This window comes from Aphelocoma coerulescens, chromosome 5, assembly GCF_041296385.1.
Source record: "Aphelocoma coerulescens isolate FSJ_1873_10779 chromosome 5, UR_Acoe_1.0, whole genome shotgun sequence".
NCBI classification, from domain to species: Eukaryota; Metazoa; Chordata; class Aves; order Passeriformes; family Corvidae; genus Aphelocoma; species Aphelocoma coerulescens.
Window position 1 is genome coordinate 12,761,374 of NC_091019.1, and position 218,715 is coordinate 12,980,088.

At 42.0% G+C, this 218,715-nt stretch overlaps 2 protein-coding genes and 1 long non-coding RNA gene across 8 annotated transcripts; 1 reads left to right on the plus strand and 2 right to left on the minus strand.

Moving 5' to 3' along the window:
- Positions 1 to 600: 600 nt before the first annotated feature.
- Positions 601 to 64,022, minus strand: PARVA (parvin alpha). Of its 2 annotated transcripts, none has more exons than XM_069016598.1 (13): positions 63,781 to 64,022; positions 24,590 to 24,679; positions 24,420 to 24,490; positions 23,701 to 23,803; positions 21,662 to 21,802; positions 19,621 to 19,736; positions 14,371 to 14,429; positions 13,524 to 13,543; positions 12,187 to 12,248; positions 11,425 to 11,493; positions 9,585 to 9,686; positions 8,739 to 8,811; positions 601 to 5,408 (listed from the first exon to the last, which is right to left on the minus strand). In XM_069016598.1, exons 1-13 carry the CDS (start codon positions 63,914 to 63,916, stop codon positions 5,332 to 5,334), a joined length of 1,119 nt encoding a protein of 372 aa, XP_068872699.1. In that variant the 5' UTR covers positions 63,917 to 64,022; the 3' UTR covers positions 601 to 5,331. The 2 variants fall into 2 exon arrangements, with proteins under 2 accessions (XP_068872699.1, XP_068872700.1); XM_069016599.1 differs by lacking the exon at positions 63,781 to 64,022 and adding an exon at positions 34,889 to 35,236.
- A 6,186-nt stretch (positions 64,023 to 70,208) lies between these two features.
- On the minus strand, positions 70,209 to 188,852 carry MICAL2 (microtubule associated monooxygenase, calponin and LIM domain containing 2). 4 transcript variants are annotated; one of them, XM_069016600.1, is made up of 36 exons: positions 188,762 to 188,836; positions 165,973 to 166,330; positions 148,203 to 148,410; positions 147,430 to 147,546; positions 146,338 to 146,439; positions 144,359 to 144,514; positions 143,312 to 143,412; positions 141,437 to 141,694; positions 140,507 to 140,622; positions 139,300 to 139,426; positions 139,019 to 139,109; positions 138,780 to 138,927; positions 136,163 to 136,362; positions 135,569 to 135,681; positions 132,440 to 132,511; positions 131,706 to 131,855; positions 130,470 to 130,574; positions 129,030 to 129,242; positions 128,719 to 128,820; positions 127,996 to 128,124; positions 122,367 to 122,465; positions 121,870 to 121,950; positions 120,323 to 120,509; positions 119,027 to 119,115; positions 118,603 to 118,702; positions 101,717 to 101,909; positions 98,549 to 98,721; positions 97,427 to 97,501; positions 93,439 to 93,536; positions 90,392 to 91,718; positions 83,916 to 84,010; positions 81,939 to 82,031; positions 80,430 to 80,523; positions 74,967 to 75,066; positions 73,683 to 73,756; positions 70,209 to 72,793 (listed from the first exon to the last, which is right to left on the minus strand). In XM_069016600.1, the coding sequence occupies exons 2-36, from the start codon at positions 166,234 to 166,236 to the stop codon at positions 72,609 to 72,611; spliced, it is 5,835 nt and encodes a 1,944-aa protein (XP_068872701.1). In that variant the 5' UTR covers positions 166,237 to 166,330; positions 188,762 to 188,836; the 3' UTR covers positions 70,209 to 72,608. The 4 variants fall into 4 exon arrangements, with proteins under 4 accessions (XP_068872701.1, XP_068872702.1, XP_068872703.1 ...); XM_069016601.1 differs by lacking the exons at positions 121,870 to 121,950; positions 122,367 to 122,465; positions 127,996 to 128,124; ... (1 more) ...; positions 129,030 to 129,242; positions 130,470 to 130,574; XM_069016602.1 differs by lacking the exons at positions 70,209 to 72,793; positions 73,683 to 73,756; positions 74,967 to 75,066; ... (6 more) ...; positions 98,549 to 98,721; positions 101,717 to 101,909 and adding exons at positions 114,280 to 114,486; positions 115,712 to 115,769 and having other exon boundaries at positions 129,030 to 129,248.
- Positions 73,765 to 78,681, plus strand: LOC138111221 (uncharacterized). 2 transcript variants are annotated; one of them, XR_011151283.1, is made up of 4 exons: positions 73,765 to 74,547; positions 74,827 to 74,905; positions 77,923 to 78,070; positions 78,184 to 78,681. It is a non-coding gene; the product is annotated as an uncharacterized lncRNA (long non-coding RNA). The 2 variants fall into 2 exon arrangements; XR_011151282.1 differs by lacking the exon at positions 77,923 to 78,070.
- Positions 188,853 to 218,715: the final 29,863 nt, after the last annotated feature.

A 218,715-nucleotide genomic window follows, 5' to 3' on the forward strand; every position in this document is an offset into this window, starting at 1 on the left:
CTGGATTCAGTCCAGTAATTCAGAGCTATAAATGTCGATCTGGAGCACTTTAGACGTCTATATTTTGGACTGGTTCCAAGTTCTGCATTGAAGCTCCTGCATTAAAGGGTCACAAAAAAACTAAGTTTATTAAAAAATAGATCTCAAAATCTTCCAAAATGCCATTATTTTCTGAAATGGACAATATAGTTTCAATCATTTTAATGTTTCACTAACATTTTGTTAGATTTGAAATTAACAAAATTGCCCAGCAGAGAATTGCATTCTATCCAGCTGCGACAGCACCACTGAAGTGCTCATCACAGCAATGTTAAAAGTAAAGGTAGACTTTGCTACTTTGAGTCAAAGACTGCATTTTCCTGACCTGCTGCTGTTAATCATTTCAAACATATGTTTACAGGATTGCTTTTGCCAACCCACTTTCAGCTGTCGCCAGCCCCCACAGAACATAATAATAAACACCTTGCACACCCACAAAGGGGTTACTGGAAAAGAGCTGGATGCATGGAGAGGTCTGGAAGTTTCGAGAACACAAAACACACAGCCTCCCTAATTTTTTGTCAGATAACTCATCCTTTGACCCAACAACAACATGCAGTGTTGATTTTCAGGTGCAAATTTTATTGTGGATCATAACAAAAGGTTTCAGAAAAAGCACAGGGAAAAAAAATCAGCAAGAGTGTGTCTTTTACTTACAGAGCACATATATTCTGTGAAAGCTACTAACTCTGCAGTTGAAGGCAACGCAGCTTAATTTAAACTAATAATTATTTTCGGATACATGTTCAGCAATTTTTGAAAATATTCTTTTTTCTCAGTTAGTGTGATATTGAAATTGAGGACCAAATGCTTCAAGGACTCCAGCATTGTTGCAGAGTGCATGGTATTAAACTGTTAGACAGAAAAGAAAATCTCATTATTGCAGAAAGAAATAGTCACACAAAATATTTTCAAAATACATAAAACTAGCCCTTGTAAATGTTGAATGACCCAAAACCTCTTCGGAAAATCTGTGGATGCTGAGGTATGCCTAATTTTAACATTTTGGTGATGGTATCTCAATTTTTCCTGTGACAAATCAAAATAAAATATCTTAATGCAAACTAATTGTAACTTTTTACAAAGGATTTCTTCAGTCTGTAATTGTACTTTGACTGTAAAGAGAAAGCCCACACTAATTCTTACAGTAAAATGACAGAAGTTTACTAGGTAATAGTGTAAAAATCTTGCAAGAGGTCTTCAAGGCACTGTTTTCTCTTTGGATGCTTGGCCATTGATGACAGTTGTTTTGGGAGGAAGACAAGAATAACAAAAACTAGACCTAAGGCTGGTATCTAGTATATTAAATACTATATATCTCTTTCTCAAATGAAATAAACTTCTAGAAGCCATTCTGCTTTACAACACTGTGGCTTGCAGTAAGGTGTCTGCTAAATTAATCTGAAACATGAATTTAAAACCAGAAAAAAAAGTAGGAACAAAAGTCAACCAAGTAGCATTTACCTCAGTCATCATGGTCTGCTTGAATGCAACCATTCCCAAGCACTGCAACCCTCTGTAAAACAGAGGCTCTGTTGATTTCCTGCCACTGGTTCACATGGAGATGTGCCAGTGGGCAACTTTGTCTACAGTTCATTGAAGTGGATTAGGACCTTATCCAGCTCCTGCTGGTCCACTTGAATTCCTGAGCTGTGTAGCTGCAAGGGCTGCTATCCTCTGTAAGATGGAGATACTTCTGACTAGGAAATGTAAAGAACTGGATATTCTACAGTCAGCTCATTTAATAGGAAACTTGGTTCGTCTGTACTCCATCAGAAATACAGAGCAATCCAATCCTGGGCTTTATGAGTGTGTCTTGGGTAAAATTATGCAAAGACTCCTTTTTATAGGGCCTGATCTTTATGGAAAATAACAGCCAGTCAGCTGAGAAAGAAATCTCAAAGGAGCTGACCTCAAGACATTAGGATTTTAGGTAATTATTTTGACAACACCTTATTGACACACTATGAAAAATCTGTAGCTCCTCTTTAAAAAAAACCCAAACAATGTTTTGTGTGGTTGAAAGAGCACGCCAGGACCCATTAACAGGGAAAGGATGCCCATCTCCAGCCACAAAAGAAGCCTAGATACCACATTGCTGGATGCAATGGGTGAATTAGAAGTCACAGAAAATGGTTCTTTTGGTGGTTTCATAATGCCCCAGCAGCAGAAATGTTTACTGCTTGTTTGCTACTCAAGGCAGACCAAGAATTGGCCAGGTTTTGGTAGGCTCAGCTACCTGTGGGCCTTCATGTGACACAGCACAATGGACAGGCACATTGGTCTGGTGGATGGGATCCAAATACCACCACGAGATCTTCAGGTAGTGGCTTGGACTTACCCTACCTGGCTTTAGGATCCAGCCAAAGTGCTGAGATAGCAGCCTTGAGACCACAGGCTCTCTCTGGGACCACTAGAGGAACTGGCCTCTCCAGGTGGCTGCTCATTTCTTACATGAGCTAAATCGGGTACATTTAATCATTTAAAGTAATTATAAATAAACCTGGGATTGACAAACATTTAAACAACTTCTATCTTGATATAAGAGTGAGGAAAATTCTGCTTTCAGCAGTACATCAGGGTGCACTGCTGTGTATCAGGAATAAAAGCAATGCAGGTGGCAGAATTTGGCCCAGATAACTTTTCCCTTCCCTGAAGGAAAGGGCTGGTCTACACCAACTGCTGAAAAGCGAACTGTCCACAGTAGTATTCTATATTTCTATAATATTCTGAATCAAAGCAATAAATATTAGATATAATCTCTATATTAGATTTCATATTTATCTGATAGCTATTTAAATCTACACTGTCAAAAATATAAGCAGTGACCCATTCCTACATGGCAGCATGTACTATTTGTGTGTAAGTGTTAAAACCATCACACAGATCTATATTTACATAGGACACCGTTGTCTATATAGCAGATTTTAATTTACATAAATTCTTACCATAGGATAGATAATTGTGTAAAGGTTGGATATTGTTTAAATGTTTCTACGGTTCTGCATAATTGCATTTCAGCATGAGGATTTAATCATTCTGTCTCAGTTTGTGTTTTTTAAGGGTGGAAATGGAGTCTGACAGATAAATCTCCAATAATGTTATACCAATATCGCACAAGAAATACTTATTTTGAAGCCTAGGCAAAGAAAACCGTTTCACTGTTCACTTTATGCATATAAACCTCCTCTTTAAAGAAAATGCATTCATGAAAACAAAGGCAATCAAAATCTTTCAGCACTGTTGAAATGTAAAAGCTGAGCATGGTCTGCAGAAAAAACATCATACATTTTTTAATTAGCTATGACAATTACTATTGGGTGTGCAAATGAAGAAGTTGCATGTTAAACATTAAAATAAGCTGAAATTGCTGCTGCTATATACATGAGAAGTTCTATCTCAGTTTGCTCAAAAGTGTTTGGTTAATTCCTATTGTTTAGCTTCTCAGATATTAAAGATATAATGAAAATGTCCATTCTCACTGAGGTCAAAATGTCCAGTTATTTCTCCCTGTAAAAGGCAAATAACTGTTGTTTTCTGTACCTCTAATTTCAGAAACTCAGTTAAAAATACAGAGGTAAGAAAATATTTTAATAAAGATATTTAGAGTGCTTATAACAATCAGATAATTTCTGAGTTCAGAGAACATTCAGGTACTGTCCTTTGGATTGAATACTGACTTCCCCTTGAAAAAGTTCATATTATTTCTCAGAAAAATAATTTTGTAGCCTCCCAGCAGAAGTCAATATCACCTTACATTACAAACATTAGTTGGTGTTTACCAAGGACAAAGTAATTGCTGGAGTTCCCTCTGTGCTAATGTTGTACTGGAAAGCTCTACATAAAAGAAAAAAAAAAGCCCTGGAAAACTGAAAACTATGTAATGCTTTGCATCATAAGTAACATCCAGCTGTTATTGACTGTTCTTGCCAGCACTGCCTTTCTCCTGATGAAAGACTGAAGAACTGACATTGCTTTTCCTTTTACCTAAGCCAGCTCTGCCATAATTGGACGGCTGTTAACAACTCTCCCTCCTGCACTCCAAAGATTTCTGAAGAGTTATCTAGGAATCTCTGCCTAAGGATTTTTTTTCCTGACTGTGTAACCCAGCATCCCAAGAATTTGTGGTTGCAATGGAATGCTTTGTTTCGGAAGTGATGCAGGCAGTCTCTACCAGCTTCTTCTGGAAGCATAACTGGTGCTTGGTACCACTCTAAGGGAAGAATTAACTCCCATTTCCCTTTTGTGTCTTTGCTAAAGCTAAAACCAAACAGGTAACAGCTTAGAATTGGTGGTAATCAAATAAAAAAATCTTTGTAGACATGTAAAATCACCAAAGAACTTTCCACTGTAATGGAATCTTTGCAGATGGGAGTAGTTTTGACCATTTCTAGAAAATGAATCTCATTTTTTTGTCTTGAAGATTATGCAGCAAAATACATTCATCATAAAATCAACCAAAGGGACAGTTCTAAGTTCTGTTTAGCAACCAATCTAAATTTGCCATCTGATAATTCTGTGATTAAGCTGCCAAAATAAAAACAAGCCATTCTTCTACTTTCTAATATTATGTAATAATAGAACTATTATAGAAAAACTGTATTATACAGGTGTCTCTTCCTGAAAAGCGTTCTTTGCAAAAAAGATCTCTGCCTTGAACAAAAAGAAGTGACAAGCTGCAAAGTGTGCTTCTGTGGAATGCTCAATTGCATATACTGAAAGCAAAGTATCACATTTTAATAAGTCTGAAGGAATGAGTAGCCACTTCAGTTTGTACCCAGAAAATGAAAGCCTAATAGTAGCACTGGAACTATATATTCATCAGGCTAAGTTTCTTCTTTTTAGCTGTCATGTGAACAAGTGTATTTAGCTGTTTCTCCCTATGCACATTCCTCACAATTAGAATGGAACTGCCTTATCATGCATAGAAAATATTCTTCCCCTTCCCAGATTAAAAAAAGATATATGTAAAAATTATTAAAGTACTCACTACAGAATATTCCTATGATTGGTTCCAAAGGCTGATTTGAATTTAACTTACTAAAGTTTTTTTATTGTTGCTTCACCTATTAAAAACAGTGAAGACAACCGAGACATGAATTCTCCCAGAATATACCCAAATACCTTCCTCCAAACCTTTTTTCTTTATAAGTTGTATAGTTTTAAATCTACTATGAAAATAGTAGTGCCAGAATAATCAATTAAAAATTCTTCAGGTAAATGGTTTAGCTCCTTTTAGGATAGAGGTGCAGAGGAATACCAAGGAAAGATATGCTAGTTATGATGCTTTCTTCATTCCACGTTCCTGTATTTGGAAAACAAATTGTACAGTACTCTCAGCGTAGACTTCAAGTCACAATTTACAATATCTAGAAAAAAGACAAGGGAAAACAAATTAGTAACTTCATTAGCTCCAAATGTTTTCCAGAAATAGTGTCTATTTTCTACTCCCTTCCCTTGCTCACATTAATGCCCACGAATATGAAATCACAAGGAAAGCAAAAAAGGAGTAGAAATATCAATAAAACACAATTTTCAAACTGGCAACTCAAAACTTGGTGTTCTAACCACTTCTAGTTAGGGATACAAATAGCTACTGCTGCTGATGTTGAAATGCAACCAAGCTCAGATGCTCCTAAGTCAAAGAGTGCCCAGGATTACATATACTTATATGACTTCATCTTCAGTCAGTTGTGGCTGAAAAGTAATGATTTTGAAAAAAATCATCAGGCAGGAACCAATAGAACCTTCCTCTTATGTAAGAATTGTAGGACTTGGCACATTCTGAGCTGCAACATCCTTTACTAGGCCTAATTTCAGCAAGATAGCTAGAGGTAAATTTAAATTTTCCAGAGGACCTAAAGAAGCTAGGTGTACAAGTGCTCCTTGAACAAACATCTGAAAATTCTTGGAGTTAGCTGACATTCATGGCTGAAATCAGTCCTCAGAAACTCAACATCTAAAGTAAAGGATTTATATGAAACAAAAAGCTAATGAATACCTTCTGTTTCAAAGAGCAGTTCTTGAGAAAGTCAATATTATTTCACAAGAAAACTATAAAACAAACTGACAAGTACTACTGCAGCACCCTACACTAGTGCTTCAAGGAATAGCCAATCTCAAACAGGGACTCAGAACTGCCCTCAGAAAGAGCAGAGTGGATTAGAATTGTCCTATCTCTTTCTGTTGAATGCACTGGAACTCGAATTCCTAACTTTGGTTTTTGGAATTGGCCAAAACCTCCAAATAAGTCCAGTAAATGGTGGATGTAATCATCATGAGCCATTATATTTTTCTACACTGATGTTTCCCATAGATTGTGAAGGGGTCACACTTTGAATAATTAATCCAAACAAACCTATGCATGGTGTCCTAAAGTATGTAAACTAAAGATATTGGCTACATGGCAAATTTACATCCGCGGACAAAGGGTGCAAACACTCAAACCTAGATTTTATGCTGAGCCTATGCACGGTCATGAAACCACAGCCAGCATGGGTTTGTGGCTCTTTATAAATCAGATGAAAAATGCTTGGTATAAAATGAAGAGGAAATGCCAAAAGCTGCAGGAAGGGTGCATTGCCCCCACAACATCCCGTTGCAATCTGCATTATTGTTTGCATGTAACATCAGAAGTTTCCTCCTCCAGGCCAGCAGCAAGGTGCAGAACAACATTTTTTCCAAATACAGAACTTCTATTAACAAAGAGGTAACTTTGTTAGGTCTTTGCAAAGATGCAAAGAGACTCCACCACCACCACAACAGAATTCCACAGAAGGGCTCAAAGTAAAAGAAGCATTCTCGCAAAGAAAGATGGGTTATTTCCATTGCTTCACAGGTTTGACCAACACGTGTAACATTTTACTGGTTGCAAGTTTCTAAAAGAGAAACTTGAGTTTGGCTTTGATGTACACATTCCAAGGAGTACTCTGAAAAAGCTCAAACTGCAAATGAATTCATTATAGACTCAGCAGATTAATGCTCCAGCCATTTTTAAAGTAAAAGGTCACGGAAAGCTTTTTAAGACCTTTTCAATTATATTGCAAATAACCCAAATAAACTGTTCACCCCATAAAAATCATCGGTTTTCATACTCATTTATTTAACTGCATTCTTTTTTTTCCACTAAATATGTTTTTCATATTCTAAAGCACTTTTCAGCATATTTTTTCCTCAAGAACCTCAAAGAAACAGTGTAGGAATTTAAAGAGTATTTAGTGTACACATTTAGGGTAAGATCCTTTTCAATACTCTTTTGCTCACTGGAAATTTTAAGTACAGGCATTGTGCCCAATGTAACAACACATAAAACAGATGTGTTTTTCCATTCACATTGGGCAGGAAGTTTCATATTAAGCATTTCAATAATTGCACAAGAAATGTCTTATATATGCTGAAATATCCTTATGGCTTGATTTATACTGGAAAAATTAGCTGTCCCCTAGAGCAATAAATACCTGAAAAATTAAATGCCATAAGAATTTTAAACCTCCACGGGGAGTAAGGGATCACAGATACTCTGTGTTTTACTTGGATCCCTCGATTTCACTGTTTCCCCCTTCTCACTTTGACTATTTCAAACATAAAGGTTTGTGATACACTCACCAGCGGTTTAGTTAAGCATGACTGTGGATAAGAGCTCAAGCAATCAAAAGAAGTGGAAAAAATAGGCTGGGCAGGTCCAGGTTTAATGCACAGGCTCAATCCTGAGATGTACTATTTTGTGTGTGAGTGTCTCTGTGGCTGTTATAATCAGGAAGTTGGGAGGGATGGAAAAAATCCTGAATGGAGCAGAACCTGATTCAGCAATGAGTGCCTGAATCTCCAGGGAGTTCTTACTGTTAGAAGCAACACTCTGACATTAGCTTATGTCAGCTCCTCAGAGAATCCAATATTGTGGCAGGAAGAGACTGTGAGCACCATATAATGTGAGTCTGAAATTGGTCTTGGAAGACACAGCCACGTTGATTATTATGGTAGGTAACCAGCAGGAGCCCAGATATCATTCTTGGTAGGAAGAGTGGAGCTGCACATCCAGCTCCTGCATGGTAAGAAGTGGTAACTTCTCACAGGAGGAGCTACAAGAAGTACCCATTAACCTGGTGAATCAAGGGCTCTGTCTCCAGCCCAAAAAGCTGGATTTAAACACTGTATGTATATGAACAAAGAGGAGTGGAATCCTGATACTGCTAAGGTCACCAGCAAAACCTTTATCCTCCCTGAAGCACATTCTATTTCCAGCCCCTAGCTCTATATCTAATTTAAGTATGCATGATTAGGTCCTGCACTCAAAGGTAGTTATGTGAACATTTGAAATTCTTCTTCCACAACATCTCCCTGTTTTTTGAAAATCTTGTAAAATTACACTGGAACACTTGAAGTTTAGTGTGAAAATGTGAGATGGAGGAAAATGAAGCAATTGGAGCAATTCACTTCTGCCAGTGACACCAATCACAACGGTGTTCTCTTTCTTTCAGGGAATATTAGAGTATTACTGCATATGTTTGGCCAATGAAGAAAGGAAGCATTGCACCATCTGAAAAAGTGCATTTAAAATGCAGAGTTCCTTGGGCACTACAAAATGTACCTTGCCTTTTGCTGTTGGATTAATTCACAATCTCCATTTAGCCATATCATAACCTTGTAAGATCTGGACCCAACACAAATTTTGAAGCAGATACAAAAAAGGTAGAAGGTACCTTCTGGTCTTGGCTTTGGTTTTTCCAATCCCCCATCCTGCATGAGCTCAAATGCAAAAGATACATTGACGACCTAGCAATACAATGAAGGCAGTCACTGTTGTGAACTCTGTATAGTACAAATAGTCAAAACAAGACATTTAAAGCTGCAAACCCAGATATTCAGAAGGAAAAAATAGTCAGGGCTCTGTATATCTGGTCCATGGAATCCAGACAATCCATTGTTTTGCTGTTTCTGGGTGATGGTGATTTTAGAAATATAAAGGTAATTGAAAGCTAACATGAACTAATGTACCCCGTAATAAAATTACTTACAGGTAAGAATACCTCACCTCCTGCAAGCTCAAAAATTGGAACATGATGGCCCCTGAAGTGCTCTTGTCTTGAACAGACAGATGAATTGCCTGGATAGCTACAGACACTGATGTAATGTTGGTCTTAAATTGACACGCTGTACATATATGCCTTTATGTTTCCAAATCCCATTAAACCTTTCCAATGTTAAATTCTTGGATTTTGGACACACAAAACATCAGTTCTGTCATCAATGCTTGTGTGTAATCCTATATACATTAATGAACAGTAGGTCTTGTTCAATGACAGCACCACACAATGGCTGCCAAAATCTGTTAACACTTGCTAACCACCCCACCATTAATACAATTTTCTGTTTTATTCCAGGTAAGTATTAATACTAATTTTTTAAAATACTTGGAAATGGTTACCAGTACAGTCCTTTCTTGATTTCAGCTATTAGCATCAAACTTATGTGGAAAAGTTGGTATTATCCTTGTACAACTAGACATATTTATGTTTGTTTTTAACAGAAAAATGAAATCTAGTTACCTTTTGTTCAAAACTATCGGGAGTCAAGAAAAAGCTGTGCAGAGGAACAAAATAGCCTTCCAGAAGACCCATAAGCAGGACTAAGTACACTCCATCTGCAAACTGTGAAAAAAAAAGGTTCTCAGTACATTTTCTGAGAAATATCTCATTGCTTTTCTTATTGAACAAGGTATGTATTGTCTAATGCAGAACAGGCAACAAACTACTAAAAAAATATTTTAAATTACAACTAAAAGATGCCATCCCACTTCTTTGATTTTATTTATTTAGTTAAATGCTATGTCTAATTTTAAGTGTCTGTAATTACAGTGGAAGGTATCAAATTGCTGTAATATATGTTCATTTCTATCTGAAAAAATAGCGATGTCCATAAGAACGACATGGATCTCTTGGAGTGAGTCCAGAGGAGGGTGCTGATGATGCTCAGAGGGCTGGAGCACCTCTGCTGCAGAGACAGGCTGAAAGAGCTGGGGTTCTTCAGCCTGGAGAAGGTTCCAGAGAGACCTTGTAGCACCTTCCAGTACCCAAAAGGGGTACAAGGGAGCTGGAGAGAGACTTTTTACAAGGGCACAGAGTGACAGGACAAGGGGGAATGGCCTTAAGCTGAAGGAGGGCAGGTTTAGATTGGATATTAGGAAGAAATTCATTACTGTGAGAGCAGGGCACAGTGGAACAGCTTATGGATGCCCCATCCCTGGAACTAACCAAGGCTGGATGAGGCTCTGAGCAACCTGGTCTTGTGGAAGGTGTCCCTGCAGGAGGGGTGGCACTGGATGATCTTTAAAGTCCCTTCCAACCCAAACCATTCCATATTTCTGTGGTTTTGTCACAGGCCTCTCACTCCTACCCCAGCAGCACCAGGTCTATTAGCAACCCATCACCTCCCTGAGCTAGGTAATTTTCTTTTAACTGATGGAAATACAACCTCTCATCTTAGGGAATACTGTTTCAGATAAATGCTTAAGGACTTTCCAGGTACATTTGAATCATGTTTTCCCCCAAAGTAAACAATGCAATAAGCAGAAATAGGGAATGCCCTTTTGAAAGCCTTCACATGATTTCCATCCAAATCTTAATTTTATCTTTGAAAAACCTCTATCAGATTGGTAGGTGTTTAAATAAAGCAGAGATTCTTAATAACATGAATCAAGACATAAAATAAAGCCTGACTTGAAGAAATCTGGGGTTTTTTGATAGTGCAGATCCCATCCCTTCCTGCCTGATCCCATAATTTTCTTATGATAACTGCTGCAATTGTTCACATGGGGAAGTATTAATACAGCAGGACTAAGCTTTTCTTTTAGCTTCTTTTCAGCCAATTTAGCAGACGAGAGCAAGAAAGAAGAGCATGTAGCACATTATTTCTGTGGTGCAATCAAGCCTGCAGCCCAGCTGTACAGCTGCCTGTACACTTGAGTAGCTTTACTCTCCAGAATCCCTGAATTCTCCCTGAATAGAGCCATTGTAATCCCATGTGGCTGCGTGGCTGTGGAAAGGTAGGCAGGAAACAACTGCTCAGCCTGACGTTGGAGCAAACCAAGCGGACAGAATTCTTTCCTGACCAAAACAAGCAGGTTCTCCTTACAGCACTTGGCAGCACTGAGAACATAGCATTTGTTAATTAATTTTTAGGCTAATGAAAGTACAAAACTGTTATAGATGCTTAATTGGTAGGGACTTCTTCATAAAAACGTGTTTCGAAATGAAGAGTTTCCTGCTGAAATAACATCTTAGAGCTCATTCAAAAATAATTCAATGAAATTTCTGGATAAAGCTGGGGACACAGTGCATAATGTAGTGCAGCTACCTCTCCCCTCTAAGAAAGGCTATAAAACTCTACCTGCGTGTCCAGTTCAGTCACCTCCAAATTCAGTTTATTCAGATGCTTGTTCACAAAGGTGATGAGAGTCTGAAATATGAAAACAGTGCAATGAAGGCCTATTTAGCAGGGCAGAAGTTCAACACCAGCAGTATGAACTCCAGTCAGAAGAGAATTTGCATGAGTGAAGAGACTGCAACACAACCTCCAAGTTTTAAAACTGAAATGTGACATTAAAAATTGTTCTTAAATTATTTTTTACAAGAATGAAGAACAGAAATAAAATGAATGTGATTGATTATATATATATATATATATATATATATATATATACACTGTTAAAACACAGAAAACCGCCAAACTTATAGCAGACTATGGGGAAGTAGGCAATTGGACTCCACTCAAATCTGACAACAGCCAAAATACTCTAGGGTCAGACCTCTGGCAGCTGTAAACTGGATATCTCTTTGGCATCAGTACAGTCAATGTACCAGTTGGGTTCTACTCAACATACATTTTGTGAGAACTTTTCTGATGAAAACTTTGATAACTATACGTTGTTTCATGTTCCAAAGTTAAGTTCATGCTGCTAAACATTAAATAAAAAGTAACACTACAATCACGACTTTGTGTATTTAAGCATAAAGCTTAATTGTATTTAATGTATGCAAAGCATGCCAGTTATACATTATATCCACACACACTCACCACATACACACAATCTGATACACACAAGCATGCACATGCACAAATTATGTATTTTAAAAATAAAAACCTTCCAACCTTTTTCACTACATTGAGCTTGTCTGGAGCGTGGTCAAATAAAGTGTCGAATGCATCTCTTTCTGAAAAACATTCAGTGCCATTAATATACTGAGCAGCAGTTGTTCCAGTGCAGAATAAACACTTACTGAGACACATACTCATTTGAGACAACACAGTCAGCAAAATGTTTCAATATACTCTCTGTATTCCAAATACCAAGTAGTTTGCATACTTCTCTCTTGCTGCAAGCTGCTAGTAACTTATTCTCTATTATCCACAAAAAAGCATCATTTTCAGGCAGGATCTGGATTACCTAAAGACTCTGTTTCTCAAAAATGAGGAAAGAATAGTATCTTTACGCATAAAATCTTAAACAGGCAGATACAGACAGCTAAGTAACCAAATCATTTTCTGCAGAAGAACATGAGTTTACATTAGTCACTACATCTACAGAGAAAGATTTTCCCCATGGGCCACTGACTACATTATTAAGCATCTCAAGCAGGGTTGTGGTTGCACATCTGCAGTACTATCCTTTGTATAGATGCTTCGGGCCATTCTCATATGCAATTTAGGGCACTGTCAGCAGGACAGGCAACCTAAGATAGCGTGACTGGAGTGCTACTGTAGTCACCTTCTGAAGGTACAGTAATGAGTATTTTAGACCAAACCACTACAGAAGGAAACAGGAAAATATATATAAAAGGCACCAGAGCCTTTTTGGAGCAATATCTGTTTTGACAATCACCTGAATGACAGCAAATGACTCAACAAATATTCATATTCCTCAATTAAAAAAAAAAAACCCAAAAGCTAGAGTAGATCCAAAGGCATTTGTAGAAGGCAGACTTTGTACAAAGCAAGACTCAGGTGAGTGTTTTCTGTTGGCCAGGCACTTGGCCATTCCTGATCCTGGCAGTGAGACACACATGGCACAGGGCCTTGCATGGTGTGCAGGCCTGCTGAACAACGACTCAACATCTTTAAAGAATAAAGTAGGTAATGGATGTAAGAATATCAACACATTCACCAGCTGGTTCATGATAAGATACCACTTCACATCATGCTGGGAACTCATGACCATTAATACCACTGTTATGTTCTGGAGGTTAAACCACAAAGCACCTGCGAATTAACATGTGCTGAAAAGCAATGAAATGTGTTTTAAAGATGGGCAGAGTGATTTTAATGGTTTTTCCCCCTTTTGTTAACTGCCACAACAGCCTGTGGTGCATATTTGCCAGGGCAACATGAAATCCTCTACATTCTTGCAATTTGATCAAAGTGACCACCCACTGCAGAACTCATGTACACTTTGGCTGCCTCGAAAAGAGACAATAATCAAATGAACTTACCATGCCTGCCTGATAACGCCCTATGGAAAAAACAAAGGAAAAGAACAACACAGTTACATATAATTCACTTGCAGATATTGTGCTGCAAAAGAAAACAGCATACATGGTAAGATCTTCAGCTTGGTGAATACTGGAGTAGATTCATGGAATTAGGAAAACCTTCACCAAGTTACTCTAGCTGAGGATCTGGGTCAGTCTGGAGTCCATCAGTATCATACCTCTTGGCTTCACTAAAGTCTCACAGGAGGCCAGATCTCATACTCCCTACTTTGAACCTAATCAACACACCTTGCCTGAGTAAAGGCTTTTTCACGTTGATTTAGTGAAAACTTTTCCCTTTGCTTTGAAGAGGCATCTACCACACCAACTACAACACAAATCCAGCCAAAACAAGACTTGGGCTGGGTTCTTAAGGACTGCAGCATTTTGCTCCAGTTGATCCTTCATATAACTACCACAAATAAATCCATACAGATTAATAGTAAGTCAACAGTGCAGCTCCTCTCCATTTAATTAGAAACCAGAATATTCTGCTAGTGTTCTCTTCTGGTTTGGAATAACTTTTCTGTTATAAAATGTTCAGTGAGATGGCACATACAAGGCTTACCACCATCATTTTACACCCCTAAAGTCCTGCTTTTAATTCCCCACCTCTCTATTTCTTCCCCCTTTCGTAGTTTTAGATGCTTGTTTGCAGCTCTTGAAAAGGCTAAAATACAGTCACTGGCTGATGCATCATCTTCCCTGGAACCCCAATACTGAAATCTAAATATCAGCAAATGTTTGAATTTCTGAGACACATCTGTGTTCAATTACTGAACTGCTGGCAAAAGTGGTGTTGACATACTCAGTGTTACCAGTTATTTCCTCTTGGATTTGTCGAGACTGGAGGATTCCTTCTCGTTTCTGGAAAAAGTAAAAAAGTGACATTTTTCTCAGCAAATGCTTAGGGTACAGTAAAAATTTGTGATCTACAAACACAATTAGATTAGAAACCTGCAGACTAAGAACTTTGCTTAAACAATTTTTCAGTAATATATTATTTTACCTTGCAAGTATTTCAGAGAACTCTTTTGTACATTAACCAGAAACCTGAAACTCCACCTGTAGAAGGAAGTATTTCTTTTCCTTTCTCCATTGTTCTTAATTCACTTTTCTTTTAAAGGCCTCAATTCAGCGAGACATTTGAAACACCCAAACACATATGTAAGTATTTTAGTAGAGATATGTCTAGGTGAGCTGAATTAAACCCTGTATTTCAATGAACAGCTTGGCAGATGGTGCCCATGCTTCTCTTTTGCAAAAATCTTGCTCCCAGGTTATTTGTTCTTTCTGCACTGTTCACACTCTACCTTTTTTTTTTGTCTCAGTGTTTCCTTTCTCTGCAGACAAAGAGCTCTATTGGCTTCTGACAGAAACCAAAATGGAGCTTCCATTCACATTCCCATCCTGCTTGAGCACTGACTCTGATGCTCTTTGGATGGGAGAAGCCCTTCGTTCCTGGTGCCGAGTGCCTCTGTCCAGAGGCTGTGCCCAACACAGCAGAAGCCAACTCCAATCACTGCTGTTTGAGTCAGCTGCAAAATGAAGCACTTGAAGAGTTTGACATTGTTTCCAGTTTGCTGATCACAGTCATCTGGGGCCCCTGTAAATACCACACATATGTTTTGCCTCTCTTTGTGTTCTCTCTGCCAATTCTGTTCGCTGGTATTACCAAAATTTTGCAGTACAGAAAGAAAAGTCAGGCAAATGCTGACAACTCCATTTAAAGTCTAGACATTAGGCAATTATTCATGATTCTTCACTCTCTGTCATACAAAGAAATGAGAAAAGTAGATTTATGCTGGTCCTAGACTTGTCTTCTATGTGGAAAAGAGAAAAAGAAAATAACCTATGAGAAAAGTCCTTCATGGCATGTGAATTGGGGCTGCTGCTTTTTCCTGCCTTGGAGAAGACAGCACATCCCTACCTGAGGCAGTCCTCAGTGTATGATGTGCTGAGGAGCTAGCCAGGCTTGAGTCTATTCCTTCTACACTGCATTACTAAAATATATCAAAAATGTATTTATATCTGCAAGAAAAGCTGAACGTGGCCCTCTGGGTCACTCTAGACTGGCACTTGGAGCAATCTGAACTGTCCTTTCAGCTAGATGACAGTTTCAGGGGGTTTCCATGATATATTTTAAAGTCCTGTTTCTAAGTATCTTGCACACAGTAAAAAATGCATTCAGGGAGGACCTTTGAGTGTTTAAAAGACAGAGGGGAGTCCAGGGTGTTACACACTGAGAGAGGGGGCAAAGAACAGCTGCAGAGGCATTTCCTGCCACACACCTTGAAAGTCTGAAGAAAAATGACATAATTTAGGGTTATCTTCACTTTCAGCTTGTGTAGACAGCAGTAAATGCTGTCTTCAGTACTAACTGAAGTAACTTCAAATTACAATCTAGTTCATGCTAGCTCAACTTGGAATTCCACTCTGTTTGGGATTTTTGTTTATCTTTCCCTTTGCTGCAGGGTGAAAGAAAACTTTTATTTCCTCCTCATGATGACTCTGACATGCCAATGATGCCTTCTGCAGCAAGAGCCCTGCTGCTCCCATCTCCTGGAGGGGCTGAGCATCACAGCAATGCCATCTGTAGTTGTCAGTGACCAGTCTGGGGATATGGCAGCAGAAAAAGGTTTCTAATGCTCTACACCTTCTCTCTGCAAGCACACAAAAACTGCCTGAAACATACTCCAGTACTGATATAAAAAATATTTCCCTTTTTGATAAACTGCAGCTAATATATTAAAATAAAAAAATCTGCACCTTAATCTTGTTGTTGATACAATAACAACAAAAACAAACAAAAAACCCAAACCAAAATGATGCCAAGCCCTAGTTTTGTGTCTGGCACCTGACCACGAACATTTTTGGGACTTCCACACTGCCTAAATACAACATGCATCCCCTGGACACTTATTTGACCTGCACGTGTCAAGATAGACCTTCCTATACTTTTAATTTGTAAAAAGACTGGTGAATTCCCAACGGAATGGACCTTAAAACACTGGTCTAAGCACCTTCTCTGAAGGCTGCTCTCATACATCTCTTGCACTTTAGAAACTCTTCACCTCAAAATTGACCCTAACACTGATGTCACCTGTTGTGACCTGTTGTACTAGACAGAATGACACAATATTCCTAAAAATATAGAGAGGTGCTACTAAGGACTGAAAGACTGTCCATCACGTTCCTTAAAGGCAACAGTGGCTAAAATTGAAACAACAAACTATAAAAATCAACATCAACTATTTGAAAGTCACTGTGAAAAGAGGCATAAATTAAGGTTTCCCATTAAAAAGAAAAGCTGGACATGCATTCCAGTGACAACAGAAGACCTTAGTGAACAGGCTTGGCATTTTCTTCCCTCACAGCTGAAAGACTTCACAGAAGGCCCTGAAGATATCCCTAATCACTTATCATTTAAAATTGGCAACTACCCTTAGAACAAAAAAAAAAAAAAAAAACCAAAACCAAACTGAAACTTGGGTAATACATCTGGAAATAGAGAAGATCTCTTCTTATCTCCTTTTGTGTCAGCATTTTTATGTAACTGAGGCCAACTGCTTAATTTCCCCCACAAAGTCCCAGTCTGAAAAGCTTGCCATTATCTGGATGGCTTTTTGCCTATGCCTTGTTACAATCCATTGCACCTGGAGGATCATGTTTTATAATTGCTCCACCAAAGTGAAATGCAGAATTATTCTGGAGCTTGAAAGAACAAATATATTTGTCACATGTTCAGAGAAGACTTCTTGGGAACCTGGAGGCAGTGCTGCTCCAACACATTTCAGACCTTTCCAGGTAGTGGGACCAATGATCTCTGATTAAGGTTGTGATTTGCACACATCTAATCTCAGTAATTTCCTATCTTTGCCTAAGAGTAGTTTATGCACCCAAGAACTGCTGTTCTAGAACATGCTGAAGCCATTCTGGCTGCTCTGCCAATGCATTCTTACACTCTCTGACTTCCATCTCTTGGACACAAACAATCTGTCATCTAACTATTCGTGGATGATATAAATACATAATTTAAAAAAAAAAAAGGCAAATTGATGACAAGACCTAGCTCTCCAAAAAAGCTCTCAGTCATTTCAGCAGATACAATCAAACAAAGCCTGGGCTTTGTTCAAAGTTATTTATTCTACTGGTATGGCATGAAAAGAAAATAATATAACAGAGTAGCTACAAAAGGTCCAACTATCAGATTTTTTCCTAAATCAGCTTAAACTCAGATTTCATATTACTCTCGTTGCTAACAGCTTTTGTACAAAACAGCCAAAGGAAACAAGCTTCCATAAGAACTAGGCTGATTACCTGTTGGACACGAGAACATTTTTTGTTTCACAAATATCTTTTTTTCTATTTCAATAAACTACATCATGAGGTGTGCAAGTCTGACCACTAAATTAGGCTTTAGGATCTGCTGACTGTTGATTAAAACCCTCATGAGTTCAAAGGGTACATGATGCATGATACAGAATCAGTCCCATGGGACACAAAAGAGACTTAAAAATTAAGACTAAAACACCCAGCCACCATAAAATAAAAATGAGAAGTGTCTCAAACAATTACAGTAAATATACTGGCCCCCACCCTCTGTTAATAGGAACCACCAGAGCTCTGGAGTTTCACTGACTGGCTTTCCCCAAGGTCAGGGTCTGCAGGACAAAATCTTCTTCAATATTACTTGGATTTTATTCTGGTGCAAACCACTGGCGCCTGAGCTACAGCTGTCTAACTAAGAGTGAGTCAGATTCTCCCACTGCTTATTGTTTCAAATTGGTTTATCTGGACCAACTTCAGCGGATTTGCTGTTGAACTACATTAGCCTGTTTAACAAGAGGACAATTACGCCCACTGATTTAAACTGGAAATTTGTCTGGAGGTATGGAACGACAGCAGAAGTTCGGATTCTTCATTTTAGGACTGTGTTATTTTCCTCATTTAGTTTCTCCTCATAAAGATGCCCTGCTCACTGTACTCCAGATTTCTTAAGCTGGTTTTGGTGGAACTTTGAGATAAACCAGTGTAAATAATCCATTTATAATAGCCAAGGGAACTATGTTTCTTTGAAGCCTTAGACACATAAGTGCAGATTTTCAGGGATTCTCCTTCATGATCTGTAGAGAAACCCAGGAAGCAGAATCTGAGAATCAATGAGTCACTACCAGACATCAGAGATACATTTACCAGAGACTCTCCTTCAGATTTCTCCCTAAGTTAAAAAAACTTGTCCTATTTGAATTCTAGAAGAGAGAATGTTTACTTTCTCAGATCCGTCTTGCAGATTTTCAGCCACACGAAACTTGAGCAATAGCTCTTTCAACCTATTACTTCAGGGTAACATCAGTTAACAGACATAAATAAAGACAGTTGCAGTGTGAAAAATAAAGGCAAAGTTAATTGGAGAGAAAGAAAAGCAGATTAAATGGGAAGAGGCCAAATAAGATAGAGCAAGCACAAGTTCAGCTGCAAGAAAAATGATGAACACAAAAACATGAAGAGTGAATGGATGAGGCTCTAATAAGGAGACTGACAAAAGATTCAGTTGATGGGGGTTTTTTTGCATGCTTTTGAGAAAACCAATACTGTAATCAGACTAAATTAGGATGCACAGGGCTGAAAAAGGATAGTTAGTCACCTAACATGAATCTGAATGTAATAAACAGTGACAATCCATCATTCAGTGCCAAGAATGATTTGAATCTCTACACAAGTGAGATAAGCGTCAAAAAATGGGAAAAACAATAATTCTAGAGATCATACGGGGTGATAAACACATTCCAACAATAATAATGTTTCATATATTTTTAATGTCACAGTCTGGCCACTTCACCATCAAAGTAAGATATTGTGAGCCACAGCTCAATCTGGGAAACCACTTGTGCCTTCTTCTGGTTGAAGTAGTGTCGGCAAGGAAGATGCACGTGTGTTTCTTTCAGCCAAAGAGACACATACATGCCCGCCCAGCCAGAAACTCCAAATACATTTTTCAAGAAACCCCTCAATCAACTTCACAACACTACCATGAGCTGTGTAAGGCCTCTCTTACCTGCACAACAACCACCTGAATGGACACATGATCAGGAAGTCGGATTGGTGCTCGAAAATACTGAGATAATGCAACCAGAAGATGAAGTATCGCTACGAGACTTTTAGCATGAACAGCTGAAATAGATATCAAAAGCACAAGTTACAAACTGCAAAGTAACTAGGGCACATATTTTTACTTCTCCTGAGGATGTAGGGATTATGGGATTCTTTTCCTCTTGCCACGTGGAGCCAGGGGGCACCTTTAAGGCACCTTATCTTTAGTGGTGTCCTGCAAGATGCATCAGCACCAATGTGCTACTCTTTGCAACATGTCTGGATGCCACAGGCTTGTGGAGATGGAAATCTAAAGCTAATCCAAAAGGCAGATTTTATGTACAACAGTTTAAGTGCTGTCTTTGCATCCTCCTTGCCTCTCTTTTATTCCCTTTATTTCAATAAGGATTTATGGGCTATCAGAAAGATATTTTTGTACTCATAACATGCACTTACTCATTTTTAAGTGTCACAATGTCTGCAGGATGATAAACGAGCCTGTTTTGGCACAAGCCTTATGCAATAACTTACTAAACTCAATGACTCAAACATTCCTCATGAAGTTGTTCTAGTTCTGTTATTGAAGCTTTTTTGCAGCAGGTTTCATATACGGGTAGTTAACACACAACTTACAAGATACCAAAAGACAAACTGTAGGAAATCTTTGATCAAGTATAAAACCATTGGTATGAAAGTGGATAATTTCCAATCCTTGTTATTGCCTTTCTTCTTCTTCTATTTTGTTTTTGCATTCCCCAGAGTAGTATTCCTAAAAGATCTTTGATAGCTACACTGCAGTGCACTTATGTTTTTGTACTTGAACTAATCATTAAGTACTACCTTACTTCAGTGCTGAAACACGATCAGATTCAGTAAAATATCCTTCTTCATTATCTTCCAGTGCAAGTCTCAGCTATGCCACAGAGATACACATTCATATAAAATGTGGCATTGCTGGCAAATGGTGCTGGAGTGCCAGTGGTCAGGGATGAGGTGCTTCAGCAGGACACTACAAAGGTGCCTGTCTGCCTACCACTGGTGTGTGCTACAGCTGGGCCCAGCTGCTGCTCTCTATCTCCAGCTCTAAAACACATGTAAAACATTAAATTAGAACTAGAAGTTAAATTGTCAGGCAACTCCAAACACCCCGCCTCCAGCTGCATAACAGAGAATGGAAAGAAAACTCGGGGGAGGTTGAAAAGAGAAGGGGGCAAAAAATTCAGCATGATCACAGAAAGGGGAAAGTCAAAATGCCTAATGTTCACTCTTCCTCCCTCGAGATATTTCTCTCCTTCTCACTAATTTGTTGTGAATGGAACAGGATACAAAACTGCTCAGCACAAGACAGGTACAGGAGACAGGGAAAATGTGATGTACTGGTCGAGGTACTCAACAGCATGAAATGATTCTGAAAACCAAACTTAAAACAGATTAAGAGGCCTAATTTTCTAAAGCTGATAACCTGCTTTCTGCAATACACATCCACTGAAGTGTCTTGTGTTGGGCCACTGAAGGCACTTCTATTAGATACTACTATGTTCATTCTTGATACAAGAAAACTAGTCTTGAGAAGAGTTTTGTAATCAAAACTAGTGGTTCAGACTTAGCTTTATATGATCAGAAACATGATTCATTTCTATGTTGCTAATTTCACACAGAGTTCTAGGACCTGACTCTCCTTCTGCGTATCCGCTGCATTTCTGCAGGTACTTGCCTGTTTCAACAAACCAATTTAGCAACACAAAACTTAAGCTGGTATGCACATGGACCTCAGAGCAAAACCACCACACTTGGGCGGACTCTGAAAAGACACCTAACTGAACTGAAGGCTGAGCACCAGTAAAGAGGGTAGAGTGGCACATCTGGAAGTGCCCTTCAGAGCAGTTCCCACCATAAATCCCAGGTTTCAGCCCTCCCTCATCATTGGACATTTCAGATTTCCAGAGGGCACCTATGAACTCCCAGCTGTCAACAAATGAGAACAGTATAGCAAACACAAAACTTACAGTCAACATTCCATTTAATGCTTCTTGGAGGGAGTTTAAGGGTTTCATTGATCTTTTCAAGCACGGTCTGTAGCTTCTGTTTCTGAGCAATTTCAGACTGAGTAACTTCTGCAACATTCAGCTTCTCACTTTCAAGCTTCTCTGAAGAGATAGGAATAAAAATGGAGAAAAAACAATTTTGAGCTCCATGAACACAAAGACATTCCATACACCCAGAGGTACATTCAGGAGACATCAGACTTCCTCATTTTACATCAGTTTTTTTCCAGAGCCACTTTCTCTCCACACTTCTGAGTTCCTAAAGGTAAGTTCACATTTTCCCTTTAGTTACACATTGACAAGGGGAAGGCCAAGTACTGCTCTATGCCACACCACTGGCTAACAAATATTTGCTGCAATTCCTTTTAGGGAGCACCAGACTTGGAGGTAAGGCCCATTACTTCTATTGCTACTGGATAAAGGTTATTCTGCATGCAAGTGGCTTGCACAGCAGACCATCAAGCCTAGGAAACAGATACCAACTTTAGGATTTATTCCACCAGTCTCCTCCAGCTTCTACCTCAGATGCAGGAGATAAAAATTTTACGTGGCCAATTAGTGATAAAACTGAGTGATTCCATATTTATAGAGGCAGAGGATGCATCAAAGAAAGGCAAACAAGTTTTCATGAAAACAACTAAAACCTCAGGCAATTTCTCCCTATGAGAAAATTTGCAGTAGATTTTAAAATACTTTATGAATTAGTTTGTTACTAATTAGTACAGATTGCTGTGTATATACATACATGGCTTAGTGTTTACCCTTAGAGAGTAAGCAAAGAAAATATAGCAGCTCCCAGCTGACAACATCAGAAACGAAATGCTTGGTCACTTACCAATTTACTTCTACAAAAGAGTATCTTGTCAAGAGATATCTTATTTGGTAAGAGCTGATCTTGTTCTCATCAAAGCCAACTATCTTCCCAAAGGGAGGGAGCCTAAACTACCAGCCTAAGAGACTGCTATCTCCTAATCCTGCTATATCCTAATCCTGCCTAACAGGCTGCTATCTCCATAGGTTTCTTGGGCCTCCTCAGAAATCAGTTTGTGCATAGTCTCACCACAAGACCGAAGGTTTAGTAAGCAGAGACCTGATCCACAAGGAATTAATGGAAGATTCCCCTGAAATCACTAAATGCTGGATCAGTATATGCATATTTAGAGTCAGGCTGCATCTGACACACATTTTTGGAATGTTGGGTGAAGTCACTGGAGGCCTGCCCACGACAGTCAAATTGCTCAGTCTGGGCATATCCAGTCCATCACAATACATTCAATAGCTTAACCATTCATAGAAGAGAATAGTCTGTGAAGTCTTTATTAGAAGTGCTCACATGATGTTTTAAGATTCATTTAGGATACTGGAAAGAAATTTACTGGAGACTTTATGAGCTGTAATAACTAAGAAAATGGCTTTCAAGCCAACAGTGTAAAAAGCACATGCCAACTCTGCATTAGCAGTTTCTTTTCTCTATCTGTTTCTCAGCTGAAGCTCAGTTTGCAGCCCACTGGGCACCATTACCTCAGTCACGTTAAAAGCCAGACATCAAACCAGAAAGAAATTCCAACTTTCCAGAGGAACCTTGCAATGTGAATAAACTATAGTATGGAATGAGCAGAGATTAAAAACATCCACCGTGGTACTGAAAATGCCCTTGCCTTCAAACTGACTTTCCACTTGTAACATGGTGAAGTTTGTGCAGCCCATACGCAGATAATAAATTTAATTGGAGTGAATACTGTTGCCAAGATGAGAGTCCCCTCTCTCCAGCAGCCCAGGTAGGCTTTGTGCTGTTCTCATCAACTGCAGAGCACCACACATTGCACTGCAGCTATGAGAACTGTGCATACAGCCCATTGCTCAGGGGTCTCATAACACACTGCTATTTTTGTATCACTTAGTGGCATAAATGTAAGATGATACCAAGGCTCCTGAGCAGGAACAAGAGATCCACTTATTGACAAAGTGCCTCAACAGCGTGCACGTGTATTTTTTCTTACCAAATAATTTCTGCAATACTTGTCCATCATACAGATCTTCAGCCAAGTCTTTCACAATAATCCTCTCTCCTACCAACACATCATTAATCCAGTCAATTAATACCTATATGGGAAACACAAATTTGGCAGTATTATACACTATTCATTTGCAATTTAAAACACATGTCATTTTTCTTAGCAGAAAGAATACCAAAGCTGCAGTGGCTCAAAATACAGTCTGACATACCTTGAGGAGCAAACAGGAAAGACTCAGGAAGGACTCTTCTAAGGTGGCAGTGCCAATGCACTGCGAGGTCTAGACAAACACTAATTGATGCAGTGTCTTCTGGAGTGAAACCCTTCCCTTGCTTTCAGTAGCATTTTAACATCTTATTGTGAAGCAAAAGGTGCTGAAGTTGATCTTACAGAAGCATCCTGCTAAAGCTCTAACCCCAAGAATCACAAGGATGAGGGAAAGTCAGTGTGATCTTAAGACTGGGGGTGGGATGGCACTGAGACTCCAGACTCAGGACTTTAATCGAAATTCTTAAGTCTCCCTGTGCCGTGTCTAGGGAAAGATACTGCAACAAATGACCTCCCCATTTCACTGGGATGTATGCACCACATGGTTCCAACTAATCAATATTTAACTCGTGCTTTGAAGTGTTCAAGTGAAAGAGGCAGGGATGGCATTAAAAAATAGTTCCACTTTCCTGAGAGGGTTTACATGCTTTCATTACCTTCATTAGTTCCTGTAATTTTGGATCATTTCTCGAATTTGGATCAACCATTGTTCGGACTTCATTTTCCTCTGGAAGGTTTAAAAGAAAAACATTAGAAACTATCCCAGGCACACCACCTTATTTTACATCAGGCTTTCATGTTGAGGTGTAAAATTGTTGTGAATTACCTAGCATAGTGTCCTCGGGGTCTAGTTCAAATGGAATGGGACTGAGAGGTAAGTTAATAGCATTTATTCCTTCTTCCTGTAATTCAGACACTAGGAAATAAAAAAGAAAACCTTGGTCAAATTTCAATTTAATTTTACTTACAATTTCACTCTCACTAAAAGTAGCATTAATTGTCTTAATTTCTTTATAAGAACAGGACTCTATTAGATAAGCCACTGGGTGTAATTACAGCAGTAAAGGAAAGCTAACAAAAATGGGAGGCGCAGCCAACAAACCTTTACTTGTATGAGCACATTTTTCATGGATAATGGTGCTGGAACCAACGCAATTACCTGAAATCTTTTCCAGGATACAGCCCATTGTCCTCAAATTTTTAAAGGGCTCACTTGCATTTTAATGGTCCTGACATTTGAACACTAATGAATCATTTTAGCTGAGGGAAATGGTTATTGCTCTCACTATGTCACCATGGCTCTGGAGATGTTACAAGTTTAGCTGCTTGAGAAGAGCTGGTCTGGCTGTGTACCCACACAAGAGTTACCAGAGTGAGGAACTATTCAGGACTGAAGGTGCAGCTGCAGCACACAGCACATTCTGTTGTCCAGGATGCTGATGTGTCTACACTGTCTAGCTAGGGCAGGCTCTAGGATGCTTCTGGCCTGTGTTCTTGGGTCTTTCCTTAGCAGAAATCACAGCAGCAAGACAGAGTGGAGGATGATGAACCCCCAGAAATATTGCCTTAGTGTGGAGTCCAGACATAGGCTGAGAAGGACATAGGAATGGGGAAGTAATCCGATTTACCGAACCAGGAAAGGGGCTCGCTGTCTTATCAATGTTGCTTTGACCACTCAATTTCCAGTGCACAAACCTTTAACAGAACTGGTTGTTAGCTCATCTGTACCAGTCAAAATTTAAACTTAAATAACTTAATCCAACAATCCTACATATGGCCTAAAGATTCAGGCAGCTGTCCACACCTTCTGACATGAACTGAAATATATGACTTATGTGCAGATGCAGATTCACCATCCAACTGTTCAGATTTACCAGCTGATGCTGTCCTCAGATTATTCTGAAAATTACAGAGACAATTTGGTTTCTAAGAAAACAGAGAAGTACTCTAAAAATCATCTGTTTTGTCTCTGCCCTCATGGCTGCCTTGTAAGTCAGCTTTTGGAAGTTTTACCTCTGTGCCTTAACTTCCTCAGTGCAGTATGTGTAGCTCAATTCACATGAACACTGTGATAATCAGTCAGTTGGTGCAATAACAGGACTTAGAAACTTCCAGGTATTTTCTACGCTTCATGAAATGTTTTGTGGTCTGCCAGATGAAATGTCTATGCATGCTTCAAGAATCTGTGTAGCTGTATTCAAGCATCTATGTAAGACTCACAGCAATAATGGCTGCTAGAATGTTTATTACTTTTAACTGTACACAAATAACTGAAAAATCCACTACCTTCAAGACTGAACCTATAACTTCACTCCATACACTCACCCTGCTTATGTATCTGTAAAATACAAATTCTGAGCAGCTCTAAAGAGTCATAAAACAATGCTGACAATAATAGTTCCCTCGATTGTTGTATATTCTCTAAAACTAATGGCTGAAAGCAATGGACCAAATTAATCCCTCATGTAACTCCACTGAGTTCTGAGGAGTTACAGCAAGGATGAAGTTGGTCTAGCATGTACAATCTCGGGAACTGCTTGCACTTAATGGCAATTGTTGGAACTGCTAGCACTCCATAGAGAAAATCACTGTTGGTTTTATTAACTTCTTTGATTTCTTTTTTTTCAGTTTTTTTCATTTTTATTTTGGTTCAAAATGGTTATGGGCATAAAAATGTCAGTGGGTAGAAAACTTCCATGTGGAGGTCCTTCTGTTCCGAAATGTTTAGCTCATGGAGGGCTTCTGCACAAAGCTTCCTAGGCAGAAAATGTAGGGTTTTTTCACATCAGTCCCAAGGGGGAGAATAGTAAATAAAATCTATTCAAGCCAACTGCCTTCACTGAGCTCTCCTGTCCCAAAGGGCTGCATGCTCTGCTTGGGTGAGACACACTGGAGAAAGCAGTCAGCTCATTTTCTGAGTGAAGGACAGTAATGAAAGCTTTTGGTTCCTCCCTCCAGGGAGCAACCCACTGGCAGAACTTGCTGACAATTCTCCAAGGAGACTGAGTGCACCTTTCAAGGCTGAAGGTTATGTAAGGAGTTCTTTACAAGGCCCACTGAACCTCCCCATATGTGTCCTCTAACGTGCACAACATTCTACCTTTAATAACATGACCTCCATCACATTCTCAGAGAAAATAAGAGAAAGTAAACAAAACCCAGCCACATCTTTGCATGAAAAGGGAACATAAAATGCAAAAAAATAATAATAAATATACACGGAGAACTAAAACATTGATGTGTACTTCAATGCAAGTGTTGTATTTACTGCACAGCAGGGGCTAAGCTCTGCTTTCTGTACACTGCTGTAAGCACAGACATTTTGCACACCTGCCAGAGCCATTTGCAGAACCTACCCAACACACCTCTAGATGATCCAAAGATCCCAGAGGGATTCAGTTTTTAGAGAGGACAGCTCCTCTTCAGCCTCTTCATTCTGCAGTGCACAATCCCTGCCCCAGGTTGGTATTAGTCCCATAATAAAGGTTCCTCCTGCCCTCCTGTCCCCCACAAGCAGAAAACATTATGGAGAAACCCTGAGCCTGACTGTATCTTTTTCATTTCTTTTCCAATACTGAAGAGCAAAGATTTAACTACAGATGAGTAATGCTACTAAATGGAGCAGGTAAGCACATCCATTATATCAAGCTGTATGTAAACTGAGAGAAAATGTATTATGAAGTATAGCCTCACTTTCTAAGAATTTCCACCAAAAGAAATACCATGACAGATCACTGCTATACACTTAGGTGTTTATAGAGCAACCACAAATATGTGATTGAGGTTAAGAGTTTGCATGCCACAGTTTCAGTAGAGAAGTCCATTTTTCAGCTCCTTTTCATTAATTTGCTTTAATTCATTTTCATGGAAATCACTTCAGCAACTTAGTATTTTAATAAAAAGAAGGAACACAGTACTGGGGCAATTTTTGCAGCAGCTGAAATTAACATAAAATAATCTAATTTCTTGAAATACTTTGAGGAATGGCTTTGGAGCATCAGTAAGACCTGCACTTCGAGCCTTGTAGTGTAAAGCCCAGGAGGGGAGGAGGGGATGGGATGTACCTGTAGCAGCTCATCTCTACCACACCAGCTGCCAGGAGACAGAGCAGTGCACTGGGAGCTGTGGCAGCTCCTGTGAAGGACAGCATCCAGGGTTTTGTGCTGGACACAGGGCATGCCTGGCCACTGGACAAGCCCAGCAATTAGAGCTAAGGCCTCTTTGTGTTCTCACCCTCTGCTGTGACCCAGATATAGCCCAGTTCATCAGCTACCATGGGGCTTATGTTCATCATGCTTATATTGGGAAGATTAAGGACTTCATTCCTTTGGACATGAGAGCAAAATCCAGACCTTCAGGGTTTTTTTTCAGTCACCACCATGCTGAATGGAACTGCAGGAATGCACTTTTAAAGCAAGACCCTTAAAAGCAACAGCTACATATGGGCCAGACAAATCTCTGTGGATTGGCAAAGTGAAAGTTCCAGTTTTAACTCTGGATGAGGAATGGACATTTCTGCTCAGACTTCTGATTCAGCTCCACGTGCCAAATTTCTTATGATGTAATCAAGTGCAACTCCACTGCTATCAGCTGTCAACAGACTTCCTCCCATCATGCCAGCACCAAATTTGGCCCCAGAGCTGGGGAGCCCACGAGCCTGTATCAACAGCAACTACAGCAGCTATTTTAAGCTGGATGGAATTCTTACTGTTTTAGATGCTCTAGGATTACAAGGTCATAAACCTATGCTATCAAATCCAGGCGTGTGCTCCGAGCCAGCCCTGCCCTGTGATGTGTGCATCCAACTGCCATTGGAGCTGCACATCTGAGAGTGGAGTGCTGCCCATACGGTTTAAATTGCCTTAATTCCTCCACTACATGCAGCCTGTTGCTCCACATTGTATTTATTAGACAGTATCATCTGGGTTCTTTATTTGTTTATTTTGTGTGCTGAAGGCTTTTTGCTGCCCTATTTAGTATTCAGGGCTTAGAGTTATTCTGATTTGAATGAAACACATCTCATTATTTAACTGAGCTCAGCAATGCCACATCACCCAGTGCACTCTCTGTGGTTTAGATGTATTTTAGCATACCCATCTGAAGAATCATGAAACAAACACAGCAAGATGCAGTGTAAAACAGCCTCTCCTCTGAGTGCTACAGCCACATCTTCCCCATGTAACTGGTTCAGTACTCACAAAATTAAAATTACTCAAGTGCTACAACAGGAATGGATGAATTCTGAAAGTGTGTCGTTAACTAGAACCAAACTATAAAGTTGGAGGAGCACAATGACATGCTGCTTCTAATCTTGATCTTTCAAACCCAGAAGACTTAAATAGATGCATATACACCTACAGACATATATACATACATAACATTTATGCAGGTCTTTAATTGTCTTTCTTTCTCTAGCATGTGGGTTTTGCAGTCAAGGTCTTCACCATTTTTAAGGTTTCATGTACTTCGGGGTTGGGGTTTTTTATGTTTTGTTTTGGGTTTTTTGTGGAAGCTGAGATTTGCTGACATTCACATGGCTCCAAGAGTTTAAGCTTTCTATAAGAAAGTCAAAATCTACTCGATATTTTAAACTGCTATGGTAGGCAGTAGCTTTACATGTCATGTCTCTATCTTAAGCTATTTTTTCCTGGAAGAAGCACCATTTGGAAGGTCAGCTGCAGACATCACATTGCCAGAATAGCAGTAGACATTTGTATGTATGCCCACATTCAAACATGCATGCCCATGCTACATACATTTAGATATGCAGCCAGAAAAAACAGCCAGTTTAGAACACAGATTTTCAGCAAGAAATGTCTTTACTGCTCTTGTATAAGACATACACTCAATTAGACCTGAGCCAAATTTAGATTAATTGGGTTTTGGTTTCATATTCCCTTTATTGGGTGCAAATTTCTGGTAAATGCCCATGACCTCAATGGTTTCCTTTTGTAACCACTCGTGCACAACAGCAGCTTTAGTTCTTCTACTGACTTGATAGCCTGTAATGCAGACTTGAGTGTAAATGACTGTATCCACACAGATCTCAGTGGATTTATGCTGATTTATACCAGCTCACTGGCTCAGCATGATTCCTGTTCCCTCTCACATACTCCAGTTCTATAAACTGATATAATTCCAGTGGGGTAATTCTGGATTTGTACCGGTAAATGTGAAAACTGACCAAAATAACTTAAGATGGCTAGAGAATGAGAGAAAAAAACAACAAAAATATTTTTAAAAAGTCATAGTTCCGGCTTTTATAGAATGATACTATTTAGTCAAGCAAACTTATCTAATTCTTTCTGGGCCACCTATCCAAAATGTTAATTTCTAATACCTGTGCATGTGCATTTTATAAGTCCACAAAGGGTAAAGAAAATACTAATCTAAAATAATACTGCCTAATTTTCTGGAATACATAATTCATTAAACATGGATTCTGGCAGCTCAGCTTTAACTCTGAAACAAAAGAAATCCACACAAAAGGCAATAAATCTGCATTACACATGGTACTAAAATGATCCAATGGATTTATAGATGTTTACAAGTTTGCAGAGTGTGACACAGCGTCCACCAGAAATTTGATATTCACAGCACAAAACATCATAAACATATGTCTGCAACTACAAAAGGGCCTTTTTATGTGGAGATCATTGTTAAAATTGTCTTCAGAACATAAACCTTAAGTTGTAAATGCTACTCCCCATTTATTCTCCAAGACATAACAAATGAGGGAAGAAAAGCAGAGATATGTTTGTAATTGAAAATGTGTCTCAGGAAATGATCTGTACAGGAACATCATTCTCATTCCATTAACTGCTGACTCCTAGCCAACCATTTGTAAAAGTAAATAAATATGCAAACTGGCTGACAACAATGTGCCTGCCTTTAATGTTTCTGCATTAGTACTCAGTCTCCAAAAAAGAATCTATTTTCTTTTCTCATTTCTCCATTAAACCAAACATGGCATGCACACAAAAGGAACAGGAGTAATACTGTTCACAAAAAAAGATGGGAGAAATGCTATGATTTGATTTTCATGCATGCAACACAAATTAAATGCCTTTTGCCTTGAACTTTCTTTAAAGTCCAAAGGCACTCCGAAGTACCTCAGTGACTAGTTTGCTGTTCCTTTCTTTCTTGCAATTAGCAGGGAAAAAAAACCCTCCACAGACAGACAGATGTCTGGTCTGGGTAGGTAAAAAACAACAAATTAGGAAGCAAACTCAGTCCTTTTTTAAAAGAGTACATGTGATTCTCTTTCGCCATGTCACAAGTAGCTTCATTAAGCCTTCCATGCTTTCACATTTCATTTGGGATGAAGGTTCTTTCTCAGAATTTCCCTGTAGTTTCTAAGAGGTAATAAGCAGTGAAGTGCCAAGCTAACACAGATGCCAGTCATTCCACTCATTCCTTCTGCACATCCTCTCAACACATCTTTTAAAATACATAACCAGTATCTGCAGATGTTTTGAAAAACCTGTCACCCCACAGGAGTGTTTAAAACCCTACTGGAAAATCCCAAAAGGCAGTTTTGGGAACAAATACAGACAAGCGTTCAATTGATGCTGATTCTTATTCACACTGAAGAACAAACCATGCACATGAGAAATGCTGTGACCATTCCAAGTTCTAATCAAAATGTGCTGTGTGGAATCTGATCCCAAAACAAACTCCAAAGACCCTCATATACTTTGGTAAGGCCTTCGTGCAACAGACACATACAGGTTGTTAGCTGGTCTGCACGTGGTATCCCTACGTGCAAAACACTTTATTGAAACAAATCCTGTGACAGCAAAATACTTTATGGAAACAAATCCTCTGACAGCTAGGATTTCAACTTATTGAGGTATGTACTGAGAGATCTCTGAGCTGATTTCTTGAGGCATCTCAGAATTACACAGAGAACGTGGGGCCATATAGAGACAGAAGGGAGAGCATCTGTATCCTCCTCAATGACACTGATATTTCTCAAGTTATAACAAATCTGCAGGTAGCAATATCCAGAAGAGAGGCAGACAGACCTCTTGGTGCAAGTGGAGGCAATTGTTCCTCTTACAAGCTCACCAGCTTGCTGCAATAAATTTTTCCAAACATTGTGGAGTGGAGAAGCAGATTTTATAGGGCTGACTTGCCTCATTTTGTGAATCACCAACCAGCTAAGAGCAGCTATTCCAACATCAACAAGAGGCGCTCATGCAGAGAAGACAAAACCAAGGATCTGTTCCAAGAAGTCTTTCCCAGCTCAACAAGTTCTAGCTATTCCTAAGAGAAAACCCAAAAATACTTCTTAGGAATGTGAGGGCACACTAGTGGCAAGCTGAGGATTTCCGGAATTTCTTGTTCTTTTCTTCTTGTGTATATAAGCCTTGTTTTCGAAGGAGAAAAAGTTAAGAGAGACCCACTGCATCTCACTAATCTACATGACCCCTTTTTCTTGAAAGAAATGGAAAAATGCCTACTTTTACTGGAAAGTTAAAGTTCCTTCTCAGAGACTGCAAACTGGTTTATGTCTCACACATGGCCCTCATTTTCAAACTGCAGTTCCTAGAACTACCTGTGTTTTGAGATAAGCATATCATCATCTTCAAGAAAATAACTCTGTGACAGAGGATCAAAAGATTTGTAGTAAGAGGCCAAGCATTTCTGTATCCCAGAAGGAAAAAAAACCCAAAAAAGCTTCTCATGCTTCCAAGATTTTTCTTTAGTATCAAAGTCAACCAGGCTGAAGTCTGGGGTTGACACCAAGGCTGGACAAGTAACAAACATGAGAAAGAGGGGATAAGAGTCACCCAAAGAAATTAAAACAATAATGAATACAAATACGTAGATAAATCACTTATTTGCATAACTGGTAGTTTGCAGTCCATTCCTTGCTACCTTGTGCATCAATCCTGAGCATCTAACCACGGTTCTCAGATTCAGGAGCAGAATTAACTTGCAACATCTAATTCTGTTTTTTCCCCTCAATTTTAAAGATTTTCAATTTCCTGCTATGTTTAATATTTGTGCCTAACACACAGATGGTTTCTTAAAGTCTCTGCAATATGTCCCAGGGAACTGGAGTTTGTAGTCAAGGACAGAATCAGGATTTAATTTGGGAATTGGGATCTAAAGACAGGCCTTCAACATGGCAAAAATAGGCTGTGGCTTTGGCTGGATCAACAGAAACCCAGCTACATTCTGAAAGAAAAAGGGGTGGATTTGGTAAAAGGCAGCAAAATGAAAATGGAAGAAATGTACCTTCCAGCATCCTGAAGACTAAACAGCCCTTCAGGGGTCTCTTGGCCAACGTGGAGGTTAACATGCATTTGACAGCAGACAAGCTTCAGGCTTTTACTGCTACAGCAAGGACCAGAGAAAAGGCAAACTCCCTTCCCCATCCTTATCTCCTATGAGTGTGCATTATCAAGATGCACATCTGATGTGTGGAAGCCCCTCTGCTTGCCAGCCATACAGCATTAAGGGCCAGTTCAGGGATAAAAAGGAACATATCAGGGCTGTCTGTGGAAATCCCTGGCTAGAGGAAGGACTTTGGTCAGCTGGCATAAATCACAGCATGGTGTGATCAATATTGTGGCTGTGCTAGCCTCCTAAAACATATTTACACAAAAGTGTAAGATGGTGATGCAACACAGGACTTTGATAGCACAAACTAGAAACTGTGTTTGGCTTAGGAAAGCAGAATTTGTTCTCAATTTGCACAGGAAATAAATCAACACTCTCCAGCCTAGGTTCTCAAATCCCTCAATCAGAATTAATTAATTTAACAGAAAAAAACAGCAGTATCCTCATTCTGCAGCATAGAAAAAGGCCCAATTCTAGTTTAAGGAATACATCTACATGTTTCCTTTCTGGAGACAAACTGCACTTGTAAAATGGAAGTCTGGCACTTCAAATACAGCCTTAAAAGCCTGTCTCTAATGTTACACTTAGCCTGACAGAGTGGACAGGCATACCTGTACCTCTGGCTTTCCAAACCCATGTCGTGGCAAAGAAAACACCCTTCTTTCCATATAAACCAGTAGCAATGACTTTCATCCAGCCCTGTGCCTTGCCCTTCACAGGCCCCGCCTGGTACCCTCCATGTGCATTCCTAATTTTGCTAATTTCCTTATAAAACTCAAGCAGCTGCTCCAACTTCCAAATGCCCTAAACCAAACCACCTCACTGAACTGTTCATCTGATCATGGTGTTTCTGTCAGGACCAGCATTGTAAGGGTAAAGCCCCAGCTCTGAACTGCACGTGCACTGCCACTGTCTCTTCCAAGAGATCTCAAACAAGCTGGAATTTTGGAGCAGCACTTGCTACACCTGTTAAGAGCTGTCAGACAAGGGAAACACCCCTGTGTGAACTCCTACCTGTTAAATGCATTTCCTGGGTTGCTGTCACTGCCAATATACCAATTTCATCATGAGGAACAATCACACCAACAGTACCTGTGGCTGTATTTCCTACTTTGCAGGTGGACATACCTAAACCTGCAACTCAATCATCTAAGTAAATAACCTCAAATGGGTTTTACTTCATGGCACTAACACATCTGGAGTTTCCCATAAATAGTCTGCAGCCTTCAGCTTTGATGTCATAAATGAGTTTGTGTTACTGTTCCTCTTAGAAAGTGCAGAGTATCATGAAGGTTTTATTTCAATAAGCATGAATATTAAAATTTATCTACTGCATAACACGTAGTCCATTTGAAAATTGCTATCCCAAGCATGTTTTTGACTACAAATGATAACTTGCACTGAGTGGAAATTCAGCTGATAAAAAGCATTATTCTCACACTGGAGCCAGTGTTACACAAAGACTGAATTTGTACCAAGCTAAAGCTAATAGAAACACATAATCTTACGAAACATCACTAGGATGAAACAGCTAATTCTGTTTCATATTACAGAAATATTTTCATGGAATAACATTAAATATTAAAAGACTGCTGTATTTTCTTCTTCTTTTACCCAGGAAAAACAAAGTCTGACAGGAGAAAGAAGAAAATAAACTCCCATTCTTATCTTCAAAATATTACAAACCAAAAATAACTACCACTGTAAAAATACAGGATCAGAAAGCAATAACCAGAAAAGAAAAACAACCAGATGAGTCGGTCTAGTCTCCTACCTTTAGGGCAAAATGCTCCACAGCCCATCATAGGGTCGCTGGGCCACCCTCATAGTGCATCCCAGGGGGAACTGCAGTCCTTGAGGTGTTGGAAGCTCCTGGCAGGCCCCTCTGCTGCTGCTCTTCAGAGGAGCTGTTTTAGCTTTAGAGCCTGTTTTCCAACAGAATGGTCCAAGCACATCACAACTCTCGGCTCAGAGCATCGCTTCAGAACAAGCGACTGACTGCCTATATAATTTAATATGATGCCACATGAGACTCATAGACCATCTGCAAAAGAAACTAAATCTGCTTTTTGCAGCTTGGTGAGTTGCATTCTGAAGGCTGGGATGCAGTTTGGATTGTGTGCTTTTGTTATCAGTCATACAACTAAACAAAGTGCTCAAAGGGCAAGTGTAAAACACACGTTTTTAGCAATTCCCTGTCTGTTTCTATTCTAGGTAACTTGTACCTTTTCCTTGTAACTGAATGAAGTCACAATTCCCCTCAAAGCATGGGAAAAGTCTATGCATAGACACTGCAACATTGGAAGGGACGTGTCTTTTTCTTTCTCCTTTTTATTTGTTAATTTTTATTTTTCAGTTGTTGTGAAACAAAGTCTGATCAACAGGAATTACTTGAATCCTTTGAATCCTGTTGCCTGAATTGAGATGCACGTGTGATAGTACCAAATATTACCAAATTCAGATCCTGATCACAGTATTCTTTTCTCTACAAATACTTCCCTACTGAAATAATTAGCAACACTCACATGGAACAAGGATTAAGCCCTGAAACAGGCAAAAGCATATAAAAAGCTAAAAAGCAGAGGAAAGGAGAGGTATGAGCCATCAAAAGAATAATAAACTACTGGTAAGAAATAAACTAGTTTTATGGTCTATGGGTCCTTCTAAAGGGGGACAGTAATGAAAATATAATCTAAAGCAATTACTTACTTGGGCTAAAAATCAAATTCTTATTAAGTTTTCTACAGACTAAAACTTTTCAGAAGCTGTAAAATGTCTAAGTGTTTGTTTCAACTTGGAGCAGGAGGAGGAAAGTGACATATCCCTGGCTCATTTCTAAGTCATGGAAAGTAGTTACCTTTCTAATTTCCAATGGAACTTCATTTAAAATACCAGTGCCAAAAGACAAGTATGGAGAATGGAGTGGTATTTATTGTCTAGGGTTATTCAGCTGTGCTACTCAACATTCCTCCCCAGGTTTCACATCAGATGTGATTCCTTGCAGAAGAAGACTCAGAGCTCTCATCAGTTTTCTCACACCACATTCTTTGCCAGTTCTAAGGAGTCTCTGATACACACTGGTCTGCAGCTTTTGGGTCATTCCAAAAAGCAGCTTTCCAGCCAACATTTCTACTTCATGCTGCACTCACAAGTGGTAATGGGGCTCCCCGTTCTGACTCCTGGAGTCCCATTGCCTTCTGGCACTGAAAACCTGCATTGCTGGACTGCTGAATAACAGCATTCAATTACAGGACAATACTGAGCTGGCAGTTCTTTTACCAAGCTTTCCTTTTCTTAATTTCTGAATAGAATCATAAGTGTCCCAGATACTTTATTATGGCAATCCTGTTTGGGACACAAGTACAGCTAAAGGAAAACAATGCTTCACTTGAAATATCAGGAAGGAGGCTGAAAATTATTATATATCAAGAAAATTCATCAAGTCTGAAGCCACAGCTACCTGCATTATCAACTTATTTTATAAGTGATTATTTATATCTGTTTATAAAGTGATTTTTTTCCGTGCACAAAAGTAGTTATTTTACAAAAATAGTAAATGAAATTTGTTTCTTTTATGCTGAGTTTTTATACTTACAGAGGTAGACAAAAGATCATGCCCAGGTAATAGGTGAGGTTATAGCAGATTAGCTAAAGCAGAGCTCTTTTCTCAGAGGGTATAAAATGGCAAGAAGTTGACAACAGCAGGTCTGAAGTGCATAGCTTGGGGACCCAGTAGAGGAATTTCTACTCATTCTCTCTGTAATCCATTTTCACTTGCCACTAACATAAACTCAAGCTGGGCTTGATTTCTAATTCCTGTAATATAACAACAACATCATCTTTCAAAAAGCCTGTGCACTTCCCCCTTCCCTTAGCAGAGATCACTGCAGGGAAAAATCTCAGCACATTGGTAAGATGCTTTGGGCCTAGAGTTTCCCAAACTGTTCCTAAGGGCTCATTTTCAACCCTGCAATTTTCAGCTTTGTGAAAACAGAAGTATAGCCAGGGAGGACTAAAGTCTTATTCAAGCCATTTTGGCCATCAATACAGGAAACAATTCAAAGGCAACATGACACTGATAGCTTAATTTGTGAAAATGGATAAATACTGGATCTGCCACATAGCACATTAACCCATGTAACAAATAAATACAGAAATAGCACTGCAATACTTGGTTAAAAGGTTTTGGTTCACAGAGGAGGAAATTAAATTAAAGCATGTAATGTCAATTACTGTCATTTGTAATTTTATTTTGCTTCCCTAGAAACAATACAGATGCAGGATTCTAAAGTTACCTGCATGTTTGATGCAAATGGGATAAAATTATCTAGGTTCTGAGAAAATCCAGATAGTAGTAGGGAAAAAACCCACAGTTTTACCTAACCTCACTCATGGATCTTCTTCAAAGTGCTGGTCACATGAGGACTGACAAGCCTTCAATTTAAACATATAAGCCAACAACCTGGACCTGAAACAAGACTTTCATGTATAAAAAATTATGTTAAGTCATCAGAAAGGCTGGGAGGAGAGCAACAGCTTAATTCTCAGCTACTGCAAATGGACACAGCCTTACTAAAGCCAACAGAAGAGCATTGACTGATATCAGAAGAGAATTTGGCTTATTGTTTATACTGATTGATTCCAATTGGAAAATTACAGGGTCAGGTCCTTAATGTTTCTGTCTCCTTCACTCTGCTCTGTGTAAAAGCGACAGAGGCTAAAAGCCATGTGGAAGACTCCAAGCATCTCACCAGCACAGTAACAAACATTGCCAAATCTCATCAGTCCTTTTCCCCTTGGCCACGTGAAATGCACTGCAGCATCAGTACCCAGTTCTGCTTTCACACAAACAGCTGTGCAGCAGTAGAGCTCAGTGCTGCACAGAAGCATCCTATCCATAGCATATTCTGCTGAAGTCAGGAAATAACACCAAAAATGAATTAATTGTACTTACTGTTGGTGAAATAAATGCCAGACGTATTTCTACCTTGCAAACTATAATCTGAGCTACATCAGAATAAGCAGAAAATCTGCTGTAAAGACCTCCAAGCCATCTTCCTTTAAGTAGGAAAAGAAGGCAGGAAGCATCCTGCCTTTGAAAACCCATACTTTCCTCGATGGTGTAATGCTACAGCAAAATGATGATTAGAATTATAGGAAAGAGCTAACAAAAGAAAGACTAAATCAATCAGATGCTTTCTTTTGCCTCTAAATGATACACATAAATTGTGTCTATCAGGTTCCCCCAGGCTATTTCAGGAGCAAGCAGAACACAAAATGATGTAGATTCATTACAAAAAGTCTAAATCTAATCTACCTGAATTTAAAATGCCAGGAATCATGTAAATGGAAGAAGAGATGACAGACCTTGCATGTTATACATAAGCAGAAACAAGAGTCATATAAACTGGGAGTCACATAAAGTGCTCATTTACCAAGAAATTACAGGTTAGATCCCTGGCAGTGCCAACATCTACTGGTGTGTACCTGCCATGAGAAAAGAGGTATCTCCAAACTGCCCTCAGGCCTTCCCTGCCCTCCAGAGGATGACATGAGCCTGGCACATGGGACTTCAGGGGTGGCACTGAGGCTACGGGCGACACTTAACCTCCCCTCCCCACTCACTAGGGCTACAATCCAAAAGTGAAGAATTACAACACAGGCTACGTGATGCAAAGGGAGAAGGTAGATACCAGAGTTATGTTTTTAGATATGCAAATTATCAAATGGTGTCCTTCCCAAATAACACAGGTGAATGTTACCAGAAGTCATTTAAAAAGGGGAATTCCAACTAGATCTAGGTGGCAAATGCAAGAAAATTAGACTATTGAAAAAATAAAATACCACTGACATGACCCAGTTCACCTATAACTGACAAATGGCTAAAAATATGTTGGCAAGAACCTGAGGAATTCCAGCTCTCCCAGAACGTTACTATTATTTGCAATGCACCTTGCAAAATCCAAGTGTTCCTAAACACAGGCAGGCCCACTGCCTTTTTCCCTAAACACACAGGAGAAAGAGAATGATGTTATACCTATAAATACACACACTTTTTTTATGCCTCATATCATAAACAAAATCTTTACTACAACCATACATGCACACAAAATCGGATCATTTGGAACACTCAATAATACAGCCTCTCTCTCCTAACAAGCCAGCCTCATACCCTGCCATTAAATCAAGACACATTCAGGTCTAAAACCTTCACCTGGAGCCAGACTTCTTGACTTGCTATGTGCTGACATTTTAAACTGAATGCAGGAATAACTCTCCTCTCATTTTCTAAGCTATGCTAGATCAAAATCTAAACATCAGCAATGCTACTGAAAATACAGAAACAACTTCAAAGTCAACAGAATCTCAGCAGCATAAAACCAGTATGCAGATCAGACTTAGATCATAAATCCTGCAGATTTCTCTCGTGGCATAAAAATATTACTCAGCAAAAGGCAACACAATTGATTACCAGTGTTTACTCAGTGTTATGTCATTATTTCTCAAGTGGAAAAATGACAGTGTACTGACTTTCAGGGATGCACTAAACTGGCTCAAAGTTTGTGCAGGAGCAAGAGGAAAAACCCCTTGATTTATAGACCTGCACATTAACAAGTGCCTCTTTCTTGTTACCCTCTCTCTGCCTTCCATTTAGCGTTCCTGTTACTGGAGTTGGATTTCCTCTAGGCCTGGGCCCTATTCAGTGACTGCATTACTACCCCAATTCCACTTGAGATTCCATTTCCAGAATCCTGCCAAGCTGGCAATATGGTTCCTGAGAGACTACTTTCCCTGACATGCAGTAAGCTATTTATTGACACACCACTGTTCCCATTCAGTTCTGCACCTAAGCACTGAACTGGATAGCAGTTCCATATGTTGGATCTGTTACACTTCTCTGGAAAATTATATTACTTTGGGTAAATAAAAAGCTAAGAGCAGCAGGAAAAATATCATAAAAATGCAGCCGAATTTGTTTCATCCTGCCTCCATCAGCAAATTTGGTCTATGACCTCTGTATATGAGTCATGCAAGTGCTTTAAAACTTGCAGTGATTTATATTTTCAGGATAGGAAGTTCAAGGCTTATATTTCTGCTCCCCAACCATACATTATTTTCTTTATACACAATTTCTTGATAATTATCTATGAACTAAAATATATAGGCATCTTATTTTCCTACTTTGTGGTGCACATTAACCAAAACCATTCATCTCAACAACCAGTCTCTGGGTTCTTGGCAGAGGAGAGCTGAATGTATAGGTTATTCCTGGAACCACACTAGGCTGATGCTCTCATCATAGTTTTAGTCATGGAAACAGGCTTCTACCAAGGCAGGCATTGTTTGTTAAAAAGGAAATTCCCAGAATATCTGTCAGAAAAAAAGAGTAGTAGGGTACACCACTTAAAAATGTAATATTTGCATGGGGCTGTTCATCAGAAGGCTTTAGTCTGTTCTACAAATCAAGTGATGCTTTTTGGAGCTTTGGGCTTGTGTCTGCTGAGAAACCACTCTCTGTATTCACAGTCCCTCTGCAGCACAGCTTCACTCCTTGAGACTTGCCTTTATAAAAGAGCAACAAGTTACCTTCAAGCTTTGAAGAGAGCTAGCAAAAGAGCTGACCAGTTTCTCTAAGCATCATTAGCAGGGCTTTTAGATCCACAAACCTGTTTTTTCTGTGGTCTGTTTGGCGTTTACCACAACACTTGCAAGGTTACGAGGAACGTCTCACTGCCTTGAAAGGGACAACTTGTTTCCCTTGTGATTCAGGCCCGTAAGAACCACAGTGCAGCTCTGGCCACATCTGTGTTGACTTTACCATGTAGGGGCCAACTCTGAACTGCTGCACTGGTGAGCTGCCACTGATTAAGCACTCTTTGCCTCATTCCTGTAAAATTTAACAGAGTCCCTTCATTGAATAAAGGTGTAAAAAATCTGTCTTCACAGATAAATTTTTTGGGTCTCTGGGTCTTCAGCACTTGCCTCTGTAGGATATTTCATGGCAGCAAAAGACTCATCAGTCTGGAGAGTTTGTGTGGCACTGGTGTTTATCCTGTTCGCTCTCTTGGCCCGGTCCTGCCCAGGCAATGAAAACTTTTTCATCTAATTTCTCTAGAGTATTAAGAGAGATCAATAATTCTGCTTTATCTAATGGAAAATCTCTGGGGTCTTGTGAATCATGTTCTGGCAGCTTTATTTAGATGAAATCTGTGCTCATCCCTGGGAAGTCTTGCTTTAAAACTATTTTCTGTAACATTCAGACTTCAGTTGATCTTTCAAATAATTTCTAGTCTGAATGAGTTAAAACACAGGTGAAGTTTCCCTGCTGAATGATCAGCTCAAGCACAAAACCTGACCTGACAGATCTGGATCAGTTTTAGAAGTCGGCTGCAAAATGTTACATCAGTGAGCAAGTTAATCCTAATCCAGGACCTGAAAGCTTCTGTTTTTCTTCAAATGTTTCCATTTTCATTAGTACTACAGGGCATGTCAGGCGAATCCTGCCCTTTGTTACTTGTGCAGCCCGATTGTAATTAAGCTAACAAGTCTGCTGCAGTACAGGATGGTGTCCAAACCCTTTTCATAGCTGTGGTTGCTCAGGAAGAAGAAACCAAACCCTTAATTTGTCACTGAGGTAAACTTTTATCAACTGTGGGCACAAAGGAAGGTCAACACATCTCTGCTGTTTCAGAACTACAATGGCACTTTAAGCCTCCTGATACCACTTTGATGCAGACAATGGTCATTATCACTATTTCATGAATATGAAAACAGACACAAAAAAAGAAGAGAATTTGCATGCAGCCTCAGAACAGAGCAAGATTAGTGCTCAAGGGCTGCTGGCTCCCAGGCACAGGCTCAGAGCACTTCAGCAGCAGTTCCCCACAGACATCACTCTCACCCACATCCCTCCCCTCTCACCCACTTTCCTGATTAAAGCTGGTCACCTCCTCCTCAACACTACTCTCACCTTGCCCATCTCCCATTCCAAGGCCCGTGTTTGTTATCAGCAATCCAATCTCCCACTCTGGTGCTGTTCCTGCCACTTCCTCCCAATGGCTTTCGGCTTTCCCCTTCTCCACCCTACAGCTGCAGGCATGGAGCCAGAGCTGTTATGTCCAAGTGATCTTGTTTTCCAGATCCCGTGGATAGGTAAATGATGAAAAACAGTGCCCATGTTGCCAATCTAATTTATCCTATTTTGAATGCAGGTATTAAAAATATGAAAATTATTATTGACTCTCTCTTGTCCCACTTAGTGGCACCTTAGACTGACTGTTTGAACTTTGCCTTAGAAATCTGTTTTCCAGTGTTAACTGCTGATTTTACATGACATCCTAGATTGAGTATTTCTCACCATAATCTCCAGCCTTCTCTGTTCTCTCTCTCTCTCTCTCTATGTAAAACATTTCTTCCTGTCAATTTCTGAAAAGTCTTTAAACAATATTAGGAAGAGAATCTGATAGTCTATGCTTCTAAAAACCGGTGTAGGCAGAACCAAGCTTAAAAGCACTGCATAGGCAAAAGAAACTATTTCCTGGATCAATCAAAGCTTAGTGCAAGAAAGGGAAGATGTTGCCTTTAATAGTCAAAGGAATCTACCACCTTGTGAAAGAGCACCAGGCAGCCAAGCCATGCTGAAGAACAAACAGGAGGTTGTCAGTGCCCGGCCCCTTGCACGGCAAACCTGTTGGTTTATAATTACAGCTCCCTGCTCTGCCAGGGCAGGGGAAAGGCCAGGCCAGAGCCGTGCCCCACCACAGCAGCACCTGCATGCAAATGCGGCAGTATCAGCTTAGGGGCTCCGAAGGGAACCACTTGCCGTAAGTAAATGCACTTTGACAGCAGCTCCTAATAAGAGGAAGGAAATGAGTGAGAGAAAGAAAAGTGATAGGAGACAAAAGGACTTTATAAAACAGGGCTTTATTGCTTTCATTTGTAGCATTTCCCCTTTGTTCTGTTGAGCCCTCCAATTCCAGATACTACACAAAGGAGATACCTGTCTAAAAAAGTTTATTTCAATCTGAAACTGACTTGTAAGATGCTTCACTAATTCAACAGCCCATTATCAGGAGTAACAATGAGGTACCTCTAATTAATTTGGTGCAGCCTTTGCTTCTGATACCAATCAAATCAATATTAATGGCGAGTTTGTGCTCTCTCATTACAGCACAAAATGGGTACCAATCTTCTCATGAAGACTTTTGGACCATAAACTGTGTTTGAGGTCAGCGTAGTTGGCTTCTTCCCACACCCTTTTTTTCAACCAGGATGGAAAAACATATATAATGATGTGCTATTTAGTACCTGGATAAAAATCTACATTCAGGCTGTCCTACACTGAAAGACTGAAACCAGTTCAATATGAAGAAATCTCAGTCTAAGAAAATAAAAATTTTAGTAGCTCGCAGAGCTCAAATTAAACACTTAAATAGGTAACACTAGATATTTCTCATGCTGCCTCACATTTCTCTATTTATTTTTATCTGCAGGATCAGGCGCGTTAGAGAGGGAGGCCTGGTAAGAATTGCCTCAGCCATCATTCTTGGTTACTTACATCTGTGGTCAATTTTCCACACTTTCTTCCATAAAAGGTAAACGAGGCACTGTACTTGCAACAGGATAATCTAAACAATATGAACAATGTTACTGTTGAAGACCATCTGGCTCATCAAGCACAGCTCCAGACTTTTAACTCCTTGAATAAAGTGCGGAACCCCGCAGTGTATTTTTTTTTTTTTTTTCCAAAATTCATTTTTAAAATGGTAAAAAGTAGAGGTCCTGGAATCATGAGGGATTCAGACAGGGAGAAAATTCAGTTTCTGGTTTTATCCTTTCTGTATCTTATGTATGTCGCAATCCAGGCTACAGACAAACACTCAGACGTCAAATTTTTCTACAAAAAAAGCCCTCCGTGCGTAACTGGTACGTGTGGGGTTGGCGTTTCAGAGGGGAGACAAGAGGGTTAAGTATTTCATAATTCACTTCAACTTAATGGCCTGGTTCTACCACTTCTTAAAAGGTAATAAAAGTCAAAGAAGGGTCACCAGGAATTAGAGGAAAATCGGGGGGAGGGATAAGGGTGAATGCGACCAAAGAAGGCTTTTGCTAATTGTACACACAATTTCTTATCTGTAGAGAAATTAACAAGTGGCTGGTCTCTGGGAGAAAAATGTTAAAGCAGCACAGGAACAAAATAACCTGGAAGAGGGCAAGCCAGCAGGGAGAAAACAGTAATCCTGAAATTCCAAAGAGCAAAGGAAGCACTGGAGCTGGCTGTGCTCTGTGCTCCAGAAGCCGGACCAAGGGTCTGTGCCTCAGTTTCCCCACCCACCCATTGCCAGGGGAATTGCAGCCCAGGGGAGCAGTGCCAGGATTCACCTCAGCTCTGCAAGGCTCTCTGGAATACAGAACGGCAGCAAGCTTGTGGCTTACAGCAGGACAGCTCCACAGACATAGAGGAGTTAAATATTCTTACTCTTCTAAAAGGCTACAGACTTCAAAACACACTTGTTTTTCAACTGAGCAACAGAAAGAATTGGATTTTGTCACGGGTCTTTGTTCAGTTTTCACTCAGCTCTGTGATCTCTCAATTCTGTGATTTCTGTGCACTGAGCGGGTTAAAAAGCCCCATAAGCGTTGGCTGTAACAGGACAGGGTTTTGGTCCTCAAGAGGGTTGTTATCCTCCAAAGAAGTTTTAATGGCATTATAAAAAAGAAAACAAAACAAAACAATAAAAACATCCAAAATAAAACCAAAAAACCCACAACCAACTGGTTGTTGAAATACTTCAATGCTTTTTATTTAATTTCTAAAAATATTTTTGGAAAGGAAAGCAAAGAAAATGAATTAGAGCATAGTTGGATTTTTTCTTTTTGTGTAAACATGAAAATTAATTCTCATATTCAGCGGTTCCTTGCTTTAAATTCTGCATCTTGCTTTAACTCGAAACATCACCCTATCTGGTTTCTAGGTAGAGCACACACAGGGCTGAACCTTCCCCTACAGTAAGTTCTTCCAGCCACTCCCAAAAACATGTGCCCACAACCCTTTTTCAAAGTCTACTCTAATTTAGATCTAATTTTCATTGAAGCTATTATATCATAAGCCCACTGCAATATGTACTGACATACATATGCTGAATTCTTAGCTTACAAAATCATTTTAACACGCAAGAAGGACTTTTTAAAAATTATTTTAATGAAATAGTTTTTAATATATGCTCATGACTCATCAATTGAAAAAAAAGCAGTGTTACAGTAAGCAAGATAGGTCAGGCAGTTTTATGATTAATGGGGTCAAAAAGTTAGAATTCATGTTTAAAACTCACACTGAAACAATTAACCCTATCTACTGAGCACCAAGCCCCAAAAACCAATGCAAAATTTCAGAAAGAAGCAATACTATGTTACGAAACACTTTTGGTGTGTGTTCCTCCACTTCAAAAACAGAGCAAAAGATTTCACCCATTTATCAAGAGATTTTCTGGGTGTAACTCTTCCAAAACAAATCTAGCTTTGAAGTATGAGATGTTAGAGTACAATGTGTAAAGTAGGCATGCCCTAACGGCTATTTTGCTGCAAAAGCATCCTGTTTTCTGCTGTACCAACTGAAAGTCCCTTTCCTCCTACTTAAGCTAATATTAGGATCTGAAAAATGAAAACAGAAGTCATTTGATCAACAAGGAATCTGCTGCCGAAACCTCCCGTACGTTAATGACAACGGCAGTTACAAAAGCGTCGGCCAATTATACTGTAGCTCTGAGAAAAATCATTCCTTTAAATTTATTTTGCTGCTAACTCGACTGAGTGCTCATGAGAGCGAGCATCAAATGCACTGTAAGCAGCTCCTGGATTTTAATTAAGAGCATTCCACAGGAATAATGCTAACACTTGCTGAGTGATAAACATATAAGCACTAATACTGTTCTGCAAAGCCTTAAATTACACGCTCCAGTACGTTGGATTTAAATCCTAGAAGACACTGGCACCAGTTGCTGGGATTACAACTTTCAATTAAACCTAGAACTAAATTACTGGATTTCAAACCATTTCTTTAAGCCACACCTGTCTGCTAAGCATTTTACCACATTCACACTTAATAACCCTTAACATTTTCATCAAGAGAGCTCAAAAGCTCTTCCAAATTTAATCCCCATCACCGCTCCATTTCACACATCTGGAAACTGAGGCAAACAACAGTTAAATATCCCAAGCTAACATAGGAACCTGTGCCATGGCCACTGCTTTTGAAAGGGGCGACTGCACCTTGCTCCCAAACTTGTTGATCGTTCTCACTCCCACATGATCGTCATCTCTTGTGCCAGTATTCCCATGGCCTTATGGTAAATTGTGCCAGGGAAGAGCTTCAGATTAAAACTGAGGGGTAAAAGGAATGACATGCATACAAATTAACACACCTGAGTCTGTAGCCATTATTTATGAGGCACCTCTAGGTGGGCACCTTTCCAGACTTGGTAACAGAATGCTATCTTGACTCAGCACAACAGAAGTCTACAGTTGCCTTTGAAAACCTCAGTCATGTTTCCATCTAATTGAAAAGTGATAAAAAAAGAAAGAAAAAACCCAAAATTATTTTTCCTCCTGATTCACGACTGTTCTCTATTTGAAAACGTGGTTCATTGCTTTTCTAAATAATGTTAGGCTTACTCAGACTAAATCTCACCAAGAAGCATTTGGCCAACTTCATATGAATTTCATATAGCAAAATACTCAAACTTTCTTAAAACCAAACGTCCATACTCTTGTCCACACCACAGCTGAAGAGCTGCAGGGATGCTGTGCATGGTGGAAAACTATGACACAGGGGAGAGCTCTGCACCTGCACTTCCACACCCAGAGTGCTGTGCCCAGTTCTGGGCTCTCCAGGGCGAGAGACACGTGGAGTTTCTGCAGAGAGTCCAGTGAAGGGCCGCAAAGGTGCTTAGTGACCTGGAGCATCTCTCATGAGGATGAGCCCCAAAGTCCCAAAGCTCTGGTGCACTCATGATTCTCCAACTCAGAAATGCTCAGAAGGTTCGACTATTGAGAGAACTGGAGAACAGGAGCACAGAACAGGACAAAGAATCCACTCAGCCATGCGTACCCTCAACTACTCTCTACATGCACAGACATCAAAAACTAATTCAAATTTAAGAAATCTAAGTCACATGCATATACACAAACACCTCATTCCTTTCCTGCACTCCTACGAAAAGTTAGATTCCTTTAGTATCCTGGTAAAAAGTAGTCTATTGCACAAATATGCTCTGGGCATAAGATCTGTCACTAATCAAAATTATTGAGAACGATTCTTTTATCTAATGTTTGATATATTTCATTAAGTACATTGAAATTCTTGTACACACCAGGAAGTAAACGGCCTGAGTATTTTGAGAAGTGTGAAGCTAACATGTATCACTTCTGAGGAAAAAAACGATCCTCTCCTTTTCTGGCAGTTGTCATTACAAAAGCAGGTAGTTGCTGCAGATGAAATCCCTGAAACTGCACATTCTGGTCCATACTCTGTAGTTAACTGCCTTGAAGCAAAAATAAAACGCTTGGGTTGCTGCTTCTTGTGCAAAGTTTCTGTGTCAGTAACAACAATGTATGTAACACTTCTAAAGCCTGATGAACTAAGGAGGACTCTGCTAAACATAAAATCCCTTACAGTGCCTGGATGAAACAACTGAAGAAAACTGCTGCAGCTGCTTGTACTGTCTCTAGGTTTTGGCATTCATTATTTAAGTTCAGTGGAAACTGTACAGCCTTGAAGTAGACTGACTCATGCACTTTAACTTCCAATTTCCTGCAAACAATCCATTAGGTTTTGGCAAGTTTCATAGTGCACAGTACTTCCCTGAAAAGGGCAGCTCCCAAACTCTTCTGATTTCAACAGCGTTTTTGAGTTTGATGAAAGTAGAATTTGTACTCGTGCCCTTACAAAACTGAGTGTGATCCCCACCTGAAGATGTCTGACACACTTACCAAAGGTACATGAATGACTTTGCTCAGAAAGATTCTCTCCAAATATACTTGTTGGGACAAATCCTACTGGGCTGTACTATATGGGCATTTCTCAGAGAACACGAACTGACTTTAGACGTGCACTGTCAAGTTTTACCTGACAAGGAAAGCAAAAAAAATATTTTCATACTACCTACACCTCCCCCAAAAGTGCCCTACCTACTCCTACACTTCTCTGGTTTTATAGCAGCTGAAATGAGCTACTTGATAAGTAAATGCTAATTCTGTCATTTGTAGCTACAATGGTTTTAAAATTTACCATTCCCTTCAAATATTTTTTGTCCCCAAGTGGTATCTGAAATATGTCAGTAACTCAGAATGGAAAATAACTGTGGTATCTCGATCACCACCAGTTGGTAACTGTAGATAAATGTGGTCTAGTAAACAGTGACTAGTAAAATAATTCTTCTTCCATCCCCAGGATGCAATTATTTAAAAATGAGAAAAGAGATGAAAGCATCAACATAAATACATGTGCATACAGCTTTCAAAGTACTCAGTGGGATTCCAAATCTCCAGTTCAGCTGACACAGTAGAAGAGCTTTCCACATTAAAATTGCTTTTTTTAATCTGTGCACCTTGCAGACTGTGGTGCTGGAATCTTGTGTTTATCCACACTCTAAAAAAGCTACAGTAAACAGCAGCACAGATTTTCTCACCTCAGCATATCAAATCTCCATCTACACAAGGCAATCATAAATAGGTTGCACAGTTCCATAGTTTTCATGTTCATTCAGGTCCTTAGCCCTCTCTCCAAGTACTGTCAGCAAGCCCAATTTATTAATTGAGATCTGCAAAATACTCCACTTTTCACAAGAATTGACCCAATCTCATCCCAATGATTTCACTCAAGTGATACAACCACCAAATGGGCAGTGGCCACTAGGGGAAAGCTCACATGCAACAAACTAAACAAGAGGGTCTAGTGGCAAAAAAGTTTACAAAATTTAGAAGCAAACTCCAGGATGTTTTGAAGGGCTTGTTTAAAGTTTTTCAAAATACATTGTGACTACCAGGGGATTACACATTGTGGGAACTGAAGTGGCTATGGCAGTAGAATTAAGCACCTAGACCCACTGTGTATTCGGGTGCTCAAAAGACACCCACCAGCAGCTCTGCAGGTGCCTGCACTCCAGCTGGGAAAGTCCAACAGGTATTTAATTCCCTGCTGCTGTACATGAACACTGACATAAACCTGACTCCAACAGCAGGTGCTTATTTCCCAGCTTCCTTTCCCAAGCTAGACTGTGCACAGGTATTTCCACTATAAATAAGATGTTTAAAGATGGCAGACCAAAGTTGTAATAATTATTAATTACTGCTGAGGGTACCTTATTTTCTGCACAATTATGTGATGTTTCATAGCAACACTAAGTTTGTATTAATTTCTTGGTAAGTGTGTTACTATTCTCCACCTCAGAAAGAACTCTTTCCTACCTTGCTGAAGCCCCTGGGATGTATCCCCAAAGACTGGTTAAATGTTCGAACAATTAGCATAATCCTAACCCTTTTCTTTCTTTCTTGTTTTTTTAATAGACTCTCATTTCCTCACTTTTAAATATGTGCAATTTCTTGCAGCTTTACTTAAGGTTCAATCTGACAGACCCATTCCCTCTTTCCACTACATTTCCAAGCCTTAACAGAGAATGTGCCTGATTTAGTCCTTAAGCTCTGCTGTACTCTGACATGATCATGTATGCACCTCTTTGAGCACATGAATGGTTTCTTGACTTGTCTCCTTGACTTGCCTCCTTGCATGCTTATTGTTAAACAGGGAATTAAGTGGTTTGTCAGACTGATCCCAAGTGCTTAGCATCTGAACAGCATGAAGTTTTGCTCTGCTGAGTAAGAAAACATTTCCCAGAACTTCATCTCTCTATCCATGCTAACTGCCTACATACAACTCTACTTCCCTGACAAAAGAATAAAATTTACAGATATCATTATCTCCCTGGGATAAGATATTTTTTAGTGAAACTGGAGACCAATGGTTTGAACCAGGGAAGCAAATGAAGCAGCGCTGGTACACTAGTCATCCAGGGGTTAAGCTAATTTGTTAGTGCCCTTGCTGTTTCTTGCTGTCAGCCACTGTGCATCCACTCTCTAAACTCTGAAAAGAACACTGACCTTTAATCTGTGGTATTAGTTCCTTTGACAAAATGGAAGATTATTTCTTTCTCCCACAAGCCTTCATGCGAAGCTTAGCCAGCTTCCATCTGGTCTGACTAATTAAATGTAAGTTAACATTAAGTTAAGAGCCAGCTCTAGCCCACAGACCTTCTATTCTGCAACAGCAGGTTTATTAATTAGCTGAACTATTTGAGTATTTAATACCAATTTTTGATTACTTCTATTTCCTTCGCTGTCTCATGAAAACAGGGAAATGTTTTTGAAGATATATTTGCATAATTTCAGTTCAGAAACACAAAATACCAAGACGTGCTAATAAGATTCTGAGCAGCCATAAACTGTCAGGTTTTTTTCTTCTGTATTTGACATGTTAATAAAATACCATCATAACAGTGTGAAGGATCTGCCTATTATGCACAAGATGTGGAATCACTGGAGCTGTACACTTTAAGCTGGCCCTGACCCACAATCTGGCCCTATATGTACTAAAACTACAACCAGTTGTTGTATTCCTTATTCAGTCAAAACTTTCTTTGACCCTAATGGGCGTTCTGTCTGAATGAAGAACAAAGGGATTAGATCTAATATGGGGAGCTACTAATTAGAATCATGCCCGCAGCTAACTTTTGATAAAATTCATTTGTAAAAATAAAAATACAAAGAATTTACTAAGTCAAAATGGTGCTTTGCACTGTTTTAACATTAACTCTGTGTAGGTCTGGTACCTAATCTATTTCACTGTATTTAACAGTAGATGTTAGAGAAGAAAACTATACACTTCAAGACTTTTAAAATAAATTATACAGCAAATTTAGATTTATAAATTTGTTTTAACATCTCACATTACTTTGAGAAAGACTGTTATATCAGGTAAAACATTTTAACCTCTTAACCAAACCTTCTTTCTTTGGGATAGAGGCAAAGATCACATATAGAAATGCTTTTTCTTCATATATTTATTTAATATAATGCCTGCTGCTACTGTACATAAAGTATATTTAAAAATTCAAACCACAGGAAATGTCTACCTAGTTCACATACCAAAAAAAAAACAAACAAAAAAACAAAAAACAAACAAAAAAGCAACCAAACAAAAAAAAACCCAAACAAATCCAACCAATTAAAAGTTGGTTAATATAAAAACCTAAACTGTATCAAGACATGCATCAGAGAGTTACAAATCAACAAAAACTGTGAATGGCACAAAGCTGTCTAATGGAGCAAGACTAAACACAGAAATGAGGAGACCACAGCTCCCTTCCACTTCTCTGCCTGCAGAAGATCACATGAGTGAATCAATTCACCTTTTCTGCCTCAATTGCCCCAAGCAGATGGTGCAGGGAGAACAAACGTTTTTCCTTTTCTGATCTCACCTTAAAATTCTCAGGTGTTTCAGTCAGATGAAGATGCTCTGTGTAAGGGCAGACTGTTAGCAGTTAATATCATGTTGGAAATAGAAATGGACAAGCAATTCACTTCTAAGAGACTCTGAAATCAAAAACGCTGTTTTACAGGGTGCAAGACCAACAGTAGACAAAAAGCATTTCTGATTGTTTCTTATATGGGGTTTTCTTATCAACTTATTCTGTTCTCTCATTTTAATGACCTGTTTCAAAACAAAACCAAAACAAAACCAAACCAAAAAACCCAAACCCTTTCTCATTAAGCTTTCAATCTCTGTCCCATCTTCTGCCTAGCTTACTTTACATTTGTGTTCTCACTGTACACACCAACTCTTGTTTATTTCCACAGCTTACCCTGGGAATGCTGTTCTACACAGAATTGTTACCTTTTACTCAAGCAAAAGCAGAATGTCTGATAAAATCCACTGGGGTAACTCCTTCAAAAATGAAATACAAGACCCAAAATGCAATCTAAATGTACTAGTCTGACTCTAAGGCTAGCCACGGTTTTCCTCTAAAGGCCATTAAGATTCAGCCCATTTTCAGAATACCAGACGTGCGCACAGAGAACTGCTGAGCTCCATTCTGACACAGCAGTAGCTGATTCCTCTGAACTCATTGCTGGCACTTGGGCTGCTCACGCCAGCTTTCCTCGTGAGCTGGAGCCACCTTGTGCCCTACAGAGCACCTGCACCCTGAGGTCGGCTTAGGAAAAACTGAGTTTACATGCTGGCATTTTGTGTATGAGACAACAGCTAAAAAATACTTATTCGGCTTCTATATAAATCGTTTCATTTGGCAGTAACTGTTTGAAATCAGTTAAAGATGATTTATTTGTGGGTAACTATTTCAAGTCAGTTAAAAATGAACAAATTAATAAAGCTGCAAATAAACTGGATGCTGACTATTTTTTTTCCAATTCAACCCACCACTGCAATAAGGTTTTACAAGTTATGCAAGACACTAAGTCACTTTGAACACTCGTGGTATAATGAGGAATACCACCACTATTTTCCAGTTTATTATGTGCTCTTATGTATGACTGAGAATTATAACAAAGCAGTGACAAGAATGCAAGACCATGAGCTGCTCTGCTGCATGTTTTACTTTGCAGTGAAACACTGAAGTCTCTTCCTCTGCAGTAATGAATTTGAGTGCACAGCATAAAAATGTTTAAAAATGCTGCCGTTCAGATTTGGCCTCTAGCCATAAAATTCAAATCCAGATTTCAAACATGCCTAAATTCAGAATTGAGGTTTTTTTGGTCTCATTATAAAATAGGGATCACATGAATCAAATAGGTCTGGACATACTTCCAGAGGCTACTGGGGCAAATTCTGACTCGGGGCCAAATCTACCATATTCATGTTCTTTTGTTCTGACAGGATCAATATCAAATGTGTTGAGGGTACTGAGCCAATAGGTATTTCCTTTCCTTCTCAAAGCAAGAGTGATGTTCTTTATTCCAAGCACGTAGGACAGATGTGACTGCACCTTCTAATAAAATTAATACTTATCATTTAAACACATGAGACCTGACATTTCTTCTTAAGCCTGAAAGCATAGGCCACAAAAAACCCCAAACAAACCACAAAATCCAACCCCCTGAACTACACAGTTACAACAAAAAGTGTTCTGACCTTTTACCATTCTTCTTCTTCATGCACTTTGACGACAAGTTAGGCATATCATCTTTTGAATTCAGCTCTGCAATACATTATACTGCATTTACTCTGAGCACTCTGACACTCTGACATTATCATTATCTTCTTTTGTGCCCGACAGCAACTGCAGCTCCTATAATGCCATTATTGTAATTAAGAACAATCTGAACCATTGACAGCATTGCCTCGTTTGCTCTAGAATCCCCTGTGCATTAGTGTTCTTCTAAACCAATATTTCTCTATTAATAGTTTGCTACTTTAGAACTGCCTACGGTTAAAAAAAAAAAAATTAGGCCTCAGCCTAACTCAATGGCCAAAGAAAAAACTTGCTAAGAAAAAAATTAATGAAAGGCTGTGCACTGGCAAACTGTTACACTCTTCCTTACACTTGCTGAAAATGGATTCACACCCTGCCAACCTATTCAGGCCGTTACCCAGGTGAGGAAGCTAACTTTGGCTTCCTTCAAAAGGACCACCTGTACAGATACAAAAGAAAACATCTCTTCTCCCACTAAATGTACCCAAAGTACTTCTCTGTCTAAACTCTCCCTTTCATTAATCCAGCTCACAGTTGGATAAGCAGGGCACGGCAATTCAGACATTTTTGTCTGGGAAATTCTGACCTTAACTCCCAGCCCTGCAGCACACGTGCTCTATAGGCTGCCTGCACCCCATCCATCTGTTTGCTGAGGGTGACACCTGCCTGTCCCTGAGCCAGGAACGTGGTCGGCCACAGCCCTGTGATCACCTAACACCCAGCCTTTCCCTACTGTAATTCCAGGGAAACAATCCACCGTGGGCTAAAGAACTGCAGGTGCAACTGGCAGGACAGGACTGACACATTAACATGGACCTCTTAGAATCCACAAAGCCCACGGCCAGGCCATCAGAAGCAACTTCAGTTTTTCCTCTGCAATAAATGAGAAGCTGAAGTACCAAGTCCTAACAGAAAAGAACCCAGCAAGAATTACGTGCATGCTGTCTGGAAAGGGAGCATCGCTGGTCACATGGAGTTTTATATATTTTAAGTAGATGTGAACACAGAAAAGCACCCTATGAAAATGACCAAAGAAACATGGCCAGTGGAAAAGAGCTGGTATTTCCCAAGGCGATTTAGATAGATGTAGTGGCAGACTTTTTCTTCTTGTGAACACATATCCCATTAAAAAATTATGAACCTTAGCTAAAGGAACATTCAAGAAATTATAATGTTTAGGCTACTTTTGGAATTTTTTATTCTTTCAAAGCTTTTGCAGTATGAGATTGTATTTTCATGTCTGGGACATCACTCTACCACACCCTTCAGTCTCTGCCCAGAGCTGCAGAAGGGGAACAGTGCTCAGTGGCAACTGTTGCACCCCCTCTCCTCCTAAAGTCCCTTTTTTCAAGTGGGATTTCATAGGTTTCACTATGAATAAAGGCTAATATCACCCATCACCGGGTCAGTGCCACAGACTGCTCTACCACTCCACTGGAAGGGTAAAGAAAAGGAGCAGCTCTATGCTAAGCAGGAATCAGAGAAGCCAGGAGGACTTAACCATGACTACAACTACCAAGAATGACTCACAGAAATTCACACTCCAGGTGTTTTCTTTCATGAAAATAATTATCTAAGAAAAACATATTGTGAACCATGGTACGCTGTGTGCTGCTTGACACAAAGATCAATAAGAAGTCAGGAAGAGAAGTGCGAAGACTAAAAGGAAAGCAGTTTTGCTAAGTCATGTCCTATGTCCTCTCTTAATTTTGTATTAAATCCACACAAATGATAAAAACATTTCATTGCACCACATGCAATTATTTCACATGGACTACTACAAAACTGAAAGGAAACCAGAGCATTTGGGAGACTGTAGAGCCTTGTTATTCAACCGTGCAATTCTTTAATATTTTGAGTAAGATCACTGCTTGATGAACAGCGGCACAGTCTAGAGCCAGGTGCAGGATTTGGGTGAACAGATGGTGGCTAATCTTCCTAATACTGCTCTGCCAGTACAACTCACTCTTGACCAGTCACATCCCTGGTTTTTTTCTGGCCCTCGGCTTTCTCTGGCCTAAGCACAGCTTGTCAAGGGGTAGTTGCAGAGTAGGCTAAGGATTCACAAAAGGCTGTTGATCTGATTTTGCTTTTGGTCCAAGATATCTTTTGTTTCTATTTCAGTTTGGTCACTAAAGTGAATTAACTCACTGGTGCACTCAACACACACATACACACCCAATCCAACAGGGACAAAGGTATTCAAGCCAAATAATGTTATCTATTAGTAAGTATTAGCACACCAAACAGAAAATGCATGATGATACATGCAGAGAGCACAGCTCTGAGTGCTTTGCTACTCAGTTCTCCAACTACAGCCACACACTCCAAAGCAGCACAGGGACTACGGGCTGGAGAAGGCACACAGAACACACAGAGAGCAAGCTACGCCTTCAGCCCCACCCCAGCCCCACATTTGGAAGAGCTGCAAGTGAAAATGTGAAGCACTGGAAAACATCCTGTCTTCCAGCTCATCCTCCCTCACAAAAAAATGAAACCACACTGCTTCCAGCACAGCACTGACTGCACCACCTCAGTGTCAACTGTCCTTCCGGGATCATCTCCTTTTGGGTTGGCTGCAGTTTAGCTGATAAAATAGCTTAGGGATACAACATTGCATTTGAATAGGAACTGGTGTGGGGAGGAAAAGGAAGAGGAAAGAAGAAGCAGATGGAAAAGCAACACAATTTTAGGTACACCTCAACCACTGATTTTTTAAAGTTTCATTTCACAAAGAACTGTGTCCCTACAACTGCTGATTTCACCTTCAGCAATCCCAGCATTTTGCTGAAAAAGACTGCAGAACTCTGGATTAAGTTATTAGGAAGCACTTGATCTTGGATACAGTGACATAACAAATAAACTGGACTGTCCTTAATCTCCGTGAGAAAGGCAGAGAGCCCAGTATTAAAGTATTTGGTCTGCAGGGAGGGCATCATTTAATGCTTGTGAAAGGCATTAAGAAACCAAAATTAGGATATATCCCAGAGATCCTGTCCAAGGGAGATTTCCAGAAGCACAGACCTGTACTTACAGGAAGCTGCCTTTAAGGCAAGGGGTTTCAAAGATGTAGAGCCCACAAGCAGTAATCAAATCCAGTGAGAACTTTTCTCTCAGCCAGAATCTTGGTCCCTAGTCTTCTCTTACCTTCAGGGCAGATTCCTTCAAATGCTACAGGAAACATCAGAGTTCTAAAAGCCCAGATTCTCTTGACAAGCACACTCACTTTCACTACGGATGAAAACTTCATTCTCAGTGGAGTACCTCATATTTATTCTACAGCTTTACTTGGTTATATCCACATTCACTCTGCAAAGTGGATACATGCTTTTATGAGGATGATATAAGGGAATGCATGTTTTAAATCTGGAGATGTAAAGAAAAAATTAGCACTGAAACAAAGGTGCATCAGTCTGAGCTGGTCTCTAGCTGTTTTGTTTTTTTTTTTTCTTTTCCATGGCTCCATCCTGTAATCTGAAAGCACTGGAGGCTCTTCAACCACTTGTTCAGTGCATGTTTAGTTTTAGCTGAAACCTCAGCTCAGAACATGAAAAACTCAGGAAATAAAAGTCATACTTCTGCAGCAGCTGACTTGCCCACGTAATTTAGGCTGCTTTTGCAAGTCAAATGCAAAGACAGAGTTCAGTGACTCTATTGCTGTCATGCAGGTAGTCAGAAAACAGTAGAATTCATGGCTGTTTTGGGTTAGAATAAGAGATCAAAGCCCAAGGCCCTGGTCCCTGGCATAAATGCCTTCTTTACAATACAAACAGGGAAGGGCAAACCAACAGAATTTTGTATAAGCTTTGTAACAGCTTCATAATCCTAATAGATGCCACAAAAAGTATTTTATGATTTCTGAACACAAAATGTCTGTGAAGGCCTACATGATTCATAAGTAGGCCACTGGAGACACTGGAGATTTTGTACATTTACGATCCACCCAGACCCACTTTTAGCCCCCACCCCCCACTCCCTTTAAAAAACATTTCTGGCATCCAAAGCATCCCACAGCAATAAGTTTCAGAAATTAATCATGCACAGCCTGGCTCTGTGCATGCAGGGGTCCTCCAGCCTCCAGTGAGACAGCACCACAGGCTCCTTTGCCTCATCTCTGACACAGATGAGGTTGGCAGTGCTGTGCCTTGTCAATACTGTCAGCACAGTTCCATATCCTGTGTGATCTAACCCCTTTGCACCTGCTAGGAGGCACTCGCAGAAAGCAGGCAGGGATACACTTGGCTCTACCATGATAACTCTGGATATTGACTCAATAAGCTGTCTGGCAAAAAAGCTGCACCTGGGACTCACACGTTCCTGCAGATTTGATTGCTGTCAGTGAAACACATGGACCAAGCATAACTGGACTGGTTGAAACAATGAACTTTTTAGAATAATTTTAGGATTATCTTTTACTTTTAAGATTCGGAAACGCATTCACAATATTTTCATGCTTTCGCCTGAACCAACTGGAGCCAGAGGCTATTAAAAAGAAGGGGGGTAAAAAATGCTCCACCCCGGCAGAGCTCGGCTCGACAGATGCCGAACAGCCTCAAGCAGGGCGGAGCTGTCATCTCCATTTGTGCCCGGGAGCTGCATCTGCAGGGCGATCGCCATCCCATCCTCAGCAACAGTTGGGTGTTCAGCTACGCTTCCAGAGGCAATTATCTTCCTTCCCACCGAGCAATCCCTTCCACCGCCGCCACACAGGCCTCCCCAGACATCCCCTGACAATTCGGCTTCAAAGCACGCAAACAAAACCCCCGTGCTCTCCTCCTGAGGAGGCTCCTCTCCCACTGCAGATGTGCTCAGAAGGCTTGAAGCAGTGAAATGACAACAAACAAAGCAAGTGGACCTCCCCTGTATTCTGGTTTTCCACGTTCCTTCCACAGAACAGAAGTATTTTATCTACTTAACAGAACTTGCTCTAAGGCAATAATTACTTCAGTGGTGATGCTAACAGGTTCTGTCCAGCAGCAGCTCTGCAGCTGTCTATAATGCGCCTGTGGCAGTACACCAGGGACACAGAAATATAGGGAAAATATTATAAGCACATTCCAGTTGCTGTGCAGTGAGGTTGGAGGTAAAACACGTTCATGTCAGACAGCAAAACCGGCTGCTCAGCTACTCTGATGGCACTAGAAGGCCTAGGGTTGATGTACTGATAAGCTGCAGTGAAAGACAGAATGTGGAAAATATTGGTAAGAGTGACAATAAAGCCTTTCACGTCTTCCTTTTCACAAGAGACACCACATGCCATCTCCTAAACACCAGGATGAAATTAGCATCCAGGGGTTCATTTTCATCACTCATGCTACACATTAGCAAATACGATGGCAGGACACAGATCAGTTCTTCCCGCTTCTGCTTTAAAATATGCATCAGGGGAGAGCAGAAGAAAAGAAAAGCCTGCAGAGTGTTTCAGCCAGCCTAGAACCTCTCACACAAGAAACAGACAAGCACAGACATCCACTGACAGAAAAACTAGTCATGTGCATTAGTTGTGCAGTAAGTTGCAGAAACAGGTCCAAAGAAAATGAGTCAATTAAATATTAGCAGAACACTTCTTGTATACCAAGAAATAGATTTATTTCATCTAGGAAAAGGCCCAGAGCAAGCCCAAGGCATGATCTTTCTGTCAGTGAGTCACACAGCAAAGCATTTTACTCAGGGATTCCAGAAAGACAAACATTTTACTTAAGACACCTGAAAAGCTTTCATCGCCCTACATTTACTGTTACTTTGTATTCTTAGATTTTTCCAATTTCATATTATTACATAAAATGCATGAAGTAAAGATTAAGAAAGTTAAGGTTATTATAAAAAAACCACCAGAATCTACAGTATTTTACACTATTAACATACTTTCCCCTGAGGCACTCAGAGAATACTGCTTACTGTGACCCCACATATGAAAATTAAATCAAAACAAGACATACAACACAAAAAGAAGAAATCTCCTAAGTGGAGAATGGCAGAAAATTCATTCTTTCTCCTGCCCATCAACCCCAAATAAACTAAAGAGCAGTGAAATTATTGAAATTGATGTCACATCAATTGGGAAACTGACTGAGCCCATACAATTGCTCTCCACCAAATTCACGAGTCCAAGCTGTCTGTTTCCCATCTGCTCCTCTGCAATTCAAGCAATTCTGAACTTCACTCTCTGCTCCCAAATGTGTCACAGATTTATTAGCATGCCAGGGGCCAATTCTTTACCTTCTCCACTAAGGTAAGCTATTAGGGGGAGCAAATTTTCTGTGTTTATAATTGCCAGGCCAGGAAAATTAAAGGAGGACAATCACACATGACCTTACTAAACCCACTATGAAAAATTCATTAGATAACACAACCCCCCCCCCCACACAGATACTTTTTTAAAAAGGCCATTCTGTTCTCTTATTACATGTGTTTAAAGACATGTTTAGTACACAGTACAGATTACTACAAGGAGCTTACAAAAAATCTAATTTGTGTGGGGTTTTTTTGCTAGTATGATGAGCTCCACCATACATCTGAACCCCTGACAGATAAGGACTGGGATCCTTCACTAGCATATATGGGGTGGCCCAATCTTTAAATGCCTTTCAGCAATGAAGGGGGATGGAACCTTACTAAAATCTACAAGTAACTTTTGCACACCACAGTTCAGTCTGCAGACAGGCCATCAAATATTCTGGTATTAGTTCACAATTCTCTCACCGCCTAAAAAGCTGATTTAATTAATTCCAAACATACTTAATAATTTGTAATTTTGCTACCTTAACAGAACGTGTACACCATTTAAAGATGCAGCTGCAGATGCTCTCACAGGGAAGACTGAAGTACAATGTTCTCATCCTTGAATTACACCACTGGCAATGAGAGATTGTAAATGAAAACCAGACTAAGCCTCTACATGACAGATGACAACATAAACAAATCTGAGCTCCAAATTCCAGATTTTATCAAATATTCTCTAATATTTAATCTATTTTCCATATTATCATATGTCTTCTGGTATGACTAATCCCTGCTTACATCATGTGTGATATCTCAAGGATCTCAGGTTACCCTCTTTGTTTTGGTCAATAACTTATGCCGTTATATTAGAGAATTCATTTCACTTCTCTAGACTGCCCTCACCTCTACCACTGGTGGACCTCCTACCATCACCAAGAACATTGAAATTCATAAGCTAAGGTTTGCTATATATTTATATATATATTAATGTCAATACTGAAATCCCATTTTATGTTGTATTATAAACTATTTTTGTGACATCTAAAACTACATAAACTTTACTCTCTTCATAAATTATCTGCATTACTCTTCATCATAATGTCACTTCAGATCCTAAAGGATTTTCATCCTTGGTACGGTGGAGCATTTTGGCAACAGCTCTATTGTTGTAATATATAAAAATGTAATTCTGACAATGATCAAAACGCCTGTTGCTGCCATAAATACAAAACTCACAGATGTGTAATCATGTATCACCTACAACAGTTAACTACACACATAGCAGAGACAGTACTGAAGTGGAACCAGCATTGTCCCTACAAGAGATAAAATATTTTTGCATTATTAAAGCCCACCAGTTCTTAGCCCTTGTGGTAAAACACTGGAGTAAATCAGTAAGTTTCTGTCCTCTATGTAGCAGCAGAATTTACACCAACTGAAAGACATGGAAATTGCAGCTGTCCCTCATTTATCCTGACTTATCCTGAACATTTTCCAATACATCCTTTGTGCTAACAGTTGAATAACCACATGCCCTCCTATGACCAAGACCCATCTCCATAGGAAACCTGCCACAGGTTGGTTAAAGCAGGAAAAAAACCCCAAAGAACAGTTCCTGGATAAACAAGCAATCTGACCTCTGAAATTCCTAGCTAGGCTTCAAAAACACCTGGAGCCCTACAAAAAAAATCAGCACAGCTTAAGACGGAACCTATGTGTGCCACAGCCAGCAAGGAAGAACACTCGTTAATAGTTTGCAAACTTGTATTTATTTTTAGTAGAGAAAAAATTAGGAAGTAAGAAGAGCACAGGCTTCACAGTAAGGCTGAAGCCATCTGAATGTGTTAAAACCAACAAATCAATAAACAGAAAGATAAGACAGAATACTATCAATCTCACCCCTACATAGGCTTCCACCAGAGAAATGTCATAAACACACGCCCAAGTAAAAAGGATACTAAGGTGAATTTAACACAATACTTTTTTGTCCCTCAGTAAATAACAAGGTCCTTACTAAGTTAATAAGAAACCCCAAACTCTCTAAACCATTGTTATTTTTAGACAGATCTCAGAAAATTGGGAAACACAAAAGACAAGGACAATGCAGTTTCAAAATTTCAAAAGGATAGACAATGATAATCTGCAGGTGCAGATTTTAATCAATAAATGTAATACATTAAAGTAATGATAAGAAATATGATTTCACAGAATACATCTTTCTGTAAGATTACAAGGTTGTGGATAAAAGTAACTGCTGCCTCTAACATTTTGCTGGAGATTTGCTGAGTTCAAACATCCGTCACTAAGGAAAACAGCATTTAATAGTAAAAACAATAATAATAATATAATGGACATAACCAAACTGCAACAAATAGGCTCACTTAAAGATCTCTAAACATACCTACAAAATGGACTCATCAAGGAAGAGTTACTAATAGTCACAAATACTCAAACAGAATAATGTAAAAAACTTGGTAACTAATGACGTTTGTCATTCTTTACTATTTCATCAACATCTGGTCCATCTGCAATGACCAGAAAAAGCCAAACAATGCAAGCACAATTGTGCAAGATGGATTTAATTGAAAAGCAAGGCCATACATCACGGAAAGATGACGTGATAGCTACAGAATGAGGGGCTGTACTCTCCCAAGCTGTGTCATCCTTGTCCACAGCACTGGTGCTACTCTGAAACACAGTGTGCCTGGCTTCAGCGCCCCTGAGAAGCAAGGGGCTGCTGACCACAGTACCCTTCTTCACACTTGCAAGCAATGAATGTTGCTTGAAAAACCGTTTTGAAGTGACTGATACTTTGGCTCTATTTGCATCGCATTTAAATTAAATTCAGCTGCGAAAACGATGGGTGGGCGAGGTTAAATTCCAATTCCCTGTCTCACGGGATTTCATACAGGCATATTCAGCAGGGGGTGGGTATTAATTCACATGTACGGACAAAGACCCAGGCAACATGTTGTACACGTTTGGCGTTCTGCAAAGGTTCACTGTCGCGAGGCAAAAGTCTTTTGCTTAGCACCAGGACAACTGCGTTTGGAGCCCCAGAGGAACGATCACTGCTCTGAACATTACATCAGTCGTGCGCATTCCGCAGCTTTCCCCGAGCGCTGTGTGCGGACCACACGGCACACCAACACAACGCGTTATGAGTCACGGAGAGCTTGAGCACCGGGTTTTTGGATGTCCGCACCGCAACTGCGGAGGCAAATCCTGCTGAGGGAAAATCCCCGTGCGCTCCCAGGCCTGCGGGGCCCGCCTGGCCCGCGGCGGGCAGCGCTCATTCCCCGGCCGGGCCCGCTCAGGGGGCAGCGCTGCCCGGCCCCGCACACAGGCCCTGCACACAGAGCCCGGGAGCGGCCCCGCACACAGAGCTCCGCACACAGAGCCCGGGAGCGGCCCCGCACACAGGCCCCGCACACAGAGCCCGGGAGCGGCCCCGCACACAGAGCTCCGCACACAGAGCCCGGGAGCGGCCCCGCACACAGAGCTCCGCACACTGAGCCCGGGAGCGGCTCCGCACACAGACCCCGCACACAGAGCCCGGGAGCGGCCCCGCACACAGGCCCTGTACACTGAGCCCGGGAGCGGCCCCGCACACAGAGCCCGCACACAGAGCCCGGGAGCGGCCCCGCACACAGGCCCCGCACACAGAGCCCGGGAGCGGCCCCGCACACAGAGCTCCGCACACAGAGCCCGGGAGCGGCCCCGCACACAGAGCTCCGCACACAGAGCCCGGGAGCGGCCCCGCACACAGAGCCCGGGAGCGGCCCCGCACACAGAGCCCGGGAGCGGCCCCGCACACAGAGCCCGCACACAGAGCCCGGGAGCGGCCCCGCACACAGAGCTCCGCACACAGAGCCCGGGAGCGGCCCCGCACACACACCCCGCACACAGAGCTCGGGAGCGGCCCCGCACACAGACCCCGCACACTGAGCCCGGGAGCGGCCCGGGAGCGGCCCCGGAGCGGCCCCCGCGCGGTGCCGGCGGAGCGGCGGGGCCGGGGCGGCTCCTCCCTCGCCGCTCGCCTGCCCACCCCACCCCGCACGTCCTTCCCCGCCAGCCCCTTCCTCCCGCTCCCCAGAGCCTTTTCCTCTCCTCCTGTCTCCTCCCTCCCTCCCCCCCATAGTAAGGTAACTCCCAGGAAATATGCAAACCTGTTAATTTTTACCTTCTTTGGCTTTTTTCCTCCTGGCCAGCGTGCCGCCGAGCTTGCCCAGGAAGGAGTCATCCTTCTTTCTGGAGGGGGGAGATTTCGGGGTGGGGGATTTGGGGGAAGAAGGGGATTTCTGCGGGGAGGTTGCCATGCTGGGCCGGTCGCCGCCGGCGCTGGGGGACGGAGCAGACGGGTCCGAGGCCCCGGTGCCGTGGGAGGCTGTTCCCGGCTCTGAACGGAAGCGGAATTATTTCAAGCATTTGAGGCAGCTCCTGCTCCGCTCTCCCGGCTCTCCCGCTCCTTCCCTCCCTCCTCCCGCCCGCCCTCCCGCCGGGGAGGGCCCGCTCCCCTCGCACGGCTCCCGGTAGCCCCCGGGCGGTGCGAGAGCCGCGCTCCGCTGCCGGCTGGGGCACACAGCGCGTGTGGGGGCCCGGCTGTACCCGGGGGCGCGGGGCAGCGCCTCGCCCCGGGCTCCATCCTCCGCCCCTGCAGAGGAGCCAGGCGCTAACTGGGGCTGGGTGGGTAAGTGCCCCAAGGTGGGTGAGCATGCAGAAGGGTGCCACGTAACGTGGGTGCCGAAAGTCAAAGATAGACGTGGACGCAGGGCTCACAGAGCTCAGTTCATCCACAGCTACTCCGAGGTGAAGGCCCTGAAGGATAGGAGGGTCCCTGCTGCCAGCAGATGTTTCTGCATCCTGTGCTCAGCACTTATAGAAAAATAGAATCGTAGCCAGGGTTGGAAGGGACCTTTAAGATCACCTAGTTCCAACACTGCCATGGGCAGGGACACCTTCAGTTAAACTTGATAGTTCAAAACCCCATCGAACCTGGCCTTGAACACTTCCAGGGATGGAGTGTCCAGAGCTTCTCTGGAGAGTTTGTTCCAGAGCCTCATCACCCTCCCAATAAAGAATTTCTTCCTAATACCTTCTCTAAACCTACACTTCTTCAGCTTAAGGCTGTTTCCCCTTGTCCTGTCACTACCTGCCCTTGCAAAAAGTCCCTCTCCAGCTTTCTTGTAACCACCCTTTAGGTACTGGAAGGCTGCTAGAAGGTCTCCCTGAAGCATTCTCCAGGCTGAACAACGCCAACTTTCTCAGCCTGTCTTCATAGGAGAGGTGCTGCAGCCCTCTGAGCACCTTGGTGGCTTCCTCTGGATGCGCTCCAACAAGTTCATCTCTCTCTTGTGTTGGGGCCCCCAGATCTGGACACACAAAAGAACTCAGGAAGTAATAAAGTGTCACTAAATAGTTTGCTGCAAGTTAAAGTTCAAGCTTACTACATACATTTCAGTCTTGATAACATTTTGCAAAGCTCTTCTGCCTGCAGTTTTCAGCTATGTCTGTGGTTAGAAGCAGTGGGCATCATCATATCCACTTCTGCAAAACAAAACAACTGTTGTAGTCAGACCAGTATAAAAAGCCTGTGGAAGGAAAGGTGACTTAACACAATAGATTGCCTATACCAACGCTGCTTTGATTTGCAGATGAGCAGCTTAAGGGAGAAGTATGTTTAAAACAGATAATTTGCTGTGACTGGTTCAGGAGGCATCCAGGACTGGAACAGCATTAATGTCATCTGGATGCACTACTTTCACTTACCACTTAATCACTTGATTAACAATTCAGGCAAAAAGCCACACACACTTCATGCAAATATCTAGCTATCCATTAGGCATAATAAGTGAAATGAAATTACCATGAGGATATTTCTAAATCAGCTAATAATTGTTGTGTTTTTACAAGCCGGTAACATTGGTTAGCTGATGAGGGGTAGACATCAATGCCTATTTGTTGCATGCAGTTCGTATGTGCCCTGGAGAAAAACTTTATTCATCCATCCTGCCATCGGTTATAAGCAGGAATGAGCCCAAGCCTCAGCACAATCCTTTCCTTAACGTTTGCTCTCTGGTTCATAGCACCAGTTTAAGCTTCTTGTCTACGAATTTCAGCCTGAATTTCACATCTTATTCTCTTTTTACAGAAGTGCTGCTTATACAGTGTATGTATTAGGAGATGAACAATTTTTAAGAACATAATAAAAGACAATTTCAAAAGAAGAAATACACACATCAAACCCTTTTAAAAATATGCCTGTAAATCTGTGGCATTTAAAAACAGAGCAGTGACCCAACTAAATCTCCATTTGGAGCCAAATGACTATACTATATATGGATGTCAATATAGGATTTTGTGGGCATAGAAGAAGAGAGAACATTTTGGCAAGCACGAGTGTGCTTGCCTTTGTACCCCTTTGTTTGTGGTAAATACAGAAGGAACAAGCCAGATACCGCCCAAAAAAGCAATGGGTACTGGGCTGTGCAAGTACAGCGTAGTCAGAATTCAACATGCATTTGCCAAGTCCCTCACAAAATAGTTGAAAAGACCCAGAATCTTTCCTATTTCTCAACACTCAGTATATGTAAATTAATGATAAATACAGTATTACTTATTTAATAGCCTCATGAACTAGGGTAGTTTCACGTCACAAGGGGAAAAAATTAAATGAAACAATGTGTTAAAGATGAACTTTATCAGATCTGGAAACTCGAGTACTGTGTGCTTTAAGTAATGCTGCTAAAGCAACAGCCAGACCTTAAGTTTACAGTTTTGATTTGGGGTTTTTTAATGGATTTCTTTCAGGATTTATGTGCAGTTCATTGTGTATAACATTATTGCAATGTTTTTCCAATTGTGATGTTTCTCTTTGAGGATAGTTACAACATTTTTCCCCTGTATCTTAAATTTAGAATTACATATGCTACCTTTTTTTTGTTTTTATCTAGGAATATACCTGAACACGTGGCCTTAAATTAATATTGCATTCATTACAAAAGGCTTTATAGATAAACACAAGGTCTAAGTTATAGCAGCTTTGGGGATGGGGTTTGCTCTGCTTTGTATTTGACAATGGAACACTTCCAGGATCATGCTCCACAATCCCAGCACAGGACACAGCAGTCAGCAGGCTGCTGTTCAGGCTGGCCCTGCTGCACCTGGTATAGAGAAATCCAGAGCAGACCATGAGAGCTCTCACCACGTTCCCTGTCAGCGTCTTGTTCAGACAGATGAGCCAAACATTACATCAAATTAATTGTATCCTGCTCACATATGTACTCTTGCCAGGCAATAAAAGGTGGCTAAGTCCCCTCCCCACCACACTTCAAATATTTCTTGTTCACCTGCATATCTGTCCATGCACAGCTGGTTTTTATTTCTTTTAATATGAGGCTCAGAATGTTCAGGACCAGAGTTCTACTTTCCCAACAGAACAGAAGAGGCAAGGTATATATAGTATTCCAACCACAGGCTAGGCTAGAAAGAAAGAGCAGCCAAGCTGGTTAAGACTGTGCAAGAAATCATTCACTTGCCTTAGAGTGTTCCCCTAACATTTTTCTCCTAGGTGTAGCTCTGCTCCAGTCTTTTGACCATTTGGTCATTTAAAGAATGGAAGTGGAATTTTTAAAAGCGATTTGTCAACTTAACTGCTACTGCTGTGCTTGCCTACAGGAACACCCTCTGCTGACTTCAGGAAGAGGAGAACTTGACCAAAGTCTACACATTTTATTTTCCTAAGTACCTGCAGTCAGCCTTGTGCTGGCCTGCCAGCTCTGTGTGGTGAATTGCTCAATGTGCCCAGCCACCCCGAGTGATAAGTTAACAGCACAGTAAAGGAGCCTGCTGAGCAAAGAAGGTGTTTCCACACCATTTCAACGTGGCTGCATTTTAACAGCAGAAAGCATCGTATCAGGGATAAAAGGGCTCCAGATTTTCATTGTCAGCATCACCTAAAACTCGTGCTTGAGGATAAATTTGTTTCCAGCTCACAAGGTGAGAATAAGATTGGGCATATGCATATGCCTGGATTTAAAACACAGCTTTGCTTTCTGCTCTAACTTCTCTGGTATAAGAATATTCTCTTTAAGTAATATAACAAAATAACATAGTTTTATAAAAGTAATGGACTATTTCCAACCAGATTCTTTAAAAGTACAATGAATTTTTATGGTACATTGAGGAGCAAAAAAGATAGACTAAGATGTGATGAGGAAAAATATGCATGAAAGACAAAAGATAACATGTTGTATACAGCCACAGAAATTAATAATTTAAAAGCTTCAAAGGAAAGAAAGTGGGTTTAAAACTTTTTGGTAAAAGGGGAACATCATCCTGGTATTCACTACTTCTGGTAACACGTTGTTACATCAATTAGTTATTTAAAGAAACTGGGACAAGTTGACTTGCATTTACAACTGTCCTTCTTGAGATAGTTTTAGGAAAAAACCCAATATGTGATTTTTTTTTTCCTTACTAAGCTTCACTTGTACCCTTCATTTGGGCCTGTAGTTATGTACAGGTGTGTTACATGAATATTCCAGCAAGCACAATACTGGCATGCAGGGCCATCAGGTCTCTTCATAGTTCACCAGAAGCAACAGAAGAAACCACAATTTTTTCATAAATATCAGACAAAGAGATTTGGGTGAAATCCAGCAAATACCTTGTCCATCATGAAGTATTTGCCAGGATCCAGGTTCATGAGATGTGGCTGCGATGAAAACTGCAGGGGTGATATTTTCATGCTACCACGGCAAGCCCATTGTGCTAAACGATGCCAAAGTGTATGGTCCAGGCAAAACCCAGCAGGGACAGCTCTAGATCTTAACAGAAGCAAAGTTTTGAAAGATAAACAGAATCTCCAATCTGCTATGCCACATCCTGTTACTTGCTCAAGCGAGAAAGAAAACAGTGTATGTTTCTGGAAAAACACTACTAAACTAATGTGAAAATCCTAGTTGAAATGCATTGGGCTACAAAGCAGAAGTTTCAAGGCACAAGACCTCTAAATTTGTTTCCTATGCCCAGAGAAACCTGGTCAAACACACTAAAAGTCAGTGAGGTGTCCCTTTACCTTGGAGGCAAATGGATCAGTCTTGATTCAAACAGTGGTTTACAAAATCGTTTTCACCAACTTTTTATAGAATCACAGAACTGTTTAAGTTCGAAAAGGCCTTTAAGATCAAGTCTAACCATTAACCCAGTACTGCCAAATCCACCACTAAACCATGTCCCTAAGCACAAATTGAGTTTCTTTAGACTTGTGATCTTTTGAAGCGGGGAAAAGGAGGGTGTGTGCTTGCACTATGATTAGAAGAACTTCAGTAAATTCCTCTGGTGGCATTTCTACCCGGCTCCTGGGCCAGAAAATTCCACAAGATGGAAGGGAAGGGACATGACAGTAAAAGGAAAATCTCAGTTCAAAGATGCCAAAGATTACTTTGACCTCTGTAGAGAAAGAGCTGTCCATCTGTCCTGTGAGGAGGAGAGACCTATCAATCAGAGTCACTGAGCAGGGGACAGTCATGCTGGCCCCAGTCTTGTTTATCCTCTTCTCTCCTCTGGGTACCACATTGTCTTGCCCTGTAAGACTCTCCCACTGGTAGAAAGCAACAAAACACAGTGACCTGATAAAGTTAGTGGCATTTGAAAATTGACAATTATTTGACAATTAAGATTTTGATCACCCTTTGATCAACACTTTTCCTTCAAGTCTTCAAGGAACTGTTATAATTTGTGTGTCAAGCCTAAGGAAACCAGCTGGTGAATTCCTGGGTAAGCATGTGTGGAAGTTGTTGGTCTCATGGGGGTTTGTAATCTCTTCTGTTAAAGATGCCCCCTAACTTCAGAGTGTTGTTATTTCTGAACTACAAAAGAAATTTGTGCACTGCAAGATGGTGTGATTTACTTACAAGTATATGAGCTAAGAAGATGATTTAATTTCTTACCTGTAGATCTTTCCTCATCACACATTATTATGCTGTAGGTGTCAGTGGAGAGAAATTTCTGTGGAAATGATTCGGGGACTTCAAAGAATGAGACAGAATTTTATTCTTTCAAATAGAAAATTTCTCACAACCAGCCCATTTAGACACACTCAGTACAGTCTAGCACATCACATTATACCCCGAAATGACAGTGCCATGAACTTAAAAATGAACAAATCTATTACAAATTAGTGAGCCAAGTTACAGAAAAAGACTGAGCAGCAAGAAAACTCATAACCAAACCAGTGTTTAAATACATTTCTAATACAAGCCAACCATATGAAATTGACTTGTGAACAGTGCACATAGCTTCTCTTTTTTTAACCCCCTTCTCTACTCTCACAATACACAAAGACCTGCTTTAAATAACTTACGAGTTTACGATTTTCTAAATCACTTGCACAGTTTATTTTTGGATCTAATCTTGTGAGGTACTTAATATCAGGCAGGGTAACAGTAGCCTGACAGGTTTTTCCACCCAGGAGCAGATAGTTTTGGGTGGGGCATGTGTAACAACCACAGGGCATCCAGAAAAGTGTTTCTTTAGCCAAGATAATTTTGTATGTCCATTAAGTTCTGATGGCCCTCAGCTTCTGTGGGTACTGATATTCAGCTGATACTTCAGCTTTGGAACTAAAGGGAAAGCACCCTTTGGAATTTGGTTTTATAGCTGAACAGGTATATGCTGTAAACTGAAATCTCAGGGCTTATTTGCAACAGCAACACAAATGTGAATGGACTTTTTAATTGTAAAATGAGGTGAAAAAAACAATCTTTGATATAACTGGAGATTTCTGCAGAATTCCCCACCTGTGCAAAGCTTTAAGAATTTTGCTTTCAGACTTTTAAAAAATGCCTTGAAAACATTATGACTCTCACAGAAAACTATGATAGATTTTCTAGACTGTCTTTTTCTACAGGACTACATGAGGCAGTGATAAAACCCAGAATTTTTCTCCACAAAACTGGAAATACCAGCAGATCTCAACAGAGAAAATTAAAATATTTATTGCTTCTCTGCCTCTCCTACTTGTGTCAGTCTTAAGTAATAGATTTAGTTTAAAAAATCAATCACTGCAATCCATCTCAGTAAAAATGTCATCTGAAGATCAGGTATGCTTAGCCTATGAATGACAGGGGAAAAAAGTCTGGTGGTTATTTTGGAACACATTTAAGGATTCTGCCCTATCTTCCCAATATGATGAAAGACAAAATATATGTTAAAGCCCTGAATGCTGTGTTTTAAGGGTATCCCTTCAAGTTATGGTCACTGAAAACATTTTTTAAAATCTTAATTCATATTTTATTGCTAATTATTTACCAAATCTATAAAACTGTCTACTCTACAATGCACAGCTTTGCTGTACACAGCTGTTAGAAATACACATTTATCAATCAAAATTAGAGACAACATCCAAACTGTAAAATGTAACCAGACACTCCTACCCTCTTTAAACAGTCTAATAAATAAATATGAATAAATATTGCAGAGCAATAGTATAAAGCTTGCACCAACAGAGGTATATTATTTATCTGTGGCCAATAGCAAGAACTTGCTTTTACCTTTAGAAAGGGTATTTCAAATTTCTTGCAAAACAGCAAAAAAACCCTAACCCTGAAGATAATTAATAAATTATTGTGACAGGATCCAGTGTGTCTGTTACTTTACCTGTACTCACCAAGAGGTTTTTCAGTTTAAAGCTTTTTTAACAGGAATGCTTCTCTCTTTGGCGGTACCATAGGCAGATGCTGCAAATTAGCACCATTCATGAAATAATGAGAACATCAAATCTTCTCAGAGCACGAGGTAAAATGATATTCAGAAAGAAACACTTTCAGTTTCCCCTTGTTTTTTTCAGTTTGAATATCTAGTGCATCACACATACAGTTGGGAATATTACCAATCTTAAATTGCAGAATTATCTCAGATTTACGAAGGTACTTAAATTAGGAGAATTTCTGCACTGTTTTGCCAATATCTACAAATGCATGCACCAAAAGGGTACGAGATGGTCCCTTTAAGCAAAAAAAGTGCATATATTCTCAAGCAGCAAGATAAATGTAATTTAAACATAGCACAGTATTTTCTATCAAATGTTGATATTAAAAACTCAACATTTTTTGCAGTCATTTTAAGGGATTATTCTCAGGGAGGTCTTTAAATGCTATACCAGTCATCACACTCAACAATACAACTTGAGATGTATGTTCTGAAGAAATTGTAAAGTCTGTCATAGTAAAGCCTGCCCTATAAATATCAATTGGGTCTGAATTACTATTTTAAAATTATCTTTTATCGTATTTTAAAGGCTTTCATCTCTGATATACAGAAACTTCTTCGAGCATGAAACAGCTGAAAGGATAGTCATCCCTTTGATAATCCCTTACCATTTTACAAAATGCAGGGATTTAACATTGCTTTAATTTCTTGTTCAAAAATACACAGTGCAATAAAACTTATAAATACCCGAAAAATTAATTTCTGACATTGCATTTACAGTAGTTTTAGTAAGTGCTTATATGTAGTCATTAGTCAAATGACTCTTCCTCCACCAGAAATAAAGACTAACACTATTTTTATGAGATGCTTGTTTTCTGACGTTTCTATAGCTTGGCTGTGCCAAAATATTAACAAAGCCACACAGAGATTCAGACAAACAGATGGAAAGTAAGGCTGTCTCAGGAATACTAAATGATGTCATCACGTTCCTCAGAAACTCTACTCTGAGCACTAAAATAAAATTCCAAGAGAATAATAGAGCTCTGATTTGCCTTTCACAGACCCTGGTGCCCATCAGACAGGCAAATTCAGTCCAGATCTGCATCCCAGTGATCCTTTGAGCTGACAGTGAAACAGCTGTCTCTGGTGTGAGCAAAAGAACGACTTAAAACTTCTGATAACAAAATGATGTGTTTCCCAAATAAGCTGATTTTAAATATGAATTCCTTCATTTTCCAGAAGACTGTATCCCCGTGATAGGGAATACTGCTGAAAGGATGTTTATTTGCATGTGGCTGTTTAAATCCTGCTCAGCTGATAACCTGTAGATAAGATAAAGCTTTCGAAGTGCTGGTCTTCTGCTCTTTCTTTCACTCTCTGCTCTTCTAAGGTACATACGAGTCTGTCCCTTTCTTCAACCACTTTCATCATCTCAGTAAAAATTTCATCCTCCTCATTGAGATCCATCTCATCTTTAAAGCTGTCTAAAAGATCATAAAAAAGAGGTTAAAAACCAGATCACTGTTTGCATTTTAACTGTTAGTGCACAGGTTTAATTAACATTATAGCCAGTGACTATAATGAAGTCAATAGTAGTTAGTATTTTTCAAGTTAGAGTTCAGGGTTCAGGAAAATCTTCTCCTGGGTTTGGGCCATTTGAAGTTGACCACTTGGGCTCATAACGTCTAGAGTAGATCTTTTAACAAAAGTTAGTCTGGAAGGGATAGGAAAAGCACTAATTATTTATACAAACTACTAAGCTGCAGTTTAAATTTAGCTTATAAGGTAAAAATCCCAACATGAAATGTAGTACCTGTAAGAAAATGGGAAGTATTTTTCAGAAAACGTACCAAACACTGCTGTCACTTGCAATCCACATGCCTAGAACACAGCAGGATATTTTGGGGTACTCAGTGCTATGGAACCACTCGTGTCCCTGCATTCCTCCTCCCCATGCTCCCTTTTCAAATGCCACATGAAAGGACAAGTCCAAACTGTAATCCCAAATACCTCAAAGCAGTTCCAAAACACTGTGGTAACCAGCAATGCTACATAAGAGCAGATAACCTCCTTTGTTTAGGTGACTGAAGAAGTTTCTTCCTATTGCTGCCCATCATCAGCTGGACATGGCTGCCTGGAGAGCACAATTAGTGTAATTACACGTGCAGTGCTTCTGATCCAGTTCAGTGTAGAACTGGGCAGGCCAGCTCAGCTGTCTTCACTAGGAGTCAGAGGAGAAGATCTCACATTTTGCTGGCTGAGCTGCACTCAGAGGGAGCACGGGAGCCTTGGCCACCCTGGTCCTTTTTGGAGCAAACAGGGTTGGCACGGTCTGTCCCTGTGGGCTGGAGCACACTGTCCCCTTTGACTTACCATCAATGGCCATTTTCTCTCTCAGCTTTTGTTCCAGCCTGCTTTGGTGGTCCTCCAATTCTAGCTCTTGGGCTCTGGGTGCAGCAAAAAAGATGTTAAAGAAGAGGCTTTTTTCAGTGAAGACATATATGTTAATATTACTTCAATTACAAGATTCTGTGTTCTGCTTATCCAGTATTTTCTCCTCATGGGCTGCCAAGGCTAAAAGGTTTGCCTGTGCCAACATCTCCGGAGCAGCTCCAGAAGTACCACTGCCACCTTTTACATTATGTATGGCATTAAACTCCCCCATACCCAGCAATGCTTAAGGCTTTGAACCATCTGTGCTTTGTTGGTGGCACCCACAGTGTAACTCTGGATAGGGCTGAGCACTCCCACACATGAGGGTCCTCACCAGGCCCTCTGCACAGGTCCTGAGGGAAAGGAATTAACACGTGAACACATCCAGACAACAACATTTTGGGCTGCTAAAAGCAGCCCACTGTTGCTTTTTTAACTCCCAGACAGTGTGAGAAGAAAGCATTGCTACCACAACACCCGATGACAAAGGAGAGGGGCAAGAAAGGGTCGGCTCCCCGCAGCATCAACACAGCCAGGGAGAAACTGGGGTGCAGCTGGAGCTTGTGGGTGGCCTGGGTGATATGGGAATGATAAATGGCAACGAGCAGCCTGCACAGGTGGGAAATCCAGGCGTTAGTAAGGACTGCTGAGGCTCCCATTGCCTTCCCACACTGCCCACAAACAGTGGAGAAAATATCCGAGAGTCACCTCCGCCTGTCTCCAGTGTGTTTGCGAGGGACAGGGAGGCGAGGTGAGGGAGCGACAGCAAACATTGTTTCCATCAACCACAACAGTGGCATCTGAGGTGGGGTTTATTTGCTTGTTGTGTTGGTGTACCTGCTTGTTTCATTGCTGTAGTGAATTTCTAGATCTTTTTTTCCTATGTCCAGTAAAACCAGATGAATTTGTGAGACTATTTTTCTTCCCAAGAGAAAGTGCCCCAGAGTTCATTAGACCCATATTATGTGAAGGCAGAGCATCTCTGTGCCACATTGGTTCAGAGTATCATATAGGATTGAAATATTTGAACCACTGAGAGAGGGAAGGATGAGGAGGCCTCAACAACAAATCTGTGTTCCAACAGGTTGTAGCTACTCTGGGTTTTATTCCACAACTGTCTCAAACTGCAGCATGCAGCAAGGTGTTCAGGTGCATTGTGAGTTGTGAATACACTTTTTTCCTCTCCCCTCCCCACCTTTAATACTAATGCTTGTCCTTACTTACATAATCAGGAGCTCAGACTCATAACGCATTAATTTATTCTTCTCCATGACCAGCTCAAACCATTCATGTAGCATCTGATTTTCATCCTTTGTGCCTGAATCTGTGTAAAATAGGAGACTTCAGTGTGCTTTACCAGCTTTCTTTCCAATGCTTTTGCCAACTAAGTTCTCTTTCAGTAGTCCTCCTTGTAAGCCCACATTACTTCAAATGGAGATGGTTTTGCTGTATGCAACTTCCACCAGTAATGGCTGGGTACAACAAGTATAACATTTTTTTGTCTCTTTTTTGTTGACTGTTGAGGCTAATTGCAGTTAAAGATGCACTGGATTTTAAAACATTTTTGTCTTAAAGATTTTCCTTTCAAATAATCACATAGACTTTAATGGGCACTATTTCTGTCTCTTAGCTCTGCCTTTGATAAGAGAGTTTCTCTGTTGAAATTGGGCTTCAGAGCTGAGCTATGTCTAAGTGGATACTCCATTAACACAATCAGCCTTCAGGATGCACATGCTGGCAAGTATCAACTTAACCTCTGCTTCCAGTGGACATCAGACACACAACCAAATCCTCTTCAAATTTTCCTTCCCTTGTCAGCTGGCCTCTAAATCTGCAGCTGCTTTGAATGACAAATCTATGATTACTGGGTGGGTTTATAACACTTTGGGCTGGGGCATCACTGGTAGACAGTCTTCTTCCCAAAGAGCTCACAGCTTGACTCTGCCTTGCTGAAGAAAATGATGGATCTCTTTCATCAAGTGAGGACCTTTACTCTCCTAAAATACCATCTGTACAAAACTCTTTGGCAAGGAAGAACCCCTGGGTGTTTTCAAATGGCAACTCAGAGCACATATGTATTTCTTTTCCTTGCTGTCCTTTGTAACATCCTCATGACCTCACATTTTCCATTCATTTTTTTTCCCAAAACAAAGCCACCCCACCTCCCTTCATTGCAGAATTACAGTGGCAGTGATGGCACTGCCAACACACCTCCCATCCACTGCCTGCTGCCACAAAATGGTGATCACTTGTAGGAAGCAAGTATCTTTCACTGCTCCAGGTTGAGGCAACAATCTAAGTGACACACTGGCACCTTCAGAAGCATAAAGCCAACAGCCAGCCCATGCTCCTGCCCCAGCACATGGTATTTGCACTCCCCACCACACATGGAAGCAGGGATGGCCAGACTTAGGATGCAGCAAAAGGAGTACTGCCAGCAGGCAGGGGAACCAGCTCTTTGCTCCTCAGTCCTTACACCACAGTGCTAGATAACCAACAATAAAATCCCCACAAACCAGCCTGGCTGTTTTCTGTGGATGGAAGTTTATATGATTTCTCATACTTTAAGAGGACTGCACCTTTATTTTATATGACTGAGAGCACTGAAACTTAACCCAAAATGTCTCAGGTTCAAGCTCCAGAGACATCAATTACAAGAGTATCACTAAACTAGATTACCATGGGGAGAGACAGACAGAGTCCTGGGCAGTTCAGCAGTGTTTCTGATGCCTTTCTTTCTTGTCATTTTGAAATGTGCTTTATTTTTTTGCCCCAGGTATTGCCCTCTTGTCTCTACAACTTAAGCTGCCCCTCACTCTTAGGTCAGAGCCAGGATTTGACTCCACTCAAAAGCAGCCGTTTAAAGCCCATATCCTTGGGGCAGCAACAATGTCACCCAGTGAAGCCCTTTAGCCATCTTCCCTAGCCAAGAGAAATTGCTGGGTGTTTGGGATCACCAGCCCATTTGCTGGTGGGCACCACCATTGTCCCAGGGAACCCAGGTCACCTCCTGCCAGCACCGGAGGAGTTACCTGGGCCCCATGCTGGCGTGGGTGCAGTTCTGTAGTTTGTCATCAGGACTTGACCCCAAATGGAAATTACCATGAAACAGGAGGATAAAACATCAGGAGAAGGCAGAGCAATCCCTCTTCAATTTCTGCCTGATTCCATTAAAACTTGGCAGTAATGGATGTGCTCCTGTGGGATCTTCCAGGTCAGCAAGCGGTGATAAAAAGTGTCTTCTCAGAGTGACTGCAGGAGCGGTCCTTGCTGGAACATGCCAGTTTCTTACAGATCCAGTTCAAGGATGCAGCATTAGTATTCAGAGCCTTAGGTCTTTGTGTGCCACCATAAGAAGTTATCATCAAACTTTGATCTATTTTACTGTCAGTAAAAACACTGCAATCGCTGTTATGCATTAAGTGCGGCACAGACACAAAATGTTACTGTTCCATTTTTGTTGTTTCCTTGTTTAGGCAAAAATATTCCTTCTTTTAACTTTTCCTCTTTACACTTTAAAATCGCTGTATCTCTAATAAAAGACTGTGTATTGTAGGTTGATTGAGGTAAGCAAAGATAACACACTTTGCAGAAAAACATTCATTTTTGCAAAATTCTCAGTGCAAGATGAAATAAAAGTAGCCCTTGTTTTGCCTCCTCCTCCATCCCACAGAACGCCCCCTAAGTGTTCCCAGGGGCATTTTTTCCCTTTGTTACTACCAATGTTAATTGTTATTTAAGTCTGATGGAGTGCTCGATGCCTTCCAAGGGCAGAACAAACCAAAGAAGCATTTTGCATAATGCAGTTCGACAGATCTTTCTAAAGGTTAGAGGGAAAACAGTTTGTGAGTTTGTTTTGTGAGCCATGTTGGCTTTTCCCTACAGCATTGCTAAAGCAAACCTTTCCTCCTGGTTTATCCAAGTCTCGTTTGACTGAGATCCATTTGAAAGTCAGACATTCTTCTAATTACATCATAGGTATTTCTATTTTCATCACTTTTGAAGGAATTGTACAGGCTGTGGAGGAGGATTTACTGAACACTCCTCTCAAAACCTGAACCTTCTGTTCTCCAGATTGATGCCCAACTGTCCTTCCTTACAGTCATCACACGGTAAAGGGGTCTTGGCCAGTTTGCACCATTATAGGTACAGTTAAACCTCATATTCCTTACTTCTACAGGTTTACAACTGATTTCTTTTGACTCTGTTGAAAATTCCAAGACACCTTGGATATGCTTTTTATGAAATCAAAAACTAGCTACAACATGTGCAGATATTTGTTCGCCTTCCGAAGCACCAAGACATTTCTTGATGTTCTCTCTCTCAACGTAGGTTTTCTTCTTTACCATCATTGTTCATGATTTGTTTAGTCAACTGAGCCATTATGCTAATTTCAGTGGAAAACGTGTTTTGAGGTTTTTATTTCTGTATTTTCTTGTAGGCAGAAGCTCTCCATAAGCCTTCACAAATGTCAGTGGAAAACAAAGCAACGGTACATCAGTGATTTATTATTTGGTATTTTGAAGCGGAATAAAGGAAATAACGAGCATGAACAATTACTCATAGGACCGATATTATTTTTCTCAGGTTTTTTGGGGTGTTTTTTGGGGGCCTTGTTGTTTTTTTTTTTAATGCATGAATTGTTGTCACTACAATTAGAAGATCATCAAAACCTCATTTTGCTCATCAGTCTTCATGGCAGTTGTTTCGCACCCACGCATGTTCTCTTCTAATTCAGTTGAGGAGCTAATGAATAACTCCCCCTAACAAAGGGGCCATTCATCCCAGGCTTACAGAATTATTAGAGGAGAGTTGCGTAAATGTCACTGAAGACTGGTGTTTGCAGGCCTGCCTCTAAATTTGGTTATTCACAACCTTTGCAGCTCAATATTATTGCTGAACTGTGATCGTTTTCTAATTACCTTAATAGTACCTATTAAATCACTTGAATTGCATAAGCGCAGACCTGCTTAAATACAACTTAACCTAATAAACACTGGTCATTCATTAAACAATAATGCTCATTATTTTTAGGAAGCTTGAACAGAATATTAAACTCACCAATTCCTGCATCATTACACATTTGTTATTACAAGCAACAAAGCACTCACATTTTGTCTGGGAAACTCACAGCTTCGTGCTTTTGCACCAGAAGAGTTATTGAGAGACAGTTACATCCTACGTTTCAGTATCTGCCCTATTTGTAACTGGCCACCTACACACAAACAATCAACAGGGAGAAAAAACCAGTACTTTCACCTTAATGAGGGCAATCCAATTACCAAGGATGGTAAGAGAATGAGAAGCATCGATCTCTTGGCAGACAGCCTTCTTTAGGAAATGCGATTGTCAAAACAGCAACAACAAGAAGTGGCTCTAGGCCATTTATCCTGGTATTCGGTGTCTATCCCAAGAGCTAGAAGCTTCTTGTCCCTCTATATTTTTGAGGTTTCCAAAAAACAACCACCTTTATACAAATCAAAAGAAAAAAGCTAACTCTCCAAATCCTCATAGCATTTTTAGCAGACTTTCTCACAGGCAGTAAGGTGGGTGCTGTTTGATAAAGGGTTATGATTTCATTTAAGAAAAATAGATGCTAGCCTTTTAAATAAAAGTTGGAATAGACTGACACGATCAATTCTAGGAAATTAGTTAATAAATATAAAAGGTTGGGCAAATGCTCTCTTGCCAAACTGATTAGTGCAGTGTCAGAATAGGGGTGAGAGCAGCTATGAAATACGGCATTAAAAAGGCCAGCATGTAGCGTTGGACTGGATTGCCTGGTTAAGACAACAACAAGATCAGGTGCCAAAATATATCTGGGCTTTCCGTGTTGTGCAACTGCCTGTCAGGAAAACACAAGGCTCAGTTTTCTAAAGTGGAGGTAAAGAAAGACACATTTGCATTCAGGCTGTCAGTCCCTTCAGCACAGAACCACCGCCCCCTCTGAAGTCCTTTACGTGCATGGTTCACACGCCCATCCCCATTTTGAGCCTGGCAGGAGCCCCAGGTATCCTGTCCCTGTGCTTCACCCCGTGTGTGCTGGGGAGCAGTGCCAAGGCTGGGCCAGTGGCAGGATCCCACAAACCTCGGGGCTTGGGAGTGTTGGCTCAGGTGAGGGAAAACCTTGCCTCTGGCTGGGGCCAGGGTGACATCCCTGTCATCTTCTGCCCACTGGGTGAAGAGCTGTGCTGCTGGGATCTCTGTGTGTGCCTGCATGCTGCTGTTGCTATAGCATGGCCACTGGCTCTAATCATATTAATGGCATTTCACACTCCAGGAAAGTCATTAAGGACTCTGTTACTAGGCATGGGCTGCTGCTGGCTTGGTAACTGAGATACAGCTCCTGGAAACCTCACTGGTTCCCTCCACAAGATGAAATTAAGCTCAGGATGGGACTTAAGAAAAAAAAAGGGGGAGGTGAGGGGAAAAGTAAATTCAGGTTCAATAGCATTGTAAATCATTCCAAATCTGTGATAACCAACAGAAAATTTAAAGCCTTCAATGTAAAGGTACGTCAGCTAACAAAGAGTTTGAGAAAATGCTTAAAGAATTATTTTTGTCCTGCCAGTTATTGCTCCTTTTCAGATTTTGCACCAAACTACTTCCATGGCAACCATTAAAACCCTCTGCTTTGAAACAGGTTGAAAAACCCACCACCAAACAAGCAAACACTGCTTTGTGTACCTGCTTCTCCTCTTAGTTCTCTCTCCAGTTCAACACCAAAAATCTCCAGAGCTCTTTGTCTTTCCTCCAGTTCTTCTAGTTGGCGCTGGACTGCCTGCAAAAATGTAATGATACAAAAGCTACAGAGAGAGCTTCAAAATTTGGAGACAAAAGATGGTCTCAGTGGTTAGAGAAACAGCTTGGAAAGGTCTTGGAGGAGTCATGGCTCTTGCCAACTCATTGAGTGTTCCAAGCACCTAAGCAATTTAAATATGCCACTAGATGTCCATGACAATTTTATGGGGGTAAGTATCACAGGTACCAAAAGAACCTCAGTTTTTTCTGAGTTTTAGCTCTCCCATTGTAAAAAAGAGATCGTAATGTTTCTGTGTCTCACAAGGCGTAAAAAGTCAATACTTTCATATTCAGAGACATATATTCTGAGATATTACACTGATAAAGCTCATATAAATAGGGAAGGTTTACAGCTAGAAAGCTCTGCTAGCTATTTTATTGTCCATGGGATTTTTTTTGGTTTTCTTTCATATTTCACAAGCTTTTGACCCAGAAATAAAAGGGTCTAATAGCTAAGATGTGACAATTCAGTGGCACTTCAGGAAGGATTTCTACATCCATTGTCCATTCCCTTTTAAATAAGATTTTCAGAGGTGTGGTGGGGATAAAAGGCATGAAACACCTTAAAAGGTTGAAATGTCAAAGACAGATGCTCAGCAGTCCCCATTTCAGGCTGTGTTAGGGCATTCCAAGCCCTCAGCAACAGCCTAATACAAAAGATCATTCAAAAAGTTTGGACTTGATTGTCTCCACAAAGCAGTAAAATAAGAGTAGTCACGTATGCATCTAATTTTACCTTGAGATAATTTACAATTCTCAGATAAAAAAGAAAAACATAGTTGCTCTTCCTTTGTATTAAATAGGATACATCTGAGATCAAATTGTGCAGAAGTGCATTTACAAATCTTAAACTGTAATTGGGAATAATAACACGTCAGTAGAGTCCAGAGCTTTCCTAGCATTTTCTGAGGAGCAGGGCCTGTATAAAGTGAAGTGACTTTCCATCATTAAGGAAAAAAATGATTCACTTTCATTGTAATGGCAGGGAGAGAACAAAAGCCATCACTGTATTTTTGTATCCTCCTGTAATACACAGAGGTAATCGCCAAGTTTCTTACATTCTATGGGGTTGATGTTATTTCCCCTTTCTATCTCTTTCCCTCTTCAGTGTATTCTTATTGCCAGTCACTATTCCCTCTTGTTCTTCATCCACAATTACAAAATTATGATGATAATTATGATGATCTCCAGGGACTGACATGGATTTGTCACTCAGAGAGATGCAGGGCCCTGCCACATGCACCTTCCTGCTCCTGGTGGTTGGGGGCATTTCAGCACAGAAGGCAGTGAGCCACACTGAGGACTGAGGGGAGATGCAGAGCCCATTTTGGATACCCCCATCCTCACAAATCACTCTTGGGAGACAAAGGGGACATCTGTGAGCTACATTTTCACCTGTGCTTTGTGAAGCCTCTTCAGCTCCTCTTGTTTAATCAACTGCTTTGTCTCCTTCTCCAGCTTCCTTCTCCTTCTGAGAGCCCTTTTTGCCTGCAAAAGACACAGAGAGAAAGAAAAAGGCAATCAAAGTATAAGTATGCTATTGCAGCTTTCCTCCAGCCTCCCCCAGAATCACGGAGCCGCTGAGGTTGGGTCTGCCCCGATCCCCTGCCCAAAGCAGGGTGAGCTACTGCAGGGTGCTGGGGCAAAAGGGAAACATTCCTGCAGGAACACTTACATTTGCTATGTTGGCTTTAAATCACTACAAGCTCTTAATGCAACCATAAGTGAGTGGGAAGTGTGTCAATAAAAAGTGTCCAAATGACAAAGCTGACTGTATATAGCATCCCACTGTACATGGCCATGCACAGGCTGGGGAAATCACCAGTTTAAGGAAACTCAACCCATTTCCATTGCTATAGCTATAAAGTAGTAAAATTTACATCATAGGACAGTACCTGAAGCCCTGTGAAACCTTCCCCAATGCTATTTCTGTGCTGCATTACAGAGATTTTTGCTTTTCCCCAGGGCACTTGTTGCTGCTGCCAGGAGAGCAGGACAGCACATACTGCAAGGCTGGTCAGGGAATCACCTGCCATTGCTCCAGCTTGCCTTTAACCCAAGCTATCCTGATGTGCTTTAAGGCTATGGTGTTCCCATTTTTGAGGAGACAGCACACATGAGCACCATAGGCCAGACAATAAAAAAATTAACCAGCCAGGAAGTCACTAAAATTTTTCCCACCAAGTTTTGCCAGATACCAGTGGTCGACTGGCAAAATAGCAGCCAGAACTGGCATGAAAAGGGATGGGTAGGAGGCAGCTGAAAGAAACACACTGAGTGGGAAATGTGCATCAGAACTGAATCACTGCTAATGCCCATGTGCAACAGCTGATCCTTCTCCCCATTTCTTGCAGCTCCCCTGGAGCTCTGCCTTCTCCCTGCCTGGTCCTGCCCTCCCCGTGACTGCCTGAACTGCTGGGGTTTGCTTTTATCCAGTTTGCTCTCACATCTCCCTTCTTTTCTCTATTTTATTTAAACCTTATTTAATTCACCATAACATTATCATACTATAGATTGCCTTTCCTGTAACAGGAAAGATGAATGAAGAATCCTGACATCTCAGTGCATCCTGACACAGGGCCACTGGTGACAAGTGCTGCCACACATTGCTGTGTTTTGGTTCCTCTGTTTCCATTCAAAGTCCCATGTAGCTTTCATATTTTTCAGTGTTTTTCAGTACTTTGCTTTCCTTCCTTTCTCCCACCCCCAAAGACAACAAATCAAAAGGCCACCTCATACTGTTAACTCCACTTACTGATATTCTCCACAGGAAAGAGAGAAACACAGTTCTGATGAGCTATTCAGACAAAAAAGCTGTGTTTCCTCACGTCAGAGCTGGGTATGGAGGGTTCAGGGTGCTGTAGCCCCCAGCTCCCACTCCTGCAGTCAGCTCTTTCAGGGTACAGGGCCTGAGTGTGATTTTGTGGCTCACACACTTGTGCTGATTAGGATAAACAGAGTGTTTTCCAGGCAACCTGCCTGCAGCACTTCTCAAATGAATCTGTATTCCCCCAAAGGAAATCTGCATCTGTTTGGTCTAATTTTTTCAATAGTTTGCTTGTTGGGCTATGTATTAAGGCCACTTAAGAATGAAGCTTCAAAGTGGTTTCAGTGAAACATGTCTGTTTGTCAAATTAAGACCTCCTCTGTCAGCGCTGCTGCAACCTGGGGGAATTAAAGATCCAAAGAGGTAAAAGAAATGTTGATGTTCATCTGTCTTAAAGATGTTTAATGTATTTTCTCTCCGTGACATGTAACCTCCAGCGTTCCCCACTTTGAGGAATCGCTGTGTGTTTTCGATCGGAATCATATGATGAATTTTAAATACAGCCCAGCTAAGGAAATACCTTTCTGTTTCCAAGTCAAGATTACCTTGTGGGTTAATGAAGGCTTGGATTCAAATTCCTCATCAGAGGATGAAGTAGAATACTCAGTAGCTTGGTTTCTGACAGGTAGGTGTTCATATCCTAAAATGCAGGAACAAAATTGTCAGTGAAGCAAAGAATACTGTTCTTTAACTTAGACACTTTGCACCTGCCCTGAGTTCTAATCAGCAGCACCTAGAGCAATTTGGAAATTCAGCTGACAGCACTAATTAAATTTTTGATCCCTGTCAAAAAATGTCTGGCTATATATTTTATTTTTTTTTCTAGGTACTACAAACAAACAAATTAATTCCTTGAGCACCCTGCATGTAGCACGCTGTTCTGAATGCACTCAACATTCATTAAAATGTATATCTGAAGTTAGCCATATTACCCAAATGATTGTATAAGGCTCACTATACAGTGTAATTGAATGCACAAAGTCTGAGCCAGCTCTTAAACAAATTACCCTTATGTGGCTTGTAGCATCTGGCACCCATTTTTACTACATGACATCTGCTCAGTGTAAAATAGTTGGCGTCAGAATGTCTGGTCATATAAAAAAATCACAAATGTAATCAGAAGCAAATGGACTAAGAGAACAGGGCTTTATCACACAGCCTCATGCAACATAAATATTTCATTAATTATGTCTAAACAAACGTCACTTATTTTTCTGCTTTAGGAATATTATCACATCATTGGGCTGTTGATTAAAATGCCATAAGAAGTCAGGAAAATCCATACATCACAACAGTACACTCCATAAGGAAAACTCAAAGGCTGCCTTTGGAAGAAGCGTGCTTTCAGAATTACAAATTAAATTACATTTAATTGCAGCAATTTTATCACGCCTGTTTTTCCAGCATCTTGTTTCAACTGGGTGTAAATATTTGCATTTCTCCTTAATTTGTCTAATGCATAGCTTCATTCTCTTTGTTTCAGAAAATAAAACCGCTTTTGGAACATCTGTCTCTATGCTTCAACCTGCTACAGGGTTAATGGTTAACAGCTGGGCATTGTGGAAATGTACATTATTTAAAGCTAACAGTGTTAGTTTTTCTTTGTATCTACAAGGTAACAGTTGGCTTTCTAGGTGCAAGCTGCATTCAGATTAAAATCACCTCCCCTTCTCCCAGTGTAAATGTTTCTTCTTTGCCTTGTTCTGGGTCCCAGGGCTGAAGCAGGACTTTTGCCTCCAGCCCTAATTTAAACTCAGGATCCATGAAACATGTTCATCCCAGACAGTAAAGCAATAAAAGCAAATCCAAGTAATTTGAGGCAGGAATTCTGAATATTTTTCTTTTCAGTCCTTGTGCTCAGTGAAGCTGCTAGCTCCGAGGGCTCAGAGCAGCAGACTTGGGTCCTGCCATCCTTTCTGGGATGCAGGTCCTTGAGCACGGAGGTGCAGTAGCGCTCCAGGTGGGTCTCCAGCCTCACAGGGGCCTCTGCTCCAGACCTGCCCAAGCTGCCAGCCCACACCTCCCCGCCTTGCAGTGCTCGGAGAAGGGACACAGCTCCTGCTCGGACCTGCCAGGGGCTGGTGGCTCACGAGTGCTGCAGCCACACCACTGCCACACGCTGCCCATGCTCTGCACAGGACTGCTGCACTCCACCTCTGTCCCCAGCAGGGACAGTCAGACACAGCCCTCCCCAGGTGTGGGGGCATCAGCCACTGCTTCTTTTCATGAGGAAACTCGCCCACCTTGCTTCTCCCTGTGCAACCAAAAGTTTGCAGTAACTACCCTGCGGTCTTGCCACTGGAGAAATCAAATTCCACAATATGCAAAGGGCAAACCTTGCAGCCCAGCAGGGCTGGAAACACAAGCAATTACACGCTCCCTTTCTTCTCTCAGCTGTGCTGGGAATAAGTGACTGCTTCCCCTGTCCGCCCCTTTGAGGGATATCAATAATTTAGGAGGCGTTACAAGGTCTGGAGGAGAAGCAGCCTGCTCCAACACAAGGGCACCTGCTTCCTCCCTTGGGCGTGTGCCTCGGGAACTCTCTGCCTTTCTGGAACAGAGAGAGGGTCAGTGACCTCCCCAAAGGCTTCCAAGGGCCGTCTCATGAGCACAAGGAATCTGATGCCTGTGTACAGCATTCCCAGTCCTCCCAATGCCTCGCTGCTGTGGAGAGCCAGGTATTTGCACCTTGCTCTGCAGAGAAAAGCCATTCAGATTGCTCCAAAACACCTCACCCTTTCAAGGGACCCCAATATCCAAATCCTGTTTTCTTCAGCTGTTTCTTTCTGAGAGAGACCAGAAATATGCTCTAAAGTGTACCCCAGATGCAAATTTCAACCTCAAGGCAACAAAACCAAGACAAACAAACAACAAAAAAAAACCCAAACCAAAACCCATAAAACCCCTCAAACTAAACAGGGTGGGATAGGCAGAACTTAGCCAACAGCTGTGAGAATTTTGACAAAATTCAAACTTAGGGACTTTTACTGAGTCATTAAAATCTGAAACTTAGAACTGCAATACTAAAGTTAGAGGATAATAATTTGCCTCCAAATATGCCAAGCCTTAGAGCTCAACCTGCTACAGAACTGATCTCAAAAAAGCAGGTTCTTTTCCAAATATTAACTCAAGACTTCTAACCTTGGACTTTCACTTTCCAGACATCTCATTCCTTCAGCTTGGGAGTTATTTATTATGTATTTCTTATTTCCTAAGTACTCTAGCATCTCCTAATTTCCCAATTAGCATATGTTATACTAGAGCTTTCCCTCCCCATGTAACAAGGCCTAGGATGAAAGTGCAATGCTTTTGAGAATCTCTACTTTAATATGAACATCCAAGGTATCATTTTCCCAGGAAACTTGAGGTCCTCTGAAAAACGAGGGAGGTGCCACATGAAGAGGCTTACAAGGTGATCCCTTGTGTTAGATGTGGGAGCACTACTGATTGTCCTGGAGGTTTATAGGGGAAATGACCACTGGTGTCAATCTGCCTGTCACAGCTCACTTCCCTTTCTTTCCTCGAGTGTTTTTGTGTCATGGTAGTGACTGCAGCCTAAATATACACGATGTCTTGGAGCAGGAACTGTTTTGATAACATAATGCTATATTAATCTGTTGCCTTCCTCTGTAACTGTCCAAGACTGCATATTTTTATAAAGTCATGGGAGTTAACCATGACCACTGTAAGAACTTCAGTGTTTTACAAAAGAGAGAGATAAAGTTACACATATCTCCTGGGGGACTGGTGTCCAAAACCAGATGGAAGCTGGCATGAGGTAGGAAATGAAAAGAATGTCCAGCAGAAATTCAGTAGAATGACCACTACAAGGAGAGGACTTGGGTATTTGATTTCACATTTTTGCTTCTCCACACATTTCTCCTGTGGCCTTATCCATGTAATTAATCTTCTAGTGCCTCAGCTGCCCTTCTAAAACACAAAATCAGTGCAAGAGCAGTGTCCTCACTGAGCAGAACACTGCAAACACACAGAGTTTCTGTGGCACAACAATGCAGTAATGGGAACCTGAAACATTTGTAGGCAATCCCCAGTCTAGGGGTGCACAAAATCAGCAAAGTGAGTTCATAGCACATTAAATTTTCTCATCAGCTGAATTGGTTATCCTGCTTAACGTATCAGTAATTAAAATGGCACTTTGGCATTTTTTTCAATTTCAAAAGGGCAAGTAGGCTTAGGGGAGAACAGTTAGCCACCTGATTGAACAATTTTATTGATCAATTTTTTTTTAGTGAGGGAGTTTACTGCAGGTTGGAACACAAAAGAAGCATCAAAGGACAAAAGCCTTAAAGATATTTGTGCAGTAAATCAAAAATCTAGAACAGCACTTAGGAACCCCAGTGTGGTTATTTGTGGACAGCTGTATATTCTACAGGCAGACTTTGGATTTATTTTTTTAAAAACCAGTCTCTCCCTGAAAAGTGTGCATGAACCCCCATTAACTCAGTAAGCTTTGTCTTTGTCCCACACAAGTTGTCTCTTGGATCTCTGCACAGCCCCAAATTTCCAAGTGGCTCTGAGGATGAACTCTTATGAAACAGAGGGAAAGTGTTAGGCAGAAAACCTTAAAATTAAGGTCTGGATATCAGAAACTAGAATGACCCATATGGGAGGTGCAACTGCAGGTGTTAAGTTTGAACAACAGGCAATCTGCTGCTAAGATGCTTCATTTTTCTCAAGATTGCTTCTTCCTGCTGAGCTTCAGCTGGGGGCTGAGCACGTGGCAGGAAAGGACAGGACAGAACATATTAAATATCAGAAGTGGTTTCCAAATATTTGCCTACTTCCCAGGGGATTTCTCTGCCATGGGCTAGCCCAGGCTTATCTCAAGCTCATGGACTTTTATCACCCAGCTCATTCTCTGGATCCACAAGCCACTGAGGGAGAAAACAGCAGTGGGATGTAATACCAACCATACCTGCACAGAACAAGTTTGGCCCCAAACAGGATAGGAAAGCCCTACTGCAAGGAGCCAAGAGGAGTATTAGAAGGAGTCTCATTAAATTGCCTTCTGCAAGGTGCTGGGAGTAATTGTTTTTTTCATTAAAGAAATTTTCTGAAAGTTGTGGTAAATTTCAAGAGAGGAAAATAATAACAAGAAATGTGGGCTAAAGCTTGTCATCACTTCATGACTAAAGTTTGCCAAGCCTGGGCCTCTGACAAGGGCCTGTATGAGACAAATGCCATTTTTGAGAGCCAAGAAGGACTCAGCTCTTTACCAGTTTGATTTACTCAAATATGAATGTTTTAAAAATTTCAGAGAGCTACAGTGTTGAAACACTGAAGATAACAGACTAGTGGGCAAATGGCTAGATTAGAGCTTCATTGTCTTTTTTTTTTTTCTAAACAGATTTTGCATTGCCTATATTTAATAAGTGTAATAATTTAATAATTACTCTTCTGGCTTGCACAGCAGAGGAATGCAATATGTTACACCTGCATGTTATTCCAAAACATTCTCAACATCAATAAGGCATAGCATTATTCAAACCCTACAAGAATTTTTTCCCATATTAGTTGGAGCACAACATACCAATTATTGTAATGCATTTAGTTAAGAGCAAGTCAGGTTGGCTCAGTTCATGGGCAGTGATGAGGCACAGACTCTGAAAAGGCCTCCCACTTAAGACCACAGGGAGAAGTGTGAACTAGCAACTCTCTGTGGCTTCAGTGCAGTCCTTAGCATCTTCTGGCTCAGTGGGAATGCCTGCTTTTGTGAGTTGTTAGATAAAGGATGCTCCAAGAATCCAATCCGAAAATTCAGGAAAGACAGCAGGAATTGTTCTATCAGTTTTAATGAGCTCCAGATCAAGTGGCTTACACACTCTATCTTCCCCACAGTGTGTGGCAATTCTGAAGCAGAAGGGATGCAAAAGGATCTGGCAGCTCACTGGGAACATTACACAGACTTTATGTTCTGCATACAGATTTTATTGCTGCTGTACAGCAGCAATTTTGGGGTTGCAGTTTGGGCTGCAGTTTAATAAGGTAAAAAACAAACAAGTATGTTGACAAAACTCAGTAATTATTTAGTTATATAACTGAGACTTTCTGCAGTGGAAAGATGGATCACAGAGAAAGACAGGTGGGTGCAGCCCTCATGCCTCATGTTTCATACCTGAATCTGTGCTGCACTTAATTCTTTCTGAGCCTATGCTCAGATTACTCAGATTGCTCTTGGTCTGACATCAATATTTCTTGGACTTGTCTGCAATTGTAATACTAACCTTGCTCTTGCAAGCAAACTTGAAAATTGATGCCTTTTAATCACTGCCCAGATAGACTCACAAATAGGTCAGAGGAGGTCAATAAGGTGCACTCTCCTCTCAAATTAAGATTGGGATTAAAGGGGATATTAATTAAAATTAAATTAAAGGGGATATTAATGACACTACAAAGCTCCCAAAAGTATGTCCACAGTTCAGTCACTCTGACAGCAGAGCAGAGGAGACACCTGCTGAGAAAGCACAAACAGAGCAAAGCTTCTTGCTGTTGCAACCACAGTGCTTCAGTCTCTGGTTCCTCATGGGAAGAAAAACAAATGTACCCTGCACTGCAGAAACTGGAGGTTTTGGTGCTCATCCTTCTGCTTGCCTGCTGTAGTCCTTTTTCCACCACTCAGTGTCACCACAGAAGCTGCTCTGCCCAGCATCCCACCCTGCCTTGCTACCCTTTCCACCTCTTGAGTAGAATTCCCTGATCCAAATGTGTCTGAACAGCAGAGAGCAGCAAACCAAACTTGGGTCCAGTGAGCTGCATTCTGCTTGCAAATCCACTCTGCTTCTTTAAATCTGTAGCAACTCCTAAACTCTAGCCAAAAAATGTATTTATTAAGTGTCCTTAAGTAGAAAGTACCTAGAAATCAAATATAATGCACAATAGATATGTGCTTGCATGATCACGCACAGGTCTTCTGAAGGTTAAGTGCAATTACACAATAATAATAGTAATAATAATAATCATAACAGTAATAATAACAAAGTAATTCCACTCAGGTCCTCACCTGTGAAAGGATAACACAACCTTTCTGGAGAATGGTCCTTCATGACAGGCAGAGATGACACCAAGGAATTCCATTCCCTTTCACGAGCTTTACTTCTCACTCTGTGGAAGAGTGACCCTTTTTGTGCAGAGTCCTCCAGACTGTCCTTGAAGGAGTTCTTGGGCTCTGGAGATGAAAGAAGCGTGGACTTTTCCTTACAGATACACATCTCATCCATGGGAGCCCCTAGAGGACGGTCTTCAAAGGTAAACCTTTCTAGGAGTCCTGGGACTTCCTCCATCCTAGTGCAAACTGACTTCTGAGGTATATGGGTTGTCTTGGAAGGTCTGCATGGTGTGAAGGATACCTCTTCCCTGTAATCCCTTAGAGATATCTCTTCAGAGCCAAAAGAAGAATGAGATGGATTTGAGAAAGGGCTCCCATCTCCTGAATACTTTCCTGCCCACTCCCTTACTTTAGGATCCTGTGACTGAGTGTTGTTGTTGTTCCTGTTCCTTTGGCTTAGGGAATACCCAGGAGTGCTGGGGAAGCTGAAGAAAACTTGTTCTGAAGAGGCTTTGACTTTGCTCTCTAAGTCCTGCTTTAGTCCTTCTGGAGTCAAGGTTAGAGGCTCCCAAATGGATCTTTTGATAGCATTGGCTATGAGCCTCAGTGGGGATTTTGGCTGGCTGGCTGCATGCTCCCTGGAAACCACATCTGGAATCTTCAGAGCATCCTTTGTGTCGGCTGACAAAGTTGGTGGAGCACCATCTGCAGATAAGAGAGGCCCAGGACAACTGGATCGTTTGAACACTTCTTTTGTCCAGCCAGCATCCTTCTTCTCCGGGGTCCACAGGGCTCCATTGTTTCCATACCCTGGACTGGTCCCACCCAAGTCTGTCCTGTTGGAGCCATGCAAGGGTTGCTGTTGACTACGAAGCCCCAGCCTCTTTTTTGCCTCCTTTAACTCTTGCTCAAGCTTTTCTTCTGGGTGCCTGGTATTTTTGCAGTTTTTCTCTTTCAAATCCAGAGATGACAGCACTTTTGTCTTCCTGTTAAAATCCTCTGGTTCAGAGGTAAATTTCTGTGTTTTTTCCATCCAGTCCCAGGCTGAGTGTGTCCCAGTGTCACTGTCTGTGTCTTCAGGCTCATAAAAATCAGCAGCCAGTGTCCCATTCCCAAGAGGGGTCCATGGAGAACCTGTGGTGCTGCCCTGGAAAGGACAGTGGGGAGCAGAGTGATGTGTGTCTTCAGGCATCACCCTGGCTTCTTCTTTTCTTTGAAATACTGGGCTGCAGGGTTTGGAATGTCCTCTTGTAATTTCTGGTGGCTTCTTGCAAGAAGCCAACTGTGAAGTGCATGAAAAAAAATACTATTTTAGGGATATAAAAAATACTGCTTTGTGTAGCTTCTATTTCATGAAATATTTTAATCCACTTTAATCTTAACATAATAGTAATGAACATAATATTTAATTTGTACACAAATACATATGTAAATGATAATGTAAGAAAAGCTTTTCCCCCTAAAGGACTAATATTTCTCTAGGAGTGGAAATCTAATACTACTGGAAATCTTAATAGTCTAAAAATAATGTTATTCATGCAAAGAATCTGTCATATCTTTATGAATTACCTTTAATATTTTCCTTAGAAAGAAACAGTCCTATCTCCAGGAAAACAGATAAGAGCAGATCTGCTCTATTCTCCTGTGTGTGTTCCAGTTGCATCACCTTAGAGTTTTGAGCAAGCACAAGAGACCATTATCCATCCTCTCCAAATGGTTTTATAATATTGCATGTTTATGTAGCGCAGGTAGGAATGAAAGAAGTGACCCAGAGAAGATTATAAAATGCAAGATGGTAGTTTTGAACAATTCAATTAGTTCCCCCTCATGATTATTTTTCCTTTGGTAAAGGTTTAAATTCATTATTCCAGCCACCAAAATCTTCAGCTGAAGATAGTAACAGGGATAAGTACCCACTTTATGTAGCCAGCAGAACAAAACTAGAGTTCTTCATTCCGTCTTAAAAAGGAGGCATTTTATCATCAGTGCTGTGTGATAATGGATGGTGTGAAGATTGAATTCCTGCTTCCATTTATGTGCCAGATACCCAAATTCACATGGGTGAAGCCATTAATCTGTCTGACTTTTCATTTCCCAGAAGCATCAGAAGTAAGGCAATAATGATTCCACTCCGTTTCACACTTCTGTTTGATGACTAAAATTATTATTGGCCAGGACCTCAGATAGCAAAATGTAAGAAACACAATAAACAAATAAACACCCTCTTATTCCTCACTTTTTAGAGTAAGAAAAAGGCCACTAAGCAGTGCTTGTAGAGCAGGAGCTGATGGAGTCCCCTCTCCTCATGCACAGCGTGGCCAGGCAGCATTGTGCAGCTCTGCTCCCCTGAGACATTCCCTTCCTGGCCCCATTGTCCTGCACCGGATTTCAGCTACCACTGTGGATGTGGAAGAGCTGATTTTTTTTCTTAGCACAGGCCCTGAGGTCAAGCAATTCTAGCTATGTTTAACCCAAGGGTGAGGACAACTGTCCAGGGCATGGAGGATGTGGGCTGGTCCCTGCTCCACCTGGCTCCAGGAGCCCGGGAACGTGCTGCCCTTTGCTCGGGATGGTCGGTCATGACTCCTCCTGCTGCAGTGCTGCGCTCATGGCAGGCCCACCCTTCCTCATCCTTAAAAAAACCCCAACATTAAAAAAACCCAGAAAACACCATGGAAATCCTAGGTCCTGAAGGACACAGAAGATGCTCCTGAGATGTGAAGACCTTTTCCAGCCTAAATCATTCTGTGATTTTATGACTGGTGCAACAGATTAGTGGCTAACTCCTCATGTGATCGAGGCCTGAGTCTCACAGCTGCTTGATTTGGGAATGATTACATCAAATCCAAGTCTCTTCCCTACTTGCAGCACAAGTATAACACCAACCTCAGTGGTTACTGTGAGGACCAAAACTATCTAAAGGAGCAGAGACAGCCTGCTGAGAGCCGACATGCCCCATCAGCAGCTCCAGTCACACTGCCCTGCACAATTCTCCTTCCTACCTGTGTTTGGGAGTGCTCCTCTGCAGCACCACTCTGACAGCTGGCTGAGCTCTCCTTCCAGCGGAGCCCAGGTTTCTTGCTCGACAGTAGAGGAAAGCCTGCAAGAGACACAACTTTTACCTTCACATTGGTATTGACTTTGTCTTAAGTGAAGTCTGCAATTAAAGAGCAAGAGTAGAAGATTAAACAGCCGCCTGGATAGAGCTGAACCTGAAGAACTAACCTACAACATGGAAGTTTATGGCCTCGCTCACATGTGTGTGCATGCTGTGCCAAACACATGTGGATATTCTCAGCAGTGGACCTGAACTGCTTCCACTTTTTGGCTGGATGTAGTGAAGCAGTTATTGAGTTCCAGGAAACTTTCTGGAAAACCAACCCTCTTTAGAGGGCCTTCGGGCCTCAGAAGCACAGGCAGTCAAAACAACCTGTGACTTTTGAACTTTGGGTAATTCCAAGAAATGAAGGAAATGGATGACTTCTGAGAGGGCTGTCCATTAGAATGGGAAAAAAATGGGAAATGCATCCACCTGCAGGCAGTAAGGACAGAAAAAATGCTCCAGTCTCCCAAGCAGGGACAACAGGCAGCATGATGGGGGCTCCCCTAGGACAGGCAAGGTAAATAATTGCTAAAGGAGGCAACTTGCACCTGAAGGAAGTCAGGGGAACTTTCCAATATTTGTGCCTGTGGGAATTTTGCATAATAAATAATCTTTGGACAAACAAAAATATCCCTGATCCAAGATATTATCATGTCTAGCTATAACATGACAAGTATATTTATAGCTCAATTATTAACTCCCAAGCCCAAGCATTAGTTCTGAAATCCATGCAGGTTCCCAAAGCAAAATTTGGTTCTTCCACATAGGGATTAAAAGCTGCATAAGGACAAAAGCAACACTCCAGAGAGAGAGAGGACAGCTCCTGCATGTGGACTTCAACAAAGGCAAGCCAGGCAGGGAGGCCGAGTTTCCTTTCCTCTCAGTGTCTCACCTCTTCGTACCCAATCTTGATGCAACTTGTCATGTCGGATCAAGACTGGAGGGACACACTCTGCTGGAGCCTGTTAAGGAACTCCTGCAGGGATGGCAACCAGGGGCTGACCTTTACATTCTGTAACTGAGCTACAGGAAAACACGGCAATCCACAGTTAGGATAAAAAAGCCACCACCACCTGCATAAGTGAGCCAGGTGGGTTCAGCCTGATCCACTAAGGCCCTGAGCCTCCTGACACGAGCAAATACCATGGTTCAGGACACCGAGGGGAAATGCAACTGCTGCAGCAGCAACAGCCAGAACACTGATGAGTGCATAAAACCCCCAGCCCAGGGCTCTGCTTGTGCCCATGGGGAGAACTGCTTCCCACCCCAGCCCTCGTGGGCGTGCTCACAAGGACAGGGCCTGCACATGGGAGAACATTGCTCCACACAAAGCCACAGCCCGCCATCTGTCACAGGGAAAACGGTTTCATTCCCACCAAGATGCTGAACCTGTATTTTCAGCTTTGCTTTCAAAACAGGATTTCAGGGAAAAAAAAAAGTTCCCTAGGGCACTATCATGATCTGCTTGGCCCAAAATCCCAAGATAAATTAAGAGCACGGCGTTCCCTGTGGCCGTGCGATAGGGATTAAAGGTTTTGAAAGGTAATATCCTGCTCTGAGCCTTGCAGCCAGTACAGCCGTGACACTGATTTCCTCTCCTTGGCTGCCTACCCCGTGCTGTTTATGAAACATATGTGTTTGGGGAAATCTGTCTGAAAAGGAGACAGATTTTTTTTCATGTGACTGATGATCATATGAATTCCTGTAATCAAATTGGATTAAATATAGAAACTATGACTTACAGTCTTCCTCCAGAGAGTAAAAAAAGCCTTTATTCTGCTCCCAGTGTGTGCTGACTGTGCTTTACACCTCATTTTGACAGCATACTGGAGGTTCAGGCAGACTCATGCAGCACATAGCTTCCCTCTCAAAGGCTTTTAGCTCCCTCTAGAGCCCTTGAGGCACATGGAAGATTTTAACGCAATGATGGGAAAATTAATTGGCAAACCATTAAGTGATGCCCTTGCTGAGAGCAAGCTGAAAATCAGTCAAAATTAAGAGTGATATCCCGTCCAGTCTTCTTTGCTTTCCTTTCTCACAGTCTGTCTTACCCCGCACTCAAACCTGGATCAAGCATCATTATTGATTGATCTTTTAAAAACTGAGATCAATTAAGGCAAGACTTTAAATCCAGGCCTTTGGTGGAGCCAAACTCTGATGTCTGTGCCAATTCCCACATGCTTTACAGTTCTCAAGAGGCAGAGCCAAGGCTGACACAGATGCCATGAGACTTTGAGGACAGCCCGTTCCACCTTCTCATCCTCGGCATGGGGGAGCCTTCCCTGGGGTGAGACACCCCACGCAGCCTCTCAGAGCATGGCAAAGCCTCATGGCTCGGAGGTGCAGGGAATCCCAGGGAATGCAGCCCTGTCCTGCCTGTCTGCCTGCCACAGCTGCCTCTCCAGGGACAGACCCTCACAGGGGAGGAAGCTGAGCTTGCTGGGGGCCTCCTCTCAGGACCATGAAACAGCCCTGTCCATACTTTACTGAGATTTACTGAGTTATTCCAGATGTGAGGCACTGGAGGCTTCCCAGGGACTGTGGGTGGGTAGCGACAGTGCTCATGTGCACCTGACTTGAAGGCAAGGGTGATGCCAGGAAGAGGAAATGCATCTTATCTCATTGTTTGAGATATAAAAATTCATCCCACAGTGGGTACTTGCAAATAACCTCAAAGCTTTCTTCAGGCATTCAAAGAAAGCAAGCCGAAATGCCTCTGCTTGAGCACTGGTCCCATAACAGGCACAGGGATCCTACTTGTTTCAGAAGCAGAGCCATAACTTCTCTGAAAGCAACGGGGACCCTGAGCAGCAGCAGAAATCCCCCTCGTTGCAGAGGGCAGCTTAGGGCAGGGCTAAAGAGCAGCTGTCACCACCATTCCCCAAAACCCGCTGTCTCCATGCTCAGAAACCGTGGCACTCGGTCACATGCGCAGATCCCGCCCTCCTGCTGCTGTACATCCATGTTTTACACTTCAGCCTGCCAACACCCCAGTATCCCAGGTACAAATGCACTTCTGGCAGAGCTTTGAGGGGCTCTGGGATGCTGGTAAGCTCACCCAGCCCCATATTGGTGAGGCCAATGCCAGCAGGAACCTGCCAGTCCCTAGGGGCTGGGAGGAAAGCACGTGCACTTGCTGAGGGGCGGGAGGGCAACACAGTCCCAAGCAGCAGGGGTGAAACCGAGAGTGGCTGTCTTGTTTGGGGACCCCAGCCCAGGAGAAAGGTTACCTGGATGCAGCCTCAGCTGGGAGGGGTGACCAGAAGTGAATAGAGCACAGATCCAACCTCTGTCAAAATCGCTGCCTTCCTGTGTGATTCCCACAGGTCAGCCCAAACCAAGGAAAACTGCTAGAGGACAAGGATCACTAACACTTATTTTCACCAGCTCATCTCTGGGGATTGGCTTTCTCCCTTTCACCAACCCAGAAATATGACCTGGGGTTTTTTTTTTTTTCCAGCAGAAAAGAGGTGACAGAGCACCTGTGGAAGTGTGTCAACAGGTACCTCCAGGAGCATTTCTAATGAGTGACACCAGGTTAGAGACAGCGTCCCACCTGATCAAAAGCAATCAGTGCAGGCAGGGCTAGAGACAAAATATGCAGCTCTGGGATAGGAGTGAGTGTTCTCATCTGGAGAATTAAAGTGGACACCACTTGCTGATGGGTATAGTTACACAGAGAACTGTGTATAGTCACACAGAAAGGGAACTTTTCTTTTGAGGGTAAGAAAATGGAAAAGAAACATTTGGTGTGTTTTAGGTATCTGTTTTCTCAACTAGTGACTCCAAAATATAAAAATCTTAAAGGAAATGAGAGGAAACAGAAAACTAAAAGGCAGGAAAACAGAATGAATAGAAAATACAATCACTTCTTGGGCTCTACTCACTCGTTTGGATTTTTCTCCTCCAATTCTGATACTTATTTAATGCCGTGGACTGAAAACTGTTGGCTCTCTGGAGTGCTGAGCAGAAACAGAAGGGACACAGGGTCAGCTAATGCAGCAAAAGCCAGAGGGCAGAAATGGAGCTGGGGAGAAGAAAAGCGGAGGAACAGAATCCCAAATCCCCGGCGGCAGGGGGGTCAGCTTTCCAAGCAGCCTCCAGCCGGGAGAGGGCAGCGCGCACCCGCCGCGGGATGCCGGGAGCGGCTCCCAGCGCGGAGCTCAGGAACCCTCGCATTTATCCCAAACCCACTCGGGGCTGGGGGCAGGAAAACGACCTCAGCAGCCAGGGATGGGGGACAGCGTGAAACTGGGGAAGAAAGAGGATAAAATCCTTTAGTGGCTACATGGAGTCACACGCTGCTGGGCACATTTTGGGGTCCGCTGCTGTCCTTTTGCTTTAAACAAGGACTCCATTATTCAAGAGTTGATTTAAATTGCTGTATGAAATTCCCTCTTTTCTGCTTGGATTAAAAATGCATATATGGCTGCGGGGGTAGTGGGAGATGGGAAGAAACGAGTGCTGGTGGCCTTTTATTTTCTGCAGAACCATTTCTTTGGCTGTTTTTAGCACATCTTTTAGTTCTGACCAGCTCCAGACAAGCTTCCATTTGAAGGCAGATTGCTCCCAAACCTCTTCCCACCTCCCTACTAGCTATATCCTTTCCTCCCTGTGCTTTCACTGGATACAAAAACCTTAAGCAGCTACTTGTAGAAGCACAAATTTTCCCAAGCAGAGCTCTCTAGTAATTCCCAGCATCATCCTTACCTAGGCAGTGCTGCAGATACTGCATTGACTAATAACATCCTAACATTTTACCAGTGGGAAAACATTCACCCCACCCCTGCAAGCCAAGCACGAGGCACAACTCCTCCAGGTTATCCTGCACCACGGAAATGGTGCTTCAGTTACAGCACCAAAAAGGCAGAACCCCCCCCAAAAGACACCATTAACAGGCACAACCTGGCCACACTGCAGGGAAAAGCCTCTGCTTTGAAACATCTCCCCCAGTCCTGCCTGTCTCAGGAGAGGCTGCTGGAGCACCCCCAGGTCAGGATACTGCTTACCATCAGCCACTTTGGATGTTTTGGAGGTTTCCTCCGGCACCACAGGGCTCCTGATGAGCTGTGCCCACCTCTGGATGGGGCTGGAGCAGGCAGGGGGCTCCAGCAGCAAGGTCTGTCCTTCGCTCACCTCAGAGTTCGAGGAGTCACCGTTGAAATCAGACTCCAGCTCAGAGCTACAGGGAAAAAGGGCAAGATGGAAGTGGGACATTTCAGGGGGTGCAACAAGCACTGGCATCAGCACTGACAGCAGTGTGGGTGTTTCAGAGGAAGAGGTGTTTGGCACCCAGAGCTGATGTCCTCATTTTCCTGCTTTCATCACCGTTATTACAGGACTGTAATTTGCTGCAGGCGCTCCACAGCTGAGCTACCCCCATTCCCATCAGACTCTGGATTTGCACCCAGAGCCACTATGTTCAGCACCTGGAATCAAAGTGCTGCTGAGAGGGACTTGGGGTGAAAGCCCTCACTGCTTGGTTAGCAAGGCCAGGCCCTTCTGCCTCCAAGGCTGTACAGCAGGATGAAGTAAGGGAAACGGCATTTGCAATGCTGTAATTGGCCTGGAAACAAGGCACAAGGGGCAAAACTCTACACTTTCCACATTTTTCCCGCAGATTTTTGAAAATAAAAGGAGAAAGGAGTCCGAAGGAGAGGCATGAGGAGAGCCATGGGCCCAGCAAGCAAGGTGGAGTCCAGAAGCTGGAGAAAATTGTAAGCATTAGTCTAGAGAGAGAGGATTGAGTGAAGCTACCTAAGCAGCCTTCAAATGTGCAAAAGGTGTCTGCAGGGAACAAGGAAACAAACTCTCCTCTTTTGCAGGAGCCACTGGGCCAGCCCATGTAACGCTGAGCAGCACAGGGAGGCACCTGAGCTGATCACAGAGGCTGATTGTGGCATCCCCTTGTGTAAATGTAATTAAAAATACAGCACACAAACACATGTGTGGATGACATGCACATCATGACCTTGCCTCGGGGCAGAGCAACTGTTTGAGGTGATTATTAGCCCTTTTTCTAATAATGAGGCCATTTCTTTCATCTCTGAAGTCCAGACTATGGGGAACAGACACCGTCAGCCCTTCTGATGTGACCACATTCCCACTGCCATGCATGAGTGCAGCAGGATCCCACTCAGCCTCTTTTGAATGCAAACAATACTGCCAACCTAATTCTTAGATTTACTGTGGTGATTAATAGCTGTGCCTCAAAAAACGAGGAGCTCACAGCACGAGCAGTCCTGTTGGCGTGGCAGGAGAACGCTGCTTCGTGTTTATACAGCAGAAAGCAAAGTTTTGTTGTGACAGCCCAGGGCATAGCCCAGGAGGAAGAAGAGGTAAAGGAGAGGCTGCAGACCCTATAAAGCCATGCATTTGGGTAGTACCCACCAGTCCTGTGTCCCAGCTTCACCCAGAACAAACCAGCAGTACTGGGAGGCCAGGGCAGGCAAGACAGCAGGGAAGGGAGCACCTCTCCAGGTGTGCTGCTCTCTTGGCAGGCTGCATCAGAGTGGCCTTCCATTTCATGCTAAAACATGCTTTTTAAGATGACTTTCAAGCAGTGTCAACCAAATAGATAGATACAGATATATATATATATGTAAAAATATAAGTATGTGAAGGCTTTGATAGCTGAGACTCTGCGTGGATGGAGAGACAACACACTGAGATCGGGCAGAGGGCCACACTAAAGGAAAAAAAAAGCCCTGCCATTAACATTGATTTATATCTTTCTGTTTTAAGGAGCAAAACGTGTATTTTCCTTGGCCAGCAAGGAGGTGAGTGCTATAGCATGAGGTTTCTCCTCTCATCTCTGCTGGAATGGGGGTCATTACTCACAGTACCTAAAGCCTGAACTGCAAAGCTGTGTCACCGAGCTGCTCGTTTTCCCAGTCCCACTGAGTTCCCTGCAGCCAGCTCAGCAGTGCCATTTGTCACTTGCTGTTTCTCTTGTCCCCCTTTCCAGGCAGGGGCAGTCCTGCAGGAGCAGCCCAAGCCAGAGGGTGCAGCGGGAGGTTGGCCTCAGAGCCCCTGGCACCCGCTGTGCTGGTGACAGATGTGCTGTCACCCCTTGTGCCACATCCTGCTGGCAGGGAGCCAGGGGCCCTGCTGTCCAGCCGCAGGAAAGGAGCTGATCCCTCAGATCAGGGGATTAGCCAGCTCTCATCACTGCCTGGATGCCACCAGGGCACCATGAGCCGGAGGGTGTTAGCGGGGGATGCAAGCACATGCTCTGCAGGGGAGCTGCTAAGCAGGCAGGAAACCCTTCCCTGTGTTCGCCTCTTCCCCATGGATAGGTTCATCCTTCCCTGTAAGAGCAGCCAGACCCACGCACAGAGCACAAACCCTGTTTCAAACCACCTCAGGGAATAACAGAAAGTTGCTCAGAGTCCTCTGAGCAACCTCAGAGCCAGGTTGCTCTCCAAAACCTACACACAGCACCACAAACAGGTGTTTGGAGGGTGTCAGGAATCTGAACGAGCTTCCCCACAGAGCAGCAGTGCTTGCAACAGCTGGTCTTGGTTTGGGCTTTTTTTTATTTTTTTCACTCTCCCTCTTAATTTTTAGTTCTCAGTAAGGAAAACTGCTTTAGTCAGGGGATACCAATCTAATCTTTAGATGGAACAAACTCCCACAGAATCCTGCCCAAAAGCAAATATATTCTAATGTGTATGTAGAAATTGGGCTTCCTCTGAGACCTCCCCAAGGTTCATCAAATTTCAGATTTCTTAGGGAGGGGCAGGCTCTCAAAACCCAGGAGAGGCCCAGGGTGTGGAGCTGCAGGATGGTGCCCAAGGAGGGGAGGTGGCCAGGTCACAGGATGCACCTTTGGCCACAACACACCCACTGCCCAAATCCCTGTGCCCCAAAAACCATCAGTTCCAAGAGCTGAACCCAAGCTGATCACAGTAATGTTTATCCCTCTGATTCAGGCCCCTGTGTGGGATGTGAATGTTTGAAGATTTCCTGCAAAGTGATTCATGTGCCTGGGGGGATTTGTGGCTTCGGTTAAGAACAATTGTTATCCTGAGCATCTGTGGGGGATTTTTTGTTTGGTTCTTTTCCCCCACCCACCCAGTTGTACATACATCCAGTTCTATATTTTGTTATGATTTTCTTTAGCATTCTAGAGAACACCAAACTGCTCGTAGAGGTTTACTTGTATTTTAAAGTACCTGCTAGCATCGCTGGTGACCATGACTCGAACAGCGAGGAGGTTGTGCTCAGTCATCTCCTCCTCGGGGATGACCCTCACGATGGCCCACTCGGGGGAAGGGGGTGAGAACCACCTCTCCAGGTCATGGTGTTCAGGGATGCTCTTCACCTTCTTGGGGGAGGTGGGCTCGTGAGCCACGGGCAGGCAGCAGCCTGGGAAGGCACAAAGGTGACAGCAGGGTGTTAGGGGAGGAGGGAGTCCACGGGGGACCTCACCCCTGCACTTGAGTGGTCCTTGGCTGATGGTTCCTGCGTGGGGTCCTGTGCTATCCCCAGAGGCACAGGCAAGGTGTGTGCACAGACAGCCTGGCATAGCAAAAACACCCCTCCAGCCCAGGACAGCCCTGTCAGGGCTCCTCAGCTTGGATCCAGAGAGAAGGAAACTTCAGGAGCAGCCTCAGCTTCGGCAGCTGTGGGTCTTCGCGCTGCTCAGTGGGATGCACGTTAGCCTGGTGCCTGGTGGCAGCAGTGCCACACGTGCCAGCCACACAAGTAGGGATTTATGGGCTCTTTTCCAGCCCCTTATGGACCTGTGTGTGTGGCAGGAGGCAGATGAACCAGCCTTGCTTGGGTGGCTGAACCTTCAGCCTCACACTGAAAGTTTAGATCAGTTTAGGACAGAGGGAGTGAGCAAAATAAACGCAGACCCTTCAGGTTAGTTTTGACTGCATACAGCAAATACAGACCCTTGATTTGTGAAAAGAAGCAGCATCCCAGCAGTTAAACAGCACTATCCCTGAACTTCACATTCAGACAGGGGGAATAAAGAATAAAGCCACGTTTCCCCGCTCACCCCAGGTGACTGAGACAGGAGTTCATCTCTCCCTGTGAAATCCTTAATTTCTGAGCAACCTCACCTATCCACAATCTCCCACCCAAGCAAATACAAACACATCAGCTGCAAAGCTTCCCTGGGGCTTGGTGCAGAATGGACAAATGACAAGCTCCAGGAGAGTGGCTCTGCTTGGTTCACTGCCCCTGTGTGGTGATTTTAGTGCATCCAATTCAACACTGGTGCTTCTAATTTACACCTGTATGAGCGGGTAAAAAAATCTTAACTTGGTACATGGCTTATTTTCTCATCGACTGGAGCAAACCATCTAGTTAACATCAATTAAACTCCTATTTAAGTTGCAGCGCCTCCATTTATTGCAGGAGTGCACTCACCCCATCCTTCTCCTTGCAAGAGCTTTTACCTAGAACATGCTCAGCCCCTACACCCAGCTCAATAGCACCACAGCAGCCATGTCTTTCCTGACTGCAGGGGTTTCATTTCCTCTGGGAGATGGGAAGAAATTCATGCCTCTCTGATTTTTATGTCTGACTTCTACTTTGGCCTAGCCAGGTCACCTACCCAAAGATGCTGTGGGCTCCAGCAGTTGAGTAGAAACCAGTGTTGTGAGCCAATTTGTAAAACTCAAATATTTCAACCCAACTTTCTCCTTAAAAAACGGTGCATTTTACATGCAAATCAGAGCAAGCAAACCCAAATAATAGTTTTCCAGCTCTTTCTGTAAATTCTGTACCCATGCTGGCAATAAGCACTGCCCAAAGTCACTTCAAGTGGCTGCTAAAGAAAGTCAGTTTTGCCATTTGCTTGCACCCTCAGCGTGTTCCCTTCCCACCCCACGCACTAACGCTTTCCCTGCCACGCTAACAGGAAAGAGGAGAAAACATGCTTATGACTAACAGACACACAGCTGGAGACCATCAAAACCACAGACAGACAGACAGACAGACTACCTACAGTGATTCCCAGACTACCTACAGTGATTCCCAGCATGGCTCCTGAACATGATCGCATTTCCAGTCAACCCATCCCTCTGCAATAGCTTGCTACACATCCAGTTTCCAATCACTAGGGACATGTAATAGTCAGAGCTGGTGAAGGACCTCAGGGCGTCATCCAGGACACCAGATGACAGTGATGGATGGCACCATTACCTCTCTGAAGAGGTAAATTTCTGTGCTTGCTTTTTTTCCATTGCATTCTTCTGGTTGTTTAAATTTCTTTTTGGCATCACAATCTCTCCCCTTCTTGAACTCTGCACCCACAAGCTGACCCTCTCAGGAATCTGTTGGACAGCCGAGTCCTTTCTGAGCAAGGTAAGTTTACATCCACAGTGATACCAACCAGGATGAAGATCAGCATCCTGCAGCAGCATCCCTGCCCATGGCAGGGGGGTTGGACCAGTCCTCTGCAGGTCCCTCCCCACCCGAACCAGTCCAGGATTTGAAAGCAAACCCACTCCTTACTAACATATTTTATCAGTATTTGTATTGTGACCTATAAATTGAATAAATTATGTTGCACTCAGCTCCACAAAAGCAGAGACTGGACCATCTTGGTGTTTTAGTGCGTGGGACACCCACATGAGCACATCAACACTGGCTCACACATTCTGCAGGGCACTTGGAAAGTTTAAAGTTAGTACTGCTGTCCCTCATCGCAGTGCTGTACCTTGGCTAACAGGCTCAGAAAGCAGAGATGTCCCAGATGCCCCCTCACCAGAGTTTTTGTGGGCTCTGAGGATGTTACACCATACAACTGGTCCCTCCTAAAAAGCAGTGGAGTTTCCAATCCCTGAGGACAACGGGGGTCCGGACCGAGTTCAGGGCAGCAGGGATGTGCTGCTGCTGCTGGCCTCGTGTAAGCACCGTGGGGGAAGAGTGTGGCCAATTCAAACAAAAAAAAGCCTGGAGCTCCACAGGCCTGGATCCCACCTGGCAATCATTACCTGCTCCCCCACAGCAATGCAAACACATCCAGCCGGCCACCACTGCGGCTCTGCTGCGGGCCAGCGCTGCCGCTCGTGTTTGAGCAGTACCAAAAAAGAGAAGTTATGTTCTGATACAAACAAAGTGTTCAGAAAGAAACCTGGGGCTTCTTTAAAGCTCTTATGTTGCACAGTTAGATAAGAAGGGCTATGGGAACTGATTTCTGCTGAATCAGCCCAAAGGCTGCGTACTTAGACAAAGGTGAGGCACACATTTATGTGCCTGAACTGATGTTAGGCTAAATTAGAAACAGGAGATTCAGAAAGTTCCAGCCTCGCAGCTCTCCCTGAATCCTGAACAGCCACCCATCCCTGCAGCACCAGCAAGGAACTCAGTGAGACGGCAGCACAGCAAGACTGAGCAGCAGGACCCTGATTTTCTGGAATCCTGCCTTCAGGGTGGAAACCAGGCTCTAAACCTCAGTGCCCTGATTCCCATCATACTGCAGGCTGAGACTGCTAGGACCTCAGGCTGCTACTACTTGAGTCCTTCCCTAAGTCTGTGCCTGGCTGTACTTGATGGCTCTTGAGTATCTCCAGCAAGGGAGACTCCACACCCTCTCTGGGCAACCTGTTCCTCTGCACAGCCGCTGCACAGTAGAGAAGTTCTTCCTCATGTTCAGGTGGAACTTCCTGTGCACCAATTTCAGCCCACTGCCTCTTGTCCCATTGCTCAGCATCACCAACAGAGCCTGGCTCTGCCCTCTTTTCACCCTCCCTTCAGATACTTATAGACTTTGATGAGGTCCCCTCTCAGCTATCTGTCCTCAAGGCCCAAATCTCTCAGCCTGTCCTCATAAGAGAGATGCTCCGGTGCCCTAATCACTTCCTCCCCAGGACAGGAGATTTTCTATTAGAAGAGACTGAGTCAGAGGAACTGAACTTTATAAAAAGTAAAAGCTAAAGAGGTGTCCCGTGTGCAGGATGGAAAAGGCACAGCCCTGTTTCCTGCCTGTGCACACTGGTGCCATGCCACTGACCTCTGCAGCACGGGCCGTTATCAGAGGAACCCCAGCCCTCAGGAAACAGTCCCTAAAATAGCATTTGCGTAAGGTCTGACTTCATTTCCATCGTGCTCACTTCACATTTCCTATTCCCTGTGCCTCAGCATGTTAAAGACTTCCAGCAGGGGATTTGCCTGCTCCACAGCACGGTTTGGACAGGAGTCCCCGCTAATCCTTTGCCAAAACACTCACTTTACCCACGGAAGGGGGTTGGAGGAGCACACACAAGCCATGGGAAGGCGTTAGCGCCGTGTCCCAGTCAGAGCAGGTCTGTCACACAAGCACGGCCGCAGGGACAGGCAGCACATGCCACGGGTGTCCCTCAGCAGCCAGGTAAAGGGAAACCTCCTGACAACGACTGACGCACGCTCTCTGGGTGCTGAAGTTCCCTGAGCCAGGCAAGGAGCCAATGTGCTAATTCCCAAATCCTGCCTGTGCTTTGGGGCTGTCCTGTGCAGGGCTGAGGGCAGCCCTTGGCTCTGCTTGGCCAGGAGCTGCAGGTCCTACAGCCACCACAACTTGGGGTGTTCCTGCTGCTTTTGGGTTTACACTTACACAGCTCCAGCTTGCTGTCCAAAGGGCTGATAGGATTAAGGGAATTCATGTTTTCCACTCCTTCAGCTGTTAACTTCCTCCTTACTCCACTGTCACCCACATATGATGATCCTTCTCATCCTGGTCTTTGACTGACTTGCAGTGAGAGCAAATAACATGGCTTTAGGCTTCGTGGGGTTTTTTTGTTTGTTTGTTTGGTGGTTGGGGTTTTAAATTTTTTTTAATGCAAGCAGTGAAGCTTAGCTGCCTTCAGCTACTTAAACAGCAGCAATACAGCCAGTGATTTGAACAGAACAATCACGTATTCATCTGGCCTTCCCACTCAAACACGATGAAAAATGTGGATAAAAACAACTTCTCCTTTGTCTGTATTTCAAAACTCACCTCATCCTCCTCACATGGGCAGAGAAACAACTGTTCCTTACAGGGCAAGGATTTAGCTAAACCCTGCGGGGACTGGGAAGTATTCCTAAGGCTTCAGCTTGCAGAGCTTGTATCTGGGTTGCTCTCACCCAGAGGTCAGGGCTGGTCAAAACTCACTGCAATCTATGGGCTTAGCCTAAGAGCCCCTGCAGACCCCAATGACAAACACAAACCCCTTCCCAGTAAAACATAGTTTTTCTCTGCATTAAGTGTCATGCCAACTGTTTTAATTCAATATTCTGCCAGCTCACCTTTGCATTTGAGACAGCAATGTCTGCACCAGGCCTCGAGTGAGTCAGAGATGCAGCAGTGAGGGACAAAGACAGTATGAAAGACCTTTCCCTTCATCTCTCAGGAGATGCTCTCCCTGCCTGAGCCCTTCAGGAAGCTCATGCTAACCAAAAGCAGGCAAATTCAGCACAGCTCCTCTGCTCCCTCAAAGTTCAGTGCAACCCCGATTCTCCCAATGACAGGCTTGCAAAATTCACATGCTTACACAGCAATAATCCACCATAGCCTAAAAAGCATTTTTGCCTTTTTTCTTCTTTAAATAACTTTCTGTAACAGCAACCTCAGTGGTCTGGATGCATTTCAGCATCCAGCAAGGCCTCCATGCAGCATCACTGTCCTGCAAAGGCTCTGTGTCCAAGGCAGGAACATGGCAGTGAAATCTTATGTCCTCACAGTGGGGAGAGCCAAAGTCATCCTAATGCCCAGAAACAGGAATGGAGAAATCTCCTGGGATGTGGGACTGGGGACTCTGGGATCTCAAGAGGTTTTGCTAATGCGTTGGTTTGCCTTTCTTCCTTGGGTATGAGGGCAGAGCTGACAGTCCAGCACAGCCATGGAGAGATCCTTCTTGTCTGTATTGTGCTGCCTGTTACAGACATGAGCTACATGAATATTCCTACAGCCTGAAAGCTTGCAATAATTTTGGAAGCAATTACTCACTCCTGGAGTGAGTTTAAGGCCGTTTACACCCGCGGATACACAGGGCAGGTCTCCCCCACGGCTCTCAGGCTGCTGTGCTGTTCTGGCTCAAGCCAAGCGGGAGAGGTGCAGCCATAGGGACCCCTCCCTGTGCCATGAACCCCTCCCCACACCGCAGGCTGCCACTGCCCGTCCCTGTCGGGGCCGAGGGAGCGTTTGCAGGGGGCACTGAGCTGCACAGACCCAAATCCAGGACTGATGCTGCCTCACGGTCTTGCACCAGCTCTCCTAGACTGCTCTGCCAAAAATCTCCAGCGCAGGTTTTTGAAAGCCCAAACCTCAGAGCTGTTCACTGCCCCTCCGTGACTAAAAAACTGCTAAACGCCGTCCACCAGCAGGCAAGCTCCCGCTGCTAATGTAAACCAGACAAATGCATCACCGCATCCCTCCTCCTGGTCCCAGAGGCTTTGCCATCGCACCAGCCCGGCTCAGGGACAGAGGGGTCCCCCGTCTCGCACACGCCGTGCCCATTCGGCTGCACAGAGGAGCACGGATCGGTGTCAGATCCTTGTCACGCCAGGCTTGGAGGCGCAATTGCAATGGGTTCTGCTTAGCTGATGAGAACACCGCGATCCCACGGGAGCCCCTGGCACGGGTCCCCTTCAGAAACGCGCCCAGAAGCAGCGTGCCACTGCAGCCGTGACAAAGGAGCAGCCCTTCCGAAGGGCTCAGCGCCCACCCACGCGGGGCTTCGCGGACGGCTCTGGCACCTTCTCTGGTTACCAATTGTAAGGCGCTGATCGCTCCAGCATCTGAGTGCCCCGACCCCCAGCGCCAAGGCCACCACCCAGAGGAGCAGGAGATGCTGTCCCTGCTGCGAGTCCCGCTTGACAGGGCAGCCTGGCTCCGTGCGGGCTCTGCTGCTGCTCCTAAGTCATCTGCCGAGCCAGCGTCGGGCAAAGCACACTGCTGTGACCTGGCAACGAGGTGACAAGGGCTTGGGACCCAGCCAGCTTTGGGCAGAGCCAAGCTCCTGCCGGGGCAGCTGGACCGGGTCAGGCGTTTCCTCCCCACCGCAGGCAAAGCGCGTGCCGCCCACAATGGCACAAAGCCTGGGCTCTGCCAAAAATCACTCCCCTCCCCACCAGGAGCGCCGTGCCAAGCGGCTCGGACACCAGCTGGCTCAGGGCAGCTGGCTTTGATCGGCTTTTCTCAGGAGCGGCTGCTCCCCACGTGCCTCTGTCCAGCATGGACAAAAATGGTCAAAGATGTTCCACTGAAAATCCCCAGCCAAGGCAGCTGCAGCCGTCTCCCCATTAAGCCAATGCTGCTGGGCCACAAACAGCCAGAAGTGTTCACATTTCTCCTCCCTCCTCCTCTATAGCTGGTTTTAAGTCATGTGAGGGGAATACATTTTTAAGGAAATCCCGTGGGATTTCTTGGCTAAAGTGAGTCAGACCAAATGGGAACTCCACATTAAGAAGAAAGGGGGAGCGAACCTCACCGAGTCAACCAAAGTATGAAAACTCACACAAACCCAGAGAACATCCCTGAAGGCAGGTGAAAAGCACAAACAGAGCCAGGAAACAACAAATTTAAAAATTATATCTACTTTTCTTCCTCGGGCCACAATACGCTCAGGGTACTGGTGGTCAGGAACAAAGTATTTGTGGGGAGGCTGGTCCTGAAAACAACTCCAAGAACTCCTGATCTGCCCAGGCTGGGGGTCCCCACACACCAAACCACAAGGTTTGGTGGCTGACCAGGTGGAGACCCCCTAGCAGGGCCCTCAGATGGGACAAGAAATTCTCTCTACCTGCTGCTGGCAGTGCAAGGGGACCCTGCCACAACTGCCCTGCCCCAAAAGCAGGCAGCTCCACCCCTGCCCCACAGCTATGGAAAAGCAAACAAGAAACGACCAATTCCTTGTGGGCCTTGTTTGGGGAATAGGGAGGAAAACTGAAACCTCCTGGAATCAGTTGTCCCAACCTGCAGTCGGAATGTGATGTTTTGACACCTCTGGCCCACCCTGAGGCCTGTGAAGCAGGAACAGTACAACAGTACTTACCCAAAACTGTCCCAGCCATTCAGGACTGGCACAAGGCTTTCTGGTCCTCAGGTGAAAGGCAGCACCAAAATCCAGAGTGCTGCTCTGGTCAGCGGGGTGTGGGTGCCTGGCACCCAGGGCTGGCACAGGGCTCACTTTCCCTGCTGTGCAGCTGGTCCCATCCAGCACAGTGCCCCCCATTAAAGACTCCAGCCTAACTTGCATCCTGCATTCCCGGCTGGCAGTCCCAAGGCTCTTGGCCAGCCACTAAACTGTGTCACCTCATAACTCATTCACAGGGTAAGTGGACTCTGCCTGGCCTTGTATGGAGCTGCTGACTAAGGCACTGACAGGAGTGGGCAGTTCTAAAGTGGAGTTACTCACACACGGGCAGCTCTGATGGTGAAAGCAAACACCAGCTGGCATCAAAACCCGGCATTAAGAAATTCAGTCACCAGACCACAAACTGATCCATAGCACACCCAGCCCACTTTGCTGCCTGACTTCTTACTGTGCAGTAAATCAAAAAAATAATCTGAGTCCAGCTTACAAAACAGCAGTGCTTTAGGAAAGCTGTGGAGACACAAGGAAGGTGTCCTAACACCAGAGCTGTGCAAGCCCAGCTGAAATGAACCCAGTGAGCTCAGGGGCGACACCCCGAGCAGAAGGCACTCCCCTGGGAAGCACAGCCCACGTGGGACTGGGACAGTGGGAATGGGGAAACACCTCCAGCTTGGTTAGACCTTGGTGTTGCTGAAATACAGGGCTCAGCAGCCCACACGAGTGAAACCCAACCTCAAACCTGTCAGAGCTTCAGCTGCATCCTGTAACCTGAGCTCAAAACATACAAGGCTGCATGGGAGCACTGCCTGTGTCAGAGCTGGAAACTGAAGCCATCCCGCTGAGGTATTCCACAGATCTACCTTAGGAGACTACAAGGCTTCCAGCAGCATTCCCAAACTGATGTCCTCTCCCAACTCTGACTTTTCATCTCACCTGAGATACCACCAGGCAGGTTTTTACCCTTAGAAAAGGATTCTTACAAAAGGTATGATAGCTGACATTTCACAGATTTCAGTTCTTGCCACATTTCCCCTTCTTTTTTTTCCTCATACTTGATCCACACTTCTAACAGAAGTAATTTCCACTTTATTGAGGCTAACACACAGCAAAGAATAAAGGGTACTGCTGCTCCCATTATCCATGGGGTGGCACTCAGCTTCCTGGGGCAGTGGGACCAGATCACCTGCCTGCCTTCCAACCACCAGTGCCTCACAAATGCTTTCCTGCACCCTCTTCTGCGTCCATGATCCAGGGATGAGCCCCCTCCTCCTGTCCCCACACCAGGAGACCATCTCCCCCCACTCTCCTGTGAGCCCACACCAGACCTACACAAGTTCTTCACCTACACAAGTTCTTCACCTACACAAGTTCTTCTCCATCACCTACTTCATGAACAGACACTTCTGAATTCTGGCACAAAATACAGCCAGGAATTTAAAGCTCTCAAAGCCAGAGAGAGCCCCCCCATGATTTTTTAATGCATGTGAGAGAACAGTGCACATTAGCGTGCTAATACAACTGAACAAAAATTAATAGAGATTAAAAAAAAGAAACTTAGAGAAAGCCTATTAGATATACTGAATAAGTATCTTTAGGAAGAATTGATTCTCAAGCAAAACCTGCTATGATAGCACACTACTTCTATTATTTTAGAGTAAATAAATATTTAATCAGAGCAATCTGTGTTAGTCTGGTATATTAAGGCACGCATTAATTATGAATTTGGAGTGCAGTGGCAACACTTTCAGTTTCCAGTGTCCGTCAAAATAGTATTTTTGGACCTAGATTCAAAGTACCAAATACCTTAAAACAAAGACATGAATGAATGAATGAATGAATGAATGAATACCTGCAGAACAAATGCTAAAAGAGCAAATTCAATACTATAGCAACACGGAAATTTCTTCATCATTTCACATTTCAACAAACCAGTTCAGAAATTCCATCCATTTCAAACAGGTTTGGAGCCCACCACCTGATGAGATTAAAGCCTCCCTTCTTTTTATGTGAGCATACTTCATGAAGGAAAGGAAAGAGACTTGGGGAAATATTTACATGACTAATATGTATACTTGCACCAGGCATTAATACATAATGTCTTCTGATCTTCAGTGACATGATCTTTCAGGCAAAAAAAATCAAGTCATCTGCAAACATGTCATGTCTTCGGAAACATAAATATTAATGAAGAATTTAGTGCATTTCAAAACTCGTTGTTTTGATTGGAATGTGAGGAATGAGTGAGCCAGAAGTGAATGAAAGCCAATCATAGTAACTAATTGCCATAATGCTGTGGAAAAATGCAGACCACAGTCTTTGCTTGAGGTTGGAAGACACATAGAAGCAACTTTCACTGGCATTTTACAGCTGTAGCAATTTAGAAGAAACTCAGAGGAACAGAAATTACTCTTCATGGTAGAGTTAATGAAAGGCTGGTGTTTGAATGTGAGCAATTTTAAGAAGTTCTGTCTATATTCTTCTATTCAAATCAAGTATGTTTAAAACCAGCAAGATCTTTTTAATTTTAAAGGCTTAGCATAATTATAATAAAGGTGGGTTACCTTTAGTGAATCCTGACATGTTTGAGTTTCATTAACAGACATCTGGGCAGTTAATGCTGCCTGGCTTTGAGAATGAAAGGTTAGCCTGGCTTTTCAAAAAAAGAAATTTAATAAAGAAAATAGGCACATCTCTGTACTTCAACCCAAATGACCCTCGTGGCAACAGACAAGCCGAGAACCCATTTGAAGCAGTGTGAAGAGGAGGAAGGACAGAGCAGCTCCTGAGCCTGCCAGTGTCACCTCTGCCGTTCTCATGCTGCAATGGCATCTGTACCACCAGGTCTTAGAGAGCACTAACTGTGCAAAGAGGCATTAGTGCCCTCTGCTCCAAACCCACGGGTTTTGGGCTCACCCTGCACCCAGCCCAAGGGCAGGGTGAGCCCAGAGGAGCAGCCTGTCTGCCTCTCAAGTAACTCCAGCAAAGGGACACAGCTTTGGGGGGCACTGCTGACAGCACATGGGGCTGGGAGCACCCCCAGCTTTGGAGAGAACTCCAGAGCAGAGCAATAGGAAGATCCAGCTCTCCTGCACACAGGGAGCTCTGCTCACACACCAAGATGAGGACAGCAGTGCTGAACCAGCTCGTTAAATTCACACAGAACTTAACCCACCAGGCTCTCCCTTCAGCAGCATTACCAGGAGCAAACCAGGGAATATGTGGTTTTATTGTGTAATAGTTCTGACCAGGAGCGAGGGAACTAACAAACTTCCTCCCCTTACTCTGATAATTTTGTCTGGTTTATTTCTTATCCATATGCTGTGTCCTGTCTTGTCCACTAGTGCATGGGTTGTTTACTGCAAGGTATATCCCTCTGCTGACAGGATTGTCTAGTGATGTGACTGCTTGGGGCCTTCTGCATCTCTATGAGAAATAAATCCAGACTCTAACATTACCCCAGTTCCAAGTCATTGTACTGATATTTTAGCAGGAATTAGTAAAACTTTATGAGAACAGCATGAACATCTGATGCCTCTCAACGCTCCAGTGCCAAACAAATCATCACCTTCTGCAGGCACAAAAAACTCTTCTGATGTTTCCCTGCCACTGCCTCTGCCTAAAACTGTAAATTGCGCAAAGAGTAAATTCAGTTTTACCCGAATTGCTTCATCCATTACAATTACAGAAGTGCCAAGTACTGTCCTCAGTGGTATTTGTTGCCCTGTGTTTTCATTATGAGTATCATCTCCCCCTTGGACAGTAAACTTTTTACTGAGCATGGTGGCTTTTCCTTTGGCAGGGAAGATGGAATAGTTCACTGAGAACATTTGTTCTTCTCTGGCAATGTTGTCTTAAGCAACAATTTAAAAAAATTCATTTCTGTCATTCAAACAACCCCAGTGAGGCTTAGTTTTAATTCATAAAAAAAAAAAAAACAAACACACAATCTTTCCATTAAGCTCTTGGGACTATTCTTACTGGGATTTGTTTTTTTCTTAAAATGCAAGGGAAGAGAATTGCAGAGTAAGCAAAAGAAAGAAAATGAAGGGGAGGAAGACCTAGGAAAGCTCTTTTGGAGAACCTGCTGTTTAAAAAGAATTCCACCATCAGCTTAAAATACAAAAATTAAAATTAAAAAAAAAAAATTAAAGCAAGGCAACTGTTAACAGGCAATAGGTCACCACGAGCTGCAGCTTCCAGAAGATACTGGGAATAGCACTCCAGAGCAAGTAGCAAAGGTAAAGATTTATCCTGGATTATTACCCACTTTTCCTGAACACAACATAAAATCCAAACACATTAACTTATTACCTTTATGACATATGTTAATATGTAAAATAATAGCATAAGGAAAGGTAGCTGAGGCCAAAGAGAAGAGGACAAGTGCTGTTTGTGTATGCAATACAAGCAACCCCCGTGCCCACCAACACCAGCTCATCATTCCCAGGAAGGGTAAATCCCAACACCAGGCACCTTGGATCTGCAGCGATGGGATAACTTGTCAGGGACCTTGATGTGTACCCTTCCAAAAGGGACACACATGCAATTACACCACCACAGTGAAACTCTCGGGCCTTGGGCTCAGGCCACCAGCAGGACAACACCACAGCATCCAGCACAGGAGGAATGTCCAAAACCAGCATGAAGTCACTGCTAAGTCTCTGTACCCAGGAAATTTTTATAAAAGGAAGAGATGAAACAAGGAGACTTATAAAGAACTACATTTATTTTTTGTTTACAGCAGATATCATAAATAAAGCTAAAACAATGTTCACTGTGTGCAAAATACAGAATTTCCATGTGAAAATTCAAATACAGAGTTAAAAACTATTTAATAAAAATATTCAGTTAAGATTATAAAGTAAAATGAAGACAGAAGATTTAGGAAGAGAAGGACAGAATCCTCACTGGGCGGAAGAGCAAGGAAGACTCTGCAACAGAGAGTAAAAAACACAGCAATAGGAAGTGGTTTGAAATGGCAGACCTTTATGTCATGATCTTCATATTAAAGCATGCAGAGCTTTCTAACAACACACTGCAGCCCTGAAATACACAGGGAGTCACATCCCAGCCATTTGTGCAGGAAGTGACATTTAAAATACAGAGAGATTTTGTGTGGGCCATCAAGTCATTTTAGGATAGCCACACAAATAAATATTCTTGGCTGAGTCATGTGAACATACAGACCAGCAAGATAAGGAGCACAGGGCTCTGACCCTGCTGCCTTCCACATTCCCTGCTGAGGTGTGTGAAATGGGGCAAATGGCAGAGGATGTTTGGCCCCTCCTAAAACTGCTCCTAAGATCAATTCCCAAAGGCCCTTCCCTTTGAAAGGGATCCTTGGCAGGGACAGTTGGGTTATGACAATGTCAGCCAGACCCTCAGTGCACTCGCTGGTCAGCCTGAGTCCTTGGTTCTTGCTGGGATTCATTTCCCCTTCTACACTGTCACCCTGTGACTATACAAACTGGAACTTATGTTAAAAATACATACAAAATAACCCCAGACACCAGAGTGCCAAATGAGACCTAGTTAATGAAACCACTCAAACCAAAACACTCTGCTTATAGAAACCTGGCATGCTGATATCTCAGCCTGAGAACCACATGCACTTTTAGGCCTGTCTACGATGTCACTTGGGGTGGCAGACTAGAATTTGCATTGTTTTGGCTACTTTTTCTACAGAACCTTTTTCTACCACACTTTTCCAGTAGGAAAGCAGGGAAGTGCTCAGACACTGCTTGCTCATTTTGTGTTTGAGTTTGATGGAAATAGGCGCTCATGTTAACCAGGAGAATCAGCTGGGTAATCACACCCTGACCTTCTTTTAAATCTTTCCTTCAGTCCTTTGAAAGAAATAAGGCTGTAGTAAGTTCTTTCAAGAAACCCTTTACTTGCCTAACTTACCTTAAAGGCACAGGGAAGCACACATGCACAGACACAGAGAGAAAAACATTCCCTACAAAGAGCACAGACGACACGTTTTCTAGAACTGTGGACTCAGCAACAGGTTAAATCATCATGCCAAAGCTCCATTAATATACCAGACACACAGATTGCTCCAACAGTTAAAAAACAACCCCAAAACACACAATGAAATGCTGTCAAACAACAGGGTTAGTCATGTAATTTTGGATCTGGAAAAAAAAAAGTCACCTGAGAGCAGAAAGGCTTCAGCCAGTGAGCGGGTGCAGCACCGGAATGTTGAATTGGACTAAAAGCAATGAGGGAGATTGCAGAGAAGACAGCAGGGAAGAAAACACAGAACTTCACTTGGTTATGTAGGAAAGCATCAGGAAGATTACATAGGTACAAAGAAGAACTGGCCAAATGAAACTGCTTTTTTCGTCACTCAATTATCAATGAGGACAAGTAGGTATGAATGTTACCAGCAGAACAGTAAGATGAAGAAGTAAAAAAATCAACCAATTGGAGTGATACCAATGAAATAACCCTCCCAACAGAATCACCAGCAAAATCCCAGTGGAATACGCATGGTAATTAAGATTCCTCAGGAAAACATTGTCATTATGCAAGTTCCTGAATTCTGTTGTGGAAATGTAGGGATTTTATGCCCCATTATATAAATACATATAAAACCAATATCGGATTTTAAAGTTTTTTTTTTAAATCTTATCTTTACACTTTCTACTAGTAAGATTCATTTGCTTTAAGTTCATTGGCCTGAGATTTCCAAGTTTCTTACTACATCACCATTTTCTCTAAGTTTACAATCATGCTCACTCTGCTGTAGTAAACAGCAGGAGAAAACTGTAGGAAAAAGCATTCCTAAACACTCTCCTACTGACAAACTGAAATCAAAACTGATGGCAGCCCAAATCTGAAAACTTTACCACTCAGCAGTTTGCTGTGTTGCAGGAGTAACATGGCAAATTGTACTGCAGATTGTCTCTTTTTTAGGGTGAAACTGTTACTATCATTAGCAAGTAATTAAAAATAACAGAGTGTTTCAAAGTCAGATTTTTTAAATGCTCTAAGAAAGGTACAGATACATTACATATATACAGATGCCCACCATGTTACTGTAATTATTGCTGTGTCCAGTCAATGTTGTAAAGTTTGGCTGAAATACATGTTTGAGCATTAATGGCAATTTATGTCAAAGGAATGCTACCTTATATCAAACAATTTTCTTCAAGCACTTTTTCAAGTTCTGTGCATAAAATGAACAATGTTTTTCTCCAAAATACATAACCACTCTAAAATGTGAAAAGCTCATCCTCATAGTTTAAAGAAAGTCAAACTATCTAGAAGAAAGATCCAGTTAGTCATTTATTTTAAACAGCAGACACATTTCCTTTTAATACCTAAGAGGCAAAACAATTCAAATCATCTTTTCCCACACTATATTAAAACAAAACAAAACACCAAACCCCAAGACCTGCCAGCCCATAAGCAGCACAGTCATTTGGGACCACTGGATGGTGATCCTCAATTTTGGTACTAACTGAATGCAACAGTATTTCCCATTGTTTATGCCACATTCTTTTGGCTACAAATAAATGCTACAGGTGCTTTTCATTTTAGGCTACACATATTGCCATGTTTAAGTATTTACCCATTTCCTGGTAAACTTCTGAATATATATAATACTTGAAAGGCAGGGAGCATGCTTACCTCGCTGGCTAACTAGGCTGAAGTAATCAGAATTGGGATGTCACTGTGTCCTTGCTGTTTAACAGATTAAGGCAGACCACCTGATTAAGGTAGCCCTTGTTGAGGGACGTCTGAAAGAATTTACTTATCTGCTGCTCCAGATAACAGAATTTCACCTTTCTGCCACTAACATTGAAATGAATTACCCAAGTAAGAAGTTATCTCCTAAGAATACATTTATAGGCTTTTGATGTTTGTTCTAAACTTGTCTCTTTAAAAAATTCCAAAAGACACGGGGGGAAGTGCCTGCACAGAGGCACAAGAGGAGTAACTTCAGATACAGAGGAGTGCTCCATAAATTGGTATTCCTTGTATAAGCCAAGGGAGTCTTGACTTGAAGAGTGTCTGGTCCACCTCTTTCTACCAGTTCCTTTGACTTAAAATTTCAATCAACTAACATTTGCTCTTCAAATTTATTTAAAAACCTTAAATAAATTAGTGGAACAGATAACACCCACCATTAACAAAAGATATCTATCACATGTAAAGCAATGCAAAAGGCATGACTAGGAGCAATGTGAATTATGTACATGATTTTTTAAAAAACATATTCATGCATGTTATAAACCTCATAACCCAGAGGAAAGATGAAAGCAAGGAAAAAAAAGAGCTGCGCGCCATACTCGGGTTTCAAAACCCAGTCATTTGTCAGAAATACTCCCTGAAAGAACATATATTCTTTCTTGGTCTAACTGAAAAAAAGAAAAAAAAAGCTGGGGACAGGAGGCAGGGAGAAAAATGGTTTCAAAACATACCATCTTCCCCAATGGTCTGATCACAGAATAAAACGGGGGGGGAAATAATCTACAAAACATCCTTCATCTGTCTCCATGTTCTGGAAATGTGTCTGGACACTGTCCTTCATGCTCTAACATACAGTACATTTTATGTTGTAAATTTCGATTGTACCTCATTTCCATCAGAAGGGATCCACCATTCAATGAAGTCATGCATGAAATTGCATGAAAAGCAAAAACAAATCCCTCCAAACCAAAAAAAAAAAAAAAAACCCCTCAGGAAAACAGCCAGGCTGTTAATGTTGAAAATTTGAAAGGCACAACCGAGCAGGACACGTAGAAGGATTCAAACCCTACAGAATCTTTTCACCCCTTCAAGCACATTTTCAAGTGATAGCTCTGCTTCCCGGTACATGTGAGTGAGTACCTCTAGGAGAGCACAGAGGAGTGGCACACCAAGGCTCAGGAGTTCGTACAGGTAGGTATAGTTATATGCATTGTCCCTGAAATGGAGGTGGGTAGCGTGCAGGAAACCATGCATCCAGTTAGACAGGCGTCTGGGAATGTCAAGCAGATCCCTTGTCACCCGCAGGGGCCAGCTTAGCGCGCCCCTAAAGAAGGAAGTCAGGATACCTGGGGACCTGGCCTCTGGACTGCTAGCAGTGGACAAAGTGCTTTCTGTGGTGATCTCTGTGGGTTTGGCTTCCACTTTCTTCCATGCTTCTATCGCCTCCTTATAAAGAGCATTAAAAAAATAAAGAGTGTTAGATATGCTTTTAAAGTATGTAAGTCCAGTTTCTGCTACTGTCTTCAACTCTTTATAGACATTTTCATTTCCAGTTGCTCTTAAGTTCAACTTTACTTTGCATAGGAAAAGCTAAATTCCGTTGAGAACCAGATTACAAACACCCCAAACTCACAGAACCAGGAGGTTTGTATTTTAGCACTGGTTTTACTGCACATTAGGCAGAAAACATCCACACAGACATGTAAGTACTGCACCCTGCTCCAGATAAAGCTGCCTCAACAGTGCCTTAGCAATATAATCAATCCATACCTTTCCATGGACCTGTATTGTTGCCCTTCTCTTTCTGTGTTTCGTACTGATTTTGCAGTGTGTAAAGTGAGGTTTACAGTAAAATTTACCTACAAGAGGGAAACATCAGTTATAGGACATGTTATCTATACATATATGGAAAAAATCACTGTTGCATCTATAAAAAAAATGAAACCACGATAATAAACAGTTGGCAGCAAAAGGAATGGGAAACCTGGCACTGACACTGCTAAACAGCTCTGAATAGGTTTCTTTTACAGATTTGCACATTAGTTCAATAACACAAGGTCATTTATCTACCACTCAGGTATAACATTAATAAACAGTAAAAAAACAACATCCCATAAATACAAAGTCACAAACCAAAACAAGACATCAAGCAGGGGAAAAAAAGTCAAATAATCAGCTCAAAAAGACGACTTTGCAGATTATCCAGACCAAAAAAAGAACCACTTTGACCTTGAATCTTTAATCCTTTTGCAGAGGGACATCAGGTTAATATTCGGATCTACTCAAATAATTTGGAAGGGGCAAAGGAATTTTAATTCAGTTTGATAATTCCATTCCAAACTAAAAAGAAAAAAAGAAAAAAAGAAAAAAAGAAAAAAAGAAAAAAAGAAAAAAAGAAAAAAAGAAAAAAGAAAAAAAGAAAAAAAGAAAAAAAGAAAAAAAGAAAAAAAGAAAAAAAGAAAAAAAGAAAAAAAGAAAAAAAGAAAAAAAGAAAAAAAGAAAAAAAGAAGGCAAACTCCAGGCTCTAAATGGGATGGAGCACCCAAGATCTGAACCTCCTGTTCTACAGCAGGCTGGAGCCTGGAATAAATTACACTGTGCTTGGCCAGTCCTACTGCTCTCAACTCCTGACCATAACAGCTTAAAAGAAACAACCTATATTCCCTGCATCCATGTAAATCTGCCACTACTATGGCTTGTTCTTATAGATCACATTATTTAATGGCCAGTTTTAAATGAGAGAGAAGAATAACTCTATTATTAGAGAAACCTCACTCCCTCTGTCCCCCTTTACTTTGACCTGTGATTGAACAAAGTGCACTTTGGTCACTCAACTTATTTTCCACTGAGGATTTCTTCATTTAAAGCTTAGGTCTGTCATAACTCAACTCTTTTGAAAGACTAGGACTGCAAGTACAAGGACTCAAAAGATCAGCACGGACACAAACACCACACTTGGCAGACCTCCTCCTGACCGTGCTACTGGGCCAGATTTTTTTCCCCCGTTCCACTAAAAGCACCAATACTTAGACATTTCAAAAGACTCTTAAATAGCTCCTACATTACCTTCTTCAACATCAAAGGCATAAATTCCTAAGCGGAGTGTTGTAGAACATATTTCACACTTGAAGCACTCCCTGTGAAAGAAGTGGCCTTCTGCACTCAGCCTCTCCATGACATAGACCCGCTTCTTGCAGAAATAACAAATGTCACTCCCCCCGATAGACATGGGGAATTCTTTTCGCAGAGAACTCTGTTAAAAGATAAAAACAGAACATAAGGCTGTGGCCCCACAGCCAGATATAAATCCTGATGAAGGGGGCAGCTGCTTTAGCTGCTTGAAGCGTCGCATGGCACCCTCCAAGCACAATTACGGTAAGCATCAGGCAGCTTTTTTTATTACTCATTATTGCAGTTCTGTAGGTTTATGCAGCAATTAATAAATCAGACATCACGAGGACATTAAAGGGGTGACTTTTATGCTGGCCTTGCATCCAGGTTCCCTCTGGGAGTTCACCAGCATTTTAGTTACTCAGGTCCAAGAGCAGCACCATCCCCGAGTGCTCCCTCGTCACCCCGTGCCGCTCTCAGTCAGGGACTCGTGTCTCTCTCAGGAGGTGAAGGCACACTTCACCAGCCTCAAACAGATTTGCATCTGGAGCCAAGCAAACAGATGCCCTGAAGACTCAGTTCAGACACACTCTGGAGGAAAATGCAGGCTTGTGCTTTAAGGTCCAGGAGGAAGAGCAGACAGTCTTCAACACTGCTGTCTGAACCACCCTTCCCATCGCCACAGATGTGCCTCCCCTCTCAGCCGTGCTCCTCCTGAGACAACAGCCCAAGCTGGGGCTTGGTTAGCTTTAAAAATCAGTTTGTTTCCTACCACAGACCTTCAGAACACTTTTAACACATTCAAAATATAATCCATGTTAACAACATGAAACTATTCTGAAAGTTTGTTGAAATTAGGCTGGCAATTAACGTTCTTTAATTGTCACAAACCTCATCCCCTCTTAGATATACATGCAAAGGGTACAGAAAAGTGAACTAGGAATTGATTAGATGCCACTGGACTTCCCTTTTCTTATCAGAGGCAGGTATGAGGATGTTACTTTGCATTACTGTATTACGGTTGGTACAGATGAGCATGCTGTGTCAGCCACATCCACCACCACCTCCCTCCCCTTCCACCATCCCTGCTGCCACAGGAGAGGTACCACACGTGGGATGGAGGAGGAAAAGTCCAAGGCACATTCAAACAGCAGCACAGAGTCCACACAACTCATCTTTCATTTGCGAGCAGAAGGTGGCCTTGGAATCATTTTTAATGTTAAGTAGAACTCACAGTTGTCATTGCCATGTTGTCCTGTGCTTAAAAGTTGAGAATCCTATTCCAGACCTGCCATTAGCAATCTGTTTTGCTCTGATGGATCATTTTAGAGCATCAATCTTTCCAAACAACCGACCATGCAAATGGAAAACCACACAGATGTGTTTTTAAAAACAAGGTGTTAATAGATAGTTACAACGAAGCTGAAACAACTGAGTTTAGTGCTGGCTGGTAAGTAAAGTGTCATCACCACAACACAACACCTTACTCGGCTTCCCAATACCTGACAGCTCTGAGCAGTGGAGGCAGCAGATGGAGAGTCAGGAATGGGGCAAGAACCTGCAGCTCTGTCCAGAGACCGCTTCTGAATTCAACACAGAACAGTGTCAGAGTTGAGAAACAGCCCTCTTCAAAAGGAGGCACGGTGATTCAGCACTTTTGTGTTAAAAATAACTGCATAAGCATGCACAAAACTTTCTTTAGAAGCCACCCTGAGTAATAATTGTCTTCTGTTACTAATTCTACAGTAATTACATTTAATAAAAGCCTCCTGAAGTTTTAATTCACACAGTCAAGTAATAAAAATATAAATAGAAGATGTGGTGAGCAACATTTCCATCAGCATATTGTGCCAATGCACACTTGATTCTTTAGTAAGTGTTAGACTAAGACCCTTCATAAGGCTTCAAGTGCTCCACAACTGGGGTCTTAAGCGAGGATGGCATTCTGGGAACACCACTCTTAAGTGAAGCTACTGTTTCTTTGTGGGTTTAGTCTTACCAGTTCAAGCTGTGGCTTGGGCCTGTGATCATTCACATACAGATTTACAAGAACTTCAGCCACAGCTCCAATTGCACATGAGACCTTTCCTACAGTCGTCTAACCAGGAAAGGGGAGAAGATGAAGAATAGAAGGAAGAGCTTTAGTTACCCTTGAAAGAGAATTTAAAGACAAAAAAGGACAAGAATGATTTGGACACGTGCAAACATCGATAAAGGGAGGCAGGAGAAAGAGCAGAAGGCAGGTCCAGCAGAGCACAAGCACGTTCATGCGTGACCAGCATGGTCCAGGTGGAGCCACAGAAAGCTTCCGTGTAGCCCACATACTTTTCCCTGAGGATGATGGAGAAATTCCTGATGGGAGCAAATGCTTCTCCTCAAGGCCTCCTGCTATGTTCATGAAAGGCTGAGCTGGTAGCTACTGCCTGGCTATCTGAGCTGGACATTCTGACATTAAAAAAATCCTATTGTTCACTTCAGCTTCTCTGGGACTTGGTTATTACATTTCAGAACAGGAGTGGGATTGAGCTCCACATTAACACTCCACAAACTGTGACATTTCAGGGAACATTCTAGGAAAATGTGCGAGCCAAGTCCCACACAGAAATGTTTTGTTGATGCTCACAGGGCAACCATTCGCCCTCTTCCCAGTGACTCATTGTAATTCCAGGGAAAACTGGAGAAACTACACTCACGAGAGGGAAACATCTCCTTTAACCTGCTTCATCACACCACTGCAGCCATGAAAGTTAGGCTGTTTTTAACCAAATTTATCAATCAGGCCTGCAAAGAGACAGCAGTTGCTTAGGCTGTGGCTCCAAACGCACAGTAGACAGACTGATGACTGCATGACCCATTCTTCCCTGCCAAAACACGTGCCTGGGGACTGGAAAAGGGGAAAGATGTGTGTGCAGGAGTGTGCGAGTGGTAGCAGGTAGGTAGGTACTCTGGTCCTGAAAAAAAGACAGCAATTCACAGATTTACAGAAATATTTTCCACCCTAAATCAAATTTCCCGTAGTGATTTGGATTTTTGCTTTCTAGTCAATGTAAGATCCCACAACCTCTCCAGCAGCAAATGCAGCCAGGATCATCCTGGTCTGGCCAGGGATCTGGTACTCTGCTTCTGAAGTCAGGGCATTGTTTTTCCCAGGAGGATAAATACATGATATCATATCTTACACTCCATTTGCCTCTCACAGAGCCCAAATCTTAAGGAAGTCCCCCTCTTCTCAGTGAAATGATTTCTCTACTGCCACCACACCAAGTCCTGCTAATTGAAAGGTTTTAAAATACCAGAAAGCTACCATGAAGAAGGGAGAAAAATATAAATGCAATGGTATTTTCAATACTTTAAAACTATTTTAAAGCATCTTCTATCAAGTTTAAAAACACCTATAATGCACTGTGGGTGGGTTTTAAAAAATTAATATGGATAAAAAAAATTCAAGGGAACATGTCCAACCCTTTACTGCTCCCTTTATCTTTTGAGAATTATCTCATAATTAATTTGATATCCAGGCAGGTACAAAATAAACATGTTAAGAATACAAAGGCCATTTAAGGAACAAGTTTCTGTACTGTTTGGTTTCGTTTAATATAAAAAGACTTTAAAATATTATTCAATATCTGGACAACTTGTGGGTAACCACTGCAAAGGAAAATGCTAATTACATACAACAGTGCTGTCCTAAGTGGTACACCAAATTATAAACCAATACAAGAAGTGCTACTTGCTGCTACAGGAAAACTACATTCCTTTCATTTGTTTAAGAATATGGAACAAAAAAATTTTCCTCCCCAAATTCTGCACCTCTGAATATGCTGAGGAATTTCTAGGCCATGTACAAGTTCTTGTCCACAAGCTCCCAGGTAAAAGAAAGTGTTCAAAGTCAGGTGAAGCAGAAAGTTTTCCTTGAACTAGATAAATGCTGGAGCAATCAGTTAAATAACAAGGCTGCACAGAAAGTGCAAGCAGCTGAATTTCAGGAAAAGTATCCTTGAGCCCGAACTACACCTTGAAATTAATCAGGTTGGCTGATTTCTGTTCTCCACCCATTGGAACAATCTATGTCAACATTAAAGCAGTCAAAACAAGAAAATTGCATGTTTATACATACTTCAAAAGTGTTATTAAAAGGAAATGTTCCTGTAATGAATGTGAATTCACATTCCAAGTAAAAGCAAATGGGATTTCAATTTAATTTAGCATCAATGCCCTCAAAACTATGCTTTAACTTTTGGTCAGCCCTGAACCGGTCAAGAGATGCTCGTTGTACATCCCCTCCAACAGAACTATTCTGTTGTGTCCTGTTCAAGTGCCACTCCATCACCAACAAGAAATATCAGGGCAGGATGAGGATCCACCAGGGCAGCTCCAAGGGCCGCTGCCACCCTCAGAGACACGAAGAGAATGTCCTTACAGCCCCTGAGGCTACTGCTCTACGTGAAGTCACACACACAGCTTTGTCATGCTGAGGTCACTGTCTGCATGGAACAGGTCACTGCTCACAGTTCAGGCAGGTTTATACCAGCAGCTTTAAAGCCTTTATGAACAGGAATCTTAAGGAGTTACCTTACAGGGCAAATTTCAGAGAACAACCAGAAAACACTTAAAAATCCCAGGTGTTTGTGATTTACTCAGACTGCTGACCTGTCAGTGGCACACTGCTTTTCAGCAGGTTGATCAGGGTGGTTCTTACCACGGGAAGAGAAAGCTGCCTTCTGTATTTCCCTGTGCTGTTATTCAGAACTGCACAGCCAGCCAAGTAAACCTCAGTAGCATTGCCATAAAACAAAGGAAACATGCTCTCTGTCTCCAAAAGCATACAATGCTTTCCCTTTGTTCTTTCATATCCTTAATGATTTTCCTGGTCTTATTTTGCCTTGAGGGTGATTTATTTACTTTTGGTACAACCTGCTACGTATATTTTCCCTCTGAGATAAACAACATTTGAGTAATAAGTTACTGTGTGTAGGAAACACCCAAGCCCTGCTTACTGCTGGTAATTAAGAGTCACATCACTGAAGCAAAGTAGTTGGTCCAAACTCTGCAGGGAGCACACTGATTGCAGGAACTTCACAGCTCTTACGACACACTGTGTGGATTCACTCATGCAAAGCTCAGATGAACAAGAGTTATACAAAGGTCAATCCAACCTCAAGCAAAAACAGGAATAACCAAAGCCCAGCCTGTAATCTAACATAGGCTGAGTCACAATTCTAGCTATGTGAATTTTGACAGCTGATTGAAGCTAGAAGGTACTTTTGATTATTACTGGCATATTGCACATAGAAGGTAATTCTTAATAAGTTGTAATGACTGCATGGCCTGAAAGAAACAATACAGTCCCACAGCCTTCTTTTCAAGTGTTCCTTTCAGGACTTATACTTAATAACAAGTGTCTGTAATTAGACAGTATGATTTCATAGCCACCCTTTTCAATAACTGTGTCACCATAACTAATTCTGTTCCAATGAAAACAGGTGCAACGGATCGTCATGTCTGGTAACAACCTCAGAACTCACCTGAAATTAAAATGACAGCACTAGCTATTTAAAACCATGGGAGGGTGCTGATATTTATAGGTCCTATACCATGAAGCCTTACAGAACTCAAAACACTTCTATTACCTTCTGTTTTTCTGCTGGGGAAAAAGCAGAAACACTGACAGCAACACACAGGAGCTCTTCCTGTTGGATTATCAATCCAAAACACTTTCTGATACTGAAGTCTAGTCTTACCTAGTGATAATTCTCAGAACAGAGACTAGAAATACAAATTCTGAGACCTATAACCCCCCTCAAGATAACACAGACACAGGCAGTTCCTGGTGCACATTCACAGCAGAGAGGTCCAAACGTATTGTTGAATTATCATGCACAGCACTTGAAAATGCACACTGCATCTGAAATACTGCTGGATTTTTATTTACATAGCACTGCACATTTAGTCAGTGTTTATTATAGAGTAGGATAAAATTCTCACATTCTGAAAAGTGTGCAATCAATAAGGATAAAACACAGGGACAACAATTTGACCATGAAAGGGCATGGACAGATTCTATTAGCACAGCTGTCCCACACAGAAGGAGTAAAAGATCACCTGATCATTACCAGACCTGCTGTTTAAAAATTCTCCAAAATGCCACACAAAATGCACCATATGTACACCTATGAAACACATACAGTGTACAAGAGGCCCTGAGCTGTACAACCTATGGAGCTGTGTATGCAGGCATCAAGATGCTCATGCATGTAGATCTGCCAAAGTATAAATGCAGTCCTACTTAACCAGCCAAATATTTACCCAGTGAGATGAACATATATTTACTGTGCTGGTGACAGAACTAGATTTTCTTGCTTCAGCTGTGCTGCATTCTGCCAGTATCTCTAGAGAGAGCACTTTTCAACTGAAGTAAACTCAGCCTAAGTGAAACCAAGTCACAGCAAACTATTACTTTACTGTTGTTTAAATACAACAATAAACTAATAAAGGCTGTCCGTGCACTTAAAACAAAATGCAGTTTTTAAAATATCAAATGAAAAAAAAAAAGACTGCACAGGACAAAGGCTTTCCAAGAAGAGATGTTAAAATCTCAATGAAATCACTGCTCATAGAGTTTCCATATGATTAAAAGCCTAGTTCTCATATTCTAAAGAGCTTTTCAGATAGCTTGGGTTTGGGGTGTTTTTGTTTTTTTTAATTCTCTTTGCAGAGTCACAATAGTTCTCCAAATCAAATGAGCATCAGCCCCCAGTCTTTTGGAAACCATGACTTAGCTTAAAACCCATCACATGCATTACCTCTTAGGTCATAAAAAGTAAGAAGTAAATCCAGGCAAAGGAATTATTTGGAAGCTGAAGGGAATTAGGGGATTACTGCAGCAAGGCACCTGCTGAGTTTGCAGTGTCCTTGAAGGGCCATGTACACTGCATTTCCCTGGGGACTGAGAGCCAGGCAGTCATTTCAACGCAGCCCATTAACATCAGCCTATCTCTGACTCAAGTGTCATCTCTTTCACTCAGAATATGCATGTTTCCTCTCCATAAGGTCTGCTGTTACAAAGAACTGAATTCTAGCTATTAGTATGCAGAAGCAAGTTTAAAGTACAAATCACTGAACAACCAACAATAAAATGTCTGCACTGGTAAGCGCTCATACAATTCTAAGACGTCTTCTGGTTAAAATAACCATTATTGTGCAGGTTTCCCCCTGCAGACGAGACAGATATTCTTAAGGAAAGAAACACAAATGCCACCCAAGAACAACTAACCAACCCCACAGCATCCTGTTTGCTTTACAGTGTGAAGCTTTCTTCAGCATGCCTGTGGTATTATCCAACAGCAGATCATTTAAAATAAGCAGCAATGCAAAGTGTTCAGAATTGAAGTAAAAAAATGTTAACTATTTGTGTTGTTCTTCAGCTTTTACCTGAGCCATTTCTGATGACGACATTTCTCTAACAAACATGCAGAACTAACAACAGTAAACAAAGTTAAGTTTGACTTAAATGTGAACTACAACCTATACAAGGGGTCTGCTGGCAGCACCTTCCATCCAAGCCATTTCTCAAGCAGCTTGAGTACAAGTTTGGGTTTTACACGAAAAATCTCTTTATAATAGAATACCTGTTGAGAAGAAACAGCAGAGGAAGCTGAACCAACAGATGATGAAGCAGCAACAGCTGAATGATGAGGTGGAGGGCAAGAGGGAGTTGGGGGCTGAGAATGGGATAAGCCTTTAGTAGGTAGCTTATTCTGTATAGAGCAGAAACAGGAGAGTTATCCAAGAGACAGTGACATCAACACAGGTTAAGTTCACAATCATGCATCAAAAAAAACAGGAAGGTAACAATGACAGTTCTACCCTTCTCTCTACTTCTGCACAGTAAGGAACCATGGAAATCATCATGGCACCTTCACGGTAAATGATATTATTGTATTGATTTTTTTAATAGAAATATTCACAGTGCGCAGTAAGATAGTGCTGGGAGAAAGCATAATGAAATCCAGGAAAAACCCGAGTGCACCAAGTACCACTGCTCACCAAGTGATTGGGAGCTGTGAGCCAGCAGTGTGTGCTTAAGCACAAGACAGTTTATTTGAACACAGTTCTCTCCACCCAAAGCACTCTGATTAGCTTTATGATTCAGACTGTTTTACCTCAATTAAATTATGCAATAATATTTAAACAACTCTTTTTACTAGTTTCAGTGGAATCCACATTACTTTTCAGATCCACACAGAATGAAAGGAAAGTTAAAACCAAAACCACTGAAATTTTTTTCCCTTCATGAATTCTTATACATCTTCCAATTCAGCAGTTCTTCAGGTGCAAAACTTAAAATTCACCTTCGGAAACTCCATGTATCCAAACATTGAGGCGAGATGTGCTGCTTTCTCTTTAATGTTCTTTTTATGGAATTCCCTATTTGCTATGGTCTGAGCTCTTTTCTGCAGTGACAGCCAGGGAAGGACAGCCAAGAAAAGAAAGAGAGAGATTTCAGTTAAAACCACATCCATCAACACAACATAGAGGTTTGTAGAAAGACTTCTTACTGTCTTAATATAACCTACAGTCAACAGAGAAAAAGCCACCAAAAACAGTACACAGAATATCACAGGCAGTTAAGAGACAGAAAGGAAAAGAATTTGCTTGTCACCTGTTTCAGTTTTTCCTCCAGGTGCTGAAGACGCTCAAGCACTCCAGAAAGTACAAATGCAGCAGAACAGGCAGATGCGAGATTTTCAGAGGTTTCTGACAGACTGGGCTGGGGATCTGTTTTTTGCACAGTCTTTGCTCTCCTGGCCATATGATCAGAACCATTTAAAGACTGTTTGGGTTCCCTGACCTCGTGTTCACTCCTAGCTACCACCTGAAACTGGGAAACACTGGAAGTGAAAAAAACTCTGCTTTCTGCACTACCATGCAGCATATGCAGCTTTTAAGGATGCTTCCGAAAGCGCGGCACAGTCATGCACATAACTAGAAGTAAAATGTTCTCACAACACTCTTTGCACACTATCTACTGCACCTCTGGTGCTTGTGCACATGCACTGAAATAAATCACAGCTTATGCAGGCCTTGACATCCTTCCCTAGGTTTGTGAGTTTTTGTGAATAACCTCAGACAGCATCAGTGCAGAAGAACTGCATCGCCTTCTAGGGCTTATAGAAAAGGGTTTGGGTTGGTTTTTTTTAGCATCACATCTGCCCAAAACTAAGCTTATAATCAAATTATATGTATGAGGATTTCAGCAGTATTTCTTGCCATAGTTCTAGATCTAGTCTGACCCAAGTCAAGATATACCCTATTTCAGATTTAAGGCATTTTCTGAGGAGTTCAGAACACATCTCTGAATTTGAGTTTTCATATAAAAGAGCTTCTGACCTGCAGATTTCCACATGCAATACAGATCTCATTTCACTGCAGACTGCTCTTGAAATGCCACTACAGGATGTTTACTTCGATTTAAAACTCTGATGTAAAGTGAGTATCAATACTGTTTGAGATGACATTGCTTTCATTGAAAATACTAAGAGAAAAATTTAGATTACGTCTTCAAAAATTTTTCCCCATATATGTGATGCTGCAAAAGAGCTTTCAGAAGAAATTCTTATCACAAGTTCTGCTTACAGAAATAAAACACTTGGGCATCAATATCAGCTTTTCAATGCTCAAGATTTTATCTTAAACATTTTTGCCAGGTTTCTGTCTTAGCCTTATCATTACAATAGCCCAAAGCATCGAGTACATGCACAAATTTTCAGGTACTGCTGTAGTTTTCTCACATGTTCAATGTAGCTGCGTAATTACATTTATACAATTTGAAGCCTAGATGTGATAACATAGAAATCAACACTTATGTCTTCAGGGTATTTCCACACTTTCAGAGAGTTTTCTCATCTGGAAAAGCAGGCGTAAAACAGCCTTAAACTTTTAATGTGCTTTTCACAATTCTCAGCTCAATGTGTCTGTGAACTCTGCAGACCCCATCCAAACATGGCTTTGTATATATTGTGTAGCTCTGCAATGACAGTGAGTTCCCAGCAGTAAGAGAAATGCTGTGCTTGCCAGGTGTTACCCATTTTGAGCTTCCTACCTGCCTTTTTGGTTGAGGTGGAAGAAGGCTTGGATCCATGGGTTTAGCAAAGCGAGGATTAACAGGAGGCTCAGAAGAGAGCAGGGCTGGTCTATCTGTTAGCTCCTTGCAAAGCATTTTTAAAATTGCAAAGACAGAGTGAAGGAAAAAAAAATGGAAGACAGTAAATAGGATTCAAAGAGTTTTTGAGGCAGAAAGAAATAAAAGCTGCTTTTAAAGACACAATACTATGAAGCTTAACAACACGTTCTGCAGATTTTTGCCACCCACCCATTTTATTAGCAACTTCTACCATCAAATATATCCTTGAAGTTGAACACGTTCAGTATTCTTTAAAAGAATTTTTCATCAAAATAGCTTCCTTCAGCATGGCCAAGGAAATCTCTGGCCACTTACCACACAGAAAGCTCAGAGCATTGACAAGCAGCCAGGTAGTATGCAAACAACTTTGGTTCAAGGACAGAGAAAGTCACTGGACATCTATAAAGCCTACACTACTGGAGGACCTAAATATTTAAATAAACAAATGGATACAAGGAAAAAGAATTAAGCCACCATCTTTGTCAAAACATCAACACCTTGCTCATCTCCTTCCTTCAGATCTTTCAGGTGACAGATCCAAACTCTACTGATTCAAACTATTTCTGGCTGAAGTGTGATTTTTAGCTTCTCATCCCTACCTTTGCAGCATGGGATTGTTTTTAAAACACTTCTAGTCACAGTCACACTAAAAACAAACCATGAAAACACTGCACAATGCACAAGTGCGTTCCACTCTGCCTAGTTTTGCAATGGAAATGGCAGCCAGACGTTATCTCGCAAAAGATTAGGTTCCCTTTTAACACTTCCTAGATTTTCCACAAAGAAAGACTCCACAGGATATGCAGTGTCCTTTACTTGAAGAATATAGGCAACAACAGGCCTTCTTGCAATACTGTGTGCAGCCAGCTTAGACTTCCAAATAACACAAATTCTACAGGGTGACTTACATGAGATTTCTAGACACTATAACACACAATAATTCATTGTATTTATACACATTAGTCAATCCATATGGGTTGTATTTGTTCACCAAGAATTGAGAGAAATACTTTTAATTTGCATGAAGTATTAAAAAAGGCAGCCCATTTGAACACCTAACAAATCCCTTTTTTCCCTTGGAAATCTGCATCACTTTCACAAGAAGGGACGACAGTTTAATTACAGATACGACTTTCAAGTTCATCCATGACCTACCTGTCTCCGCAAAATTGTATTTGAAGAGTTCTCTTCAAACTTTGCCAACAGCTGAGTTGCCATTGATTTCACTTTGTTCTGGTTCATTCCTTCTCTGCCATCACTCTGTTCTTTCCCAGCATTTGTCCCTTGGCTTGGAAAACCCGAAGTCTGCAAGGAAACAACAAACTGTGTTTTTCTTAGGTTTCCTACAACACTCATGAAGAGAGAGGAGGAGAGAGATAACATCCTTATCAGCAAAGGGTGAAAGGAAATACAGTCTACAGTATACTAAAAATGACATGTTTAGCATGCAAAAGTCACCAAAAATATTTTCTTGGGTCCCAGAGTACAGTAAAAGGGAACATTAATCAGTGCTGCTATTCATAAAACAGAGTCACAAAGGTAACTAATCAGAGAAGGGCTAGAAATCAAGCTGCAATGCAAACTCTTCAAATTAAAAATCGTCTAAATAGCTGAGTTAGGAAAAGGAAAAAAAACCCAGTACCTTAAATGTTCTTGTGTCAGAACAAAAACTAGTGTAATTCAGTTAATGCTCTACTCCCTACCAAATGATTTCAACTAATTTAGCTCTTCTTTAGTGCATGCCACAGTAAATTCAACGTTTTAGGGGAGAGGCTTTTTGTTCCTGCCAAGCTCCAAAGGCCAAGCCTTGGCCCCCCAATTCCCACTGCTTCCTCAGCTCTGGTGCCCATCAAGGAGCTGAACACAGGTGGGCACCACTGAACACCAACCTCCTCGAAGACACCGAAGAGTCCTTTCCGACGCCTTTTGTTCATCTCGTTTTCCTCCGTTTTCCCTTCAGCCTGAAAGGGCAAAGCCAAAACAAGTTCCTTGGATTACTGCAGCAGCTTCCAAGTTTACCCCAGCAGCTCCTCCCAGGATAACAAGTTCCATCACCAGCCAGGTGAGGTCTGGCCTGTGCTCAACCAGGCACACGCGGGTGAGCAGTGCCGGCATAAGGGGTCTTGCTGCCCTGCCAGATGCCCCAGCTCAGCAGGATTGCTCCTCATGGCAGGTGTCAGGTCAGTAAAGGCTGTCCCATAGTCCCTGGCTGTCCCAGAGCTCTCCCTGGACTCTAATGGGGGAGAACACATGCTTGCACACTTTGCTGAACACAAGCCCTACAACTCGGGTGTTTATCTTTCCCTCTTTCAGTACTGGAGAGTTTATAATTCATAAAGCACTAACACATCCTTGAAGAAAAAGGTTTTATAGCATCAGTTATTCCGTGAATTTTCAGCTAGACTGCACTGTTTTCCAGAGAAGTAACAAAATCCAGAAGTAACAAAACCCCTCACTCTTTCACTATAACCCCCAAATCTCTCTTAACCCAGCTATCTGCACACAGATCATGAATTCACAGCACAGTCATACTTCCTTTTTGGAGCAATTACTGACTGTCTTAAAGGTCTGTCTCCCTTCTAAGTTTCACCTCCCTGATTATGGCTGAACATTACAATACTTAAGCAACCAAACTGCTTCTTTTGTGCTCGAGCTATGCACATATTTCATTATTTTACTCAACTAGAGATTACACAAATCAGTAGTACTTCATACTCAGTCTGCACAAACTTGAAGAACAATCAATGCCTGGAAATTTTTATCACTTCTCATAACATTCAGTCGTGAAGATTTCATACAGTGATAATTTATGAACAATAAACTACATTCCAATTATTTGCATTTGCCCATGCTGTAACTCAGTGCCTGCTCAGTCAACTTAAAAAACCCCAAAAAGGAATAAAGAGAGAAAGATCAAAGAATGCAGGCTTCCTTTTTACATATAGACTGTTTGCAATAAATCATTATGCGGTGAGTACGAGTAATCCCAAACAACTTCTGGGCAAACACCAAAAGAATCAGATGACAATATTTTGATTACTTTATCTGCTTTGCTACACTGTCTTTCAAGCAGCAGCTCAGTATAACCCAGCTCTGCACTACCTATAGTCATCAGTCTACCCAGAAAGGGTGAACACAGAGCAGCACAATGTATTCTGCATAATAGCCTGTGCCACATAAAAGCAGAATTTGCCTGAGTGAATGCAGCAAGCAAGATGCTGCCTTTCAGAACCCTGACATAAAGGACTCCCAGTAACATGCTGACAAAGAAGTGAAAGACAAAGCAATTTAATTGCCGAGCAGGACTCCAAAAGGGCTGCACCCTGTATTGTGTAAACACCTCCATTCATTTATTAGTCTGGAGCACAGGAAATCTCAGTTCCTCTCCAGCCGGGCTGACACTCAGAGGAGAATGGAAAACATGATCCAGCTCAGCACAGGCTGCCAGAACAGCTACAGCCACACCAGCTCCAGGCCCCGCTTCCTGGTCTCTCACAGCCTGTGCCCAGATAAGGATCCCTCCTCCAGCCAAATCAAAGGACAAATACAAGCCATGGAAAGTTCAGTTAGCAACACTCTGTGCTCTCCTAAAGCCTGGATAGAACATTTAATAGATATACACCTGGATAATGCTCAGCACCACTTTTTGCAGGGGAAAGAACCGTAAAACTGAAGCCACAGCCAAACTCTGAACTCAAGCAGTTGCTTTACAAGGAGCTTCATTTCCCAGCTAGATGGTTATGGCACTCCCAAGGCTGTCCTAACCCAAGCACCCTAACCCACGTTGCTTGGTTTCACACCCTATCCGTGACAGAGCTGCAAAACTTCACACAAAATGCCTTGTTTCCCAAGCTGATTGGGGAAATACCACTTCCACTTCTCATTTCCAACGAGCCCCTGTAGTGTGAAACCAGAGGGGCCCTTCAAGCAAATTACCTCGTGCTTTCATGTACTGCCAAGAACTACAGCTCCTGCTAGGACAGGAGGCTTATTTCATGACAGGAGGTTAATCAGAGGCTGTATGGCTTTGTAATGGAAAGCTCTCCCCACTGCTAAAAGTCTATTTACTTCTGCAAACAACTCATTGAAAAACAACACTGTGGTTATGATAAAGGTTTTTCTTCTAAAGAAGTCACCCACAAGAAAAAGCAAAGTTTATTTTGCCTGTTTGGTTTCTCACTGCTTGACTATCTGGGAACCATGTCACTTGGTTTTGTGTATATGTGGGTGGCAGGGAAAAATAATTTCCTAACAAGGATATATGAAGTTACTGGACAATTGACTGTCCACAGGTTTTGAGAAAGTGTTTGTGGATGGAAAATATTCAAGACAAAAGTCAGCGCAGGAAGTATCTGGAAATTCTGGAGTAATTCTTCAGGTGAAAAAAGAAATCACATTTTTACAAGACAAGAGAGCAACAAATTTAAAAAGCAGTATATTAAAATACTGAGAAATGCAGTAGATGTGTACATGTGTTAACTCAGGCCTCTGTAAAGCTTCAAGGTTCTGAAGTCTTTAATCACAGCATGTATGGGCACAAATTTTTTTATAAGATAGGGACATAACGGGGCCTGTCAGTAAGTTTTCATTAGTAAGTGACCAAGAGAGAAAGGTATACAGGCATGACTAACAGATTGTTATCCCAGAGCTGCTGATCAACCTGCCCACTGTTGGTTACCATTGCAGGATTCTTCTATAAGAGCTGGAAAGCTTTCCTTCAGAACCTTGACAGCAATCACAAACCATGCAAATCACTGCTTTTTTGAAAAAGCAGCACTACCTCCCAATCAATAAACAGCGTAGCACAGGACTGATTATTTGAACTGGTATATAATAGAATGGCTGTATATTTAACTCCAGGAATACAGAGCTACAGGACTTTTTCTTACAGGTAGAAATAGCCCAGAAAATTATAGCAGTGTATATATAAACCCCTTATTTCTGAGCCTGAAAGTTTATTTTCATCTTTCCAAAAAAAAAAAAAAAAATCAGAGGGCAAGTCTTCCTTCACAACTTACCTTTGGTACTCGTTTTCTTGGTAGAGTTAAATTGATATAGTTATTAAAGATGAAATTCGATGATTTTGCTGAACCAAGATCATTATGTTCTCCATTTTGCTTCTCAGCAGCATCTGTCCAAAAAACAACTGCTTAGAATATTTACTTAGATTTGGTTTTAAATTATTTTGACTAAGCCAAAGCTTTCCAGTCAAGTGCTGGCAGCAATTATGTATAAGAAACACAGGCAAATAAAAGTAAATACATAGAATGTAGGGTGACTTTTTTAAAAAAAGAAAGAGTAAAACACAAGCATGAATGTGCTGTGTGCAGTCATCCCTACCAGGGAATCACACCAACAACTTGATACACAACCTTCATGATGTCAAGCAGCAGTTATCCAGCTGCTCCTGTTCCCTGAAACCACCAAGGACCCACAAAACCTTGGTCTTCAATCAAGTTTTTCCCCCTTTCCTTTGTTAAGCCCAAGGTAACTCTTGCAGACAGGCATGCCAGAAAGGCTCAGCTGGGAAAGGACTCTTGGCTCCAGAGCAGTGCTCGTCAGCAGCCTGGATGAAGCGCTTCCCAAACCTGCAGGGACTGGGTGTGCCTTACCCACTGCCTGCAGAGGGGTGCCCCGGAACAGCTCGTAGAATTTGGACAGGTACAGGACCATGCTGAGCTTGTCGGGCTCCCCGGCCGAGCCCAGCTCCTGGCCCGTGGTCACCGGGGGGATCCCGAACTCCTGCTCGGCCACGTCGAACGCCAGCTGGTTGTTCTTGACGACGTCCTCTTCGTTCAGCGCCTCGAAGTCGCTGCGGGCACAACACGGTGGCATCGTTTGTTCTCTGTCCCTTTGGGAACACGCAGTGCTCGCCTGCCCGGGGCAGAGGGGCAGAGCAGCACCAGGAATGAGGGCACAGGCCAGGTCAAAGCTATAGAGTCCACACGATGCCAAAGGTACGAGCTCACACAAATCCCATTATTAGAAATACTGGCTTTGCCAGAAATGTAATTTAAAAGCTTTTTCACTGAACTGGATCTTGACACAGTCCCACAAAAAAAGATCCTCTTTTTTATGGAGAAATGCAATTCTTCCTCAAAAGTGCTAAGAAACCTTTTCCTTCTCCAAATACAGCTGAACTACTACAGACTTCATCCATTAGGAACAGACTACTTAGGTTCAATTAGTTCTATAAATCATCAAAGCCAGGAGGACTAAACTTAGGATAGCACTCTATGGAAGCAGCATGTTATATGTGCGTGTGCACACACATGCACAGGCACTACCTTTCCTTTTTTAAGGTGTTACACACACAGTTTGAGCAGGGACCTCCTGTCCAGGTCATAACCGAATTTAGCAGTGCACTAAATAAGTACATCACACATCTGGAACTCTGTTATCCACTCTCTAATCCCTTTTTCTATGGGACCTATTCTAAGACTCTGATCTTTTGAACAGCTTCCAAAATTCATGATTAAAATAAACATGTGAATAAATTACAAAGCTCCAGGCAGGGTAGTTTCTTTCTCCTCACAACGGAATGTGAGTTTTTGATTCTCCAAAGAATTTCTTCTCTCACCCACCCACTGCCCATTTCTGGAGCTGGGGGCTGTCCCTGGCAGCCACCTCTCTTGCCTGCCTGGCTTTCATCTGGCCAAGTCCTTCAGCAGGCTCACTGGATACAAAAAGCCAACAAAACCCAAACACAATGTTAATTAAACAGCAGGAGGTCTGTTAGCTCAGGAAGATAAATTTATCAACTTTGTAGAGAGCAGTGTAGAGAACATGTTTTCCACAGGCAGCAAAGATTACTCTGCTTTCTACACCCTTTCCCCCAAAAACACCCATAATTCTAATTGTTTTAAACTAACCCAAGGCAAAAAAAAAATATCCTACTCTTAAAATCTCAGTTCTTCCTCTGGCAAAACTGTACAAACAAGCACCCTAGGTACCGCTTCTATTTTTTCCAATTTATCACACCTCATAAAAGAGCTCAGTCATTCCTTTCGTTTATCCACAATAAAGGGAGGTTGACAGTAATCCATGTGTGACTCCTAAAGCTCTGTAGGAAGACAAGAGAATGCATCCACTGCATTTTGGAGACAGGTGAGGAGGGAGAGTCACCCCACTGACTGCACCCAGCAGTGCTGGCAATTGCCATTTCCCGACACTGTTACACACTGACCCCCTTGTATCTAAGGGACATTACAAAATATTCAGATGCATGAAGTTTGGTCATGCAGCTCTAGGGCCCCAGAAGCACTGCAAAAAGGGGAATGCTGGCTTACACTCAGTCCCTAGGGCAGTTAATTTTCAAGGGCCAGCCCTCATTGTGCCCACGTGAAAGGGCTCTGCGCTCTCCTGGACAGAGAGCTGTGCAAAACCTCCACCTCCATGGTCACACAGAATCACAGATTCACAGAATGAACTAGGTTGGAAAAGACCTTCAAGATCATCTAGTCCAACCTATGACCTAACACCTCCTCATCAACTAAACCACGGCACCGAGTGACACATCCAGTCTTATTTTAAACACGTCCAGGCACGGAGACTCCACCACCTCCCTGGGCAGACGATTCCAGCACGCAATACTTTTTCAGTGAAGAATTTTTTTCTGACATCTAACCTAAATTTCCCTTGGCACAGCTTAAGACTGTGTCCTCTTGTTCTGTCAGTTGTTGGCTGGGAGAAGAGACCAACCCCAACCTGGCCACAACCACCATTCAGGAAGTTGGAGAGAGGCAGTTGTCCAGCATTTCCCTACTTGACTGTCACAGCAACCAGTTCAACACATGGAGGATGGCTCACTCCAGGTTCACCCAATATTTCTGTAACACATGACTGTGCCTTATGGCTATGGTTTCAAAAGAACACTGAAAACCTGTGTCCAGGGATCCATGAACACAGCTCTACACATTCCCCTGGCACTGCAAATTTCATTTGAAATAGACACATGACTCCCACAAACATGATCAGTCATAGGGTTCAAAGCCCTCCTAGCTCCTTGAAAGCATTTATATTTCATTTTAAATGGTATGCAAGGACATAAAGAAGAAACAAAGCAAAACCAACCCCACCCTCTCCACCCCTCAAACCCAGCCGTGGTGTGCACCTCCTTGCAGAAGGCAGCCATAGAAGGGGATTGCAGAGTGTCAGGGTTGTTCTGGCTGGTCTTACACTACACTTTGGTAAATGTCTCACCCAACAAGCTCCACAGATGTCACTTACATGAGGTCAGGCCTGAAGCGATGGATGATTGCACACAGAGCGAGGCCACTTTTCCAGGAGGTGGTCAGGTCAGTGACATTAACATTTCGGTATCCCTCTGTCTGCTTCTGGCACCACGTCAAAAGCTTGTTAGGCCGAATATCTGACTCTGCAGAAACAGGAGAGCAAACATTTCAGTCAGTTTTTCCATGCCCAGAAGGCCACAAATGTCTCCACAGCAAATAGGAGATGCCACTTACCTTGTCTTGTGAGATTCACTGATCTTCTAATGGAGCTCACTCTTGCAAGAGGACACTGCTGTAGCTCATTGGTAACATATAACTGTCTCACCTACAAGGACAAGCAATTACCAGCATAATGTCAGACAAAAAAGCCAGTTTTGTTTCCAGGTTAACTTTATCACCAGCTGGTTCTAAATTAAGGAGTCTCCTGAAGATTTTGTTTACACACTCCTCACAGCTCTATTTATCCTAGACAAAAAAAACAACTGATTTCACAAGCAAGCCTTTTAAGTACTGACCTGGTGAGGTCGAACACAGCTCGAGTTCAAGTTCGGGTATCTTGTTCCCGGGTCAATGGTGTACTGGTCAAAGTTCTTATTAATATTTTCAGGGGTTGTCTGAGGCAAGAGTCGATAAATGCTCTCTCTTATAGAGGGAAAAGATGCAAGAATTATGTATTAAAATAAATATTTATTATATAAAGAGGTTGGGGTTTTTTTGCAGCTGCCTGAACCTTATTTTGGTTCTGCCAGGAAAAAGTGTTACAGACTAAATGCATAATGCATCCATCCCATTTCTTATCCCCACTCAACAGAAGGATGCCAGACAGAAAAAGGACAGCAAGACAGACACTTAGAGCTTATGCCCCTATTTTCCTGAGGCAGGAAGTGAGCAAGAAAAAGAAGGAAGAAAAAAAATAAAGGAGGTTACATCATCCAGTCATCTGGTTTTGCTTTAACATCCACTCAAGGAGTAACTTCTTTACCACATAACAGCACTAAATCCTGTCATCTTGCAATTCCTATAACCACCACAGCTTTTTTTACTATGCTGTTCAATTTTCCATTTGGGACTAGGCCGTGTTTGAGTCATCCCACAGGCTTCTATCTTAAAACTTCTCAAAGTGCTGTAGTTAGTAAAGCTCCTGCTTGCATTACCACAACCACGACTATTCCTATTACATATCTGCCCCAAAACAGCCTGGGCAGCTGTAGCAGAGCAGGGTGGCTGCCAGCAGGACCAGAGTCAGCAACTTCAACCATCAGAACATGGTGACACCAGGACTGCTGCTGTACTTAACAACAGATTTTTTGCCCCAGTCAAAAAAAGCTTCTGGTGCAGCATTATAACAATTCTCCTTTGCCACATTTTATCAGCCTAAAGAGAGCACCACTAAGCCAAACTGCAGAGTTAAAATCACAGAGAAGCTGTGATTTAGCTTTAACACTAAGCTGTTAGTGTTGAAGAATTTATTTAGAGTCCTTTCAGGATTTTTTTTTTATTTTTATGATAAAAAACCAGGAGTTGAGATGGTTGGAGGTTTGTTTTCTGATACAAGGTCTCTTTGGTTTATTTCCTTAAGGATCACATTTAATTAAGTGATACAAATCAGTGATCTAAACCCTAGTAACATTTCTCCTGATAGCATTCTGAAATCCACTGCCTTCTACCACTGCTGTGGCTCTCTGAAACACTGGAAATGCTGGAGACCAAAGCAGCACTCACCGTTCAGCCAGGATCTCTAACGGGGGCTTCCCCTGAGCCCAGCTCCGCACCATCCACGCAGTATCAAAGGCAGCCAAGAAGCCTCTTGCACAGCCAGTACCCATTGGCCAGAAGGGCTGTAAGAAGCATTTACACTTTAACTCCTTGTATTTCTTAATTTCTTATTACAAAAGTAATTTGCAATGCGAATTTGGAGTCTAGAACTTCATATTGTCTTGGAAAAATAGCCCAGAAAGAGTCAAAATGCAACACAGGCAACACTTGCAGGTTTTAAATGTGTCTCTCCTCTAAGTCTTAGGTAAGGAAAAAAGATTACTTCTTTCAGTTTTTTCTTTTTTTTAACTTCTATATTTAAAAACAAATTTCTTAGCCTCAAAAGGTAAAGGCTGAGAAAATAAAAAAAAAAAGCCTCAAGATTTATTCAAGGAAAAAAAGGGGAAAAAAAAAGATGCCCTTCTCATCTAAACTTGCTTTGGAAATGCCTCAAGCTGCCAGCATGAGATGAAAAAAAAAAAAAGTTGCAGAATACAATTTTCACTCCAGAAAGAAAAAAAGGGAACATACTAGGGCAAAGAGACTGCAATAATAATTTGGATCAAGTTTTTTGTCTATGATGGCATTCAGGAAAATTATGCCATGCACCCAAGCTGAGGACACAGAGCTCACAGTTTTCAGACAGAAACACAACTTGCATAAAGCAAAATGGGATATCAGCCAGAGGCTGCCAGCCAAGCATTAGCTATGACAAACTATGGCATAAAAAAAAGAAAAAGGAATAAAAGAAAAAAAAAGTCTATTCCAAAGAAGGTACCACTGTTTCAGGAGATATAAAAGAGGACATTTTATATTGGAGGGTGGATTGAACGGTTGGATAAAGGAAATAAAATTAAAAAATTAAAAATACTACTTGGAAGGCATTCCAAAATATACCTCAAGCAAACTATCTCCAACGAGAGCCACCAGGAGCTGATGTCTGTGCCTCTCTCTCACCAGTGCAGCGTTTTCAGATGCATACATGGAAGTAAAATCAAACATTGCTACATCTGGTTGGCCATAGTGATTAATTGCAAAATCCAAGGAAGGCAGCTGGTAGTTGGTTGCAAAGTCAGCAGCTTCTCTGGCGTAGGACAGCAAATTGCTCTGGTTCACGTTTTCCCCACAGAGCAGCATCTCAGTATCAATGGAGTCCTGCAAGGAGAAAAGGATGTGGGATGAGAGACTCCAATATCCTCTCTGAATTGGAACACTGAGTCTCACAGCACGACTGGGAGCCATACAGCAACAAGAAACAAGCAACACTTGTCATCTCCTCCAAAAAGCCAATGCACAAACACAGGTACCACCCCAAGCAGGAACTGTCCTTGCCAACACTGACCAAGCAGCTTTCTTTGCAACAGAAGATTATAGCTTCTCCCAGTTCCTTCATTATGTGTTACTTTCAGGATATTACTTCCCTCACATCAAAAAATGTTACCAACATCACTGCAACACTTTTCTGCACGTGTACACCCCATGCCTGAAGCGACAGACGTGGTTACTGATGCTGTAACGTGGGGCTCAGCCTCAAGCCTTGACTCGACATCTCAGTAACACCACCACATACAAATTTGGATCGCAGCAGCTTTTCTGTTGTTCCCTTTTGGGTTGGGGTTTTTTTTGGCCAGAGTGGTGAAGGACCCTGCCTTTACAGGTCATCCTACTTAAAGCCAGTGGTTATTAATAAGGCAGGTTCTATTTCCAGCCTAATCGTGGATGAGACCCCTAATCACAGATGATACCACAGAACCGCTATTAGCCCAGTTGTTCCAGACAGACTGGGGTGGTTTTTTTTTTTCCACTCAGACCTGAGTAGGTCAGGAAAACAGCTCTGATGAGCTACAGCTGCTGATCCTCTGCTTCAAACCCCACACATCCCCTAGGACTGCCCCCACCTACAAACACCAGCCCCACAACCCCAAGGCCCACCACCCACTCCCCCCAAGGGATTCCACCCTTCCTCTCTTGCCCTGGCTGGTCATGGACAGCAGCTCTGCCCTGGGAGCCCCTGGCCTCCAAAAGGGCAGGGAATCACAGCACTGAGCTAAGAGGTCCCATCAGAAAGCCAAGAGGCCTTCTGAAAGTTCCCCACAAGTACTTCCTTCAGGAAATTAAACTTGGCTGTTTTGGCACTGTCTTACTTTGCAAGAAAAATTGACCTCTCTAGGGTTTCCAGGAAGGGAAATTTAAGTGGTGCCATAACACTTTCTAGAAACAAAAGAAAAGAAACCCCTACATTTTACAGAAGAAAAAAGAAAAAAAAAGAGAAAAATACCTCAAAATCCCAAGTACCCCTGAAAGTTCAGGCCATCAAGTTTATAGCCTTCTTCTATCATGTTTCACCCACTTTAGAGAATTTGCAATTTAGCCTAGGGTAGGTTTTTATGCTTCCTTATTTTTTTCCTCATAAAACTGGGCATAGCTGTGCTAAGTTCACCCTTAAATAATTGAGGTTTTTACTTACTGGTGTCATGATCCCACTGTGTATTTCCAAGGTGAGTCAAGATCCCATTTCAGCCAGTTTCAGAACTGATAAATTTAGGAAGTATTGTTTTCAATTTTTTCTATTGTTCTCTATAGAAACTTTGAGCTGACTGAAGGGAAAAGCAAATTCTAAAAATATCAAAGTAAGATCCAAATGACCTGAGCTTGAATGAAGTGATTAAGTCTGTAAACACCCTCTTTACCATGCAACAACGTTTATGCAGATGTTCACACTTATTCTGCACCAAGTAAATAAAATAGGGTTTAACCAGCATTTTTACATACGTTAATAATCACTCCTTTGTCCAGAAGACTCTGCTTTTTTGCTGTCATCACAAAATAATGAGTGCTGTCTTTATAGTAAACAATATTCTCCAGGTCAATCCCTGAAAAGAGATATACATTTGTTACCAAGTGCAGTGCTGTGTCTGGGTCATTTACTAACAACATGTGATTGATCCCGACAGGTGCCTTTCCTTCTTGGGATGCACTCACTTTCCCAGCTGGGAGGAAGGATTAGTGGGCAAAATGCTATGGAACAAAACAAGAGAGGAGATTGGTCTCACCCAACAAGAGCTCTTCTCAGCACAGTTTAAAGTTATTCAGCATTCTTCCAGGGACCAGCCAGATAACTCAGCATTAACAGTTTCTGAGGTAGAACTGGATGCCAAGGGAACAAAGTGTTTTTCGGGTTGCTAGGGCTCTGGAATTGGGTCTAACCAGGGGGTTTGGTTTCAATTGTAGCAGTAATTTTAAAAGAATCAGCTGTAAATCAAGAATAGAATTGATTGTACTGACAGTGAACGCAACTGTTCCGAAAAGCCCTTCCATTAAGATGTACTTCACAGTTTGTATTTTTAGTATTTGTGGCAGATTCTAGTTCTTCTCAGTTTATCAGCTCCACACATCAAAAAGCAAGAATAAACTCCTCCCAGAAGGGCACAGACTTTTTCAAAGGGTTTAAGCTGTTCAGCATGTGAACAGATAGAAACAAAACAAATCACATCTTAAGGGAAAATCTCTGGGCCCTTAAAACGCTCTTCCAAATTTGTTCAACATAGCAGACATTTTTGCAGTTGAGAAAAATTTAAACATTAAAACAAGCCATGATGTGGCAACACCCAAGCTAAAAAAATATTCCACTGTACCATAAATGGACACCTCTATCTGCAAGCTTCTGACATCAACAACATTTTATCACTTGGAAATTTTTTATACAGATTATTCAAAACTGATGTTACTTGTACCAGTAACAAGCGGGTGGCCTGGCACATAAAGAGCTCCTCTGCTGCCTCTTGTATTTGGTAGTGGAAAAAATGAGGATGCACCCACCCGTTTCCTCTTTGAGGTCCTGGAAGAACTTCTGATTGAAGATGAAAGCAACCCCACTAATTTCTTCTACCTTGGCTTCTGCAGTTGTATTTCTGTTTATAAAATTGGCAGTGATTGCTATAGCCAGCTTTCCACGAAATTCCTTCCTCCTGAAGCCTGGTGAGCAAAGAAAAGAATGAAAACCACTGAAACTTCAGACTGGACTTCCAGGGAGGGTCAGCTCAAGGCAGCTTTCCTACATTTCACCAAACAACACACCATCAGTAGCTTCTACCATTACTTCAAAATTCCCTTGAATGTAAGGAGTCTTTTCTGCCCATTTTCAGCTGCAAAACTGGAGCTGTGCTGCATTCAAGATAAAGTCTCATCAAAAAAAAATGGTTGGGTGGGGAACTAAGGGAAGAAGTTAAGGAAAAATTATGACTAAAGAAAAACATGGAAATTTTTTTGGACATGTCTGGAAATAGAACAGGTCAAATTCAGTGGAGGGAGACATTTTTAACATGCTAAATGGCAAATTAGATATTTGTTATATAGGCAGTAAACAGCTCATGAAAAAAGACACAAGAGATCAGCAGTCAAAAGCAGCAGAGAATGATGTGAAAAATAGAAACCTCTGCAGGAGTGCTTAGGTGCACACACTACCAGCTAACCAGATTTTTCAAAGATATTCAGGGTTGAAAAATATTTGGTGGCTTAACTGTTGTATTCCCAAGGTGAGACTGACTGAGAAGCTCCTTGCTCTATCTTTGCTTCCACTTTTCACAGAAAAAAGCCCACTAAGCCACAATCTTGCAATCACACACTGAAGTTTTTCCATCTGTATGTTCCCCTCATCCGTAATTAAATTATGAAGTAGGACAGAGGATCCTTAGAGTATTTTTAGCCCATTGCAGATGACTTCAGAGAATATGTGTATCTTATAACAAGAAATAAATTGGTTATGAATTTTTGTCTCTGTGCTTCTTGATATGCTCTCTTTATTTCACTGGCAGAGATTTGATATGACAACACCAGCTTCTGTACATATCTTCAGTGCACCAAATACTCCCCTAGAACCTGGTATGATGGTAAACATTAACCTCTCGATAGAGTCTGCAGGTGAAGTAAGAATAATTAGGTTTTGCTGGTACCTGACTATTTAAACAGTCTTTTATGGGGGACAGCTGGACAACAATGTAGGGAAATTTCCAGTACAGCATTGTAAGGAATTAACTGTAAGTGCATTGTGGTTGGCAGATAAAAGAATCAGCAGACAAACTACAAAGCTAATAAAAAAAAGGAGGAAGTGTACTTAGTGAACAGAAACTAACATGGATATAATTAGAGTTAAAAGGGAAATACATCATTAAGTAACGGGTTTGTTGGTGTGATGCAGGAGCAGCTTAGCCAGTGTCTCTCTAAGAACCACAGCTCAGATGGTCTGAATTCTCAGCAGTGACTCAAGCTCAGGAAGCATTTACCCCCTTCTCCTCCCACACACCTTAGAGCTATTTATTATCTTTTGTTATTGTTTTTAAAGGAATTACTTCTGAAGCTCATTCTCATTTACAAAGAAGCAATGCCTATGCTGCCTTCATTAAATACCTGGCAGCCACCTTTTGGTCATTAGTTCAAGCACACAGGGCAAATTCACAGCACAACAGCAAAGGCTATGCAATTCCTGACACCTATCTTGTCAGCCTCCTTCAAGTTAAATCATCATGTAATTACTTAACCCTGAAGCAAGCTCAATGGCACCATGATGCATTCTGTAGGCAGTGCAGACACACAGAGCTCAGAAGTAGTAATGACATTAAATGTCTTTTATTTTGAGCTACAACTTAACAACAAAACCAAAAGGTACCACAAAAAATAACAGCTTTCACACAGACTTCAGTGGATTGAAAGGTGACCTGCTGCTTTGTGTTCTCTGAATTTCAGATCTTTCAAGATACTGTAAAGACCACTCATAAGTCTAAAAACACATATTCACCCACCTTCTAATGTGTTCCTGCGGCCATCTGCACCAATGATAACATCAAATTCATACTCTGACAAAGGGTGATCCATGGGGAGAAATTCAGCCCTCCAACCTGTCTCTGAAAACACAAGTAATATTTATTCATTCTTCAGTATTACAATGGAGAAGTGATTGCAGAATCTGAGGAAAGGGCACTAAGATAAAGGGTGCATTTCTCATCCTCTGGATCGCCTCACACAGTAACTCCCTCTCAGACCCACACCACAAGAAGATGCTCAAGCGCTTCATTCTCACAGAAATAACCCCACAGCCACCTTACCAGGACAGTACATACATGTGGTTACAGCAAGGAAGAGCTGGCTCTTAAAAGAAGAAAAATAGCATTCCATCATCAATGCTTTTAATTGTCTTTTAAATAGAAATTTAATGGAAGCATAGTCACAAAGCTAAATTGAATCTTTTTACAAAGCTGATTATGTGAAAGTGTTTGTACTGTCCATATTTTAAAATTATATATACTTTAACTACTTAAACCAATATACTTGTTCTACTGTCATTATACGACCCTTTGAAGAGATACCATAGTATTTTAATTAAAGTAAAACTTCAAAATATTTTAGTGATGCTACATCCTAAATACTAATATTAAAAAAAAAATACAGAAAACGAGAAATCTTCTTCTATTGTTTAAAAATCTTGCATAAGAATGCTGATAAGACTCTGTGTGCCAGTGGGAGTTACACCAAATGTGAAAGCAAAACAAGGCCCTGGGTGCTTAATCCATCCTCAATATTTATATTATCAATCAAAACCTGTTTTTGCAAGAAGATCCCAAGAAGCCACACCAGACTCCCCACAAAGCCTCAAACACATGCCAGAAAGCATAGTGCAAAACCTCAGCTTCTCAGCCTGGGTCGTATTTTAAGATTTATCAGTGTTCTGTCACACTGATACTTATCATGCCTCTAACTGCAGAGAGCAGGGCTGGCTGAGTAACAAGGGCAAAAAACTCTTTTTAAACAGAGTTCAACTGCCTTGGATGACTTCACATAACACCTGACACAAAAAGAAGTTGCTGTGAACAGAACTATATTATGATAAATAATACTTTGGTTTTCTTGATCTTCAGGAGGCTCCAGGACTTTCACGAATTCCAGGTTCACGTGGATTTCGACTCCCAGGATAAGTGCAACTTTGAAGAGGATGAGCTGAAGCTGTCGAATACCTGTGGATAGCAAGTGACAATGATATGTTTGATAAGTGAGCAATCACAGCTGCCACCAGCCTGCTGGAGAACTGAAATTCATTGTTAACACCAGCATATAGCATTTCTATTTCCCATATTGTAATGAAAGCAAACTTTGCAACCACCACAGGATGTTGTTCTCTTCCGCCTCCTTTTCCTCTTGCAGCACCATCTTGTGAGCAAAACTCATTTCAGTTGAGTTTCTTAGAATACTTTTGTAGAGGTTAGCTTCTTAATGATATTTAAAGGATCTGCTAGCCAGTGTATTTTAGAATACAAAATTTTACAGTACATTTCCTTGGAAAATAGCCCACTTTTGTGTATTTTCTCATTAGATCAGGGTTTTATCTACCTTAAATGTACTGGAATGAGTATCGGTATTGTTCATACTTCATAATCAAAACTTATTGTTTAACAAGTCCAGCCAGACTAATAAATATCTGCTCCATAAGACTTGTTCTATTGTCACTTTGCTTCTTTGCTTAAATGAGACCATTTTTTCCTCTCTGTGTGCACACATGCACTTGCACATGTTTAAGGCAGACGAATTTTCTGCCAAACCAAGAGAGTCTCCCTTAACGTTCTGATCCTGGTAACCTCTTCTCCAAACAGTGCCCATGCCCTCAGATACTTACTGATGTGATCAATAGATCCTGCACAGAATTTTCCATAGAATTTCTTTGCTCCCAGTCCCCGGAGGTCGTGGATGGTAAACGGCCAGAGGTGCAGCACATTGTTCCTTGAGAAAGTGTCCCGCTTCTCCACAACAACAACTTTGGCTCCCAGGAAGGCAAGTTCTATGGCAGTCCGCAAGCCACATGGGCCCCCTCCAATAATTAAACACTGGCAGAGAAAAGGAGGAGTGTGACACAGGGTTTTGTATTACTTCCACAGAGTTTCCAACTTACTCTAGTGGTATGACTTGAAATTCAACTGGACTTGCACTACTGAGAGCGCATACAAGTCATTTATTTAAATCAATGAAAATGAAAATTTTTTTTGCATGTGGTGTTCAGCCTATTTTAAAAAGGGGATAAACTGTGCTTAATGCAGACACAAAAGATTCTGGGGAAGAGAAGTAACAGAAGAAACAGCAAAAAGCCAAACACTTCTGAGCATCTGCTCGCACATCTAACCCCGTTTAGCATTTCTCAAGTGCTTGCAGTAAACAGCACTACAGCTGTGTAAAAGGGAGGGGAAAGGAAGTAAGCGGTCTCAGTGTAGGCTTTTTTTATTTTAAAGAGGAAATGGGTGTACATTTACTAGATTTGTTAGACAAACCTACAATAAGCCAGTAGCCTTACAGGATTAGCTACTCTCTTTCAAGCAAGGGTGGATGTAACAGCCTGGTTCACTTACTGATGTAAAGCAGGACGTGCCAAGGGAACTCAGCAGACTTGTCCTGGCTTTGGCAGGGCACTCATCCTGCCCTATTCCATTTCACCCAGTGATAAACATCCTCACTCTTAGGACAATCACATTTTAGGAGCTTATGCTTTTGAGCATCCTCGGAAAAACCACTTCCAAAATGATTACAGAGGATTCCTGCCCAAATTTTAGTTGACAGCAGTAATTTTTCACGGACTAACAGACAAAGGACTTCCAGAATGCAAACTAATTAAACCCCAAGCATATCTCATGCTTACATTTCCTTGACTGATTACTAAAAACTGATTAGAAACAGTCTTATAGCTGGACAATGCTGTTGTTCCCTACCTCCTACAAACTCCCTCCACTCCTCCAAACCCCCACAGGTTTCACAAAATCCATGCCATGAGTTCCAGCTCTGCAGTGGCTGGAGCAGGGAGATCTGAGGTGGGTCTGGGAGGATGGGAGAGCTCCAGCACAGCCGAGCTGGGCCATGCTGCAAATCCAAGCCCATGATGTCAGAGGCCAGACATGCTCCTGTGCATCCCTCACACAGAGCCAGACAGTGACTGCAGCTTCAAAGCAAGCACGGCCTCTATCTGCAGCTCGCTGGATTCCAGTCTGGTTCCCATTACATTGCAATTTCAGAAAATAGAGTCATTATTTATTTTGGTTTGGCCATCATTTGTTTTCAGATTTAACAACTTAAGCAAAAAGTATCTGGTGCTGACTTTTGTCCAGTCCAAATCATAAAAGTGCAAAAATGTCTTTTTTAAATTTAATAAATAATGTGAATAAATTCCCACTGAAAGAAGAACTCCTGTGAGGTGCTTTGGCTTCGCTTTAGGCAAGTGTTTTGTTAACCAGAGATATTAAAGTTAGGGTGTTGCATTAGCCACTTGGCTTTGTTCCTCTTAAAAGAATGTGTAAAAAAATGTGTATTTAATTCACAATTTCAGAAGAACACGCCACACTGCATGATGAATATTAAAGAAAAAAAACAAAAAAACAACAGATGTAACAATATAAAGGAAGACCATAGAGTGCAGTTGTAGCCCAGCTGAAAAGGATCACTGGTGGATCTGGGTCAGACTCTTTTGCTCATGCTTCTTGTGATTTAACATGGGGACTCTGAGCTCTGGTAAGTGAATGACTCCATTGAGCCTTCACAGCTATGGGGTTTTCCAGTCATGTTGAGCAGGCAGTTGAAAACATGTTACAAATAAAGCCCCTACATGGTCTGATAAGGTGAGGTTGGTTTTTTCACTTACAAACTGTATTATATATAAATAAATGCAACTTTAAAGAAAATTAAAAATAAAAAGAAACTGCAGTCTTTGGAGACTTAGTCATAGTGGATCCTGCCAAGTAACAAAACCCACACAGAAAACCCTTCCCTCCTCCTGGTGCTTTGCAACACAGTATGTTAGAATTTTAAGGAGGATTCTGCCCTCTCCCCTCCTCCTGTCACCACTGACAAAGTAACTTCGTAATTGCCTGGAGACACCAGGAAAAATGGTTGTATGTTTGCCATCCATCCATGGTTACCTCCAGAAACATATTTATCTACATCACAGAGCTATTTGTTCTTTGATTTATTGAGGACACTAACTGCTGGTGTAGGACTTACTCTTGGCACTTTTTCATCTAATTTTGAAACTTGTGGGGTCAAAACCAGCACAAAACCCTTGCAAAAGTAATTCTTACTATATTTGTGTTCCTATCTTTACTAAGTAAGGGAAGGGCCCTTGCCACTCCCCAGCGGTCTGCTTGCCAACAAAGTCCCAGAAGAAACCTTCCTGCAGCCGGTCTAGAACAAACTTTGAATGGCATCTTATTTTCCTCTCCTGTTATCCCAGTCTCCTGGCTCATCAAGGCCTGCTTTTGAAACTAATTTCTTGCAATTTAACACAGATCATGACAGCTGGCATCACATAAGGGAATCTCAAAACAATCAATCCTGAATGAACAAATGCCAACAGCTTCTTGACATCCACATCACCATTCACACATCAACTGCCTTTTAACAGTGCCAGATCATCCCCTACAAAGCTAAAGGGCAACTTGACTTTTCAAAGCATCTCCTACAAATTATTCCAAGTAACAGTTGCTGAACAGAACAGACAAAGAGCTTTTGCATGTTTCTTGCTCAAGCTGGAAATGAAGAGTCTTGTATAGTTTTACAGGGCAGCTTATGAAAGAGTAAGATCATGACCAGACTTCTGCGACCTGCCTGAAGAATCAGTATCATGTTGGATGTTACATATTGTTTTACTACTCTGAGTACACCATGTTAGTGCAAGATAATAATCTTGAGAGAAGACAATTTTCTTGGTGAAAACCTCAGTAAAAATGGCTGATCTTCTGTCTGCAGATGTACGTGAATATTTTCTGTCAAATGAGAAGCTTCATTGAATTTAACATATTCCCCAAGAACAGCACCTACGTTAAGGCAAAATTACAGACAGAATATGGGTTCAAAAATTCCCATTGAACGAGACTAATGCAAATTTCCAGGCCAATAACAGTTGCCTAGTGACTAATTTATTACTATTTCAGCTTAAATTCATACTTAGTAAGTAAAGCATGGACATTGTTGCACTTCACAATAAAACACTAATAAACCCCTGCATATTTTATTAAAGTTGTTTATTCAAGTTGCTGAGTACATACTATGTTTCTATTATACTGTTAAAAAGTATTTTACTATGCCCTAAAAGATAATTGTTTCTGTATGAATCTTGTCCCACGCTATAACCAAGCACAGTACACAATGAATTATTTATCTTCAGACTGAAATAGAGCAGAACTTCATGGACTTCTTCCTGCTACAGTTAAATTATGTATCAGAAATTTTCACTTGTACTAACATAAACACACGCAGCATTTGGTAAGTCCCATAAGCTTGATTCCACTCAAGGGTTAGTCTGACTCTAAGAGATGCTACTTTCTGTCTATGAGTATGTTTAGGAATGGCAGTGCCTTGAAAATCTCCAGGAAATATTCCTAGTGCTGAGCTAAATGGCAGCACAAGTTACCTCTCCAACAGCACAATGGCTTCTGCACCAGGCACAGGATTTTGAGATGATCTCCTGTATGTAATGTACAAATATATGACTCAAAATAGGAGGTGAGGAAAGGGCAAGGGATACAATGTAGAGGCCTCTTGCAATCCCTCCTTTCCCCCACTATTAAACTGGCAGCCTGTGAATCCAGGCACCTGCATCCCATTCTGGAAAAACCATATGCAGTTTAACAGCTGAGAATTTGCAGAATGCCTCTGTTGGTTCTCACACAGTAAAGTAAGCTTGCAGAAACAATGGAGGGCTTGGAAGAAAGGAGTGAAAGGGCAAAAAAAACACCACTGTGTTTCACAGAAAAACCCCAACAAACCCCAAACCAACAAACCAAAAAAAAAAAACCCCAAACAAACAAACAAACCCCACAACAACAACTACAAAAAAAAAAAAAAACCACACCTCAAAATAACACTCCACAACAACCTAGTCACAAAAATCTCATCCACTATAACTGCACGGCAGAATCTACTCACTGACCTTGAAAAAAGCAAAAAAAAATTAGCTGTCAGCATTTACATGCTCAAGGAATCTACCAGTTGGTAGTAGCATGGGGCTGGGGGGATGCAACAAACAGCATCGTTAAGAACAGACAAATCCTGTTGTAGCCCAGTGCATTATCCCACTGTTGTCATCCCAGTCTAAATCCCTCACTCCTCTCCTGCCCAAGGTACCCAAACATTAAATTAATCCTGGAAAATAAGAGGGTGTTAAATAATGATCCACTCCCTGGATTTTCTTGGGATGAAGACAGAAGCTTCAATCACTCCAGGAATCCAAGATTTCCTCATTTCTGCCCTTCAGTTGTTTTGGAGGTGCAAAATAGGATATTATTTTTAGCCTCGAGCTCAACAATAGCTGGATAGACACACACATCCCCTTTGTTGTCCTATGGCATGCCAGGTGAGAAGCACCACTGCTACTCCTCAGTGAAAATGCACACACAGAGTGGTAAAAAAGCCAGCAAAAACCCTTTACCCAGCTTATTTAACTGCCTTTAGCTCATACCCAATTTTCAGCCAAACCACCAACTGGAAGCCAACCTACAGGCATGGATCACACTCCCAGAAAGGAGCACCAAGGGGTGGCTTTCCCCACATTTCTCCAAGGCCCCTGACCCCCGAGGCTGCACTGTCCTCAGCAGCTGTCGGCCCCCCTACCCATTGACAGGAGGCTCTGCCTGCAGGATGCAGAGGGACAAGGCTTTGCTTTCCCATGGCAAACCCTCTTCCATCACTTACTCTGGGCCTCAGGCACCTTCATTTCCACAGTTAGCAGATCTGGGACTACGAGAGAAGACAATTTTCACACCGGCCCTGGCCTTTGTGCAACACCCAAAGTGACAAGGGCGCACCAAGGACTAATTTGGCTGATTCCAGAGGGTCACATCCTACATGGATTTGGACAAGTGTTTATTAGTGATAGGGCTTAATGTGCTGCAACATGAGACAGGCACAAAATGTCATGAAACAACACATTTTCTGGAACAGCAGCGACTGTTCCCCTGGAAAGGCTCCAGAGAAAAACAGCTGCATAAGCAGCTAAGGCAGACGGCTACCAGAAGCTTTCTCCACCACAATGCCTTTCAGTCCATCCCCTTTACTAGATATGAAAATGCTTCTGGCAAAAATAGGACGGCTCAGTGGGACATTCCTGACTTACTGACTTACAGTTCATCTCCCATTTGCAGCCTCAGATTTTATCACACAAATTCACTGACAGCCACTGGATACAACACTGCAGCCAAATGTGCCCTGAACCCTTCGAATAATCAATTTAAAGTTTGAAACATCATCATAGAAGACACTGAAAAATGAAAATTTATATGCCACTTCAGACAACATTAAAAATGTCACAGGCTGAAGCTTTATTTTTAATAAAAATTAAATCTTCAATCTTCCACCCCAAGAAAGGGGGGAGAAGGCCTAGAAGCTAACTAAACTTGCACTACAAAGATTATGTAACCTTTAAAAGGGTATTTTTCTCTGTTGTGCTGTTTTATGAGCTCCCCATAGAATTAGTGTGTCATTTGACAAAAATAATATTCACTTAGATGTATTTTAATGAGAGATCCTAACTCTCCAAAGAGTTATGTGGACACTCCTTAAATACACTACAGATAGTTCTGAAAATCTACCTTAAAATATTATTAAGGCTAGCTGGATCTTGCTGAATGGGCATTTTTGGAGAGGGAACACCATATAAATACCACTGTTGGGGAAGTTCAAAGGCAGCTGGGAACAGCGAGGCTCACACACCCCTAATTGCAACAAAACCCGCGTCAGGGCATGAATTCAGTGAATCACTACAAGTCCACTTCCTCTTTCAATCCCACCAGTATTTTACCCTTTGTACCCCCAGCTGAGCACCTCAGAAATGTGCAGTTTTATCCTCTCCCAGATCAGTGACTGGCATAAAAGAAGTCACAGCTTCATTTTTTTTCTCCTTTTAAGACTCTAACGTGTATCCGAGGCCACCTAACACAGGGTGACTTTAGCCAGAGCTCTGTCCCCTGCTCTGTGCCCTGCAGCTGCTGTGCTCACAGCTGGATGCAGCACAATCCAGGGATCAGAGGATCTATCTTTATTGCCCTCCTGTTTTATTGAGTCAAAATGCCAGAAGTGAAACATTAGTACATTTATTGCATTCATTTGGCTCATCTTTACTGGGATTTTTTTCTCTTTTTTGGAAGATAAGCTTCTGCATGGAAAAAAGCATGTGCCTTCATTTTTCCTGGATGTATTTGGACACGCTTGTCCATCCATCCTCTCTGTCACATGGATATAGGTACTAATATTAGATCTGTGTATTAAAAAAAAACCCTTTCCATAGTTTGAAATTAAAACAGTGGTATGAAAGACATCCGAAACTTATATTCTGCTATGTCACACATTAAAGAGGGGCTGTGTGCACTTCGGGTGTTGGAAGGTCAAGAGTACCTTCCATGATGCAGCAGAGCTGTCAGGACTTTGGAGGTTTTCTGAAGAGCTCTCTCAGGTGGCAGTGGTTGTATTTAAATATAGTAACTTGATCCCAGATCTTTTAGAACAATTTCCAAAAATACATCTTTAAAAAATTGCAACTGATAGTCGTAACACAGGAAAGTATTCCCAGAAACTTTCTGTTCCCTTGCACCAGTTACAGTTATCCAAAAAACCTAGACCTTACTAACAAGAAATGTTCTACTAATTTCAGTAAACATATCCACCAGAAACCAGGCAACTGCTTCAACCCCAAAATCTCCTTAAATAAAACACAAAATAAGCCCTCTAACATCCTTTGGAATTAAGTGTGTTTGCTGTTTTCTTACCTGCCTTTCATTGTAACCAAAACACAAGGAAGGAAAAAAAAAAAAAAGCCCACACCCAAAACCCAGAAGAGATTGCTTTCTTTTCTTTTTTTGGCCAGTTGCTTAAACAATCACAATGAAAACAAGATAAACCTTGCAGAAAGAATGTTGCCTGACTATCCCAGCCATGAACATGGTTGGCAGCATGTAAGTACCTGGCCTGTTTTTTGTAGGCTTACGCCTGTCACGCTGAGATTGTGCTCCAAGGCTATACTTAAAAACTTAGTGTAAAAAGCCCAAAACAAAACCATGAAACACAAGAATCCATCCAGAAACGATGAAGTGATGAAGAGAGATAAAGGAATAAAGGCATCAAGAGCCTCACCTCTGAGCACAGCAGACTCCCTTGAGTCTTGGGAGCTTTGTGAGTAGTGACTGAGAGAAAATGGTTAATCCTCTGCATGGTTTTCAGGGGCAGGGGCTGGCCAGCCAGCAAAGGACTTGTCTATGTACCCAGAGGAAAGGATTTCTCATGCTCTATGGCATCTAAAGCATGCAGGCAGGTTGGTCAACAACCATGGCTTTGCTACAGCAAGAGGTTGGTAACACACTTTAAAAATACACCCCCGTTGCTCCAGCCTGGCCCTGGAAATTTTAGCCAAACCTAATACATGAGCTGAGCTTCCAGTTGGAAATTGGCTTTTTCAAGTGAGTGGGGAGTCAAGTTACTTTGAGGGTATTTCACAGAATATTTTAAAATATGATCTAAAATACATTCTCCTATTCAATGAATCATTAACCAACACCCATTTAAGACGTGGCTTTTAGAAGCCAGTCCTGGGTAAATGAGCTCATATAGAACTAGACATCAGGTCTGAGTCAGAATCCAGATTTTTAAATTATATTTATTTTTAAAGATCTTAATCATTTAATCTCATCATTCCTAGGGCTCCTAAGCAGAATGACTGTACAACAGTGTAAATCAGCTATAGGTGAGCTCAAAATGCAATACTGTACAAGAAGGCAGCAATTCTGGGCTCCTGGGGTCTTTTTTTTTTTCCAGCTCATCATGCAGCCATCAAAGTCAGTGCATTTCCACTGCTAGGACTCACAGACACTTAACTAGGAAATCTAAATACAGCTCCAGAAAGAGTGATAATCTGGCTTTTTTTTCCAGTTTAACTGGTCGCTTGCACAAACCAATTTACCATGGGTACACAATACCTTTACTTTTTACAGTTTTTCATACAACTTGAGAACACTATGAATTACCAACTGGCACTTCTTAGTAACATAGCATCCAGCAGTGCCAGCAAGCAAGATGGACTTGAATTTTTCAAACAACCAGAATTAAAAATATTTACCTTTAGCATAACATTTTTTACGAAGGTTTCTGATAGCGGGGAAAGTCAACAGCACTCACAGAACCCACAAACCAGGCTGCTGGCAGCATGTCACACAGTGAAAGTTAAATTTCAGCACCTCTAGTTCTTATTTCCAAAACCTTTCCTGGCTGAAAACAAAGGTGGTACATAATACCCTTATTACTGAGGGAAAGAGACTTGAAAAAATAAAATTAAATATAAAATGGTGAAAAAACATAAAAAGAAGCATGCTCCAAAAAGACAGGCAGAGAGCTGAGGACAAAATTTGGCAGCAAATTACACATCATGAGGTGTAATCGTCTCTTTTACACAAACATCCAACACAATAGAAGGGAGATAAACATACAGAGAAGACCAGCGTTTATTTACACGTATTAATGAGTCTGTTTTCACATTCCAGGCAGGCAGAAATTCAGATGGAGGCACCTGCCTCAACAACACCGGCTGTGCTTGTTCTGCCACTATCAGGGCTGTATCTGGGCTGGCAGGCAGTGAACTTCCTACCCCAGGTGCCTCCAGCCAGGCAGGACGTGCAGAACCATGGCTGGCCAAGCAGGGAGCAGACCCTGCAGCAGCCCCAGCAGCCAGGAATGGCTTCCTACTCTATGCCATCATTTCCTACCTTGCTAAAGCACAAATAAGAGAAAAAGTGGGGGAGAAGAAACCTGAGAGAAATGCCTTTGCCTTCCACTGAGCCCTTGCTGATGTGCTTGTTATTACTGCTCTGGGTGTGCAGGCCTTGGCAGGAAGCTCAGCGCCATCTCCTGCAACTGTTTTCTAATCTGAGTAGCAATTCACCCCGGAGCAGTTGTTTTATCTGAATTGTAAATCCTGCAAGGATGGCAGAGTGCAGCTGGGACAGGACTGGGAGGAAGGAGCACTTGCTGTTGCACAGGTCCTTTCAGAGCTGCTCTCATAAATCTTTCAAAGGGGCAGGAGAATGAAACAACACAAGGCCAACTCACAGCGTGGCAGAACCACATGGTTCCTGCTCAGACAGTATCTCAGTCAGATGAACAAACCCAGAGAGTGATGCAAGACAAGTCAGGCAGTATCTCTGGGTTGGTTTGTCAAGTAGAAACAGCACACCCTTGGAAGAACACGAGCTGTTCTTCAGGACTAGCAAATGTCCAGGGCAAAACGCAAACTTTGGAAAGCTGATCAGAACTTGATCTATCAGCGTCAGCAAGACTACAAGAGACAGAAGGTGAAATGCCACAGCAGTTCTGGTTGTGCTCCATGTAACTCCATGGTGCTCCCCTTGGGGCCTTCCCTAACCTAGATTAGGTGAAGGTATTGAAGCCTCTCCTGGAGGTCACATTCTCCAAAGCTCTGACCATTCCTGCTGCTCTGCTCTGGACTTGCTCCAGTTTATCTGCCAGAATATTTTAGCTGGAGTTTCACCTGCACCAAGAAGGTGGCTGGATTTGTGGGTCCTTACAAGCACCAGATCATTTTCTGCAGCATATTCCAAATCTTCTCCAGGTATTACATGCCTCTGTTGGAAGGTTCATAATCTTCTAGGAGGTTTTAACAATTTCATCGTTTTTCTCAGGTTAAGACACACATATCCCAGAGATGACAAAAAGTTTGCAGAAACCTGGGTGTTTGTAGACACAAACAAATTTTGTGTGTAAGTGAAGATTTGTTAGGGAAGGTGGGAATTTCAAGAACTGTCTGACAAAAAAATTCCACCTTTAAACAGTATAGCAAAGAAAGTAAAGCAAATTAAACTAATTTCAGGTGCATTAAAAAGGAATTTCTACTTTTTCTTTTCAACATACACCAGCTACAATTCTTTTTTCACCATGAACGCCATCACTGTTATGGCTTTTTAGAGAGAAAGCACAAATAGAAATATCTTGTTTGCTTAAGATAATATGTATTTTCTGTTCTTATACAGCATCTTAGAACTGTGGTATTTTACATTCTATGAAAAGTGTATTAAAAGCTATCTGCACTAAGAGCTAAACGGCAGATAATGTAGAATTACATTTGTCAGCAGAAAGAGAGCAACCACATCCCAAAACCCCCTGTTCTCAGGGCAGACATGGGAACCTCGGGAAGGACCTCAGCTGCAGGAGACAGGAAATTGCCTTATTGTCTGAAATCTGGGGTTTAGCAGCCAAGTGTTTAATCACTTCTTGGTAGCAAAAGTTATGTATTTCCTCACTTATCAGTACACAAACATTACCAGAGCGAAGCTGGAAGTGTAGCTAACAACAAACCCCTAACGACCACATCTGGCACCGACCCTGTAACATCCACATGGGTCTCTTGGAAGGCAGGAGAAAGACCTGACCCGAGTAAAGCATCCCGCCCTGGATCTCCCCCTGCCCCCCACACCAGCCTGCCTGGTGGATGGACACGGCCCAGCTGCCTCAAAGAACCAAACCCCAAAGCCCTACAAAGCCAGGGTCAGGGGAACACACCCTGTCATAGCCTTTTGTTTCATTCAGACCTAATTAAGCCACTTGCGGTGACAATAGTGGTGGTTTGTGTGAAAGTAACTGCATGTCACTCCCTGTGGGAATCTTTATAAAATATCTAGGAAATCAGGTCAGGGTGGGACAGTTCCCTTCTCTCGATTACTAGCAAAGCCATTAAGTGAGGGACAGAGAAACAGCACAGTTCTGTTAAAATACAGATGTTAAGCTACTGTTACCTTCCAAGCCAAAAAAAAATTTACATTCCAAATGCCTAAAAAGTCTTATCTAGACTGTCTGATTACTCTGCTTTGGCCAGGCTTCATTGCTTTTCATGACTGATAAAGCTGAAAAAACTGTGTGTTTGTGGAAGTGTCTCCAAGATAATGAAAATAAAGTGATTTCATTACCAAAGCACATGCCAAACATTTGCTTTTGCTGATGTAATTTGGCCCAATCTCAGTTTAAAACACATCACAAAGAGTCAAATACTTTGTTTTGTTTTCAAAGAACTGTCTGCTGTGTGTCCTGTCATCACCCCAGCTTCTCCCTATCCCCTCTCTAAAAATCCTTCGAGAAATGAACACGAATGCAGTGTTCAACAGCTGTGGTTTCCCTGCATGTTCATATGTAATTTACTGCTTCTCCACTCAAGCAAATCTTCCTTGCCACTCATCCTCATTAGTCCCATATTTTCTCCAGCTTTGAAATAGAAGTTGCTTATTAAAATCCTTTAAAAGAAATCTACAATGGAAATCCAGTGCAATGCTTTAGAAGCCCTATCCTAAAAGGCAAAAACAAAGAAGCACCAATATCAAGATAAACAGCTTGTATTTCAAGTACACCAAACACACCTAGGTGCCACTTAAAAAGTCAGTAGAACATGTGGCCTTTAATATTCCCAAAATCCTTAACAGCTTCTGGATTCTAATATTCAAGCACTGTTTGTTTCGTTTTTTTAAAAAAAACTAACAATACACACACACAAAAAAAAAAGCAGCTGAGTGTCTCTTTGTAAAAAGCCACAACCTTTCATTCACTCAGCTTCCTAAACTTGGCAGTCATCTTCTAGCTGACTAGTGCAAGTCTTGTGAACTTCACAGAGAATGCCTTTCTATAAAGATAAGCAAGCTAGCAACACTATCTAATAAATCTGCAACGAGTTTGGTGTGCTCATTATAAACCCTGATTGTCAGGTTCGGAAATCTCCCCATTCCAATAATTATTTTGAAGAAATTAGTACATCTAGAAAAAGGGATGGGTTTACTCTTTATGGAGTAAAGAGGTTAAAGTTTTCATTATAATATGGATATTTTTCCATTGAAGCATAACTGGCTTTCCTTTCTTTCATCTTACAATTCAATTACTCAATTAAAAACCAAATGTTTGTCTTGAGGAATGCAATCAGTCAGGTCAGCTGAACACTCAAACTCAGTGGCTTCTGTACTGGTATGTGCAGCACTGGAGAAACCTGGCTGAAAATCTCAGTTGCCTCTGAAGGATCAACAAGTGTCAGCCCTTGGAGAGGAAATGTGGCCACCTTACCCGCAGGTTTATACACGCTGGATGATTTGCTTAATTAAGAGACAAGTATTTGTTTAGCACGACAGAGGAAGGTGGGGAGAGGAAGACTTGTGGAAAACAACCTCCCTGATTTACCACGAGGGGCAAGGCTGCAGAATAGGATGTTTGTAAACAAGTGAGGACTGGTAGGAAGCCAGTTTCTACCTCACAACAAGGAGAGAGACCTGGCACCCACTGCTCGTCCTGCGATCACCCTGCGGCTACAGAACACGGCAGCACCCGGCACAGACCAGGAGCTCCTTTCCCTTTCTCAGCTCTGTGGGAAGGAGAGCACCAGCAAAGTAGGTTTGTTAACTCCCAAGGCATTCATTTGGCCATCTTTAGAAATGGAGACAATGTGAAAAGGAGCGGAAGGGGTTTGCAGATAAAGACCATCCCCCATTTTTATCCCTCACGGGTACACCAGTGTGGTTAGGACGGGGAGACATGGCTCAGGTTCAGTCACAAAACCTCCAACCCCAATTCTGACCCAGGGCTCCTCCTCTGCTGACTCACCCTGGCCCAAGTCCCCTGAAACCGCAAGCTCTCTGTAGTGCTGCGTTGGCTAAAGCATCACCGTGGAGCCCTCTGTGCAGCAGGGACACCGATGCCACCAAGTCCCGGTCAGACTGACAGCACATGACAGTGCCAAAAAGAGCCACTCCATTCTTATGTAAGTCCTGGAAACACGGTTAAAAATCATTTTAGAGTCATTCTCTTGCAAAAAGTCTCCCAACAGGAGCTTTTGGAAGGAAAATTCATCTATTGTAAAATATTAGATTTGAAAGGTCAAGTTCAGGAGTGGGTAAAACAAGAGAGGCATTTGGGGACCTGGTTTAGTGGTGAATACAAGTGGTGCTGGGTTAACCAGTTGGACTCAATCCTAGAGGCCTTTCCCAACCTTAATGATTCTATGATAGACTTCAAGATCATTGAATTTGTTTTTCAGGATTTTGTATGATTCCATACCATATACATATATGACATATATTCCATATACACATATACCTACAAATGCATATATGTATATTTTTAAATGCACAGCTTTTAAAACTTCTCAGCTTAATTTTATTTCCTTGCTTTATGCTAATATTGTTCAGCCTTGAAACAGCAGCTCAGACTGTACAAGTCCCCTGCCCAGAAACTGTGCCCAAGGTGAGGTCTAAAATACAGACAATGCTCAGAAGACCAAAGCTGTGCCTAGGAATTTGTCCTTCCTCCACTGATCCAAAACTTGCCCATCCAGAGAGAAATGCCAGAGTCTACCAAGGCAGCTGATAATTAAGCAAAGTTTCCTTAGTTCTCCGGTGTAAGCATGTGTTTTGCAAAAACAGCATGCACCTTTGAAGGGGAAGGCAACACTACATATTTGCATGCTTTAGAGAACCAACACCTCCTCTCAGAGTAAGCCTGGGATGTTTCCATGTGCAGAAATCTCTGCTCTCTTGAAGCATGGGAGTGACAGAATTTCGGGTGCACAGCATGAGCCAGGTCCTACCCCCTGATTCATATTTATACCTATCTCCAAACATCAGAGTCTCATTTATATGTGCATGCACATATTGGTATCATTTACACAGGTAAACTGAAAGGAAACGTAAATCAAGTGCAAGTAATGAATCTGCTCCATACAGAGAGGTAACACTGGCAGATGTCTTTAAAAGGCTAATGAATATACTAACACTAGCTGGATGAATTCTTGGTCATCATTGCATCATGTTTTGCATGTTCAGAAATTCAGACTGACATTCAAACTGCTAGCATAGGGAACAACATGCATTAAACCTTGTCCACTTCAGAGTCCAACTGTGCTCCTCTGCATTAATTAGTAGAAGATGAAAACCAGAGAGAAATTTTGTCAGCATAAAAAATTTGTGCTTTTTCTGGACATATTTGCAAAAAGCACAGTGTGGTATCTACACTTTTGCCTGATTAGTACAAACTTCTGTTTCTCTCTAATGCTGGTGAACTGGGTAAGTGCCAGCTCCAAAAACAAATTTTGAACAGGACTCATTCCCAGCTTACAAGCTCAAGAGTGAAGGAAGTTCATGCTTTGTACAGATTTAACACTCAGGTGGACTCCTACAGTTTCAGAAATTTCATTTCTGCCCCAATTCTGTGCATGTCTTTTTACAGGACTCTGGTTTTATTTTGGGGTGTTTGTGGTTTTTTTTTTCTTCTACAAAGAATTCAAGGCAAAATAATGCCCCCAGTAAGACAACTCTGAAAGAACAGTGGGTTTGAACTTCTTGAAAATTGCTCAACTGGTTTTATTCATCCAGCTTAAAATTGTATCATTGTAGAAACTTTGAGAGCCATATTTGGCAATGTTCTTCAAGAGCAGTTAAGACACAGGATTATTGTTATTTAGCCAGAGTGGAACGTTCTGTATGTATAAAACTTGTGTATACTGCAATGAGTAACTTAAGTGTGGCTGAAGAGTTTATAAGCACAAAAATCAACAAGTACAGCATTCAGCTCTTAAATACCATGCAAACAAAAAAAAAAAAAACCCAAACAGTTTTGGGATGAAGCAGCAGATTTTCATTTTGTTTAAAAAAATAAACCAAAACAACAACCAAAAAAACCCAACCAAAAACCTCCTCTGAGTAATTTAGAACCCAATTACATTATATCTCCCATATCTCCTCCAAAGATTAGGAAGATTGCAAAGCCATATCTAGGAACCATGAGCTGCAGGCTCAGCTTGAACGTCCAAGGCCACAACCTCATTTAAAGCCTTCAAGTCATGTATTTTTTTTTTTTAAATGATGCCTACTAGCAACCTTGGCTCTGTTTACAGAGCTGCAGTTGCAAAAATCCACTTAGCTCATTGCTCAAATTGTGATCCTGCTTTAACAAGTAGGATTTTTACTCTGGGCTGATCTACTTCAAGCAGTCCCCAGGCAGTCCCACAGAGGTGAGCGCTGGGCACCACCGCCAAGATTTAGCTGTGAACTCCTGTTTCACGGCTGAAAACAGCACCTAGCACAGCACACAGGTAAGACAGAGCTAAAATCACCAGCTGCACTGGAGAGAAAGGGTGCTATGCATGCTGCAGCCTAATCCCTCTGCACTGGCTGGGGTGCCAGCATTTCTGAGAATCCCTTATCTGTAAGAGAGGCTGTCAGAACCCACCACCGCAATGATCAGGGGGTCCACACTCCTCTCCCAGCACATCAGGCCTCCTCTCCCCAGAGAAAGGCACAGATAGGCTTTGCAGCAGCCTGTGATTCACACCCGAGGAATGTTTGGTAGATATCCCCACCGAGCCCGCAGACTGTGGTTGCTGCTCTCCTTCCCAGCAATCTGAAGATTCATGTTTCTCTCGTTAAATCAGCGATGACACAGTGAAGTGCAGGTCTGGGCACGGTCCAGGTTCATGATGAACATCTCCAAGTTTTTCATGGAATATCTATACCCACACTCTTCACATACAGACATTCTATATCCATTTACAAGTTGGTCTTGTGTGCATCATTGAAATGTCCATTAATTTCTGCAAATACTCATTACACCATGCCACTAAAAATAAATCTTCAATCTCAAGGGGCAGTAATACCATACTTTCAACACTGTGGAAGGTGTTGATTAGCCTTCTTCTTGGCAACCTTGTAAAGCATTACACAGGCTATACATTTTATGTACCAACCCATTTCCACAAGACTTCTCACAATATAAAAATTAATCACTTTGCTCAGAAAGTTTACAGAACAAAGCCTTGGCTTCGTAATGTCACCCTGAGAGAAGACTTAGATTTTATATTTCACATGGGTCTTAAAACTGCTTTTTTGCTTTGCAAATACTTCCTCAAACTCACCAACATGGAAATTTGGACCTGGGGCTGTACGTGTATGGCGAGGTACATGTGGAATATTTCCTATAATTGGTTGATCATCAGACACTTTCTCATTCCTTCCCTTTCCTGTCTGTTTTCATCACAAAGATGCTCCATGACATATGTTCAAGGACTTTTCCAAAGAACAAAAAGGGAGGAAGGAAGCACAGGTCAAAAAGGGAAATGAAGGGAAAAAGGAAAGGAGAAAAACAGAGCCTGCCAGGAAAACAGCGCAGATAGCTGCAGTGATACTCCTTTACTAAACAAAACTATATTAAGAACCCTTATGACCTTAGAAAACATTAATAATCATCGGGAGCTTATGAAAAATGAATAAAAGCAGAGGACTCTACATGTACTGAAGGTAATTTGGTGTCCTTCTCCCTCGTGCTTTTGAGAAGTTTCGGTCAATGATGCAAACCAGAAGAAAGAGACCTTCAAAACTGCCTATCTACTGAGTCCATGAAAGAACACTTCAGTGACAGTTTTAATTAAAAAGTCCTCCACATTTTGGTGTCTAGTTATCCCTCAGTATGTCCCTCCTCTCTGTTCTATCTCTATACCGTTGAGTAGCTTCTTACAAAGTTACCCTTCTTGGGTAACATTTAGCCATCACTTGGCAGTAAATAAGTGAATTGCTCTTGGGACAAAGCTAGTAGAAATACTCTATAATAGCCAGATGAAACAACTGGCAGGAAGTAGAGTATTTAGTACAGTTTTGTCAGCAAGATTTATACCAGTGTTCAGAAGTGCTCTCTATCAAAACATGTATGGCATTCTCTGTAAAAAGAAGAGAATTTCCTGTCCTCTCCACAACCAAGCCTCCTTCACTAACTACCACAGAGCAATCAGCCACATTCTGCTTGCAAAAAGCACTGCCAGGAAAGGACTTCAATCCATCAATAGTGCAGGATTTTCTTTTGCTGCTGTTTAGCAACTAGAACCAATGCCAGGCAACAAAGACAAATCCCCACACCTCCAAGCAGCACTTCCAGAGAGCAGCTTAGGAACCGCTGCTGGAAGACATTTGGCCAGGCCCGATCCCTTACAGCACGCACAAAGCTGAGGAGCCTGCTGAATATGTCACAGCTAGTACCTTGCAAAGCCCTGTTTAATAAAGTAAGTAGTTCTTGAGAGCCTGGAATGAATGCAGCCTACTTCTTCAGAAGTTTGCATCTCATGCCTGTTTGGTGATGATGTATAAAAAGGACAGAATATCTGAGACAGACCGGAAAGCAGGATGCTTTAAGGCCCACTCTTTTATATAGTGTGTTTCCACAGAACTTTCAGAAAAAAAATACCTTAAAATTCGACCAAATCAGTTGATAACCAGTTTCAGCATATAAAAGGAAGGGCTACATGAACAGAGACACTGTATGTGATGGTAGAAACCTTGCTTCTGCAGAAAAACAAGCTAAAAGTTTCCAAGCTATGAAATCCAAAACTGAACTCCACTTACCTTAGTGTTCATACAAGACTTTCCACGTTTATATTCTTTGTGACTTGCTCTTTTATCAAGCTTGTTCCACAAAGCTTTGGCCTTCCACGTGGTCACTCTCGATTTCAGTTTGGTGTAAAAGTTTCTATTGTCCAAAGGGTCTAATTCAAGTTGGCGAGTGAGAATATTGAAGGCCTGAATGGTGCCTTTGCATGTTGATGCTTGTACAAAGTTTTCAAATATCTGGCCAGCTTGATTGTATTTTTCATCATCATTTTCCCCCATGTTCTAAGAGAAGAGTTTGGAGAGGATTAAGCTGGAGCTCTTGTGCCGGGGTACAGGTGATCAGCAACAGCAAGTACTTCCATACATATTACCCCTAGAAAAGACAAATGCAGGTCACATTAGAGCAGGTTCTGCATGATAAAATTAAACACACAAACTGCACATACAATATGAACATAAAAACCCAGCATACAGTGACTAGACAAGCAGGCACAGAAAGTCAGTAGTGACACCCACGTGTTACAAACAAACATAACATACTCGTGCTGTCATGACTTGCACTCACAAATACTGTTACAAAAACCCCGCTAACTCAAGCCTACTGCTTCAAGAAAAAACAGCTTCACTGAGAGCCTGAGCATTTCTTTAATTTCCTTTTTTTTTCAGTCCTAGATTACTGATGAAGAAACCCCAAATGTCCAGATTCTTTCCCCAAGCAGAATTTATGTATCAGCAAGTGACATTTTGGTCTTAAGAACTCATGAAAACCTGCAGCCAAGAGTCAATGCTGTTTGATTGATTTTTTAATGCTGTTGCACAAGTTAGGGCCAAGAGTGCAGCTGACCCCAAGCAATTTAGTATTGGCACAATCACTTGCCACAAGCAAATGCACAAAACAAGCTAAGCAGAAACATCATCACAAGTTACACCAGAACTGAAGAAACCAGAAAACAAGTAATCACAGAGAGCCCCCCTTTTCCTAACACTCTTGCCAAAATGAGAAAGGGTTTGGTGCTCCGGTGCATAGAAAGGAATTTTATCTCCACGTCTCCACATGTTCAGTGCTGAAGTTATGTGTTTGGAGTCTTACCTTGTCATGTGCTGATGATATAAAGTAATGATGTTTGGCCTGCTAAGCCCCACTGGCTTTTCCTAGTAACATGATCACTGTCAAACTGTGCCTGATACTCCAGATAAATACCCTTACATTCTGCAAGAGCAATGCTATTCTAAATTAACACAAGTTTCAAACAACTAAAATACTTTCATTGCGGCACTCCCTTATCCTTCTTTAACCTTGTTCTCCATCTCTAATGGGGAGCATATTAGAGTCAGCCAAGGTCCACGGAAAATATCCAAGTGGCTTTCACATTTTCCAAGAAAATTGTTACAGGTTATGTATAAACTTGTCCTCAGAAGAAGCTTTACCTGGACACAAGTTCAGAAATTTAAGTAATGTATTCTTTTTCTTGCTATTAAAGAATTATCTGCCAGTCCAAGAAACCAAAAATTAAATCAATGCTTGCTTAACTTCCCACATAATTAGTTATTTTACTTGGAACATCATCTGTTGGATGATAGTTTTAGAATAAATTGTTAGAAAGGCCTTTGAAGTCATGCTTTTCAGTTTAATACTGTTCACAAACTATTCATTCTCTGCTTGCATTTCCTTCAGAGAAGAGAAAACATAACCAGTGTATTTAAGTAGAGAAGAGACCCACTATGTCTATCTTACCATCCTCTAATACAGAAAAATATTATGCACTTATTAAAGAAATCCCACGGAGAGATATAAGGAAGCATTTGGAATACTCACATTCCCTGTCTGAGCTCAAAATAAATAACCTTTGTATGCACATCATCAGTCTGTTGTGGGTTTGTGGGTAAAATAAACTGGCAATGTTGAGAGTTTGTACATTTTCTTAGACCAAATGTCATGATTAAATACTTGGTGCCAAGAATAAGTTAGGAAATTTTTGTTTTCCCCTCTGAATACTTCATTTATAGTACGCTTCATGCCCTTTTCTGAAGAGCCTTGTGGCTTTGTGAGGTAAAAGCACAAATGTTTTAGTGTGCCACGCCTTTCAGAAGATCTAACTTTTCAATCAGCTGAGTGCCATGAACTCCCCTCCCATTGACTCAAAAGGAGTTTAGGACATTCTGCACCTTCCCAGGTTTGAGCCCTTGAGGATTAATGAGCAAACCCCTCCAAGAACTATGTGCCAGCAAGAGGGAGCCTGGCTTTGCCACCCTGGTGCGGGTGCGAGGGACGCCCAGCACTCCCCTCACCGGTGTCGGCTTTGAGAGTGCAGAGCTACACAATGGGTTTAGGTCAGTCCAAAAAGGACCAACAGATCCAAAAGTTCCATGGGAAAGACAGGGAACAACTGTGCAACACAATGCAAGATGCTACGATGAGGTTTGAACAGCTTGATATACATGAACCTCAGGATGTGAGGGCCCATTTAAAAAAAAATACTTAAAATCACAGCTAAACAATTACTTCACCTGACTTTTATACTTGCTTGAGCTATTTTTATAACAGGGAAGTCACAGTATTTTCCTTTTCTCTCAAAATAATTATGAGCAGCTCCTTGGGGAGCAGGGAAGGGTCAGTGAAATGTCCCACCGTGGACACGTCGGCTGAGGGAGTGGCAGCCAGATACTCTCTCCTCTCTCACCATAAACTCCCATTATGCTGCCTCACTCGGAGCTACGAGAGACTTTGACCAACACAAGAGCTATAAAACAGCTTCCTCTCCACTGTTCTATTAGTTCACCCCAAGACTGTGGTCGTGCTCATAAAACACAAGTATCTCTGAACGTTAACTCTTGGCACAACTGATAAGCGAATGTGATCACAAGCTCTTGGACTCAGTGCTTTTTTCTGCTCACAGAGACAAGAGTTTTATGGCCTCAGCTGTTGCCATCCAGCAAGGAAGTGGGGGAAGAGCAAAGCTAAGAGATGAGAGCAGCATCTGAACCAACCAAAGAAGAAAAGCAGCGTGTGGCAGTGCTGGTAACAGCGAGGACAAGGCAGGAGCCGCTGCAGGCAAAGGGAAAGGGACAAAAGCATTTTTAGCATGGAGTGGAAGTAGGTGTTGCACACATACAGGCCTGGCCTGGCCCTCCTCTGCCTTTCCACTGGGGAGGATAGTCAGGACACCTTCTCCAGCCTTAAAACCTCCGTTCTCCAACACCACAAAGCCAAAAACTAGACTATTTTTTTCTGGGTACAAAATCTTCTCCTCATGAACTTCCAACACACTCCCATCTTGTCCATACTGAAAAACTGAGGAGTGGCATCTCAGTAGAGACGTTTGCTCACTAGTGAAGCATTTCTCCTCACTGTGTCAGAGGTCATACTCTCCAAAAACCTCACATTTTGTGGTTAAAAAAGCAGGATAAGACAGGAGACTCTGGTTACTAAGGTTTCTGGATTGCTGGAAACACCACTTATTTTCTTCTCTTTTTTTTTTTTTTGGCATGAACAGTGTGTTGACAGATGACAGAGCTGAAGATGGTGCTGTAAGTATATGCAGCTGATGGAAAAGTATGCATTTTTTGGTGAGGAGTCACTGATATTTCACTATAAGTCACCAGAAACAACGCAATAAGGATAAGAAGTTCAGCAGAGTTTTTCTTGACTATAATTAAAGTTTCCTGTCCTGTAACAGTCTCCAAGACTTAAGAGGCAATGCATTAACTGCTTACCTGCAGCAGAAAAATTAACAGTGTTTGCCAAAGTACTGGAATTCTTAGAATATTATAATTTATCCTTTTACTCCATCATATAAATCACTCTAGGGATGAAACACAGAGCCAAAAACTTCATCAAGGTGAGTACTGATGCTGAAGCTGCAAACTATGCTTTTTAAAGTGACTATTGAGCTTCCTCTAGAAGCACAATCGGAAAATAAAATGCATTTTATTTGAAACTTCACTGAAGTGCTACAGAGCCCAATAAAAATTTGGGTCAGTGAAAGGAAAAGAACAAGAGAGCAGGAAATAGTCTGGACAAAAAGTTCTTTTAAGTCAGAACTGAAGCATCCGTGGGTTAGGCACAAGAATTGCCATTTTTGGTCCCATGCATGATGCATTAAACACATACAAGAACTTGGCCTTCCGCACAGCTTCCCATGGGATTACAGGAGCCTCTGGAGGGCTCCAGGGCATAAAACACTCTGGGAAGAAGGGTTCGGTTTCGATGGCCCCCTCCACTGTCAGAAGTTATCCCTGCCTCCTTTCTGCCTCCAGCAGGGCAAACAGGAATGTCAGATAAGGAAAGCTGAGAAGTGCTGCTCATGCCTGGTGGCTGCCCAAGAAGAAAGTGAAGATCTTGTTACAACTAAAAGGAAAGCAGTGCCAAAGGGGCAGAGAGAAAGCAGAAATTAAAGCAGTGGTGCATGTACAGATGTATACACAGGAAAGCTAATGTCTCCAGTCCTGGCTGATATTTCCTGACAGGAAAAAAAACCCAAGCTCTGCTACTGCAGACAATTTTGAGAACACTGGAAAAAGCAGCTCCACTGTCAGGGCAATTCCACTAAGTATCTCTAGTCAGATGGATGTATGGAGCTGGTTCACAGCTGCACATGGAGTCTGTCAGCAGCCAGCAGTAAAGCTGACACATATGAGTCGTTACAGGAAAATAATAAAACTTTTTGACAGCAGCACCACGCATATTGCTTGTCAGCAAGGTCTTGAGGTACTGTCTGCAAAAATTAAAAACCTCTTTTGGCTTATTTGTCCCACTGGAATGAGAACAACCCTAATTTAATTCAAACTTGAAGCACTTAAGTTCTTCCTTAGTCCCTTAATGCGCTGCTTCTAATACTTGAGAACATGCTCCTTGGGGAGATCGGGAAAAGATTAAATTCCTTGCATTTCAATACTACTAATCCTGATTCCATTCTCAATACAGCCCTAATTCTGCCATGTTTACCAAGAATAAATTCTTTTATTAAGACTCCACTTTGGCATGCAGGATACAATACATTTATTGTTTGGTTAAGGTTAGAAACAACAACAGAAACAAAAGACTGGGTTCTGCAACATCTGTGGTAATCATAGTACTCATCTACTTGGGCCCTTCCTCATCATCAGTTATAACCACAATATTTCTGCTGCCTCTTTCCCTGGCTGAACTGTCTCACAGATCAATACCACCACAAAAAAATGAAGTTTGCAAGTAAAACTGGCCATGTTGCAGGACCTTCTGAGTTTTTCAGCTTAGTTTCTACTGTGATGCACTTTTTTTTGGTGGAGACTATTTTAAATGTAAACATTTCTATCTGGAGGAAATACAGCTTTTTGATGGTTTGGTTTCTTTGCATGTTTTCCTAAAAATGACATAAAAGGAAAAAAAATTATATGTGATTCTGGTGACAAGTGAAGCTCTCATTTGCTTTGCTTATAAAACTACTTTAAAAGCACGTTGGTCTGAAATACTTGTTTAGTGCTGGCGACAGACAGACAACACATTCCTTAAGATGCACAGTCCTACCAGAAACATCAGTGAAGGGAAGCTGCCTCTGAACAAAGCCTCTCCAACTGTCTCTGTAAACAGCCAGATTACTCTTCTGTATTTTTATAAAAAGCCAACTTCCACAGAACTCCTGCAAAATAACTTTTCGGGCCAAGTATGGAATTCAAAACAGCTCCTACTGCGACACTCTGTGCCTATGAACTTACAAGGTTACCGTGCACGCTATCAGCTTGTTTTGCAGTGGTTATATGAGACATTTCAAACACAGGCCTTCCAACCAGGGCTGCTGTGCCCATTTAACCTGCTGCAGCTGCAAGCATCCATGATAAAATACAGCTGGAAACATGTGCACGAGTACACTGAGGCTTGGCAGTGAATATTTTAGATATGTTCACAGGAAGCATAAAATAAAATGACCTATCTGTAGGATTTTATCTGCCACACAGACTGAGTCACATTCCACACATTTTAAAGCTGGAAGCTTTAAAAATAGTCCAGTTTGTTTCTGGATGTTCCTGATCAGAGCTTTACTGTGGGAATGCACTAAGACACGGACAAGTAAAATGAGATCAGCCCTGTAAGCCAGCAGCTTGCACGTGTCACCATTCACAGAAACACACAGTGCTGGCATGGGGAAAGCATGGGGTGCTGCCCCAGGGTCCACATGTGCAATCCCAGGGATGGAGGCTCAGGCCTCTGCCCCAGCTACTGGTGGGCCCAAGGACACAGCACTTCCCAGGTTTCAGATAAATCCCAACCGAAAACTGGCAGCCACAGGGGTGACACCCCTCCCCTTCCTGCACAAGAAGTCCTGTCCTGTGAGCATCACTAAAACCCTTCGATGCTCATTTTGCAAAGCAAAGGCACAGGTTTTTCAAATGAATGACAACACGTAGCTTTCCAGGCGTTTTTGTGCAGTATACACTCAAACTACTCATCAGAAATACCATAATTTCTGAAGAATGAGCTGTAAAATAAAGAATTTTTTTTTATTTTAAAGCAATGTTGTTGTACCCACACCAGTAGAAATTATAATTCTAAACCTTCAAATCAAATGGTTTTAAGGAGAAATGTCTGTAGCTCTATTATTCTGTGCATGGATTACAGTAAGTACTTAAAAATCTTTTTTTTACAGGGCTGCTAAAAGCTCTGCTGCAAAGTCCCAAGTTTCCATATAGTCTACATCTTCAAAGGTAACTGTAGATGATTATGCCACAGTCATTTGGGGTTAATGCTATGCATAAACAAGATATTAAAACCTGACTCTTGTTTAGACTGGTTACAAGGAAGAACATTTTTCAGCTCTGTTGTAGTAGATCAGAAACACAATATAAACAACAGTAGAAAGTTTATGCTGATGTTTTTCTAGGTTAGGATCACAAGAACAAAGGAAGAAAGTATACCATAAGGGTAACATCAGCCTGCAAGGAAGCATGCCTCTTAAGAGAAAGCACCTGTTATTTAAGCTAGAAAGATGTTATCAAGTAGTCCCAGTGAAAACAATTAAAAGGACAATCTTTAGCTCTTTGAAACTCCTGCCTTTCTTTTCCTATAGTGACACTTATAATTTCAAGCTCACAAGTTGGAACAGCGTAGATATTAAAGTTAATCACAGAATAGGCAGTGCTGGTTGTCTTTTGATCAGCACAAGATTTTCTACTTTCAATAGGAATGTAGCCACTGAGCCAGACAAATTTGGAGGGCAAGCAATACCCTATTTTCCATTCCCAAAATCACAGGAGCAGGGAGATGGCAGGGCCAGACACATTGATCAGGGATGGATGCCATGAGGGGATGATGGAGAGGAAACTCTGGCACCACTCCTGCCCAGCTGCCAGTGGGAACTTCAACATCCCACTTCTTCTCACAGCCCTGTGTCCTCCTCTCTGTTCCTCGCCCTCAGGTCACAGAGAAAACTTGGATGGTGCGACTGTGACCATGAGGAACACCAAAAAAAGTGTACCCTCTAGCTGACAGAGCTCTGTCAGCAAAACCCCTGGTATATATGCAGCTATACCAACAAAACCGAGCCACATTTGGCAGCAGTTCCTCTAGTACAGCTTTCCCTTTGTATGCATGGGGACATAATTACAGATGTAAATACACCATGAAAGAAAACAAACATATGAAGCAGTAAAAAGAAGACTCTCTTAGTCAGCAATCATGGGAACAATGTTGGTTTATGGCACTCTGAGAATAGGAATAATCCAGAAGGATGGGGCAGTGAGATAGGCCGTGAACTGATGCAGCAACGTGGGACTGCCAATGCCTCTGGGAGGGCCCTGGAGGAGCCATCACATTTCTGGTGGACCTCAGCAGGGAGCAAGCAACAAAGAGTGCCACCAGTGTTGATTCCTTGAAGCCACCCAATGCCCAGATACAGCCTGTCTGTCCCCTTACTGTGATCACTCCCAACCCAGAGAGCAAAAAAGAGCAGCAATGCTGCTTTTCTAACTGAGAGCTGCCCAAAAACATCAGCTGGAGACACTGGAAAGTGCCCCCAGAGAACACTGGATGCCACAGCAAGGCTGTCTTTTGTTACTCCTCAGGATTTCTGTGAGAAAGGAAATTAATATTTGTTCAGGGTTTTTTGAAGCAAAAATATGAAATTATGGCTGTGCTGAAGCAAACACTCCAGGTTATGTTTTGGGGGAGAAAAAGAACAGCACCAGTGTTAGTTTTCACAGATATGTGCCAAGAGCTCTCAAGAGTATGTTTCAGATCATCTTTCCCAGCATGGATCTGTAGATCTCTGCTCTCCAGCATGTGTCCCTCTGGTTACTAGGGCTGTGGCAATTACCCAAGAGGAATAAACAGCCAGCACTGGGGCTGCAAGACCCTGAGGGCTCCAGTCCACAATAATTCATTTGGCAGAGCTGCCCTCATCTGCAGACATCAGACTTCCAGATCAGTAGTAAGGATTAATCCATTGAAAACACAGACAGGATTGCTTTGCCAATGATCAAAGAAACAAAACGTTCTGGGCAATATTTCATATGCATACACACACATTTTTAGGAATCAACACACTCCATTACAATTTTTTTTTTTTTTAAACACAAGGTAGCACACAGTTCTTCCTGTGTTTTATTGGGACATTAACGTTATCAGTCACACTGAAATCCATGGGAACCACAAAGTTAAAAAATCAAAGAAACCCAAAAGCAGTTCTGAGTTGTAAATGATAGGTTCCTTGGTTGCAGCAATGCCAATTCACCACCAAAAAGCAGCCATTGAATGACAGTGGAGAACTGAGAAGCCGCACCCAGACAAGTCAGCCAGAGGGTGATGGGAAACCAGAAGATTAGCTTAAACACCAAACTCTGCTCCAAGGAGAATTTACATGAAAAGACAAAAACAGAAAGAAAGCTACTGTGTTAGTTTTGTATCTGTGTTATGTTTTTTGTCCTTGTAAACTGGACCCACAGTTACCAGAAGGTATTGGAAAAGACATAGTTTCTGAAAGTAGAAACAGTATTTTTGGAAGAAAATGTGCAGGCCAATTTCTACCCTCCCTCTGCCCAGACTTCCCAAAAAATGAAGAAAAACAAAGTATAAAAAAAAAAAAAACAACAAATAAAGATGCCAAGAGAGTTACAAAAACATGATCCATTTCTGCTGCAGAAAAATCCTCACAGTCAAATTATAGAACACATCCTGAAACATTAGTTTCGGGACATCCACCGGAAAAAGAAAAAAAAAAATTTAAAAAAGACCCATGGGAGTAATATGTTAGGAAGCAGTCCCATCAAGGAACAAAAAAAAAAAAAAAAATAAAAAAATAAAAAATGAGGGCAGAATATCATTGAATACCATTAACCAACAACAGGAGGGATGACAAATGAATCACTGTTTTCATAAGGCAAGCTGAGATAGAGTCAGGATTAAATTATGATTCATCATCTCCAGCACAGCAAAGTTTACCAGAATCTGTGAAATACCAAAAAAATCCACTTCTTGATAGTAATTGTTCATCACATAGCCTGGCTCCAGAAGCCTAAGGTTTAAATTCTCTGTGTAAGTCCTGTCAACAGAGGTGGTTGCACCTTCTCTATTGAAGGTTTTATGCAACAATGTCCATTTGCTTCCAGTCATCAACCAAACTGGATGACCTGCACTGTAATATGTAGATGTTATCATCATGCTCTTCATTAGTCATCCATTCATTTGGAAAATTTATTTTATCATGTACCTGTATTTCACTGCATGTAAGGGGGCAGACACTGTAGGAATGCAAGCACTTTTAAAGTGCCAAGACAATGGAAAATGCCAATTTTTTTCTAAAAAGTTAATTTTAATCCCTGTCATCTAGTCCTAACATCCATTTTACTGTACAGAAGAGTCAAAATTTCTTAGTGAAATCATGCATCTGTGGCAAGCATCAACACACATACCTGAAAGGCAACGTGAACAGTGCATTTAAAGAGTTAAGCCTGTGTAAGTGCAAAAACATCACAGGTATGTTACACAGACCCAGGAAGTTTTAAGGCAGTGATGCTGGTTCATTCCCATATATTGACATGAGGTTATGTGGAGCAGCCACAGCTGTTTGGGGATCCTGAAATGCTGCCATGTGTGACTACATGGCGCTTACTTGAGCGTGGTGTTTTCAGGACAGAGTAGATAAGGGGCATCACATTTCTTCCTACAGCTACAGGAAGACAGAGCTAAAGCTGCCTTGGTGCCCCAACTCTCAAACCGCCTGTAAATTTCAGAAAGGGAAAAGGGATTTACTGGTTCTGGGTTCACAGAGTGCCCAGTGCCCAAGGTGCTGATTAGAACTGGCTTTGTTAGAGAAACCAACAATTTAGGAAGGCAAGTAGTTTGCAGGAACATCTTGGGTCAAGTTGGTGTTGCTTTAGCTGAGCCTACACCACTGATCCCCTGGGCACCACACTCCTCCCTCACTGTGCCTGCTCTGCCAAGAGCAGGGACTGGGGAATGGGAACTGTCAGAATACTGGAAGTTTTTATCCAACTGCTGATCAGAAGACCCAAAATCCATCCATCCAATGTGCCTACACAAAGCAGACCAACTGCAGATATTAAGATGTATTTCACTATTACAGTTCTTTAATGTATAGTTCCAACAGCTTTAGTATTCTCCAATTTAGAGACACCAAGAAGGAAAACAGAGAACTGACCTTCATAAAAAGGACAGAGAGAAAAATGTGTGAATCTAAACTATTAAAAAAGAAATACTGCTTAGTTCTCCACTTTACAAATACAATTTTTAAAAAAAAAAAAACATTTTGTTACTGAGCCCAAGACCTAATGCTGGCTTGGAATTCATTCTGTTTCCATATTAGCAGAGGTTTCTCCCTCTTCTGCATATAGGTAAACAGTACTGCTTTTATTTCACTGAAATGTGTAACCAGATCTTTATCTGTGCTCCAGTTATCAAGGTTTAGCTTACTAGGAATAAGGAGCTGGCTAATGTCCTAATACTGTATTAGCACTGTGATTAAATACCAACACAACCAGTGCCCCAAAAGCCATATGCACAGAACAGGCTTTGTTGCAGCATCTTTCAAAAGTAAGACATCCTTGGAGCTCACTAAACAGGCTCTGAGCGGTCATAAACCCATGAAAACAGCAGAGAAACTCATCTTTTCTACCCAGACAGTGATTTTTTTAATACATTTTATTCCCCACCCCCCCCCCAGCTGCTTGGAACCGCTACTTGGATTACCAAAGAGATCAAGCAAGTGATACACTGCATAAAAAAAAGTTTTGGACATCTGGCACACCAGGACCAGAAGGAGACAATTTGCATGTTATGAGCTCACCCTCATCAAGGGAAAAAAAAAAAAATTGAGTCAACATAAAAACTAAATCTCAGGTGAAGTTTAAAGGGTATTTATATCAGCTCTGGAAGCAAAAATTTCAAGAAACAGTGCTTTCTTTTGTGTGCAAGTAATACTACAGCCAGGTACTACTAAAAGAAAACTCTCAAACCAGTAGCCAGACAAAAAAAAAAAAAAAAAAAAAAAAAAGAGAAGAAGAAAAAAAGGCACAGCAACATAAAAAAAGCTCATACGCCAGGCCAGGTATTTCCATAATGCATTTCTAAATCCGAAAACCTTACGAAAAAAGTCTGGAAGTGACTGCAACTGCCACTGAGTCCATTTCCTTAAGGTGCAACCTGTGAGGTTTTACCCCTGCCAGCACAGGGCACTGTGAAGTACATTAAGTTCAAATCCTCCAGCAACTCCCATGTGTAGCACAGATTATCCCAGCACAGGCTGGGAACATCCCAGTCCCTTTGGTGCTGCTCCTGGTGCCTGGTGCAGCTGGGCAGGGCTCTCGTGTTCGTACCAAAGCCAGACTGAGCAGACTTCTTCACTGATGCTATCAACTTCAGGGAACTCCTTTTAAACGGGGCCCATCAGACAGACCACAGTCTGTGACTGGGGAAAATGGGCTCCTCTCTAGCCAGATCAACCTGCTACCTCAAACTGCCATATTTAAAACCACACACACAGATCCAGGGAATATTACAGGGATTTGCCTGTGAGCACATACCCCAGCGCTCCTGCTGCCACCAATGATGTGCCACCAATGATGTGCAGCCTTCCATGAGAAACTTTTGCTATATTTTGTTTGATGGTTTATCTGTCATCCATGATCAGAATTCCTCCTCCCTCCACCACACACAGCAGGGGCTCTTCCACCTCTGCCCTTTGCTGACCACCAGTCCTGCCAGAGACCACAACCAGTGCCCTACCTGGGGCAGCAACACAAGAGAACACTGACAAAAACATGAAAAGCCTTGGTAACGAAGGGTTTTCTTATCAGATGCCCTAATGTATAAGTCAGTGACATCCAGAGTAGTTTATTCCTAGTTTTCTGTGATTAACAGGACAAGCTAATAGTTCTAGAATCCTGTTTCCCTCACTGGACAAAAGATGCCATAGGTTTGCACAACAGAAGACTGAAACATTGTGAAGAGGTACAAGTTAGAGATGTTGAGTTGGCCACTACAAACCCTCCTTATGTTGGCCACGAATATATAAACAGAGTTTAAGAGAGGTTGCTAGGAAAAAAGTGCACTGGATTCCTAATAACCAGCATATCAGCTAATTATGAATCAACTTTTCAGAGCCCATTTCCTCAAGGCATCTTGGCAGGCAGCGTATGGCAACACACAAACAGTTCACCTCAGTATTTTCGGGTCAGTGCAGCACCAGGCAGAGAGCACCCTTGCTTTCCAAAAACAGAAGCTGACAGCTCTGCACAGGCCCCTTCCAGCCCATCTTCTGGCTGCTGGGCAGCTGCACTTACGTGCCTGCTCCTTTTACCTTTCCTGGCAGGGCCGCTCCGGAGTCACCCCGTCTCGTCTGGCAGCTCTTTGGCAGAGGGCTGATCATCTCCAGCGGGTTAAGAGGTCAGGTGAGTAAATCTGCTTAAGGCAGAGCCCGGCAGGCAGGGGCAAGGATCAAAACAAGGACGTTCAGCACGGCCACTGCTAACGTGGCTTCCCTGCTCCGGGTGTGCAAAGCGCTGGAGTGGGGAGAGAAAACACCCTGTGCTCACAGGCACTACAGGCACAGAGGGAAGAGTCCACCCAGCTCTGCCAGACTGTATGACTGCACAAGCACAGACACTTCTGGTGTTAAATACAGAAATACAACCTCCTTGTACTCCCAGACAGAAAGCCCAGATTTTAGCAACAGCTACCAACACAATTACCAGGTGGCTTTCTCCCCTTTCTTGCCTACGCCCTATTTTTCTGATCCCTCTGAGGTTGCACACACCAATGCATCTCACAGCTCAAAGATGACAATTTTACTGCTGGAATTTTAATCAAAAGTGATAAAAACAATCTAGAATACAGGCCTGGAGGAGAGATGAAACAGCTAAAGGCAAAGAAACTGAATGAACAATCAAAATACAATTTTGGTGGAAGAAAGAAGAAACTTTAGCCCAAGTCTTGCTGCCACTCCGATACTTTCTGACAGAAGTTCACGACAATCTTGTAAGTGACACTGACCAAAACGTCCAAGTCACAGTATCTTGAGTGAAATTTTTAAACATGCTATACAAGCAAAAAGTTCAGCTGTCTCCACCTCCCCTGAGCGTTGGCAAGGTTATCATTACACTGTCACTGCTGTAAAACAAACCCAGTCATCTACAATTGCACCACGGAGAGATGGCTCTGCAGAAAACAGGGGAGGGACTGCACTTGCCAGGGTGTGCCAAGCGAAACTCGCCATCAGCACAGCACATGACTAAGCACGGTTTGGATATGCCAGTACCAAGCCACTCATCTGAAAATAAAGGCAATTTCTCCTTATCTCCTGCCCTCCCACTAATCTGTGAATATGGGAAAGACAGAGCATTGCAAATGAAGTTTGAGAACCTTTAAGAAGAAAAAAACCCCAAGATGCAAAACACACAGGACAATGACTACAAATACTCTTTTTAAGATTAAATTTTATTAAGTAAGAAATATCAGAAATGTGGATCCCATTTCCAAAAACAGAAGGGGGAATGCAGATACACTTAGCAGAGACTCTCCATGTGTATACTGATCTGTTAGGTAATTAAATAAATAATGTAAATGTTACCTTTTTTTGCTTCATTCTATTTGTGAGAGGTAATATTTATGTTGCCAATATTAGTTTCTAGTGATGAGGTCCAAACTAATCTATTATTTTTCATTTTAAATTCCCCAGACCTGGCAAAAAAAGAGAAAAGCTCTCACTCCTCTGGATGTTTTTCCCGAAGAAATCAGAATCACCATTAAAATCATAATAGAAGGATTTCAGCCAAAAGGAAGAAAACACTGTTTGACTTCATCTCCTCCTCCAAAATTAAAAAACACATTTATTTCAGCCCTGTGACCGGCACAATATCCCAGCTAAATATTATTCAACAGACAAAACCCAAAAGAAATGTAGAAAATTTGGATTCCAAACACAAGCTGCCCCTTAATATGAAAAAAAGGTGTATTTTTTTTTCATTAGAGAAACAGTCATTAAAAATAAATGTAGTGAAGGCTTCCATGAACTCAGCAGCAGCACTCATCACAACCTTACAATGCCTCTTGATACCTAGCAAGAAAGTCAGATAAAGTCATGAACTACCCTGGCTTTGTTGAAGTCCCAGTAACTCTCTCTTGCCCACACTTTCAATAAATTTTACGTGTGGGTTGGCCTACTGGCTGGATAACAACTGATTAGGCAGAGAGGCAAGGAAAACCTTGCCATCCTTTGCTACTTCAGTAGAGCAAATAAAACTGAAAACTAGTGGTTCACATTCCTTGTTCACTAGAACTACTAAAGCAAAAAAACTTGTGATACATCTGCATTAATATTTACCTCTAAATTAAATCTCATGTGCAACTGCAAATCTGCTGTACTATATATGTCATTCCTGGATTTATCTTGCAAATTAATGAACTAAGAGAGATACTTAGATAATTATACAGTTGTTTTCCAGAAGCTGGTGTTTGCAGGTCTACTGGCTTGAGATTTTAAATGAGCCAAATTGCCTCACAAACATGTATCCTATCGAGTTCTGGGTCAGAATCCACAAAGCTTCACCAGAAATGGCAGGAGTTTCATATTGAAACTTTGCAGAACCACCTGATCGTCCAAAGGATGCATACAAATGCTCCCTTAGAAAAAGCTGAGTCAAGAAACTCTGTCAAACACAGCATTACGTCATTCGTGTATTTTATTGAGCATCAGGCAGAACCTTGGACTTACCTTTGGAAGGGAAAAGCATTGTGAACAGCACAAAAATATCTCACCTTGCTCTGAAACAGCCATGTAATTATTTTTGGTCCCTATTAATGCCTGATAAACAAAGTAATTGGGAGACATGTTTTGATTCCATAACTGAGTTTGAAGATGCTTCTGCACACAAGTTACTAATACCTTCAATCATTAAGCCAGGCAGCAGCTGACAAAGTAGCTATAGACAGGTGTGGTGGTCTATATGTAAATGCATGTGTAAATAAGGCCTTAAGATGTCAAGCTTCTGCATTTGTGATGAAATAGCATAAGAAATACTGCTGGAGCCCTCTGTGTGCATGCATTCAGCAACACTGGAGTCCTCTGTGTGAATGTGTTCATCAAACAATCACAACTCCTTCCTCAGCCAAAAAGAAAACAGAGAGAAAGAAAATAACACTGCCCCTTTGCATTTTTGCATAGGTAAGTGTGAGATAAAAACCTTGTGGCTCTCCTTTCCCACATAAACACACAGAGGTGAATGCTCCACTGTGACTTTTCATTCCCAGGTGGAAAGGAAACCCAGAAAGAAACCCTTTTCTCTTAGTGAGGGGCCAGCACCCAGCTCTGCCAAGCTCCCAGTGCCTGACACTGCTCCTCCTGCCCATGCCAGCACCTACTGCACCACATCTCCCAAAGCCACATCTCCCTCCCAGGGCTGTCAGCCCCAGGACACCCTAACTCTGCTCTGAAGCACAAACCTGCACTGGCTGCAGTCAGCATCCCACTGAGATGCTGGGAGAGTGCAGCAGGGGAGAGCCAAGGCTGCCAGAGGAATAACCCTGCTCCCCTCTGTTCTATTCTATCTTTAACCTGAAAATTGATATGTGAAGTAGTCATCAGAATTACTCCACAGGGGATACTAAAGGCAGTTTTTTCCCCATGATGTGCACAAAACTGGCCTGGTGCACATTAATCTATTTTCCTGTCTGCTTATCTAAGCATCACGGCTACAAATAAGATGTGGCTGACCTGTGGCACTCCATGGTTGTGCCTTCCTGTTCAGTGCAGAGCAGCTCTCCAGTAGGTGCTGGGGAGTGTTACATTACCCATCACCCCTGTGCTGCAGCTTCAGCTCGGACACCTGCTCCCAAATAAAGCCCGGGTGCCCAGGACAAGGCCCAGCACATCAGTAAATATTTGGCACAATTCCCTTTTTTGTCTCCAATTCCCTCTGCCACACAGGGTTATTTATACATCGAGGCACGAGGCGTGCCTCTGCCACAGGGCAGCATCACACAGTGCTGCGTGTCAGCAGTGCAGCAACAGATTTAAACCAATCCCTGTCCCACGACACTTTTACGAGGCAGCAGGTCACAAACTGAGTAATATCCGCTTTGTGCACTGAAAAATGTATGTTATTCATTTCCAGGAAATAAAGTTAACCACCCTAACCCTTCTTCCGTCTCACACACATCCCCCTGACAACAACAGAAAGATGGTTTCTTTGGTCTGAACAGGTTCACTGGGATGTATTTAGCTCTTTACACAAGCCTTACTCTTCCTAATGCATTTGCTGGGACACCTGACTCAGTGCAAGGGCAGAGTTTCAGAGAGTAAGTGCAGCAAGAGGTATTTGATTACATCCACAAATTCAGTTTTTGAATGGATCAAAAGTTCATATTTATGGAGCTTGTGTCCAAGCTTTAACCGTGTGCATGTTTCTAACATTCATTCAACCACATTAATGTTCTGAACACAAATACTGTACAGAGGGGTAGCAGCTGTTACTTCTAAAAATCCCTAGATTGAAATGGGAGGAACCTACGCTCCGCATTCACTTTGAAATCTTAAAAGTGGCTCCAGACTTCAATATTCTTCTGTCCCTACAGCCATGTAATTACTGAAACCATTTTCTGAACTGACAGAAGCAGCTGGTTGCATAGGTGGTAACCATAGGAATTTGTAGCACTCAGTGAAAGGGGAAAATCAAATACCAAGCAGAAGGCCAGGAGATCAGATCTGAATGAGAACTCGCTCACATAAATTATCCAAGCCCAAATATCACATTCCATCAGAAGTTCTTTCAGTACACCTATGATGGAAATGAGACATGGAGAAGTAAGCTCTTGTGTCAGGATGCTCACTCCTTTACTGCCTCTAAAAGGAGAAGAGCAATGGCAATTCAAGTGCACAAGTAGATCCTGTGTCTGACCCACAGCTGGGGTGAATGATGACATGGGGGTGATTAGCACTGACTACATATTTACTACCAAGAAGTCAAGCCCAACACAAGCCCTCTATTTTCTTCTAATCAGCTCAGATTGCTACTTAAAATTACTCCCCAGATCAGCTCAAGGTGCCATAAAGACAATCGATAAAAAGCAGCCTGATAACAAGCACATACAATAGGTAAACCCGTATGAAAGGAAGTCAAACTCACAAATAAGCAGAAACCAAAAAGTACCTGGTATCTTGTAAAGTTCTTGTTTAACCAGAGGGTTTCTTCAGCTAGAAAGGGTGTCAGCAAAGAACATTGCATTCCATTACGAATTCCTCCCTTTGCTTTTAGCAACTGCCTTCAGAGCCTGCATTTGTTTCTGTAAATCCTTCTATGCTGCTCCCTGCATGCATGAGTCTAGAGGGCAAGGGTACTGCACATCCCTAGCACCACTAACAGATGGGGCTCACCTCAGCCAGTAACACAGATTATGGTTTTTGCAATACACTCTTATCCGATTACACGGGAAAAAGAATTCCACTATCTGCCAAACACGAGTCTTCTCAGAGCAAGAGGAAAATTTGTCTTCTGCTGCACCTTCTGCTTTGCTGTTTACAAAACCGTTTGTATTTTTTTTGCTGGACTCCATCATATATGATTTGCACATTATAGGCTAGGAAAAAAAATCTTGGAAGATTTAAAAGCCTTCCAGATAGCTATGGGAGTCACCTATCCAGGTAAGAAAAGGACAAAACATGTTAACTGAACCAGGTATTTTAATGTTCTTAGTCTTCTAAAAGAAACACTATATAACAAAATTATCATAGTTCCAGTGTCTCACCACCCCCACAGCAAAGAATTTCTTCCTGATAGCTAATCTAATCCTGCCCTCTTTCAGTTTAAAGCCATTACCCCTTGTCCTATCGCTACCTGCCCTTGTAAAAGGTCCTCTCCAGCTCTCTTGTACCCCATTTTGGTACTGGAAGGGTGGTCTAAGGTCTGTTGAGTTACCATAAGACTATTTAAAGTTGATTACAAAACATCCAGGCTTATTCCCAACAAAAATTTCACATGGCTTCGGAAATTCTATTTTGATGCTTGGCGATGGCAGCAATACAGGATGGTGAACTGTGGCACCCCTTTGGGCATTACTGCAGTCTAAACAGGCAATAAGCTGCAAGCTTAAAAGGTCTCAGAAGGATTTATCGTGGACTAACGGATCCAAAGAAACTGCTTTTTAGGAAGCCAAAACTCCACAACACACAATGCCAGGCACAGTCATTTTAAAAGCTGAATTGGTAATGTCCCCTTGGCTGAATGCAGCCATTGGAGAAACTGCTGCCATTATTTCTCCAGGCCAGAGCGGAGGAGATGCCAGAGCCAAGAACAAAAGCTTAAATCTAGTCCACATACTTCCATCACACAGTTCCTTAAACCAACTGCCTCGCCAGGTTTTGCCATCACAGTTCTAAAAGGCCAAAAGCAAGAAGAAACAAACACAAGTTTCCTCCTAGTTACATCAGTGTTACTGGGACATTGAAATAAGGACAATTAGAATTTGAACTGAATATAAGCTAGGGCAGTAGTGTCTTCTAATTTGTCTTGTGGTACCACCTACCTTTCCCAACACAGATGGGGTTGCTATTGTTCCTCTCCCCACAGTAAATTGCCCACAGAAATTCGGAGGCGATAATAAAACCCCTGAAAACATAACCCCCACCAAACACAGGGTTATCAACCCAGAGCAGGAAGAGGGCTCAATAGCACACACAGCTCAGATTTAAGGACAAGTCTGAAGTTTTTTCCTTTCATGGAACTAGGAGTCTAAAGATAATTTTGGGGAAGTTTTTACTTGCTTGTAAATGTAACTATGCATAGATGAAAGAGTTAGTCATCTTGTCCATGTCAAAAATAAACACAGCAATTTCCAGAATGTGTCACAATACAATATTAACTGTGTGTCTGCACAGTCACTGAATCAGTGGACACTTAATAGCCTTAATTTAGAATATCTGTATTTTCTGGAATCAGTCTAATGTACCCTGAACTACTAATACCACTTCTGAAAGAGTCAGTTTGCTGTATAAACCCCTCTAAAACTGCTCCCAGTGACAAGAACCAGTGTGCCCTCCCTGCACAGCTGAGCTGCCCGACACAGAGCAGAGGCTGTGCTTTACAAATTCACGGGCTCCTCACACAGAAGGAGCTTGAACAGGAAAGGTGCAGCCAAGAATTTGCTCACACACAAAATGCAGATGCCGAATTCCTATTATACAGGTACACATCTATTATAAAGCAGCCCAACATATCAACCCCTCAGCCTTTCTGTAGCTCCTTTACTCCGGATCCAACACGTGAGCAAGCTGACAAAACAGGACCATTGGGAGGCAGATCTCAATTTCAGTCACCTGAAATTGTCTCCATTTTAAGGGAATCAAAACACACCATGCCCCTAAGAAGCAAAGCCTCTTCCACGAGGAAAGAGAGCTTTTCTGCTGACGCCAGGGGAATCAAAGTGAGGTGAAGGAACAGATAAAGGTTACCAAGGACTCCCAACAAATGTCACAGCCACGTGGAAGAGTCTGGATGGGAAATATATAGCATTTGAAAGTTTTCCCTTGAGTTTTCAAGATACTAATTATACAATACCAGAGCAGTGAGACAGCTGGAGCAGATACAAGGTATGTGCTAAAAGAGGTGAAAGACTTAAAGCATACTCATGGAGAAACTGGATAGCAATCACCTCTCCTATTTTATGGTTTCTTACACTTAAAGAACATCTCCACCAAACACATAGGCTCTCTCATCTCCACAAGGAATGGGATATCAACATGAGACTAGAAAACCCTGCTTTAGCATATCTTAGTAAAGATAAAACCTTTTCAGATCATACTTACTTCTAGATTCTAGATGAAACTGAAGGAAAACTGATCTCCCCACAAAGAGCAGGACCCTGATGTCAGGGATGTGGTACTGCTATACAACTTCAGAACAACATTAAGGCAATTAAGAACAAACAAACAAAAAAGCAATTCAGAGTGAAACAGAGACAACTTCCCATTTCTGTATACTTCTCTTTATACTTGTTTGTTAAGAATTCACCTGATTTTAAAGACAGGGCAGGAAAAGTAACATCACTTGCTGCAGACCACACGGCAAGAGGAAGTGGAACGCAGCATGCTTCAGTTTCCCTTCAGAACATCATTTCTCCACCACACACTCTAAGATACAATATTTTTTCCTAGTACTATGAAGAGAACAGCACTAAGAAATGTCGAACAGCATTTTAAAAGCTGTATTTGTCAGGTATCAACACTACAGGTCTGTTTAGCACAGGGAAGGACATATTGCAGCAACAGTGCTGAAAAGGAGAACTGAATCAAACATATGAGTCAAATGCCGTGTCACAAAGCAGCCTCCCAGCACACAGACCTGCAGTACACGGGAACCAAGATGTAGGAAAAGGACTGAGAATTTAGCAACCCAAAGTTTTAGGTGAAAAAGATCCTTGTGCCTGTGCTGTAAGGCAGCGTGTCCACTCACAGCAGCTGATTTATGGAATACTGGTGTCTTTTGGTGTGTTGTTGGTGACCCCATCATCCCAGCCCTGTGCTATTGCCACCGCAGTCTCTGCTATCCGCCCGAGGGGGAGGCAGCAATGATAAGGAGGAGGTGGGGCAAGATTCAAGTCAGGGGAGTAAAATGGCTAATTACTCCTTTGAGCAGCAAGTAATATGGTTAAAAAGATACATTTTATATTCTAAAGCTTGTCTTTTCAAGCAGAGAACTGTAAAATTGTATGTTTTCCCTATTTCTAAAGAAGTGAAACATGACAAAAACTGAGACTGCCGTAAGATTCAGGCAGAGTAAGACTTAAGATCAGGGACATGCTGAGAGTTGAGTCAACACAGTTTTAATTCTTAGAACCTTTACTGACCTCATAATACACAGAGGAAAGCTGTGTAGTATCTCTAGAGTCAGGAGCAAAAGTCTACTGATGCTTCAGTGCGGTACTTTAGGAGCAAATTTCTCAAATGCATCCTCTAGAAAGGATAAACCCCGCTGTTTTTAGAGAAACACCCAGACACCTCAAACTAAGCATAAGTGAGCACACACTTTAACTTAGAGTGCCTGTGTCAATGATAACAGACACGAATTCCAGTTCTGTTGTCAGATAATCTGTTTTCCACCCCTGTAATATAATTAGCACCCAACACAAAGTGGCGAAATGAGGGAAGCAAGATGCCCTCTTTTCTGCCAGATCAAGGCACTCATGAGCATCAATTAGATGTTAATGTCCCTGGGAGGCAAGCGTGACAAGTCTTATTAAGCCATTTTAAAGATTAGGACACTGAGTCACAGGGAGATTAAGAACTTCCTCAAAACCAAAAGGAGAGTCAGAGAAGGGGCAGCTACACCCCAGCAGAGGACTGCACTGCTCCACCTTACTGCAAGGTTTAGAGTCTCTAAAGCAAAAAAACCAAAAAAGATTTAAAAAATAAAAAGAAGGCCACGCTCCCATTAAGCCTCCTGGCCATGCCAACATGCCTCCGTTTTGACCTGCAAGGGACCATCTTTAGGTACAAGAATGCAGTCCCGTTTCCACGCTCAGATCTCTTTTTGGCTGAAGGTACCAACAAGGCTGCCAATTGTAAACAGTTTTTAAAGTCGACAGAGACCTCCAGATATTTCCCAATTAAAACTTTTTGATACTGGTTCAACTTTACAGGCGTAGGGGCAAATAAATCTACAATCACCAGTCCACGAGCCAGCTATCTGAATTCAAGTCACATGCTGAATTTACACATGAAAAACGGAATGAACGTGACAAGACAATCGCTATCACAGGGTAACAAACACTTCAAACCGCGAAGAGAAACTCAGCAGATGCCATCCTCAATTAGCCCAAAAGGTGAGCAGAGAAGGATGTTATGCTAATTAACACACTCATTAGGACGCGTCCATACCAATAGCCCACTCCAGTGCTGTAACACATTTGGAAAGCACTCGGCTGCCTTAATCGCAAGGTACTCACGGAGCGGAAAGATTATTTTGACTTTTCCTGCGTGGCCGTCCAAGCCAGCCCGGCGTCAGCGTCCGGGACGCGCGGGGCAGGTACAGCCCTGGGCTCGGACAGCGCTTCGACAGGGCTCCGGGAGGGCTCGGGGACCCCGCGTCCGGACCCGCCACTGGGGCACAGCCCGGCTCCGCACTGCCCGGCACAGCCGGCTCCGCACAGCCCGGCTCCGCACTGCCCGGCACGGCTCGGCGCAGACCGCCCGGCCCCGAGCGCCGCCGCCCGCGGAGCAGAGCCCGGCTCGGGGCGCTCCCGGCAGCCCGCGGAGGGACCGCCGTGCCCGGCGCCAGCCCGCGGGTCCCGCTCCCGGCCCCGCTGCCCCTCCCGGCCCCGCCGCACCTGCTCCGCCTCTCCCCCGGACCCACCGGCTGCGCTGCCGCCGCTCCTCATGCTGCCGGCGCGGGCACAGCGCGGCTCGCCGGGCTCGGGGCGGGGCCCGCGGCCTCCCCGCCCGCCCCGGCCCCAGCCCCAGCCCGGCCCCGGCCCGCCCCGGCCCCAGAGCCGGCCCCGTGCCAGCCCCGCCGGGCGCGCTGTGCCCGCGCAAGGTGCGCGTCCCCGGCTGTGCCCATCGGGGCTGGTGTGTGGCTTTCCCACGGCCGCTCCTGTGTTTGCGGGCCCCGAGGGTCTGGCCCCAGCGGGACGGAGCAGCCGCCACCTGCCACGGGACAGCGCGGCATGGGGAGCTCGGGGCGCTGGCTGGCGGCTGCTTAAGCTCTGTGTTTGAGGAAGCGTAAATGTTGTCACATATTCGGCAGGTTCAGAAAGGTTTCGGTCAGCAGGCAAATAGAAAACCGCTGGGGAGAAAGTTTCAAGATCAGCTCACAGCTCACAGCTGATCTGACGCTGTGACTCCCCGACTCCCATCACCAGGAACATCTTGCTGGCGGCAGAAGTGAAGTTGTATGAAAAGAAACAGAGCAAAACAATCAGGAATCACTTGAAGTGCTGCAACAGGGAGGGCAAATGAGCTAAAGCTCATATCTGCTAATCTAAAGGCTTGACAAAAGCCCCAGCAGGCCCACTTCATAGGTAACCTCAACCAGTCACGCCTATTTTGACATGTGCCACACAGTCACTACACTTAAGTGACGCTGCAGAAGGCTGAGGCAGAACAAGGGAGCGGGACCCTGGGCTGCCACGACATGAGCTCTGACCCTTTTCACACTTGAGCCAAATTTGAAGCGGCTTTGGATAAGGTGGAGAGAAAACAAGTGTGAATGTGGCCCTTTTCATCCATGCACAGCTGAATGTAACATAATCTCCAATGACCCAAGTGGTTTAGCTAACTCTCTAAAATAATTTGTTGATCTTAAGGCAGGAATTTTGTTGTAGAAAATACCTCTCACTTGGATTGAAATTTATCTTCTAGTTTTTTGCATCATGCTTGGCTGAACCCAAGTTTTACTCAATCATTAACTTTGAATTGCAGCATGTTTGTCTGCTTATTTAACTTCAGGAGATTAACTGTACTTTTTCCTCAAAGTGATAAAAGCAAGAATATAGAAATAGTGGTGCATACAATTTCCCTGTTATCTAAAAGACTTATCATCTTTAGCAGCCTTGGGGAAGACAAAAACAAGGAATGAGAAAATCCTCTTGGCAAACTTCCAGGAAAGAAATGATCTGTAGTTAGCAAAGGGGGATGTGTGTATGAAAGAAATCATATTTATATGATTTTTACAAAGTCTTGCTAGTTTCAGTCCACCACTGAGAGCCAGAGAACCCAAAAAATATGAAGTCTAAAGAATTTAGCCCCTACTGGGAAATATTCCAAAACTTCAGTCTTTAGGATAGATGGTCCTTTTTGGTTAGGAAAGATGCTTACAGCGCTGGTCTCCCACATGTCTGTTCACCTTCACAACTGTCCCCTTCCCTCCATGACTCTCAGAAAAATTTAATAAAAGTTAATAACCAAAATTTATCTGCATCATCAGGGGCTGCATGAAGACCACCAGGAACCTTGCTCTTTATTAACTATAATTCGTGTATTTACTCATCGTCCTTAACTATTTGATCTTTGAAAGTGGCTGAAAGATGAACGTATAATTCACACTAATCTTAACTATTATCACAACCATCTTTAAAAATTATGTTTCATTAGATGTTACTTAACCAGAATTAAGAAATTCTTTATTCACAGTCACACCTACCTCCAAAGGAAAACATAACAGATACAGTCTAGTCACTCTGGGCTAAGATGAACACACATCAGTTAAAGATTAGATTAAAAACATTCATCAGGAACCACCAATCTGGCTTTACTTGGGGCTCTGTGGGATATCCTAGCCCACCCTTCCTTCTTTGAGGTGTGGGACCCACAAGCATAAAGGGAAATAGCAACTTCCCCGGGTGCTGCACAGCCTCCACTTCCCCTGAGACCAAGTTCCTAACCCTTGTTTTTAACAGTGCAGCTGCTTTGTAATTTTTTTGTTCAATCCTATCCATTGAAAGGATAGGAAAAAGGAATAAGAATAGTCCTTACAAAAACCATCCAGCCTTATCAAGTGGTATAAAGCCATGCCTGCTAACTCTGCTGTAGGATGTTGATCCCTCTCTGTGGCTGTCGATGTGCAGCGCTCCCTTTCCTGACATGTGCAAGCCTATCTATTCAAATTCTTGTAAATGGAATCCTATCTACATATCCAGCACAACAAAAGCCCTTCTTGTGGGATTCAAACAACTTGTCTGATCCTTTCTGAGGAACTGTGGATGTCTTCAAAGTTAACTGATTTTTTCATACAAAAGATGTGGCCTGGCTCTCAGGAGACCATGCTGAGCTCCCTCTTCAATTAATTATTTCCTTTATGACTTTGAGAATTCATCGTGTATCAGTTTGTGGTCTGTAGGGTGCAGGTAATAGGAATTCCTTCCCTTGTGGGGGTTATGAGGGTGAAACCTCTGTTATGAGGCTGAAACCTTGACATTCTGCTGCATCATATAAAGGCCACCATGGGTGGCTTGGTGTTTTCCTGCTCTTGGTCTGAAGTTGCTCGTCATACTCATCTCTGGTAAGGATCAGTAGTTAAATACAAATTTTCATGTTCTCTTCCTTCATTAGTGCTTTTTGGTTTACATCAACATAGAAAGCCATTAGAGTGGTTCTTTTAAAAGAATTTTGCTTTAGCGTGAGGAAAAGAAAACAGATCTAAGGAAAGGAAGCTGGATTCTTTATGTGGGAGCATATACTTTTCCTGGAGCTTGGAATAGCTGGATTTTCTTACCACATGTGCAGGAAATAGCTCTTCCTACCCAATCCTGGGTGTATCAGATAATACTCTTAGCATATAAAGGAACTATTCTATTGTGAGACACCTTCTAAACAACATTTCTGTTCAAGTTTCCAAGCACATTAACAGATTTACACAGGTCTGTTGCAGAAGAGTTCAAAACACTTTGGTTCATTAGAAAAAGCAGACAGAAGTACCTCAGAAGCCTGCACAGCTAATTTTCTAGCCTTCTTCCCATGGGAGACTCCAAGTTCATTTGTTAGGGAAGTTTGGGGATGGGTCCTTCATCATCCCACCTTCCTCCTGTGAGCAGCTTCTCGCACACTCAGTGCTTCTGCTGCAGAAACAGGAGTGGGGTTCTCCCACACTGCCAGGGTTTGTGTTTCCCTTTGTTGCCTCTGGCCTTTAAGAGCTTTAACAAACCATCCCTCAGCACACCTGGTCAGTAACACACCCCTGAGCTGGTAGCATTAGTCCTTCTTCCCTCAATGCAAAGATTGATGTTTGGGGTTTGGGCATGTGGGGGGGTGGTTTTAGTTTTTCCATGTGTATTTTCTCTGCCTTTTTAACAAACAGGAGCTAGAGCATCTGCTCTGATGCAGATTACTGACACAAATCTAGGAAATTTCACTCCTTGGGTCACATGCCTTTGCTGGCTAAATCTCCCTGAGGCTAAGAAGGATTTTACAGATGTGACATTTCTAATAACACACCAAATACGGGCACAGGATGATATCTTGCCCCGGTATTGTTCATTATTAATTGATTCATTCCCTATGACACTTGGCTTAATGCAATTTCACAGAGAGAGGCCAGCTAGCCAGCACCAGCCCCTTCAAAATCTTCAGCTCAATAATCAAAAAAATTCCTGATTTTGGATGCAGAAGAAATGAGCCTCTCAATCGCTAGGATAACTCTAATTTCAGTAAGGCATGGAATTATGGTCCCATATTTATTCCTATAATGGAGTCACGTCTCAGTGTCATTTTATTTCATTAAGGGATAATGCCAGTGCTGGTGATGTTGTAATTACAAATCATGGAAACATTTTTAGAGTTCTGGAAAACAACAGTCACAACCCTAAGAAGTTTCAAACCTCTCATGGGGCACGTATCATCTTGTAAGGTGTGTTTGAATTTTGAGAAGATTTTACAGATAATCAAAAGAGGTGGACATTATGAAGGGTGGAATAAACCATTCTTACAAAGGGTTGCATCTTTTTCTTTCCTTCTTGTAGCCAGTCTTTTAGTCAGCTGTTAAAAGATTAAGTCTTTCATAAGGGGATGTTTTTATTGTTACCCTTAGGAATAGCACTAAAAGCCTTTATTTTATTCATGTTGAGTCATCACAGTTTACTCCACAGATATTTTATATTTTCATTTCTGACACTTGGGTTTGTGTGCTCAAAAGGATAAAAAAAGAAGCTTTTGATTCTTTGATTTGCAGAAGTCAGTAGTCTGAGAAATACATGAGAGATATCAAAGCCATGGAGCTGCTTCTGTTGAAATAAATGTCAACATCTCACTGACTTCAGAGAGAAAAGGATCAAGTAATTAAGTGTTGTTTTGCATGGATTCCAATAGGCTTTGGATCAGGCCTCATTTCCCCAGCCAGTGCTTGCAGCTTTGCTGCTTTGGATTGTGCTGACAAACGACTCTCTGTAAAACTAACCCACCGAGCTCAGCAAAGCTGATAAGATTTCCTTCCTGCACTGCTGTGCTAACACCTTCCCTGAAAATGTGCTCTGACTCTGGTCATACTTGATTTCAGATTAAGACTTTGCAGAGAAAAATGAAACTTCAATGTGATAAAGTGATAAAGGAATTTAAGTTAATGTTCACTCTTCCGAGCCAAGTGATTCCATGCTGTGTGCAGCCGGGAAATAGATTCTGCTTTGTTGGGGTGCTAAAACATCTGCATGAGCCAGTAACTGCCAGCTGCTTGAAGGATTGTCACATTGCAAAACAGGCAGAGAGGGTTCAGATTGTATCAGGAGAAAAATACAGTGCTCTGTGAGAGACATGTTGGGGAAATTTTGTGAAGAAAGGAAAAAAAAAAAGCAAACACACAAACAATAGAAATAATTCACACACCTGCATGGAAACAGTTCCTAGAATGTGACTGCCAGTGAGTAAGGGGAACATTCTGTAAACATATTCTTAATACAAATTAACTTTTCTGTATGTGTTGTCAGCAAGAACCTGAGATTATTTCTTGTCTGTGGGAAACCTTCTGTCAGAGACAAAGATCACTTTCCACATGCTTTGATCTTAGCATATTAAATCTTAGCAGAGACTTTATTTAATTAAATGTTATTTATGTTTTGTGGGTGTTGCTGAACAAAGACTTCCCTGAGTGTCATTAATGGAAGAATGACAGAGAGTTTGAATCAGGGAGGACCATCACGATAAGTCTGAATGCAGAGATATTTTAGGGAAATCCCTGTTTCTCAGACAGCTGAACACAGACATATTTGCCTAACTCAAGGTGAAACCACAACACTTCTAAGTGCCATCCTTCCAGTCTCAGATTCTCATCCTTCATTTTTAAGTTAAACACTTGTAGTTAGTCTGCGCTGCTGAAATTGTTTCTTTAACGGCTGTGAAAGAAATTGTTTCTTTAATGGCTCCATACACGTGAGCAAACCCATGTTAGAAGGTCAGTGCTAAATCTTGGGGAAGGAGGTACTTTCCTTGGCAATGCCAGCGTTTACTTTGGGAGATTCTGGTGACTGATCATTTGCTGTGCTGTATTACACTGTATTAGAGGAGTGGTGACCTCACTTCTCATGCTCAGCCAGGAAGGAATGGCTAGGAAGAAGATACAGTCCTTTTTAAAAATTATCTAGCACAAATGTTTCTGACTTGCTCTATGGAGATAATAGAAAACAACCAGCAACTGCTGGGCATGAGCTTTGTCTGTTATACATTACTATCTGTCTTGACAGCATAAAATTAATAAATTATATGTATTCAAACCCCCTTTGTTTAAAAAATAAGGTTGCTAAGAAACAAGAGTTATGCACGTTTAATGCCATTTATGGATTTTCAAAGGATCCTGTCAATAGGAGGGGAATAACTGAGGACCTACAGGTTGCACGTAAGTTTTGCTCATTATAGTTAAAGTACTTCAGCAAGAAGGGTTGATAATTATAAAGAATAGGTTTACCTATAGGTTTGCATTTCAGTATGATTTATATATGTTACAAATATTGTATTTGTAAACTTTGTTCAAAACTGAGCAGTTGTCATGGTCCAGGAGTTAAGTGGGTATGCCCAGTGAAATGTGTATGTTGATATTTTTCACTACTATTCTTATTGTTGAGAGAGAAAATTCATCCAGCCCTATACATTTCACTGCAGTCAATGCTATGCACATTTAAACTAGTAACCAACTTTTCTTCTGAACTTGCTCAACTACCAAAAAAAAGAGGAAAAACAAAAGAAGAAAAAGAAAAAAAGGAAAAAGTATGACAAATGGCAGCAGAGCAACACAACTGCTAAGCCTGAAGGTGTTCCTGGCGCTGGCAGGCTGCCCACAGTACAGACACACAAGAGACTTTTCCCTAAACCTGGTGTTACAAAGTTGAGAGCTATAGGTCTCTAATCACTACCTTAAACTTAGGAAAATTATCCTCAAAAGATTGCACTTCTTGCTGGGTAAAAATACAACCGTGTTCTCAACCTGCTACTCAGGAATATGCTCTTCAAAGTTTAATTGCTTTTTAACTACTCACTTCAACTCTAGGGGTTTTCTATAAATTTTGTATCCATCTACAGCAGCCCTGAAGATTTCTCTTTCTTATCTGATCACAGAAGAAAAAAAAAAAAATGCAGTTTATTCCTGTTTCCAGCCTTTCATCCCTGGTTTCTTAAATGGAGCCTAAAGCCATTTACCTGTTTAACCTTGTGGGATAATTAAGTTGTTCAAGCTTGGTCAACTTCAGTTTTCCCAGTTAAACTGGCCCCCTGCCAGCATTGTCAGTTTTCCATAAACCTGTAGGGAAGGTTTACATCACATCTCTGCTCCCAGGGAAGCTCAGCGCTGCCTCACTGATGCAGGCCACGCACATTCATCGGTGCTGCCAAAACCCCTCTGTTCAGAGTGGCTCAGGAGGGTCCAGTCCTCTTCAGCACTGCTTATGAGAGGGAAAGCCTGTGCCACAGCCCACCTGGCACAGCAAAACAAGGTTTTTAGCAAGCATTTGACAACGTTGAGACCATGTGTGGAATAAGGCCATGGTCATTCTCCTTCCTGCTGTAGTTTTGGGGATGTCAAGGATGCTGCAGCTGCTGCCTCCTCCTGGGATGCCAGGCTCTGCAGCCCGACGTCTCCTACCGCTTGGCCATTAGCTCAGTGCTTGGCAAAGAGGTGCCACCTCACAAATGGCCCCCAGCTCCCAGGGTAACAGCAGGGCTTGTTGAACAGCCTCCTTTCCCTTCCCTGGCTTTCCTCAGCTCACGCGATCTCACCGGATCACGGCACAAGCAATATTGCTCCTGACAACCTGCAAAATATTTTTATGAACTTCATCGTTTAGTGTTTAAACGTGTCACGTTAGCAACTTCAAACAAACAAGCATAGCTTGCAGGGAGACCTTTTCAGACTTGCACCATCTGCCAGAAGATTTCCTGTGTCAGTGCCAGCATTAAAAAAAAAGTGTTCTCTAATTTAAAAAAAAAGGTCCCGTGCATCTGCAAATGTGTCAGCAGGGCAGATGGCATCCCGTCCTGCTCCTCTACACCCACAGTTTGAAACAACAGCTCTCAGCTAGTGGAGGAAGAGCCTGAATACACCGAGAGCAAAAACACTTAGACCTGCCTGGGATGGCAACCGGAGCGCTTGGGGAGAAAACAAAGCCTGGGCACAAGTGCGTTTCCTCAACAGCTGAAATGAAGACTAACAACGCCACATTCCCAGGGGAAATCCTGTTGAGCAGAAACTTAGTCCATCAGCTCGCTGCAGGATTGTTCCGCGTTGCTCACACAACTGGCGTTTCTTTTAAGTGCGCTTCATCTGGCAATATTTGCAATTCACACATGGGGTGGACCTGTGAAACTCAGCGCAGCTCATAAGTCTTCTTTTGCCGTTCAGCCTTCCTGATTTGCAAGCGCTTCCTTCTGCATGTGAAGTGCTCCTTTTAGCTCCCTATACTGCATCCTTGCAATTTCTTAATGAGCAGCTATTATGCTGCTCTTTCAAGATAAGCATCTGCCATCACCCATTCACCAACACACTGTTTAGCAATGTATAAGATAAAGACTAAAAGGCATTTTCAGAATGAAAAAAAAAGTCAGTTTGAAATATCTCCACGGGATTTAAATGGTTTATTTACTTCCTGGTGATCAAGAGATCACTGGCCTTTTACTTTTACCCACAGAGACAAATATTTGTTATCAGATGGTAAGCAAAAGTTCAGTTGTACATGGATAATTCATATTAAATTTCAATACAATATGAATGCTATCCAAAACTGTTTCAGAGAATGGTTTATTGTGAAACTTCACAGATGAAACTTCCTTATTAAAAAAAAAAAAAAAGTTCTGCATTTCAAACAGACTCCCATTTTAATGAATTGAGTTAAAGAGCTTGATTTCCTTCATGCCAGTTCTCTTGTCATGTACTCCAGGCAGTGACAGAGCAGGGCTTTTTTCGTAGTGCACAGTATTAGGATTTTTAGCAAGCACGTACATTTCGCTGTGTGCTCATGGAGAGAAAGTTTATATTTTTGTATTTTTTATTTCACAACATATCCAGACTTTGGAAATTTGCCCACTCTTGCCTTCTGTTTTGCTTAAAACATTCGTCTACAAAGCACCAATAAGCATCTTAAACTAAACTAATGTTTGCATGTCATTATTTATAAATGTGTAGGTGTTTGCCCGGAGGCAAAAGAGCCCATAATCCTGCTACCATGTACTGTTATTTATATGTAGCCTTTTATGGTTTGGAGTGGGTCTTTCTGCAGTATTTTTGTGTCCCAGAATTTCACTTTGCCTGCCCCTGGTACTGTGTATAGCACCACTTTCACCCTAACAGCTCTAGCCAAAGGGGGTCAGCTGAGAACAAGGGCTCAGAGCATCTCCCAGGGCCTGGCTGAGCTCTATTACCAGCACTTCTGAGGACAAATATGCAAAGTTTAATGAAGTTAGTGGAAAGACTCCTACTGGATTTGGGTTAGCTTTGGATCCAGCTGTAAATTATGGGAATCTGATTTTATTTCCATTACTTGTCCACAATATTTTTTGCCTGTGTTAACAACATAGCTCCTTTTTAAACAATGACAGAACTGCTCTTTCCAGTCAAGTGATCCATTTGTCAGTAAATTACACTGTAATAGGACCAGATAGGCATCCTAAGATTGCTGCTAGATGGAAAAGGGAAAAAAGAGGCTCTTTCTGGGTTTGTGGACAATCATTGGCTTCAGGGGAATCACACAGTATCCTATTATTCTCTGTATTCAGTATTCTTTAATTGGGGAATAGAGGTTATCCTACCTTTCCAGAAGAACAAAGTGAAGATAAATCACAGCTCTAGGAAATTATAGGGAAATAATAGGAAAATGGGTCTAATGTGACTCCCTAGTCTGACAGTGGCAGAAGTAATACCAAGAGAGGAATTCCCAGCTGATGCCCCGTTCCTTTCTCTCCCTGTACAAGTGACATGCAGTCTGTGGAATACACAGACTGTGTCACACACAGACTGTGTCACAGAAGAAAGCACATAGGAAGTGCACAGGAAATCAGGATTTTGACAGTTTAACAAGTTTAATGAAATATGTGTGCTTGGAATCAAAAGTATAGGCCCTGAAAACAAAAGGACAGCTATCGAGGCAGTTTATTTTGAAGTTATAAAGTGATTACTCTCCCTATGCATTTAACTAAATAAAATAAAGATGTAAAGAAATAGTATTAAGTATTAAAGGGATTTCAGTTAGAAAAATGAAAGGAAAGTTTTCATTAAAATACTGGTGGTGTACAGCAGACAAGGTCTGTGCAGTCATATATCAACAGATTTTGCTCTCTGAGTAACAATTTTCCCTCAGAACATGTTCTATTTATAACCCCCCTAAGCCTTTTGCAGTATGTTTCCTGTTCAGACACCAGAAAATGACTCAGCCAATCAGTCCAGTCACTTCCCAAACATGGGATTCAAAACTAGGGAGAAAATCATGAGCATGCTCAAAACTTGACTGATGAGTCAAAACACTGTTTAAGCTGATTCTTTTTTTTTTTTGGTTCTAAAGGTACATGTTAGAAATTATTCACCTTGTCATTGGGAGCACTTAGGTACTTGTTCACCAAGAATGGTAATATTTTGCTTGTTCATTCACTGTGAAATGCTTTCTGTCTCTGTAATTACCACAATATTTTATTTCAAAAGCAATGGCCGAAAACTGTGACATGGACAAGTCTCCCACTGCTCTTCTTTGGTCTGGGGTGGGCATTATTATGAAGAAGTACTTGATCCTTTTAGCTTGCATAAGAAACTGTCTTGGAATTACAGACATAACTGGCTAAAATTGTAATTTTCAGCTTATTTACTAACTCACTACTTTTTTTTTCAGCTCTAGAATATGAGAGATGTTGCTACATTTCCTACGCACAAAAATGAACACTATTTAAATAATCATCCATAAACCTCCTCCAGCACATTCATCTGCAAAAAAATTAAGAGATGGAACTGGAATACAGAGCAGAAGCATTCTCAATTGCCCTTTCAAGAGCAGAGGGATTATCAAAAATTAAGGATGGAGTTCCATCCTAAAACAGGAACTCATGCATAACTACGATCTGCATGGTTCATCATGGCTACAACCACAGAAATTCTTCCACACTCCACAGCTGAAAAAGAGAAGTATTTCCTTTTGTCCAGATGTAAAAGCACCACATTTCTGGCATTTCAGCCATTTAGCTTAAAGACAGCCTCACCTGCATATCTTGTCCTAATGTGTTTTTGCTCTAACAAAACCCCAGAATATTCCTGACCCTTTGGAACCTGCATAATGTCTTGGAGTTTATGAGACTGTGGTCTACTGAGCAGAAGAATACCTATGATTCACAGCAAAGGAATTACCTTCATTTGGTATCTATTTCAATTTATTTAGGATTTTTTTCAGAGAGACTAAACAGCCTTTCTCAAATCCCACTGGCTTTCTTTCAAGCAGATCCTTAAAACGGGTTGGAAGTGGCAGAGGAACATGGTAAATATCTGTACATGAGAGAGAGCTTTTGAAATTAAACCTTTTCCACATTAACTAAGCTAAATTCATATTGGGAGTCTTCTTAGGCCATTTATGGGCATATGCATGGCATGGCAATAGATGCCCCCATCATGCCCTGCCCTGATCTCGTGCCAGAAGTGGTCGGCAGAACAAGGATGCGGCATGGCCTGACTGACAATGTCACTGTGATAAACGGCCGAGGCCACATTCCAGCGCTATCACTGCTGCTCTTTCCTCTGCAGGAGCTGCTCTCTCACTGCCACAGCCAGCACTGCAGCAGGGGCTCCAGAGCAGATGGAAAGCATGCAAGGATAACTACCATAGAAACATCAGGGGCAAAATCAAAATACCAGCGTGTTTTCAGCTACAAGTGCAGTTTCTAATGTGTTAACATCTATCTCTGCTCCAAGTTTTGTCCCAAGTACCAACTTTTCTGCATCACTGCAGGCTCACTGGGGGTTCAGGATGGAAAACTGACAGGTGTGAGCAATGAACTTGCACTTACAAAAGCTTTGTATATCTCAGTATCTTCAAAATGCTGTGGTTTCTCCCATCTCTCCTTGGCATTTCATCTTCCAGTTTTCTGCCTCAGATACTGAGTGATATTATTATGGTAATAGTGAAACTGGTCGTTAACTCTGCAAAATCTAGACGTGCTTTGTTAAGTCTTTGCTCTTAATCAGGAAAAATTATGTTTCTTAGGTAAAATATACCTACCTTCCCTGTTTTTTCCAAGGCAGAGATCTTTCAACTGGTCCTATATGGGACAAGGTGACCTTGACTTCTTTTGAAAAATAACATTTTCATAGCTTTACATTATGCATATATTTACTGGGAGTGGACAGAGAGATGGGCCTGCAATGTCTTCACAAGTTTTCCTGGTGACCCAGGGCAAGCACACGTGACCTTTGCCCTATAGCTGCAAGAAGTTTTGATTTAAAATTTTGTTTTAAAATAGATTTGGACAACTGCCTAAGTCTGAATGCCTGTGCTGCATTCTGCAACAGAGAAGAAAGAGGCAAAGAAGAAGGAAAGAGGGGGGGAAATTGGATTAAAAATAAAAGTCTCCAAGTAAACATAGGTGAAATAATTAAAGAGGGACCTTGGAAAACTCATCTGCTTTAAAGTTCTTAGGAAATAAGGATTTGAAAATACATGCAAGTCAGCCAAAGTATAATTAAACAGTTTGACAGTGTACCTTTTATTTAACAAAAAGTCATTATACAACTGCATTTTTTAGATTAGATGGAGCAAAATAAGTTGTGTACAGAACAAAAAGTAACACTGGGCACCAGTGTTAATTTCCAAGGCCCTTGTTTCTCTTGTGTTCTTAAAAGGTCCTTCACTCTCTTCTGTGGAGGGTAACTTGTTTAGTTTCTCCTTTGCACTTTCCCCATGCCCTGATATGGTAGGTTTGGATGTGGATGCAAAGAGCAAAACTGCTTGAGTTCAGCTTGGTCACATCCCATCCACAGTTAATTCCATGTACCTTTCCTGGGAAACCACAGCAGCAAACTTCATGGAGACAAGGCAAATTAAGATACACAACAAACTGTGGTGTGTATAAAAAATATAAATATTTCCTGTCAGATAGAACAATGAAACCCCTCACCAAGGAGCAATAGATCCAGTGGTCTTTGGTTAAGAAATGCTTAGGAAGCAAGAATCTGTGAACTGTGCCAGAAATAGTGCCAAAAGAAGCACCAACACCACAGGAGAAGAGGCAGAAAAGTCACTTTAAAGCTTTTTCCCTAACTTGCCCTGGAAGATCCTCACTGTCCCCTGAGGGAACTGTGTACCCTAACCTGCAGGGATGCAGCCTGAGCACATTTTTGCACACACAAAATGTTCACAAGACTAATTAACACCCATTTAGCCTCATCCCACTTCCACAGACTTCACTGCTGCAGGATCAGCTTTGCATCTGGGTGATGAGAAAATAACTTATTTTCTTACAACAAATTATAACCATATTCTTCGATGCTCTTTGGGGAACTGGTCACATATGACAAAAAGGAAAGGCTGTAGATAGCACAGGTTAAGTGATTTCTGAACTCATTATGTCCTGTTGGCTGGGGGTTGCTACTGCCCCAGACAAAGCACCTCATCTGACAATAATGCCATTGTCAGGCAAAGTAAATGGATCATCTTAAGGCATGCTCTTTAATGAAACTGGACATTAAAACACTCAAAGTATTGAGTTCTTTTAAAACCATTCACTACTTCACTGGTCCTGGTAAAGTTCTGTGTGAATTGCTTTATGTGTGTGTGGAGATAGCAAGTAACAGGAATGGAGCCATGTGTTTTACCACTTCAATTCATGTTGAATATACCCCTGACAGCAGAGATTAGTAATAGTCAAAAGGAAAATAGAACTCAAAGGAAGATGCATACATAAATGAATATCTGAGGAATCTTAATTTAATTTGATTTCCTGTCTAATGTGGGTTGTTAATTTTTAACCATACACTTTCTGTATATAGCATTATAGTACCCCTTTTAGAAGTATTTTAGCCTTAATTAAAAAGGCTGAAGTGTTAAAGAAGCTTCTGAATACCAAAGAAAACTGCACCAAGAGCTAGTGTGCCTCAGAATAAAAAAACCCCCGCTGCTGCAGGTTATTTGTAGCTTGAACGTATCTAGTTTCTACTTCCAAATTTAGGGTGTTTCTTCTGCTGCATTATGGAGCTGACCGTCACCTTTCCTTTACTATCACTTAACCAGGTATTGATCATTGCATTTCTCTCTCCCTTTTATTTTTTTTTTAAATCAGAATGTCCAATGTTCTTGGGACAATTGAATCATGTATTCAATCAACACAGGTGTGTTTATACAGCACACTTACAAATATTCAGTACATATCTGTTGTCAAGCTCTATCACCCATAAAACTTTGTCAACTGATATTGTTTATATTACCATCAATTATTTATTTTCCTCTTGCAAACTATCTTGGGTTTTGTCTGATTTTGCCTCTGGCAGTCTTCAAATAACTATTCTGAAGTTCCTTATCCATACCTTTTCCCAGTTTAAATACTTATATGTCATCTATTTTTATCCTACAATTTGGTAAAAATGCTGCTTGATCAAACAATTCTTTAATCATTCCAGCTATATGCCTGTATTATTAGACTACAATCAAAGCTGAAAACATGTTTTTGTGTATAAAATAATATGCAAGAGGGACATATGTCATCCCACAATGCAAAGAATCAATAAAAAAGTGACTTGAAAACTGAAAAAGATTATAAATTTCTGTTCTCACTATGTTGACTATAGTAAAACCTTCTAACAGCAGTGTCTGAGCAGGAAGTTTGGCAGGGCTCACAGTAATCCAGTCTGAAGTAAATAAAGGTGTGGGCAAGTTTCAAAACATCTCGGGTGGTGACAGGGTCAAAGCCTAGGACTCTCCTAGAAGTGGTGAAAAGAAAAATGTTCAAATGCTTGAAATACTGTTCTTCAGTGGGAAGATCAAAAAATAGCACAACAGCCTGAACCCAAAAGGGTACAGTAGCTGAAAAGTAATTCCATATAAAGAAAAAAAGTAGAATCAGTAAATTCAGTAAGTGGTTATATTTGGAAGGCCTCAGTGCCAGATGGTTTTCTGGCAATGAATTGTTGCCAATCCTATTCCTTCTAGAGATAAGTAATATCAAAGAGGCAGCTTTTGGTCATGAGAAACAAACAACAAGGATGGTCAAGACTTTGCAGAAGCAGATAGTGAAAGGCTGCACTGGATCACACACAGTAGCTATGCAGGGGATCAAAACCTGATATTATGGCTTTGTGTGGCAGAGTTACATCCATCAGAAGAAATAACTTCATTTACAGGCTTGACACTCTTGGCTCTCAGACACTAAGTCCACTTTTACACTGGCCCTAAGCCTGTTCATCATTGAGCATACAAGTATGACACTAAAAATCAGGGCAAAATCAGCACACAGAACATGACAAATAGTGCTTGACTTTGAAAAGTCACAGCAGTATTTTATCTTTTATGAAGAATTTAAATCTTCCAGTAACTTGCAGTTAATGTCCTGAAAGCTTTTTCTGAGTTAAGCTCTGTTCCTGTCCCATTGATAGATTTTGTTTGTATGCTTTGTACAGAATGATTGAGTGGATTAGGAGTCACTGATTATTCACATGGGAGAAGATTCTTCATCTGGTTAAGTATTGTTCTTGTTCCAAACACTGCTGGACTGATATGCCAGAACTGGTAATGCATACTGAACAAACTCCAGCTTGTGAAGAAAGCTGTTTGTGGAACAAGCAAACAAGACATCTGTAACGACACGTGACACAACAGAATTACTTCTCTGCAGAGCAACAGAACTGTGTCAGCTGGAGATCCTAAATTTAAACCCAGCAGCATCAGGTTTCAGATATGCACCAAAACCACCTACATGTCAATATTTATTTGGTCTTTTGGATCTGTAGATACATTTGAAAGGACGAAAGATGCTCAAGGACAGCAGATGGACCGAGTTTTAATCCCAGTTCCTGTCTGGGTAAACTTGGCTTCTCCTCTCATCTTCAACAGGATGTAAAAGTATTTAGAAATGTTTTTTTCTCTTTGAGGAAGACTTTTCTCATGTGATTAGTGGGTTAAGAGGTAAAGATTAATGACTGTAAAGTGCTTTAAAATCCAAGATGAAAGGTAAAAGTATTATGCAAGAATGGTTATTTTACACCATTTAATATCATTTGTTCATGATGATGTAACATAATGAAAAAGGAAATATTCCTAAACTAGACACTGAGATCTGGCAAGGGAACTTGTATTCTGGCTGCCACAAAATTTTCATGCCCATATGCTACACAGCTACACCACAGACCCTCACCACAAAAGAGAAGTGATAAAAGGGTTTTTTTCCCTTAGTGTTCTTAGCAGAACTAATGTGTGTTTGTGATGGGTGCAAAACTGCTTGGATACACATGCACACCATATAACACATCATAACTTGGCTGTTATCACATCAGAAAAGACAACATTGTTTCTGTAGGTCTGAAATAAGTGGCAAATCACATGGGGAAAAAAGAAATACCCCTTTTTTCTGCACATGAAGTTTTTCAGTCTGGCATGTTGCTTTCCTTTTCTGGGCCTCCAGCCTTTCTGGTGCAATAGCAGATTTACAACACACAGAAAAAGAACTCACCACAAGAAAACAAGAGATTTTGGGGTTTTTTTGCCTACTCTTCAGTCACCTGGACATTCAGGGCATCGCTCTCCCACTGTAGGATATCTTGTATCTCCTGCCAGCTGGTGAAAGAAAAAAAAACCAAATCTCTCCCTATATCGTTTCCCCCCTTCTGCTTGCCACACCTGTGAAACAAAGGGAAGTTTCTCCTGACACCAGGAAGGCAGAGAGGTAAAGTGAAAGGATACAAGTGGATGGAGGTGATGACCTCCCTGTCACTGCAGCAGGTGACCCACTTGTGTCAGACAGACACTGGCAAAGCCCTGCTACTTCTCCAGGACACGGCCTCACACACTATATAAGTAAATCCATCTCTCCTTGCACAGCCACACAGAGGAAATATTTACACTGCTAAGCATTTGGATTATGAAAGCATAAATAAAGAGAAGGCTACTGGAGCCACTGCATCCCATCAGAGGGCTGCCAGCCTGAGCAGGGTGAGCTGCTCCATGTGATGTGCCCTGGGTGTGGCAGTGCCAGGACACTGGACTGTGCTTTTAGGCAAACCATAACTTCAGTAAGCACTGGCAGCATCTTAATCCCGTTAGTATGGCTCTGATACACTGATCACCAAAATCTAGGGCAGGCCTCTGAAGTAGCTGGATCAGGCTCTAATACTCCTTTAGATCATAATCCTGCAAAGATTTAACATTTGCAAATAACTTCATCATGTGAGTGGTTAAATGGGATGTTGGAGGACCAGCGTCAGAACTGGAACATTCAACAAATTCCAACTTTGGTTGTATCTCTCAAAGACAGAGCAGAAGCAAGAAAAAAGTTAGAGTGGCTGTGGAGAGAACCTGACTCTTAGGGATATGCAGCATTTCAGGACTTAGATATCAGCTTAAAGTCACCCACAACTATTCAGTCCTATCAGCCTCAAAGGATTTTAATCAGCATGCAAAGCTAAGTAAATCTGCAAAAGATAGGGACTGGACTCTAGCAGCCTTTCTTCTGACACAAATATTCTCTACTCTGCCCTGACCCAATGCCTATTTTAGTGTTTTACCACTTTTGTTTCTAAGCCTCCTTTTTGCTTAACCTTCATCCTCCAAACTGGATACCTCAGCATGCAAATGCTGTGAGGCTTTTACCTCTAACAACCATCAAGATAACGCTAGAAACAGGAGAGCTGAAAGGGAGAAGCTGCTCTTTAATTTAAAAGCTGAGCAATGAGTGTTTGCAGCCCTCAGCTTAGCTAGGCTACCCTGCCCTTGCCACCTGAAAAATTTTGGCTGTGGATTTGCCCTCTTACCTTCTGTGTAAAGCACTGGAAGTTTAATTTCAGGGAAAATAGTTGCATTTCTTGAACAAGTTTTGTGTGGTTGTGTGGAGGTGGGGTGAAGAAACTGAGCAGGAAAAGGTGTCCAAACAAAATATATTCTAAAAAATTGGGCAGATTATGGATGTGCCAGGTGAGAATTGTTTTCTTGGTCACTGCTAAGTTTGATATTGGATAATGAAAAAAGATTATCTAATTTTCCATGGCTATTTCTGCCTAGGGATCTGCTACAGGCCTGCTGTGTTTAGGCTGGTGTTTGTCATTAAAAAGCCTCTGCCCTGTTCCTTACACATCTTCTCTCACTGAGAGAATAAACACTCACAGAAAAATTTAAAGTATTCTGGAAATAAAAGAGGAAGAAAACAATTACTTGGACCTGGAATCTGGTTTATTCAATTTATGCACAAAGGAGGAATGACAGGTATTATAAATATTTTTTTACTTTTTCATTGTAATAAAAATGAGACCAGAAACAAAACCCAACAGCAATTAATGCTGGTTTTGTAGATCAGTGTACAATGAAGATTCAGATACTATTGGAAGAAAAACTGGGCAAGACCAGAGAATGAATGGTAAGTCCATAAATTCCTGAAAACTACATGTAATTGTTCAATTACTGAACAGTGCAGCATAAAGGAACAATCTTTAGCATGTAATTAAGAATCAAACTTTGTTCCAAATCTGTCCTTTATTTATAAAATAAATCCATCTATTTTATAAATCACAAGTCAAACATGCTTGCCCTGGTGAGGGAAACATTTGGTACAGATGTTTCTTTAGAAGTCATCACTTCCTGTTGTCCCTCTTAGTTCATTTCCAATAGTTGCATAATGAGTCAACTCTTGTTGATAGGCTGCAGTGATACAGGGCTTGTAAAACCGAGGTTATGAAATGAAAACTGTTTTACAACAGCATGGCCCTGCTCCCACAGCAGATTCACAGCTAAATGTGTCTTCTGTGCTTGTGTATTGATTTCAGTCCTGATAAACAAATAAAATTCCCCCTCCCTCATTACAGGAGATTTGATGCAAAATTCAAGGTTTTGAACAAACCTTCACATTAAAGTAATTCATTAAAAGCTTCAATCCTAAGGTCTTGAAAAGCTGCACAAGTCAGAAATACAGGAGCGTTGGCTAAGAGCAAAAATGTCACAATATAATGAAAGAACTGACCTTGCTAAATTACATCATTATAGTCCATCAAGGTCCCATATGTACTTAAATCCTTGCAGGCTGAAGGTCTGTAGCAATACTTTTCCAGTGCTTCAAACAAGTTTCTAAAACTTAGTTTAGACAAATGAAAAATCAAGGCACTAATTGAAGTATCTTTCTATACTTTCTGTCTGAAGAGAAGGAGATGCAACCATTATTTACTGCACAAAACCCTGTGTTAATTAGGTTAGAACTGAAAACTTGAGTGCAAAGTTATTTGTTTAAAATAAATGCGACAGGGTGTAAAAATAGGTTGCTGTTTTCAAGCCACGCAATAACATTGGAAGAAAAAAACCCCTCATCCAAGCAAAACCTTGAATGTTGAGGGGTTTTTTTTACAATTCAATATCTAATAAAAGATTTTATTTTCAAAAAGTTATACAAACCCTATTTTTTCTAGTCATTCTTTAAAATACAGTGTTCATTGTAGGTGTTTCTCAGTAACTACAGGCCACACTCATTAAGTAGCTCAGATATTCCTGGTTTAGAAAAACTCCTAAACAAGAGATCATCTGACCAGCCCATAAATACATTTAATTTTTATAGTAATTGGCTAAATTACTAGTCACATTTCTAGATATGCTGAAAACTACCATGTGCCTGAGACAGCACAGTCAGTAAGTATGTCTAAATGGTCATTAAATTCCTAATCCAAAATTTCCCAGTAGTCCTGTCTTGTTGCTTGCCTGCTCACAAACAACAAACAGCTGTGAGTGAAATATCATTGATCCCAAGCATTTTATAATCATGTCTGAATTTTATAATTCATAGTCTGAAGCTTTCTCGCAATAAATATGCCTGTAAGTTGCTTTTCTCATAAAACTGAGCAGGTTATTCAGTCCTTTTCAGCAACCACAACAGCTTGATATGTAAGCTCTTTTCATGTTTATTTTAAGGTAAAAAATCCAGAAGCTGGAGCTTGACAAAAAAATCCCCTCCAAAAATCATGATACTCTCGTGATGTTGTGAAAATCCATTGATGAGACTTATGGAAAAATGAACTGATCCAAGGTGCAAAAAGCTGCTTATTTAGTTTCGTCCTGGCATGGAAAACAGACCTATCCAACAATTTTAGGAGGCATGATAAAAGGCTCTTTTATCAAAAGGAATTAAGGTAAGGCAGGCAGGCTGAAAAACAGAGTCCTGAGACATCAAAAGGAAAAGGGAAACTATTTGCTGTTCTGCAGGAAAAGGAAAACCTCATTTAACTAAACACCCGGGGAAAAAGGCAGCACATACAGAGCTTGAGATCTTCCATCCGTGGCACAATTTATCCTCTTGATTTCATCAAATGGTGACTGGTGACTGACTGGACATGCACATGAGGACAGGCAGCCACACTCTGTTTCCTGCTGCAGTCGTGCAGCCTGGGCCTGAGCAGCTCAAGCAGAATCAGAGCTCAACCAGCCACGGCTGTTTTAGCTCCCTGCACTCAAACACGCTCACTGTTTATGTGGGTGTAAAAGTTGGCAGTGTTTGTTCCTTGCTGCATCTCAGGCCATTGCTGTAAGACAGGCTCAGGGCTCTGTGGAGAGAAGAGCAAGTGATACCCCCCAGTTCCCTGGAGAGATGCTGGAAAGGTGAGCTGTAAGTGCTCATCCAGCTGTGCTCCAGCCCCGTCCTCACACGCAGCCTCCCTTCTCCACAGCTGCGTTTCACAAGAGCCACTGGGGCAGAGTGCAGCCGCTGGGTTGCAAAACACTTGCAGAATGTTTGGGTCTAATTCTTTGAGGAGGATTTAATTTTCTTAATGAGTCTGAGTAAAATCATTAGCTTCCAGAGTGGCACAGGGAATACTTTGGGAGATTTTACGAGGTATGCTTCACCAGAGCAAAACAACACAGACAAAGTCACGCTTGCTGGACACATGATCTCAGAACAGAGTGAGCTGTTCCTCTAATACTTCTACTGCACAGTGTGTTTTTAAAATACTAAACAAACCAATCACACTGATTGATTTTACTGCACTAGAATCTATACATAAATTTTTTCTTTACTATATAATTGCTATTCCTTTTCACATCATGTTACCATAAACACCTATAACTGAAGTGCCTTCATCCCTGGAATCAAGTAAGGAATTACTTTGGTAAATGGAAAAGTGGCAATTTTATGCCTTTGGAGCCAGGTCCTTCTTAGTGTTCAAACATTTTCTTGCTCTGTTTCAGTGGCCAAAGATATGGAAACTACTCTTTGGAAAATGACTGTCACAGTGCCTGCATGAACTGTATCGGCCACGAGTCCAGCAGTTCTGGAGTCCAAGCATGGCTTGGCTGTGTCATTCTCCACATCACTCTCTGCCTGACTCACCTTTCTGACACTTTCCCTGCCCTGACTGCTCGCACTCTGCCACCTGCTTGGCCGCTCTCAGCAGAACACCACTTGTGCAAGCAGCAGGCTCTTGCAATCTCTCAGCGAGAAGCAGGAGGCCCATGGGAACAGTGGCACCCTGCAGAACAGGGCAAAACACTCCCTAAAATAACCATGTGTATGACCTGCTGTAAAAGGTGACCCTCCTGGGGTTTGTTCCTCATTGCCTCGTGCCTGGCAGCAGAGAACACGACCCTTTCCAATCAGCGCTGACTTAGGTGGCAGGGAGCCACAGGAAAGGTGGCACTTCAGGCTAGCACTCCCTTTCCCCTGCTCTAACCCTTATAATCAAATATCAAAAAGAATAGAAACAAACTGTGGCCACAGCCAATGGTGCATTACATTTTCTGTTCTCACCAGCACATTTTAGAGGTCACTGTTTGGCCAATGAAACATAACACATAAAGTGGTGTTCCTTCACCACTTCCCCCTTGCCCCCCCTTTTAAATTTGAAAACAGGTGTCTTCTTCCAAGCTAAATACTTTAAAGTACTGAACTTCTCAGGAAAATAAGTTCACAAGCTGACTCATCAGCAGCCTGGACTCATAAAGAGCCTGGACAGGCCACAAGGGCACGTAAGTTGTAAGTGCCAGGTACAGAGCTACTCACCACCCAAGGAAACAGGTGTGTGTGTTCTTAAGGTTTCCTGTGATTTATGAAGTAATAAACATATTCTGCCAGGCCAAAATGTCCTGGGCCTGATCTTCCACTGCTTATGATCATGTACATGTATATACATCTTCTACAGCCTGTGCACAGAATGAGCTGTCAAATAAATCAGAGCAGAAGGGGTCATATCCCTTGGTGTGAGGCATAAACACACAACAGTTGACTTTTAGAAGCTGACCTGCTAAGTTCACTGAGAGTGAGAAGGACAGTTGCTAAAAAGAGTCTAAGCCTTTATCCAAACAATTTGTATTCCAAGCATTCAAAATACAGAAAAAATGACCTTTGCAGTTACTATTTGGCACCACCAGCTGGATGCTCTAAGGAACTAAAATCGAGATTTTGTTTTACTACTTAAAACTGGAAATACCAGCAGCGTGATCCTGTGGTTTATAGTCCTGTACTTTATTTTGTCTTGCTGGTAATGTATAAATACCTGATCCCTGCTGCACAAGAGGGGGACCCTGCTGAATTTCATGTGTGTCGAGCAGCAGTGAGGTGGGTTGGCACAAGGTGCCCACCAAAGCTGCTCTATCACTGCCATCTGAAGCTGGATGAGGCAGAGAAAACACCAATTACCATCACAGGTAGAGTAGACTCGACCTGGGGAAAACCCAGCAGTAGGTCCTGGGCAGGCAGCCGAGCCCTCGGTGTCAGGGCAGATGCCCAGTGCTGAGGGTGTTTCACCTGGGCAGATCTCTGCAGCACGTGGTTGTTTCCTGCAGGGCTGTTTCTGACATCAGAGCTGGCAGGGGGCTGCTAAGAGTGACACCGGGAAAGCAAGAGAAAAACTGTTGGAAATCAGCATAACAGCTCACACGGTTTTTCACAAAGGCCAAACTTGTACTTTGTTACTGTTAAGAGTACTTGGCATAATTTCACTTCTTCAGTGTAATATGCAACCTGAGCAAAGTGGGAGCAAAACATGTCATTCCATTTCTTTCTTGTAAGAGACTGTACTAAGAGTATAAGCTGAGGGATGCACAAACCTCAGTTCTCAGTGCAGAGCAGTACGAACGCATCAGTCGCCCAGCAGTGTTCTGCTGCCCTTATCCCTCTGCCACGGGTGATGAATGCCATGAAAGGAAATAAAAGTGACCTCCTGCGGATTCAGAATAGATGTGGTGGTCGCAGGAGATTGTATCTCTACTCCCAGTCCTGGGGGCAAAACTCCTGTACCCAAATGTCCATTTTTTTCTGTAACTGGATCCTCCTCTCTGCTTGAAAGGTGAAGTTCTGCTGCAAGCACAGGAACAGAGGGGTGAGCACCTGCATAAGATACTGTATTTTATGTCCAGGGAGCTCGAAGGCACCATCCCTCCCCCCAGTGACTTTTGGTGTGAGCAGCTGGCCCCTGAAGTTTTCCAGAACAGTTTCCCCTCCTCAGACTGAAGTGCTGTGCAATGCGAGGCAGGCACAGAGTGCAGCCCTGAGGAAGCAGGTCAAGTGGCACCGTGACAAGGACTGAGGGTGGAAAAGGATTAGAGAGGCTGAGTCAGTCATCATAAGCAATGATTAACTTCGGGGTTCTCTGCTTTTGGCATTCAGATCATGTAAAATCATGGGATTAGTGCAGTGCCAGTCAGCCTCGTGTCTGGGCCCTTCCCTTCATAGCAGGCACCGTGGAGGAGACAGATCCAACCAGCAGAGGAAGAAGTGAAAGCTGAAAATGCACAAAAGGTATTCACAATAACTTCTGCTTCACTGTAAACACTGCTATAGCTGTTAACAAATAAACTATAAAATTTGGCACAAGAGGGGCCCAGGACTGGCATAGCAGGAATGCTGCAGATCAGGATTAATGTGCATTGGCAGAGCTACCCAGAGAAACACGCATGGCACCCGTCCTCACGGAGCCTGCCTTGAGCTAATGACAGTACTCTCCTGCTTTCACAACCCCAGCCTTCAAACCTGCAGTTTAAAACAATACCTTGGGGATTGTGAACCATTTTGAGGGAGATTTTGCTGAAAAGGAAAAACATGGCATACATGGGACAAGCCAGAAAGCAATATGTATTTGTAAATGTGTTTGCAGAGGAAGGATCTTATCTATTCTTAGGAATATATATGTATATGTGTGTATAAAACTAGTTATGTTCCATGTACTGATAACAGGATAAGCATTAAAAGGTGGGACAAGAGAGATGAGGAGATTTCACAATTCCAGCCACCTGATGTGCTTCATATTTCCTCTTGGAAAACCTTCTCAATTTCTACCTAGAGTGTGCTGCTGGATTAATGGCAGAAATTCCTAGCCTGGATGGGACAATGGAGGATCTGAAGCCTTGCTGACAAATATCTGCAATAGGCATCTGATTAGTTAGATGCCATTATGTTGTTCAACCATCCTTAAATAACTATTACACCATTGCAGCCACTAATCCTTTCTGAGAAAGACAAGTAAGAAAGCATTAACAGGGTGACCATTGCATGAGTACTGAACTTTCTTTGGGACTGAATGTTCTGCAGTTTTTGCTGTGCTGTCTTCCTTCCTGAAATATTCCTCCCTAAGCCCTAACTCTATTAATGTCAAAACTCCTACTAATTTTAGTGGGTCTAGAAAAAAACCTTTTTTATTTTTTTCCCATCAGCTAAGAACAACTCCCTCAAAAGATAGAGGAGAGAGTAGATATAGGATTTTGTAGCCATGTTTCACATAAGAATAATACTGTATTTTCATATTTTCACATTAATTCGTCTTGAAGACAGTAACAAGTAAGTACAAACATACCAGCTCTCAAGCCTTAATAAACTCCTTCTTCTTATGTAAAACATATTCTGAGAAAAGCAAAACCTTTAATTGTGGGGAGGATGAGTCAAGCCTGAAAACTTTTCAGTGTTCTTCATTTCTTTTAAAACTCATTCAGAAAATTTCTGGACAAACCCTCAGAGATATTTTTGTGGGTTTTAAGCATAAGGGGCTCTGCAGTGAAAAAAGCAGAGCAGTCTGTAATGGAAAGTCCATACTAACTATTGTGTGCTGTTTTGGAATGCCCATGTAAAACTGGAAATAATTTTACAGACAGTACAAGGTTTCTAATTTCGTTTTCCTTGAGGAAAATAATAGATGTGCAACTGCTCTGAAAACAGTGAGCAGGCAACGTCCTGGTGTGTCCCTAGCCCGGGGACACCCACTAGATGGGGATATTTCCATAGGACACTCCTGGCTCCCGGCAGAGCTCGGTGTGCCACGGCTGTACCAATACCAGCTCGTTCACGTTTCAGATTCTCGAGTTTTGGACCGGACCAGCGTTAATTTGTTATAAATACTAATTCAGGGCAGTAACAGGCAGTTTGGGGCAGGCTTTCTCTTTAAAGAGCAGCCAATCCAAGTAATGTTTTCACATGAGAAAGAGCAGATGAGCATGTGCCTGTGCACACACACACAAGCACACACACTTGCACGTGTAGATGTATTCAAGAGCCTAACTGGAGCAAAAATCCTACTGCTCCTTAGCTGGAGTAAGTTCTTCTACAGCCTTTGAAAGTCAGGCAACTCAGACATGCAAGACTTTGAGCACAGACTAGTTTTTCAATGGCCTTCTGTTTTTTTGTCAAAATTTGAACTCAGTTATACTTTTTAGAAGTATTTGCTGAATGCTTCTAGAAGGTTTTCTTGCGAATCACAAACTTTCGTTTTGTTTATGTGCAGGATCCTTTTCCACAGCCCGGTATTTTTCAGTCTGCAAGAATCTGGTCTCTATGCAATGGGAATAAGGCCTATGTGGGGTAGTCACTTTTCCCAAGAATAAGAAACTTACCAAAATACTGAGATTTATGAGGTCCTGTTTTCTTTATAGGTGCTAACATCAGAACATGGAAATATGCCTTATTTTCACCCTGTGTGGCACAGTTTTGGGGATCTGCTAGACCCACTCACCTTCTGTTTGCAAGATTCACAGAGCCACTTAGGTTGGAAAAGATGTCTAAGACCATCATTCTGTTAACCCAGCACCGGGAAATCCCACTAAACCATGTCTCCAAGTGCCACATCTACACATCTTCTAAATACCTTCATGGATGATGATTCCACCACTTCCCTGGGCAGCCTGACCATCCCTTCAGTGAAGAAAGGTTTCCCAATATCCAATCTGAACCTGATGCAACTTGAGGCCATTTCCTCTCTTCCTATCACTCATTGCCTGGGAGAAGAGGCCGATCCCCACCTGGCTACATCCTCCTTTCAGGCAGTTCTAGAGAGTGATGAGGTCACCCCTGAGCCTCCTTTTCTCCAGCTTAAACACACAGTCATGATTTTAAAAGATTTCTATCTTCGTTTTAAGTATTTTATCTGTGCTCTCTCTGCCTCTCTGTGTTCCTAATGTGTCATACCCCAAATAACTGAAAAATGCGTGTATTTCTTGAAATCACTTACAATTAAAATTATCTTTTTTTTCTGTGAGCCTCAGGGAAACCAGGTCGTACATGAGCTCCACAGGTCCTGCATGAACTTCACACACCCCACAGCACAGAAGAGATTCCAGAGACCTAGGAAGTCATCACAAATACCACTGAGCTGAATCACTGCATAAACGTTGTCTTTGTTAACTACTTATTCCCTAAATGTTATCTTTGTTAACTATTTATTATTCCCTCACACCTAAAACCTGGATAAGAGCACAGGAACCCACACCTCACTATCAACAGGGACACACTGCTCTGTTTCTTTTGTCTCACCTCTTTTCCATTGCACTGATAACTGGATTTTTGCCAGCTGCAAGTAGTTCTTGGCTGGCATTTGAGAAATAACTCAGCTGGTGGCTGGGAAAAGTATGTAGGGATGATCCACCAGAACAAATTAACTCCTTGGTCTCTGCTGTATTTCTTTGACACAGCCAGCCTTCCTTTAATTATCAGGTGCTGTTCAAATTCTCTGAAGTGCCTTCTTTTGTCCCCCTCCTAATTTGTTTAATCAGAAGTATTTCAAATGGCAAATTAGAGGCCTACTTTAAGCTGGAGTGTATAATATATGGAAAAAAAAGCCCAACTTAAAACCCTCTCTCCTTACTTGTACACAGCATGAGTAAGAAATCTGACCATGTATCAACAGGCTGCAGCTTTTCTGAAATAAACCATCAGTCAGTAAACAATGCAAGTTTGATTCTGGACAACTTTCCAGCATCAGTGATATAACCCAGTGGAGCTGCCAGAAAACATTGTCCAAGACAAGCCAAATAAAATGTTTATTATAAAGCAAGGTGCTCTCTGAAACATCTCATTTTCAGAGAAGTATTTGCCCAATCTTTTTGTTTTTATCAGCAAATTGCTACTTCTTCAAACTGTAATGTCCCATTAAGTTAAAAACACAAGTGTTGTGGGGAGCATCTTATGTCTCAGTTTGACTACACACCATTGGAAGAGAAGAATCAGAAGCTCTGTTTAAAACGCTTTTCTTGATACTTACATGTTCTTTTAAAAGAAAATACCTAAATTAACTTTATGCATGTGCAATGCTGAGGTCCCTTCTCCAATATGCAGAGTGAAAGACTCCCAGAGACCAAAATAGCATGGGTGAAAGCCTGCTATGAAGTAGACAGAGAGTATGAGATAAACTACAGAAGGGAACACCATAATCACAGTCCAGCAGCTGTGACCAAAGGAAAAAAAAGGTCAGCACGGTGGGAGAGGCAGGATGGCAGTGATGCCTTGATGGGGCTACCTAAAAACAGAGGCTAGACAAAATTAAGAGAATAAAAGGGGTTATATTTATTGAAGGGCCTTCAGGTACATTCAGGGCAGCCAAAGCCCCCAGGGGCTACAGCCAAAAGGGACAACGGGTCACGAGTTTTTAATACTTTTGTAAGTTTGGTCCATTTGCATATGGGGGGTTAATCCTCCAATTACAGCTTCAGGTAATGAAGTCATTACCCCAAATTTGCTCCCCTCCCCCCCCCAACTCACTGTTGTTTACATTTGTCAGGGCTGGAGACAGTAAGGTGTCCTTGAGCTTCAGGCCTAGAGAGGAATTGTTTTGTCTGACCAAAATGGGAGAGCAGCAGCTAACAGCCTATATGGAGTTTAGAATTATACACTAAAGAATTACAGGATATGAAAAATATAAAAGCTAAAATCCTAAGGCAGCAGCAGCACCAGGGACACAGTTCAGCAGCCTTTGCATTAAAGCAGGGATGATTCGGTGATGGTGCAGACACCCAGGGACCATGACACCCTCTGGGGCATTCTCAGGCATCAGGGAGCTCAGCCCTGCAGTTCAGCAGAGGTTACAGAATCCCTCAGATTAAAAACCACTTTTGTTTTCTAGCCCTGCAGAAAAGAGAGTGGTGCACAGCAGGTGAGAACTAGCCCAAAGCAGCACATGAATTATAGAGACAAGAGTCAAGACAGTAATTTATAATGATTCACTTTTAACCCTGGCATTTACAAAAAAAATATTACTCACTAGAGAATGCTTTTGTTACAGCTTTGTTGTGTTCCACACTGCAAGCATGACCCTCTCTTATCTTTTTATAAAAATGCTACCAGCATCATGGTTTGTGCTGTCTCATTCTCACAGCTCCTTATCACACAAGCACATCTTTATGCTTCCACGTCATTCCCACCATGGGAGAGGGAAACAGTTTTAATCAAACTCCACAGAGCCTACAACTGTTCTGAATGTCATTTAAAAGCCATTCTCACCAGCTGAATAGCTGTAGAGATACCAATGGTATCAGACCAATCTGACCCAGTTATGACCAGGCTTAGGCCCAGCAACGAGCTTGGTGTGTGTTGCATGGATCAGCCTTCAGCCCAATCCTCCTACCTAATTCCAAAATCCCCAAAGAAACAAGAGGGAGGCTGTGACTGAAATGGAAAAAAATCAGAATGGATTAAACATTACATAGCTGCAAAAGTAGATAACTTAGGGTGAAACCTTTTTTCTTCCATGACTGACCCAATGCATGCAGCCAATATATCCAAATCCACCCACTTCTGTGAATTATGTTGGAAAGAAACATGTGTATCTTAAAAATCCATAGGAAAACCGGTGCTTTGAATAGCTTATAATTTTGCTAATAAAACCTTGAGATAGATGGCTTATTAAACTATCTTTTGCCCCAAATGATGACAATATTGTAGCTTTTTGGGAAATGAGACACAAATGTGTCTGTCCCTTGCTACTTCTGTACCACATGTACGTCCCAGAAGGATGAAGGATACATCAGGATCAGAAATTGGGCTTTGCTTTTGCAGGACTTGACAGATCAGTAATGGTGAAAGTATTTGACTGGAGGCTTGGAAGCAGTCAATCAGAGATATAAGCAAGGCTGCAGTCTCGTGAAACAGAGAAGCTGAAGTATGAAATGTTTTATTCCAGCTAAGTGGCAGTGACATGTCCCCAGCCAGATCCTGGCACAGGGCTGCCTGCATGAGGCTGTGTCAGCCTAGAAAAAGAGCGAGGACTCAACTCGCAAATCATGAGCCTTCAAATACGGAAGGGTGTGAAAATCAAAGATTCCTTGCATGCTCAGAGTACTTTTTGTTCTGATAAGGAGAAAACAGAAACTTCTGGCTGCAGCATTTACTTTATTACTCCTTGATTTCTGCAGCAAGATGTGTTTTCATGACACAGATACAACAGAATTGTCAAGTGATATAGTCCAGCTTAAAGATTACCAAAACCCGAAGAAATGAAACTTCTTTTTATTTCCTTCCCCAATTTTGTTCCAGAGTAGAGATGTTAGAAAAAAAAAAAAAAAAAAAAAAAAAAAAAAAAAAAAAAAAAAAAGTAGTTCTTAACATAGAAAATAATTAACTTACATTTCTACAATGTTTTGCCCTTATTGTTTATTATGGCACTGCAGGAATTGTTTCCTGCCACCACCATCTTACAGGTCAGTTGGCTTATAGGGATCTGTGGTGCTGTCAGCCCCTGTTGCTGGTGCCAAATTCCTTGCTGGGACTCAGGACAGGCTCTGCACAGTCACTGCTCCATGCTGCAATTTCAGGGGCAACTAAAACCTGAAACATTCACTGCAGCAAGCACAAAACCTTGTGGTGAATGCAAAGGTTTAAGACAAGTACGGGAAACTGTTCCATCAGCAGATGAAGCTGATCCACTCCACAAGGGACAAGGGTAGAACCTGTACCCTGTTGATGCTCAGAAGCCCAGAAA

Excerpts from the sequence above, each read along its gene's own strand:
- MICAL2 (XM_069016600.1), bottom strand. The coding sequence starts at position 166,236 with ATGGGGGAAAATGATGATGAAAAATACAATCAAGCTGGCCAGATATTT. Across the intron at positions 118,703-119,026 it reads CAATACAGGTCCATGGAAAG|GAGGCGATAGAAGCATGGAA; the intron begins GTATGGATTGAT and ends GCTCTTTATAAG. Across the intron at positions 73,757-74,966 it reads GAGTCTGAGCTCCTGATTAT|AGCCCAAGAGCTAGAATTGG; the intron begins GTAAGTAAGGAC and ends TGCTGCACCCAG.
- PARVA (XM_069016598.1), bottom strand. The coding sequence starts at position 63,916 with ATGGCAACCTCCCCGCAGAAATCCCCTTCTTCCCCCAAATCCCCCACC. Across the intron at positions 24,491-24,589 it reads CCCCGAGGACACTATGCTAG|AGGAAAATGAAGTCCGAACA; the intron begins GTAATTCACAAC and ends TAAACCTTCCAG. Across the intron at positions 21,803-23,700 it reads AGTATTGCAGAAATTATTTG|AGAAGCTTGAAAGTGAGAAG; the intron begins GTAAGAAAAAAT and ends CTATCTCTTCAG.